Raw genomic sequence first — 236,701 nt, 5'->3', positions numbered from 1 at the left:
GGCAGCTTCTCCAATTTCAGTCGCAACAGAGGGAGGTATGATTAGTACCACTCCATCTGAAAGCAAGGAAATAGCATAAGAATCATAGAATCATGGAATCACCAAGGTTGGCAAAGACCGACAGTATCATCCAGTCCAACTGTCCACCAATCACCAATAGTTCTCACTAAATCATGTCCCTCAACACAATGTCCAAATGTTCCTTTAACACCTCCAGGGTCCACCACCTCCTTGGGCAGCCCATTGCAACGCCTGACCACTCTTTCAGAAAAGTAGTACTTCCAAACATCCAAACAGCACAAGACAGAAGGAACCTTGGAGAAGACACCATCATAGAATCACAGAATCACAGAATCACAGAATCACAGAATCGCAGGGGTTGGAAGGGACCTCCAGAGATCATCGAGTCCAACCCCCTGCCAAAGCAGGCTCCCTACACCAGGTCGCACAGGTAGGCGTCCAGGCGGGTCTTGAATATCTCCAGAGAAGGAGACTCCACCACCTCCCTGGGCAGCCTGTTCCACTGCTCCGTCACCTCACCGTAAAGAAGTTCTTGCGCACATTGGTGCGGAACTTCCTATGCTCCAGCTTCTGGCCATTTCCCCTTGTCCTGTCTCCGCACACTGCTGAAAACAGTCTGGCCTCGCCACTTTGCCCCCCACACCTCAGATATTTATAGACAAGATGGGAGTATAAATATAGCTCAAGAGAGAAGGAATTTTGGGGAGGATACAATTGCAGACAAGTTGGAAGGTCAACGCTGACTTCCAGGACCAGCTGATGGGCTCAGCTCTCTTCTCCCTGCATACAAATGCCTGTCATGTAAGATTTGCTCGGTTACACCTACTGCTTCCCTCAGGAAACTATAGAGTTATACCATAGTTCAACGCGCTCACAGTTGCCTGCTTTACTCACATCCTTGATAATTGTTTCTCCTCTGCAGACTGTGAAGCTATCACTGGCAATTCAAGAGAATCTGTCATCTGTTGCTTCAATAAAGAGCACTACTCCACCGGGTAGTTGTAATAGTTGTCATTGAGCACAGCCAAACTCCTTCAGGGTGCTCACAGAACCATAGATCACAGAATGGTTGGGCAGGAAGGCACCTCAAAGACCATCTGGTTCCATTCCCTGTGCTGTGGGCAGGGTCACTAGCCCCAGAATCAGGCACCAGCTCAGGTGCCCAGGGCCCCATCCAGCCTGGCCATGAGCACCTCCAGGATTGGGGCATCTCTCAATGGTAAATTTCCCCTTAGCATCGAATATAAATCTCTCCTCTTTTAGTTTAAAACCATTCCCCCTTGCCCTACCACAATCTGCCCATGTAAAAAGTCAGCCCCCCTCCAGCTTATAAGATCTCATCAGGTACCAGATGACTACAGTGAGGTCTCCCTGCAGCCTTCTCTTCCTCAGGCTGAACACCCCCAGCTCCCAGCTCCCTCCCCAGCTTCTGTCTTCACAGAAGAGGTGCTTCAGCCCTGTAGGCATCTTCGTGGCCTCCGTTGGACCCTCTCCAACACGTCTATTTCCTTGAGCTTGAGGACACAGAACTTCAGATGGGGCCTCATGAGGACTGCCCATTGTGGCAGTGGGGTCTCTGTCCCTGGAGAGGTTCAACAGCCAAAAAGACGCAGCCCTGGGCAGCAGGTGCTGGGGGACCACGGTGGGCAAGGATGGAAGTGTGCCTGCAGCCCCAGGACAGAGTGATTTGTGGACTGTGGGATGGTGGGCTTCGCATCTCTCACCAGATAAGGAAAACCATGCAAATCACTGCAATGACAGGAAGAACCGCCAGCATTCTGGAGATCTCTCCTGTATGATTGAGAGTTGAAAAATGGCCTTCCTTCCTTGCCCACTCTGTACCTCCCCATATAATCCTCCACGCACCTTTCTCTTAAATGGGGTTTGTAGGGATGGGATGCAGAGAGGTGGCATGCATGGCCACGAGGCGTTCAGAATGTCCTAGGGATGGCTGTTGTGTGAGAGGGGGAGCTGTCCTGGGAGCAAGAACCACAGCTCTGTGCCTCCCTTCGCTCTCAGTTTCAATTTTTGCACTTCACAGAGCTGAGTGCATTTATGGGAACTGCTTGTGGACCTTGTGCCTCACACAGTGTGGCACCCAGGAGGAGCACAGGGATGCTCCATGCCCACACCCTGGGCAGGCCGTGCCTTAACAATGCTGCTACCACTGCGATGCCATCCCAGTACAGACTGTGAGCCGTGGTCCAAAGGTCCCACAAAGAGGCATTTTCTATAAATGCTCTCAGCTCCAGGCAGTGCAATATCGAAAGTGCAGGCTGTGGCTCGGGGCGCTGGGGCTGCTCCCCACTGCTCAGGGCCATGGATGGCAGCAGTGTGATGGGCACTGGGCTTTTCCTGGGTGTCTGTCCATTCACCAGGAGCACTGCCCCATTCTCAGCCCTGGGCAGGGGTCTGCATGGCCAGGGGTCTGCATGGCCACTGAACTTGTCATACAGCTGCCCGTGGCCTTCTGTGTCCTTGCAATGATACGTCGCCACGGCTGGTCCACTGGCTGCAGGGCCAGCCATGAGTCCCCAGCCATGAGTCTTCCTTGGTGCCACAGTCGATCTGAGGAAGAAGGAGCTGAGGCAATGGACACAACTTGAAGCTCAAGCACTCTGCGGGAAACATCACCGATCCCTTTCCTGTCTGCGCAGGTGGGTGAGCACTGCACCAGCTGCCCAGCACTGCAGTGGGTCTCCGTCCCTGCAGAGGTTCCACAGCCAAAGGGACACAGCCCTGGGCAGCGGGCGATGGGGGACCGACGGGCGGGGATGGAGCGGGCGGTCTGCAGAGGTGCCTGCAGCCCCAGTGACCTCTGGTTTGGGGATGTGGGGTTTGGTCTCCCCTGCCTCCACAGGGACACCCAGAGCATGGGGGCTAGTCTCAAGTCTGGGGCAGTGGAGGTCCCTAAAGCAGACCCCACAACCTCTGTGTCATTGTGACAAGGCTGCAGAACTGCATAGCATATGAAGGCTTCCTTTAACTGAGAGTTTATCAATAGGACAAGGGTGAATGGCTCCAATGTAAAAGATGGCGGGTTTAGTTAAGGCATCATGAAGAAATCGTTTAAGACAAGAGTGGTGAGGCCATAAATCAGGTTTCCCGGAAGTGCTGCTGTTGCCCCATCCCTGGCAGTGCCCAAGTCCAGGCTGGATGTGGCTTTGGCACTATGGGCGGTGTCCCCACGGTGGGACAGCTCAGATGTGGCCAATTGTGGAGCAGCACTGATGTGCGATGGCAGCACTGCCCTCCCCCTGACGCTGCCTCTGAATGCGCTGCTGAGCTGCACAGCGGTTGCAGCCCCGGCGCTGCTGTGCAGGAGGAGAGCAGGAACAGCACAAGTGCAGCAGTCAGACCTGGGGACACAGCGCAGCGCTGCTTCGGTGAGTTGCCTGCAGCCCTGCTGCCCCTGCTGGAAGAGATTCCAAGGATGCAGAACCTGCTTTCATTGAGTGGGTTCTGACTTCCATGAATACAGTTCAACCAATATTTCTTTCCAAAGACAAAGTCAATGGAGATGGGTAATTTTAGCGAGATTTCACTTTCTCCATGCAAACCCGGCTGTGGGACTGACCTGAGTCCCCGGAGTCATCTGTATCATCTTCATTGGCACAGGAAGGGAAGCAGGGGAGGTTTGTGTCATTCTCACTTAAAATCTCTCTCATTCCAGGCTTCCCCTGTGAGTGAGTGCTCTCCCAATGGCAATACAGCAAAGCAAAGGTGAGCTGCTTACCAAGCACAGGCAGCTGCAGCCTGGCTGGGCTCCTGGCTGAGTGCTGGGGAAGCACGGTGGGTTCGCATCCTCGTGCAGCCTCGTGCACGCAGCACATGGGCCTTCTGGGAGGCCGTGCCCTCGGGGGTGTCCTGAGGCTGCCTCCCATCTCCCCGCTCTGAGAGCTCACAGAGCGAGGCTGAGGGCAGATGGGGCCGAGCGAGCCCTGTGTGCCTGCTGATGTGGTGCTCGGTATCCTTGTGCCGTTGCGGGGTCCGGGCTCTGTGGGCACTGTCTGTAATGGGACGGGGTCCACGGAAGCGCAGCGTGGGGTCGGCAGCTTCTGGTGGAGAAGTTGTCCGTCCCGTCCAACCCGTGTCCCGCTGTCCCCGCAGGTGAGCGGCCGGAGCTGCGCATTGTGCTGCTGGGGCGGAGCGGAGCGGGGCGAAGCGCCACCGGCAACACATTGCTGGGTGAGGAGCGCTTCGAGTCCCAGCTGGCGTCCCAACCCGTCACCACCACATGCAAAGATGGCAGGCGGGATTGGGGCGACTGGTGCGTGGTGGTCATGGACACCCCGGCGATTTTCGGGGGCTCACAGTGGGACGAGCAGCGGTTGGTCGAGGAGTGCAAGCGCTGCCTCAGATTCGCTGCCCGTGAGCCCTGCGTGCTGGTGCTGGTGACACAGCTGGGCCGTTACACACGGGAGGACCGGGAGGTGCAGAAGAGCGTGCAGAAGCTCTTTGGGAAGGGCGCTAAGAAGCGCATGATGGTGGTGTTCACACGGAAGGAAGACCTGGGGGGCGGCTCGCTGGATGAGTACGTGAAGATGACCGACAATGGAGCGCTGCGGAAGCTGGTGAAGGCGTGCGGGAAGCAGTACTGCGCTGTGAGCAACAGAGCGCCGAGGCAGGACCGGGATGTGCAGGCTGATGAGGTGCTGGAGAAGGCTGTGAGCATCGCATGCAGGAAGCGCGAGGGGCCCCGGCAGAAGTGGGGGTGGTTGTGTTTGCCATAATTAAGATCTAATCACAGGTCCATGCCCAAAAAGGGGGGTTGGGAGGGAAGGAAGATGGATCCAGACAAGGGAAGCGGTGGCAATGAGCTAAGGAAAAAAATACTTAGTTTTCTAATTGTATTGTGAAATTTAATTGGAATTGAAGCTAATAAATAAACGAGAGTATCTAAAACCCAAAGCTCTTGTGCTGATGCTGCAGCAGCTGTGACACACAGGGAGCAAAGGAGAGCGCTGCCGTGAGTTTTCAGTTCTGTTATCATTGACTCCCCCCTGGAAGATGGAAATAACAAAATAAAGTGTTCTGGGAGCGCTGTGCCTTTCTGGGAGTTGTAGATCATTCTTTGGAGCCGCCGCATGGACTCTTCAACTCCCATCGCTGCACGACGCAGCGAATGTGGAATAACGACGAAAAAACCACGAAACCGCGACGGCTGCGCTGCTGCGGGTGGGGCCGAACGCCGCCGGTTGAGTGCGGGCACCGAGGAGCCGCCCCGGCTCGGAGCCGCCCCGCGAGCAGCCCCGGTGCCGGCAGCGCCCCGCGCGCCGCTCCGTGCCCGCGGCCGTCCGCCGCCCCGCTCCCCGTCGGGCCGGCAGCCCCCAGCGGAGCGCGGCGCGGCGCGGCGGGTCGGGAAGCGCCCGGCCACCCCGGAGCCGCCGGGAGCTCGGCCCGGGTGCGGGGCGCGGGCGGGGCCGGCAGGGAGGGCGGCGACCCCCGGGGCCGCGCGGCTCTGAGGAGCTTGGCCGGGAGAGACGCGGCGCTGCGGGAGCGGGGGGTGGCGCGTCCGTTCGTGCTCGGGGCGGCGGCGGCACCGCGCGGTTCCGGTGCCCTGGACGGCGCGGAGGGAACCGGGCGCGTTGATGGGAAACGGGCCCGTTGACGGGAAAAGGCGTTTACGGTCTGCGCGACCTTCGGCCCGCCTACCGGCGGGGCGCCCCTCCCCGCGGAGCGACAGGCAACCCCCGGCTGCCCCCGCACGGCCCGTCGTGCCCCGCCCCCGCGGCCCCTCATAAAAGCCGGCCGGGCTCCGGCACCTTCTGCGCTCCCGGAGCCGCGGGGAGCGGGATAAGGCGCGGGGCAGCTCGGCTGAGGCGGAACGGCCGTGCGGGATCCTCCGGAGAGCCGCTTTTGTCAGAAGGGGTCGGAGCGATTGGCGCCGCTTCCCGCGGGCGAACGGTGCCCGATCCCATCGCTGCGTGCCCGCGGTCGCCCTCTCCGTCCCCGTGCAGCCCCGGCACAGCCCGGCCTCGGCCGTCCCGCGCGGAGCAGCGATGCGGAGCGACCCGCATCGGGACGACCGCGCGTGGCCCGGTGAGGAGCGCGGGGCGGAGGGGCGGGCGGTGTCCGGAACGGGACGGGGTCCGCGGGAGCGCGGCGCGGGGCGGGCGGCCCCGGGGGGCTGCGGGTGCCCCCCGGACGACGCCTCACGCCTCGTCGCTCCCCCGCAGAGCCCCTCCCGCCGCCGTTGCTGCCGAAGGGCCGCGGGGCGCGGGACAACGGAGGGCCGCCGGAGCTGCGGCTGCTGCTCGTCGGGAAGAGCGGCGGCGGCAGGAGCGCGACCGGGAACAGCATCCTGGGGCGGGCGGCCTTCGAGTCGCGGCTGTCCACGCGCGCGGTGACGCAGAGGAGCGAGCGGCAGAGCGGCTCGTGGAGGGGATACGGCGTGCACGTGGTGGACACGCCCGACGCCTTCGACTCGCCGGAGCGCAGCGCGCAGTGCCGCCGCGAGATCGCCCGCTGCGCGCTGCTGTCGGCGCCGGGGCCGCACGCTCTGCTGCTGGTAACGCAGTTGGGCCGCTTCACGCAGGAGGACGAGGCGGCCGTCCGGCAAGTGTGGCGGCTGTTCGGGCGCGGCGCCGCCGAGCGCACCGTCGTGGTCTTCACGCGCGGGGACGAGCTGAGGGGCGGCTCCCTGCGGCGGCACGTGGAGGACACCGGCACCGCCGCGCTGCGGGAGCTGCTGCGGGACTGCGGGGGACGGTGCTGCGCCTTCGACAATCGGGCGGCCGGGGCGGCGGTGGAGGAGCGGGTCGGGGAGCTGCTGGAGACCGTGGTGCGCGTGCTGGGGGGAGACCTGAGCGCCCACTACCGGAACGAGCTCTACGACCGCGCCGCGCGGCTCCTGGAGCGCTCGGACGTCGACTTCGAGAAGAAATGCGATCTCCTGGCCGAGGACGTGGAGCGGCGGCTGCAGGGGCGGTGGCACACGCGGCTTCTGGAGCGGCTGCGGTTCATCCCGGCCGTGCAGTGGCTGCGCGGCACGCGGTGTGCGTGGCGCGTGTGCTTCTGCTGCCGCTGCGTCCTTGCAGCACTGCTGGTCCTCGGGCGCGCCCTGCGCCGTGTGCTCTCGCGGGGCTGGCAGAGCGTTATCCGGCTGTACCACCGCTTTGTGCGTTAGCCAGCAGAGCTGTGCTGTGCTGCCTTTCCCTGGTAGGCACACTGCAATGTTGCCTCACAAAACAGACAGTTGCTTTTCCTTCTAATGGCACTGCAGACCCATGTGTGCTGCTCATCTCAGTTTGAATACAGCATCAAAGTGTGAGCCTGCCGTGTTGTACCGTGGCTTCGTCCCCATCTCACTGCCAGCGATGTGGTCTGGCTGTGGTGGGACAGTGTCAGGGACAGAGATGGGCAGCAGCTGCTGGGAAATGCCCTCGTGCTCCTGGGAGTGCAGGAGCGCCCTGGTAGATGGAGCAGCACCCATGGGGGGATGACCCATCCTAAAGCAGCTCTAGTGGTAGCAGGGTGGGGATGAGGTCAATCATGGGGCCCCCACTGCTGTGATCTGAGCACTCCTCAAGTCCCCAGAGGCGTGAATTTTGGGGAGATCCCTGAATGTGGCACATGAAGGAAGTGAAGGATATGGGAAGAGGGCCAGGTGCCAGCTGGGAGCAGGGACACCAAGGGACTCAGCCCTCCTTCCCATTGCCCTGCAGGATTTCAGGGATTTGTGCCACTTTGCTGCCAGGCCTGGGCCAGGCTGAGGGACCAATGGTACCTCCTGTATTCCATGAACACATGAATCTCGCTGCTGGTGTGTTGTGGGCTGCGAGGATTGCCTCCCTCGCCCTGCTGGCCGTGCTTCTTTTAATGCACCCCAGGATCTCATTGGCCTTCTTGGGCACAAGGGCACACTGCTGGCTCATGACCATCCTGGACCCTGTCCCGAAGTTATCTGAGTCTGTGACAAGGGGGGGGCACAGACCTGTGAAAAAAAAGGAGAGACAAAAGTGCTAAGAAAAAAAAGAAAGGGGTAATAATGGTTTGCTGCGTGATCTGGGAGACTCCAGCCCCACAGCAAGGCAGAGAGTTAGTAGATGGGTTTAACAAAAGGAACACACCGGCAACGATCTGAGGAGGAGCAGTAATTTACTAAATTTAACCAAATCAAACAAAATGAGAGAGAGATATCAGAGCGCCCAAAGTGCGAGTCACCACGACAGTACAAGGGAAGCACGTGGCCTTTGCTGTGAGCTGAGCGGGCCCAGACGGAGAGACGGCAGGGTCCTGTCCAGACTCCACCTCACTTCCTCTTCACACCAAGTCCTCCCGGAATGCTGCCCTTTCCCTTCCATCAGAATACTCAAAATGCCCATAAGAGGCAGTAAGCAGAACCAGAACATGAACTCTTTAACTCCCACTGGTTCACTTGATGTCCTGATGTGGAATACTGACAACAAAAAATCACAGAACCACAACATTTCCACCCCTTATTCCACATCACCACATCATACTTAACATATATCTATATACGAACAAACAATAATTAACATGCATTACATATGCACATATCTATATACATACATGTACATGGAATCACTCCCCCAGCATCAAATTTCCCTGTGGTACACCCTGGACATCCCCATTTTTCTCCATCACCCACCAAGTGTGCTCTGGTCCCTGAGCAAAAACAGTTCCATGGAGAGGTTTGCCCTTTCCAGAAGCTGGAAGGACCCAAACCACTTTTCCCAACATGCTTTCTACATGTACCACAGGGATCTTATCTCCCTCTACAGTATGTAGGGAGCTGGATTGGGTAGGACCATCTTGACTGACTGATCCTCTAGTGTTGACCAGCCAGGTGGCTCCTGCTAAATGCTTCTCCCAGTGCTTAAATGTTCTGTCACCCATTGCTCTCAGCATGGTGTTTAACAACCTGTTGTTGCCTATTGTAGGCGTGGCGACCTGGTTCGGGAACGGCACGGCAACCAATCCCAGGTCGCTCGGTCCATCGGCTCGCTGACACCAATGTGGTGGACGGCAAATGGCGTTTATTGGCGGGAGAAACAGCCTTATATAACCTGGGCACTGAACGCTATTGGCTATCGGGAGGGGGACCCTGTCTTCCTGTACAACGTGATATCTTCCGGGCGCCAGACCCTCACTACCACATATCCCCCCTCCCTATGCACAATTAAATTAGGTAAAATATAACAATATATAACAATCTTCAATAGAAAACTCAAATAGAACAATCTTCAATAGAAAACTCAAATAGAAAACATAAGGTGCTCTGAACAAGAACATTCTTGTAACAGTTGTTGGTGGTCTACCAACATGATGTTAATCGGAAGAGAAAGGGGATGGGCTGTGGCCTCAGGTGCACTCCCCATGGATGTGCCAGGTGAGCTGGATGTCCTCAAAGAGCCTCACCAGGTAGGCCTCGCTCGCCTACAGCTGGGCTCTGGAAGCGCAGGTCGGTCTTGAAGTCCTGCGTGATCTCGCACACCAGGCGCTGGAAGGGCAGCTTGCAGATCAGCAGCTCCATGGATTTCCGGTAGCAGCGGATCTTGTGCAGCACCACCGTGCCAGGCTGGTCACGCCGCCTGTGGCCGGTGCGCTCTTGTGGGCCACCTTGGTGGCAACCGGGCCTTTCGCTTCCGCAGGCAGGGTCGAGGAGTCGACTGCTGCCTGGAGGCAATTTACAAACTGTGTAAAGCTCTCACTTCCATTTTGTCTTATGGTGGACCATGGCAATGGCTTAACAATAACTTTAGAGGCTGTGCAAATAGCATCCCTGGCCGCACAAGTAGTTGTCATAACTTCATGGGCCTGGAGGCCCAGGACCTGTGCTTGGGGGGTAATCATTGTTGGGTCTGTACCCATCAGCCGCTGCAGGCTGGAACCATGTAGTGGGTGATCCGCCCCAGTTACTTGAGCTCGTTGTCTTGCACAGTTATCTTCCCATTCTTGTTTAAAAACAATCATCCCTGCTCCATCAAAAATTAGTCTACAGGTTTGTTTTATGTCAAATGGGAGCATATCGTCTCCCCCAAAAACACCATCTATAAGGGTGGAGACCATAGCTGAGTTAAGCCCTTTATCTGCAATTGCCTTAACAATTGCTTGTATATCCCTAGGGTTTATCGGCGAGTGGACCCTCTGTCCCCATCCATCACCCGGACTGGGAACACTAGTGTGGCCGATGGGGCCCAGTCAGCACATGCAATCTTTATTTTTATCCAGTCTGTAAGAGGGATTTCTCCCCCTCGCGGTTTCTCTTTAATTTGGATGGGAATATTTCGGCTCTTAACTCTGTTCGTCTTCATTCCCTCCTCCTCTGAGTTTAAGTCAATTGCGAACCACTCGTCGCAGCCAGTGTCTGATCCGGAGTCAGAGCCCGACTGATCGGCCACTTCCGGTTTCCGGTACCTTTTTGTTAGGCTCCGGCCCCGCCCGCTTCCCTTGCGGGCAGGCCGTTCCCTCCCTCTTGGTTCGTCCCGCCCTCTGCTCGGCGGGATGTTCGCCCCACAGCGGCATTTCTTCAGACGGCCGCTCTGATTGGCTTTCCACCCTTCACTCACGCTCCCCTCACCTTCCCGGTCGCTCCCACCGCCTTTATCTAACACCTCCTCGACGTTCCCGCCAAGGGCGCCTTCCCCCCGCCCTCCCTCTCCTGGCTCGGCGCCATCTTGGGGCGCAGAGTGGGGCGGTCGAGCCCAAATTTCCTCGGGCTCCGATTTCTCCGCGGCAGCCCTGGCCTCCTCGATTAACCCACCCCAGAAGGATTTAGCACGTTTCTGTCCCTCCGTGGGCGGGTCGGGGTTCGATTGAGAGGACATGTAATCGTCAGAGGGGTGCAAAGTCCGCGTGGCCGCCCCGACTCCCAGTCCCGGGGCGGCCGACAAACGGCTCTCTGCCGCCCTCCAGCTCTCCCGCTCCTGCATGGCCCTGCGCAGGGCCCGCGCGACTCCCCCACGACTCTAGGCTTCTCCCACAGCCCGAGGACATCGTCTCCTCAGTTAACGCTTTAGTGCGCTTATCCCACACTTCGGGGTGGAGAATATCCACCAGCTGGTCAATGACCCCAATTCGCAAAAGCCTCGCAATAGCGAGAGTAAAATCTTTGGGCTTACAATCGATACCCCACTGCTTATCTAACTGCGATACGACCTTCACAAGGACTTCCATCCTCCTTGTTGGTCCGGGAGCGTCCTCCCCGCCGGGCTGCTCCTGCCGCTCCGGCCGCCGTTCACCCGTCCAGGCGACAATCCCGGGTTTTGGCACCACTTGTTGCCTATCGTAGGCGTGGCGACCTGGTTCGGGAACGGCACGGCGACCAATCCCAGGTCGCTCGGTCCATCGGCTCGCGGACACCAATGTGGTGGACGGCAAATGGCGTTTATTGGCGGGAAAAACGGCCTTATATCACCTGGGCACTGAACGCTATTGGCTATCGGGAGGGGGACCCTGTCTTCCCGTACAACGCGATATCTTCCGGGCGCCAGACCCTCACTACCACACCTGTTGTAGCATTCGGTCTTACCAGAGGCTGGTGTTCTTATGTGGCATACTGACAACCAGATGTCACAAAACCACAACAGACCCCCAGGTCTCTCCAGCTCCCCCTGAGCTCCTCTCCAGCAGCTCATCCCCAGCCTGTACTGATGCTTGCGGTTATTCCTCCCCATGTGCAAGGCTCTACCCTTGCTCTTGTTAAACCCCATCATGTTCCTCCCTGCCCAGCTCTCAGCCTGTCCAGGTCTCGCTGAATGGCAGCACGGCCTTCAGATGTGTCAGCTGCTCCTCCCAGCTTGTGCCATCACCAAACCTGCTGAGGGTGGACTCCATCCCTTCATCCAGATCGTTGATTATGGTGCTGAACAACACCGTACCCAACACCACCCCCTGGGGAACACCACTACTCACAGACCTCCAACCACACTGCACTGCTGGTAACATCGGGCCGTTACGTGGTGAGGGTGGGCACCTCACAAACAGAGATAGAGCAGAGGCATTTCATGCCTTCTTCAGCCTCTGATTTCATCACCAGTGATGTGACGTGGGACCCCTGGAGCTCTGAGTTCTCTATTCCCTTCAGTGACTGGATATGGGTTCTCAGTACAGAGGGGGGGAGCAGAGGACAGATGGCAGCCCCACAAAAGGGCTCTGGAGGCTTTTGGTTATCCTGGTGGATATGAGCCCACAGTGCCCTGCAGCCAAAAGAGCTGGGGTGCAGCAGGCCCAGCAGTGCTGGTGAGGGAGAGGACTGTCCCCTCTGCTCTGTGCTGCAGCCTGACCTAAAGCATGGGGTGCTGCTATGTGAGAAGGGCAGGGAGCCGTTAGAGAGCATCCAAAGGAGGGCTGTGGAGATGGGGAAGGGTCTACAGGGCAAGGGGTGTGAGGAGAGCTGAGGGCACTGGGTTTGTTGTGCCCAGAGCAGAGGACGCTGAGTGGAGGGCTCAAGCTGTTTCCTTATCCTCAGTGGTCACATTCCCAGTCTCATCCGGTAAAGAATGAAGATTCTCCCTGGTCCTCCTCTTACTGTTGATATACTTGTAAAAGAGTTTCTTGTTCCCTTTTACCCCAGCGGCCAGGTTGAGTTCAAGCCGGGCTTTTGCCTTTCTGATTTTCTCCCAGCACATCTTAACAACTTCTTTGTATTCTTTCCGGGTTGCCCATCCCTTCTTCCACAGGCGGTAGATTCTCTTGTTCTCCCGGAGCCTCAAGAATCGCTCCCTGTTCATCCACGCCGGTCTTCTTCTGCGCCGGCCCATTGTGTGGCTCAGGGGGACAGCCAGCCCCTGCTTCCTTCCTGAAGAGCAACCACCCATCTTGTACCCCTTTATTCTCTAAGACTGAACGCCAGCAGACTCCCCCTAAAAGTCTCCTGAACAATTCAAACTCTGCCCTCCAGAAGTCCAAGGTAGCAGTTTTGCTGTTCCCCCACCTGATTCCACCAAGAATTGACAACACTACCATGTTGTGGTCACTCTGTCCAAGACAGCTGACAGCCCCCAACCTCCACATCTCCCACTAGACCTTCTCTGTTTGTGAACAGCAGGTCTAACGGGGCAGCTCCTCTCGTAGGTTCTCTTATCAGCTGCATCAAGAAGTTGTCCTCCATACATTCCAGAAACCTCCTAGACTGCTTCTTCTGCGCTAAGTTGCATTCCCAGCATATGTTGGGGAAGTTGAAGTCCCCCATGAGGACAAGGGCCGGCGATCACGCAGCTTCCGCCAGCTGTTCATAGAACACCTCATCTGTCTCTTCATCCTGGTTCGGCGGTCTGTAACAGATGCCCACTAGGATGTCTGCCTTGTCAGTTCTTCCCCTGATCTTAACCCATAGGGATTCAACCTTATCATCCCCAGTCATAAGTTCAGTAACCTCAAAGCACTCTTTAACATAGAGAGCCACGCCACTACCCCTTCTTCCCCGTCTATCCTTCCTGAAGAGCTTGTAGCCATCCGTTGCAGCACTCCAGGCATGGGAGTGGTCCCACCACGTTTCCGTAATGGCAACTAGGTCATAGTTTGCCTGCCGCACAATGGCTTCCATCTCTTCTTGTTTGCTGCCCATGCTGCGTGCATTGGTATAGACACATTTTAGCTGGGCCCCTCACCTCACCCCTAACCCCATTATCGCTCCCCCAGGCTCATCTCTAGCAGGCCTGGTTTTATCCCCTTCCCCTTTCATATCTAGTTTAAAGACCTCTCTACAAGTCCCGCCAGCTCCTGGACAAGGATCCATTTCCCCCTTTGAGACAGGTGATACCCATCTGCAGACCTCAGGCCAGGTGCCGAGTGGATCGCCCCAGGATCAAAGAACCTGAAATTCTTGCATTTGCACCAGCCTCTCAGCCATGTGTTTATGCGATGGGTTTTCCTGGTCATTGCATTGTCTTTCCCTGCCACTGTAGGAATACCTGCAATTCATACTTGTATGCCTGCAATTACTACTTGTATGCCTTTATTGGTGTGTAGAGCTAAATTCAGAATTCTTTTGGCCAAAGAAAAGCACCAAAACACCTCCACAGTGAGCAAGTTCTTGCTCTCCATCTCTACAGTCTGGAACAGCCAGTTTGCCAGCAACAAGGCTGTTTGCTGTGGTACCACGATGGGTTTGGATGCCTTTGCAGTAGCTATGGACCATCCCTCTATTGCTCTTCCCCCAGAAACATGCTTTTCTATTTGGACCTTTCTTCCAGATATTTTTTGAGATAGCAGGCCTGTGTCAAGGTTACAGTAAATAACAATGTGAAGATAACATTGGCCACAACACGTTAATACTTTGGTGAGCAGTCTTTGAAGATGCTGTAGCAGCACTGCCCTGTAAGGCAGCTGATGCTCAGTTTCCACTTCTGCCAGCTGAATCAGAACCTTGTTATCACACACTATCCAATTCTCTTTCCTCTGAGCATATTTATATTTCAAATGTATGTTTTTCTTGAGAAAATTGATTGATGGTCATCTAGTCTACCTAAACGTGGCTGTGTAAACCCAACACATGAAAATGTTGAATGGGACTGCAGCCAGTGGTGATCCCTGGGTTCATAGCCAGCTCCTGGCTTCCAACCAGACTGGGTTCCTCTGATCCCCACCCTCTGAGTCCAGTTGTTCAATGTCTGCCCATCCTACCCATACTTAAACAGCTTCTCTAGGAGAATTTTACAGGAGACAGAGGTCTTATTGAAGTCCAGGAATACAATGTCCATTGCTCGCACCTCATCCATCTGGCTGGTGATTTCATTCCAGAAGCTTATCAGGTTGGTCAGGCATGACTTCCCCTTGGTGAATCCATGTCTATCTGTCTAACTGACGATCCTCTCCATCATGTGCATGAAATGATGAGCTATGCCATTGCCTTCCCCTGATGGAGGCAAAGCTCCTGTATTTCCCTGGGTCCTGCTGGCCAGAATTTTTCCAGGTTCTGCTTCTTGCCCTGTATAAAGACAGCAATGTCATGTGTGTTCCTCTGGTCTTCAGGCACTACTTCCAGTTGCAACAACCGAGCAAAGATTATGGAGAGTGGCCTTAGCTCCCTCGGCACTTGGGCTACAGCTTGGAGCATGTTAGCCTTGAACATTAACCAGCTTTCTTGCATCCCCCTTCCCACCAGAGCTTTAACCCTGAGGACTCTTCCAAGCAGCTCCTCAAAGAGACAAAGTTCTGCTTTCCTGGAGTCCAAGACTTGCTTTTCACCCTCCTCCCTGCTCTCCACCAGCCCATGGTCACTGCAGCCAAGGCTGCCTTTGACTTTCCTGCTCCCCACAAGTCCCTGCTTGCTGGTGAGCATCCATCAGAGCACCAATCCTTGTTGGCTCTGTCACTTGGAGGAAGAAGTACTCATCAACTCCAGGAACCTCTTGGATTGCTTACGGCATGCTGTGGTGTCTCTACAAGAAATGCAGGGGTGGGTGAGCTCCCTCATGAGCACATTTGGGAATGTGATGCTGCTCTTGTCTGTTGGTAGAGGGCAGCATCTGCTTGCTCTTCCAACGGCGTCTACCTGTAGCAGGTCCCCATTATAATGTTCCTTTTCCCAGTTCTCTCATTATTCCCAACTGATTAACTTTTGGTTGGGTCCTCAGCAATCCCGAGGCAGAACTCCATGCACTGCAGCTGCTCATTCATGTAAACTCTCCTCCATGTTTTTCCCGAGGAAAAATCTGAGGGAAACATCACCACTCCATTTCCCACCTGTGCAGGTGGGTGAGCACTGCACCAGCTGCCCAGCACTGCGGTGGGTCTCCGTCCCTGCAGAGGTTCCACAGCCAAAGGGACACAGCCCTGGGCAGCGGGCGATGGGGGACCGACGGGCGGGGATGGAGCGGGCGGTCTGCACAGTGACCTGTGGTTTAGGGATGGTGGGATTTTGTCTCCCTGCCTCCACAGGGACATGCAGAGCAGGGCGTCAAGCCTCATGTTTGGGGTGCTGGAGAACCACAAGAAGGAGACCCCACAGCCTCTGGGTCCTTGTGCCAGGGTAGCGGCACTGCAAAGCACATGAAGGCTTTCTTTATAGGAGAGTGTACTGATAGGACAAAGGTGAATGGCTAGAAAGTAAAGGAGGGCAGGTTTAGATTAGGTATCATGAAGCAATTCTTCAAGACAAGGGTGGTGAGGCCATTAATCAAGTTTCCTAGAATACCAGTTGAGGTCCCATCCCTGGCAGTGCCCAAGTCCAGGCTGGATGTGGCTTTGGCACAGTGGGCGGTGTCCCCACAGTGGGACAGCTCAGATGTGGCCAATTGTGGAGCAGCACTGATGTGCGATGGCAGCACTGCCCTCCCCCTGACGCTGCCTCTAAAAGCGCTGCTGAGCTGCACAGCGGTTCCAGCCCCCGCACTGCTGTGCAGGAGGAGAGCAGGAACAGCACAAGTGCAGCAGTCAGACCTGGGGACACAGCGCAGCGCTGCTTCGGTGAGTTGCCTGCAGCTCTGCTGCCACTGCTGGAAGAGATTCCAAGGATGCAGAACCTGCTTTCAAGGAGTGGGTTATGACTTCCATGCATAAGTTTCAGCCAACATTTTTTGATGAAGAGAAAGTCAATGGAGATGAGTAATTTTGATGCCGTTTGGCTTTCTCCATGCTCACACGGCTGTGGGACTGACCTGAGTCCCCAGAGATCATCTGTATCACCTTCATTGGCACAGGGAGGGAATCAGGGGAGGTTTGTGTCATTCTCACCTAAAATCTCTCTCCTTTCAGGCTACCCGAGTGTGAGTGCTCTCCCAATGGCAGCACATCAAAGTAAAGGTGAGCTGCTCAGCGCCACATGCAGGCAGCTGCAGCCTGGCCTGGTTCCTAGCTGTGCTGGTGAAGCACGGTGGGTTTGCAACCTCGTGCAGCCTCGTGCACGCGGCACATGGGCTTTGTGGGAGGCCGTGGCCTCGGGGGTATCCTGAGCTGCCTCCCATCTCCCCACTCTGAGAGCTCACAGAGCGAGGCTGAGGGCGGATGGGGCCGAGCGAGCCCTGTGTGCCTGCTGGCAGCCGGCTCCAGCCCGTGCCCCGTCCCGTCCCCGCAGGGCACAGCGGTGGCTCAGGGACACCTTTCCTTGTGGCCCCGGGCACCTCTGCCTGGGAGCTGGCGTGTGGCGAGCAGAGGGTGCCCCGGCACCGTGGGGCTCACACACGTCTCTGCTTGTTCTCCAGGATCTAAGCTGAGCATCATCCTGGTGGGCAAGACAGGGAATGGGAAGAGTGCGACAGGAAACACCATCCTTGGAAGGGAAGCATTTATTTCTACACTGTCAGCAGAGTCGGTAACCCGAGAGTATGAAAAAGAAGAAGGCCACTTCAGTGGTAGATCAATTGAAGTTGTCGACACTCCTGGCCTTTTTGACACTAAGGAAGTCAATGAGAAAACAGCTGAAAAGATTAAGAATGCCTTTAAGAAACTCTATGCAGGGGTCCATGCCATAATCCTGGTGATGCAGCTGGCCCGAATCAGTAAGGAAGAGCAGGAAGTGGCTAAGTTGGTTACCGACATTTTCCATACTAAAGCAGAGAGATACACAATCCTCTTATTCACCCGAGTAGACGAGCTGAAGGATCCAAAAGGTCTGAAGGGCTTCATAGAACAGAGCCCATACCTCAAGGAGCTGGCAGCAAAGTGTGGAAATCGGTACATTGGTTTCAGCAATGGAGTCACCGGAGATGCGAGAGATCGGCAGGTTACAGAGCTCATCAACATGATTGACACCATGGTAGAGCAGAATCGCAGTGCTCCACGTTACACACAGGAAATGATGGATGAAGACACACGGACATTCCGTGAAAAGTTTTGTACCATCCTGTAGGCAGCAAGGGGTCAGTCCCAGAGCAGACACCTGCTCTGCCATGCCATTTCTGCTGTCTCAACACAGCAATGTGGGGCATGGTGTGTGGTGATGGGCCTGAGGGAGCTGTCAATAAACACTGAGCATTGCTGTCTGGAGGAGCATCTGTCTGTGCCCTGGGTTCTGTGCTGTGCTAAGCAGTGCTGGGAGGGGGTGGTCACACACACGGTGCAGTCGGGACGAGGCCCAGTGCTGGCTGTGCCTCTGGGGGATGGGATGTGGAGGGCTGGTGCATGTGGCTGTGGGCATGCAGGCTGTTCTGGAGGATGGTGGGGATGTGGGAAGGGGAGCTGCCCTTGGTGCGAGAGCTGAGGTTCTCCAGCAGCCTTTGCTCTTAGATGCGTTATCTGCACTGCTTGGAATGGAGCACACTTACGGGAAATGTTTGTGGAACCTTTGGCCTCACCTGGCATGTGTGCAGGTGATGTGGGCAATCTGCAGCTTGGAGGCAGCAGCAGAACGGGCAGCATATTCCTGGAAGAATTGTCAGGATGAAACATTCAGCACACAGCTACACACGTACGCAGTGCTGTGGGTGAAGACCTGGACTCCAGGATCTGGGACAGGTGTGCACTGTGCTGGTGGCAGTCATGGGGGTTCCACAGGGCTCCATGTCAGGGCTGATTCTCTTCAGTGTTCTCTTCATCACTGGAAATTGTCACTAAGGTGCAGTAAGGAAGGCTGTGGATGACACTTGACTGCGACAAGCTGCTGACTGTCAGGAGCAGAAAGGCCTTGCAGAGAGAACCTGAGCGATGGGAGGGCCAGGCAATTCCCAACCCCACGGAGGTGAATGGGAGCGAGAGCTGCATTCTGCACCTGGGACAGGGCTGCCCTGGATACATGCGCAGAATGGGGGATGAGAGGCCAGACGGCAGCCTCACAGAAGGGCTCTGGGAGAGATGGCACTGATAGCTGTGGGGCATTCAGGCTGTTCTGGGAATGGAGGTTGTTTGGGAGGGGGAGCTGCCCCACGTGCAAGAACTGAGGCTCTCTGCCTTCCTTCACTCTTAGTTTCAATATCTGCACTTCCCGGAGCTGAGTGCAGTTACAGGATGTGTCTGGCTGTGCACTTTGTGCCTCACGCAGTGTGTCTGCAGGTGGGGCCGGGCACTTCCTGGCTCGGGGCATCTGCAGGGCAGCACAGGGCAGGGCCGGGATGCAGCCCCAGCACTGCACAGCCCCAGGCTCTGCCTTCCTGCTCCCTGCAGGCAGCTCAGCACCACGCTGCTGCTCGATGCCTCTGCCCATGTGGGGTGGGAGCGGTGGGAACAGCAGCAGTGTGAGGCCTCGTGGGCTGGGACGAGGACAGTTTAGTTGGTAAAGCAAAAGCTGTGCCTTCAGTTGAGCAGGGATCTTCTTCTACAGGTTAGACAGAAAAAGAAAGTGCCTGGTTACTGGGATTGGGATCGGATGATATGGGAGAAACACAGAGCTGCTGTTCAACATTGCAGGGAAAAATTGGATGTGACCAAAGCTCAATTAGATGTGAAGCTGACCAGTGCTGCTGGGGACAGCAAAAAGTGAGTATTTAAATAGGTGAAGAATTAAGGGAGGACCAGAGATTACATCAGCCCATTACATTATGGTCACTTCTCCTTAGTAATGCACACAAAGCCTCTGTACCTCTGACTTCAACAGTAGTGATGCTGCAGAGATGGGGAAGGGTCTGCAGGGGAAGGGGTATGAGTAGAGCTGAGGGCCCTAGTGCAAGTAGGTTGTAGAAGAAGCTGTATAGGAAACCACATAAGACACTTAAGTCATGCATTGGAAGAAGTTCCGTGGCATCACTGGAAGAGTTGTTCTTTCACAGTGATAGCAACACAATGATGTTGCTAGGGAAAAAAGCATGAAATTGAAGAGAGTACTAGGTAAAAATGGTGAAGAAACAGAACAATGTAAAAACAACACCGTTAGTCAAGAAATAGCTGAAAAGAATAGCCTCAAGAGCAGGAAGCCTATGGGAGTCTTGAAGCTACACAGGATTAGAAGCAGAGACCAAAATGATAAATAGGAAGCAAGCAAAACACCCCACACCAATTAATTCCCATTTGGCTCAATAAGGAGTTAAAGAGGTGGTCTGAAAGAAAAGGCTGAAATTTAAAGAAATGGAAGGGGTGTCCACATACAGAAAACAGAAAACTCTCAAATGTGAAACAATGGAGCTGCTGGCACACCTGTGCTACCCGCCTCACATAGGGCTGCCCTGCCAGAGGCCTGCAGTGCTGCTAATGTAATTCCCACCTACAAGAGAGGCTCTACAAAGTATCTACCAATTATGGGCCTGCAAATGGCCTCCTTGGCAATGTGACAGAGCCTATAATAAACAATAAACACACTGTGAACATGGAAAAACACAGCCTGTATGGAAAAAATAAGGCACAGGTTTGTAAAGGGAAATTAAGCCTCAGTGGGCTGCTGGATTTATGCAAGAGTGTCATCAGCCAGCAGCTGGCTCAGGGGAATTCAGATGAAGCGACTTTTGGGTAAAGAGAATTAGGGGGCACTTCAAAAACCCTCCAAGGTTCACTGTGCAATATTGTTTCCTACTGAGTATTTTAACACTTTTCCAGTCTGTCAGTAATTTCCTATATTCCTGTTCACAGCAGCTCAAACACCAATTCTATGAAGTCAAGTGAGTGTCATAACCTTCAAGAGCTCTAGTGCTACTTTAAAAGAATCTGTCAATTACTTAATAGAATTCCTGTTTAATACAATGTTGCTATCTATGTTTCACATCCAAGGTTAATTTAATGCTTAAGATGTAATGTTTCAAGAATAACCGCATAAAATAATTTATCCTGGAAGAGCACAAGGAACAGCAGTTATTCATGTGAATAAGAAAACACGAATCACAGAAGAGAGAAAATTATATCTATAGAATGCAAATATGCAAAGATGAACCCATTATGCCAGGCAAAGCAGAGGAAGATTTAAGATCCAGGGTAAAATTACAGCTATAAACAGTACCTTTTTTTTTTTTTTTTTTTTTTTAAAGCAAAAGGGAATGTGGTTCACCACAAATTCTAGTTATGACAATTAAGGTGCTACTATGCCATGTGGAAAGCCTTTTAACATCCATCCCAGTACAACTGTACTTTGAGTACACACTCTTCCTTCCAAAGTTGTTGGACAAAAGAAACAATCACAAACACTTTATACCTGCACACGAGCTACCAGCACCATTAGGACAAAACTTGGTCCCATGGCAAACCCAGGAAGAGGATTCAGTGATAGGATCTGTTTGCTCAGTAGTGGAGCAGACACTGACTTATACTGTATCACAATGTCTAGCTGACGATAAATAGTAGACAGATAGACAAACAGATAGACATGTCTATCACAGGAGAGTCATCAGCATGAAAGAAGTTCAGTGCCCCAGATATTCCTCGGCCAAGTCCAGTCTGGTACAAACTGATCACTGTACAAAACTCTTATAAAATCTCCTTTCAAAAAATGAAGTATGAGCTTCACTATCCATTTCTTGTTCATAAAATGTTTGTGCATTTTACATTTAGAAAATCCTTTATATGTTCCACTTTTTTTCCTTCAGCAAATAAGGAAATGTTCTGCATTTTGTTCACTAAAAACATCCAGAAAGCTGTGGCTGCTGTACTCCAGACTTGCCAGTAAAGTTTGGAGAAACACAATAAGAAACAGCCCAGTTAACATTTTTAAGCAATACCCTAATGTAGCATTTGGGAACAGGACTCCCCAGTGTCTGGACCATCCCTCTAGAAATAGTGCTTTCTCAGATTAGTCTGAGCAAGACAATGCAGTATGGATTCATGGGGCTGAAGAAGAAAAGCAGCAGTAGATAAACAACTGCAGAGAGACAGTTTTTAAAGTGTTATTGAATTGGTTGTCCCTGTGGTGGCTTCAGTGCCATGTAGAACCCAGGCACTGTTGGTTCTAGGAACCAATGGTTTCATTGATAAAGAGAGCATCAGGGTCTGACTGCTGACAAGTCCACTGATAGAAACTTGCTGTGGATATTTTGGATCTAAGATGCATCCATGGGGTGTAAGGACACTGCCTCTACCACATCTATCCTGACCAGCTCCACCTGGGCCTTCCCCCCACACCCTCTGCATATGGCAGAGGCTCCTCGGTAGAGCACTTCTTCCTAGACTTTTAGAAATCTTTTGTCTCGTACTTGAATATTAAACTGCATTTCTGCTGTAAAGACTTGTGCACAACTGTGGTGCTTTTAAGGCTGGTCAGTACAGTGTTCACTGCAGGGCAGTTGGATTCGATGGCCTTTAAAGGTCCCTTCCAATTCAAACGATTTTATGATTACGGTACTGAAGTCTGCTCTCCATGCCAGTGCCAGCAGCTGAGCTCAAGAGCGCTTCTGCCACTGCTGCAATACTGAGTGATAAACGCGAGAGGGCATCCCTGGCACGAACTGAGAGCTGTTATCTCTCCCATCATTAAACAGAGTATCAAAAGCTGATGGCAGGTTAATAGTGCTGTTGCTATGTACACGCATAACAACAACAACTTTTTTAAAAGACTGTTGGACGTTTCGTCCTTTAAAAGTATAAGCTCTTAAGACATGTGCTCCAGCTATTCCTACTCAAAGAAATATTCAAACTCTTTCCCCCTCCTGCCTTTTTCAAGTTCCTGATGACTGTTCATTGCTCTGGAAATAGGTACCTTCTGCAAGCCTAGTTCTCTCCAACGAGTTCACACATCTGCAATATGCTCTACAGCTCTTCCTGCAATGCTTGTTTCACCAGTATCTATTTAAAAGCTACTTTTGAATATGTTTACCAGCATTGCACTACTCATTCCTGTCTTGCAGCTTTCTGACCCAGCACAAGGCTTTTTTCTAAATTCTGTGTTGCAAAATGCTCCTGCCTCAATTCTTGCCTCAAGCACTGCACTGGGTTTTCACATTCCCTTCTACCTCCCAGCATCCAACGTCCCACTACTCTGACACCCAGAGCCCCTCCCTCTGCTATCTCTTCCTCTCATCTACTCAATGCTGGTTTTGGTAGCAGCACTGGGAGGGAATTCAGGAATTCTCTGACGCCGGTGGAGGACCACATACCCATACTGCATCCCGCTGCTCAAGCAAGTGGGTTGGCCAAACTGACCTGCAGAGATCCCTCTGAACCTCAACCTATGAAGAGGAAGGAGCAGCAGAGAGAGGCTGCTATGAGGTGACATCACCTATTTGCCGTTCCCACTGCGCCACCTGGTGGGGAAGAGGCAGAAGAGCCACAAATGAAAGACTGAAGTTGAGCCCAGGAATAAGGAAGAACAGGGAGAAGATATTCTGGTTTTTGCTTCTCACCATCCTGCTCTATTTTTTTAATTGGCAACAAATGAAATTAATCAGAGAATTGTTGGAAGGGACCTTTAAAGGCCATCTGGTCCCACTCCCTGCAGTGCACAGGGACACCCACAGCTACATCAGTGCTCACAGCCCATCCCCTGACTGTGGGTGTCTGCAGGGATGGGGCACCACCACCTCTCTGGGCAACCTGTGCAGTGCCTCGCCACCCTTATTATAAACTTCTTCCTGATATCCAATCCAAATCTCCCCTCCTTTAGTTTGAAACTATTTCTCCTTGTACTATCACAACAGACCCTGTTACGGAATCAGTCCCCTGCTTTCTTACAACTCCCCTTTAATGTTTCTCTAGTCAAGCCTGACTTATCACTGATGGCATTTGGTAAGTCATCTCCCTGTCTTTATCTTTTTCAGCATATTTTCTCCCTCTGTCCTGCTGAGGACTTTCCAAGTTCTTGGTCCCAGTGCCACCTATTTTCTCACCTCTCAGTACTGGAGATACGAAGAAACATCACATCTTCCACTAATAAGCAACACAGGGAATTATTACCAGTGATTTCTGATCAGGGAGAATCCAGCTGTACCAGATCCAAGTTCTGCAGCTCCCAGGTCACACTTCTGTGCTTGCAGCATCCCAAAGAGGAACATAGCATTGTCTGCAGAAGCAGTATATAAACCAGCATTAACATACACGTGTACATGCAGCTTTTACTTCACTGCATTAGGCAAAAAGCTTCCAAAAAGCAATGCTGTCTTCTTGTTACAGCTATCAGCAGGGATACAGAATATCTTAATATTTTTCATTTTCTTTTTCTCCCTGAACAATTTTGGGGTTGGCAAATTCCTTTGCAATTTTGACCAGGTCAGAAGCCTATGATGTAGTTCTTTTACCTCTTAGAGAAAAACACTTCTTTGAGGAGCAAAGACATTTACCAATATGCTGCTGTATAAATCTACTTTGTTGACGCCAATCATGAAGCTAAGCACCTGAATGCCTTCTGGACATAGCAAACTGGTTTTGTGAAATCAGTGGAAGTCAGTGGAGGCTTGGCAGCATGACAGCCCCTCTGATGTGCCTCATCATGCACAGTCATGCAGCAGTCATCTCTGGAATACGTGCATTGAAATGACACCTTCCAAGTGGCCATGTTATTAAAACTATGCCCCACTTTCGTTTTGGAATATAATTCCTGGAACGTAGGGGGAGACAGGGATACTGTATAATACCAAGCATTCTTTTGCATGGTGCATCATGTTTTAGGGCAAATGAAATCGCAAGCTAATGAATGCATATCAGACTGCTTGCACAGACAACATTAGTGAAGTAGTCAGACCCTTTGCATGTCTTATTTATTACATGGATAGCAAAGTACCCCCCCGCTATCCTGAAAGCATATGCAAATTACGTTTCACTGAAAGTCAATCATCATTTATCCAAATATTCCCAAGATGGAAGCCAAACTGATCATGGAAGAAATACAGGGGGAAAAGAGAGAACTGTCAGACAAATTGTCAGCAGAAGAAACTTTAACTGGGTAACAAGGTTGGTTATTAGGAAAAAGTTCTCTGAACGAGCAGTCAGGCACTGGAATAGGCTGCCCAGAGGGAATGGTGGGGTCACTATCCCTGGAGGTGTTGAAGAAATGGGTATATGTGGTACTTAGGGACATAGTTCAGTGAGTAGGACTGCTGGTAGGCGGTCAGTTGGACTGGATGATCTCAGAGGTCTTTTCCAACTTTAATGATTCTGTGATTCTATGAAACCAGCTAACAGTGGTCAAATACTTAGAGTTTGTCCAGAATGCAAAATCTGCATCCCTAGACACTGCTACCCTCAGCAATCTAATCTAATTTAATCCTCAGACTGCATGTCCTCTGGAGGTCCTCTCCAACCTAAATCAGGTCCCCAGGCTCAAAGCATGACTCAACACAATCCCTCCTATTAATATATTGTAGTACTGTCTATAATATAGGTTCAACCTGAAAGGAAAGACTGCACTCATAGAATCTCAGAATGGTTGGGTTGGAAGGGACCTCAAAGGCCATCTGGTTCAACCCCTGTGCTGTGGGTAGGGCTGCCAGCCCTTAAAGCAGGCACCAGGTCAGTTGCCCAGGGAATGGATGAGTGTTCCCACTTCAGTTGTTGCCAGTAGGAGAGATGAAGTATAATACAACAAAAATGCAGCCGTATTTAACAAAAGTGCAATTTTACCAAAAGAAACAGACACGATTGAAAGCAGCATTCATACAGGAGTGATAGCTTGCACATAACTATGCTTCTCTCAGCAACTTAGGAGTTGGACTCAGTGACCTCTCTGGGTCCCCTCCAACTCATGCCATTCTATGATTTAAAAACAAACAAACAAACCAACCCCAAATCAGAAAATCCTTCAGCCTCTCAACTTTAAACATTCATTTCCCGGACGTTATTCCGAGCAGCTCTCGGGTTTTGCAAGCAGTTACCAGGGCGCCTGCTGCTGAGCCGCGAGCTCGGCTCTCGTCCCACGGGGAGGAGTTCTGCTGCTGCTGCTGTTGCTGGGATCCGGCGGCACGCAGGACGAGCTGCTCCAGGGCCGCATCCCCTGGCCGGGCTGCCATGGGGGATCGGTCAGACCGAGCCAAGGAAACCCCCCCCGAGAAGACTGCGGGCTAAAAATGGACAACTCCTTCGTGGAAGAAGTGGCTGCATCTCTGGTGAGAGAATTTCTCAGTAGAAAGGTAATTTAGTCTTGATTTTCTGGCTGGGATAAATGGGAACGGCGCAGGAGAAACGCCCATTGTTAAAAGGCGAAGGGAGGGACGCTGGATGGGGGCTGCTGGCAGCCGTAAGTCCTGGAGAGCAGCGGGCTGCGGGGCACGGATCTGCACTACATCTCCCACAATGCCCGCTCATTGCTGACCGTGGAAGGCGGCTGCCTGCCTGCCTGCGAAAATCTGATTCATTCCTACACGTGCCTGCGAAAAAAAAACAAAACAAAACCCAAAAACTTAAGCCAAGAAATGCGGTTTTAAGCTTTTTTTCACCCCTCCTTCATCACCTACGGTCCTTGTTTTTTACAAGTGATGCACACAAATACTAAAACAAAACAAAAGGAAGTAGTCATAGAGAAAACAGATGTCTTTTACTGCGGCTCTGCAGGCAGTGGATTTGCCCATGGAGGAAGGAATAGAAAGTGACCACTGTGTTTGTCACAGAACCTGATGTAAAGGAAATAACTGGGATGTGGGCTGTGAGCCGAGGAAAAGACACCTTCATGTTTCCAGGTGAAATTACCTCCTACTTTGTATTTAAGCAGAATCCAAAGGAAATATTGCACGTGTCCCACCAGCTCGGGAATGAGTTGCCTTGTACAGAACATAAGACACAGCTGTGCTAAGAAGCATCCTGCCAACCTCGCTTTCTTCCACCTATCCTGCATCCAGCTTTCAAATGCTTATTTTCAGTGTTGCCAACCTGATTTCTAATGCAGAAATAATCACTTGCCTTTTAAGTTCCAGCATTAGCAGAGCAATACCCCAAATTCTGAATCTGAATACAGAGATTTCTCAAATGAAACACCTTCACATTTCTGACTTAAATAAACATAATGCTGACTAAAAGCATAAAAGGACAGGGAGTGCTCTGCTGGTAAAACTGACCATGCAGCTTATCACTCATTGCATTTTAATTGCAGGACTGTCTCATTCTCTGTACTGGGTTGCAGGAAGAGCCCAAACTAATTGATGCAATGAGGATCCAGCTGACTTCCAACCTGGTCAGGTTATCCTGAAAACAGGGTGAAGAGCAAGATAAAGGTTCTGAAAAACCTGCCAAAAAATAGAACACACCTGAAATTTAGATTTTGTAATTACATAGCTCAGATGCAATTAATTGCACAGGCCAATCTTATTGAGCTGTTAAGTAGCTGCAGTCAGCTGCATGGAGTAGCTCTGTTTTGTTTGTTTTCCCAAGTTTGGTAAATTCTGCACAGACAGCATTTCCACCAGAACTCCTTTTACATCTTTGGGCTGTAGAAATGCAAAACTGTATAATTAAAGTGCAGGTTTTAAGGCTTAGCTTGTAATTACTTCCATTTTAATGTATCCAGAAGCTTCAGCTTGCATCCAACAAAGTCAGCAATAAAAGCTTTTGTTAGCTGTTCTGTGTCCTTCTCCTCCCAAATCCACGCAGGAATCATAGATCATAGAATGGCCTGGGTTGAAAAGGACCTTAAACATCATCTAGTTCCACCCCCCTGCTATGTGCAGGGTTGCCAGGACCAGGCTGCCCAGAGCCACATCCAGCCTGGCCTCGAATGCCTGCAGGGATGGGGCATCCACAACCTCCTCGGGCAATCTGTGCCAGTGGAAGCAGTAGGAATCTAGTATATCCAGCCTGCACAATCAAGTAACCATGGAGATGTGGCACTGAGAGTCATGATAGGGTTAGGCTGGTGTCTTAGAGGTGATTTACGCCCTTTAATGATTCTGTGACTCTAAAATCTCCTGCTTGTCTTCAGGGTCTGAAGAAAACCATCAGCACCATGGACCGGGAGCTCCCACGTTCTGCACTTAGCATCAATAATAGGAATGAGCTTCGAAATGTCCTGCATTTGCATTCCCTGTACAAACAGAACAAGGTAAAGGAAGAGGTGTTTCTCCTCACAGTCTGGTCTCAGGTCCCATAGAACTGGGTCAAACAGATCAAGGCAGCAGTGTATGTGCACAGTGCAGAGAACTGGAGCCTGGGTCTGGTGCTGCACTGCTGTGGATATGCTTAGAGGTCTCCGTCTCACCTCCATGGTGAGATTGCATTACAGCTCACAGGACTAAGCTGAGAACCTGGCAGTGAGCCCTCGTTACTAAATGCAGCTTCCAATAAACCAGGAGCATTTATTCACTTTAACATCTTTTACATCATTACATCTAGAATATTCCATTTTGGAAATAGCTCTGCATTTCCATTTCTATTTACAACTTTATGTATGACCTGACAGACAGAACTGCACTCAGCATTTATCATTCCTTGAAATGTAATACAGGCCACAATCTTTTATGTCAAAGCCATCAGTAGATGATTTCCAATTAGTGCTTAGATCCAATCCTAACTATTCACAGTTTAAGGCAGGAATGTCTAGCCAACAGCCTGCAGGATGATGCAATTAACTCCAGCAACTCGTGTTTGATGAATACAGCACTGCATGTGCAAACTCACAGCAAAGCTATGAATTTCATGAGGTCCAAGACATGGAATTATTGCCAACTCCAGGAGTTCCTAGACTTCCTTCACAATCACACCTTATTACTTCATTTAACACACACACACACCTTTAAGCTCTTGATATTTCCTAGCTGACATCTCCTTCCTTGGAGGTGGAATCACTGTCCCTGGAAGTGTTTAAGAAACGTCCAGATGTTGTACTGAAGGATATGGTTTAGTGGATATATTGGTGGTTGGATTGGATGATCTTGGAGGTCTCTCCCAACATTGGTGATTCTGTGGTTCTATGATTTCTTCCTGTGTTGTCTGTACAGCCATATCATTTATAACCACCAGACTCTAGGAAACTGTTAACATGTTCAGCTGCTGTACAGTATAATAACTCCTTCTTAGATTGCAGCAGGACTAACAGGTTCTCAGCAGCAACCAAAAACTTTATTTTTCTTCTCAAACAGGCCAAGGAGAACCCTCTGAAAACACTTCTTGAAATCATTACTAATTATTTCCTTGAGCACCGTGGGACCTCCAGGAGCACCAGTTCAAGTTCTGCACTGACAGTTTCTCAAAGTAAGAGCTCAACATCCCATCCACCTGATCTCTCAGATGAAGAACGTGCATGTGGAAATGCCAGCCTGCCTCGTGACAGCAAAACTCAAACCTCCAGGTACTGCCTTATTCCTCCTTGCTTTGGCCAGTCTTCTTCCCATTAAGTGAAACAGTGTTGAATGGTTTATATGATATATATGGTCTGATTTTTGGGGTGGTCCTGTGCAGAGGCGGGAGTTGGACTCAATGATCCTTAATCCTCTGGTTAGACATTAGGAGGAAGTCTTTCAGCCAGAGGGTGGTGAGGCACTGGAACAGGTTGCCCAAGGAGGCTGTGGATGCCCCATCCCTGCAGGCATCCAAGGCCAGGCTGGATGTGGCTCTGGGCAGCCTGGGCTGCTGGTTGGCGACCTGCACACAGCAGGGGGTTGGAACTGGATGAGCGTTGGGATCCTTTGCAACCCTGGCCATTCTATGATTCTATGACCCTTATGGGTCCCTTCCAGCTTAGGATATTCTGTGATTCTACAACATCCTCAGCAACACCATCTTTGGTTAGTTATCGCAGAATTTGCATTACTGCCATCTTCCTTCAAAAAATGCTCTTTTATGCTCCCTGGCAATTACAAAGACTTGCATGTTCTTCACTGACTGAAAGATGGAATTAAGATGAAAAAACCTGAGCTTTTATGCCTGGTAAACTGGAAAGTATTCAGTACAGTCTAATGAAAAATGAACCACCTGCACTCAAAACTACAGACACGTCAGTGCTTAGAGTCTAAACCAAGCCCTACCATCTTACATTCAGCATTGCTGCCAACAGTATAAGTTATTTCCATCAACAAAAGCATATGGAAACAGCATGAAGCCAAGTCTTCCAATGCCATTTATTAGCATCTGAGAGCAATAGCACCAGCTGTGCTTCAACAGAAAACTTTTAAAATGAACACAGAACAGAAATTCAACTTCCCAGCTTTGACTCTCAGGGAGTACACCTAATTTTATTCCTCATTGTAAAAGCAGCATTGTAAAAGCAAGCGTTAGCACTTGCAGAACTCCAGCAAGTCCTTGCTCAGTGGGGAAGGAAACAAGAACTGACACAACCAGCTAAGAACTGATCAGACACTGCAGGGGTTGGAAGGGACCTGTGGAGATCATCGAGTCCAAGCACCCCAAAGCAGGTTCCCTACAGCATGTAGTGCAGGAAGGTGCCCAGACAGATCCTGATTATAAGCAGACCCAGCTCTCTGGGCAGCCAGCTCCAGTGCTCCATCACTCTGATTGTTTTTCCCTGTATTTGGAACACCCTGTCTTCCAGTTTCTGCCCGTTCCCCTTCTTCTATTGCTTCCTAGGAAGCCCCTAACAAGTCTCTCTTATATCGAATAGCAGCAACGCAGCCCTTTCCCGCCCCCAACAAAACCTCCCCCCCCCCCCCCCCCCCGCCTCACAGCTACTGAGAGCCCGGAAGGCGCATGCGCGTTGCCAGCCCTGCCCGTAGGGCCAGAGCGAGAGGGAGTGACCACAGAGAGCGCGCTGCTGCCGGGCCAGAGGGGCCCCCATTGCTCCGGAAGTGATGCGTTGAGGTGCCGCTCTGTCTTGTGCTGGAGAGCACTCTATGGCTTTAGTCCTCCAGTGGTTTCCCTCTGGGGTGGGAGATGTTGGTGTTGTGCTCATCGAGTTAATCACGCACACCCCCACACTGACACCTTTTCCCCAAAAAGATACATGCTGTATATATATAGATGAACACATGAAAAGGCAATGGAAAACTGCACGTGCAAATGTAACACAAATGAGTGAGGGGTGAGGGGACAACACTTGTATGTGAGGAAGGGCTGCTGCCATCATGGCGTGTGGAGCTGGTGCTCATGAGGGGAGTTCCTGTTATTTACTACTTTATGCCTTTCTGGGCATGTCTTTTTTTCTACCTACAAAATGAATCAGGAAGAGAAATAGTGTGGCAGAAGCAGGGTTCTGTGATCCCCTAAGCTGTTTCCATCCCTCTGGCCATGGAGAAATCAGACCATGGTCAAGCAGCCAGAGCCTGAAAATAATTTTAATTTTAATTTTAATAGTTATGATAATTCTAATCGTAACTACCTGGTTAATTTTTAACAAGGCAGGTAGGAGTGGTGATTATAATCAGACAAATTCCTTATGTAAGAGTTCAGCTTCAAACTCTTTCCTTTTACCTGATCTCAAGATTATTTTTTTTAATGTCAACAACTGTTAAAATGATACCTAATTTGTGCCCTTTGGCAATGACAAATGGTTCAAAGTAAAGAGTAGCAGTCCTCAGATTTCCTAATGCTCTCAGAGACTGATCCTGCACCCTTCTGTTTAAATATGAAGGTTGTCTTTGCAGTATAAGGAGTAACTAACTACTAAAAAGATCCAATAGTTTTAACTGGTTAAGTGAAACGAATGTTTATGTGATACAAGATGCTTCAGCTCATGGAATTGCTTAGCTATGAAATACGATGGAGAAAAACATCCTAGAGTTAAAAACAAAAGTTAAAGGGCAGTTATTGTAAAAGAAGGCCATCATTTTCAGGTTACCCAGATTATCACAGAAACACAGAGTCACAGAATCACCAAAGTTGGAAGAGACCTCCTGATCCATTCCAACCATCCACCTACCATCAATATTTCCCCACAAAACTGTGTCCCTTAGTGACACATCTAAACATTTCTTGAAGACCCTTAGGGACAGTGACTCCCCCCACCTGCCTGGGCAGCCATTCCAGTGCCTGACCACTAGTTCAGAGAAGAAATTGTTCCTAATATACAACCTGAACCTCCTCTAGTGCAACTTGAAGCCATTCCCCCAAAGTGTGAAGGAAGTCAGTTCAAAGGATGCTGACAAAAATATTATCAAATTTTCTAACAGCTCTTCAAGCTGATGGTAAAGAAGTGGGAACTGTTTGTGGTAGCTCCGGACTTGACAAAAGTGGTATGCATATTGTCACGAATTGTCATGCATGATAATGATATTGAAATGATCACTTGAAGACCTACCTATAGATGTTAAAGTGAGAAGTAATTGTATTTGAGTGCCACTTCTATGTAACTTCACTTTAATTAGTGCTTTAATTGCCAAGGTGCTGTTTTCATTGATTTCATTACTCATCATTTCGTTGTTTATAGTGTTGTTTCTTTTACTTTATTGTAGACACGATGTTGAGAATCCACCTGATAAAATCCTTCAATTCAGAAAACATCAACACAAAAGTGAAAAATGCCACGCAGAGACAATATGCAACAGCCACTTAACCTCTGATGGGGATAAGAAGTTAATGGGTAGTCAAGAGGATTTAAAATCAGCAGTGCTTTCTGAAGAGCTGCAAGCCACAGTGAAGGACAAGCAGAGACCCAGGTCTGGTCTCATTGTCAGAGGCGTGATGGCTGGACCAGGAGCAAGTTCTCCAGAGGTGATTTTTAACCCTTCCAAATCATAAATCATAGAATCACCAAGGTTGGAAAAGACCTCCAAGATCATCCAGTCCAACCATCCACCTACCACCAGCATTTCACCACTAAACCACTGTTGTCCCTTAGTACAACATCTAGCTGCTTCTTGAACACGATAAAGTACTGGGCATGACCAGAGACTTTGAATATGACCTTCTGATATGAAGTAATTTGTGAAGAATTAACTTATTAACTTATAATAACTTAATATTACTTCTTCATGCTAATCCATTAAATCTGCATTATGAAAAGATGGGCTGATTTGCGGCAGTGGTTTTGTTAATTCAGAAATTCAAGCTGTTTCAGGAACAGCCGCTGCACACAGATCTGTGATCTTTCATTACAGCATTTCTTTATTAAGTCTTCTCCATTTTTGATATCACATCTCTCTTGAGAGCTGAGATTTTCCATTTTCCTCAGGAAATTGCTTCTTTACCTCAGAAGTGTCTACAGCTCCTCAAGTGGGCACCTGATTTCCTCAGGTTTTTCTGAAACCCCACGTTTAATCATTAGCTTTGGACTTAGAAAACAAGGTTTCTAAACTTGTCCAAATGAGATATATTTCATCAGTAGGTGTTTTTAAAACTCAATTCCAAAAATATTTTCTCTCTCTTTTTTTTCTTTCACGCTTCTTTCATATAGACAGGAGCTTCCCCTGTGTCCAATCAAGCTTATAAAAATGAGAAAATGAAGTATTTTAAACATTATATTTGGCTAATACTGAAGCAAATATTGAAAGTTAAATTAATTGCATTTTTCTAAAGAGTTTTGGTTCAGGAAAAAAAGGATTAGATACCTTTAACAGCCAGTCTTGGCAGTAAAATATCATATATGTCTTGACGTTCTCTGAATACAACCCCAAAATAATGTTTTTATGACTTTTTTTGTTGATGTCCCTGGGTAAAAGAAAGTTTTTACAGTATATAGCATCTGTAGTACTGTTCAGATTTTAAGTAAGAATATATATCTGCTCCTATATTATCCAGAAGAGTTACCTGATTTACTCTTTAACCTGATTCCTAATAATGAAGAAATTGTCTAGCTCCGTAGCTACTTGATAGAGTTGTTTTGTTTTTTAGCTTTCCACATTTATGTAAAAGTCGTCAAATCTTAATGTATGGTTTTAATGGCATTTCTTTGCAGGATCAGCAGAGAAGGAGGTCAAAACGCTCCACCAGCATCAGTAGCACAGCAGTGCTCAAGGGTGAAAAACACGAAGAAAACGACCTGAGTGCCCCAAAAGTCGATTCCCAAGAAAATAAAGGATGCTCAGCACAAGTAAACCCAGAGATTGCCTCAAGGACTTTGTCAAGTTTACATGTGAGTTCAGCTTCCGAAAAACTAAGGACCATCTCCAAGGAAACGTGTGACTCCTTTATCAAACTGCTGTCTGAAAGAGGGAGGACCAGGATGGAGGAAAGAAAATCAGTGCCAAGCTTTTGTACAGACAGCGGTGAGAAAAGCCTCAAAGTCAGTGCCCTGCACAGACATTCAGGGACTGGAAGGGAGAAGAGAGAAAGGGCCCTCAAGAAAAGTGAGAGCTGGTTATCAGGCCACAGGTAAGACTATGTGTAAGAAAGTGGTAGTAAGAAGTTAGAAGAAAGTATGATGAAGGTCTAAAAGAGATTGAGATTTTTTGAGGGGAATCAAAGGCAAGAGGTGAAAATACTGAAAGGGAGAAGATTTTTCAGAGTTAACTTGCTAATTTTGACATCCCAAACCAGTCAGGTTTCCTTTCCTTGTCACTGGAGAGACCCCATAGCTGCTGGTTTCTCTGCTGCACATGAGGGTAGCTGAGGGCTACTAGCTCAAACTCAGACCCTGCCACGTGTAACATAAGAAGTTTGCTCCCACCTCCAGAGTCATCTACGTCTTAAGAAACAGCGTTAATTACCACTGCAGTACTGTGCTCTATCGCTGTTGTAAGTAGCTTGCACTAGAATCCTTCAGAGGACTTGGTCTCAACAAGAGCAGAAGAGGGAGCTATTTCCTCAGCAGAGTCCATTTAAATCGTTCTCAAAGCAAAAGTGGGATGGCCCTGCCGGATGACTTATAGCCAGCAAAGGGTTTGAATTCATGCTGAGCTCTGGGCTCATGAAAACTCTCACTGGAATCAGCGGGACTGCTGACACTCCTGAAGTTAAGTGGAAGTAACAGAGAGTGGAAGTGAGACTCCAAATAAACACCAATACAAAGTAAGGACTGGCTCTTGCAAAGCTTCTGTCCCTTTGGCAAAGTCCTGTGCTGTTTCAGAGCTCTTGAGCATTTTGAGGCATAAATATATGCAATATAAGAGCACGTATTTATCTCAGTCCTCTTCCATTCTCAGTTACTGCTTCCTGACTCCAGTGACAGAAGTGCTAATCTAAATGCTGACAATCTATTTAGGTTTAAACGCAGTTTGTTCATTTGCAGGCATCTGAAATTTCATTCCTGTTCCTCATAGATAAAGCCAGACAAATCTCGTTTTTCCTTCCATTTTGCTCTCCTTTTTCATTTCTTTTGGTACTGTGCAAAATGTGCTGCTCTTGCATGCAGGCTGCAAGCATCCCTTGTCTCCTTAGGAAAAAAACAAACCAACCAGCAAAAAACCCAAAGCAAAATGCTGCCATCCTTCAAAAGTCCAGCTGAATGGGACTGAATGCATGCCTACAAATGGAGTGAGCAGAAATACCTAACTGCAGAAATACAGATCCCACAGTATTTTGACTCACATGTTTTAAGGAAAGAAATGATGGGCATCAAACTGTGCTTGTTGTTCCATCAACACTCTGATTCTTGGCTGCTGCCTGAAGTGTGTGTGGAAGGGGGTGGCAGTGTTGAGAGGCCAGATTTGGGACTTTGTATTTTGATCTTAAACTATTGACGTGAAATTAGACTTCTGAGTACCGGAGTCCGCAGCTTTGTTCTAAATAAGATTTGGAGGATCTTTGGTTTTGGTTCTAATAGATGAAATTTTGCTGTTTTGTCAGTAAGGTGGCATTAAGCATGGAGCTTTCAAAATGGCAGACCAGCACACCAACACAGATATGGAAATGAATAAACAAAAGAAAAAAGGAAAAAAACAAAAAGAAAAAACCCTCTTGCCTTTCTGGTGTTTCTTTTTAGAGTAAAATGAAAAAAATGTAGTGAAGTCAGTTAGAGACTGATGATACAGATGCAGTCTCTGCTTATGTTTTGAAATGCTTTAGCTGGGAGCATCTGCTTTCAAATTCAGATATCTCTAAGGATGGCTTAGAAGTTCAGTGTTTAACTGCAGACATTACCTAATTGCTCTCAGCTGGGATAAAATACTGACTTTTAATATGAAAGCACGTGTTACCTTTTCAGATATACTCTGAACTTAATGCTGATCTCTGTGCAGACGTGTTCCCATTACACAGTGAGCATACCACATGCCTTTCACTGCAAAGACAGATGTGAAGAGCAATTTGTTCATCTTCCTCTTCAGTTGTGTACCTCACAAGATATCTGAATCCCTCCTCATAAAAGGGAGAATAATGATTGCAAATAATTAAAAGCAAAGGATCTGTTTTCTTCCTTGTTTTATAGGGGAGCAGAAGCTTCTGTGCTGTTAGGATGGTGATACTCCTCTGTGTCATTACTGGATTCTGTTTCATGTCAGTAGGAGTTATTCCCTAAAGGCAGTGTGTTGTACAGTGATAGTACTTAGCAATACCTACTAATAGTTAACAGTACTTACTTTAATTAGCAGTATGCTGTACAGCCTGCATACGTACCAGGTGCAATTGTAGTAAATGCCTTTATTTTAGAACTCCTTATGTTTAATTAACCCAGAAGGGAGCAGTATATAGGTGGCAGCAAATTATCAGGCATCCTTCGCCGTAAGCAAACAGCAGCAAACGTGGTCTCTCAATTCATCCTGCTTTGATTATTGCACTCTTTGCAGAGCTGTTGGGAGGCACTGGGGATTATTACGAGAGCAGTATTTCAATATTAGTTTCAAACTGGTTTTCCTCAGGAGTCAGATGTCTCACTTTTCATGTTCTGAGGCTTTTGCTTTTAATAGCTTAGGTGTAATGCTTCAGTGGCCATGGTGTGTTTCTGCTTTTCTGTCTGTACAAAAATACATGAATTAAATCTGCAGAGGTAATGGTTTGCTTTAACGGAGAAGTAATTAATAGTGAATCAGATTGTGATGCTTGGTCATGCAGGAGCTGAGTTTTATAAACTCATATACAGTGTGCAGAACTATTATTGAATGTAGAACCTTCTATTGTAAGGACTTAACAGATTGAAAATTATGTTTTGTTTCAGATCCACTTCAGTGAGGAATCTGAAACCCCATCCATCCTTTCAGGTGGTTTTGATGCATTCTCAAAGCAGTATTTCTTACTGTTCAACAATTCCTTGACCCCTCGTTCTCTGTTTGGTGATACATATTTTCCTGCTGGAGGTGATTCAGCATTAAGCAGAGGATATTTGAGGTGGCAGAGACTGTTCTCTGGGAAGTGTGAGCTGTGCACAAGTAGAATTTGGATGACCCATCACTTTTTTTTTTTTGACTCTGAGGTTTTCATGGGACTAAAAAAAAAAATATTTAAAAAAAATACGTAATGTTAACGAACAATCCAAGAATCCAGCTGAAAAATTACTGTACCCATAGTTATTATTCTGATCTTACCAGTTCCATGGGAATAGATGAGGTTGAAGGAACACATTCAGATAAAAGGCAGCAAATGGAGTTTTTTCGGCTGGGCAGAACATTGAATGGCTGCGAGGAATGATTCTCTGCCACCTCAAATATCCTCTGCTTAATGCTGAATCACCTCCAGCAGGGAAATATGTATCACCAAACAGAGTGCACAGAATAAAGAATGAGGATCTGTGGTGGAATGGAATTTGTGATCTTTGGGAACTGTGAAAAAAAAGAATAGCTGTTGTATTTAACACTTGGCCTTGGATTAAAATCATCCTCTTGCTTTTCCAGGAAAAGCCTGATGAATAATGAGTACTTTGTGAAGGTTAAATGGTGTTAGAAGGTTTTCCCGTGTTTCACAGCTTGAGCAAGCAAAACTGGTCAAAAAGAACTTCATAGCAGCTGAGGAACAATTCTGTTATCTCAGCTACAGACCTGCTACTCCTGTTGCTCATATGACCTCGGAATCTAAAGTACACTTCTAGTTTTCCATTCTCTTTAGCTATCCAAATGTAAGGCTTGGTGGTGATGTGGAAACCCTCCCATTCTCAGCTGAATAGTTTCTGAACAGGTCGATGTGGGCTGGCCAGCTGTGTTCTCACTGGGTACTACTGGCACCATCTTATGCTGAGTGGATGGGCAGATACTATCAAAGACCTCTGTTTCACTTCTGGAAGTTAAGAACTACATATTGAGGTGTCTGAACTTCTAGTTGTCGTGTATAAAGCAAACCGTTCTTTTCTCAGTGTCTAGCAAATGGCATAGAAATTAAAATCAGAGAAATGAAAGAAGAAAAAAAAAAAGTGTAAACTTTGAATCAAAGACTCAGGACGAAAAAAAGCAATTAGCAGCCTGGATCTGAAGTTAAGGACATGTGGTTAATTTCATAAAATCATGGTAGAATGGCTGAGGTTAGAGGAGACCTTAAAGTCATCAAGCTCCAAGCCCCTGCTGTGAGCTGGGTTGCAAACCACTACATCTGGCTGCCCTCACTTCATAGAAACAAAGAGGGAATGGCTGTCAGAAAGGCAAATAAATGAAAATACCTTATCCGTAGATCCCATTGTCCAAAACAAGAGATTTATAAAGCACTTTCAAGAGTGAGGAAGACAACTGATTCTCCACTCAGCATTTGTTTGCGAGGTCCCCCTTGCTATCCAGTTCTTCTAATTGCTTCTGCTCTACTCTCCATCGCCTTGCCCCCAGGCTTGGCTGCAAACCGAATGTGAGCCAGTGGTTTCCTTTCCAAAGTCTGCCAGTGCAGATGGATATTTCTGACAGTAGGGACGTTTTATTACTGTGTGGCTTGGCCTCAAGATGCCTTTTCCAACCAAAACCTAAGGAACTCAGCTGCACTTCATTTCTACCACCAGCAGATCAAGTACCTGTGAGTCCAGAGCCAGAATTTCTCTTCCTGAAGCGGTCTCTCAACCAACTTTTTGCTTTAGGTGGCAGTCTTCAGTGGTTCCCAAAATATCCCTCATTGTTTAGAAAAAAAGCCCTTTTCTAGCAGTGCTCTGCATGCAAACAAAATAGAGTAGGGTTAGTGAATTGCCATAGATACCAAGTTCTTTAGTGCAACATTACTCATATTTCACAGAACCATAGAAACTACAGATGGAAAAGACCTTTCAAGGTCATTTGCTTCTATGACAGATTATTCATTACTATATATAAAATTTGATGTAATACTTTCTTCCAAGACTTCGTCTAGTCCACTCTTAAGTGGTTCAAGTGACACCTCTCCCCTGAGAATGCATTTCAGTGTCTAGTAGCCTTAATCTAGGGAATTTTTCCTTTACATTCCTCCAGGATTTGTTTTCCGCCCTGTTATCCAACTTGAAGTTGCTTTTCTGACTGATGTTTCTGCTACAGATATTCACCACTGTTAAAGTACTTCTAAATACTCTTTGTTCTCTTTCAGACTTTTTTTTTGGTCTAAACCTGCTATTGTCTGCTTGCATTTTTATCTCTTCTGCTCTGATTTTTTTGCTGTTGTTTTTCTGTGAGGATTTAGGATTTAGTGGTGTAACCTGCTTTTAGCAGAGGGGTTGGACTAAGTGAGCTCTGCAGGTACCTTCTCAGCTATGACTCATGACTGAAACAAGAGAGCCAGAGCAGCCACCTTCTTTTAAATAGATAAAGAATACTAATCAATATTTCAGTTTTATTTGTATTTTTAAAATTAAATTGAATTTCCAACTCAAGAAATCTAGTTCCAGCAAAGTTGTTAACTGCACATTCTTTACCCAATAGTTGTGACTGGCTCCAGTCTTTTCTGCTGGCTTTTTTCTGCTCCCCACCGTAGTTTTCCAGGTCAGGAGGCAGAGTACCCCGAGGATAACTGGTCTGACTATTAAAGACGGATGTGAAGATGGCATTGAGAATCTCAGCCTTTTCCTTATCCTCAGTGGTCGTGGTTCTCTGCCTCGTCCTATAAAGAATGGAGATTTTCCTTGGACATCCTCTTACTTTTAATGTATGGACTGCCTCCCAAGGGACCCTTTCTATCAGCGTCCTGAACAGGTCAAAGTTTTGGTGTAAAAATAGCTTTTCTGGGCATAATTAATAGTTTTAATTCTGTTTTGTTTGCCCAGTGGGCTGTAATGCTTCACTGCTACTCATAGAATTGGAGTACTGGATGAGATTACTTTGTCTAAAATGGCATCTGGCTTTTTGTTAAGTAATTGAGTTTTGGTCCTATGAGATTCCTAAAAGTGCTCATCACCTTGAGAGCCAGTTCTATGGAGTGAGGACTGAGTTCAAGTCACCATGTTTTTATAAGCTAGAGGAGTCGTAAAATACCAATTGCTTTGGTGTGGTATTTCATGTACTACCAGCATGCTTGGGGACATGTGACGTGTATGAGCAATGTCTGAGGAATTAATTTCTCCCACTAGAAGAGGAAGAGGATGTAATGGGCAATGGTGACACTTCTAGGAAATGCGGGCTTAGTCAGAATTCAGTATTTCAGATAAAAGAACGGGAAGAAATGCAAAGCTGGAGCAATCTAATAGCAAATCACCTTTGCACGTTTCCTTCCATTTTGTCTGAGATCTGTGCATAGCACTGGGCATTGCCTTAAGCCACACGAAGAAGCACGTGGCGTCATCCCAAGCCTTTGCCAGTACTTTGGTGTTGCTGGGTAGCCAAGAAGCACAGTGAGAACAGTGTGGTTGGCACCTTCAATGAGAGATGAAGCACAGCCCTCACTGGGATGTGCTCTACCACCAGTGGGGGATGTCTGATCCTTGCAACTAGCAATCAGGAGAACCACTGTGAAAAAAAGAATGGGGTCATATTTAGGGACGGTGGGTTTAATTAGCCTATATACAAAGATGGAGACAGAGAAACTGCACTTGTCAAACCACTCAGTAGTGAAAACCTTCAAGAATCTGGAGTTGCATAACACATCTTATAACATAATGCTTGGACAGGAAAAAAGAGCCTAAAATAAAAGTAATGAACTATTGTGATTCTTGTTTTGTGCCAATGGATTTATGGCATCAGAGCCTCCGACATAACATCTGTGTGTACTGCCATTTGCCCTTTTAGTATTTTTCCAGCACTCCATGGGAAGAGGTGCTGTGCAATTACTGGAAATGGCAAATGGCTTCTGTATCATTTTTTTTTTTGTTTGTTTTATTTAGTTTTTGGAAAGGATGTCAAATTGGAAGTGTCCAGCCTGTGCCTAAAATGCATTCAGTCATTGAGAAGTTGCCCGGCTCATGTGTACATACCAGGGCTTTAGATCTTCTCGGATTTAAACCAAGAGCAAACAGCATGCATCCCCTTTTAATGGGCAGAACATCACACTACTGGAAGAAGCACAAGAAATTTCCTCCTCCTTAAAAAAAAACAACAAAAAACACTGATTGCAAGAAGCAGAAGGAATTTGTTTTCACCTCTGCACTACTTCCCTAAGGCTGCTGTAATAGGACAGTGCACGCGTTTGCCAGTAGGCTGTTCTCTGTGTTTGAGTTTTCATAGTAAAATGAGTTCTAAGATGAAGCCCACCCTTCAGTGTAAGCTGTTGTCTTCTTCCAGTTGACATCTGACATCAGCTTTCAGGAAGAGAATTTATTTTGCTAAAGTCTGTCAGTTTACTCTTAAAAATGGAAGGTTTCTAATGGGAAATGGAAGGCCAAGAACTTTCCACATCTTTAAAAATAAATGGCCTGAAAGTTGAAGGCCAAAACCAAAAGGAATGTATACTTCATATGGCAAACAAAATGGGAGGTGGTACTCACCTCCAGTGGTGTGAATTAATTGAGTGTTGAGCACTGGGAGCCCATCATGTGCTTTATGCTGTATCTCTTTGCTGATGTCTTGGATCATCTGTATTTAAAGGAATTTTAGCCCTCTTGTTTTATTGATAAGTGTTTATTTTGATGGTTTATTTGAACCGGGGGTTGTAATGATCAGTTAAAATGTGTTGTTGTGTGTCTTTATAATGCTGTGTGGGGGTGCCATGCCAAAAAATCTTTGATGGGTGTGTGAATGGTCAAGCTACGCTTTCATTATCCTACTTTCTCTATACTTCTGTTGAAGCATAGTGCACAAGATGGTATAACTGTGACCTCCAGGCATCCTTCTGGCACTGTAAGTTGCCATGCAGAAAAGGCACACGTCCAGTAGAAAAAGCTGTTTTCATCGAGCAGTGACAATAAGTTTTCCCAACACAGTAGCCTTAAAGCTGCTGGTGATCAATGTTTTTATTTTAAGCCAGTTTGTTTCTTTACCTATATATACAGTAATGTAAATAGGAAACAGTGGAATGCACATGGGTTATTGTGAAGATAACTGCTTTTTCTGCTTGTTCAGCTCTTCTGTGTAAACTGTTTTCTACAATACCTGAGAATCAGATAGGAATGTTCAAATATTTAGAGAAAGTACTGTATAGGATGTTTATAATGAAACATATTTTCTTCCTGTCCCATTTTTCTGCCATGACAGATGACTTCCCCCTTCCTCAGCATTCTAACCGTACGGTTTTACATGTACAATAAATTTTCCTGGAGCTGTAACCATCTGCTGAAATGGAAATTGCAATAAATGTCCCGACAGTGTTTTGAGAAACCTTAGGGAGAGAACTTTTGAATAACCTCCATCGGCAAAAATACCCCACTTAACCAGAAAACACCCGACATCAATCTTTGATGTCAGCGCTTTCCTCAGCCTGATAGGAATTTCCTTCTGCCTTGAGAAATCAAAGCACTTTGCATTCAGGGCATGGTTTTTCCAGGAACGGGTGTATAACCAACGTCTTTTATACTCACCAGAAAGCAGTAGTGTTACCAAAAATGGTCCTTGTGCCGTAGTCAGCTTTATTTTCATTTACACATTTTTCGGATGAAACGCTACTGGGAAGTACTTGGGACAAAAATTAATCAAGAATACTAACTTAATGTCAGCTTAAACATAGGCATATATTGCCATGTGAGACTCTAAGGTACTGAAGACATCTAATGATGCTAGCAAAAAATCCAAATCCTGCTGAAGCAGTGGTTGAGGCCAGGTAGGATGAGGTACCTAAGGGACCTTATGTAAATCCAGATGCCTGAGTTCCTACTTGTTGGCACATATACTTAGTTGTCTGAAAGGCTTTTGAAGCTCTTGGCTTGAGCCTCCTGAGTGCTGACTCAGTCATGAATCAATTATCATGGGAATGTTGACACCCAAATATGTAGGCAACTAAATTTAGGTTTCTTAATCTGCAAATTGAATCCCGTACCCTTTGTCATGCCGTGACAATCACTCAGATCTAAACACTGTTTCAAGCAGCTGATGGGTATTGACATGATGTCTTCCTATTAACTGCTTAATGCACCAGGGTTTAAGTTTGGAGAAGGATGTGTAAGTTGCTTATGACTCTTTTGAACTGTGACAGGATAATTATAGCAACACCTAGGCTGGTTTGCTTCAGCTAGTGCTGTGAAAATCATCCTCTCAAGTTAATCAGCCTCAATTTTTTCCATGTATGAAGTGGGAAATCTGTGCGTTACGGAGCTCGGTACGCTGATGGAGACCATCAAAGTGACAGAGAGCTGAGGGACGTGTATGTAAGGATATATAGGAGAAGCAAGAGCACTAAAAGGTAGATCCTGTCCTTGTATTTGTGATTGCTAGACATCAGCACTTGTTTTCAACACCCATGTCCACACTGACTAAATTCATATTTAAATCCTGAGCTTTCTATATAGCAAAGTGCAGTAAAATATAAATGGAGACTAATAACTTTTCTGATAACTCATTGACTTCCTTGATTGTAATGTTGATGTAGTGGGAATGGCATTCCTAATGGAAAAGTGTAATTAACCACACGTTGCTTGGCCTCCTTCTGTACTGAAATTCTGTACTTAAGTCTGTGCTGCTAAGTGAAACAGAACCAGGTACAGTGACTCTTCTTGCTGTATCCTGGTTGTGTTTGCATGATGTAGCATTTGACTTTAGATCTCTTCCAGGTCTCCTATTGTGGCTATAAAATATAATTTTGTTTCCTGTTTGTGAGCTGGTTTGTTGAGCTGGAGAGAATTGGCTCTGAAATTATGTCAGTTTGTTGATGCACCCTCAGGAGGAGTGCTTTTGTAAAATGAAAATAAAGGGCAGTATGGCATGGTGGGATGTTTGAGGACATGAATCCTCCTGGGGTGGTGTTGGTAGAGCAAAGAAGGAGCCAGTCCTGCTGCAAAATGGCAGCATGCCATTCTGTGAGCTCTCTTTGGGCATTGCTTGGGAGAATCTTGGATGGTGTGGGTCAGACCCATGTTAGGAAACATGGAAACGAGAAACAGTATGGATTAGTGGAGGTGTGTGCTAAATCCTGTCTCCTTCCAGACCTGGTCAATAGCTGTAAATGATAGTGCTGTATTCTTTAGCATTAATAGCTCTGTTTTGAAAACCAGATCCAAATGGGTTGACCTCGGAGGGAAACGCATTATTCTCTAGGAAACAAGAGACAATAGTTTGCAAACTCAGACAAAACAAGAATGTGGATTCTGTTTGAGCCTAAGTGCAGTTCAGTGGCATCAGTACTTGGCTGAAAAACAGGTTATTTGCAAATTGAGTGTCGTTGAGACTCCTCTGACCAGGAGAGATGAAAATAACAGCAAGTGGCAGAAAGAAGTCTGAGTTGGAATCCAGTATTAGCAGAAAGTACTGTTTGTTCAGTGGGAATTCAGTACAAATAGCACTGTATGTATTTGCTCTAGGTTCTCTTATCTATGCTTACCTGTTGGACATCTGATTTATTTTTACCCTTAATCCTTAGTAATGTGGTGGTTTTTATTTGTGTTCTATATTTTCTTAATTGTGGCTGTGCACATTTCATCCTTTTTAACATGGATGTACACAGAAAGAGAGGTGTTTCTATTATTTTAATACCAAAGACTGTCAATGTACCAAAAAGATTTTAAACTGGAAGAATATTGAGTGTAATGTGTGTGTGTGTTCTGTTTTCATTCATCTTCCACATACTGAAAAAGGAAATTAAGTTAATGGAAAGTATGTGATATGACAGCAGTTGTTGCTATAATAATATCATGCACACAAAGGATGTTGCTGAGGAAATTATCCCATACTATTTCTGAAAGGTCTGTCAGTGCAAGACCATTTTTTCCAAAGCAAAGGCCAGTGGTACAGCGCTGCTCTTGTAAAAAAAAAAAAAAAAAGAAAAAGATCATCTTTTTACAACGGTTATTTGAAACTTTTCCTGAGTTCTGAATTCATTTTGGTATGAATTCTACAGGAAGAGGAAACCCATCTCACCTCTCAAAATATATCTTTCTATTTAACTTCTGTTTTAACAGCCAAGCTTAACTGCTTCGTCCCTTCAGTATTTCTGCTTGTGCAGTTTTAACTTGTCATTTATGTAATAGACAAATTACAAGAGCATGTAGTAGAATGACAGATTGTAGAATCACCAAGTTTGGGAAAGACCTCCAAGATCATCTGCCCAACTGCCCACCTACCACCAAGATTCCCACTAAACCACGTCCCTTTTGAGCAACTGTTCCTATGAGTGGATGAAAAATTACCCTGGTAGAGGCATATAATCTAACACTGATTCTCACTTACATGTTTTGGATATTTAAAGTAGTTTAATAGCCAGTTTCGACCTCATCCCAGTCCCCATCATATTAACTTATGTCATAACCTTTTGAACTCAGGTAGTCCCATGTACTTGAATGCCCTCACAAAATTCGGGGCTGTACGTATCTGCCTCTGTTGATGAGCAGGCAAGGTCTGACCTCTACTGAAATCACACAGATGAAATTAAGTCAGCGTTGAAGTAAGACTGAAATCCTGAATCATTTGCATTGTGCTGCTCTTTGCCGACTGCCTTTCAGCTCTCTTCCAGTAAAAATGTCTTTGTTCTAGCACTGTTTATTTGGACACAAATGGTGATAAATCTGAGCTCTTCTATGCAAAATGCATTAAAACCTAAGATAAAAGACATTGAATAATTTTATATATTTTTATTTTTGCCTGATTTTATCACATTTTTTTTTCCTCATTTATGCAAGAAACATTTCTCATTAAAGGAAGCATTCACTTATTTGTTTTTTGATTTTAATGTAGGAAGTCTCCAACATCCACTTGGAATAAAGAAGACCAGATGAAAGACACCCTAGAATTAGGTAAGTTTGTTCAGACTCAGTTTGGCTTTCACCAACATATTCTTTAGAGAAACTGTGATCAAAGACGTTTGAATCTTTTCTTTGGCAACGCTTCGTTGATTTAGAGTAATTGCATTTGCTACTATTCTCTGGTGAGACTGTGTGAAGAAGTTATTAAGAAATAATCAAAGAAAGGATGGCTTATCATAGAATTATAAAGTGATTTGGGCTGGAATAGAGAACATCTTGTTTCAACCTCACTGCTTGGGCAAGGACACCTCCCACCAGACAAGGTTGGTCAAAGCCCCATTCAGCCTTTATTTATTTTCTGACTAAGTCTATAATTTCCCCTACTGGTGGGAGCAGACGTAACTTTTTTTTCCCTTCAACTCATTATATGTTCTTCCTTTACTTTCAGTTGACGTTGAGGATGAAGCAACAACTGGAGAAGTCAGTAGGAACCTGAATCTTTCGGCACTGCATATGCTTCAAGAAGCGTCAAAGGCGATTGATATTTCTCTTGCAAAAGTAAGGCTATGATGGTATATAGAAATGGAAGTGTGAAATTGTCATTTCTGTCCAGTTAGAGCAGCAATGGATTATTCTGTGTTGTGTGTTTGTTTGTGGTTTAACTCTTGCTGTACATCCTCTTGAATATCATCCTTATTTGGTATTCATGTGTAAAGGTAACATAGGGACACCCAAACAGAATTCAGAAAAATACCAGAAGAGCATGTGGGAATTTATCAGCCACCTGAACCACGGATTAGGGCTTTAAGTGAAGAAGCACATATTATTTTATTAATAGCTCTTGTCAGTTTTGCATGTGCTTGTCTACCTGTCGTCTTATTGACTGATTCACCACTGCATCTCCTTTGCTCACCTTCCTTGCTTTGAGCAGAGATGTAAATATTAAGTGCTTTTAATTTTTACTTCCACTTCAGACAAAAAAAAAAGAATAAATAAAAATTAAAATAAAAAAAAAATCATTAATACAGCCACAGGGAAAAGATAATGAGGATTTCTTGTGACTTAATTTGCTATCAAAGACATATCAAAGTGATGGTGCAAACCCTAAGCAGTCAGTCCTTATTTGCTCAGCCTTACTTTAGACTGAAAGCAATTCTTCAGCTTAGCTATTCCTTAGTAGCAGAGTCTGCAGTCATTCAGGGCCAAGATCTGAATTTGAATTTTGCCAATTTGAATTATGCCAGACATAGGTAAATCTCTGAACAGCATTTGTCTTATACCAGCAACTTGGACAAGCAAAACAGGCTTCTGTCTTTTCTGTGTGCTGTGTCCAGCAGGGTCCTTTTATCACTTTTGTCAGCCATGACTAGCCATCGCCCTTTTGCTGCAGCTTTGAGGCACTATTTTGTAATGCTTCCATGGGAAACTGCCCCAGCCAGTCTGCCTAGACAGTTTCCTAGTGCTGAGCAATACACAGCGTTATGAGTTGAAGTAATATTGCAGGAAAAGGAAAAAATTGTTCCGTTTCATTTGGGTGTTGCTATTTACAGTAAGTATAAAAGAGAAAAGGGTGGCTATGGTGAGTTAGTCATTACCCTGCCACACTCTGCCTTTCTTTCTATAAATGACTGCTAGAAAACATTAGTGTGTGTGTGTATGTATATATTTTGTATTTATTTTTAAAATCATACATTTTCTTCTTCTTTTTTTTTTTTTTAATAGGAATTAAAAAATCTTCTGTTTGGCTCCAGTCTTTGTTGCTTCAGTGAAGAATGGAAAATACAGAGTTTTACATTTAATAACATACCTCAGTTAAAATATGGCATTGTACAAAAAAAGGTACTGTAAGTGAGCTTCTTAAAAAAAAAAAAAAGTGATCTTTGCTTTTTACATGAAGTTTACAGAGGCTGTGTGTTTTAGCAGTGAAAAAAATAAGTCTTCTAAAGAGTCTTTGCTTTCTTTACTCTTACTGCTTTTCACTGGATGATGTTACCTTGTCAAGTCTGCTAGGAGATTTGAGATGGAAGGAATCTACTGAAGATTATAGAATCACAGAATGGCTTAGGTTGGAGGGGACCTTCATCATCATCTTGTTCCAACCCTTCTGACGTGGTCTGGTTGCCAGCCACCAGCTCGGGTGCCCAGGGCCCCATCCATCCTGGCCTTGAGCACCTCCAGGGATGGGACATCCACTGCCACACCACACTCTGAGTAAAAAATTACCCCCTCACATCTCAGCTAAATCTCCCCTCTTTTAGTTTAAGTCAGTTTCCCCTTGTCCTATCACTATCAGACCACATCAAAGTCGATCCCATTCTGGTCCCTTCCAACCACAACCATTCTCTCCCTCAAGGAAATCAGAGGTGGTGCAAAAGTGTCAATGTGCCATCTAGTTAATGCATAGAAATGAGTCTTGGTCATTCAGTGGAATCAGGTGGGCTGGGTGGTTGGGAATAAGCAAGGAGAAGGAAATTCAATGCTACGCCAACCCACAGTCTTTCACAGCAGCCATTAATCTGCTTTCCACTACATTTAATGTTAATATGATATGTGTTGGTATTGTGATATTTCCAACATTAAGGATTTGAAGATTCAAGTTTCCTTTATTTTCTCCCTTCTGCAGTGGAATAACTTCCCAGTGCAGAGAGGTATACATAAAACTGAAATCTTTCATTAATGATAGAAGTGGGAATTTGAGGAAAGGCATGGTGCTCAGAGGAGTTCAAAGGGCAAGGCTAAGTTTTGTCCTTCAGAAAAGTCAAGTTTGTTTTTTCTCTAGAAATGAAGGTAGTTTTTCTCTCATAGGGATGGGAGCATCTTTTGTTTGTTTGCATGAGCACAGAGCAGGCTTAAAAAAGCAGCTTTCCTTTCACAGAATCATAGAATCACCAAGGCTGGAAAAGATCTACAAGATCATCCAGTCCAACCATCCACCTGTCACCAATAGTTCTCACTAAAATATTCTCTTTGACATTATACTCACTTTGATATTATAGAATCATATAGAATCACAGAATTGTTAAGGTTGGAAAAGACCTCTAAGCCCATGTACTCCAACCATCCACCCACCACCCATACTACCCACAGACCCATGCCAGTGTGGCAAGTTCTAGGGATTTTCAGGAAAAATGGATGTGAAGCACACTATCAGTCAGTAATTCTGATTTTCAGTGGCTTGCAAAAAACAGAGAGCAACAGAGAGCATCGCAAAGTCATGGGTGGAAAGAGAGACATGAAAGGATGGATGAAGCCTGAATGGAATCACCTGGCTTGCAGACTAGTTTTCTCCAGCGTCAAACAGCGCAAGGGGTTTTGTTAATGGAGTGTCCAATTGTTCCCCTCAGGGTGGCCCATGTGGAGTACTGGCAGCAGTTCAAGCTTGTGTTCTACAGCAGCTTATCTTTGGAGACAGTAACAGGAATAAGGATGCTCGGTAAGTCAGCAACTGGCACAAGTAATTTCCATACAGAAGTGTAAGAGGATTTTCTGTGTTGCAGCCCCTCAGGAGCCTTTTGGAGTTTGGACTTAACAGAGCTTTTCTTTATCTCTGACAGAGAAAGAGAGTATGAATTTTGTATTTAGTTTTCTTCTAAGTGTAGTCATTGAACCTCGAGATTCCACGGAGATATGATTTCAAAGCAAATGCAATCAGGATTTGGAAGACCATGAAATTCATGCAATTTTTGACACTAAGAATCTCAAGAAGGGTGGAATTTAAAAGTTACAGCTTTGTCTTTTTTTCTTGTTTGATCTTTCACATTGTCACGGAGTTAACCATGGCACACATCAGTATGAATTAGTTGTTTGGGCTGTGTTCATTGATAATGGAAAGAAATGGGTGCATTTGTCATCATCTCTCTACAGCACATGGGATGGGAGGTGACAATTAATCAAAGCTTTATTGGGGTCTGCACAGGTGTCCAGACCCAGGATTGGGCAGGCAGACCTGCAATGAGATGCTTAGCACTGGAGACATTAAAAACCAGACTTACAGACTTAGAATAAAACATTTACTATCATAGAATCATAGAATGACTAAGTTGGAAGGGACTATGATTGTTAGTATTGTTGTTGCTGGGTAATAATGGCTCTGATTGCTTTCAGACCCCCAAACAAATGTCCAAATAAATGAGATACTGTGAATTAATCACCTGAAGATCACCTGCTCCTTGAGCTCACCTCAAGTTAATTACACTGGTAAACCCATTGAATCAGTGGTGTAATACATGAGCAGAGTGTTATGTCAGCTCATGGGTTAGGGTTAGGTTAGCTGACTCTATGTTGGTTTAATTCTATGGTGTTACATAGTTTAATTCTTTCTTCTTCCATTCATTTCTTTCAGAACATCACATTTTTCTGTAATTCATCTAAACAGAGCACGCTTTTTAAATTAACCAACAGTGCTTCCCAAATGCATTAAAAGCCATGCCAGTACTTGGGGCATTTTCTCTAGACTTCAGTCAATGAAATTTTGACAAAATTTATACACCCTTTATTTATTTATTTTTTTTTTAAGAGGATACAGAGATCATCCCTGAGAGGTATTGAGGAAAACTTTGCTGCTAGTACAGGGAGAAGCTTTTCAAACTTTTCAGCTGGTGATATATCAACTCAGAGAACACCTGCTGGCTGGTGCACAAATTAGTAGAACAGCAAATTTTATTCCAATCCAGTAGAGTTTTCAATGCAGAATCATGGTCATGCCCATGAGAAAACTCATGAAAGAAAATCAATCTATATTTCTGATAGTTAAAATTAAGAGGTCTTTTCAGTTTGGAGGGCAGCCATTGGTCATCTGCTCCTTGATCTGCCTGAGCCTCAGATTACCCTCAGTAACACCCTAAGAGCTGTTCTCTGTTTGCTCTTTCATCACAACAAAGTGATGTTAAATGCTGGAGAATCGTGTAGCACCCAGATAAGTGGACTGAAGCTAGATTGCTTTATTTGACCACGAGTGTCCCAATGCATGCCAGCTACAACCTGCCTTGTGTACTTGGCAATATTTGCCTCTCTTTTTTCTTTCCTCTTATTACGCACGTGGTTTTAAAGTACTTTGTTTTTCCATATTTTGTATATGAAAAATGCTGCTGAGGTATGATGAAAGTCCCCAACGGGCTTTGAGTTGGCAGCTGAGATCTTTGTGTGCAGAAATGCTAAAAGTCTCCAGGTCTTAAAAACGAATAGCAAGACAGGCTGTTTTATTCATGAGATAAACAGATCTCTCTTATGATGAGTTTGCCATGGGCAGAAACTCTTAGGCAGGCAGAAAGAAAGGGCAGACTCAGAGCTTGAAATCAGAGGATCTGTATTCCTTTCTAATTCTAACCTACATTTTCCACCCTTGATGATTCTATGATTCTATGATTTTCAAAGTATTGGCTGCTTCAAGGTAAGTGTTTGACTTGAGAGTTCTTCATGGTTCAAGAGGTAATTACCACATATCCTTATTATTCTGCTACCTCTTCTGCTACAAATCAATTATAAATGGATTGAGTTGAAACAACTTCCTATGCTAACCATATATTTGGATGTCTGTGCCAGAACACAGACAGAAATAAGGGAAAATTGTGATTTATTTTTTGCTTGAAAACCGTCACCATCATTATTTTCCAAATCTCACATCCTTCAGATATGGAAATCTTTTCTAAATGAACATCATATTCAGGCTTGAAAAGATGCTTTTTGTTTGTTTGTTTGTTTGTTTGGTGTTTCTTGTACGTTCCTTTAATTACTGGATCTTTTTGCTCAAGTGCTGAGAATGGGTTCTGACATCATCTCTCATGCTCGTAAAACCCTGGGACTGATAATATCTGAATTTCAAGAATGGCCATTCTGGAAGTCAGCAGAGAAAAATCCCTTTCTGCAAAGCACGGTGTTTATTGTGAATGGCATTTTAGTTAAATTTTAGTAGCAGGTAGGAACATCACAGTGTAGACTTGAAGACAATAGTTAAGAAGTCAAAGCTCAAGAATGAAATTAAATATGAAGGCCTTTATAAACTAGAATTCAGATATTAATGTATAAAGCAATCCTAATAGAGTTGCATCTCCCTGCTTAGAGCCCTTGAGGTGCTGAATGGCAGCACCAAGCCCTGCTATTGCTGGCTCAGTCCCTTGCTAGGCAGTCCTGCTGCTGATGCACAGGGAGTGCTCTCGTGGCATCTCATACAGATGATTGAGCCCTAAGGGTGGCATGCAACTGCTCCTGGTGTGTCTTCTCAGTAACCACAGTGGCTTGCTGTTCAACTCAAAGAATTTTTGGAATTTAGAACCTGGAGCTGTCTAACTCTCTTGGCGATAGAAGCAATTGAAATACTTAGATGACAATTTTCCAAGGCAGCTTGCTGGATCCTCCTTATTAGCATTAGCATTACAACACCTGGATAGTCTCTAAAAAAGTGCTTTTGTTCATATATCAATTGCTAAAAGCCTGTTATGAACCTGTGCATGCTGTGACTGGGGCACTTTGCCCTCACGTGAGTAAGCTCTGTGATACACACTTTGGTGCTTTTCTGTTTCTTGCTTTTTCTGGACTACAGCTGTCTCCAGCCCTCAGAAGCTCACAGGACCAAATGCCTCACCATGGCTATTGCAGACATCTTGTGGCGTGCAGGAAGCAATGAAAAAGCAGTTGTGGCACTGTAAGTAGGAGAAGCAGCTTCAGTTACATGATGCTCTTATAGCTGTGTCTGTTAAGTATGTACGAAGTTCACAAAACGGAAGTTCATGAAGATCATAGAGTCACAGAATGGTTTGAGTTGGAAGGGATCTCTAAAGGCCATCTGGTCCAAATCCCTGCAGTGCACAGGGACACCCACAGCTCCACCAGTGCTCACAGCCCATCCCCTGACTGCGGGTGTCTGCAGGGTTGGGGCACCACCACCTCTCACTGCAACCTGTGCAGCACTCACCACCCTCACTGTACAAAACTTCTTTCTTCCGTAAGTCTAAATCTCCCCTCTTTTAGATTGAAGCCATTTCCCCTTGCCCTGTCACACAGACCCTCCTACAGAGTCTGTCCCCTTCCTTCTTACAGCCCTTTCAGATACTGAAGGCTGCTCTCAGCTCTCCCCACAGCCTTCCCTCCTCCACTTGCACAGCCCCAGCCCTCAGCCTGTCCTCATTCCATTGTTCCACCCCTGGATAATTTTTGTGGTCCTCAAGATGTATTTATGCAGCGTGAAATGGATGAGGAAGAAATACAAAAGGCCTTTCTTGCTGTTCCAATAGCTGGGAGTTACTGAATCCTGCAATATATTTTCACGTAAACCAGATTTTGTGAGAAGAGATCATTTATTTTATTAGAACAACTAAGACTGATGAAAAAGTGAGAGCAGACAACCTTCTGGAGGCTTCTGGGCACTGAAGCTCTTCAAACCTGAAATAGAAGCCAGCAAATTCAGAGACATTTCCAGTGATATTTTGAGTGTTTTCTGCCTATAAAATATTTCCTCTGATGCTACTGTACATCTGTTCTGCTGCTTCTCTTTTAATGTCACTGCTCTCATATTCCTTCCCAATAAAAACTGGCGTTAATATCTTAAACCTATATTTATCCTCCTTCTTGACAGAGAAACTTGTAATTTATATTAAATAGAGTGAGCACAGCTAAAGATGTTTCATCAATAAAAGTTCATGGGATGCCCAACATGCAGTCATCGTGCATGAGGTTGTCTTTAAAAAAAAAACAAAAATTAGTCATTGAAGTAATAATACCAAATCTTTGGTTTGTAATTCAGTTCATGTAAGGTTTTGGTTTCTCTGTAATGTGATTTTGGTTCCTTTTAACATGAACTTTGGTTTTGTTTGCATATTCTCTTTAGGCCGTCAGGAAGACAGCAGTTCACTCCCATAGGAAAATATAAGGCAGATGGAATCTTAGAAACTGTAAGGCTCTATGTAACTCATGCTCACATTTTCCCTATATCCCTTTTGTAGCTTTTCTTGCTTTAGTACAAAGAGTCCAATTTCTGTGTATCCCTTAAGTGTTTTAAAACCTTTAATATTACAGTAGTCAGTTGTGATTTGGAAATCACAGAACCTGGCAGTTTGGCTCTGAACCATCCCACTGCCTGTGGACAGCTGGGCTCTCTGAAGTCCTTTTTGTTGCATCTACCTTCCAAGCTTATAAACTCTGCCTGATTTTGCTGCTATGCAGTAAAAATTGAAAGTGGATCCTTTCAGGTCAGCTAGCACAGCCATGAACATCAAGAGACAGTATTTTCTTCTTGTGTTTTATACAGAATTCTTTGCCTTTTTTTTTCCCCCCAGTTGCTCCAAATGGCAAAATACTTTCCAGTTGTGTCTTTGTTTCCATCTGAAGCCCTGAAATGGCTTTGTAAACATTGATGACACAAGCCAGGCTTCAGTGGTTTAAGGAAATATTACTGGTGTCCTAAATGGAGGAGCAAAGGTACCAACCACGTTTCAGAACCAGTTTTGAAACAACTGGAAGTGAAAGCCTGAGTAAATGCAACTGAGGCAGCACAAAACCTTAGCTATAACGTGCTGTTACAAAAGAAAAGCACTATTCTTTAATACATTAAAATGATTTAGAGCTGCAGGTCATTTCAGAGTGCAAACAACAGCATGGTGCTGTGTCAAAGTACTGCTTATCAAAGCTCATGTGGGCACAGCCACAGTGAAACAGTGATGGAAAGGAAACTCCAGATAGAGCCAGGGATATGGTCAGCCATGTATCATGGAATCATAGAGTGGCTTAGGTTGGAAGTGACCTTATGGACCCTCAGCTGTGGGCAGGGCTGCCAACATTATTTCATCTTTACTGCACAAATCCATCATTGCTGACAAAATGGGAAGATGCAAAAACAAAGAGCTTGGAAGGAAGGGCTGGGAGCTGTAAGCTCTCCTGAAGTTCATGTGATGTTTGAGTATTAATGGGGGTATTCTCTGAGCAATAAGAAGGGCTCTGATAGAGGTCTGCTATAGACAGCTCATCCCATGGGTGCAGCCTCCTGGGCTGCTTGCTGCTTCTGAGGCTTCATGGTTGTTTTGAGAATTGTTTTGCATTGCATGAAATTGAAGCAAGCTGATGGCTTGATGAACTTAAAAACAGCAAGAGGCAGCATTTAACCAAGTAACAGCAGTAAGAGGTTTTTATACCACTTTATGTTAGTTGAAAACCTTCTGGTCAGATTTAAAGTTTTGTCTGCTTTCCCTCAGCTGTTGTGTTTCAGAATGAATTGCTCTTATTTCAGGTGATTTTTGTTCTTCTATTTCCTCCCAGCTAATCCTGCATAGTGCCACAAGATATGAAGATCTGATTGTACTTCTTCAGCAGAATATTCACCAGGTATCATGTGTTCAGCTGCCAGTCTTCATGTATTTAACAATCTCATGATGGCTTCTGAATGTAATGTCTAACACTGTTTCTGTCACCAACTGAAGGTAGAATCATAGAATCATAGAACCACCAATGTTGGAGAAGATCTCCAAGGTCATCCAGTCCAACCATCCACCCATAACCAATAGTTGCTACTAAACCATGTCCCTCACTACAACATCTGAACATTTCTTGAACACTTCCAGGGTCAGTGACTCCACCACCTCCCTGGGCAGCCCATTCCAGTGCCTGACCACTCCTTCTGAGAAGAAATTGTTCCTAATATCCAACTTCAGCATCCCCTGGTGCAAGTTGAGGCCTTTCATTCTCATCGTGTCACTAGTTACACAGGAGAAGAGACCAATCCCCACCTCCCCACAACCTCCTTTCAGGCAGTTGTAGAGAACAACGATGTCTCCCCAGCACAGACCTTGCATTTGAACAAGTAGAGCAAAAAAGAAAAGCGGTTTTAGCATAACTGAGAACCGTTCTTTCCACTTTCAGTTTGGTTTACGTTTCTTTAGGATTGGAATTAATAACGTATGCAACAAAGTAAATACAATTCTTTCTTTTTCAGTTTGAAATTGGTCCCTGTGGGTGCATCCTTCTGACCGTGTCCGTCATCTTATCGAGATCCATCAATCTGTGAGTGCCTTTGAATCTAATTTCATTAACTACAAAGAAACCGAGATGTGCAAAGTGAAAAAAGCAGCCATGGTGTACTTAAATCTCTGTCTTTTTTCAGTGTCTTGATGTTTATTCTGATAAATACACAGATGTTACAGCAGGACAAGGGGAAATGGTTTGAAGTTGAGGGAGGGCAGATTGAGGCTGTATGTCAGGGGGAAGTTGTTTGCTGTGAGAGTGGTGAGGTGCTGGAACAGCTGCCCAGAGAGGCTGTGGATGCCCCGTCCCTAGAGGTGCTCAAGGGCAGACTGGATGGGCCCTGGGTCTAGTATTAAATGTGGAGGCTGGCGGCCCTGCACGTGGCAGGAGGGTTGGAGCTTCATCATCCTTGAGGTCCCTTCCAACCCTGGCCATTCTGTGATTCTGTGTGATCTGCACAGTTAATCTTGGCTTTTGCTGTTGTGAGTTTGAGATCAGACTTCAAATAGATCTTTATTGTGACTCCAATGTGGAGGGAATTCGGGACACAGGGCATAAACACGAGGTAAGGACAAAATGTATCTATCAGCTCATCTACTCTTGTCTTCTGCTATCAGGGGAGTGATATTTTACAGGAACAAAGCTTATCTCATGCCACTTTAACAATGGAAGATTTTAATTTTTTTGCCACTGCTCCTCTAAAATCTCTTTAAGAATCTCATTATTAATGAGTAGAAATTGTTTCAATGTTCAGTTTTTTCATGACTAAATTTATGACCTCCTTGCTGTTCAGGCAGTATCTCTGCAAATTATTTCTCCACATCCTGCTGTTCCTGTCAACACAGGAACAGCCACACTTGGTCAGACCGAAGGTCCTTCTGCCCAGCAGCTCATGGTAGTTGCATATAAAAAGATTATGAGTAACAGGAGGAGCATAGAGGGATTTCTACTGTGACATGTCTGCCTATATGCTTACCTTTGGTAATTTGCTTTCTTTTTCAAGTTTGAATGAACGCAGCTCTGGAATTGCTTGACAGACTACAAACGGGTTGCATGTGATGATTCATACTCTGCCATCTTTAGCAGAGCATCTTTTTGTCTGATGTACTGCAGTAGTGTTTAACTTCTTGCTGCCCTGAAATCTACAAAGAATTGTTCTAGTTTCTTCTCTGCAATGTCCAGATAGTATTTTTTGCTTCTGCCAAACCAAATGTTAATCAGTGAAGCTGAAACAATGTTTTTTTCCTGTCCATTATACTTCTTACATATTGTCTTGAATGAGTTCTGTCAAGAAAATATTGTGCACAGAATGAATCCATTGAGATTACAGAATGGAATGGTGCTTCCAGATGTTACCTGTTCTAACATTTCTCCACGCCACAGTCAAAACCAGCAGACTTCAGACATCTTTAATATTTTCCTCTTAATCCGTTAAGGAAACAACATGATTGATGGGGCCTTGGACAGTCTGATCTGGTGGTTGGCAGCTCTGCCCACAGCAAGGGGGGGTTGGAAATCCATGATCCTGGGGGACACTTCCAACAAAATCATTGTATGATTCTATGATTCCGTGGTCCTATGATTCTGTTCCTGTTTTTTTAGCAGAGACTGTCCCATATCCTGTGGGATTTCTGATACACTAGGTAGCCTTGGTTAATTTTTATTTTGAAATGTTGCTGTTGTTGTACTACTTTATATTTTCTCTCTCCATCTCTCTGTTCCCTCTACGTGTGTACACACACAGCCATACGTATAAACGTGGTATTGACTGTTAAAGTGGCAGTGATCACTCCATTCCTGGTGTGACTCCACCTTGGGCATCAGCTCTAAGGTAGCTGCCAATGCTCTGTCTTAGCAGCTGAAAGCAGGCGGCTTCAGGTATCTCTCTTTTTGGCAGGGCTGAACCACTCACTTGTGATGCCCCAGTCTCTCCACTGATGATAATGGTAAAGGCTATATTCCTTTATTCCTCAGGAAGATATTTCTAGTTAATTATAAGTAAATCTGGTCTGAATTTACTGATGTAGATATGCTGAGCTCTAAGGGGAGTCGTTAAAGAAGCCTCTTTTAAATATTCCCTGAGGTTTGTTCTAGGACAGTTGTGCTTCCTTGCTAGTTTGGTTGGTTGGTTTTTTACATATTGAATGGATTTCTTTGGTGCAGTGAATCTCAGGGTGGAGCAGAATCTGAAAGTTTCCCTCATTTTGTCAAATTCTACTTCTGTAACAATCTTGTAGAATTATCTGCAAGTGAAAAGAGCTGTTCCTTGACAACTTGTGATGATAACTGACATGAAAAGAGCAGCTGCACTTGAAAGCAGCACAGGTTTGATGCGTGTAAATTGAATGATGCTTTTATTTCTTGCATCACTGCATTGTCTTGAAAATAAATAACCATTTAGTCCAAGTTTGATTTGATTTTGCTTATACAGTTGCTCACCCACGGAGCCTCCTAAAAGCATTCACAGATATATTATTATTTTTTGTTGTTTTGCTGACATTTCTTCCTTTCCTTTGCTTACAATAACACTGCATGTCACTGGCTTAGCTCCTTTCTGGCACTCTGGTGTGAATGATGTGGAAATTTTATAAAACATGTAATTACTCTCATTTTTCTAAGCTAGTTAGAGCAGAGGGGTATACATTACTAAAGGGATTTGAGCAAGGAACAGTGTTTGTCACCTAGAAGAGTTCTCAAAAGCAGCAGTGTTCCTAATTGCTACTGATTGCATTGCTTTACTCGTTACAAAATGGGATTTGTTTTTTTATAATAATAAGCAAAGAGGTTATTTTTCCCATCACCTCTCAATTGTTAAAAGGTTCATTATGACAAGGCCAGTCAATCATCTGTGATTACATTCCACGTCTAAACTAAACATGGAAATTTGCATTTTTTGGTATCTAAATATTTTTGAAGTGGCAGAGTTGTTCAGAAAGTGTTTTCTTCTGAGTACGAATCATAACTTTCTTACAGAAATTTCTCTTAAAGGCCCATTCCTCTTCTTGCTTGGAACACCACATCGGTGCCTATCTTTTGTTTACATGAAACAAGGATTTTTCTCTGTTCCTAGATACAGTGGAATGTGTCTGCAGCCTTTGTGTAAGACTTATTTAGAAGTGCAAACCAAGCTTCACTTACGTAATCTGCAGTAATAGATCTGAATAGCTGTGTCATAGTACTTCTCTTTGGACATTGCAAGTATCGAGACAGATAACTCTGCTCATATCATCCAAAACTATGTACCATTTAGTGGGTGTTACAGGCACTGTGAGTAACTATTTACATACCTGGCATAGCTCTGGATGAATATTTGAAGACAAGTGGAGTTGGTTAAGTAATGGAATTTTCACCCAGCAGTTGGATCTTTCTGGGATGTTTTTCATTTCAGCCTTTCAAGAGAAAAAAACATTTCTTAAAAAATCAGAAATGCCAAATTTTGATTTTTACTGATTTTTGCATGCACATTCAAATGAAAATGCTAGATCCTTCATTTAATTTTTGTTAAGTAATTGGCATATTTCAGACTCTCGAATCAAGACAAAATGCTTCAGTTTGTTCCTTCAATGTTGGTAATCATGGTCCTTGGTAAATCGTTCATCTATAATTAATTGGCATTCTTATAAGAAAATGGAAGGCTAATGACAAAATTGTATTAAACCGTGGTTATCATAAAACAGTGTTATTTAAGAGGCAGAGATGTTTCCAACCACAACTAAACAAAGATGTGCACTTGGTTCAACAAAAACAAGACAGCCATTTTAATTAATGGGTATTGAAATGTTTCTTTCTGACAGTAATACTCTTCCTGATATTTTCCACTCCATGAATATTTACTTGAACTTTCAGTCTAAAACATAATTAGAAGGGAAAAGTAATACATTATTTTTCATGGTGAGGAAGCATTTATGGCGGCTTAAAAGACAGAACGCTGAATGATGAGTTGTATTAAATGAAAGAGGAGAACCAAGTGCTGTTCAACCCATCAAGAACTGATCTGAAAAGGGGTTGCAGGATCATGAAACCTCAAAGCATTTAGGTGATGGAGACTTCCTTAGAGCAGTCAGATCCGAGGGCAGGTGCTTCCCACAGCTGTGCAGATGGCAGGCATTGTGCACCTGTGATCCTGCCAAATGGAAAGATGGGGTGAATTGCTGATAGGCAGTTCCTGTCTTTTTGCTTTGACTTGGAAGAGAGACTGACTGGCTTAGACGCCTATTTTTTAGATTCTTGATATTCTCAGTGTAACAATCTATCTTGCTTATCTTCACTTACATTCTATGGGCATATTTGCTTCTAGGCTCCCTTCATGCTCAAAAAAAAGAAAAAGAGAGAAAAAGATTGTAATTCATTTGACTTGCGTCATATGTCTACCTTAGAATGAGATAAATAATCTCTTAAAACACTTTTCTCTCCTTTACTAACAAGACAGTTTAAATGACCTACTCAACTAGAGGCTCTACACTGTGAAAGTCGTGTAGTCAAACAAATTCAATAAATGGGAGGTGAAATCAGTGCTAATAAAGCAAAGCATTATTCATGATGAAAAAAGTGTTTCATCTATACTAACCAACTGATGGAGTTTAGATAAGCTGTTATGTAAAATGGGAGAAATTCTGGCACCATTACTAGTAATTCTCTGAAAATATCACTCCAGTTTTCTATGATAGCTAAAAAAAAAAAAAAGAAAAAGAAAAAAAAAAGAACAAATGTATTGGGAGTTGAGGTGATAAAAGAAGATGATAAAATCTCTGTAGTGTATTTGCAGAAATGTAGTCTTGTCTCCCCAGGTTGGTGAAGACACAGTAGAACTCAAACACATTGGAAGATATGAACTAGAAAATTTCCCTTTCTTCTGCAGTCACCATCCTGGAAGTGTTCAGGAAATGTTTGGATGTGATGCTAAGGGGCACGATACAGTGTGGAAATATTGGTGGTGGATGGATGGTTGGTCTTGGAGATCTCTTCCAACCTTGGTGGTTCTGTGAGTAGCTTTTGTGTGAGCTCAGATTAGTTCTTTTCTCTATAGTATTGGAAAGGGACAGCTTGGATGTGATAAAAGTGTAGGGATCCTTGATGAGGTTGGACAAGGAATAACAAGATTTTTTTGCAGAGTCCAGATGTTTGGCTGTCATGAAAATGATCACATCTCATATTTAAAACAAACTTTGCTACTTCTTCATCCACAGCATAAGTAACTTCCAGTGCTGGGAGATGAGGAAGCTGGCAGTATGAAGAAATTCCCATAAATTTAGACAAGTGATGGGAAGGTGCACGCTTCCCTTAAGCCCTCCCTGTGCCCCAGTTCTCTGTTCTGCCTTGATGCTTGCAGCTGCTGGCTGGGTGCTGGGTTAGCCTGGCTTTGGCCTGGCTCTATGCTTTTTACATTGCTGCTGATTTATTTCTTGTAAATGGAAATTCCAGATTTCAGCCAGCTCTGTTGGGCAGTTGCTCTAAATCACTGAAACTCAAAGTATTTTTATGGAAGGGGCACAGACAGCCAGGAAAGGCAGAGTTTTGCTCTGCTTTGTAGATTTTGTTAATGAGTTTGTCATACTCCGCACGCTAATGATCAGCATTGGTAGAACTGATAACGAATGGCCAAAGAGGAGTGAGAATTCCTGAGGAAGTTGCTCAGAATGTGCTGTTGTTTCTGGTACAGGAAGGAATGCTGGTCACTAACAATCGTAATTGTAATTTTTTTTTTTTAAACAACCAATGATGAAATAAAAAACATTGGGGTTGTTATACTAGCTCTGGGAGCTGATCTTTCTGAATGTGAAAAATACATCTTCATTCTTAAGAGCCACAAGATATTTTCCATGTACCTGGGAAAGACTGAGCTAGAGCAGGCAGTAAGCTTACGTGGATACCATCCCATCACATCTAGCACTCTGCACCTTCTGAATGTGCTTATCAGTGAAAAAAAGCTTTGGTATATTGGGATGTGGCTGTTTTTTATCTGTTCATCAGAAAGCCCTTAAATGTCTGCCTCTTACCAACCAGAAGCATTGCCCATTGTCATCGCCATAATTTGCTTGATCAATGTAATAACTGCACTGCATAAAATTCTCTTTATTAGCACCTATTAGAGCTAAGGAAATGCTTAAATTCCTCTGTGGAATAACAGTGTATTGGCATTTTCAAGCTACCTTTATGAACTAAGTAGAGCCTCTGCTGAAGCACAGACCTGTGCTAAGCACAGATCTGCTGACCACTACAATCAGAGCAGTGTTTGCAGTCTGTTTCGTTGCCTGCTGCATGGATACTTTATCATTTGCTGATAGCAGATGGCAAATGTAGTGCTGCAGTCAGCACTGGTCATTTGGTTATCTTTTCACTTTTTTCTCTCAAGTGTTTGCGTGAGAATAAAGAAAACAAGGGCACTATCTGTAAAGAAAAGAAAACGCAATTTTGCAAGTTGAGAGGCATCTGAGTGCTTTATTAATATTGGCCACTAATAAACCTAGGAAAATATGCATCCATGCATTTTTCTTTTTTTATGATTCCATAACTCTATTAACTATCCTGCTGTAGCCTTTTGTCCTCTAGAAATATGTACAGACCCATTTCAAAATGGTATGTGCTGTTCTCCATGTGTGAACCTAGCAAGTTTTGGTGTTCTCTCTTCTTTTTTTTCCCTTTTTTTTTTTTTTTTTCCATGTTGTTCATTTTTTGGGTTGTTTTCTCTTTGTTTGCTTTGGGTTTTCTTTTCAAAGGCTGATGCCTTTTTATTTAACGGGATAATGATCTGATTGTTAGGCCTGGTAACATCTAGTAATTCTGCTCTTAATTATTAGTAATTAATTTTATCTGTGCATTAACAAATCTATACAATCTACACACATACATACTAATCTTTTACATGCATTCAACTTTACATACGATTCAAGCTATGTTCTCTGTTCTTGAGTGCTGAGTTGTGGTGCCATGGGCTGCAGTCCCTCTCTGGCTATGCAGAGCCTCTCTCCAGCATTTGCAGAACTAGTATGCCTTCCTAAATGTACATTGCTCATCTTAAGAATCTGATTTTTAAGTGCTCAGAGGATCTTGGAAGAGTTTTGCACAGTTGTCATTCTTACGCCATGCAATGTGCTCAATCACACGCTGTGCCAACTTGGCTTTGCTTCTGTAACTATTTGGTTGCGAGTCGCGTGCCAATAATCTTCCTGCTTTGGTACATTGGCAAACTGTATATGTATATAAATATTTAAATACAGCAATTTTGTCTTCGCTTTTCCTGTCTCTGTAGTACAGCGTTTCCCTGTGAGTTGTGCTGTTATATGTGCATAATTACACAATTTATTTATAGTATGGCAATACCTATGAATTTTAATAAAGATCAAAAGCCCTCTGTCAAACAGGGAGAAAGGCTGAGGCCCAAAAAGTAAGAGTCTTTGCTCAGTTAGACAATTTTTTATTGAGAGAGGATCATTGTAATGATATGTATTGAGACATTTTCTTCTGTATCCTTGCCCAGCTCTATCACTGAGAAATAACACAGATTCTGATATGTTACTTTACACTTAGCTTCTTCCAATCACATAGGACATAAAAAACAAAGCCATTTTGTGTTGGCACTGTGGGTGGAACAATAATCCTCCACCCTTGATCCGTTTTCTTTAACAGACACCTTTTCCTGTCACAGAGCCAATCTCTAATTTAGAGTTCCCTTAAATTGCACCTATTCCCATTTTAAAACCTTCTCATGTAGTTTTGCTGGTGACGAAAGGCTGCCTGTGAAATCACCATGTGGCTTGGCCAATGGCAAAAGCAATTACAAGTTCACATAAAAGATCTAGTCTCATAGGTGTACTCTGTTCTTGCTGGAAATAGGTATTTTTTATGAACCAGTTTTCTATGGAAAAAGAAAGAGTTTCCCCCCACTTGAGAATACCTGGAAGGCCATCAACAAGGGGAAATTACGTGTGTGACCAGTTTTCATTCATTGCTGACTGTCGTGTAATGTAAGTGCATGTCATCATGTATTTTACCACTTAGACTTATGGTGTCAGAAAAAGATAAGCAGTTATGTTTAAAGGAAAACAGCTATTAATTATGTTGCAGTGCAAAATACTAAGCAGCTCGACCTCACTGAAAAATACACATTGGAGATGTGACTGTTTGTGACTTTACAAGATGGAGGAAGCATGAGAGTAGATTTACCAAAGGACAGCAAGCAGGCGAGTTTGTTTGGGATCAGTCCTTGCTAGGGAAGACACCAGTCCTTGTTTCTATGGGTAAGTGAACTTCTGTACCTGCTGCTAGATAGATTGCATGCAGCTGATAATCACTAAGATCTTTCATGCCTTGTGGTGTTCTGTTGTGTGAATTGGACAGAGGTTTTTCAAGCTGAGCATTCACTGGACAAATGTTGGCTTTATTTACGTGGAATCTTAATGAAGCACAGATTTCAGCTCCATCTGCTAAGAAGCAATAAGCTAGGGAATGTGCTTGAAAGAAGTTGATATTTCTCCTTCAAAGAAAGACAAGAAGGGCAGTGTAGTAAGACAGCTTTAATAGTATTGGAAGGAGGGTGAGGGACTGAGGTCTGAAGCTGTGACTCAAAGGTGAATATGCAGTGGAATATATTGATAAATGAACTGTCACCGTGCAACACTTGGGAAAGGGAGGATCCAGGGACTAAGAGATAAGCCAGACATGATGGTAGAATGGGATTTTGAAGACAAGATAAAAGAGAATAGGGTGTGACAAAACACAAACATGCACATGTGTCGAATAAGATCTGGAGATAAGGAAGATTTATGTCTGCAAGATATGGAATGTATCCCAAGTGGCAACGTGACCACTGAGGCAAGAAGGATTTGAATTAGGCTGAAAGAAGTTTGCTGCACTGAAGAACAGTAACAAAAATTACTGATAGGAAAACAACAACAACAACAAAAAACTTGAATTCACCAAAAATGGAAGAATCGAGAAAACAGTGTTTCTGGGTCTGTGCACTCATTCTGTCTGACATCTCACTGTGTAAGAGACTGATGTACTGGGAAAAAAAATTAAAAAAAAAAAGGAAAAGAACTGGAATTTGCACAAATAATGAAGAAACATATAACTCTTCAGTCCCTCTTAAGAAAATGTGGGAAGCCTGTAAACAGCATGGGTCCACAAAACAGAAAAGTGGGCATGCTGCAGGCATGTAGGATGTTTGGTATGGATGTGCAACAGAAAGATTTCTTATGGTAGCAGGGGAAAAGTCAAAGAAAATTATTAGCTGAATTGAAAAAAACCACACCCTAGTACCATCAGAATAAAATCAGCTAATGGTGAGATGATGAGCTTTTTGCATTTGATATCACGCCATATGAGAAATCATTTACTAATGTGATGACAAGAGATATTTTAGGAATGGTATGGGTGATAACAAAAGGTACTCAGAAGAGACTTATCAACGTGGAGAAAGTTACCGATAGAATTCATCAGTGATGAGTCTGGAATTAAATTTCCTTAATATTCCTTCAGTGATGTTGGGAAAAGGGAGTGGTGTGCTATTGAAATGTACTGATCATTCAGAGCTGAGAGATGCTGGCAGTACAGAGAAGGAATCAGGTTCTGAAGAGAAGTTGGCTCAGCTTTATGAATAACAGAAGAGTTTATTTTAACTGCAGAAATTACACGGTCATGCAAACAGAGGACTCACTGCTGCTCCGTGGGGATTCATCAGTTGTAAGTGGGAGGATAAGGAGTTGAGAAGAGTCGTGGAGTGACTGGAGATGACATTGATCCAGTAATAAGAAATAGCCTTGGATTTGCTCTTAGGCAGTTTCAGTGTAAATAGTTTGAGGAGGAGGAGGAGTAAAAGATTGTGCAAGGTATTTATATGTCCTCGCTGAAATACCATCCGTCCATTATTGCTGGAAGAAGTGTAGGTGAAGAGAAGAGCAGGGGAATGAGAAATCTGTCTTATAAAAGGAGAAAGAAAATGTTTATCTGAATATGTTGTAGCCTGAAAAACAAGTTTTGAGACGGGACATGGCTATCTTCTACAATATGGGAGACAACTGTGGCTAAGGAAACAAGAAGGACCGAGAAGCATTATTTAATTCAAAGAACAGCATTATGACAGTGTGAAAAAGCATCAGTGACTCAATAAACCTGGTTAGGTTCCTAAGCCACCCTTGTGAAAAGTATCGGAAGCTAAGAAAGCAACCAAGGAATGTTATCTGTGAAAGAGAATGAGATGGCCAGAGTTTATCAGACAGATACAGAGAACATCATTTTCCTTTTTTCCCAGTGTCTGCAACTCTGCTTTATCCCAGCTGTAGTCCATACCACAGCTAACATAAATTGGTCTGGCAAGTTTCTGAGATGTGCATTTAATAAGATTGTCTATTTAGGATTAAAGGTCCATCTAGCTTGTTACTCCATCTTTGAGAGTGGAAAGCTGTGGCTGCTGAGGGAGACTATGTAAGAGATGGGGTGAATAGAGGGCAGTAATTGTGCTGGTGTTTTCTCCATGTTTCTGATGGTAGGTAATTCAGAGACTTCCGAAGCTGGCGGTTGTATCCAGACTGTTTGTTTATGAGCTCTTGATGAACCTATGCCTTATGAATACAGCTAAACTTTTTGGAGCCCTTTTATTCTTTTGGCCTCCGTGGCATTCCGTGGCAATGAGTTCCCCAGTGTAGTTATGTGCCCTGTCAAAGTGTTCTTCTTTTTTTGTTCTTGAACTGCTTGCCTGGTAGTTGTACAGATCCTTGCCTGGTTCACGTTATGAACAGCACTGAGTAAATGGTCCTTCTTCATTTCCTTATCACTGAGAAATTTTTGGTTCTCTGTTGTACATCAGTTGTCTCCTTTCTTAGTTGAATGGTCTGTGCAGTCAGTTCTCGTAAGAAAGCTGATCCATTTCTTGGCAGAGATTTCTTCTGGACCTCTGAACTTTTCTGGTTCTGTTCTGTCTTTGTGCAGCCTGAGCCACCGTGAGATCAACTCACTTATGCTGTCCTTGAAGTCCTCTTTTGCATTCTTCCAAAGTAACATTTTCTCCTATTAAAAAAAAAAAAAGTACTGCCACGAAAAGCAAGAGAGGGAAAATATGAACTAGGGAAACCAAATGCTTACTTTCTGTTGAGTTAAAACTTAAAGCAAGCTGATTTTATGACTGAATGTGTAAGCATTCGTGCATTGCTTTTAGTTGGCTTGTCTGAGCAAGGACAGTCTCTTGTTAAAGCTGGCTACGGAATCTTGTTATTTCTATAGCAACTGCATTTCTCAGCTTGTAAACTAAAAATATATGCTCAGTCTGCCCACACTACTGGTGTATTTGTGAGCATGACTTATCTTTCCAAACCTCGGTATGCAACGACAGGATGGCCATACACAGGCCATAGGAGGCTCCTTTACGCTCACCAGACAAGGAAAACACATTTCCCAGTATTTTCCTGTGCTCTGCAAATGATCTGAGCTCCTGTAAGTTAACTTCAGGACATACTGGTTTCCCTCCCTGTACTGAAATGTAAAGAAGAGTGGTTGGATGAAGACTGTGCATCCATCTTTAGATATAAAAAATTGGCCAGTCCCTATCTAAGAGGCACATTGGCTTTGTCATCTTCCCAGTCTTGTCTGTTCAGGAAATCAGAGCAGTTCAGAAATGAATGGTTTTGATTTTAGAGGCATAATGTCTGCCCCTAAATGCAGACTTGAGGGAACGGCCTCAAGTTGTGCCAGGGGAGGTTCAGGTTGGATATTAGGAACAGTTTCTTCTCTGAAAAAGTGGCCAGGCACTGAAATGGGCTGCCCAGGGAGGTGGTGGGGTCACCCGCATGGGAAGTGTTTTGGAAATGTTTAGATGTTGCACTAAAGGACATGGTTTAGTGGGCACATGCTGGTGGTAGGTGGATGGTTGGACTGGATGATCTTGGAAGTCTTTTCCAACCTTGGTGATTTTGTGATTCTATCTTTAAAAAAATCTCCAAAGAGATAAAAGAATGAGTAACTGTGATTCTACTACAAAATAGGGCAGTAATAAAAACACGGTCATATTTTTGCCAAATTGAAGCCAGTGCCCTCTCGTACTGTGTACTATTCAGCTCCATTTGCTAAACATAAGGTCATTGTGGTTAAAAAGATCCTGGTTTACTATCTTTGCTTGGTGTGTTCATCTCAGAGGGACATATTACATTCAAGATAAAGATAATTTGCTTCGGAAAATGGAGCAGAGTGTTGAATGCTCTGATAGCTTAATTGGTTTTCACATCAGATCTGCCCCCTGAAATACAAGTACTTCCTATACTGTGTTAACGCCCTGTATCACCAGCTCTGATGACTTTTATGTGCATTTCTACCTGAGTACATTTGCATTTTAAGAGCTTTGTGAAATTACCAGGTAAGTGAAGAAAGTGACAAATACAGAACGGGTGCCACTTCCTTGATTTTATTTTTTTTCTTAACAGAGGGGCTCTTCCCTTCTTTTTTAAACACTCGTTTATAGCCTTTGCAGTGTGCCAGTATTAAAAAAAAAGAAAGAGGAACATTTACACAATAAACCCGTCGCCCATCCTGTCATTTTCCACATCCCCATTGTAATTATTTGAAATCCTTGTGCTTGAAGAGGAGTTTTTCTCCCTCCCAACCCAAATTCTATTTTGGGAGTAGACTTGTAATTGTGTGTTTGTTAATATAGCTGTCTGTTGCCATGAACAAAGTGAGGTCACCAGTTTTCAATTACTGCTTTGCCACAGACTTAAGGGCTTTCAAACACTTTCTTAAATGTACTACTTTTCACTTTACATCATTTCATTTTGTTCTGCTCTTACGGTGCTTTCAATCAAAATGATATCAAGGAAAAATATCTATCATAAAATAGCATATTTTGATGGGCTGGGAGTTGTACGACTGTCAGACCTGTCTGTGACTTTTGTGTTTAATACACAGCGTTCACATGTTCTCCTTTAGAGACTTGGCAAGGGTTTTCCTGGAAGTATGTTGAGAATTAATGCATAATTACCATTTAAAAATGTTTTATTTGCCTAACTCAGTGTTATTTTTTTTAAAAAGCTCATCGGTTGCATGTTATGTTGTAGCTCATCGGTTGCATGTTATGTTGTACTGTAGCATCCAGAGCTCAAAATGTTTATATTTTGAATCTGTATTTATGCACTTTTAAAACTTGAGTAGAGTCCAGCAGACCACTATCATTTAGTTTATCAGTGCTAAGGCTTATACTGCCTTTACAGTATCCTCTGATTGTTACTGTGCTGGCTTTCTCCCATCTACCCCAATACTCCTTGAAGGTTTTTTTAATAATTGGTATGTTCTGAATTAGATGAATGGGTTGAAAATGTGAGGCAAATTTCTGATGAATACAAATTGCCACTGTTACCTCGAGATCAGCAGGTTGTGCCACAATTCAAGCCAGACACAAGGCTGACTGAGAACATCCAACCTGATCTGTGATTGAGCGACCCACGGGGAGGAGGGAAAGGCTGTTGATGTAGTCTGCCTAGACTTTAGCAAAGCCCTTGGCATTGATTCCCATCGTATTCTCCTGGAGAAGCTGCAGCCCATGGCCTACACAGGTACTCTGTTTGCTGGGTGATAGGAGGATGTTTGGATGATCTTGGAGGTCTTTTTCAACCTTGGTGATTCTATGGTTCTATGGTCTTAAGCTGAGACGGGAGGTTTAGGATAGATATGAGGAGGAAGTTTTTCAGCCAGAGGCTGGTGAGGCACTGGAACAGGTTGCCCAAGGAGGCTGTGGATGCCCCATCCCTGCAGGCATTCAAGGCCAGGCTGGATGTGGCTCTGGGCAGCCTGGGCTGCTGGTTGGCGACCTGCACACAGCAGGGGGTTGGAAATGGATGAGCATTGTTCTCCTTTGCAACCCAGGCCATTCTATCATTCTCTGATCTGTACATCTCCACTACTTGAAACTCTCAGGAGTTGCATTACCTTCTAATAACTCCAAGCCATCAGTTTCTACAAGGCTGAAGACAAGCACAGAAACATAAACAGGGCCATGGAAGAGATAAAATTTATGATACAAAATCACTTTTTTTTTTTTTTTTTTTTTTTGGAAAAGCTATTTCAGATATTCCTACCCTAAAACCAACAGCATTAAAAACAAGCATACATTTAGCACCATGTGTTTTTGGTTGATTTCTGTCACAACAGTATTCCCTCTCTTGTTGTAAAGCAGGCATTGGTTCCAAAGACAGATTTGATTGCAATGTGAATGAAAAAAAGGATTTAGCCCTATTATGGAAGGACCTCGTTCCAATTTAAAAAAAGGAAAGAAAATTTACAAAGAAATTTTTTTTAAAAAAGCAGTATGAAATTAATGGATTACATGGAGATGAGTTTTGCCATATCAATTAGGTTCTTCGAGCATATAAAAATATATCCACTTATTAGTCAAGACATTAGAAAAGTTGGAAAATGGAGTTCTGGCACTGCTGAATGGAGAATTCAGCCACTGAAGGCATCTCTGCAAGAACTGAAACACAGCAAAGGTTGAAACCAAGTCTTCATGGCCATTCAGAAGTTTGTTAATCTGTGATGTTAAACTGATGTGAGTTCTAATGGAGTGATCTGAAATTTAGCAGATATCATCCTCCACTTTTTGGTTATGAAAGATCTGGCTCAAGAACCGATGATTCCTATTGAAGATACTGCTTTAGTGTATTTGAACACATTTAATTTTAAGTATTTCTCCAGGAGATGTTCAGAATCAGTATTTTTATCTATCTAACTGAGTGGTTTCAGACTACAGTCCTATGAGTTGAGGCAAAGGCCACCACTGGGAGCCAGCAGTCAGCATTTTTCCACCTCACTGCAGGTAGATCTACGTACTAACGCTGACTTAAAAGTCTCGTGGCTTAAATTTAAGTTTTCTCTTTTAATGTAACTTAAAAATTGGAGATGGAAAATTCCACGCAGGGACAACACAGAATGGGTGGCACCTGATAGCCAAGATACCAGAACGAACAGACGCTTCCTATTTACTTGTCATCAGTGGATCTCTTCACAGTCTAGCAGAAAACAAAACACGTTGTTAGAGTTATCTGATGTCTTTACAATGCACGAAGACCACTTTTGGTAAGCTGATGCCTTTTGTCATAACAACGAATACACCTGCACTGATGTTGGTAAGTCTTTGGGGGTATGAATCATAATCTTCAAACGATTCAGAATGGATGTAAATCATCTAGCTATATGCCTGATGTTTGTTTCCTCATCAGCAGAGATGATTTGAAAGGCAGATGTGCTTCTCCTTAAAAATCTGAGATACACCTCTAATCTCCCATATTGTTTGTACCTACAGATGAAATTAGAACTTCCTCCTATTGTCTTTCTCTTATGTCCCATCGTCCCTAACTGACGCATATTGTATAGTCTACTCATTTCAAATGAGGCAACGGCATTTTCAAGATGAAACTGTTTCTCAAACTGAGAAATGGCTGAAATCCAAAGATTATTATCGCTCCATCCATTCCTCACAGCGTTGCATGGGAGAATTTTCCATATCATGGACACGCTTTCTGAGGTCTTTTCTTTGATTTCCCACTAGCAGGAGAAATTATCATGACAATTTTTTTTTGTAATGAGACTAACCTGTAAATTATCATTAAAATTAAAAATAAAATGAGAATTGATGGCTAAGACAAATTTGTCTTTAATCTTCTTTTCAAATTTCTTCACAGAGCATGTATAGCAATATTGAAGGGAAAATTCAAGCTAGCTCTAGTGTAACTAGCTGAAATTAACTGTTGCTTTATAGCAAGCAATGCATTTTCTTTTTTTTTTAACTAATCATGCTAATTAGAAAGAACCATAGATATTGATGTGCACAGGAGACTTTGCAAGACAAATGAGAGGTGGAAGGCTGTATGTATGGAGAAGAACCCAGTTTTAATTGATAACCATTCAGGCATTCTCTCTATTTTTATGATGATACCCAAATAGGGATATGTGAAAGCAATTGAGATCAACAAAAGAAATAGCTTTTTTATGAAGCACAGAATTAATGTGTTTTTTTTTTTTTTTTTTGCCATAGCTGAGAATTTAGTAGACTGTTTGTTCTCCAGACCAGATTAGAAATTTATTTATGTATAGCATAATTTTTGCAATGACATTATATCTGTATGATAAAAATGGTCACAGTTACAATCTTCATGTTTTAGGGCATTGGTCAAATGAATTTAATAATTCCAGCAGTTATGGGAGAGAGAAACTGGTTTGGGTAGATACTACTCCTTAAGGATCACTACTGCAATTTCACTGAGTTCTCTCTGGTTTCAGAAAACAGAAGATGGGACCAGGTGACAGGATTATAAATTTGTACACCCGCAGACTTTTTCTATCTTCTTTTCATGGGGAATATAGTGCATAGATAATATCATTCAGAGTGTGTGGGTATATCCCAAGGGTTAATGACAGGAATGACAAATAAACTCATTTTTTCAGAGCATTGTGTCTTGCTCGTAGTATAAGGCAAATTGCCCAGTAGTTTTAACTGCTTAAGTTCTAGTTTGTGGTGATAATGGCTTTTCTTCTCCTATACAGCTCTTTTCTTTGTTCTAGATCTCACTATTGCTTGCTATGGCTTTAATTGAGATCTATCCTTCTACTCTATGGAAAAATGTCATCTTGAAAAATGTTCCAAAATGTAAAGTTATATTCGTATTGGAGAAGAAGTATTTTTCTTCCCCAGGCTTTAGAGATATTAAAACTTATGAAAAGAGGCAACTGTGCTTGAGCATCCCCTGTTCCTTTGCAGGGTGCGCAATGATTTCGACGTCCTCACGAACCGGCTGATCGGCAGCCACGGCTACTGCACTCAGGTAAGGGAAACACGGAGCCCTGGAGGTGTTGTGTGCCTCTGCTCAGAGAGCTGTGTGCTCACCTCTGGGAGGAGATGGCATTTCTTACACGCGCACTCACACACCTTTGCGCGTGCATTGGAAAAACTCAGCTGATTTTAAATACGTCGCCAACAGGAATTAGTGAACTTGCTGTTGACTGGCAAAGCTGTGTCCAATGTTTTCAACGATGTGATAGAGCTGAATTCTGGAAATGGAAACATCACCATTCTGAAAGGCATCACAAGCCGCAGTGACATTGGTTTGCTGTCTCTCTTTGAGCACTACGACGTCTGCCAGGTATGTTTTCCATTCTTCTGATTTTAATCAAAAAGGAAACAATTAACAACTTCAAAATTGGCTTGGAATGAGTATAGAAATTAAGAAATTGTGAGCTTGACTCTGCTGCCCACTCAGATGGTTCCAGTGCAATTTTCAGATGCCCCAAGGCAAAGTGTGGTCAACTTCTGGATGCAGGTCCTGTGTTACACAACCCTCTGTAAATGGCTTGGGCAATCTCTGAGCATCTCAGACGTTCTGTGCCTACGTGTTTTTCTAACTGATCTCCTGCAGTGGCAGTCAGCTTGCCGGCTAACACATTTCTCTTTCAGTGTTTGCTGTTCCCCTCATTGTATTCACCAAATCTCTGCTGATTATAGAGGAGTTGAGGTGCCCAGCTCACACGTGGGTGCTTATATTCTGGTCATGTAAACATAACTGTATGTGGAGCTGATGCTTACCTTAAGTGTTGGTTTTCCATTAGTTTGTGTGACTGGGAGCCAGACTGATTGCATCATCTAATTCATACTGGAATGCTGGAGGTTGTCATACTGTGTTAGAAATAATAACAGACAATGGATGTAGCTGGCAACAGAACTGGAACGTTCCCTTTAATATGTTTTTGAAATTAATATTTTAATTTCTGTTTATCGTGAATTGAGAAAGATTACAATTTCAAAGAAGCAGCAGCCATTAATTTATCTCTGGAAAAACTTGCGTGAGGATTTCTCTGATTTCTCCATCAGCAGATCTTATCATCACGATGGACATCTTTCCTAATGACATATTCTATCTAAAACAGACAGTCTTGTGTCTGATGCTGGGATTTTCTTTGAAGCCTGTGTTAGATGCTAGCTGAGATAACTGTAATGGTCCCATCTGGATTTGCCATCAGTGCCTCTATACAAATTGGAAGGTGATTAGCAGAGTCTGTTTGTACTTGTCTAATATAAATATGTGTCTGAAAACAGAGTTACATTTTCACTGTTTCGCATATGGCTGAAAGCAGTTCCATTTTCGTACTACTGAAAATTCTAATTCCTCTTATTTCTAATTAATGCAATGCTTTACATCATTTACAAGGTTATAATCAGGCTTAAATTCAGTAAATAAAGCGTATCTCAACATTTCCAATTTGGACTAATTTGGAGCAAACTGGAGTAAAAATAAATTAGCTTCAATGTCTATTTCAAGCTTGCGGTCCTTTCCTATAAAGAATGTAACACTTAAAACCTCAAATAAAAAGGTTTGCAGTAGCATTTTTTCCACTCTCCAGTGAGAAAAACGACTTCTAAATAGCAAGATGGTCATTGAGGTCAGTGCAGCAAAGAGCTATTTCTTTCTCATCCAAGAGCAAAATAAAAAGTTGCTCAGAGAATCAGACACTGTCTTCCACTCACTCTGCAAATTACACAGTGGAGGGGGTCCGTCCATCCTTCTGTCTGGACTTGGGAGCAGGGATCTGTTTTCCATGCCAGAGGCTCTTAATCAGCTACAGAAGCCCCAGTACATGTTGTCTTCTCTTTTGTTTTTTGTTTTGTTGAGCCTACACCAGTTAGGCATCCGATGCCAATTGTCACGCTTTTTATTAAGAACATCTGTGAGCATTGCAGTACGTCTCGGTGCACATTGCATGGCCTGACTGAGGGCTGGGCACACGTCAGTTCCTGCTGGAGTTTAGCTTCAAGTCTGGGCAGTCCCTACCACAGCTTTGGTGCAAGGGGCCAGATTCTTCTTTCTGTTTCAAACCTATTTGTTTAGGAAATCAAATGGCACTGACAGTTTGCTGTGTTAGAGCTGGGAAAAGAATTTGCCTGCAAGTCTTCCTAGTGGACCGTTTTCTTCCTCTTTGTATTTCAGTAAGTAGATCCAGCCTCCAATTACATTGTGGCTGTGAGGATGGCTGAAACCAGAAATGGAAAAGAACTGTAATTTATCTTTTTTTTTTCCCCAAGGAGTAAGAAAATCCTGAGCGTGATATATGGTGAATCATAGGCATTAGAGTTGGAAAACTCCCTCTAGGTCAAACCCAGCCAATTTCTCAGGGGATGATGCAGGATATTTTTGTGTCCTGTTGCAAAGCAGGCTCTCTTTAAAAAACCCCTATTCATTCTAGTGGTTGGCAACCCTGCACATAGCAGGGGGTTGAAACTAGATGATCATTGTTGTCCTTTTCAACCCAGGCCATTCTATGATTCTATGAACTCTTGCCATCAGATAGCTGTTTATTTGTTGATTGTAGTGCATCTAATTATGATTTTGCCTTTTTTCTCGTGCGCTTACTTTAGAATATGAGGAAGTGCAAAAAGAGACTGGCAGGTACCTCTGAATGTGGAGATTTCGATGTTACCTACCATACAGCTTGTACTTGGGACATACTGCCTCATGTTAAACCTGATGTTCCATTTATTTTTAAATATTCTTATATATTTCATCTTCCTCGTCTAAAATATGGGGTATTCATATATAAGGCACAGTTTTCTTGGCATATCTTTGGAGCTGAGAGCACTGCAAGGGCATGAGAATGGAGTTAATCCTTCTGTCAAATGTCAACAGTAGCAAATAAGAACAAAATGTCCCTTTTCCACCCATGATTCCTGAAGAATCCCTCTGTTGCTGATCCAGCAGTCTCTTTCAGTGAATCATGCTGAATGTGTTATCTTTGCTGATTGGAAAAACGTGTTCTTCATGTAATTTGTCTGGAACTGTTAATGTCCAATCATCACTCTTAGTCCTAGCATTACCATGTTCAATTTAGTCTTTGTAGTGTAATTACTTGTTGTGCATTTTTTTTTTTTTTTGACAATGACAGATGGATTTATTCAGTGTAATTCATATGCAAACATTTAGTTTCACAGTGAAATTCCACATTTTTATGCAAAAAAGCTAAAAATCTGTACTGTTCCTTCTCTGTAGGCAAGTCACAGATGTTTGGATTTCTTCCTTTGTGTATTCAAACTACATATATTAGTTCCACCTGATCCTACACGAACTGAGAAGACTTCATTAAAATTGTGGGCTTTCTGGTATTTTTTTAATGCTCTATAAATTGCTGAAACATTTTTAAAAGCTGGTCAACCCACCTAAAGCTGGGCAGGCTTCCCTCTGTCTGCTGGCTGGCAGCGTGCAGCGGGTCCATAGTAGTCTGAGGAGCTGCATGGTTTCTGCAGTGGGACAAGACCTCGGGTAAAAATGCCAGGTGCAGAAGTGTGCAGGACCAATGCAGAGGTCATATGGGAGAAAGTCCCTGCTTTTTGGTCACAGAATCACAGAATCACAGAATCACTAAGGTTGGAAAAGACCTATAAGATCATCCAGTCCAACCATCCACCTGTCACCAATGGTTCTCATTAAACCATATCCCTCAACACAACATCCAAACGTTCTTTGAACACCTCCAGGGTCGGTGACTCCACCACCTCCCTGGGCAGCCCATTCCAGTGCCTGACCACCCTTTCAGAGAAGTAGTATTTCCTAATATCCAGCCTGAATCTTCCCTGGCGAAGCTTGAAACCATTCCCTCTAGTCCTATCACCAGTTACACGAGAGAAGAGGCCGACCCCCAGCTCGTTACAACCTCCCTTCAGGTAGTTATAGAGAGCAATAAGGTCTCCCCTGAGCCTCCTCTTCTCCAGACTGAACAATCCCAGCTCCCTCAGCCGCTCCTCATAAGGCCTGTGCTCCAGACCCCTCACCAGCTTTGTTGCCCTTCTTTGAACACGCTCCGGGGCCTCAATGTCTTTCTTGCAGTGAGGGGCCCAGAACTGGACACAATACTCAAGGTGCGGCCTCACCAGAGCTGAGTACAGGGGAACAATTACTTCCCTACTCCTGCTGGTCACACTGCTTCTGATACAAGCCAGAATGCCATTGGCCTTCTTGGCCACCCGGGCACACCGCTGGCTCATGTTTAGCCGAGCGTCAACCAACACCCCCAGGTCCATTTCCTCTACACAGTCTTCAAGCCATTCCACCCCAAGCCTGTAGCGTTGCTTGGGGTTGCTGTGGCCAAAGTGTAGAACCCGGCATTTGGTCTTATTAAACCTCATCCCATTGGCTTCAGCCCAGCTCTCCAGCCTGTCCAGATCTCTCTGTAGGGCCTCGCTACCCCCAGGCAGATCGACACTTCCAGCCAACTTGGTGTCATCTGCAAACTTACTGAGGGTGCACTCAATGCCCTCATCCAGGTCATCAATAAAAATATTGAAAAGGACAGGCCCCAGCACCGACCCCTGGGGAACACCACTCGTGACCGGTCGCCAGCTGGATTTAGCTCCATTGACCACCACTCTCTGGGCTCGACCCTCCAGCCAGTTCCTTACCCAGCCAAGAGTGTACCTGTCCAAGCCACGGGCTGCCAGCTTCTGCAGGAGAATACTGTGGGAGACAGTGTCAAAGGCCTTGCTGAAGTCTAGGTAGACTACATCAACAGCCTTTCCCTCATCCACCAGGCGGGTCACTAGATCATAGAAGGAGATCAGGTTGGTCAAGCAGGACCTACCCTTCGTGAACCCATGCTGGCTAGACCTGATGCTCCAGTTGTCCCGCACTTGCCGCGTGATCTCCCTCAAGACAATCTGCTCCATAACCTTCCCTGGCACCGAGGTCAGGCTAACAGGCCTGTAGTTCCCCGGGTCCTCCTTACAGCCCTTCTTGTAGATGGGAGTCACATTGGCAAGCCTCCAGTCTTCTGGTACCTCACCAGTCAACAAGGAGCGCTGATAGATGATGGAAAGCGGCTCGGCTATCACCTCCGCCAGTTCCCTCAGCACTCTCGGGTGAATCTCATCCGGCCCCATGGACTTGTGACAGTCCAGTTGGAGTAGAAGGTCTCTGACCGTTTCCTTCTGAATCATGGGTGGTTTAGTCTGGTCTCCAGCCGAGACCACCTGGTCGAAAAGTGGAATATCCTGAGGATAACTGGTCTGACCTTTAAAGACAGACGTAAAGAAGGCATTCAGGACCTCTGCCTTTTCTTTATCCTCAGTAGTCACATTCCCGGCTTCATCCAGTAAAGAATGGAGATTCTCCTTAGTCCTCCTCTTACTGTTGATATATTTGTAAAAGGATTTCTTGTTTCTTTTTATTCCAGTGGCCAGGTCGAGCTCGAGCTGGGCTTTCGCCTTTCTGATTTTCTCCCTGCATATCTTAACAACTTCTCTGTATTCTTTCTGAGTTGCCCGTCCCTTCTTCCACAGGAGGTAGATTCTCTTTTTCTCCCGGAGCTTCAAGAATAGTTGCTTATTCATCCACGCCGGTCTCCTTCCCCGCCGGCTCATTTTGCAGCTCAGGGGGACAGCCCGCTCCTGCGCCTGTAAGACTACCTTCTTGAAGAGCAACCAGTTGTCTTGGACCCCTTTACCCTCTAAGACTGAATCCCAGGGGACTCCCCCTACTAGTCTTCTAAACAGTTCAAAGTCCGCCCTCCGGAAGTCCAAGGTAACAGTTTTGCTGTTCTTCCTCCTGGCTCCACCAAGAATTGAGAACTCTACCATCTCATGGTCACTCTGTCCAAGACAGCCCCCAACCTCCACATCTTCCACCAGACCTTCTCTGTTTGTGAACAGCAGGTCTAGCGGGGCAGCTCCTCTCGTAGGCTCTCTCACCAGCTGCATCAGAAAGTTATCCTCTATACACTCCAGAAACCTCCTAGACTGCTTCTTCTGCGCTGCGTTGAATTCCCAGCATATGTCAGGGAAGTTGAAGTCCCCCATGAGGACAAGGGCTGGCGACCTCGCAGCTTCTGCCAGCTGCTCATAGAACACCTCATCTGTCTCCTCATCCTGGTTCGGCGGTCTATAGCAGACACCCACCAATACATCTGCCTTGTCAGCCCTTCCCCTGATCTTTACCCATAGGGATTCAACCTTATCATCCCCAGCCACAAGCTCAGTAACATCAAAACACTCCCTAACATACAGAGCCACACCACCACCCCTTCTTTCTTGCCTATCCTTCCTGAAGAGCTTGTAGCCATCCATTGCAGCACTCCAGTCATGGGAGCAGTCCCACCATGTTTCCGTAATGGCGACTAGGTCATAGTTTGCCTGCCGCACCATGGCTTCCAACTCTTCTTGTTTGTTGCCCATGCTGCGTGCATTGGTGTAGATGCACTTCAGCCGAGCCCCTCGCCTCATCCCTAATCCCATTGCCGCTCCCCCAGGCTCATCTCTAGCAGGCCTGGTTTTATCCCCTACCCCCTTCATATCTAGTTTAAAGCCCTCTCTACAAGTCCTGCCAGCTCTTGGGCAAGGATCCGTTTCCCCCTTCGAGACAGGTGAGACCCATCAGCAGACCCCAGGCCAGGAGCCGAGTAGACCGCCCCATGATCAAAGAACCCAAAATTCTTACTTTTGCACCATCCTTTCAGCCATGTGTTTATAAGGTGTGTTCTTCTGGTCGTCTCAGCGTCCTTCCCTGCCACTGTAGGAATACAGGCAAATACTACCTGTACGCCTGTTCCTTCAACTAACCTCCCCAGTCTCCTGAAGTCATTTTTCATAGTTCTCAGGCTTCCGTCAGTGACCTCATCACTGCCAGCCTGGACTATCAATAAGGGATAATAATCGGAGTTGCGAATCAAACTAGGAAGTTTCCTGGAAATATCCCTGACTCGGGCCCCAGGGAGGCAGCACACTTCCCTGCGGGTGGGGGCAGGCCGACATATTGGGCCTTCTGTTCCTTCTAGAAGGGAGTCTCCTATGACTATTACCCTCCTTTCTTTTCTGGAGGAGGCAGTTATTAAGCGTGGAGCTGGATGCCTCCTCTTGGGAACACTTGGAGGCAGTTCTCCCACTTCACCCTCAACCACCGCACCCTCCAGTTTCAGGGCTTCAAACCTATTACATAGAGGCACCTGGGGAACCGAGGTAGGTCGGGATGGGGGTCGCCCGCATCGCCGAGCTGGGACCTGATGCCATTCCTCCTCTGCCCTCAAATTAGCTCTCTCATTTCGATCGTGGCAAGGGAGAGGGTCCACTGCTGTTTGGGGGGTGCAATCTCTCTGTCTTTCATGCAGAGAGTCACACCACCAGTCTATCTCCCGCTCGCACTCTCTGATGGCTCTTAATCTCCCTACCTCCTCCCTAAGCTCCACCACCAGGCTGAGAAGCTCGTCCACCTGCTCGCACCTTGCACAAGTGGCATCCTTCCCATTCTCCCCTGGCAGCAGCAGGCTCAGGCACTCCCTACAGCCAGAGACCTGAACTGCTACATTTCTTGGCAGGCCCTCTGTCTGGGTCGCCACAGTCCTCTTGGGGGAAGCCCGCCGCCTGGTAGAGACCATGTTTGAACCTGCGGTCTCGAGGTCTGTCAGTAGGAGAGCTGATCACCTGAACAAAGACAAGGACAACAAAGACAAGGACAAGGCACTGATGTGTCCTGCCACAAGTCACAACTCCCACACCAGCTACTGCAGTAATGTATGAGCAGTGTGGGCTGCGTTCACACTCTGACCACCCTCTCCGGTGTCAAAGGCGGGTAACACCTCGTTCTCACCTGGAGCGATATGTGGGCAGGAGCCGGCTCCTGCCCTCCCAAGAGCTGCTTTTAAATTCCCAATGAGCAGTCAAGGTCAGGTACAAGAGATAAGGGCCAGCTGTTTAAATTATACCGCGATTTGGGCCAGCTCCACCCCTGCTGCCTCAGCAGCCCGCCCACAAGCTGCCAGCTCCCGGCGCCGACCACGTGCTTTTTGCTGCCTTCAAAACCAGCCCTAAAAAGAGCTTTTTCGTCGGCTTCTTTGCTATAGATCCCTTCCCCAGCGCAGTCCTACCTGCTCTGAAGCTGGTCAGTCCTTGGCATTGCAGTAACATTTTACATGGGAGGTGATAGATGAACAAAAGGCAAAGTGCTTATCTCTGGTTCATTCAATGAGCTAGAGGTTCAACTTGAGGAAGGTACAGCTCTTCTGAATGTCTGGTTTCGTGGTTTGTACAATGCTGGCCGATTTGGCCTTCTGAAATGCTTTCTGAAAACACTACCAGTATGTACTGTTACACCTCCTAATGTAAGTATTTGAGGCTGCTCAGCTCTTTCAGATGAGGACTCTGATTCTTGTAGGAGTTGGACTAAATGGTCCTTATGGGTCCCTTGTAATTCAGGATATTCTGTGATTCTGTGATTTTTGGTCTTTCCTGCTCCTGCTCTTAGGCAGCCCTGCTATCACAGAGAAGCCAGCTATCTATAGGTGACCTCCCAGGCTCACCATATTCTGATTCCTGACAGCATGCAAATCCATGCATCAGCTGTCAGCATTTCAAAAGAGACTGCTTTTTAGTGTTCATGTTTCTGAAAATGAAGAGAAAACAGTGTTGACAAAGAGATTACAGTCATTTTTTCGTGTCTCTTTTCAGAAGGAGAAGGAAGCATAAAAGAACAGAATTTATCCATTAAAATTCCACATATGGGAAATATTATCTTTGGTCCTTTTGATGAAACCAGCACAATCTGTGCTATAACAAGACCTACTTGAATTATTAAATTCAGCACACATGCTCTGTCTTTTGGCACCTCACCTGTTTATTTGCCCTGTGGAACGTTCTTCCTACAACCTCCTGTGCTGGGAAGTATGTCTGCTAAGCAGGAGCCTTTCTCAGTCAGATGGACTGGATTCAAGTCAGGTCATTGGTGAGGTTGTGGAGGGGGAGGGATAGAAAGAGTTTTTTAACCATCTTGTTTAAGAAAACATCAAAAAAATAGGCATTTGCAAAATGGAAACCAATGGTTGGTTTTATTTTCTGCTTATTTTTCAGTAATGGGTGGGCTGTAGACGTTGTACATCGTGGATGCATTCTGCAGGTGACTTTTACTTATGCAAGACATTCGTGAGTGCCACTGTGGGCAAAAATATGTGATACATATCAGTTTGACTGAAACAAAGCTGACAAAGCATTGACCGTATCAAAAGTGTATTCTTCATTCCTTTCTTTTAAATTCCCCTTTCTCTCTTGGAACTTAAGTTTTCTTTAATGAAGTCCTATTGTCCTCCTCATGGACTTCCAGGTAATTACAGGCCAGTCAGCCTCACCTCTGTCCCTGGAAAGGTGATGGAACAGATTGTGCTGGATGCCATCTCCAGACAACTGGAAGAAAAGGAGGTTATCAGGAGTAGTCAGCACGGGTTCACCAGCGGGAGGTCATTCTTGACCAACCTGGTAGCCTTCTATGATGTTGTCACTGGCTGGGTGGATGGGGGGAGAGCAGTGGATGTAGTCTACCTTGATTTCAGCAAGGCATTTGACACTGTCTCCCACGACATCCTTATAACGAAGCTGAGGAAGTGCGGGATAGATGAGTGGACAGTGAGGTGGGTTGAGAACTGGCTGACTGGCAGAGCACAGAGGGTTGTCGTTGGCGGTGCAGAGTCTGGTTGGAGACCTGTAACCAGCGGTGTTCCCCAGGGGTCGGTGCTGGGACCGGTCCTGTTCAACATCTTCATCAATGACCTTGATGAGGGGATAGTGGCCACCCTCAGCAAGTTTGCTGATGATACGAAGTTAGCAGGATTAGCTGACACGCCTGAAGGCTGTGCTGCCATTCAGCGAGACCTGGACAGGCTGGAGAGCTGGGCAGTAAGAAACCAGATGAGGTTTAACAAAAGTAAGTGTAGAGTCTTGCACCTAGGGAGGAATAATTGCATGCACCAGTACAGGTTGGGGGATGAGTTGCTGGAGAGGAGCTCTGCGGAGAGGGACCTGGGTGTCCTGGTGGACGACAGGTTGGCCATGAGCCAGCAGTGTGCCCTTGTGGCCAAAAAGGCCAGTGGCATTCTGAGGTGCATTAAAAAGAGTGTGGCCAGAAGGTCGAGGGAGGTGATCCTCCCCCTCTACTCTGCCCTGGTAAGGCCTCATCTGGAGTGATGTGTCCAGTTCTGGGCTCCTCAGTACAAAAAAGACAGGGATCTCTTGGAAAGAGTCTAGCGGAGAGCCACAAAGATGGTGAAGGGCCTGGAGCATCTCCCCTATAAAGAAAGGCTGAGTGAACAGGGTCTGTTTAGCCTTGAGAAGACTGAGAGCGGACCTGATCCAGGTCTATCAATATCTAAGGTGTGGGGGGCAAAGTGGCGAGGCCAGACTGTTTTCAGCGGTGTGCGGAGACAGGACAAGGGGAAATGGCCAGAAGCTGGAGCATAGGAAGTTCCGCACCAATGTGCGCAAGAACTTCTTTACGGTGAGGTGACGGAGCAGTGGAACAGGCTGCCCAGGGAGGTGGTGGAGTCTCCTTCTCTGGAGATATTCAAGACCCGCCTGGACGCCTACCTGTGCGACCTGGTGTAGGGAGCCTGCTTTGGCAGGGGGTTGGACTCGATGATCTCTGGAGGTCCCTTCCAACCCCTGCGATTCTGTGATTCTGTGATATCACCAATGTACTGCCGGTGCTCAGGTGCACTGCCCTGTTCCAATACAGTGTGGATCAACGTGGAATCCCTGGGCCAGTCACAATAGGATGTTTTTGACAGTCTTTACCAGTGAGGCTTATCTCTGCCTCCAACAAAGTCAATTCTTGAGAGCCCCCAGTCACTCCAGAAATATGGATTGATTCCATCCTTTCGTGACTCGAGGGCATCAGAGCACACTGTGCACCAGTATCCACCAGTGCCTTATGTTTCTGTGGTTCTGATGTGCCAGGCCATTGAATCCACACAGCCCACTAAACTCTATTATTATCCCTTTCCCCCCACTGACTGAGGGCAGGGCCCCTCTATTCATTACCTGTGGTAACTCGTGCAACTGCACTGGTGGTTGATCTGCTTTGTAATTCTCTCACCCGTGCTCATAGAACAGGAGTAGCTTGGTCATGCCACTTCCTCATGTCTTCCCCGTGGTCACACTGGTAACGCCACAAGGCAATACGTGATGTAGTATTTCTTACTGGAGCTGGGGCCCCCAAAAACGGGAAGGAAAAGGGAAAAGGAGTACGGAGATGGGAGCTGGGTGAAAGGAAGGAAAAAGAAAACAGAACAGCGGCTATGATCTATAGAGGAAAACTTATTTTACTAACTCTGATATCAGAATGCAAGGTAACACTATAGAATTCAATCTAATTGAAATTGAGACTAAAAAATCAAATGAAATAGCAGAGAGAAAGAGAGAGTTTTCCAGAACAGAAAAGCCTACTTTGAACTGAAGACACACGGCTCGGAAGCACACCCACACCCTCTGCCAGGCAGCAGTGAGAGAGAGCAAGATCCCGTGACTTCCTTCCTCCCGTGACTTATCACGTTCACCTCACACACAAAAGGTCCCCTGGGATAGGTTGTTCTTCTCTTCTGAGACCCAGGTATCCCTGAGATCCAGGTATCAGTCCGCAGAACTGGAGTATTAACTCTTTAATTACCTGTGCACTACAAGATGTTATGATGTGGAATACCGAATCCCCAAAATCACAAAACCATGACAGCAGAGTTCACGTCTGATACCAAGATAGTCAGCTGTTGTCACATACGTAACGTTTGGAGCACCTGTCCCCTCCAGTTACAGAGGTTCCTATCTCAGGGACACCGGAGTTGGTGGTGCAGATAAGCAACTAAACAAAACAGGAAATGTCTTGGCTGCACGGTGACTTCTGTTGAACTCTGCTAGACTGGTAGTGCATGCAGGCTGCAGTGGCAGGCTGCTGGAGCCCTTCCACTGATGCTTCTGAAGCATTTGGGCTGTGACATACACCTTGTGTAACCACTGTGAAGGCCTAGACATTTGCTATCAGATGCATTATATTCCTGTTTCTCCCACCCACTAATTCCTACTGCAACATTCTGTCTTTGAGACACCTGACATACGTTCTCCTCAGAGATTTTATGCAATCTGAAGGTCTTTATTTATTGATACATCCGTGTGAATGACATAAGATGGCATGTAACAGACGTATTCCAATCATTTGTTCATCACATTGTTCGTTTTAAAGCTGCTTGAAGTTTTCCAGGTTGTGCCTTATGGAAGCAGCTGGTGCACTGTGTGAAGTGGCAAACGGGCTGGAACTGGATGAGGTGCAGCTCAGCTTCCTTGCAAAGTACTCCTGCCTTAAATGCTGGTACTTCTTCTCGAGGATCATCAGGTGCTTCTCCATAACCAATAGCTGGGCCTGCATCTGCCAGATCTGGTTCTGATAATTTCTGGTGTCCCTTTGCGGGCAGTCTCTTTGCATGGAAGCTGAGTCCATTCGTCCTGTTGCCTGGAAGGGAACACAGCATGAGCAGAGAGAAAGGGAAGCAGGCTCGTTTTGCAGAGAATTATCCCGCAGGGCTCGGCTTCCTCTGGAGGCAGGCCAGCCTCACAGGACCGCTCAGTGCAGCACGTGGGGCTCACAGCACCTCCAAGCCCCGCGTTGCACAGGGGGCTCCCAGCGGGTGTCAGACCTGCGAATGAGCGAGTCCCTTTGGGGCAGGTGATGGACTTTCTGGGGTCTGCTTTCCTTGGAAGCCTTCACGGACAAGGTGTCTGTGGTTCCCTGCTCCCCACCAGCAGCCCCCTTCCTGTGCGATGCGCCTCACTCACTCACCTGTTGCCAAGTTCTTCTTACTTTTCCCCAGAGGCTGCGGGCAATCGTCAGCAGGCAGACAAGGCAGACATCTGTCAGGCCATAAGTGAGGAGCCAGGTTTTCCCCGATTGGTCCAGGTAGTCCCAAAGGAGGTCCAGAGGGTAGGGCAAACTGGGGGCCTTCAGCTCGGTGCGCAAGGGCTGCTGCTTCGGGCCCTGAGTTACGCCAGCCCTGCTGACCCCATATTGCAGCCATCTGGGGCAGGAAGAAAGGCCTAGCCAACAGGGCCCATTCGAAGGCTGTTCCGCAGCAAGAACAGGCTGGTTCTTCTCGGGAAGGACCATCTTCCTGACCCTTTCCCAGATCTGAATGGGGTAGGCTGAAAGTCCCGACCAGAAGGGCCCCTTGGAGGCCTTCTGCTCTGTGCCCCGGGGCTGCTGCTTCGGGCCCTGCGTTACACCAGCCCTGCTGACCCCATATTGGAGCCATCTGGGGCAGGAAGACAGGCCTAGCCAACAGACCCCATTCGAAGGCTGTTCCGCAGCAAGAACAGGCTGCTTCTTCTCGGGAAGGACCATCCTGCTGACCCTTTCCCAGATCTGAATGGGGTAGGCTGAAAGTCCCGACCAGAAGGGCGCCTTGGAGGCCTTCTGCTCTGTGCCCCGGGGCTGCTGCTTCGGGTCTTCTGTAGTGCTGTCTCTACTGACCCCGGAGCAGCCCCGTTCGTGGCAGGGCCAAAGGCCAAGCCAACAGAGCCAGCTGGAGGCCTGGCCCTGGATGTCAACGGGCAGCTGCTCCTCATGGACCAGCTTTATGTCCGTGTTCCAGGTCCAGCCAAGAAAGCTGGAAGGGCCAAGGACATCTCTGAGAAATGGAATTGTGGACAGAGCCGCAATCAGGGAGAAAGTCAGGGTGATTTTCATCCTGTTCTCTCCCAAGAAACAATCCCAACACACGAAGTGGCTGCTACCTTGAGCGGAGCTCCAGAGGTAACCACCAGTACAGAGCGAGTGCCCTGCGTATCTGTGCTGCGGGAGGCGGCCAACGTGACTGTACAACGACTGATGTCATGCCCGGCTCTGTGATGTCACAAAGGAGACTGTGACAGAGCTGGGGAGGACGCAGTCTCTTGGAAGTCAACTTGGAAGCCTGCTGCCACTACTGCAGTCCCCAGCAGGGTTCAGTTCTCAATTGCTTTTACCATTTTGGAGCTTTTACTTGCACAGAACAAACAGAAATAAAGCAGAACCACTCACATAATATTATTATATTTAAATTATTTTCTTTTTTGGTGTTAAGTCATACTTTATAAGCATATCTTTCTGATTTATTTATTTTTTTAATTGACAAATGCTAACCAAATATTCGTAAAGAGAATTGCAACCCTGACAGAAGTTATGCTTAGAAGAGTCTTGTGCATGCAGGCCTCACTGAAGTGCTCTGTGATGCTATCAAACATCTACGTACCCGAACACTGCTGCATCTAAGTCAGCCTCAATTGTTACTCCTCTGCAACTAGATCTATGCCGTGACAGGGAGGCGGTGGGCCCCTGGGCCCCCCCTGCAGCTGCACAAAATGGGAAGGAAAAGGGAAAAGGGATAGGGAGATGGGAGCTGGGCTCAAGGAAGGAAAAATAAAAACAGCGGCAACAATCTATGGTGGAAAACTTATTTTACTAACTATGATGTCGGAATGCAAGATAATACAATAGAATACAATCTCACTGAAATTGAGACTAATAAATCAAATAAAATAGGAGAGAGAGTGAGAGAGTTCCTGAGACCGAATCAAGCCTGAAAAGCTTGAAAGGGCTAGGAAAGCACCCTCCAGCACCCACTGCAAGGCAGTAAGAGACCGCCCCACCCAGAAGGGCAGATCCCATGACTTCCATGATGTATAGGGATGGCTACCTGAAATTGGAGCATTAACACTTTAACTCCCAGTGCACTACATGATGTTGTGATGTGGAATACCGAAAACCAAAAAACACAAAACCATGACATTCCACCCTTTATTCTACATCACTACATCATGCTTAATATATATATGTATACACAAACAAACGATTACGATGCATTACACACACGTCTATGTACATACATACACCTAGAATTTCTGACTGCACTCCCCCAGCATCAAATTTCCTTGTGCTACACATTGAACATCCCCATTTTTATGCATCACCCACCAAGTGGAGCCTGGTCCCTGGGCAAAACCAGTACCACAGAGAGGTTTGCCCTCTCCAGAAGCTGGAAGAACCCAAACTGCTTTTCCCAACATGCTTTTTACATGTACTACAGGGACTTTATCTCCCTCTACGGTATGTAGGGAGCTGGATTGAGTAGGACCATCACGATTGATAGATCCTCTGGTATTGACTAACCAGGTGGCTTCTGCCAAATGCTTCTCCCAGTGCTTAAATGTTCCGCCACCCATTGCTTTCAGCATTGTTTTTAACAACCCATTGTATCGTTCAGTTTTACCAGAGGCTGGTGCATAGTAGGGAATATGGTAAATCCACTCAATGCCACAATCTTTGGCCCAAGTATTTACAAGAGTTTTTGAAACGAGTCCCATTCTCTGACTCAATTCTTTCTGGGGTGCCATGTTGCCACAGGACTTGTTTCTCAGGACCCAGTATGGTGTTTTGAGCTGTAGCATGGGGTACTGCATATGTTTCAAGCCACCCAGTGGTTGCCTCCACCATGGTAAGCGCATAACACTTACCACTGCGAGATCGTGGCAAGATGATATAATCAACCTGCCATGCCTCCCCATGTTTACACTTTTGCCATCGCCCTTCCCCCGAGAGTGGTTTCATCCTCTTGACTTGATTAATTATGGCACATGTTTCAGTCGTGAATAACCTGTGCAGTAGCATCCATAGTTAAGTCCACCTCTCGGTCTCTAGCCCACTTATATGTGGCATCTCTCCCTGATGGCCCGAGGTCTCATGGGCCGACCGAGCTAGAAATAATTCACCCTTGTTCTGCCAGTCCAGGTCTATTTGAGCCACCTCAATTTTGGCATCTCCATCTACCTGATGGTTATTTTGTTGTTCTTCCGTAGCCCGACTCTTGGGCACATGAGCATCTACATGGCGCACCCTTACAACCATATCCTTTATTTGGGCAGCAATGTCATTCCACAGTTCAGCAGCCCAAACAGGCTTACCCCTCCACTGCCAGTGATTTTGCTCCCAGTGCTGTAACCACCCCCATAAGGCATTTGCCACCACCCATGAGTCAGTGTAAAGATAAAGCATTGGCCACTTCTCCCGTTCAGCAACATCTAAGGCCAACTGGACAGCCTTTACCTCTGCAAATTGGCTTGATTCTCCTCTCCCTTCAGTGGCCTCTGCAACTTGTCATGTGGGGCTCCACACAGCAGCTTTCACCTGCGATGCTTCCCCCTTCAATACAACACGATCCATCCGTGAACAGGGCATATTTCTTCTCATTTTCTGGTAGTTCATTGTATGGTGGGGACTCTTTAGCACGTGATACCTCTTCTCCTGGTGATGTACCAAACTTTTTACCTTCAGGCCTGTCCATGATCATCTCTTCTACTTCAGAAGCAGCCCGAACCCCCTCATTCGTGGCTAAGATCTCCTTCTCAGTAGGAGTGCAGCACTCTTCGGACCCCCTGTACGCTCGACTTCAGAATCCCAGGGGTTGGCCCCAGGCCTCTCCTGAGGCTCTTTGCCACCAACTCCAAGTGGGACTTTCTCTCCAGCAGCAGTGTAGAGGATGTTCTTTACATCCTGTCCCGTCCGTGCTGGCCCTAGGACCACAGCACAGGCTATCTCCCGTTTAATCTGTTCAAAAGCCTGCTGCTGCTCAGGGCCCCATGTAAACTCATTCTTCTTCCGTGCCGCCTGATAAAGCGGGCTTACGACGAGGATATAGTTTGGAACGTGAATTCTCCAAAAGCCCACTATGCCCAGGAAAGACTGTGTCTCTCTCTTGCTACTGAGTGGAGGCAAAGGAGTGATTCTGTCAATCACATATGCTGGAATGTGACAACAGCCATCTTGCCACTTTATACCTAGGAACTGAATCTCCTGGGCAGGTCCTTTCACTTTGCTTTGCTTACTAGCAAAAGCAGCACACAGAAGAATTGGGATTATTCGCTCTCCTTTCGTGAAGACTTCTGCTGTATCACCCCACAGGACCTGATCCAGGTCTATCAATATCTAAGGTGTGGGGGGCAAAGTGGCGAGGCCAGACTGTTTTCAGCGGTGTGCGGAGACAGGACAAGGGGAAATGGCCAGAAGCTGGAGCATAGGAAGTTCCGCACCAATGTGCGCAAGAACTTCTTTACGGTGAGGTGACGGAGCAGTGGAACAGGCTGCCCAGGGAGGTGGTGGAGTCTCCTTCTCTGGAGATATTCAAGACCCGCCTGGACGCCTACCTGTGCGACCTGGTGTAGGGAGCCTGCTTTGGCAGGGGGTTGGACTCGATGATCTCTGGAGGTCCCTTCCAACCCCTGCGATTCTGTGATTCTGTGATATCACCAATGTACTGCCGGTGCTCAGGTGCACTGCCCTGTTCCAATACAGTGTGGATCAACGTGGAATCCCTGGGCCAGTCACAATAGGATGTTTTTGACAGTCTTTACCAGTGAGGCTTATCTCTGCCTCCAACAAAGTCAATTCTTGAGAGCCCCCAGTCACTCCAGAAATATGGATTGATTCCATCCTTTCGTGACTCGAGGGCATCAGAGCACACTGTGCACCAGTATCCACCAGTGCCTTATGTTTCTGTGGTTCTGATGTGCCAGGCCATTGAATCCACACAGCCCACTAAACTCTATTATTATCCCTTTCCCCCCACTGACTGAGGGCAGGGCCCCTCTATTCATTACCTGTGGTAACTCGTGCAACTGCACTGGTGGTTGATCTGCTTTGTAATTCTCTCACCCGTGCTCATAGAACAGGAGTAGCTTGGTCATGCCACTTCCTCATGTCTTCCCCGTGGTCACACTGGTAACGCCACAAGGCAATACGTGATGTAGTATTTCTTACTGGAGCTGGGGCCCCCAAAAACGGGAAGGAAAAGGGAAAAGGAGTACGGAGATGGGAGCTGGGTGAAAGGAAGGAAAAAGAAAACAGAACAGCGGCTATGATCTATAGAGGAAAACTTATTTTACTAACTCTGATATCAGAATGCAAGGTAACACTATAGAATTCAATCTAATTGAAATTGAGACTAAAAAATCAAATGAAATAGCAGAGAGAAAGAGAGAGTTTTCCAGAACAGAAAAGCCTACTTTGAACTGAAGACACACGGCTCGGAAGCACACCCACACCCTCTGCCAGGCAGCAGTGAGAGAGAGCAAGATCCCGTGACTTCCTTCCTCCCGTGACTTATCACGTTCACCTCACACACAAAAGGTCCCCTGGGATAGGTTGTTCTTCTCTTCTGAGACCCAGGTATCCCTGAGATCCAGGTATCAGTCCGCAGAACTGGAGTATTAACTCTTTAATTACCTGTGCACTACAAGATGTTATGATGTGGAATACCGAATCCCCAAAATCACAAAACCATGACAGCAGAGTTCACGTCTGATACCAAGATAGTCAGCTGTTGTCACATACGTAACGTTTGGAGCACCTGTCCCCTCCAGTTACAGAGGTTCCTATCTCAGGGACACCGGAGTTGGTGGTGCAGATAAGCAACTAAACAAAACAGGAAATGTCTTGGCTGCACGGTGACTTCTGTTGAACTCTGCTAGACTGGTAGTGCATGCAGGCTGCAGTGGCAGGCTGCTGGAGCCCTTCCACTGATGCTTCTGAAGCATTTGGGCTGTGACATACACCTTGTGTAACCACTGTGAAGGCCTAGACATTTGCTATCAGATGCATTATATTCCTGTTTCTCCCACCCACTAATTCCTACTGCAACATTCTGTCTTTGAGACACCTGACATACGTTCTCCTCAGAGATTTTATGCAATCTGAAGGTCTTTATTTATTGATACATCCGTGTGAATGACATAAGATGGCATGTAACAGACGTATTCCAATCATTTGTTCATCACATTGTTCGTTTTAAAGCTGCTTGAAGTTTTCCAGGTTGTGCCTTATGGAAGCAGCTGGTGCACTGTGTGAAGTGGCAAACGGGCTGGAACTGGATGAGGTGCAGCTCAGCTTCCTTGCAAAGTACTCCTGCCTTAAATGCTGGTACTTCTTCTCGAGGATCATCAGGTGCTTCTCCATTACCAATAGCTGGGCCTGCATCTGCCAGATCTGGTTCTGATAATTTCTGGTGTCCCTTTGCGGGCAGTCTCTTTGCATGGAAGCTGAGTCCATTCGTCCCGTTGCCTGGAAGGGAACACAGCATGAGCAGAGAGAAAGGGAAGCAGGCTCGTTTTGCAGAGAATTATCCCGCAGGGCTCGGCTTCCTCTGGAGGCAGGCCAGCCTCACAGGACCGCTCAGTGCAGCACGTGGGGCTCACAGCACCTCCAAGCCCCGCGTTGCACAGGGGGCTCCCAGCGGGTGTCAGACCTGCGAATGAGCGAGTCCCTTTGGGGCAGGTGATGGACTTTCTGGGGTCTGCTTTCCTTGGAAGCCTTCACGGACAAGGTGTCTGTGGTTCCCTGCTCCCCACCAGCAGCCCCCTTCCTGTGCGATGCGCCTCACTCACTCACCTGTTGCCAAGTTCTTCTTACTTTTCCCCAGAGGCTGCGGGCAATCGTCAGCAGGCAGACAAGGCAGACATCTGTCAGGCCATAAGTGAGGAGCCAGGTTTTCCCCGATTGGTCCAGGTAGTCCCAAAGGAGGTCCAGAGGGTAGGGCAAACTGGGGGCCTTCAGCTCGGTGCGCAAGGGCTGCTGCTTCGGGCCCTGAGTTACGCCAGCCCTGCTGACCCCATATTGCAGCCATCTGGGGCAGGAAGAAAGGCCTAGCCAACAGGGCCCATTCGAAGGCTGTTCCGCAGCAAGAACAGGCTGGTTCTTCTCGGGAAGGACCATCTTCCTGACCCTTTCCCAGATCTGAATGGGGTAGGCTGAAAGTCCCGACCAGAAGGGCCCCTTGGAGGCCTTCTGCTCTGTGCCCCGGGGCTGCTGCTTCGGGCCCTGCGTTACACCAGCCCTGCTGACCCCATATTGGAGCCATCTGGGGCAGGAAGACAGGCCTAGCCAACAGACCCCATTCGAAGGCTGTTCCGCAGCGGTAACAGGCTGCTTCTTCTCGGGAAGGACCATCCTGCTGACCCTTTCCCAGATCTGAATGGGGTAGGCTGAAAGTCCCGACCAGAAGGGCGCCTTGGAGGCCTTCTGCTCTGTGCCCCGGGGCTGCTGCTTCGGGTCTTCTGTAGTGCTGTCTCTACTGACCCCGGAGCAGCCCCGTTCGTGGCAGGGCCAAAGGCCAAGCCAACAGAGCCAGCTGGAGGCCTGGCCCTGGATGTCAACGGGCAGCTGCTCCTCATGGACCAGCTTTATGTCCGTGTTCCAGGTCCAGCCAAGAAAGCTGGAAGGGCCAAGGACATCTCTGAGAAATGGAATTGTGGACAGAGCCGCAATCAGGGAGAAAGTCAGGGTGATTTTCATCCTGTTCTCTCCCAAGAAACAATCCCAACACACGAAGTGGCTGCTACCTTGAGCGGAGCTCCAGAGGTAACCACCAGTACAGAGCGAGTGCCCTGCGTATCTGTGCTGCGGGAGGCGGCCAACGTGACTGTACAACGACTGATGTCATGCCCGGCTCTGTGATGTCACAAAGGAGACTGTGACAGAGCTGGGGAGGACGCAGTCTCTTGGAAGTCAACTTGGAAGCCTGCTGCCACTACTGCAGTCCCCAGCAGGGTTCAGTTCTCAATTGCTTTTACCATTTTGGAGCTTTTACTTGCACAGAACAAACAGAAATAAAGCAGAACCACTCACATAATATTATTATATTTAAATTATTTTCTTTTTTGGTGTTAAGTCATACTTTATAAGCATATCTTTCTGATTTATTTATTTTTTTAATTGACAAATGCTAACCAAATATTCGTAAAGAGAATTGCAACCCTGACAGAAGTTATGCTTAGAAGAGTCTTGTGCATGCAGGCCTCACTGAAGTGCTCTGTGATGCTATCAAACATCTACGTACCCGAACACTGCTGCATCTAAGTCAGCCTCAATTGTTACTCCTCTGCAACTAGATCTATGCCGTGACAGGGAGGCGGTGGGCCCCTGGGCCCCCCCTGCAGCTGCACAAAATGGGAAGGAAAAGGGAAAAGGGATAGGGAGATGGGAGCTGGGCTCAAGGAAGGAAAAATAAAAACAGCGGCAACAATCTATGGTGGAAAACTTATTTTACTAACTATGATGTCGGAATGCAAGATAATACAATAGAATACAATCTCACTGAAATTGAGACTAATAAATCAAATAAAATAGGAGAGAGAGTGAGAGAGTTCCTGAGACCGAATCAAGCCTGAAAAGCTTGAAAGGGCTAGGAAAGCACCCTCCAGCACCCACTGCAAGGCAGTAAGAGACCGCCCCACCCAGAAGGGCAGATCCCATGACTTCCATGATGTATAGGGATGGCTACCTGAAATTGGAGCATTAACACTTTAACTCCCAGTGCACTACATGATGTTGTGATGTGGAATACCGAAAACCAAAAAACACAAAACCATGACATTCCACCCTTTATTCTACATCACTACATCATGCTTAATATATATATGTATACACAAACAAACGATTACGATGCATTACACACACGTCTATGTACATACATACACCTAGAATTTCTGACTGCACTCCCCCAGCATCAAATTTCCTTGTGCTACACATTGAACATCCCCATTTTTATGCATCACCCACCAAGTGGAGCCTGGTCCCTGGGCAAAACCAGTACCACAGAGAGGTTTGCCCTCTCCAGAAGCTGGAAGAACCCAAACTGCTTTTCCCAACATGCTTTTTACATGTACTACAGGGACTTTATCTCCCTCTACGGTATGTAGGGAGCTGGATTGAGTAGGACCATCACGATTGATAGATCCTCTGGTATTGACTAACCAGGTGGCTTCTGCCAAATGCTTCTCCCAGTGCTTAAATGTTCCGCCACCCATTGCTTTCAGCATTGTTTTTAACAACCCATTGTATCGTTCAGTTTTACCAGAGGCTGGTGCATAGTAGGGAATATGGTAAATCCACTCAATGCCACAATCTTTGGCCCAAGTATTTACAAGAGTTTTTGAAACGAGTCCCATTCTCTGACTCAATTCTTTCTGGGGTGCCATGTTGCCACAGGACTTGTTTCTCAGGACCCAGTATGGTGTTTTGAGCTGTAGCATGGGGTACTGCATATGTTTCAAGCCACCCAGTGGTTGCCTCCACCATGGTAAGCGCATAACACTTACCACTGCGAGATCGTGGCAAGATGATATAATCAACCTGCCATGCCTCCCCATGTTTACACTTTTGCCATCGCCCTTCCCCCGAGAGTGGTTTCATCCTCTTGACTTGATTAATTATGGCACATGTTTCAGTCGTGAATAACCTGTGCAGTAGCATCCATAGTTAAGTCCACCTCTCGGTCTCTAGCCCACTTATATGTGGCATCTCTCCCTGATGGCCCGAGGTCTCATGGGCCGACCGAGCTAGAAATAATTCACCCTTGTTCTGCCAGTCCAGGTCTATTTGAGCCACCTCAATTTTGGCATCTCCATCTACCTGATGGTTATTTTGTTGTTCTTCCGTAGCCCGACTCTTGGGCACATGAGCATCTACATGGCGCACCCTTACAACCATATCCTTTATTTGGGCAGCAATGTCATTCCACAGTTCAGCAGCCCAAACAGGCTTACCCCTCCACTGCCAGTGATTTTGCTCCCAGTGCTGTAACCACCCCCATAAGGCATTTGCCACCACCCATGAGTCAGTGTAAAGATAAAGCATTGGCCACTTCTCCCGTTCAGCAACATCTAAGGCCAACTGGACAGCCTTTACCTCTGCAAATTGGCTTGATTCTCCTCTCCCTTCAGTGGCCTCTGCAACTTGTCATGTGGGGCTCCACACAGCAGCTTTCACCTGCGATGCTTCCCCCTTCAATACAACACGATCCATCCGTGAACAGGGCATATTTCTTCTCATTTTCTGGTAGTTCATTGTATGGTGGGGACTCTTTAGCACGTGATACCTCTTCTCCTGGTGATGTACCAAACTTTTTACCTTCAGGCCTGTCCATGATCATCTCTTCTACTTCAGAAGCAGCCCGAACCCCCTCATTCGTGGCTAAGATCTCCTTCTCAGTAGGAGTGCAGCACTCTTCGGACCCCCTGTACGCTCGACTTCAGAATCCCAGGGGTTGGCCCCAGGCCTCTCCTGAGGCTCTTTGCCACCAACTCCAAGTGGGACTTTCTCTCCAGCAGCAGTGTAGAGGATGTTCTTTACATCCTGTCCCGTCCGTGCTGGCCCTAGGACCACAGCACAGGCTATCTCCCGTTTAATCTGTTCAAAAGCCTGCTGCTGCTCAGGGCCCCATGTAAACTCATTCTTCTTCCGTGCCGCCTGATAAAGCGGGCTTACGACGAGGATATAGTTTGGAACGTGAATTCTCCAAAAGCCCACTATGCCCAGGAAAGACTGTGTCTCTCTCTTGCTACTGAGTGGAGGCAAAGGAGTGATTCTGTCAATCACATATGCTGGAATGTGACAACAGCCATCTTGCCACTTTATACCTAGGAACTGAATCTCCTGGGCAGGTCCTTTCACTTTGCTTTGCTTACTAGCAAAAGCAGCACACAGAAGAATTGGGATTATTCGCTCTCCTTTCGTGAAGACTTCTGCTGTATCACCCCACAGGACCTGATCCAGGTCTATCAATATCTAAGGTGTGGGGGGCAAAGTGGCGAGGCCAGACTGTTTTCAGCGGTGTGCGGAGACAGGACAAGGGGAAATGGCCAGAAGCTGGAGCATAGGAAGTTCCGCACCAATGTGCGCAAGAACTTCTTTACGGTGAGGTGACGGAGCAGTGGAACAGGCTGCCCAGGGAGGTGGTGGAGTCTCCTTCTCTGGAGATATTCAAGACCCGCCTGGACGCCTACCTGTGCGACCTGGTGTAGGGAGCCTGCTTTGGCAGGGGGTTGGACTCGATGATCTCTGGAGGTCCCTTCCAACCCCTGCGATTCTGTGATTCTGTGATATCACCAATGTACTGCCGGTGCTCAGGTGCACTGCCCTGTTCCAATACAGTGTGGATCAACGTGGAATCCCTGGGCCAGTCACAATAGGATGTTTTTGACAGTCTTTACCAGTGAGGCTTATCTCTGCCTCCAACAAAGTCAATTCTTGAGAGCCCCCAGTCACTCCAGAAATATGGATTGATTCCATCCTTTCGTGACTCGAGGGCATCAGAGCACACTGTGCACCAGTATCCACCAGTGCCTTATGTTTCTGTGGTTCTGATGTGCCAGGCCATTGAATCCACACAGCCCACTAAACTCTATTATTATCCCTTTCCCCCCACTGACTGAGGGCAGGGCCCCTCTATTCATTACCTGTGGTAACTCGTGCAACTGCACTGGTGGTTGATCTGCTTTGTAATTGTCTCACCCGTGCTCATAGAACAGGAGTAGCTTGGTCATGCCACTTCCTCATGTCTTCCCCGTGGTCACACTGGTAACGCCACAAGGCAATACGTGATGTAGTATTTCTTACTGGAGCTGGGGCCCCCAAAAACGGGAAGGAAAAGGGAAAAGGAGTACGGAGATGGGAGCTGGGTGAAAGGAAGGAAAAAGAAAACAGAACAGCGGCTATGATCTATAGAGGAAAACTTATTTTACTAACTCTGATATCAGAATGCAAGGTAACACTATAGAATTCAATCTAATTGAAATTGAGACTAAAAAATCAAATGAAATAGCAGAGAGAAAGAGAGAGTTTTCCAGAACAGAAAAGCCTACTTTGAACTGAAGACACACAGCTCGGAAGCACACCCACACCCTCTGCCAGGCAGCAGTGAGAGAGAGCAAGATCCCGTGACTTCCTTCCTCCCGTGACTTATCACGTTCACCTCACACACAAAAGGTCCCCTGGGATAGGTTGTTCTTCTCTTCTGAGACCCAGGTATCCCTGAGATCCAGGTATCAGTCCGCAGAACTGGAGTATTAACTCTTTAATTACCTGTGCACTACAAGATGTTATGATGTGGAATACCGAATCCCCAAAATCACAAAACCATGACAGCAGAGTTCACGTCTGATACCAAGATAGTCAGCTGTTGTCACATACGTAACGTTTGGAGCACCTGTCCCCTCCAGTTACAGAGGTTCCTATCTCAGGGACACCGGAGTTGGTGGTGCAGATAAGCAACTAAACAAAACAGGAAATGTCTTGGCTGCACGGTGACTTCTGTTGAACTCTGCTAGACTGGTAGTGCATGCAGGCTGCAGTGGCAGGCTGCTGGAGCCCTTCCACTGATGCTTCTGAAGCATTTGGGCTGTGACATACACCTTGTGTAACCACTGTGAAGGCCTAGACATTTGCTATCAGATGCATTATATTCCTGTTTCTCCCACCCACTAATTCCTACTGCAACATTCTGTCTTTGAGACACCTGACATACGTTCTCCTCAGAGATTTTATGCAATCTGAAGGTCTTTATTTATTGATACATCCGTGTGAATGACATAAGATGGCATGTAACAGACATATTCCAATCATTTGTTCATCACATTGTTCGTTTTAAAGCTGCTTGAAGTTTTCCAGGTTGTGCCTTATGGAAGCAGCTGGTGCACTGTGTGAAGTGGCAAACGGGCTGGAACTGGATGAGGTGCAGCTCAGCTTCCTTGCAAAGTACTCCTGCCTTAAATGCTGGTACTTCTTCTCGAGGATCATCAGGTGCTTCTCCATTACCAATAGCTGGGCCTGCATCTGCCAGATCTGGTTCTGATAATTTCTGGTGTCCCTTTGCGGGCAGTCTCTTTGCATGGAAGCTGAGTCCATTCGTCCCGTTGCCTGGAAGGGAACACAGCATGAGCAGAGAGAAAGGGAAGCAGGCTCGTTTTGCAGAGAATTATCCCGCAGGGCTCGGCTTCCTCTGGAGGCAGGCCAGCCTCACAGGACCGCTCAGTGCAGCACGTGGGGCTCACAGCACCTCCAAGCCCCGCGTTGCACAGGGGGCTCCCAGCGGGTGTCAGACCTGCGAATGAGCGAGTCCCTTTGGGGCAGGTGATGGACTTTCTGGGGTCTGCTTTCCTTGGAAGCCTTCACGGACAAGGTGTCTGTGGTTCCCTGCTCCCCACCAGCAGCCCCCTTCCTGTGCGATGCGCCTCACTCACTCACCTGTTGCCAAGTTCTTCTTACTTTTCCCCAGAGGCTGCGGGCAATCGTCAGCAGGCAGACAAGGCAGACATCTGTCAGGCCATAAGTGAGGAGCCAGGTTTTCCCCGATTGGTCCAGGTAGTCCCAAAGGAGGTCCAGAGGGTAGGGCAAACTGGGGGCCTTCAGCTCGGTGCGCAAGGGCTGCTGCTTCGGGCCCTGAGTTACGCCAGCCCTGCTGACCCCATATTGCAGCCATCTGGGGCAGGAAGAAAGGCCTAGCCAACAGGGCCCATTCGAAGGCTGTTCCGCAGCAAGAACAGGCTGGTTCTTCTCGGGAAGGACCATCTTCCTGACCCTTTCCCAGATCTGAATGGGGTAGGCTGAAAGTCCCGACCAGAAGGGCCCCTTGGAGGCCTTCTGCTCTGTGCCCCGGGGCTGCTGCTTCGGGCCCTGCGTTACACCAGCCCTGCTGACCCCATATTGGAGCCATCTGGGGCAGGAAGACAGGCCTAGCCAACAGACCCCATTCGAAGGCTGTTCCGCAGCGGTAACAGGCTGCTTCTTCTCGGGAAGGACCATCCTGCTGACCCTTTCCCAGATCTGAATGGGGTAGGCTGAAAGTCCCGACCAGAAGGGCGCCTTGGAGGCCTTCTGCTCTGTGCCCCGGGGCTGCTGCTTCGGGTCTTCTGTAGTGCTGTCTCTACTGACCCCGGAGCAGCCCCGTTCGTGGCAGGGCCAAAGGCCAAGCCAACAGAGCCAGCTGGAGGCCTGGCCCTGGATGTCAACGGGCAGCTGCTCCTCATGGACCAGCTTTATGTCCGTGTTCCAGGTCCAGCCAAGAAAGCTGGAAGGGCCAAGGACATCTCTGAGAAATGGAATTGTGGACAGAGCCGCAATCAGGGAGAAAGTCAGGGTGATTTTCATCCTGTTCTCTCCCAAGAAACAATCCCAACACACGAAGTGGCTGCTACCTTGAGCGGAGCTCCAGAGGTAACCACCAGTACAGAGCGAGTGCCCTGCGTATCTGTGCTGCGGGAGGCGGCCAACGTGACTGTACAACGACTGATGTCATGCCCGGCTCTGTGATGTCACAAAGGAGACTGTGACAGAGCTGGGGAGGACGCAGTCTCTTGGAAGTCAACTTGGAAGCCTGCTGCCACTACTGCAGTCCCCAGCAGGGTTCAGTTCTCAATTGCTTTTACCATTTTGGAGCTTTTACTTGCACAGAACAAACAGAAATAAAGCAGAACCACTCACATAATATTATTATATTTAAATTATTTTCTTTTTTGGTGTTAAGTCATACTTTATAAGCATATCTTTCTGATTTATTTATTTTTTTAATTGACAAATGCTAACCAAATATTCGTAAAGAGAATTGCAACCCTGACAGAAGTTATGCTTAGAAGAGTCTTGTGCATGCAGGCCTCACTGAAGTGCTCTGTGATGCTATCAAACATCTACGTACCCGAACACTGCTGCATCTAAGTCAGCCTCAATTGTTACTCCTCTGCAACTAGATCTATGCCGTGACAGGGAGGCGGTGGGCCCCTGGGCCCCCCCTGCAGCTGCACAAAATGGGAAGGAAAAGGGAAAAGGGATAGGGAGATGGGAGCTGGGCTCAAGGAAGGAAAAATAAAAACAGCGGCAACAATCTATGGTGGAAAACTTATTTTACTAACTATGATGTCGGAATGCAAGATAATACAATAGAATACAATCTCACTGAAATTGAGACTAATAAATCAAATAAAATAGGAGAGAGAGTGAGAGAGTTCCTGAGACCGAATCAAGCCTGAAAAGCTTGAAAGGGCTAGGAAAGCACCCTCCAGCACCCACTGCAAGGCAGTAAGAGACCGCCCCACCCAGAAGGGCAGATCCCATGACTTCCATGATGTATAGGGATGGCTACCTGAAATTGGAGCATTAACACTTTAACTCCCAGTGCACTACATGATGTTGTGATGTGGAATACCGAAAACCAAAAAACACAAAACCATGACATTCCACCCTTTATTCTACATCACTACATCATGCTTAATATATATATGTATACACAAACAAACGATTACGATGCATTACACACACGTCTATGTACATACATACACCTAGAATTTCTGACTGCACTCCCCCAGCATCAAATTTCCTTGTGCTACACATTGAACATCCCCATTTTTATGCATCACCCACCAAGTGGAGCCTGGTCCCTGGGCAAAACCAGTACCACAGAGAGGTTTGCCCTCTCCAGAAGCTGGAAGAACCCAAACTGCTTTTCCCAACATGCTTTTTACATGTACTACAGGGACTTTATCTCCCTCTACGGTATGTAGGGAGCTGGATTGAGTAGGACCATCACGATTGATAGATCCTCTGGTATTGACTAACCAGGTGGCTTCTGCCAAATGCTTCTCCCAGTGCTTAAATGTTCCGCCACCCATTGCTTTCAGCATTGTTTTTAACAACCCATTGTATCGTTCAGTTTTACCAGAGGCTGGTGCATAGTAGGGAATATGGTAAATCCACTCAATGCCACAATCTTTGGCCCAAGTATTTACAAGAGTTTTTGAAACGAGTCCCATTCTCTGACTCAATTCTTTCTGGGGTGCCATGTTGCCACAGGACTTGTTTCTCAGGACCCAGTATGGTGTTTTGAGCTGTAGCATGGGGTACTGCATATGTTTCAAGCCACCCAGTGGTTGCCTCCACCATGGTAAGCGCATAACACTTACCACTGCGAGATCGTGGCAAGATGATATAATCAACCTGCCATGCCTCCCCATGTTTACACTTTTGCCATCGCCCTTCCCCCGAGAGTGGTTTCATCCTCTTGACTTGATTAATTATGGCACATGTTTCAGTCGTGAATAACCTGTGCAGTAGCATCCATAGTTAAGTCCACCTCTCGGTCTCTAGCCCACTTATATGTGGCATCTCTCCCTGATGGCCCGAGGTCTCATGGGCCGACCGAGCTAGAAATAATTCACCCTTGTTCTGCCAGTCCAGGTCTATTTGAGCCACCTCAATTTTGGCATCTCCATCTACCTGATGGTTATTTTGTTGTTCTTCCGTAGCCCGACTCTTGGGCACATGAGCATCTACATGGCGCACCCTTACAACCATATCCTTTATTTGGGCAGCAATGTCATTCCACAGTTCAGCAGCCCAAACAGGCTTACCCCTCCACTGCCAGTGATTTTGCTCCCAGTGCTGTAACCACCCCCATAAGGCATTTGCCACCACCCATGAGTCAGTGTAAAGATAAAGCATTGGCCACTTCTCCCGTTCAGCAACATCTAAGGCCAACTGGACAGCCTTTACCTCTGCAAATTGGCTTGATTCTCCTCTCCCTTCAGTGGCCTCTGCAACTTGTCATGTGGGGCTCCACACAGCAGCTTTCACCTGCGATGCTTCCCCCTTCAATACAACACGGTCCATCCGTGAACAGGGCATATTTCTTCTCATTTTCTGGTAGTTCATTGTATGGTGGGGACTCTTTAGCACGTGATACCTCTTCTCCTGGTGATGTACCAAACTTTTTACCTTCAGGCCTGTCCATGATCATCTCTTCTACTTCAGAAGCAGCCCGAACCCCCTCATTCGTGGCTAAGATCTCCTTCTCAGTAGGAGTGCAGCACTCTTCGGACCCCCTGTACGCTCGACTTCAGAATCCCAGGGGTTGGCCCCAGGCCTCTCCTGAGGCTCTTTGCCACCAACTCCAAGTGGGACTTTCTCTCCAGCAGCAGTGTAGAGGATGTTCTTTACATCCTGTCCCGTCCGTGCTGGCCCTAGGACCACAGCACAGGCTATCTCCCGTTTAATCTGTTCAAAAGCCTGCTGCTGCTCAGGGCCCCATGTAAACTCATTCTTCTTCCGTGCCGCCTGATAAAGCGGGCTTACGACGAGGATATAGTTTGGAACGTGAATTCTCCAAAAGCCCACTATGCCCAGGAAAGACTGTGTCTCTCTCTTGCTACTGAGTGGAGGCAAAGGAGTGATTCTGTCAATCACATATGCTGGAATGTGACAACAGCCATCTTGCCACTTTATACCTAGGAACTGAATCTCCTGGGCAGGTCCTTTCACTTTGCTTTGCTTACTAGCAAAAGCAGCACACAGAAGAATTGGGATTATTCGCTCTCCTTTCGTGAAGACTTCTGCTGTATCACCCCACAGGACCTGATCCAGGTCTATCAATATCTAAGGTGTGGGGGGCAAAGTGGCGAGGCCAGACTGTTTTCAGCGGTGTGCGGAGACAGGACAAGGGGAAATGGCCAGAAGCTGGAGCATAGGAAGTTCCGCACCAGTGTGCGCAAGAACTTCTTTACGGTGAGGTGACGGAGCAGTGGAACAGGCTGCCCAGGGAGGTGGTGGAGTCTCCTTCTCTGGAGATATTCAAGACCCGCCTGGACGCCTACCTGTGCGACCTGGTGTAGGGAGCCTGCTTTGGCAGGGGGTTGGACTCGATGATCTCTGGAGGTCCCTTCCAACCCCTGCGATTCTGTGATTCTGTGATATCACCAATGTACTGCCGGTGCTCAGGTGCACTGCCCTGTTCCAATACAGTGTGGATCAACGTGGAATCCCTGGGCCAGTCACAATAGGATGTTTTTGACAGTCTTTACCAGTGAGGCTTATCTCTGCCTCCAACAAAGTCAATTCTTGAGAGCCCCCAGTCACTCCAGAAATATGGATTGATTCCATCCTTTCGTGACTCGAGGGCATCAGAGCACACTGTGCACCAGTATCCACCAGTGCCTTATGTTTCTGTGGTTCTGATGTGCCAGGCCATTGAATCCACACAGCCCACTAAACTCTATTATTATCCCTTTCCCCCCACTGACTGAGGGCAGGGCCCCTCTATTCATTACCTGTGGTAACTCGTGCAACTGCACTGGTGGTTGATCTGCTTTGTAATTCTCTCACCCGTGCTCATAGAACAGGAGTAGCTTGGTCATGCCACTTCCTCATGTCTTCCCCGTGGTCACACTGGTAACGCCACAAGGCAATACGTGATGTAGTATTTCTTACTGGAGCTGGGGCCCCCAAAAACGGGAAGGAAAAGGGAAAAGGAGTACGGAGATGGGAGCTGGGTGAAAGGAAGGAAAAAGAAAACAGAACAGCGGCTATGATCTATAGAGGAAAACTTATTTTACTAACTCTGATATCAGAATGCAAGGTAACACTATAGAATTCAATCTAATTGAAATTGAGACTAAAAAATCAAATGAAATAGCAGAGAGAAAGAGAGAGTTTTCCAGAACAGAAAAGCCTACTTTGAACTGAAGACACACGGCTCGGAAGCACACCCACACCCTCTGCCAGGCAGCAGTGAGAGAGAGCAAGATCCCGTGACTTCCTTCCTCCCGTGACTTATCACGTTCACCTCACACACAAAAGGTCCCCTGGGATAGGTTGTTCTTCTCTTCTGAGACCCAGGTATCCCTGAGATCCAGGTATCAGTCCGCAGAACTGGAGTATTAACTCTTTAATTACCTGTGCACTACAAGATGTTATGATGTGGAATACCGAATCCCCAAAATCACAAAACCATGACAGCAGAGTTCACGTCTGATACCAAGATAGTCAGCTGTTGTCACATACGTAACGTTTGGAGCACCTGTCCCCTCCAGTTACAGAGGTTCCTATCTCAGGGACACCGGAGTTGGTGGTGCAGATAAGCAACTAAACAAAACAGGAAATGTCTTGGCTGCACGGTGACTTCTGTTGAACTCTGCTAGACTGGTAGTGCATGCAGGCTGCAGTGGCAGGCTGCTGGAGCCCTTCCACTGATGCTTCTGAAGCATTTGGGTGTGACATACACCTTGTGTAACCACTGTGAAGGCCTAGACATTTGCTATCAGATGCATTATATTCCTGTTTCTCCCACCCACTAATTCCTACTGCAACATTCTGTCTTTGAGACACCTGACATACGTTCTCCTCAGAGATTTTATGCAATGTGAAGGTCTTTATTTATTGATACATCCGTGTGAATGACATAAGATGGCATGTAACAGACGTATTCCAATCATTTGTTCATCACATTGTTCGTTTTAAAGCTGCTTGAAGTTTTCCAGGTTGTGCCTTATGGAAGCAGCTGGTGCACTGTGTGAAGTGGCAAACGGGCTGGAACTGGATGAGGTGCAGCTCAGCTTCCTTGCAAAGTACTCCTGCCTTAAATGCTGGTACTTCTTCTCGAGGATCATCAGGTGCTTCTCCATTACCAATAGCTGGGCCTGCATCTGCCAGATCTGGTTCTGATAATTTCTGGTGTCCCTTTGCGGGCAGTCTCTTTGCATGGAAGCTGAGTCCATTCGTCCCGTTGCCTGGAAGGGAACACAGCATGAGCAGAGAGAAAGGGAAGCAGGCTCGTTTTGCAGAGAATTATCCCGCAGGGCTCGGCTTCCTCTGGAGGCAGGCCAGCCTCACAGGACCGCTCAGTGCAGCACGTGGGGCTCACAGCACCTCCAAGCCCCGCGTTGCACAGGGGGCTCCCAGCGGGTGTCAGACCTGCGAATGAGCGAGTCCCTTTGGGGCAGGTGATGGACTTTCTGGGGTCTGCTTTCCTTGGAAGCCTTCACGGACAAGGTGTCTGTGGTTCCCTGCTCCCCACCAGCAGCCCCCTTCCTGTGCGATGCGCCTCACTCACTCACCTGTTGCCAAGTTCTTCTTACTTTTCCCCAGAGGCTGCGGGCAATCGTCAGCAGGCAGACAAGGCAGACATCTGTCAGGCCATAAGTGAGGAGCCAGGTTTTCCCCGATTGGTCCAGGTAGTCCCAAAGGAGGTCCAGAGGGTAGGGCAAACTGGGGGCCTTCAGCTCGGTGCGCAAGGGCTGCTGCTTCGGGCCCTGAGTTACGCCAGCCCTGCTGACCCCATATTGCAGCCATCTGGGGCAGGAAGAAAGGCCTAGCCAACAGGGCCCATTCGAAGGCTGTTCCGCAGCAAGAACAGGCTGGTTCTTCTCGGGAAGGACCATCTTCCTGACCCTTTCCCAGATCTGAATGGGGTAGGCTGAAAGTCCCGACCAGAAGGGCCCCTTGGAGGCCTTCTGCTCTGTGCCCCGGGGCTGCTGCTTCGGGCCCTGCGTTACACCAGCCCTGCTGACCCCATATTGGAGCCATCTGGGGCAGGAAGACAGGCCTAGCCAACAGACCCCATTCGAAGGCTGTTCCGCAGCGGTAACAGGCTGCTTCTTCTCGGGAAGGACCATCCTGCTGACCCTTTCCCAGATCTGAATGGGGTAGGCTGAAAGTCCCGACCAGAAGGGCGCCTTGGAGGCCTTCTGCTCTGTGCCCCGGGGCTGCTGCTTCGGGTCTTCTGTAGTGCTGTCTCTACTGACCCCGGAGCAGCCCCGTTCGTGGCAGGGCCAAAGGCCAAGCCAACAGAGCCAGCTGGAGGCCTGGCCCTGGATGTCAACGGGCAGCTGCTCCTCATGGACCAGCTTTATGTCCGTGTTCCAGGTCCAGCCAAGAAAGCTGGAAGGGCCAAGGACATCTCTGAGAAATGGAATTGTGGACAGAGCCGCAATCAGGGAGAAAGTCAGGGTGATTTTCATCCTGTTCTCTCCCAAGAAACAATCCCAACACACGAAGTGGCTGCTACCTTGAGCGGAGCTCCAGAGGTAACCACCAGTACAGAGCGAGTGCCCTGCGTATCTGTGCTGCGGGAGGCGGCCAACGTGACTGTACAACGACTGATGTCATGCCCGGCTCTGTGATGTCACAAAGGAGACTGTGACAGAGCTGGGGAGGACGCAGTCTCTTGGAAGTCAACTTGGAAGCCTGCTGCCACTACTGCAGTCCCCAGCAGGGTTCAGTTCTCAATTGCTTTTACCATTTTGGAGCTTTTACTTGCACAGAACAAACAGAAATAAAGCAGAACCACTCACATAATATTATTATATTTAAATTATTTTCTTTTTTGGTGTTAAGTCATACTTTATAAGCATATCTTTCTGATTTATTTATTTTTTTAATTGACAAATGCTAACCAAATATTCGTAAAGAGAATTGCAACCCTGACAGAAGTTATGCTTAGAAGAGTCTTGTGCATGCAGGCCTCACTGAAGTGCTCTGTGATGCTATCAAACATCTACGTACCCGAACACTGCTGCATCTAAGTCAGCCTCAATTGTTACTCCTCTGCAACTAGATCTATGCCGTGACAGGGAGGCGGTGGGCCCCTGGGCCCCCCCTGCAGCTGCACAAAATGGGAAGGAAAAGGGAAAAGGGATAGGGAGATGGGAGCTGGGCTCAAGGAAGGAAAAATAAAAACAGCGGCAACAATCTATGGTGGAAAACTTATTTTACTAACTATGATGTCGGAATGCAAGATAATACAATAGAATACAATCTCACTGAAATTGAGACTAATAAATCAAATAAAATAGGAGAGAGAGTGAGAGAGTTCCTGAGACCGAATCAAGCCTGAAAAGCTTGAAAGGGCTAGGAAAGCACCCTCCAGCACCCACTGCAAGGCAGTAAGAGACCGCCCCACCCAGAAGGGCAGATCCCATGACTTCCATGATGTATAGGGATGGCTACCTGAAATTGGAGCATTAACACTTTAACTCCCAGTGCACTACATGATGTTGTGATGTGGAATACCGAAAACCAAAAAACACAAAACCATGACATTCCACCCTTTATTCTACATCACTACATCATGCTTAATATATATATGTATACACAAACAAACGATTACGATGCATTACACACACGTCTATGTACATACATACACCTAGAATTTCTGACTGCACTCCCCCAGCATCAAATTTCCTTGTGCTACACATTGAACATCCCCATTTTTATGCATCACCCACCAAGTGGAGCCTGGTCCCTGGGCAAAACCAGTACCACAGAGAGGTTTGCCCTCTCCAGAAGCTGGAAGAACCCAAACTGCTTTTCCCAACATGCTTTTTACATGTACTACAGGGACTTTATCTCCCTCTACGGTATGTAGGGAGCTGGATTGAGTAGGACCATCACGATTGATAGATCCTCTGGTATTGACTAACCAGGTGGCTTCTGCCAAATGCTTCTCCCAGTGCTTAAATGTTCCGCCACCCATTGCTTTCAGCATTGTTTTTAACAACCCATTGTATCGTTCAGTTTTACCAGAGGCTGGTGCATAGTAGGGAATATGGTAAATCCACTCAATGCCACAATCTTTGGCCCAAGTATTTACAAGAGTTTTTGAAACGAGTCCCATTCTCTGACTCAATTCTTTCTGGGGTGCCATGTTGCCACAGGACTTGTTTCTCAGGACCCAGTATGGTGTTTTGAGCTGTAGCATGGGGTACTGCATATGTTTCAAGCCACCCAGTGGTTGCCTCCACCATGGTAAGCGCATAACACTTACCACTGCGAGATCGTGGCAAGATGATATAATCAACCTGCCATGCCTCCCCATGTTTACACTTTTGCCATCGCCCTTCCCCCGAGAGTGGTTTCATCCTCTTGACTTGATTAATTATGGCACATGTTTCAGTCGTGAATAACCTGTGCAGTAGCATCCATAGTTAAGTCCACCTCTCGGTCTCTAGCCCACTTATATGTGGCATCTCTCCCTGATGGCCCGAGGTCTCATGGGCCGACCGAGCTAGAAATAATTCACCCTTGTTCTGCCAGTCCAGGTCTATTTGAGCCACCTCAATTTTGGCATCTCCATCTACCTGATGGTTATTTTGTTGTTCTTCCGTAGCCCGACTCTTGGGCACATGAGCATCTACATGGCGCACCCTTACAACCATATCCTTTATTTGGGCAGCAATGTCATTCCACAGTTCAGCAGCCCAAACAGGCTTACCCCTCCACTGCCAGTGATTTTGCTCCCAGTGCTGTAACCACCCCCATAAGGCATTTGCCACCACCCATGAGTCAGTGTAAAGATAAAGCATTGGCCACTTCTCCCGTTCAGCAACATCTAAGGCCAACTGGACAGCCTTTACCTCTGCAAATTGGCTTGATTCTCCTCTCCCTTCAGTGGCCTCTGCAACTTGTCATGTGGGGCTCCACACAGCAGCTTTCACCTGCGATGCTTCCCCCTTCAATACAACACGGTCCATCCGTGAACAGGGCATATTTCTTCTCATTTTCTGGTAGTTCATTGTATGGTGGGGACTCTTTAGCACGTGATACCTCTTCTCCTGGTGATGTACCAAACTTTTTACCTTCAGGCCTGTCCATGATCATCTCTTCTACTTCAGAAGCAGCCCGAACCCCCTCATTCGTGGCTAAGATCTCCTTCTCAGTAGGAGTGCAGCACTCTTCGGACCCCCTGTACGCTCGACTTCAGAATCCCAGGGGTTGGCCCCAGGCCTCTCCTGAGGCTCTTTGCCACCAACTCCAAGTGGGACTTTCTCTCCAGCAGCAGTGTAGAGGATGTTCTTTACATCCTGTCCCGTCCGTGCTGGCCCTAGGACCACAGCACAGGCTATCTCCCGTTTAATCTGTTCAAAAGCCTGCTGCTGCTCAGGGCCCCATGTAAACTCATTCTTCTTCCGTGCCGCCTGATAAAGCGGGCTTACGACGAGGATATAGTTTGGAACGTGAATTCTCCAAAAGCCCACTATGCCCAGGAAAGACTGTGTCTCTCTCTTGCTACTGAGTGGAGGCAAAGGAGTGATTCTGTCAATCACATATGCTGGAATGTGACAACAGCCATCTTGCCACTTTATACCTAGGAACTGAATCTCCTGGGCAGGTCCTTTCACTTTGCTTTGCTTACTAGCAAAAGCAGCACACAGAAGAATTGGGATTATTCGCTCTCCTTTCGTGAAGACTTCTGCTGTATCACCCCACAGGACCTGATCCAGGTCTATCAATATCTAAGGTGTGGGGGGCAAAGTGGCGAGGCCAGACTGTTTTCAGCGGTGTGCGGAGACAGGACAAGGGGAAATGGCCAGAAGCTGGAGCATAGGAAGTTCCGCACCAGTGTGCGCAAGAACTTCTTTACGGTGAGGTGACGGAGCAGTGGAACAGGCTGCCCAGGGAGGTGGTGGAGTCTCCTTCTCTGGAGATATTCAAGACCCGCCTGGACGCCTACCTGTGCGACCTGGTGTAGGGAGCCTGCTTTGGCAGGGGGTTGGACTCGATGATCTCTGGAGGTCCCTTCCAACCCCTGCGATTCTGTGATTCTGTGATATCACCAATGTACTGCCGGTGCTCAGGTGCACTGCCCTGTTCCAATACAGTGTGGATCAACGTGGAATCCCTGGGCCAGTCACAATAGGATGTTTTTGACAGTCTTTACCAGTGAGGCTTATCTCTGCCTCCAACAAAGTCAATTCTTGAGAGCCCCCAGTCACTCCAGAAATATGGATTGATTCCATCCTTTCGTGACTCGAGGGCATCAGAGCACACTGTGCACCAGTATCCACCAGTGCCTTATGTTTCTGTGGTTCTGATGTGCCAGGCCATTGAATCCACACAGCCCACTAAACTCTATTATTATCCCTTTCCCCCCACTGACTGAGGGCAGGGCCCCTCTATTCATTACCTGTGGTAACTCGTGCAACTGCACTGGTGGTTGATCTGCTTTGTAATTCTCTCACCCGTGCTCATAGAACAGGAGTAGCTTGGTCATGCCACTTCCTCATGTCTTCCCCGTGGTCACACAGGTAACGCCACAAGGCAATACGTGATGTAGTATTTCTTACTGGAGCTGGGGCCCCCAAAAACGGGAAGGAAAAGGGAAAAAGAGTACGGAGATGGGAGCTGGGTGAAAGGAAGGAAAAAGAAAACAGAACAGCGGCTATGATCTATAGAGGAAAACTTATTTTACTAACTCTGATATCAGAATGCAAGGTAACACTATAGAATTCAATCTAATTGAAATTGAGACTAAAAAATCAAATGAAATAGCAGAGAGAAAGAGAGAGTTTTCCAGAACAGAAAAGCCTACTTTGAACTGAAGACACACGGCTCGGAAGCACACCCACACCCTCTGCCAGGCAGCAGTGAGAGAGAGCAAGATCCCGTGACTTCCTTCCTCCCGTGACTTATCACGTTCACCTCACACACAAAAGGTCCCCTGGGATAGGTTGTTCTTCTCTTCTGAGACCCAGGTATCCCTGAGATCCAGGTATCAGTCCGCAGAACTGGAGTATTAACTCTTTAATTACCTGTGCACTACAAGATGTTATGATGTGGAATACCGAATCCCCAAAATCACAAAACCATGACAGCAGAGTTCACGTCTGATACCAAGATAGTCAGCTGTTGTCACATACGTAACGTTTGGAGCACCTGTCCCCTCCAGTTACAGAGGTTCCTATCTCAGGGACACCGGAGTTGGTGGTGCAGATAAGCAACTAAACAAAACAGGAAATGTCTTGGCTGCACGGTGACTTCTGTTGAACTCTGCTAGACTGGTAGTGCATGCAGGCTGCAGTGGCAGGCTGCTGGAGCCCTTCCACTGATGCTTCTGAAGCATTTGGGTGTGACATACACCTTGTGTAACCACTGTGAAGGCCTAGACATTTGCTATCAGATGCATTATATTCCTGTTTCTCCCACCCACTAATTCCTACTGCAACATTCTGTCTTTGAGACACCTGACATACGTTCTCCTCAGAGATTTTATGCAATGTGAAGGTCTTTATTTATTGATACATCCGTGTGAATGACATAAGATGGCATGTAACAGACGTATTCCAATCATTTGTTCATCACATTGTTCGTTTTAAAGCTGCTTGAAGTTTTCCAGGTTGTGCCTTATGGAAGCAGCTGGTGCACTGTGTGAAGTGGCAAACGGGCTGGAACTGGATGAGGTGCAGCTCAGCTTCCTTGCAAAGTACTCCTGCCTTAAATGCTGGTACTTCTTCTCGAGGATCATCAGGTGCTTCTCCATTACCAATAGCTGGGCCTGCATCTGCCAGATCTGGTTCTGATAATTTCTGGTGTCCCTTTGCGGGCAGTCTCTTTGCATGGAAGCTGAGTCCATTCGTCCCGTTGCCTGGAAGGGAACACAGCATGAGCAGAGAGAAAGGGAAGCAGGCTCGTTTTGCAGAGAATTATCCCGCAGGGCTCGGCTTCCTCTGGAGGCAGGCCAGCCTCACAGGACCGCTCAGTGCAGCACGTGGGGCTCACAGCACCTCCAAGCCCCGCGTTGCACAGGGGGCTCCCAGCGGGTGTCAGACCTGCGAATGAGCGAGTCCCTTTGGGGCAGGTGATGGACTTTCTGGGGTCTGCTTTCCTTGGAAGCCTTCACGGACAAGGTGTCTGTGGTTCCCTGCTCCCCACCAGCAGCCCCCTTCCTGTGCGATGCGCCTCACTCACTCACCTGTTGCCAAGTTCTTCTTACTTTTCCCCAGAGGCTGCGGGCAATCGTCAGCAGGCAGACAAGGCAGACATCTGTCAGGCCATAAGTGAGGAGCCAGGTTTTCCCCGATTGGTCCAGGTAGTCCCAAAGGAGGTCCAGAGGGTAGGGCAAACTGGGGGCCTTCAGCTCGGTGCGCAAGGGCTGCTGCTTCGGGCCCTGAGTTACGCCAGCCCTGCTGACCCCATATTGCAGCCATCTGGGGCAGGAAGAAAGGCCTAGCCAACAGGGCCCATTCGAAGGCTGTTCCGCAGCAAGAACAGGCTGGTTCTTCTCGGGAAGGACCATCTTCCTGACCCTTTCCCAGATCTGAATGGGGTAGGCTGAAAGTCCCGACCAGAAGGGCCCCTTGGAGGCCTTCTGCTCTGTGCCCCGGGGCTGCTGCTTCGGGCCCTGCGTTACACCAGCCCTGCTGACCCCATATTGGAGCCATCTGGGGCAGGAAGACAGGCCTAGCCAACAGACCCCATTCGAAGGCTGTTCCGCAGCAAGAACAGGCTGCTTCTTCTCGGGAAGGACCATCCTGCTGACCCTTTCCCAGATCTGAATGGGGTAGGCTGAAAGTCCCGACCAGAAGGGCGCCTTGGAGGCCTTCTGCTCTGTGCCCCGGGGCTGCTGCTTCGGGTCTTCTGTAGTGCTGTCTCTACTGACCCCGGAGCAGCCCCGTTCGTGGCAGGGCCAAAGGCCAAGCCAACAGAGCCAGCTGGAGGCCTGGCCCTGGATGTCAACGGGCAGCTGCTCCTCATGGACCAGCTTTATGTCCGTGTTCCAGGTCCAGCCAAGAAAGCTGGAAGGGCCAAGGACATCTCTGAGAAATGGAATTGTGGACAGAGCCGCAATCAGGGAGAAAGTCAGGGTGATTTTCATCCTGTTCTCTCCCAAGAAACAATCCCAACACACGAAGTGGCTGCTACCTTGAGCGGAGCTCCAGAGGTAACCACCAGTACAGAGCGAGTGCCCTGCGTATCTGTGCTGCGGGAGGCGGCCAACGTGACTGTACAACGACTGATGTCATGCCCGGCTCTGTGATGTCACAAAGGAGACTGTGACAGAGCTGGGGAGGACGCAGTCTCTTGGAAGTCAACTTGGAAGCCTGCTGCCACTACTGCAGTCCCCAGCAGGGTTCAGTTCTCAATTGCTTTTACCATTTTGGAGCTTTTACTTGCACAGAACAAACAGAAATAAAGCAGAACCACTCACATAATATTATTATATTTAAATTATTTTCTTTTTTGGTGTTAAGTCATACTTTATAAGCATATCTTTCTGATTTATTTATTTTTTTAATTGACAAATGCTAACCAAATATTCGTAAAGAGAATTGCAACCCTGACAGAAGTTATGCTTAGAAGAGTCTTGTGCATGCAGGCCTCACTGAAGTGCTCTGTGATGCTATCAAACATCTACGTACCCGAACACTGCTGCATCTAAGTCAGCCTCAATTGTTACTCCTCTGCAACTAGATCTATGCCGTGACAGGGAGGCGGTGGGCCCCTGGGCCCCCCCTGCAGCTGCACAAAATGGGAAGGAAAAGGGAAAAGGGATAGGGAGATGGGAGCTGGGCTCAAGGAAGGAAAAATAAAAACAGCGGCAACAATCTATGGTGGAAAACTTATTTTACTAACTATGATGTCGGAATGCAAGATAATACAATAGAATACAATCTCACTGAAATTGAGACTAATAAATCAAATAAAATAGGAGAGAGAGTGAGAGAGTTCCTGAGACCGAATCAAGCCTGAAAAGCTTGAAAGGGCTAGGAAAGCACCCTCCAGCACCCACTGCAAGGCAGTAAGAGACCGCCCCACCCAGAAGGGCAGATCCCATGACTTCCATGATGTATAGGGATGGCTACCTGAAATTGGAGCATTAACACTTTAACTCCCAGTGCACTACATGATGTTGTGATGTGGAATACCGAAAACCAAAAAACACAAAACCATGACATTCCACCCTTTATTCTACATCACTACATCATGCTTAATATATATATGTATACACAAACAAACGATTACGATGCATTACACACACGTCTATGTACATACATACACCTAGAATTTCTGACTGCACTCCCCCAGCATCAAATTTCCTTGTGCTACACATTGAACATCCCCATTTTTATGCATCACCCACCAAGTGGAGCCTGGTCCCTGGGCAAAACCAGTACCACAGAGAGGTTTGCCCTCTCCAGAAGCTGGAAGAACCCAAACTGCTTTTCCCAACATGCTTTTTACATGTACTACAGGGACTTTATCTCCCTCTACGGTATGTAGGGAGCTGGATTGAGTAGGACCATCACGATTGATAGATCCTCTGGTATTGACTAACCAGGTGGCTTCTGCCAAATGCTTCTCCCAGTGCTTAAATGTTCCGCCACCCATTGCTTTCAGCATTGTTTTTAACAACCCATTGTATCGTTCAGTTTTACCAGAGGCTGGTGCATAGTAGGGAATATGGTAAATCCACTCAATGCCACAATCTTTGGCCCAAGTATTTACAAGAGTTTTTGAAACGAGTCCCATTCTCTGACTCAATTCTTTCTGGGGTGCCATGTTGCCACAGGACTTGTTTCTCAGGACCCAGTATGGTGTTTTGAGCTGTAGCATGGGGTACTGCATATGTTTCAAGCCACCCAGTGGTTGCCTCCACCATGGTAAGCGCATAACACTTACCACTGCGAGATCGTGGCAAGATGATATAATCAACCTGCCATGCCTCCCCATGTTTACACTTTTGCCATCGCCCTTCCCCCGAGAGTGGTTTCATCCTCTTGACTTGATTAATTATGGCACATGTTTCAGTCGTGAATAACCTGTGCAGTAGCATCCATAGTTAAGTCCACCTCTCGGTCTCTAGCCCACTTATATGTGGCATCTCTCCCTGATGGCCCGAGGTCTCATGGGCCGACCGAGCTAGAAATAATTCACCCTTGTTCTGCCAGTCCAGGTCTATTTGAGCCACCTCAATTTTGGCATCTCCATCTACCTGATGGTTATTTTGTTGTTCTTCCGTAGCCCGACTCTTGGGCACATGAGCATCTACATGGCGCACCCTTACAACCATATCCTTTATTTGGGCAGCAATGTCATTCCACAGTTCAGCAGCCCAAACAGGCTTACCCCTCCACTGCCAGTGATTTTGCTCCCAGTGCTGTAACCACCCCCATAAGGCATTTGCCACCACCCATGAGTCAGTGTAAAGATAAAGCATTGGCCACTTCTCCCGTTCAGCAACATCTAAGGCCAACTGGACAGCCTTTACCTCTGCAAATTGGCTTGATTCTCCTCTCCCTTCAGTGGCCTCTGCAACTTGTCATGTGGGGCTCCACACAGCAGCTTTCACCTGCGATGCTTCCCCCTTCAATACAACACGATCCATCCGTGAACAGGGCATATTTCTTCTCATTTTCTGGTAGTTCATTGTATGGTGGGGACTCTTTAGCACGTGATACCTCTTCTCCTGGTGATGTACCAAACTTTTTACCTTCAGGCCTGTCCATGATCATCTCTTCTACTTCAGAAGCAGCCCGAACCCCCTCATTCGTGGCTAAGATCTCCTTCTCAGTAGGAGTGCAGCACTCTTTGGACCCCCTGTACGCTTGGACTCCAGAATCCCAGGGGTTGGCCCCAGGCCTCTCCTGAGGCTCTTTGCCACCAACTCCAAGTGGGACTTTCTCTCCAGCAGCAGTGTAGAGGATGTTCTTTACATCCTGTCCCGTCCGTGCTGGCCCTAGGACCACAGCACAGGCTATCTCCCGTTTAATCTGTTCAAAAGCCTGCTGCTGCTCAGGGCCCCATGTAAACTCATTCTTCTTCTGTGCCGCCTGATAAAGCGGGCTTACGATGAGGATATAGTTTGGAACGTGAATTCTCCAAAAGCCCACTATGCCCAGGAAAGACTGTGTCTCTCTCTTGCTACTGAGTGGAGGCAAAGGAGTGATTCTGTCAATCACATATGCTGGAATGTGACAACAGCCATCTTGCCACTTTATACCTAGGAACTGAATCTCCTGGGCAGGTCCTTTCACTTTGCTTTGCTTACTAGCAAAAGCAGCACACAGAAGAATTGGGATTATTCGCTCTCCTTTCGTGAAGACTTCTGCTGTATCACCCCACAGGACCTGATCCAGGTCTATCAATATCTAAGGTGTGGGGGGCAAAGTGGCGAGGCCAGACTGTTTTCAGCGGTGTGCGGAGACAGGACAAGGGGAAATGGCCAGAAGCTGGAGCATAGGAAGTTCCGCACCAATGTGCGCAAGAACTTCTTTACGGTGAGGTGACGGAGCAGTGGAACAGGCTGCCCAGGGAGGTGGTGGAGTCTCCTTCTCTGGAGATATTCAAGACCCGCCTGGACGCCTACCTGTGCGACCTGGTGTAGGGAGCCTGCTTTGGCAGGGGGTTGGACTCGATGATCTCTGGAGGTCCCTTCCAACCCCTGCGATTCTGTGATTCTGTGATATCACCAATGTACTGCCGGTGCTCAGGTGCACTGCCCTGTTCCAATACAGTGTGGATCAACGTGGAATCCCTGGGCCAGTCACAATAGGATGTTTTTGACAGTCTTTACCAGTGAGGCTTATCTCTGCCTCCAACAAAGTCAATTCTTGAGAGCCCCCAGTCACTCCAGAAATATGGATTGATTCCATCCTTTCGTGACTCGAGGGCATCAGAGCACACTGTGTACCAGTATCCACCAGTGCCTTATGTTTCTGTGGTTCTGATGTGCCAGGCCATTGAATCCACACAGCCCACTAAACTCTATTATTATCCCTTTCCCCCCACTGACTGAGGGCAGGGCCCCTCTATTCATTACCTGTGGTAACTCGTGCAACTGCACTGGTGGTTGATCTGCTTTGTAATTCTCTCACCCGTGCTCATAGAACAGGAGTAGCTTGGTCATGCCACTTCCTCATGTCTTCCCCGTGGTCACACTGGTAACGCCACAAGGCAATACGTGATGTAGTATTTCTTACTGGAGCTGGGGCCCCCAAAAACGGGAAGGAAAAGGGAAAAGGAGTACGGAGATGGGAGCTGGGTGAAAGGAAGGAAAAAGAAAACAGAACAGCGGCTATGATCTATAGAGGAAAACTTATTTTACTAACTCTGATATCAGAATGCAAGGTAACACTATAGAATTCAATCTAATTGAAATTGAGACTAAAAAATCAAATGAAATAGCAGAGAGAAAGAGAGAGTTTTCCAGAACAGAAAAGCCTACTTTGAACTGAAGACACACGGCTCGGAAGCACACCCACACCCTCTGCCAGGCAGCAGTGAGAGAGAGCAAGATCCCGTGACTTCCTTCCTCCCGTGACTTATCACGTTCACCTCACACACAAAAGGTCCCCTGGGATAGGTTGTTCTTCTCTTCTGAGACCCAGGTATCCCTGAGATCCAGGTATCAGTCCGCAGAACTGGAGTATTAACTCTTTAATTAACTGTGCACTACATGATGTTATGATGTGGAATACTGAATCCCCAAAATCACAAAACCATGACAGCAGAGTTCACGTCTGATACCAAGATAGTCAGCTGTTGTCACATACGTAACGTTTGGAGCACCTGTCCCCTCCAGTTACAGAGGTTCCTATCTCAGGGATACCGGAGTTGGTGGTGCAGATAAGCAACTAAACAAAACAGGAAATGTCTTGGCTGCACGGTGACTTCTGTTGAACTCTGCTAGACTGGTAGTGCATGCAGGCTGCAGTGGCAGGCTGCTGGAGCCCTTCCACTGATGCTTCTGAAGCATTTGGGTGTGACATACACCTTGTGTAACCACTGTGAAGGCCTAGACATTTGCTATCAGATGCATTATATTCCTGTTTCTCCCACCCACTAATTCCTACTGCAACATTCTGTCTTTGAGACACCTGACATACGTTCTCCTCAGAGATTTTATGCAATGTGAAGGTCTTTATTTATTGATACATCCGTGTGAATGACATAAGATGGCATGTAACAGACGTATTCCAATCATTTGTTCATCACATTGTTCGTTTTAAAGCTGCTTGAAGTTTTCCAGGTTGTGCCTTATGGAAGCAGCTGGTGCACTGTGTGAAGTGGCAAACGGGCTGGAACTGGATGAGGTGCAGCTCAGCTTCCTTGCAAAGTACTCCTGCCTTAAATGCTGGTACTTCTTCTCGAGGATCATCAGGTGCTTCTCCATTACCAATAGCTGGGCCTGCATCTGCCAGATCTGGTTCTGATAATTTCTGGTGTCCCTTTGCGGGCAGTCTCTTTGCGTGGAAGCTGAGTCCATTCGTCCCGTTGCCTGGAAGGGAACACAGCATGAGCAGAGAGAAAGGGAAGCAGGCTCGTTTTGCAGAGAATTATCCCGCAGGGCTCGGCTTCCTCTGGAGGCAGGCCAGCCTCACAGGACCGCTCAGTGCAGCACGTGGGGCTCACAGCACCTCCAAGCCCCGCGTTGCACAGGGGGCTCCCAGCGGGTGTCAGACCTGCGAATGAGCGAGTCCCTTTGGGGCAGGTGATGGACTTTCTGGGGTCTGCTTTCCTTGGAAGCCTTCACGGACAAGGTGTCTGTGGTTCCCTGCTCCCCACCAGCAGCCCCCTTCCTGTGCGATGCGCCTCACTCACTCACCTGTTGCCAAGTTCTTCTTACTTTTCCCCAGAGGCTGCGGGCAATCGTCAGCAGGCAGACAAGGCAGACATCTGTCAGGCCATAAGTGAGGAGCCAGGTTTTCCCCGATTGGTCCAGGTAGTCCCAAAGGAGGTCCAGAGGGTAGGGCAAACTGGGGGCCTTCAGCTCGGTGCGCAAGGGCTGCTGCTTCGGGCCCTGAGTTACGCCAGCCCTGCTGACCCCATATTGCAGCCATCTGGGGCAGGAAGAAAGGCCTAGCCAACAGGGCCCATTCGAAGGCTGTTCCGCAGCAAGAACAGGCTGGTTCTTCTCGGGAAGGACCATCTTCCTGACCCTTTCCCAGATCTGAATGGGGTAGGCTGAAAGTCCCGACCAGAAGGGCCCCTTGGAGGCCTTCTGCTCTGTGCCCCGGGGCTGCTGCTTCGGGCCCTGCGTTACACCAGCCCTGCTGACCCCATATTGGAGCCATCTGGGGCAGGAAGACAGGCCTAGCCAACAGACCCCATTCGAAGGCTGTTCCGCAGCGGTAACAGGCTGCTTCTTCTCGGGAAGGACCATCCTGCTGACCCTTTCCCAGATCTGAATGGGGTAGGCTGAAAGTCCCGACCAGAAGGGCGCCTTGGAGGCCTTCTGCTCTGTGCCCCGGGGCTGCTGCTTCGGGTCTTCTGTAGTGCTGTCTCTACTGACCCCGGAGCAGCCCCGTTCGTGGCAGGGCCAAAGGCCAAGCCAACAGAGCCAGCTGGAGGCCTGGCCCTGGATGTCAACGGGCAGCTGCTCCTCATGGACCAGCTTTATGTCCGTGTTCCAGGTCCAGCCAAGAAAGCTGGAAGGGCCAAGGACATCTCTGAGAAATGGAATTGTGGACAGAGCCGCAATCAGGGAGAAAGTCAGGGTGATTTTCATCCTGTTCTCTCCCAAGAAACAATCCCAACACACGAAGTGGCTGCTACCTTGAGCGGAGCTCCAGAGGTAACCACCAGTACAGAGCGAGTGCCCTGCGTATCTGTGCTGCGGGAGGCGGCCAACGTGACTGTACAACGACTGATGTCATGCCCGGCTCTGTGATGTCACAAAGGAGACTGTGACAGAGCTGGGGAGGACGCAGTCTCTTGGAAGTCAACTTGGAAGCCTGCTGCCACTACTGCAGTCCCCAGCAGGGTTCAGTTCTCAATTGCTTTTACCATTTTGGAGCTTTTACTTGCACAGAACAAACAGAAATAAAGCAGAACCACTCACATAATATTATTATATTTAAATTATTTTCTTTTTTGGTGTTAAGTCATACTTTATAAGCATATCTTTCTGATTTATTTATTTTTTTAATTGACAAATGCTAACCAAATATTCGTAAAGAGAATTGCAACCCTGACAGAAGTTATGCTTAGAAGAGTCTTGTGCATGCAGGCCTCACTGAAGTGCTCTGTGATGCTATCAAACATCTACGTACCCGAACACTGCTGCATCTAAGTCAGCCTCAATTGTTACTCCTCTGCAACTAGATCTATGCCGTGACAGGGAGGCGGTGGGCCCCTGGGCCCCCCCTGCAGCTGCACAAAATGGGAAGGAAAAGGGAAAAGGGATAGGGAGATGGGAGCTGGGCTCAAGGAAGGAAAAATAAAAACAGCGGCAACAATCTATGGTGGAAAACTTATTTTACTAACTATGATGTCGGAATGCAAGATAATACAATAGAATACAATCTCACTGAAATTGAGACTAATAAATCAAATAAAATAGGAGAGAGAGTGAGAGAGTTCCTGAGACCGAATCAAGCCTGAAAAGCTTGAAAGGGCTAGGAAAGCACCCTCCAGCACCCACTGCAAGGCAGTAAGAGACCGCCCCACCCAGAAGGGCAGATCCCATGACTTCCATGATGTATAGGGATGGCTACCTGAAATTGGAGCATTAACACTTTAACTCCCAGTGCACTACATGATGTTGTGATGTGGAATACCGAAAACCAAAAAACACAAAACCATGACATTCCACCCTTTATTCTACATCACTACATCATGCTTAATATATATATGTATACACAAACAAACGATTACGATGCATTACACACACGTCTATGTACATACATACACCTAGAATTTCTGACTGCACTCCCCCAGCATCAAATTTCCTTGTGCTACACATTGAACATCCCCATTTTTATGCATCACCCACCAAGTGGAGCCTGGTCCCTGGGCAAAACCAGTACCACAGAGAGGTTTGCCCTCTCCAGAAGCTGGAAGAACCCAAACTGCTTTTCCCAACATGCTTTTTACATGTACTACAGGGACTTTATCTCCCTCTACGGTATGTAGGGAGCTGGATTGAGTAGGACCATCACGATTGATAGATCCTCTGGTATTGACTAACCAGGTGGCTTCTGCCAAATGCTTCTCCCAGTGCTTAAATGTTCCGCCACCCATTGCTTTCAGCATTGTTTTTAACAACCCATTGTATCGTTCAGTTTTACCAGAGGCTGGTGCATAGTAGGGAATATGGTAAATCCACTCAATGCCACAATCTTTGGCCCAAGTATTTACAAGAGTTTTTGAAACGAGTCCCATTCTCTGACTCAATTCTTTCTGGGGTGCCATGTTGCCACAGGACTTGTTTCTCAGGACCCAGTATGGTGTTTTGAGCTGTAGCATGGGGTACTGCATATGTTTCAAGCCACCCAGTGGTTGCCTCCACCATGGTAAGCGCATAACACTTACCACTGCGAGATCGTGGCAAGATGATATAATCAACCTGCCATGCCTCCCCATGTTTACACTTTTGCCATCGCCCTTCCCCCGAGAGTGGTTTCATCCTCTTGACTTGATTAATTATGGCACATGTTTCAGTCGTGAATAACCTGTGCAGTAGCATCCATAGTTAAGTCCACCTCTCGGTCTCTAGCCCACTTATATGTGGCATCTCTCCCTGATGGCCCGAGGTCTCATGGGCCGACCGAGCTAGAAATAATTCACCCTTGTTCTGCCAGTCCAGGTCTATTTGAGCCACCTCAATTTTGGCATCTCCATCTACCTGATGGTTATTTTGTTGTTCTTCCGTAGCCCGACTCTTGGGCACATGAGCATCTACATGGCGCACCCTTACAACCATATCCTTTATTTGGGCAGCAATGTCATTCCACAGTTCAGCAGCCCAAACAGGCTTACCCCTCCACTGCCAGTGATTTTGCTCCCAGTGCTGTAACCACCCCCATAAGGCATTTGCCACCACCCATGAGTCAGTGTAAAGATAAAGCATTGGCCACTTCTCCCGTTCAGCAACATCTAAGGCCAACTGGACAGCCTTTACCTCTGCAAATTGGCTTGATTCTCCTCTCCCTTCAGTGGCCTCTGCAACTTGTCATGTGGGGCTCCACACAGCAGCTTTCACCTGCGATGCTTCCCCACAATACAACACGATCCATCCGTGAACAGGGCATATTTCTTCTCATTTTCTGGTAGTTCATTGTATGGTGGGGACTCTTTAGCACGTGATACCTCTTCTCCTGGTGATGTACCAAACTTTTTACCTTCAGGCCTGTCCATGATCATCTCTTCTACTTCAGAAGCAGCCCGAACCCCCTCATTCGTGGCTAAGATCTCCTTCTCAGTAGGAGTGCAGCACTCTTCGGACCCCCTGTACGCTCGACTTCAGAATCCCAGGGGTTGGCCCCAGGCCTCTCCTGAGGCTCTTTGCCACCAACTCCAAGTGGGACTTTCTCTCCAGCAGCAGTGTAGAGGATGTTCTTTACATCCTGTCCCGTCCGTGCTGGCCCTAGGACCACAGCACAGGCTATCTCCCGTTTAATCTGTTCAAAAGCCTGCTGCTGCTCAGGGTCCCATGTAAACTCATTCTTCTTCCGTGCCGCCTGATAAAGCGGGCTTACGACGAGGATATAGTTTGGAACGTGAATTCTCCAAAAGCCCACTATGCCCAGGAAAGACTGTGTCTCTCTCTTGCTACTGAGTGGAGGCAAAGGAGTGATTCTGTCAATCACATATGCTGGAATGTGACAACAGCCATCTTGCCACTTTATACCTAGGAACTGAATCTCCTGGGCAGGTCCTTTCACTTTGCTTTGCTTACTAGCAAAAGCAGCACACAGAAGAATTGGGATTATTCGCTCTCCTTTCGTGAAGACTTCTGCTGTATCACCCCACAGGACCTGATCCAGGTCTATCAATATCTAAGGTGTGGGGGGCAAAGTGGCGAGGCCAGACTGTTTTCAGCGGTGTGCGGAGACAGGACAAGGGGAAATGGCCAGAAGCTGGAGCATAGGAAGTTCCGCACCAATGTGCGCAAGAACTTCTTTACGGTGAGGTGACGGAGCAGTGGAACAGGCTGCCCAGGGAGGTGGTGGAGTCTCCTTCTCTGGAGATATTCAAGACCCGCCTGGACGCCTACCTGTGCGACCTGGTGTAGGGAGCCTGCTTTGGCAGGGGGTTGGACTCGATGATCTCTGGAGGTCCCTTCCAACCCCTGCGATTCTGTGATTCTGTGATATCACCAATGTACTGCCGGTGCTCAGGTGCACTGCCCTGTTCCAATACAGTGTGGATCAACGTGGAATCCCTGGGCCAGTCACAATAGGATGTTTTTGACAGTCTTTACCAGTGAGGCTTATCTCTGCCTCCAACAAAGTCAATTCTTGAGAGCCCCCAGTCACTCCAGAAATATGGATTGATTCCATCCTTTCGTGACTCGAGGGCATCAGAGCACACTGTGCACCAGTATCCACCAGTGCCTTATGTTTCTGTGGTTCTGATGTGCCAGGCCATTGAATCCACACAGCCCACTAAACTCTATTATTATCCCTTTCCCCCCACTGACTGAGGGCAGGGCCCCTCTATTCATTACCTGTGGTAACTCGTGCAACTGCACTGGTGGTTGATCTGCTTTGTAATTCTCTCACCCGTGCTCATAGAACAGGAGTAGCTTGGTCATGCCACTTCCTCATGTCTTCCCCGTGGTCACACTGGTAACGCCACAAGGCAATACGTGATGTAGTATTTCTTACTGGAGCTGGGGCCCCCAAAAACGGGAAGGAAAAGGGAAAAGGAGTACGGAGATGGGAGCTGGGTGAAAGGAAGGAAAAAGAAAACAGAACAGCGGCTATGATCTATAGAGGAAAACTTATTTTACTAACTCTGATATCAGAATGCAAGGTAACACTATAGAATTCAATCTAATTGAAATTGAGACTAAAAAATCAAATGAAATAGCAGAGAGAAAGAGAGAGTTTTCCAGAACAGAAAAGCCTACTTTGAACTGAAGACACACGGCTCGGAAGCACACCCACACCCTCTGCCAGGCAGCAGTGAGAGAGAGCAAGATCCCGTGACTTCCTTCCTCCCGTGACTTATCACGTTCACCTCACACACAAAAGGTCCCCTGGGATAGGTTGTTCTTCTCTTCTGAGACCCAGGTATCCCTGAGATCCAGGTATCAGTCCGCAGAACTGGAGTATTAACTCTTTAATTACCTGTGCACTACAAGATGTTATGATGTGGAATACCGAATCCCCAAAATCACAAAACCATGACAGCAGAGTTCACGTCTGATACCAAGATAGTCAGCTGTTGTCACATACGTAACGTTTGGAGCACCTGTCCCCTCCAGTTACAGAGGTTCCTATCTCAGGGACACCGGAGTTGGTGGTGCAGATAAGCAACTAAACAAAACAGGAAATGTCTTGGCTGCACGGTGACTTCTGTTGAACTCTGCTAGACTGGTAGTGCATGCAGGCTGCAGTGGCAGGCTGCTGGAGCCCTTCCACTGATGCTTCTGAAGCATTTGGGCTGTGACATACACCTTGTGTAACCACTGTGAAGGCCTAGACATTTGCTATCAGATGCATTATATTCCTGTTTCTCCCACCCACTAATTCCTACTGCAACATTCTGTCTTTGAGACACCTGACATACGTTCTCCTCAGAGATTTTATGCAATCTGAAGGTCTTTATTTATTGATACATCCGTGTGAATGACATAAGATGGCATGTAACAGACGTATTCCAATCATTTGTTCATCACATTGTTCGTTTTAAAGCTGCTTGAAGTTTTCCAGGTTGTGCCTTATGGAAGCAGCTGGTGCACTGTGTGAAGTGGCAAACGGGCTGGAACTGGATGAGGTGCAGCTCAGCTTCCTTGCAAAGTACTCCTGCCTTAAATGCTGGTACTTCTTCTCGAGGATCATCAGGTGCTTCTCCATTACCAATAGCTGGGCCTGCATCTGCCAGATCTGGTTCTGATAATTTCTGGTGTCCCTTTGCGGGCAGTCTCTTTGCGTGGAAGCTGAGTCCATTCGTCCCGTTGCCTGGAAGGGAACACAGCATGAGCAGAGAGAAGGGGAAGCAGGCTCGTTTTGCAGAGAATTATCCCGCAGGGCTCGGCTTCCTCTGGAGGCAGGCCAGCCTCACAGGACCGCTCAGTGCAGCACGTGGGGCTCACAGCACCTCCAAGCCCCGCGTTGCACAGGGGGCTCCCAGCGGGTGTCAGACCTGCGAATGAGCGAGTCCCTTTGGGGCAGGTGATGGACTTTCTGGGGTCTGCTTTCCTTGGAAGCCTTCACGGACAAGGTGTCTGTGGTTCCCTGCTCCCCACCAGCAGCCCCCTTCCTGTGCGATGCGCCTCACTCACTCACCTGTTGCCAAGTTCTTCTTACTTTTCCCCAGAGGCTGCGGGCAATCGTCAGCAGGCAGACAAGGCAGACATCTGTCAGGCCATAAGTGAGGAGCCAGGTTTTCCCCGATTGGTCCAGGTAGTCCCAAAGGAGGTCCAGAGGGTAGGGCAAACTGGGGGCCTTCAGCTCGGTGCGCAAGGGCTGCTGCTTCGGGCCCTGAGTTACGCCAGCCCTGCTGACCCCATATTGCAGCCATCTGGGGCAGGAAGAAAGGCCTAGCCAACAGGGCCCATTCGAAGGCTGTTCCGCAGCAAGAACAGGCTGGTTCTTCTCGGGAAGGACCATCTTCCTGACCCTTTCCCAGATCTGAATGGGGTAGGCTGAAAGTCCCGACCAGAAGGGCCCCTTGGAGGCCTTCTGCTCTGTGCCCCGGGGCTGCTGCTTCGGGCCCTGCGTTACACCAGCCCTGCTGACCCCATATTGGAGCCATCTGGGGCAGGAAGACAGGCCTAGCCAACAGACCCCATTCGAAGGCTGTTCCGCAGCGGTAACAGGCTGCTTCTTCTCGGGAAGGACCATCCTGCTGACCCTTTCCCAGATCTGAATGGGGTAGGCTGAAAGTCCCGACCAGAAGGGCGCCTTGGAGGCCTTCTGCTCTGTGCCCCGGGGCTGCTGCTTCGGGTCTTCTGTAGTGCTGTCTCTACTGACCCCGGAGCAGCCCCGTTCGTGGCAGGGCCAAAGGCCAAGCCAACAGAGCCAGCTGGAGGCCTGGCCCTGGATGTCAACGGGCAGCTGCTCCTCATGGACCAGCTTTATGTCCGTGTTCCAGGTCCAGCCAAGAAAGCTGGAAGGGCCAAGGACATCTCTGAGAAATGGAATTGTGGACAGAGCCGCAATCAGGGAGAAAGTCAGGGTGATTTTCATCCTGTTCTCTCCCAAGAAACAATCCCAACACACGAAGTGGCTGCTACCTTGAGCGGAGCTCCAGAGGTAACCACCAGTACAGAGCGAGTGCCCTGCGTATCTGTGCTGCGGGAGGCGGCCAACGTGACTGTACAACGACTGATGTCATGCCCGGCTCTGTGATGTCACAAAGGAGACTGTGACAGAGCTGGGGAGGACGCAGTCTCTTGGAAGTCAACTTGGAAGCCTGCTGCCACTACTGCAGTCCCCAGCAGGGTTCAGTTCTCAATTGCTTTTACCATTTTGGAGCTTTTACTTGCACAGAACAAACAGAAATAAAGCAGAACCACTCACATAATATTATTATATTTAAATTATTTTCTTTTTTGGTGTTAAGTCATACTTTATAAGCATATCTTTCTGATTTATTTATTTTTTTAATTGACAAATGCTAACCAAATATTCGTAAAGAGAATTGCAACCCTGACAGAAGTTATGCTTAGAAGAGTCTTGTGCATGCAGGCCTCACTGAAGTGCTCTGTGATGCTATCAAACATCTACGTACCCGAACACTGCTGCATCTAAGTCAGCCTCAATTGTTACTCCTCTGCAACTAGATCTATGCCGTGACAGGGAGGCGGTGGGCCCCTGGGCCCCCCCTGCAGCTGCACAAAATGGGAAGGAAAAGGGAAAAGGGATAGGGAGATGGGAGCTGGGCTCAAGGAAGGAAAAATAAAAACAGCGGCAACAATCTATGGTGGAAAACTTATTTTACTAACTATGATGTCGGAATGCAAGATAATACAATAGAATACAATCTCACTGAAATTGAGACTAATAAATCAAATAAAATAGGAGAGAGAGTGAGAGAGTTCCTGAGACCGAATCAAGCCTGAAAAGCTTGAAAGGGCTAGGAAAGCACCCTCCAGCACCCACTGCAAGGCAGTAAGAGACCGCCCCACCCAGAAGGGCAGATCCCATGACTTCCATGATGTATAGGGATGGCTACCTGAAATTGGAGCATTAACACTTTAACTCCCAGTGCACTACATGATGTTGTGATGTGGAATACCGAAAACCAAAAAACACAAAACCATGACATTCCACCCTTTATTCTACATCACTACATCATGCTTAATATATATATGTATACACAAACAAACGATTACGATGCATTACACACACGTCTATGTACATACATACACCTAGAATTTCTGACTGCACTCCCCCAGCATCAAATTTCCTTGTGCTACACATTGAACATCCCCATTTTTATGCATCACCCACCAAGTGGAGCCTGGTCCCTGGGCAAAACCAGTACCACAGAGAGGTTTGCCCTCTCCAGAAGCTGGAAGAACCCAAACTGCTTTTCCCAACATGCTTTTTACATGTACTACAGGGACTTTATCTCCCTCTACGGTATGTAGGGAGCTGGATTGAGTAGGACCATCACGATTGATAGATCCTCTGGTATTGACTAACCAGGTGGCTTCTGCCAAATGCTTCTCCCAGTGCTTAAATGTTCCGCCACCCATTGCTTTCAGCATTGTTTTTAACAACCCATTGTATCGTTCAGTTTTACCAGAGGCTGGTGCATAGTAGGGAATATGGTAAATCCACTCAATGCCACAATCTTTGGCCCAAGTATTTACAAGAGTTTTTGAAACGAGTCCCATTCTCTGACTCAATTCTTTCTGGGGTGCCATGTTGCCACAGGACTTGTTTCTCAGGACCCAGTATGGTGTTTTGAGCTGTAGCATGGGGTACTGCATATGTTTCAAGCCACCCAGTGGTTGCCTCCACCATGGTAAGCGCATAACACTTACCACTGCGAGATCGTGGCAAGATGATATAATCAACCTGCCATGCCTCCCCATGTTTACACTTTTGCCATCGCCCTTCCCCCGAGAGTGGTTTCATCCTCTTGACTTGATTAATTATGGCACATGTTTCAGTCGTGAATAACCTGTGCAGTAGCATCCATAGTTAAGTCCACCTCTCGGTCTCTAGCCCACTTATATGTGGCATCTCTCCCTGATGGCCCGAGGTCTCATGGGCCGACCGAGCTAGAAATAATTCACCCTTGTTCTGCCAGTCCAGGTCTATTTGAGCCACCTCAATTTTGGCATCTCCATCTACCTGATGGTTATTTTGTTGTTCTTCCGTAGCCCGACTCTTGGGCACATGAGCATCTACATGGCGCACCCTTACAACCATATCCTTTATTTGGGCAGCAATGTCATTCCACAGTTCAGCAGCCCAAACAGGCTTACCCCTCCACTGCCAGTGATTTTGCTCCCAGTGCTGTAACCACCCCCATAAGGCATTTGCCACCACCCATGAGTCAGTGTAAAGATAAAGCATTGGCCACTTCTCCCGTTCAGCAACATCTAAGGCCAACTGGACAGCCTTTACCTCTGCAAATTGGCTTGATTCTCCTCTCCCTTCAGTGGCCTCTGCAACTTGTCATGTGGGGCTCCACACAGCAGCTTTCACCTGCGATGCTTCCCCACAATACAACACGATCCATCCGTGAACAGGGCATATTTCTTCTCATTTTCTGGTAGTTCATTGTATGGTGGGGACTCTTTAGCACGTGATACCTCTTCTCCTGGTGATGTACCAAACTTTTTACCTTCAGGCCTGTCCATGATCATCTCTTCTACTTCAGAAGCAGCCCGAACCCCCTCATTCGTGGCTAAGATCTCCTTCTCAGTAGGAGTGCAGCACTCTTCGGACCCCCTGTACGCTCGACTTCAGAATCCCAGGGGTTGGCCCCAGGCCTCTCCTGAGGCTCTTTGCCACCAACTCCAAGTGGGACTTTCTCTCCAGCAGCAGTGTAGAGGATGTTCTTTACATCCTGTCCCGTCCGTGCTGGCCCTAGGACCACAGCACAGGCTATCTCCCGTTTAATCTGTTCAAAAGCCTGCTGCTGCTCAGGGCCCCATGTAAACTCATTCTTCTTCCGTGCCGCCTGATAAAGCGGGCTTACGACGAGGATATAGTTTGGAACGTGAATTCTCCAAAAGCCCACTATGCCCAGGAAAGACTGTGTCTCTCTCTTGCTACTGAGTGGAGGCAAAGGAGTGATTCTGTCAATCACATATGCTGGAATGTGACAACAGCCATCTTGCCACTTTATACCTAGGAACTGAATCTCCTGGGCAGGTCCTTTCACTTTGCTTTGCTTACTAGCAAAAGCAGCACACAGAAGAATTGGGATTATTCGCTCTCCTTTCGTGAAGACTTCTGCTGTATCACCCCACAGGACCTGATCCAGGTCTATCAATATCTAAGGTGTGGGGGGCAAAGTGGCGAGGCCAGACTGTTTTCAGCGGTGTGCGGAGACAGGACAAGGGGAAATGGCCAGAAGCTGGAGCATAGGAAGTTCCGCACCAATGTGCGCAAGAACTTCTTTACGGTGAGGTGACGGAGCAGTGGAACAGGCTGCCCAGGGAGGTGGTGGAGTCTCCTTCTCTGGAGATATTCAAGACCCGCCTGGACGCCTACCTGTGCGACCTGGTGTAGGGAGCCTGCTTTGGCAGGGGGTTGGACTCGATGATCTCTGGAGGTCCCTTCCAACCCCTGCGATTCTGTGATTCTGTGATATCACCAATGTACTGCCGGTGCTCAGGTGCACTGCCCTGTTCCAATACAGTGTGGATCAACGTGGAATCCCTGGGCCAGTCACAATAGGATGTTTTTGACAGTCTTTACCAGTGAGGCTTATCTCTGCCTCCAACAAAGTCAATTCTTGAGAGCCCCCAGTCACTCCAGAAATATGGATTGATTCCATCCTTTCGTGACTCGAGGGCATCAGAGCACACTGTGCACCAGTATCCACCAGTGCCTTATGTTTCTGTGGTTCTGATGTGCCAGGCCATTGAATCCACACAGCCCACTAAACTCTATTATTATCCCTTTCCCCCCACTGACTGAGGGCAGGGCCCCTCTATTCATTACCTGTGGTAACTCGTGCAACTGCACTGGTGGTTGATCTGCTTTGTAATTCTCTCACCCGTGCTCATAGAACAGGAGTAGCTTGGTCATGCCACTTCCTCATGTCTTCCCCGTGGTCACACTGGTAACGCCACAAGGCAATACGTGATGTAGTATTTCTTACTGGAGCTGGGGCCCCCAAAAACGGGAAGGAAAAGGGAAAAGGAGTACGGAGATGGGAGCTGGGTGAAAGGAAGGAAAAAGAAAACAGAACAGCGGCTATGATCTATAGAGGAAAACTTATTTTACTAACTCTGATATCAGAATGCAAGGTAACACTATAGAATTCAATCTAATTGAAATTGAGACTAAAAAATCAAATGAAATAGCAGAGAGAAAGAGAGAGTTTTCCAGAACAGAAAAGCCTACTTTGAACTGAAGACACACGGCTCGGAAGCACACCCACACCCTCTGCCAGGCAGCAGTGAGAGAGAGCAAGATCCCGTGACTTCCTTCCTCCCGTGACTTATCACGTTCACCTCACACACAAAAGGTCCCCTGGGATAGGTTGTTCTTCTCTTCTGAGACCCAGGTATCCCTGAGATCCAGGTATCAGTCCGCAGAACTGGAGTATTAACTCTTTAATTACCTGTGCACTACAAGATGTTATGATGTGGAATACCGAATCCCCAAAATCACAAAACCATGACAGCAGAGTTCACGTCTGATACCAAGATAGTCAGCTGTTGTCACATACGTAACGTTTGGAGCACCTGTCCCCTCCAGTTACAGAGGTTCCTATCTCAGGGACACCGGAGTTGGTGGTGCAGATAAGCAACTAAACAAAACAGGAAATGTCTTGGCTGCACGGTGACTTCTGTTGAACTCTGCTAGACTGGTAGTGCATGCAGGCTGCAGTGGCAGGCTGCTGGAGCCCTTCCACTGATGCTTCTGAAGCATTTGGGCTGTGACATACACCTTGTGTAACCACTGTGAAGGCCTAGACATTTGCTATCAGATGCATTATATTCCTGTTTCTCCCACCCACTAATTCCTACTGCAACATTCTGTCTTTGAGACACCTGACATACGTTCTCCTCAGAGATTTTATGCAATCTGAAGGTCTTTATTTATTGATACATCCGTGTGAATGACATAAGATGGCATGTAACAGACGTATTCCAATCATTTGTTCATCACATTGTTCGTTTTAAAGCTGCTTGAAGTTTTCCAGGTTGTGCCTTATGGAAGCAGCTGGTGCACTGTGTGAAGTGGCAAACGGGCTGGAACTGGATGAGGTGCAGCTCAGCTTCCTTGCAAAGTACTCCTGCCTTAAATGCTGGTACTTCTTCTCGAGGATCATCAGGTGCTTCTCCATTACCAATAGCTGGGCCTGCATCTGCCAGATCTGGTTCTGATAATTTCTGGTGTCCCTTTGCGGGCAGTCTCTTTGCGTGGAAGCTGAGTCCATTCGTCCCGTTGCCTGGAAGGGAACACAGCATGAGCAGAGAGAAAGGGAAGCAGGCTCGTTTTGCAGAGAATTATCCCGCAGGGCTCGGCTTCCTCTGGAGGCAGGCCAGCCTCACAGGACCGCTCAGTGCAGCACGTGGGGCTCACAGCACCTCCAAGCCCCGCGTTGCACAGGGGGCTCCCAGCGGGTGTCAGACCTGCGAATGAGCGAGTCCCTTTGGGGCAGGTGATGGACTTTCTGGGGTCTGCTTTCCTTGGAAGCCTTCACGGACAAGGTGTCTGTGGTTCCCTGCTCCCCACCAGCAGCCCCCTTCCTGTGCGATGCGCCTCACTCACTCACCTGTTGCCAAGTTCTTCTTACTTTTCCCCAGAGGCTGCGGGCAATCGTCAGCAGGCAGACAAGGCAGACATCTGTCAGGCCATAAGTGAGGAGCCAGGTTTTCCCCGATTGGTCCAGGTAGTCCCAAAGGAGGTCCAGAGGGTAGGGCAAACTGGGGGCCTTCAGCTCGGTGCGCAAGGGCTGCTGCTTCGGGCCCTGAGTTACGCCAGCCCTGCTGACCCCATATTGCAGCCATCTGGGGCAGGAAGAAAGGCCTAGCCAACAGGGCCCATTCGAAGGCTGTTCCGCAGCAAGAACAGGCTGGTTCTTCTCGGGAAGGACCATCTTCCTGACCCTTTCCCAGATCTGAATGGGGTAGGCTGAAAGTCCCGACCAGAAGGGCCCCTTGGAGGCCTTCTGCTCTGTGCCCCGGGGCTGCTGCTTCGGGCCCTGCGTTACACCAGCCCTGCTGACCCCATATTGGAGCCATCTGGGGCAGGAAGACAGGCCTAGCCAACAGACCCCATTCGAAGGCTGTTCCGCAGCGGTAACAGGCTGCTTCTTCTCGGGAAGGACCATCCTGCTGACCCTTTCCCAGATCTGAATGGGGTAGGCTGAAAGTCCCGACCAGAAGGGCGCCTTGGAGGCCTTCTGCTCTGTGCCCCGGGGCTGCTGCTTCGGGTCTTCTGTAGTGCTGTCTCTACTGACCCCGGAGCAGCCCCGTTCGTGGCAGGGCCAAAGGCCAAGCCAACAGAGCCAGCTGGAGGCCTGGCCCTGGATGTCAACGGGCAGCTGCTCCTCATGGACCAGCTTTATGTCCGTGTTCCAGGTCCAGCCAAGAAAGCTGGAAGGGCCAAGGACATCTCTGAGAAATGGAATTGTGGACAGAGCCGCAATCAGGGAGAAAGTCAGGGTGATTTTCATCCTGTTCTCTCCCAAGAAACAATCCCAACACACGAAGTGGCTGCTACCTTGAGCGGAGCTCCAGAGGTAACCACCAGTACAGAGCGAGTGCCCTGCGTATCTGTGCTGCGGGAGGCGGCCAACGTGACTGTACAACGACTGATGTCATGCCCGGCTCTGTGATGTCACAAAGGAGACTGTGACAGAGCTGGGGAGGACGCAGTCTCTTGGAAGTCAACTTGGAAGCCTGCTGCCACTACTGCAGTCCCCAGCAGGGTTCAGTTCTCAATTGCTTTTACCATTTTGGAGCTTTTACTTGCACAGAACAAACAGAAATAAAGCAGAACCACTCACATAATATTATTATATTTAAATTATTTTCTTTTTTGGTGTTAAGTCATACTTTATAAGCATATCTTTCTGATTTATTTATTTTTTTAATTGACAAATGCTAACCAAATATTCGTAAAGAGAATTGCAACCCTGACAGAAGTTATGCTTAGAAGAGTCTTGTGCATGCAGGCCTCACTGAAGTGCTCTGTGATGCTATCAAACATCTACGTACCCGAACACTGCTGCATCTAAGTCAGCCTCAATTGTTACTCCTCTGCAACTAGATCTATGCCGTGACAGGGAGGCGGTGGGCCCCTGGGCCCCCCCTGCAGCTGCACAAAATGGGAAGGAAAAGGGAAAAGGGATAGGGAGATGGGAGCTGGGCTCAAGGAAGGAAAAATAAAAACAGCGGCAACAATCTATGGTGGAAAACTTATTTTACTAACTATGATGTCGGAATGCAAGATAATACAATAGAATACAATCTCACTGAAATTGAGACTAATAAATCAAATAAAATAGGAGAGAGAGTGAGAGAGTTCCTGAGACCGAATCAAGCCTGAAAAGCTTGAAAGGGCTAGGAAAGCACCCTCCAGCACCCACTGCAAGGCAGTAAGAGACCGCCCCACCCAGAAGGGCAGATCCCATGACTTCCATGATGTATAGGGATGGCTACCTGAAATTGGAGCATTAACACTTTAACTCCCAGTGCACTACATGATGTTGTGATGTGGAATACCGAAAACCAAAAAACACAAAACCATGACATTCCACCCTTTATTCTACATCACTACATCATGCTTAATATATATATGTATACACAAACAAACGATTACGATGCATTACACACACGTCTATGTACATACATACACCTAGAATTTCTGACTGCACTCCCCCAGCATCAAATTTCCTTGTGCTACACATTGAACATCCCCATTTTTATGCATCACCCACCAAGTGGAGCCTGGTCCCTGGGCAAAACCAGTACCACAGAGAGGTTTGCCCTCTCCAGAAGCTGGAAGAACCCAAACTGCTTTTCCCAACATGCTTTTTACATGTACTACAGGGACTTTATCTCCCTCTACGGTATGTAGGGAGCTGGATTGAGTAGGACCATCACGATTGATAGATCCTCTGGTATTGACTAACCAGGTGGCTTCTGCCAAATGCTTCTCCCAGTGCTTAAATGTTCCGCCACCCATTGCTTTCAGCATTGTTTTTAACAACCCATTGTATCGTTCAGTTTTACCAGAGGCTGGTGCATAGTAGGGAATATGGTAAATCCACTCAATGCCACAATCTTTGGCCCAAGTATTTACAAGAGTTTTTGAAACGAGTCCCATTCTCTGACTCAATTCTTTCTGGGGTGCCATGTTGCCACAGGACTTGTTTCTCAGGACCCAGTATGGTGTTTTGAGCTGTAGCATGGGGTACTGCATATGTTTCAAGCCACCCAGTGGTTGCCTCCACCATGGTAAGCGCATAACACTTACCACTGCGAGATCGTGGCAAGATGATATAATCAACCTGCCATGCCTCCCCATGTTTACACTTTTGCCATCGCCCTTCCCCCGAGAGTGGTTTCATCCTCTTGACTTGATTAATTATGGCACATGTTTCAGTCGTGAATAACCTGTGCAGTAGCATCCATAGTTAAGTCCACCTCTCGGTCTCTAGCCCACTTATATGTGGCATCTCTCCCTGATGGCCCGAGGTCTCATGGGCCGACCGAGCTAGAAATAATTCACCCTTGTTCTGCCAGTCCAGGTCTATTTGAGCCACCTCAATTTTGGCATCTCCATCTACCTGATGGTTATTTTGTTGTTCTTCCGTAGCCCGACTCTTGGGCACATGAGCATCTACATGGCGCACCCTTACAACCATATCCTTTATTTGGGCAGCAATGTCATTCCACAGTTCAGCAGCCCAAACAGGCTTACCCCTCCACTGCCAGTGATTTTGCTCCCAGTGCTGTAACCACCCCCATAAGGCATTTGCCACCACCCATGAGTCAGTGTAAAGATAAAGCATTGGCCACTTCTCCCGTTCAGCAACATCTAAGGCCAACTGGACAGCCTTTACCTCTGCAAATTGGCTTGATTCTCCTCTCCCTTCAGTGGCCTCTGCAACTTGTCATGTGGGGCTCCACACAGCAGCTTTCACCTGCGATGCTTCCCCCTTCAATACAACACGATCCATCCGTGAACAGGGCATATTTCTTCTCATTTTCTGGTAGTTCATTGTATGGTGGGGACTCTTTAGCACGTGATACCTCTTCTCCTGGTGATGTACCAAACTTTTTACCTTCAGGCCTGTCCATGATCATCTCTTCTACTTCAGAAGCAGCCCGAACCCCCTCATTCGTGGCTAAGATCTCCTTCTCAGTAGGAGTGCAGCACTCTTCGGACCCCCTGTACGCTCGACTTCAGAATCCCAGGGGTTGGCCCCAGGCCTCTCCTGAGGCTCTTTGCCACCAACTCCAAGTGGGACTTTCTCTCCAGCAGCAGTGTAGAGGATGTTCTTTACATCCTGTCCCGTCCGTGCTGGCCCTAGGACCACAGCACAGGCTATCTCCCGTTTAATCTGTTCAAAAGCCTGCTGCTGCTCAGGGCCCCATGTAAACTCATTCTTCTTCCGTGCCGCCTGATAAAGCGGGCTTACGACGAGGATATAGTTTGGAACGTGAATTCTCCAAAAGCCCACTATGCCCAGGAAAGACTGTGTCTCTCTCTTGCTACTGAGTGGAGGCAAAGGAGTGATTCTGTCAATCACATATGCTGGAATGTGACAACAGCCATCTTGCCACTTTATACCTAGGAACTGAATCTCCTGGGCAGGTCCTTTCACTTTGCTTTGCTTACTAGCAAAAGCAGCACACAGAAGAATTGGGATTATTCGCTCTCCTTTCGTGAAGACTTCTGCTGTATCACCCCACAGGACCTGATCCAGGTCTATCAATATCTAAGGTGTGGGGGGCAAAGTGGCGAGGCCAGACTGTTTTCAGCGGTGTGCGGAGACAGGACAAGGGGAAATGGCCAGAAGCTGGAGCATAGGAAGTTCCGCACCAATGTGCGCAAGAACTTCTTTACGGTGAGGTGACGGAGCAGTGGAACAGGCTGCCCAGGGAGGTGGTGGAGTCTCCTTCTCTGGAGATATTCAAGACCCGCCTGGACGCCTACCTGTGCGACCTGGTGTAGGGAGCCTGCTTTGGCAGGGGGTTGGACTCGATGATCTCTGGAGGTCCCTTCCAACCCCTGCGATTCTGTGATTCTGTGATATCACCAATGTACTGCCGGTGCTCAGGTGCACTGCCCTGTTCCAATACAGTGTGGATCAACGTGGAATCCCTGGGCCAGTCACAATAGGATGTTTTTGACAGTCTTTACCAGTGAGGCTTATCTCTGCCTCCAACAAAGTCAATTCTTGAGAGCCCCCAGTCACTCCAGAAATATGGATTGATTCCATCCTTTCGTGACTCGAGGGCATCAGAGCACACTGTGCACCAGTATCCACCAGTGCCTTATGTTTCTGTGGTTCTGATGTGCCAGGCCATTGAATCCACACAGCCCACTAAACTCTATTATTATCCCTTTCCCCCCACTGACTGAGGGCAGGGCCCCTCTATTCATTACCTGTGGTAACTCGTGCAACTGCACTGGTGGTTGATCTGCTTTGTAATTCTCTCACCCGTGCTCATAGAACAGGAGTAGCTTGGTCATGCCACTTCCTCATGTCTTCCCCGTGGTCACACTGGTAACGCCACAAGGCAATACGTGATGTAGTATTTCTTACTGGAGCTGGGGCCCCCAAAAACGGGAAGGAAAAGGGAAAAGGAGTACGGAGATGGGAGCTGGGTGAAAGGAAGGAAAAAGAAAACAGAACAGCGGCTATGATCTATAGAGGAAAACTTATTTTACTAACTCTGATATCAGAATGCAAGGTAACACTATAGAATTCAATCTAATTGAAATTGAGACTAAAAAATCAAATGAAATAGCAGAGAGAAAGAGAGAGTTTTCCAGAACAGAAAAGCCTACTTTGAACTGAAGACACACGGCTCGGAAGCACACCCACACCCTCTGCCAGGCAGCAGTGAGAGAGAGCAAGATCCCGTGACTTCCTTCCTCCCGTGACTTATCACGTTCACCTCACACACAAAAGGTCCCCTGGGATAGGTTGTTCTTCTCTTCTGAGACCCAGGTATCCCTGAGATCCAGGTATCAGTCCGCAGAACTGGAGTATTAACTCTTTAATTACCTGTGCACTACAAGATGTTATGATGTGGAATACCGAATCCCCAAAATCACAAAACCATGACAGCAGAGTTCACGTCTGATACCAAGATAGTCAGCTGTTGTCACATACGTAACGTTTGGAGCACCTGTCCCCTCCAGTTACAGAGGTTCCTATCTCAGGGACACCGGAGTTGGTGGTGCAGATAAGCAACTAAACAAAACAGGAAATGTCTTGGCTGCACGGTGACTTCTGTTGAACGCTGCTAGACTGGTAGTGCATGCAGGCTGCAGTGGCAGGCTGCTGGAGCCCTTCCACTGATGCTTCTGAAGCATTTGGGCTGTGACATACACCTTGTGTAACCACTGTGAAGGCCTAGACATTTGCTATCAGATGCATTATATTCCTGTTTCTCCCACCCACTAATTCCTACTGCAACATTCTGTCTTTGAGACACCTGACATACGTTCTCCTCAGAGATTTTATGCAATCTGAAGGTCTTTATTTATTGATACATCCGTGTGAATGACATAAGATGGCATGTAACAGACGTATTCCAATCATTTGTTCATCACATTGTTCGTTTTAAAGCTGCTTGAAGTTTTCCAGGTTGTGCCTTATGGAAGCAGCTGGTGCACTGTGTGAAGTGGCAAACGGGCTGGAACTGGATGAGGTGCAGCTCAGCTTCCTTGCAAAGTACTCCTGCCTTAAATGCTGGTACTTCTTCTCGAGGATCATCAGGTGCTTCTCCATAACCAATAGCTGGGCCTGCATCTGCCAGATCTGGTTCTGATAATTTCTGGTGTCCCTTTGCGGGCAGTCTCTTTGCATGGAAGCTGAGTCCATTCGTCCCGTTGCCTGGAAGGGAACACAGCATGAGCAGAGAGAAAGGGAAGCAGGCTCGTTTTGCAGAGAATTATCCCGCAGGGCTCGGCTTCCTCTGGAGGCAGGCCAGCCTCACAGGACCGCTCAGTGCAGCACGTGGGGCTCACAGCACCTCCAAGCCCCGCGTTGCACAGGGGGCTCCCAGCGGGTGTCAGACCTGCGAATGAGCGAGTCCCTTTGGGGCAGGTGATGGACTTTCTGGGGTCTGCTTTCCTTGGAAGCCTTCACGGACAAGGTGTCTGTGGTTCCCTGCTCCCCACCAGCAGCCCCCTTCCTGTGCGATGCGCCTCACTCACTCACCTGTTGCCAAGTTCTTCTTACTTTTCCCCAGAGGCTGCGGGCAATCGTCAGCAGGCAGACAAGGCAGACATCTGTCAGGCCATAAGTGAGGAGCCAGGTTTTCCCCGATTGGTCCAGGTAGTCCCAAAGGAGGTCCAGAGGGTAGGGCAAACTGGGGGCCTTCAGCTCGGTGCGCAAGGGCTGCTGCTTCGGGCCCTGAGTTACGCCAGCCCTGCTGACCCCATATTGCAGCCATCTGGGGCAGGAAGAAAGGCCTAGCCAACAGGGCCCATTCGAAGGCTGTTCCGCAGCAAGAACAGGCTGGTTCTTCTCGGGAAGGACCATCTTCCTGACCCTTTCCCAGATCTGAATGGGGTAGGCTGAAAGTCCCGACCAGAAGGGCCCCTTGGAGGCCTTCTGCTCTGTGCCCCGGGGCTGCTGCTTCGGGCCCTGCGTTACACCAGCCCTGCTGACCCCATATTGGAGCCATCTGGGGCAGGAAGACAGGCCTAGCCAACAGACCCCATTCGAAGGCTGTTCCGCAGCGGTAACAGGCTGCTTCTTCTCGGGAAGGACCATCCTGCTGACCCTTTCCCAGATCTGAATGGGGTAGGCTGAAAGTCCCGACCAGAAGGGCGCCTTGGAGGCCTTCTGCTCTGTGCCCCGGGGCTGCTGCTTCGGGTCTTCTGTAGTGCTGTCTCTACTGACCCCGGAGCAGCCCCGTTCGTGGCAGGGCCAAAGGCCAAGCCAACAGAGCCAGCTGGAGGCCTGGCCCTGGATGTCAACGGGCAGCTGCTCCTCATGGACCAGCTTTATGTCCGTGTTCCAGGTCCAGCCAAGAAAGCTGGAAGGGCCAAGGACATCTCTGAGAAATGGAATTGTGGACAGAGCCGCAATCAGGGAGAAAGTCAGGGTGATTTTCATCCTGTTCTCTCCCAAGAAACAATCCCAACACACGAAGTGGCTGCTACCTTGAGCGGAGCTCCAGAGGTAACCACCAGTACAGAGCGAGTGCCCTGCGTATCTGTGCTGCGGGAGGCGGCCAACGTGACTGTACAACGACTGATGTCATGCCCGGCTCTGTGATGTCACAAAGGAGACTGTGACAGAGCTGGGGAGGACGCAGTCTCTTGGAAGTCAACTTGGAAGCCTGCTGCCACTACTGCAGTCCCCAGCAGGGTTCAGTTCTCAATTGCTTTTACCATTTTGGAGCTTTTACTTGCACAGAACAAACAGAAATAAAGCAGAACCACTCACATAATATTATTATATTTAAATTATTTTCTTTTTTGGTGTTAAGTCATACTTTATAAGCATATCTTTCTGATTTATTTATTTTTTTAATTGACAAATGCTAACCAAATATTCGTAAAGAGAATTGCAACCCTGACAGAAGTTATGCTTAGAAGAGTCTTGTGCATGCAGGCCTCACTGAAGTGCTCTGTGATGCTATCAAACATCTACGTACCCGAACACTGCTGCATCTAAGTCAGCCTCAATTGTTACTCCTCTGCAACTAGATCTATGCCGTGACAGGGAGGCGGTGGGCCCCTGGGCCCCCCCTGCAGCTGCACAAAATGGGAAGGAAAAGGGAAAAGGGATAGGGAGATGGGAGCTGGGCTCAAGGAAGGAAAAATAAAAACAGCGGCAACAATCTATGGTGGAAAACTTATTTTACTAACTATGATGTCGGAATGCAAGATAATACAATAGAATACAATCTCACTGAAATTGAGACTAATAAATCAAATAAAATAGGAGAGAGAGTGAGAGAGTTCCTGAGACCGAATCAAGCCTGAAAAGCTTGAAAGGGCTAGGAAAGCACCCTCCAGCACCCACTGCAAGGCAGTAAGAGACCGCCCCACCCAGAAGGGCAGATCCCATGACTTCCATGATGTATAGGGATGGCTACCTGAAATTGGAGCATTAACACTTTAACTCCCAGTGCACTACATGATGTTGTGATGTGGAATACCGAAAACCAAAAAACACAAAACCATGACATTCCACCCTTTATTCTACATCACTACATCATGCTTAATATATATATGTATACACAAACAAACGATTACGATGCATTACACACACGTCTATGTACATACATACACCTAGAATTTCTGACTGCACTCCCCCAGCATCAAATTTCCTTGTGCTACACATTGAACATCCCCATTTTTATGCATCACCCACCAAGTGGAGCCTGGTCCCTGGGCAAAACCAGTACCACAGAGAGGTTTGCCCTCTCCAGAAGCTGGAAGAACCCAAACTGCTTTTCCCAACATGCTTTTTACATGTACTACAGGGACTTTATCTCCCTCTACGGTATGTAGGGAGCTGGATTGAGTAGGACCATCACGATTGATAGATCCTCTGGTATTGACTAACCAGGTGGCTTCTGCCAAATGCTTCTCCCAGTGCTTAAATGTTCCGCCACCCATTGCTTTCAGCATTGTTTTTAACAACCCATTGTATCGTTCAGTTTTACCAGAGGCTGGTGCATAGTAGGGAATATGGTAAATCCACTCAATGCCACAGTCTTTGGCCCAAGTATTTACAAGAGTTTTTGAAACGAGTCCCATTCTCTGACTCAATTCTTTCTGGGGTGCCATGTTGCCACAGGACTTGTTTCTCAGGACCCAGTATGGTGTTTTGAGCTGTAGCATGGGGTACTGCATATGTTTCAAGCCACCCAGTGGTTGCCTCCACCATGGTAAGCGCATAACACTTACCACTGCGAGATCGTGGCAAGATGATATAATCAACCTGCCATGCCTCCCCATGTTTACACTTTTGCCATCGCCCTTCCCCCGAGAGTGGTTTCATCCTCTTGACTTGATTAATTATGGCACATGTTTCAGTCGTGAATAACCTGTGCAGTAGCATCCATAGTTAAGTCCACCTCTCGGTCTCTAGCCCACTTATATGTGGCATCTCTCCCTGATGGCCCGAGGTCTCATGGGCCGACCGAGCTAGAAATAATTCACCCTTGTTCTGCCAGTCCAGGTCTATTTGAGCCACCTCAATTTTGGCATCTCCATCTACCTGATGGTTATTTTGTTGTTCTTCCGTAGCCCGACTCTTGGGCACATGAGCATCTACATGGCGCACCCTTACAACCATATCCTTTATTTGGGCAGCAATGTCATTCCACAGTTCAGCAGCCCAAACAGGCTTACCCCTCCACTGCCAGTGATTTTGCTCCCAGTGCTGTAACCACCCCCATAAGGCATTTGCCACCACCCATGAGTCAGTGTAAAGATAAAGCATTGGCCACTTCTCCCGTTCAGCAACATCTAAGGCCAACTGGACAGCCTTTACCTCTGCAAATTGGCTTGATTCTCCTCTCCCTTCAGTGGCCTCTGCAACTTGTCATGTGGGGCTCCACACAGCAGCTTTCACCTGCGATGCTTCCCCCTTCAATACAACACGATCCATCCGTGAACAGGGCATATTTCTTCTCATTTTCTGGTAGTTCATTGTATGGTGGGGACTCTTTAGCACGTGATACCTCTTCTCCTGGTGATGTACCAAACTTTTTACCTTCAGGCCTGTCCATGATCATCTCTTCTACTTCAGAAGCAGCCCGAACCCCCTCATTCGTGGCTAAGATCTCCTTCTCAGTAGGAGTGCAGCACTCTTCGGACCCCCTGTACGCTCGACTTCAGAATCCCAGGGGTTGGCCCCAGGCCTCTCCTGAGGCTCTTTGCCACCAACTCCAAGTGGGACTTTCTCTCCAGCAGCAGTGTAGAGGATGTTCTTTACATCCTGTCCCGTCCGTGCTGGCCCTAGGACCACAGCACAGGCTATCTCCCGTTTAATCTGTTCAAAAGCCTGCTGCTGCTCAGGGCCCCATGTAAACTCATTCTTCTTCCGTGCCGCCTGATAAAGCGGGCTTACGACGAGGATATAGTTTGGAACGTGAATTCTCCAAAAGCCCACTATGCCCAGGAAAGACTGTGTCTCTCTCTTGCTACTGAGTGGAGGCAAAGGAGTGATTCTGTCAATCACATATGCTGGAATGTGACAACAGCCATCTTGCCACTTTATACCTAGGAACTGAATCTCCTGGGCAGGTCCTTTCACTTTGCTTTGCTTACTAGCAAAAGCAGCACACAGAAGAATTGGGATTATTCGCTCTCCTTTCGTGAAGACTTCTGCTGTATCACCCCACAGGACCTGATCCAGGTCTATCAATATCTAAGGTGTGGGGGGCAAAGTGGCGAGGCCAGACTGTTTTCAGCGGTGTGCGGAGACAGGACAAGGGGAAATGGCCAGAAGCTGGAGCATAGGAAGTTCCGCACCAATGTGCGCAAGAACTTCTTTACGGTGAGGTGACGGAGCAGTGGAACAGGCTGCCCAGGGAGGTGGTGGAGTCTCCTTCTCTGGAGATATTCAAGACCCGCCTGGACGCCTACCTGTGCGACCTGGTGTAGGGAGCCTGCTTTGGCAGGGGGTTGGACTCGATGATCTCTGGAGGTCCCTTCCAACCCCTGCGATTCTGTGATTCTGTGATATCACCAATGTACTGCCGGTGCTCAGGTGCACTGCCCTGTTCCAATACAGTGTGGATCAACGTGGAATCCCTGGGCCAGTCACAATAGGATGTTTTTGACAGTCTTTACCAGTGAGGCTTATCTCTGCCTCCAACAAAGTCAATTCTTGAGAGCCCCCAGTCACTCCAGAAATATGGATTGATTCCATCCTTTCGTGACTCGAGGGCATCAGAGCACACTGTGCACCAGTATCCACCAGTGCCTTATGTTTCTGTGGTTCTGATGTGCCAGGCCATTGAATCCACACAGCCCACTAAACTCTATTATTATCCCTTTCCCCCCACTGACTGAGGGCAGGGCCCCTCTATTCATTACCTGTGGTAACTCGTGCAACTGCACTGGTGGTTGATCTGCTTTGTAATTCTCTCACCCGTGCTCATAGAACAGGAGTAGCTTGGTCATGCCACTTCCTCATGTCTTCCCCGTGGTCACACTGGTAACGCCACAAGGCAATACGTGATGTAGTATTTCTTACTGGAGCTGGGGCCCCCAAAAACGGGAAGGAAAAGGGAAAAGGAGTACGGAGATGGGAGCTGGGTGAAAGGAAGGAAAAAGAAAACAGAACAGCGGCTATGATCTATAGAGGAAAACTTATTTTACTAACTCTGATATCAGAATGCAAGGTAACACTATAGAATTCAATCTAATTGAAATTGAGACTAAAAAATCAAATGAAATAGCAGAGAGAAAGAGAGAGTTTTCCAGAACAGAAAAGCCTACTTTGAACTGAAGACACACGGCTCGGAAGCACACCCACACCCTCTGCCAGGCAGCAGTGAGAGAGAGCAAGATCCCGTGACTTCCTTCCTCCCGTGACTTATCACGTTCACCTCACACACAAAAGGTCCCCTGGGATAGGTTGTTCTTCTCTTCTGAGACCCAGGTATCCCTGAGATCCAGGTATCAGTCCGCAGAACTGGAGTATTAACTCTTTAATTACCTGTGCACTACAAGATGTTATGATGTGGAATACCGAATCCCCAAAATCACAAAACCATGACAGCAGAGTTCACGTCTGATACCAAGATAGTCAGCTGTTGTCACATACGTAACGTTTGGAGCACCTGTCCCCTCCAGTTACAGAGGTTCCTATCTCAGGGACACCGGAGTTGGTGGTGCAGATAAGCAACTAAACAAAACAGGAAATGTCTTGGCTGCACGGTGACTTCTGTTGAACTCTGCTAGACTGGTAGTGCATGCAGGCTGCAGTGGCAGGCTGCTGGAGCCCTTCCACTGATGCTTCTGAAGCATTTGGGTGTGACATACACCTTGTGTAACCACTGTGAAGGCCTAGACATTTGCTATCAGATGCATTATATTCCTGTTTCTCCCACCCACTAATTCCTACTGCAACATTCTGTCTTTGAGACACCTGACATACGTTCTCCTCAGAGATTTTATGCAATCTGAAGGTCTTTATTTATTGATACATCCGTGTGAATGACATAAGATGGCATGTAACAGACGTATTCCAATCATTTGTTCATCACATTGTTCGTTTTAAAGCTGCTTGAAGTTTTCCAGGTTGTGCCTTATGGAAGCAGCTGGTGCACTGTGTGAAGTGGCAAACGGGCTGGAACTGGATGAGGTGCAGCTCAGCTTCCTTGCAAAGTACTCCTGCCTTAAATGCTGGTACTTCTTCTCGAGGATCATCAGGTGCTTCTCCATAACCAATAGCTGGGCCTGCATCTGCCAGATCTGGTTCTGATAATTTCTGGTGTCCCTTTGCGGGCAGTCTCTTTGCATGGAAGCTGAGTCCATTCGTCCCGTTGCCTGGAAGGGAACACAGCATGAGCAGAGAGAAAGGGAAGCAGGCTCGTTTTGCAGAGAATTATCCCGCAGGGCTCGGCTTCCTCTGGAGGCAGGCCAGCCTCACAGGACCGCTCAGTGCAGCACGTGGGGCTCACAGCACCTCCAAGCCCCGCGTTGCACAGGGGGCTCCCAGCGGGTGTCAGACCTGCGAATGAGCGAGTCCCTTTGGGGCAGGTGATGGACTTTCTGGGGTCTGCTTTCCTTGGAAGCCTTCACGGACAAGGTGTCTGTGGTTCCCTGCTCCCCACCAGCAGCCCCCTTCCTGTGCGATGCGCCTCACTCACTCACCTGTTGCCAAGTTCTTCTTACTTTTCCCCAGAGGCTGCGGGCAATCGTCAGCAGGCAGACAAGGCAGACATCTGTCAGGCCATAAGTGAGGAGCCAGGTTTTCCCCGATTGGTCCAGGTAGTCCCAAAGGAGGTCCAGAGGGTAGGGCAAACTGGGGGCCTTCAGCTCGGTGCGCAAGGGCTGCTGCTTCGGGCCCTGAGTTACGCCAGCCCTGCTGACCCCATATTGCAGCCATCTGGGGCAGGAAGAAAGGCCTAGCCAACAGGGCCCATTCGAAGGCTGTTCCGCAGCAAGAACAGGCTGGTTCTTCTCGGGAAGGACCATCTTCCTGACCCTTTCCCAGATCTGAATGGGGTAGGCTGAAAGTCCCGACCAGAAGGGCCCCTTGGAGGCCTTCTGCTCTGTGCCCCGGGGCTGCTGCTTCGGGCCCTGCGTTACACCAGCCCTGCTGACCCCATATTGGAGCCATCTGGGGCAGGAAGACAGGCCTAGCCAACAGACCCCATTCGAAGGCTGTTCCGCAGCGGTAACAGGCTGCTTCTTCTCGGGAAGGACCATCCTGCTGACCCTTTCCCAGATCTGAATGGGGTAGGCTGAAAGTCCCGACCAGAAGGGCGCCTTGGAGGCCTTCTGCTCTGTGCCCCGGGGCTGCTGCTTCGGGTCTTCTGTAGTGCTGTCTCTACTGACCCCGGAGCAGCCCCGTTCGTGGCAGGGCCAAAGGCCAAGCCAACAGAGCCAGCTGGAGGCCTGGCCCTGGATGTCAACGGGCAGCTGCTCCTCATGGACCAGCTTTATGTCCGTGTTCCAGGTCCAGCCAAGAAAGCTGGAAGGGCCAAGGACATCTCTGAGAAATGGAATTGTGGACAGAGCCGCAATCAGGGAGAAAGTCAGGGTGATTTTCATCCTGTTCTCTCCCAAGAAACAATCCCAACACACGAAGTGGCTGCTACCTTGAGCGGAGCTCCAGAGGTAACCACCAGTACAGAGCGAGTGCCCTGCGTATCTGTGCTGCGGGAGGCGGCCAACGTGACTGTACAACGACTGATGTCATGCCCGGCTCTGTGATGTCACAAAGGAGACTGTGACAGAGCTGGGGAGGACGCAGTCTCTTGGAAGTCAACTTGGAAGCCTGCTGCCACTACTGCAGTCCCCAGCAGGGTTCAGTTCTCAATTGCTTTTACCATTTTGGAGCTTTTACTTGCACAGAACAAACAGAAATAAAGCAGAACCACTCACATAATATTATTATATTTAAATTATTTTCTTTTTTGGTGTTAAGTCATACTTTATAAGCATATCTTTCTGATTTATTTATTTTTTTAATTGACAAATGCTAACCAAATATTCGTAAAGAGAATTGCAACCCTGACAGAAGTTATGCTTAGAAGAGTCTTGTGCATGCAGGCCTCACTGAAGTGCTCTGTGATGCTATCAAACATCTACGTACCCGAACACTGCTGCATCTAAGTCAGCCTCAATTGTTACTCCTCTGCAACTAGATCTATGCCGTGACAGGGAGGCGGTGGGCCCCTGGGCCCCCCCTGCAGCTGCACAAAATGGGAAGGAAAAGGGAAAAGGGATAGGGAGATGGGAGCTGGGCTCAAGGAAGGAAAAATAAAAACAGCGGCAACAATCTATGGTGGAAAACTTATTTTACTAACTATGATGTCGGAATGCAAGATAATACAATAGAATACAATCTCACTGAAATTGAGACTAATAAATCAAATAAAATAGGAGAGAGAGTGAGAGAGTTCCTGAGACCGAATCAAGCCTGAAAAGCTTGAAAGGGCTAGGAAAGCACCCTCCAGCACCCACTGCAAGGCAGTAAGAGACCGCCCCACCCAGAAGGGCAGATCCCATGACTTCCATGATGTATAGGGATGGCTACCTGAAATTGGAGCATTAACACTTTAACTCCCAGTGCACTACATGATGTTGTGATGTGGAATACCGAAAACCAAAAAACACAAAACCATGACATTCCACCCTTTATTCTACATCACTACATCATGCTTAATATATATATGTATACACAAACAAACGATTACGATGCATTACACACACGTCTATGTACATACATACACCTAGAATTTCTGACTGCACTCCCCCAGCATCAAATTTCCTTGTGCTACACATTGAACATCCCCATTTTTATGCATCACCCACCAAGTGGAGCCTGGTCCCTGGGCAAAACCAGTACCACAGAGAGGTTTGCCCTCTCCAGAAGCTGGAAGAACCCAAACTGCTTTTCCCAACATGCTTTTTACATGTACTACAGGGACTTTATCTCCCTCTACGGTATGTAGGGAGCTGGATTGAGTAGGACCATCACGATTGATAGATCCTCTGGTATTGACTAACCAGGTGGCTTCTGCCAAATGCTTCTCCCAGTGCTTAAATGTTCCGCCACCCATTGCTTTCAGCATTGTTTTTAACAACCCATTGTATCGTTCAGTTTTACCAGAGGCTGGTGCATAGTAGGGAATATGGTAAATCCACTCAATGCCACAATCTTTGGCCCAAGTATTTACAAGAGTTTTTGAAACGAGTCCCATTCTCTGACTCAATTCTTTCTGGGGTGCCATGTTGCCACAGGACTTGTTTCTCAGGACCCAGTATGGTGTTTTGAGCTGTAGCATGGGGTACTGCATATGTTTCAAGCCACCCAGTGGTTGCCTCCACCATGGTAAGCGCATAACACTTACCACTGCGAGATCGTGGCAAGATGATATAATCAACCTGCCATGCCTCCCCATGTTTACACTTTTGCCATCGCCCTTCCCCCGAGAGTGGTTTCATCCTCTTGACTTGATTAATTATGGCACATGTTTCAGTCGTGAATAACCTGTGCAGTAGCATCCATAGTTAAGTCCACCTCTCGGTCTCTAGCCCACTTATATGTGGCATCTCTCCCTGATGGCCCGAGGTCTCATGGGCCGACCGAGCTAGAAATAATTCACCCTTGTTCTGCCAGTCCAGGTCTATTTGAGCCACCTCAATTTTGGCATCTCCATCTACCTGATGGTTATTTTGTTGTTCTTCCGTAGCCCGACTCTTGGGCACATGAGCATCTACATGGCGCACCCTTACAACCATATCCTTTATTTGGGCAGCAATGTCATTCCACAGTTCAGCAGCCCAAACAGGCTTACCCCTCCACTGCCAGTGATTTTGCTCCCAGTGCTGTAACCACCCCCATAAGGCATTTGCCACCACCCATGAGTCAGTGTAAAGATAAAGCATTGGCCACTTCTCCCGTTCAGCAACATCTAAGGCCAACTGGACAGCCTTTACCTCTGCAAATTGGCTTGATTCTCCTCTCCCTTCAGTGGCCTCTGCAACTTGTCATGTGGGGCTCCACACAGCAGCTTTCACCTGCGATGCTTCCCCCTTCAATACAACACGATCCATCCGTGAACAGGGCATATTTCTTCTCATTTTCTGGTAGTTCATTGTATGGTGGGGACTCTTTAGCACGTGATACCTCTTCTCCTGGTGATGTACCAAACTTTTTACCTTCAGGCCTGTCCATGATCATCTCTTCTACTTCAGAAGCAGCCCGAACCCCCTCATTCGTGGCTAAGATCTCCTTCTCAGTAGGAGTGCAGCACTCTTTGGACCCCCTGTACGCTTGGACTCCAGAATCCCAGGGGTTGGCCCCAGGCCTCTCCTGAGGCTCTTTGCCACCAACTCCAAGTGGGACTTTCTCTCCAGCAGCAGTGTAGAGGATGTTCTTTACATCCTGTCCCGTCCGTGCTGGCCCTAGGACCACAGCACAGGCTATCTCCCGTTTAATCTGTTCAAAAGCCTGCTGCTGCTCAGGGCCCCATGTAAACTCATTCTTCTTCTGTGCCGCCTGATAAAGCGGGCTTACGATGAGGATATAGTTTGGAACGTGAATTCTCCAAAAGCCCACTATGCCCAGGAAAGACTGTGTCTCTCTCTTGCTACTGAGTGGAGGCAAAGGAGTGATTCTGTCAATCACATATGCTGGAATGTGACAACAGCCATCTTGCCACTTTATACCTAGGAACTGAATCTCCTGGGCAGGTCCTTTCACTTTGCTTTGCTTACTAGCAAAAGCAGCACACAGAAGAATTGGGATTATTCGCTCTCCTTTCGTGAAGACTTCTGCTGTATCACCCCACAGGACCTGATCCAGGTCTATCAATATCTAAGGTGTGGGGGGCAAAGTGGCGAGGCCAGACTGTTTTCAGCGGTGTGCGGAGACAGGACAAGGGGAAATGGCCAGAAGCTGGAGCATAGGAAGTTCCGCACCAATGTGCGCAAGAACTTCTTTACGGTGAGGTGACGGAGCAGTGGAACAGGCTGCCCAGGGAGGTGGTGGAGTCTCCTTCTCTGGAGATATTCAAGACCCGCCTGGACGCCTACCTGTGCGACCTGGTGTAGGGAGCCTGCTTTGGCAGGGGGTTGGACTCGATGATCTCTGGAGGTCCCTTCCAACCCCTGCGATTCTGTGATTCTGTGATATCACCAATGTACTGCCGGTGCTCAGGTGCACTGCCCTGTTCCAATACAGTGTGGATCAACGTGGAATCCCTGGGCCAGTCACAATAGGATGTTTTTGACAGTCTTTACCAGTGAGGCTTATCTCTGCCTCCAACAAAGTCAATTCTTGAGAGCCCCCAGTCACTCCAGAAATATGGATTGATTCCATCCTTTCGTGACTCGAGGGCATCAGAGCACACTGTGCACCAGTATCCACCAGTGCCTTATGTTTCTGTGGTTCTGATGTGCCAGGCCATTGAATCCACACAGCCCACTAAACTCTATTATTATCCCTTTCCCCCCACTGACTGAGGGCAGGGCCCCTCTATTCATTACCTGTGGTAACTCGTGCAACTGCACTGGTGGTTGATCTGCTTTGTAATTCTCTCACCCGTGCTCATAGAACAGGAGTAGCTTGGTCATGCCACTTCCTCATGTCTTCCCCGTGGTCACACTGGTAACGCCACAAGGCAATACGTGATGTAGTATTTCTTACTGGAGCTGGGGCCCCCAAAAACGGGAAGGAAAAGGGAAAAGGAGTACGGAGATGGGAGCTGGGTGAAAGGAAGGAAAAAGAAAACAGAACAGCGGCTATGATCTATAGAGGAAAACTTATTTTACTAACTCTGATATCAGAATGCAAGGTAACACTATAGAATTCAATCTAATTGAAATTGAGACTAAAAAATCAAATGAAATAGCAGAGAGAAAGAGAGAGTTTTCCAGAACAGAAAAGCCTACTTTGAACTGAAGACACACGGCTCGGAAGCACACCCACACCCTCTGCCAGGCAGCAGTGAGAGAGAGCAAGATCCCGTGACTTCCTTCCTCCCGTGACTTATCACGTTCACCTCACACACAAAAGGTCCCCTGGGATAGGTTGTTCTTCTCTTCTGAGACCCAGGTATCCCTGAGATCCAGGTATCAGTCCGCAGAACTGGAGTATTAACTCTTTAATTAACTGTGCACTACATGATGTTATGATGTGGAATACTGAATCCCCAAAATCACAAAACCATGACAGCAGAGTTCACGTCTGATACCAAGATAGTCAGCTGTTGTCACATACGTAACGTTTGGAGCACCTGTCCCCTCCAGTTACAGAGGTTCCTATCTCAGGGACACCGGAGTTGGTGGTGCAGATAAGCAACTAAACAAAACAGGAAATGTCTTGGCTGCACGGTGACTTCTGTTGAACTCTGCTAGACTGGTAGTGCATGCAGGCTGCAGTGGCAGGCTGCTGGAGCCCTTCCACTGATGCTTCTGAAGCATTTGGGTGTGACATACACCTTGTGTAACCACTGTGAAGGCCTAGACATTTGCTATCAGATGCATTATATTCCTGTTTCTCCCACCCACTAATTCCTACTGCAACATTCTGTCTTTGAGACACCTGACATACGTTCTCCTCAGAGATTTTATGCAATGTGAAGGTCTTTATTTATTGATACATCCGTGTGAATGACATAAGATGGCATGTAACAGACGTATTCCAATCATTTGTTCATCACATTGTTCGTTTTAAAGCTGCTTGAAGTTTTCCAGGTTGTGCCTTATGGAAGCAGCTGGTGCACTGTGTGAAGTGGCAAACGGGCTGGAACTGGATGAGGTGCAGCTCAGCTTCCTTGCAAAGTACTCCTGCCTTAAATGCTGGTACTTCTTCTCGAGGATCATCAGGTGCTTCTCCATTACCAATAGCTGGGCCTGCATCTGCCAGATCTGGTTCTGATAATTTCTGGTGTCCCTTTGCGGGCAGTCTCTTTGCGTGGAAGCTGAGTCCATTCGTCCCGTTGCCTGGAAGGGAACACAGCATGAGCAGAGAGAAAGGGAAGCAGGCTCATTTTGCAGAGAATTATCCCGCAGGGCTCGGCTTCCTCTGGAGGCAGGCCAGCCTCACAGGACCGCTCAGTGCAGCACATGGGGCTCACAGCACCTCCAAGCCCCGCGTTGCACAGGGGGCTCCCAGCGGGTGTCAGACCTGCGAATGAGCGAGTCCCTTTGGGGCAGGTGATGGACTTTCTGGGGTCTGCTTTCCTTGGAAGCCTTCACGGACAAGGTGTCTGTGGTTCCCTGCTCCCCACCAGCAGCCCCCTTCCTGTGCGATGCGCCTCACTCACTCACCTGTTGCCAAGTTCTTCTTACTTTTCCCCAGAGGCTGCGGGCAATCTTCAGCAGGCAGACAAGGCAGACATCTGTCAGGCCATAAGTGAGGAGCCAGGTTTTCCCCGATTGGTCCAGGTAGTCCCAAAGGAGGTCCAGAGGGTAGGGCAAACTGGGGGCCTTCAGCTCGGTGCGCAAGGGCTGCTGCTTCGGGCCCTGAGTTACGCCAGCCCTGCTGACCCCATATTGCAGCCATCTGGGGCAGGAAGAAAGGCCTAGCCAACAGGGCCCATTCGAAGGCTGTTCCGCAGCAAGAACAGGCTGGTTCTTCTCGGGAAGGACCATCTTCCTGACCCTTTCCCAGATCTGAATGGGGTAGGCTGAAAGTCCCGACCAGAAGGGCCCCTTGGAGGCCTTCTGCTCTGTGCCCCGGGGCTGCTGCTTCGGGCCCTGCGTTACACCAGCCCTGCTGACCCCATATTGGAGCCATCTGGGGCAGGAAGACAGGCCTAGCCAACAGACCCCATTCGAAGGCTGTTCCGCAGCGGTAACAGGCTGCTTCTTCTCGGGAAGGACCATCCTGCTGACCCTTTCCCAGATCTGAATGGGGTAGGCTGAAAGTCCCGACCAGAAGGGCGCCTTGGAGGCCTTCTGCTCTGTGCCCCGGGGCTGCTGCTTCGGGTCTTCTGTAGTGCTGTCTCTACTGACCCCGGAGCAGCCCCGTTCGTGGCAGGGCCAAAGGCCAAGCCAACAGAGCCAGCTGGAGGCCTGGCCCTGGATGTCAACGGGCAGCTGCTCCTCAAGGACCAGCTTTATGTCCGTGTTCCAGGTCCAGCCAAGAAAGCTGGAAGGGCCAAGGACATCTCTGAGAAATGGAATTGTGGACAGAGCCGCAATCAGGGAGAAAGTCAGGGTGATTTTCATCCTGTTCTCTCCCAAGAAACAATCCCAACACACAAAGTGGCTGCTACCTTGAGCGGAGCTCCAGAGGTAACCACCAGTACAGAGCGAGTGCCCTGCGTATCTGTGCTGCGGGAGGCGGCCAACGTGACTGTACAACGACTGATGTCATGCCCGGCTCTGTGATGTCACAAAGGAGACTGTGACAGAGCTGGGGAGGACGCAGTCTCTTGGAAGTCAACTTGGAAGCCTGCTGCCACTACTGCAGTCCCCAGCAGGGTTCAGTTCTCAATTGCTTTTACCATTTTGGAGCTTTTACTTGCACAGAACAAACAGAAATAAAGCAGAACCACTCACATAATATTATTATATTTAAATTATTTTCTTTTTTGGTGTTAAGTCATACTTTATAAGCATATCTTTCTGATTTATTTATTTTTTTAATTGACAAATGCTAACCAAATATTCGTAAAGAGAATTGCAACCCTGACAGAAGTTATGCTTAGAAGAGTCTTGTGCATGCAGGCCTCACTGAAGTGCTCTGTGATGCTATCAAACATCTACGTACCCGAACACTGCTGCATCTAAGTCAGCCTCAATTGTTACTCCTCTGCAACTAGATCTATGCCGTGACAGGGAGGCGGTGGGCCCCTGGGCCCCCCCTGCAGCTGCACAAAATGGGAAGGAAAAGGGAAAAGGGATAGGGAGATGGGAGCTGGGCTCAAGGAAGGAAAAATAAAAACAGCGGCAACAATCTATGGTGGAAAACTTATTTTACTAACTATGATGTCGGAATGCAAGATAATACAATAGAATACAATCTCACTGAAATTGAGACTAATAAATCAAATAAAATAGGAGAGAGAGTGAGAGAGTTCCTGAGACCGAATCAAGCCTGAAAAGCTTGAAAGGGCTAGGAAAGCACCCTCCAGCACCCACTGCAAGGCAGTAAGAGACCGCCCCACCCAGAAGGGCAGATCCCATGACTTCCATGATGTATAGGGATGGCTACCTGAAATTGGAGCATTAACACTTTAACTCCCAGTGCACTACATGATGTTGTGATGTGGAATACCGAAAACCAAAAAACACAAAACCATGACATTCCACCCTTTATTCTACATCACTACATCATGCTTAATATATATATGTATACACAAACAAACGATTACGATGCATTACACACACGTCTATGTACATACATACACCTAGAATTTCTGACTGCACTCCCCCAGCATCAAATTTCCTTGTGCTACACATTGAACATCCCCATTTTTATGCATCACCCACCAAGTGGAGCCTGGTCCCTGGGCAAAACCAGTACCACAGAGAGGTTTGCCCTCTCCAGAAGCTGGAAGAACCCAAACTGCTTTTCCCAACATGCTTTTTACATGTACTACAGGGACTTTATCTCCCTCTACGGTATGTAGGGAGCTGGATTGAGTAGGACCATCACGATTGATAGATCCTCTGGTATTGACTAACCAGGTGGCTTCTGCCAAATGCTTCTCCCAGTGCTTAAATGTTCCGCCACCCATTGCTTTCAGCATTGTTTTTAACAACCCATTGTATCGTTCAGTTTTACCAGAGGCTGGTGCATAGTAGGGAATATGGTAAATCCACTCAATGCCACAATCTTTGGCCCAAGTATTTACAAGAGTTTTTGAAACGAGTCCCATTCTCTGACTCAATTCTTTCTGGGGTGCCATGTTGCCACAGGACTTGTTTCTCAGGACCCAGTATGGTGTTTTGAGCTGTAGCATGGGGTACTGCATATGTTTCAAGCCACCCAGTGGTTGCCTCCACCATGGTAAGCGCATAACACTTACCACTGCGAGATCGTGGCAAGGTGATATAATCAACCTGCCATGCCTCCCCATGTTTACACTTTTGCCATCGCCCTTCCCCCGAGAGTGGTTTCATCCTCTTGACTTGATTAATTATGGCACATGTTTCAGTCGTGAATAACCTGTGCAGTAGCATCCATAGTTAAGTCCACCTCTCGGTCTCTAGCCCACTTATATGTGGCATCTCTCCCTGATGGCCCGAGGTCTCATGGGCCGACCGAGCTAGAAATAATTCACCCTTGTTCTGCCAGTCCAGGTCTATTTGAGCCACCTCAATTTTGGCATCTCCATCTACCTGATGGTTATTTTGTTGTTCTTCCGTAGCCCGACTCTTGGGCACATGAGCATCTACATGGCGCACCCTTACAACCATATCCTTTATTTGGGCAGCAATGTCATTCCACAGTTCAGCAGCCCAAACAGGCTTACCCCTCCACTGCCAGTGATTTTGCTCCCAGTGCTGTAACCACCCCCATAAGGCATTTGCCACCACCCATGAGTCAGTGTAAAGATAAAGCATTGGCCACTTCTCCCGTTCAGCAACATCTAAGGCCAACTGGACAGCCTTTACCTCTGCAAATTGGCTTGATTCTCCTCTCCCTTCAGTGGCCTCTGCAACTTGTCATGTGGGGCTCCACACAGCAGCTTTCACCTGCGATGCTTCCCCACAATACAACACGATCCATCCGTGAACAGGGCATATTTCTTCTCATTTTCTGGTAGTTCATTGTATGGTGGGGACTCTTTAGCACGTGATACCTCTTCTCCTGGTGATGTACCAAACTTTTTACCTTCAGGCCTGTCCATGATCATCTCTTCTACTTCAGAAGCAGCCCGAACCCCCTCATTCGTGGCTAAGATCTCCTTCTCAGTAGGAGTGCAGCACTCTTCGGACCCCCTGTACGCTCGACTTCAGAATCCCAGGGGTTGGCCCCAGGCCTCTCCTGAGGCTCTTTGCCACCAACTCCAAGTGGGACTTTCTCTCCAGCAGCAGTGTAGAGGATGTTCTTTACATCCTGTCCCGTCCGTGCTGGCCCTAGGACCACAGCACAGGCTATCTCCCGTTTAATCTGTTCAAAAGCCTGCTGCTGCTCAGGGCCCCATGTAAACTCATTCTTCTTCTGTGCCGCCTGATAAAGCGGGCTTACGATGAGGATATAGTTTGGAACGTGAATTCTCCAAAAGCCCACTATGCCCAGGAAAGACTGTGTCTCTCTCTTGCTACTGAGTGGAGGCAAAGGAGTGATTCTGTCAATCACATATGCTGGAATGTGACAACAGCCATCTTGCCACTTTATACCTAGGAACTGAATCTCCTGGGCAGGTCCTTTCACTTTGCTTTGCTTACTAGCAAAAGCAGCACACAGAAGAATTGGGATTATTCGCTCTCCTTTCGTGAAGACTTCTGCTGTATCACCCCACAGGACCTGATCCAGGTCTATCAATATCTAAGGTGTGGGGGGCAAAGTGGCGAGGCCAGACTGTTTTCAGCGGTGTGCGGAGACAGGACAAGGGGAAATGGCCAGAAGCTGGAGCATAGGAAGTTCCGCACCAATGTGCGCAAGAACTTCTTTACGGTGAGGTGACGGAGCAGTGGAACAGGCTGCCCAGGGAGGTGGTGGAGTCTCCTTCTCTGGAGATATTCAAGACCCGCCTGGACGCCTACCTGTGCGACCTGGTGTAGGGAGCCTGCTTTGGCAGGGGGTTGGACTCGATGATCTCTGGAGGTCCCTTCCAACCCCTGCGATTCTGTGATTCTGTGATATCACCAATGTACTGCCGGTGCTCAGGTGCACTGCCCTGTTCCAATACAGTGTGGATCAACGTGGAATCCCTGGGCCAGTCACAATAGGATGTTTTTGACAGTCTTTACCAGTGAGGCTTATCTCTGCCTCCAACAAAGTCAATTCTTGAGAGCCCCCAGTCACTCCAGAAATATGGATTGATTCCATCCTTTCGTGACTCGAGGGCATCAGAGCACACTGTGTACCAGTATCCACCAGTGCCTTATGTTTCTGTGGTTCTGATGTGCCAGGCCATTGAATCCACACAGCCCACTAAACTCTATTATTATCCCTTTCCCCCCACTGACTGAGGGCAGGGCCCCTCTATTCATTACCTGTGGTAACTCGTGCAACTGCACTGGTGGTTGATCTGCTTTGTAATTCTCTCACCCGTGCTCATAGAACAGGAGTAGCTTGGTCATGCCACTTCCTCATGTCTTCCCCGTGGTCACACTGGTAACGCCACAAGGCAATACGTGATGTAGTATTTCTTACTGGAGCTGGGGCCCCCAAAAACGGGAAGGAAAAGGGAAAAGGAGTACGGAGATGGGAGCTGGGGGAAAGAAAGGAAAAAGAAAACAGAACAGCGGCTATGATCTATAGAGGAAAACTTATTTTACTAACTCTGATATCAGAATGCAAGGTAACACTATAGAATTCAATCTAATTGAAATTGAGACTAAAAAATCAAATGAAATAGCAGAGAGAAAGAGAGAGTTTTCCAGAACAGAAAAGCCTACTTTGAACTGAAGACACACGGCTCGGAAGCACACCCACACCCTCTGCCAGGCAGCAGTGAGAGAGAGCAAGATCCCGTGACTTCCTTCCTCCCGTGACTTATCACGTTCACCTCACACACAAAAGGTCCCCTGGGATAGGTTGTTCTTCTCTTCTGAGACCCAGGTATCCCTGAGATCCAGGTATCAGTCCGCAGAACTGGAGTATTAACTCTTTAATTACCTGTGCACTACATGATGTTATGATGTGGAATACTGAATCCCCAAAATCACAAAACCATGACAGCAGAGTTCACGACTGATACCAAGATAGTCAGCTGTTGTCACATACGTAACGTTTGGAGCACCTGTCCCCTCCAGTTACAGAGGTTCCTATCTCAGGGACACCGGAGTTGGTGGTGCAGATAAGCAACTAAACAAAACAGGAAATGTCTTGGCTGCACGGTGACTTCTGTTGAACTCTGCTAGACTGGTAGTGCATGCAGGCTGCAGTGGCAGGCTGCTGGAGCCCTTCCACTGATGCTTCTGAAGCATTTGGGCTGTGACATACACCTTGTGTAACCACTGTGAAGGCCTAGACATTTGCTATCAGATGCATTATATTCCTGTTTCTCCCACCCACTAATTCCTACTGCAACATTCTGTCTTTGAGACACCTGACATACGTTCTCCTCAGAGATTTTATGCAATCTGAAGGTCTTTATTTATTGATACATCCGTGTGAATGACATAAGATGGCATGTAACAGACGTATTCCAATCATTTGTTCATCACATTGTTCGTTTTAAAGCTGCTTGAAGTTTTCCAGGTTGTGCCTTATGGAAGCAGCTGGTGCACTGTGTGAAGTGGCAAACGGGCTGGAACTGGATGAGGTGCAGCTCAGCTTCCTTGCAAAGTACTCCTGCCTTAAATGCTGGTACTTCTTCTCGAGGATCATCAGGTGCTTCTCCATTACCAATAGCTGGGCCTGCATCTGCCAGATCTGGTTCTGATAATTTCTGGTGTCCCTTTGCGGGCAGTCTCTTTGCGTGGAAGCTGAGTCCATTCGTCCCGTTGCCTGGAAGGGAACACAGCATGAGCAGAGAGAAAGGGAAGCAGGCTCGTTTTGCAGAGAATTATCCCGCAGGGCTCGGCTTCCTCTGGAGGCAGGCCAGCCTCACAGGACCGCTCAGTGCAGCACGTGGGGCTCACAGCACCTCCAAGCCCCGCGTTGCACAGGGGGCTCCCAGCGGGTGTCAGACCTGCGAATGAGCGAGTCCCTTTGGGGCAGGTGATGGACTTTCTGGGGTCTGCTTTCCTTGGAAGCCTTCACGGACAAGGTGTCTGTGGTTCCCTGCTCCCCACCAGCAGCCCCCTTCCTGTGCGATGCGCCTCACTCACTCACCTGTTGCCAAGTTCTTCTTACTTTTCCCCAGAGGCTGCGGGCAATCGTCAGCAGGCAGACAAGGCAGACATCTGTCAGGCCATAAGTGAGGAGCCAGGTTTTCCCCGATTGGTCCAGGTAGTCCCAAAGGAGGTCCAGAGGGTAGGGCAAACTGGGGGCCTTCAGCTCGGTGCGCAAGGGCTGCTGCTTCGGGCCCTGAGTTACGCCAGCCCTGCTGACCCCATATTGCAGCCATCTGGGGCAGGAAGACAGGCCTAGCCAACAGACCCCATTCGAAGGCTGTTCCGCAGCGGTAACAGGCTGCTTCTTCTCGGGAAGGACCATCCTGCTGACCCTTTCCCAGATCTGAATGGGGTAGGCTGAAAGTCCCGACCAGAAGGGCGCCTTGGAGGCCTTCTGCTCTGTGCCCCGGGGCTGCTGCTTCGGGTCTTCTGTAGTGCTGTCTCTACTGACCCCGGAGCAGCCCCGTTCGTGGCAGGGCCAAAGGCCAAGCCAACAGAGCCAGCTGGAGGCCTGGCCCTGGATGTCAACGGGCAGCTGCTCCTCATGGACCAGCTTTATGTCCGTGTTCCAGGTCCAGCCAAGAAAGCTGGAAGGGCCAAGGACATCTCTGAGAAATGGAATTGTGGACAGAGCCGCAATCAGGGAGAAAGTCAGGGTGATTTTCATCCTGTTCTCTCCCAAGAAACAATCCCAACACACGAAGTGGCTGCTACCTTGAGCGGAGCTCCAGAGGTAACCACCAGTACAGAGCGAGTGCCCTGCGTATCTGTGCTGCGGGAGGCGGCCAACGTGACTGTACAACGACTGATGTCATGCCCGGCTCTGTGATGTCACAAAGGAGACTGTGACAGAGCTGGGGAGGACGCAGTCTCTTGGAAGTCAACTTGGAAGCCTGCTGCCACTACTGCAGTCCCCAGCAGGGTTCAGTTCTCAATTGCTTTTACCATTTTGGAGCTTTTACTTGCACAGAACAAACAGAAATAAAGCAGAACCACTCACATAATATTATTATATTTAAATTATTTTCTTTTTTGGTGTTAAGTCATACTTTATAAGCATATCTTTCTGATTTATTTATTTTTTTAATTGACAAATGCTAACCAAATATTCGTAAAGAGAATTGCAACCCTGACAGAAGTTATGCTTAGAAGAGTCTTGTGCATGCAGGCCTCACTGAAGTGCTCTGTGATGCTATCAAACATCTACGTACCCGAACACTGCTGCATCTAAGTCAGCCTCAATTGTTACTCCTCTGCAACTAGATCTATGCCGTGACAGGGAGGCGGTGGGCCCCTGGGCCCCCCCTGCAGCTGCACAAAATGGGAAGGAAAAGGGAAAAGGGATAGGGAGATGGGAGCTGGGCTCAAGGAAGGAAAAATAAAAACAGCGGCAACAATCTATGGTGGAAAACTTATTTTACTAACTATGATGTCGGAATGCAAGATAATACAATAGAATACAATCTCACTGAAATTGAGACTAATAAATCAAATAAAATAAGAGAGAGAGTGAGAGAGTTCCTGAGACCGAATCAAGCCTGAAAAGCTTGAAAGGGCTAGGAAAGCACCCTCCAGCACCCACTGCAAGGCAGTAAGAGACCGCCCCACCCAGAAGGGCAGATCCCATGACTTCCATGATGTATAGGGATGGCTACCTGAAATTGGAGCATTAACACTTTAACTCCCAGTGCACTACATGATGTTGTGATGTGGAATACCGAAAACCAAAAAACACAAAACCATGACATTCCACCCTTTATTCTACATCACTACATCATGCTTAATATATATATGTATACACAAACAAACGATTACGATGCATTACACACACGTCTATGTACATACATACACCTAGAATTTCTGACTGCACTCCCCCAGCATCAAATTTCCTTGTGCTACACATTGAACATCCCCATTTTTATGCATCACCCACCAAGTGGAGCCTGGTCCCTGGGCAAAACCAGTACCACAGAGAGGTTTGCCCTCTCCAGAAGCTGGAAGAACCCAAACTGCTTTTCCCAACATGCTTTTTACATGTACTACAGGGACTTTATCTCCCTCTACGGTATGTAGGGAGCTGGATTGAGTAGGACCATCACGATTGATAGATCCTCTGGTATTGACTAACCAGGTGGCTTCTGCCAAATGCTTCTCCCAGTGCTTAAATGTTCCGCCACCCATTGCTTTCAGCATTGTTTTTAACAACCCATTGTATCGTTCAGTTTTACCAGAGGCTGGTGCATGGTAGGGAATATGGTAATGGGTGGGGGGAACCTTTTCTTTAAACATCCAGTTCAGCAATGGCAGTCGAAGTGCTAAAAAGAGCTGTGTTTCAGTACCGACTGAGCAGCCCGAACCCCCTCATTCGCGGCTAAGATCTCCTTCTCAGTAGGAGTGCAGCACTCTTCGGACCCCCTGTACGCTCGACTCCAGAATCCCAGGGGTCGGCCCCGGGTCTCTCCTGAGGCTCTTTGCCACCGACTCCAAGTGGGACTTTCTCTCCAGCAGCAGTGTAGAGGATGTTCTTTACATCCTGTCCCGTCCGTGCTGGCCCTAGGACCACAGCACAGGCTATCTCCCGTTTAATCTGTTCAAAAGCCTGCTGCTGCTCAGGGCCCCATGTAAACTCATTCTTCTTCCGTGCCGCCTGATAAAGCAGGCTTACGATGAGGATATAGTTTGGAACGTGAATTCTCCAAAAGCCCACTATGCCCAGGAAAGACTGTGTCTCTCTCTTGCTACTGAGTGGAGGCAAAGGAGTGATTCTGTCAATCACATATGCTGGAATGTGGCAACAGCCATCTTGCCACTTTATACCTAGGAACTGAATCTCCTGGGCAGGTCCTTTCACTTTGCTTTGCTTACTAGCAAAAGCAGCACACAGAAGAATTGGGATTATTCGCTCTCCTTTCGTGAAGACTTCTGCTGTATCACCCCACAGGACCTGATCCAGGTCTATCAATATCTAAGGTGTGGGGGGCAAAGTGGCGAGGCCAGACTGTTTTCAGCAGTGTGCGGAGACAGGACAAGGGGAAATGGCCAGAAGCTGGAGCATAGGAAGTTCCGCACCAATGTGCGCAAGAACTTCTTTACGGTGAGGTGACGGAGCAGTGGAACAGGCTGCCCAGGGAGGTGGTGGAGTCTCCTTCCCAGGAGATATTCAAGACCCGCCTGGACGCCTACCTGTGCGACCTGGTGTAGGGAGCCTGCTTTGGCAGGGGGTTGGACTCGATGATCTCTGGAGGTCCCTTCCAACCCCTGCGATTCTGTGATTCTGTGTGATTCTGTGACTTTTTTTTTTTTCCCTCTAGCCACTCACTGTTGCTGAAATATTGGCATTGATTTCTTGTCTAAATTCTGCCAAATAACAAACCATCACAGCGTTTTAATGTAAGACTATAAGACAAACTTCACATTTAAAAGAACTTTGCATTGTTTGTTAAATGCATAACAGAAAATGTTAAGTCAAATATTGTCCTCGTATCTGCTCATATTGTAGATATCTGGTATTTTGGTCTGGACTGAACCCATCAAACTTTCTCTCTTCTTTCTTGATTTTTACAGAGAGCCAAAGCCTAGAGGCCAACCCAAATTAGAGGGCCAACAAATAGATGTTAGAGTTAAGTGGACTGAATCTTGACCTATCTTTGTCATTGCAGTAAAGCAAGAGATTGAAATTAGTATAAATTCCTCCACCTGGCCTAAGGAATGGGAAAGTCCTGAAGTCTGAATGAGGGGGTGATTTTCCCTTGATATTACTTCACGTGGTGGGACATACAAGAAAAGCAGCAGAATGGGACAAGGATAAAGGAACGATCTCGAGGCTACCTGGCACCTGGAGATCTTTTTGCCTTACTACAATTGCTGTGTTCTCTTATAGACCTAAGTAAAAAATCAGTGCTGCCCAAGTCTTTTCTTTCCTTTGGTCATCCTGGGACTGAGCACACATCTTTTTCAGTTCTTCTCCATTAATTATGTACTTTTTTCCCCCAAATTCACCATCAGAAAGGACTCAAAGCTATGGAAAATATGACTCCCATGTATCTATAATTTTTTCTTACTACTGCTAATAAATATCTGGCTAAAAAAATGCCTCAATCTCTGCCTGACCTGGCATAGCCATTAAATTGCACATAGTCTGAATATCAGAAGTTGTGAACATTAATTTTATGTCTTAATCAGAAATTAAAATTAAGTACGTATTTAATGAAAATAAACTTGACAATGTTCCTTAATAACATGCAAACATAATAGCATGTAGCAACAATACAAGTGTAAATGGAGATATATTAGTAATAGGTTGACCTGCTGTTCCATTAATGGTGGTGGAAAGGGTCATCTGAGTCTATTGTGTCCTCAATCACCCAAGCTATTATAAGGGTGTCTGTTTTTACATCATTAAGTCCTCTGTCCGAACACTGTTGGAACATTGTTTAATGTTAATTCAAACCAGCAAAGGCCATGGCAACTGGGGGAAAAAGAACAAACGATAGGCTGTTTGTTTGTTTCATTTGGAATACATATGGCAAAAGCCTTGCTCAATGAGGAAATAATGTCTGAATGGTGCAGTACCATACACTCATGTTGGCAGTTACATATGAATAATTCTCCTGTAGTAAATATGTCTGATTTAATTTCACCATTGTGCAAATACACACTGAAGTCATATGTGGAAAAAGACCACCCGTAGTGTTGAAAATGAGCCTTTTGAAAGTGCTTGCTTTACCAAGGTTGACATTTTCCAAAGATGAGGATTGTGTCTCTGAAATTTATGAGCATTCTTACAGGATTTGTAAGGGATACGATTACTGTTCGGTGAAGTCTCCTTAGGAATTGGAAAAAGACATCTAACACGTTCCCCCTCTTATTTTTTTTTGCCTTGGCAAAGGTTAATGAGCAAGCTTGAAAATAAATATTGAATAGTAATACATTATTATTTTGTAATGCATTATGATACCACAAGAAGCTTCTTCTATTCTTCAAACTATAAGACAGCCAATGAGCCCTTAACAAAAATAATGATATTTGATTAAACAGATGTACTCCTGATTTGCTTTTGGAAGTCAGTGCTGTCAGTACATCTGTAGGGCAGCTCACAGCAGGTGGAAAGAAGGGCCCCGTTTCCTGGAAGCACTTGCTGGAAGGTGCATACTCAAAGTCAGCTTAAGTGGTTTTGAGTCAGATCACGAGATGCTCATTCTTGTCCTTCAGTGTCCTGTTCCAAGGTGCTGTTACAGTCCAGGTTTGTTATCACCCAACAATCTGGCCAGGCAACTGAAGAAGCACTCACCACTGAGCAGGTGGACCAGTTAAATGGCGACATTCTTTTTGCCCACTCAGCAAGTGATGCTTGAAAAAGTGAGCAAGAGAATCCTCACAGTGAAGGTGAGGGGCTATTTTGTCCACTGTGATGCTCATAAGCATGAGTGGAATGTTGCTGCACAGCGTGATCACTACGTGCATATATCAAAGACTACAGGACATGTATAATTTACTTATCACCTCATTAAATGGAGATATGTTTAAGGGAGACTGCTCCCACCTGTCTGGAGTTCATGGGCTGTTTCTCAGATTATTGTGTATTTTTCTGAGTTTTGTTTGAAGTATTTCGCTGACGTAACAGAGAGCTTGTGTGATGGGGAACTGCTGGAAGATGTCTGTAGTTGTCAAAAGGCCAAGGAGAGCCAGCAGAAAACATGGCACATACTTGTATGGAGAAGGATGAAGAGGCATGGGAGTGTTTAGATAGAGCAAAGGGAACATGTGACACTGTTAGTGGTTGGGATTGTGTGTTTGTTCCTGCATGGCAGATGCACGTCAGGAGATGAAAGGCAATAAGAGAATGGAGTAAATGTGTTTGAAAGATGTAATTCCTTGGATTTGGGCTGCTGTTAGACTTCACTATGGACTCTTTGCTCAGTAAGTCTTACAGTTCTACAGAGTACACTGTTGTATGGGAAGAAACTTGGCTGAAAAAATCATCACAGAACTGAATTTTCTGGACAGTTAAATTGGAAGTGAGATTAGAAACAGATTGAAGTAGCCAGCTGCTGGGTGGACCACTGCAGTGATGTCTGGGATTGCTGCAGGCCACATCTGGATGCAAAACTAACCAGGACCAAGGCGTGGATCTGAGAACAAATGGTTGTGAATCCATGGTTGTGTGTATTTTCTGAAAGTTTGGAAGCATGGTTCTCAATTTCATTTTATTACTTCTTGTAGAAAGAAATGCACACGTAGCTTGAGGAATGCTGTATGATAGGGATGCTGCTTATAGCCATATGGACACAAACCATTCTGTGCCACTTGGACTTAAGGCTGTGAACAAAACCTGAACTTGTTTTGTCTGCTAGAGTAGGAATAGCCTGACTTAGCTGGAGAGCCAGAGGCCCCTAGAAGCTGACGACAGTAAAACAGAGTGTGGGGCAGAAGCACATCAGGAGGCACTGACCACTCCTGGTACACAGTGTGATGTTAAAAGTGGCATCTGATTCTGAACTAGTAAAAGTGGTGTAACTGTATTGGAGACTTCCCATTTCTTATGGGAAATGAGATTTGACACGCAACATTTTGATGTTCTCATTGTTGCCCTCAAGTTGAGGGCCTTGCCTTCTTCTGATAGCATTGTGATTGAAAACTATGCATATTTGGAAAGTGTTCCTGCAAGACCTTACTCATCTGAACAACTTGTCCTGACTTCAGTAGAATTGTTCATGTGAGTAAGAGTTGGGGTGGATGTCTGCTTGGAAACAGTTCTGTATCTCTCTAATCTTTTTTTGTCAAATGTTGTTTGATGAAGCTTACAAGTTACTTTAGCAGACATATATGGGAAGAAAACATTTTTTTTTATAAGAGTGACTGTTCCCTTTTGGCTTTGATTTATCAGGATACTAAAATGTGGATGTTTGTGCAACTGAATCTTTTCATCCATTGCCCTCTAATTTGCCATCTTTTGTTGCATCTGTGTATTTCCCTTCTTGATAACTCCTGTTATGAGTGTTTTTGTAAGCTTGTAAAAAAATGCAGTACATGTAAGCCAAGAATTAAAAAACAAAACTGTTGTATAAAAGCCGGTTTTAAATAGATACTGACAAAGCAATGAATCAGGCAGGAGTTACTTAAGTAGTGAGTAAGCTGTTATCCGGCATCAGAAGAGATTATCATTTGGGAAGATAATTTTGTAACACTTCAGATTTGAGTTCTAAATCTTAATAATAAGAAGGATATGTTCCTTATGCCTTAGAATACTATTTAGGCTTTTTATCACAATATTTATTGACTTCTGCTTTTTAGTGATGTATGACCTGTATTACAGAGGCAGAAACTGATGCTGTATTTTCCTGCATATACACTTGGATGCTTGGCTGCCATCCCTTGAGTTGCAGATCTACATCATCCCAACAGTGCCATGTCTGTTTAGGAGATAAAACACAAAACTTCAAGTAGAATAAAGATGGTTATACCCAATAACCAGCATGGCAGTGATTCTGTCATGGATTAAGACAGTGGCATGCAACAGGAGAGTGGTAGCTATCTCAGAACACAGTAGAAGAAAATACTACATTTTACTGTCTGACTTCAGGGGATGCAGAAATCTCCATGGCTCTTTTTATATCAGCACCCACCATGTTTCAGAGCAATAGATGCATCCCCGCAGGTATTTAAGCATATATAGGTATGTCTGCCTTAAAACATAAGTCCCATGAGAAGTGATAGAAATGAATTTTACAGCTCTTTCAGAGGACAGAGTTTCTTCTTGTTCTGATCATTTGGGTTGTGATCTTGTTTGCTGTAAGGGTACCACGGCTGGATTTTATCACTTATAATCAAGGCCAGATACTTGCTTTGAACCTCTAAATGACTTACCAGATCTTTCCTGGTCTGTAATCTTCTGAATCTTTCTTTTAGGTTGGTTGTTACCTGAAGACTCCTAAATACCCAATTTGGTTGGTATGCAGCGAAAGCCACTTCAGTGTGCTTTTTTGTCTGGAAAAGGATTTACAAGGCGACTGGAAAACTGAGCGGAAGTTTGACCTCTATTATTATGATGGCTTGGCCAACCAAGAAGAAGAAATACGACTAACAGTTGGTACGTACAATGCAGCGACTCTGCATCTCACCCCTTGTGATGGTGACATCAAAAAGAAGCATCCAAAATTGAAAGAAAAGTTAACAAATTGATGATGGTATCAGGTGTTATGAGAGCATTTTTGAGCCTGTTTTCTAATTCCCAGAATTAGTCTTGATGTTTCATTTGAAGGTAGATTTCTCAAGGCAGTCATGAGGACAAGCCCTTGGAAGGGCATTTTCCTCCAGATGTTCCCATGTGTTTTCTGCAGGCAGAAAGTGCAAACCTCCTGTTCCTCAGCACTGCATACGTGGTAGTGTGAGCATAGCAGGTGAAGAAGGATTAAATCCTTGCTTCCAAATCCAACTGCTTCAGATGATGGCTGTAAGACAAGCCTGCTTGTGAGCATGCTTGGAAATATGAGAATGTGAAAGATCTGACTTGTTAAACACATTCTTTCAGGAAACCATGTCAAATTACAGGGCTGCTTTTACAGAAGTTGTGCTTCTTGGACTGGAAGATAGTTGGACAAGCAGTATTCTGATGCTGAGAAAGCTCCTATTCATTTCCATATTAAGATATTCTTGAGCACTAAATTCATATTTGCTTACAATAGCCTCCTTATCCTTTGCTTTCCATCCATCACTGCATTTATACAATCTAATCAAACTCTATCTTTATCTGAAGGAGACGCTCTGCTGAAGTCCTCTCTTAAAAATAGCCTGTTGGTGCTCCTTGTTTGCATTAATATTCTGATTCTTGGACAGGATGAGTTCTAAATAAGGCCCTGTGGCAAAGCAGTTGGTATGATGGTGGCTCTGGAGGCCTTTAACATCTCGTAAGGTTTGGTAGTGAATGCTGTAGTCTTTCTTTCCTCTTATTTTGATTGAAGGCCATGACTTTCAATTGTAGCCATTGCATTATATGTTATTTCTGCAATTTCTCAACCTCCACAGCACGTTGCTGCAAAATGGTTCCCACAAATCTGTCCCAGATACAGGAAGATTTATTAGTACAGACTGTACAAAAAAAATCCCTATATCTTCACTTGGAGACAACATATTGTAAATGTTAACACGTTATCAAAACAATAATGATGACCAAAAATCTCACTATTTTCATAGGCTAACACTTTTTTTATTCAGCCTTTTTAGGCCGAATGTTTTCCAGGATTTATTTGGCGGTTATATGTTGTCCATATAAAAGAAGTAATCTCTTCAGTGGTTTTGGTCTGTGGATGTGTCCCTAGGCTTGCTGTTTTCAAATGGTTCAAGAGAATTGCTCCATGCTCGTGACTGTAAGCAGAGGAGGATTTCTCCTTCAGGTAGAGGGATTCTTTCTGAGTGATATAGAGGATTCTGAAGAGGAATGGGGAGATTGAGAAACGTTCATTGTATTCTGTTGCATTGTGCATCATATGGTCCTAAACAGGCATCCTTCTTTTTCTCTTTGATAAATCAGAGATATCTCCAAAATCCAAATCCCAATGCTCTGAGACCCCTGAAAGTGCTTGGAGGCAGAACTGTTTATTTCTCCTCAAAGATGAGTCTTGCACTGAGAGGAAGATGTCTTTTTCTTGTAGCCATAGCCCCTTGCAGGGATCCAGCCTCTTCTTTTGTTATCTGTGACATTCTACAGAAGGCTGTAAACTGCAAATAGTTTCATCATTCCAGGGGAAGGCTTTTGTAGCTCTGGCAGTGCAGTAATCCTGCACTTGGTCTGGAGAAAAAGTGGAATTGTTTTACTTCTTAAAGGTGACACTGAACATAAATCTAAGCTATGCATGCAGTACCAGGTAGAAATACCACGATGGCAAGTATGACTGGTATTTCCATCATGGAAATATCAACAGGCTGTGGTGATAAGGCAGCATTATGCAGAGATATAGCATGAAGTCCTGGATGCTGCACAGCCACATCTCACAGATCTCAGTTTGGGAGGTTGTTTGCTTCTTGCTAGCAATAAAGGGAATTCCTTGAAATGTAGATCTTACATATAGTTATGAAGATTACAATCAAGATCACATTTAGGAAATCCTGAAGAAATCATACTGGGCAAGAATTGTATAAAAGCCAGAAAGTAGAAGCAGAATTACATTTTTGGAGTAACTGCAATTACTGTTTTGCATTTAATCACCATCAATATGGGATTAAGACTTTGCACTTCTCTTACTGATAACCACGTGCCAAAATACAGACAAGAAATATGAAGTTCCTTCCTAAAAGCAGGCTGCAGCTAGTAGTGAGTTCAACACTAAGTCCTAAATAAAGGTTCATCAGTTCTTTCCATTTAGTAGAATTTTCTGATAGTCATAGAGAGAAAACAAGCCAGTGGATCTAAATTAATTGTTCGTGTGCTTTTGTCAGTTGTTTAAAGACTCAGTGAGATTGTTGTTACAGGTCACGCAGAGCACTTGTAGGAAAGAGCTTCTTGTTCTGCTCGGAGAAATACTACTGTTTTCTAATATATATCATTAATACCTATCTATGTCAACATTCACAATATATTGTCTCCAAAGGTAAGATGAGATTGTTCCAACGTGCAAAAGTCTTCTGGGAAAGCAATTAATAAAACATCACTTCCTAAGGTGGCCATTTAAATAATGAGCATTATGTCTTGTCTGTTCCAGTTCCACTCCCCTGAACCTGTCCTCACGTATCTCTTGAATAACAAGTTTGTATCTCATCTAACGCTCAGTTTCTCATCCTTAGCTTAGATATAAGTGTAAATAGAAGAGATCATACTCGGGTCCTTACTGCTCTTGGTGACTCCGAGATGGAACAGTGTAACACTGAGGCTCTTTGCTCCAAATGAGTTATGTGAAACACTTTAATGCAGTCATTAGTTAAATAACTTAGCTAAATGCTCTCTGTCTGATTTGGTAAGGTATACTTTTAGTGATACTTTCATATTCCTTTCTATGAAAAACATCAGTTCAAAGTCTAGTTGGAAGAACTCAAGTCTAAAACTGACAAAACTTTGCAAGTTGGCAATGACTATGAAAGGCAGCTGTGCTGGATGCTTATTCTCTGCTGATATTGTGATTAGGACAGCAAATGCTGCTTCTTTGTAAGGGATCCTAAGATCCTAAATGTCATATCAAGAATTCCTGGAGTGTACAAACACTATTCATAGGATCATAGAATCACCAAGGTTGGTAAAAACCTCTGAGATCACCCAGTCCAACCACCCGCCTACCACCAATATTTCCCCACTAAACCAGCCCTTAGTAAAACATCTAAATGTTTTAAATACCTGAGAGAAAGATGTGTTCTTTTCTATGAGTGGTGAGGTGCTGGAACAGCTGCCCAGAGAGGCTGTGGATGCCCCGTCCATCCCTGAGGTGTTGAAGGCCAGGTTGGATGGGGCCCTGGGCAGCCTGGGCTGCTGTGAAATGTGGAGGTTGGTGGCCCTGCATTGGTGGGAGGTTGGAGCTTCGTGATCCTTGAGGTCCCTTCCAACCCAAGGCATTCTGTGATGCTGTGATTCTGTGGTGTGCTATTGGAGACCTGTAACAAACTCTTACAAACTCTTCAATATTAGGATGAGAGAGGCCCATTGAATCTTGGAAGATTCCAGTGCATCCATTCGGTTTCTGAGGCTCCAGGATAAAACTGCCACTACTTTATGTAATTTTAAATTTTGACTGTTTTCTGTTACTCTGCCCCTGCAGTCACTCAGAGCATTCTGCAGGTATTTGTACTGACAGGAGGAAGTCAGATATAGCTGAGACGGTCAGTAGTGAATATAGGAGCATTGCCTCCCATCCTGTCTCCATCAGTCTCACTGCGTCAGCTCCATATCCTGCACCCTGGCTTGGTACCATCAGTTGCTCACAACATTCCCGTGGGCTGAAAGAAAACTGCCAAAAACCAGCTCCAGTGTACAGCAGTTTAAGATGTTTTACTCCAAAACAGGAAACAGCTGAGCAGACTGACATCCAAGCTGGCTGCAGGATGTTTTCTCCCTGGGAAATTCAGCAACTACTTTCACTGTTGACAGATCGAGGCTCTGAGACACTGACCTCTCTGTTTTCCCCGGAACAATGCAATTGCCTCTCCATCCCAAAGGAATGCTCAGAGACCGTGGTAGCTCTCTTCCATCTCACACGACACTGTCTTCCCCCATCCGTGCACTCTTTCCACCCTAAAGGGACAGTTTTCCTTTCAGGGGTGAAGGAATCTTAATTTACTTTGTGATGGATTTGGGGTTTGTTATTCATGTGTAGGACTGTTACTGTCCTCAGTGTGTGATTAAACTGCTTTCTTAATAACCAATTAATTGACTGCAAAATAGAATCCTCACAATAGCCCTCCAGCATATCCTTTCACTTGGCCTTCTAGTTTTCCTTGGAACCATCTCTATATTGATCAGGTAGCCTGGTTTGGTCATGGTACAAACACTGTCCCACAGTTATCCTTACTGCTAAGTAGTCAGTACAATTCTGGGCAAGATTCTGGCCTAGATCAGCTAACATTGGGCCCAAACTTAGGGATCGTTTCCAACAGCAAGCTTACATGTAGTCACCTCCTTTCAGCCTTTGAGCAGCCACCATACGAATAGCCAACAGACCAAGAGTTGAAATGCTTTGAGGTTTACAGTGTGAGCAGTAGGGATTCTTGTCTATGCTGTCACGTCCATGGGTAGGGTTTCTAGAAACCACTGCAGTGTAGTAATTAATAGATATATACCTCAGCCTCTAATTATGTCTGCTATGTGTTTTTAGACACGACTCAGATGTGCACTGAAGATAATGATCTTACTCCTCCACTTGAGCACTGCATCAGGACAAAGTAAGTGAAAATGGCATTTAACATGCAAATATTTTTACAGAGTTATGTAAATAATGCATGTAAAGCTTGAGTGTGGCTATAAAGTTAATATTGTGGCAGTTACTCTTGCAAAATTACTGGTTAAGAGTTAGAAAATATCACTCTTCATTGTACATCAAATTGTCCAAGGCATTCGTTTCACTCGTAGAGGAACTGTCATTATGTCACCAGAAGCTGACTGAGCCATAATTCGAGAGCTCAACTTGATTTCAAAAGATCAAAATGTGGATTCTCAAAACTCATTGGTTCCTATTGTAGAGGTATAATGAGAAAAGATGAAGTTCTCTTCCATCTTCATCAGTCTTTTCTGAAAAATATCAAAGCACAGAAACACTTGGGTGCCACCTTTGATACCCAAAGACCTGAGACCTCAGTGGTCTTAGTTCTCTCAAACTGTCCATGGAAGCATTGACTTCTCCAGGCAAATATGATATTAAAGGATGGACTTTTAAATAATTTATCCAAATTGTGCTGAATTTAACGAGAACATTTTCAGTTTACCGAGTTATGGAAGAAGCAAAATCAGGAACTTACCCTGGCTGAAAGTATCAGCTTTATATCACTCCTTCAACAGGACTTTGAAAGCTGCTATCTGAGTATCTCTGGAGCAAGAATTAAAAGCCTCATTGTCAAAGCCCATTACAGCCTAGCAGCTTCAGATTTCCCTTGTCATTTCCCTCCTTTCTCTGCCACAAATAAGGACAGTGGCTGCCAACCAGCGTGTTCCTGCAGGGCTGGCTTTATGGATTTACAGAAAACAAATGAGGCATCCTTTAGCATGGCAGCAACATCGGTTCAGACTCCCTGCACATATAGGTTGTATGGATTCCACCGTTCAAGGGAAACATAAGCATGACTGCAAACAAAGATAGATAATCCTTAGCCTCAGAAACCCACAATGTGGGGTGAATACTGCATGCAACTATTTAAAGTTGCTCTTAAAATGTCTTCAATTCCTGGCCTTGCATCAAAGTTACACAAAGCTTTGGTAACTATGATGTTTGTTTATTCTAAATTCCTTACTTTAATCTACTGTGGAAGTAAATTACCACCAAATTCCAGTGTCAATTAATTTTGTTTGTACCATTTCTAGGACGGTCTGATTTACCCTGATCAGTCTCTCTCCTTGTTTTCTGTGTTCTCCAATTGCTTTGAACATATTTATTCAAGCATGGCCTTGCTGCTAAAGGTCCTTCATGCCATGTTATTCCTTTTTGCTTGAAGAAATTTTCTCCAGCTCTGAAACGGTATATGGAGAAAAGTCAAAACAAAACAAACGAACGAGTGTTTAACAAATTGAGAGATACAAAAATAAATGTTTACTATCATACAACTGTGGAAAACACCAATGAAATAATTGTTATTAAAGCAAGCCAAACAAACAAGCAAGCAAACAAATAAACAGGGCCACTACTCCTTTTGACCTAGCATTTACAGCAATAAAGCTCATTATCAGACCTTTATCATCAAAAAAGGTAGAGTAGTTTCTCAGTGTGGACAATTAATAGTGTAACTGAATAGAACTGATATCAACCATTGTTTCCAAGTTTTGATTAGGGGTTTTTCTTTTCTTTTGCACGACTTACTGCTGTTTCAGTCAATGGAAAGTCTTACCAGTGGGTTGCCCCATACCTGAACATCAGCATCCTGCAGGGTGTGGAGTCCTATGCTGGCCATCTGTCTGCTGTTTGTTCTCTTGCCATCTCCCAGTAGAAAGATCTGTAACAGATAGTCTCCATTTTTAGTTTTTTCATTATTATTATTATTATTATTATTATCAGAGGAGTTGTTTTGCTTCTGCAGGAGGAGGCTTATGCTTTTATTCCCTATTTTGCAAAATGTCAGAGAAGGAGGGCTTGAGTTTAAAGCAGGTAACCCTTTGCATGACTAGGACAGATAGTCCTCAGCTGGGATCAATTTAACCTGCAGACTCCCAGCTGAAGAGTCACTGTTGTGCAATTTCTATTGGGGTTTTCAGCCTAAGACATCCATGGAAGTAGTCAGGTTTGGATCGACAGGCATTTGGAATGGGCAACCCTGGGTGGGGTTTTGGGGAGATGCCATGCAGATGTCTGATTCCATTCTCCCCTGAAGAATATTCTTATTTTACTGTCGTCATTCTTAGCATCTCTCTGGGCTGCTGGTAATAGAATCATAGAATAACAGAATGGCTTGGGTTGGAAGGGACCTCAAGGATGATGAAGCTCCAACCCCCCACCAATGCAGGGCCACCAACCTCCACATTTCACAGCAGCCCAAGCTGCCCAGGGCCCCATCCAACCTGGCCTTGAACACCTCCAGGTAACATCTGTTAGCTCTGCCCAAGGAGAAGAAAACTTTGATCTGATATTATAATCTGAATCTAGTTTTAGATTTTGTTAGCCCACCACACAGATTTTGTTAGCCCACCACACTCAGCTTTCTTTGTGGTTCTGGCACATCCCTGATCTGTGTTCCTTCAAAGTGAGACATTTGGTAGAAATATGATAGGTAAGAAGAGAAGAAAGGGCAGGCACTTGATCCTAAGTTATTGGTGCCAGATGATCAATGCAAGAGATATTTTCTGAAAGTTATTCCAGAGGGAGCATTGCTCAGGGCTTGAACCAGTTCTTCCAAGGTTCAGTGGAACTGTTCCATTTGACTTCCATGACCCTCAAATGAGGCCGTAGTCAAACCAGATGAGACCAGTGTTGTTTTCATATTGCTAATCTGATAAATTATAATTCAATATGAGTTCTATTTAGGTTACACTGTGGTGAGTCAATTGGAGAAACGAGAGCTCTGAATTTTTTGGATCATGTTTTTTTCATTAAGAAATGACCAGTTCAGCACCTGTGAAAGAGGTTCCTCACTATCTGGTGCCTTTTCTTGTGCAGATCCAATATGTAAGAAAGTTTCAAAGCTGTCTCTGCATGAGCAAATTGGCAAATTGCTTTTCATTCTACAGACAGCTCAAGAAAAATAGGTGGAAAATAAATAGAGGAGATAAGACTTGTGGGGAAATCTACAAGAGTCCTGCTTCAGAATACGCTGGTTAAGCTCTTTATTGAAAGCCTGTTTCACAAAAGGCGAGTTCTGCACCACATAGTGATTAGCCATATTTTAAGCCAGAAACTTTAAAGTGGTGTCAGAGCATTAATATTTTCACGGAGTAACCTCAGAGCAGATTAAATTTGCGTCGTGGCCTCTGTAGATCCCTCTTGACGCTGTAATGACCTCAGAGAGGTCGAATTTATATGTAGAGATAAAGGAAGAGCTGATGGTGATCCCAGAACAATCCAATAGGATCTGAGGGTGGCAGCTGTACCTCCCACTTGTGTTTGGTTTTTTTTTCTGGGGAAAAGTGAACCTCTGGAAGAAGCATCCCTCTGCCCTGACAAATGCTAGACTAGGTCAGCTATTCCCAGCAAGGGCACATTCTGCCATTAGCTTAATGCATGTGGCATCACTCCTGTGTATTCCTATTAAACCCTGGGAGGAGGACACCCCTCCTGCAATATTTTACTTTTGATTTTCTTGGCAAAATCAAAAAAGGAAGGAAACAAATTCACAGCCCCAATTTTCCACACTTGTTTATTTGTGCTTTTATTGGGGATGGTTGAAAAAAGTCCCGCAGGTGGTCACTTCCCTTGAGACCCTGCACTGCATACTGCAGGGATTTAGATTTTGGATTTGTTGTACACGTAACTGTCTTGCTCAGCTAAAAGACTGAGCTGTTATATTTGTGCTGACATATCCTTTCCTCCATGACAGACAGAATGTGGCTTGCAGTCTGGCAAGTCAACATTGTCCCCACCACATCTATGTATTTGACAGTAGTTTCCATTTTTAGAAGATCTGGACCATGAATTTGCAAATATGAAAAATGCCATGGACAAGGATGCCATGCACCTAATGAATGACTCTGGTGGTAGGGAGAGTTGACCCATTTCAGCCTGGTGAGGTCACTGGGGAGCCAACTGGCAACAAGTTCAGGTTTGGTGTTCCTGCAGTGGGCAGCTGAGCAGTAGTGGCCAATACACAGCCAGAGATTCAGAAGATGGAAAATTTTGTGCATATACATATTTTGCTTTTCCAGTATATATCTTTAATGTTATTCTGAAGAATGGGTAAGAGAGAGAAAAAACAAAGCCTCCCCATAGAAAAAGCAAAAGATTACCTTTAAGGTGAGCCAGTGAATATTTCAAAGGAGCCAGGGACAAGAGCAAGGATAGCTGCTAAATGAAGTTATTTGGTCTCATTTGGGTTACATACAGGTAATTCTCTTATCCATCTTGGAGACTGCCCATAGTCTTTGCAGAGCCAATGCTTTTGTTCTGAATCAGCTGCTGCTGAGAACTCTATTGCCTGGAGGAGACTGTGTGAAGCATAAGGAAAATTATCTCCAAATGTGGGACCCTAAAATTAGGAGCGCAAATACTTCATTTTGCTTCCTTTTCATTGGAGAAGATGTGATAAGTTACCCCAAGTGAGTCCATCCTACACTCTCTAGGAGTGGTTGGGTGGTTGAGAATAGTGAGCTGACCTTTCCAACAACCCGATAAACTCACGGATGCAAAATGGTTGCTTTTATTTCTAGGTGGCAAGGAGCTGTTATTGACTGGAATGGCACAGAACCAATCTTGTGACTGACCCGACCTGCACTTTATTTGCAAAGAAAAAAAAGGAAATGACAGAATTAGCACATTCCTATTCCCACCAATACAGGAAATAGGACAGGAGTCCTGTGCTGCTTATGGTGAGAAAGAATGACATGGCTGTGTGCAAGCTGATGGAGCGTCACCTTGTTCGCCTCATGCTTTGGATATTTTGCTTATAATGCAAACAACACTTAGATAAATTCTTTGTTGATGCCTTTAATGTACAGTTTCAATGTGTAGGCTGAGAGTCTCCAATGTCAAGTGATGGTTATGGATAAAGCAATGGAGTTGTCTGTGTCCCCTCGAGGTCCCTTTCTGGATCAACTCTGTATCCTGCAATTGTTCCCAAAAATCTGATGAAAGGAGCTGAGCTGCTATTTCTGTCCCTGTTTTGCCTTCCTGTACTGCCTCGTTCTTCACCTGCGACACTCCAGTGCCAGGATGAAACATCATCCAAGAAATAAATATTCACTTCATTACCATATATCACTAAGTTCAAATCTAAGACTGAACCTACTGGTAGCCATATGGGCTAGAGTTTACTTACCAGGCTTTATTTACACCAAAGTGGCCGATAAGTGCTGTTAGATTGGAAATGTAAAGGGCACCTGTCTGTGATATATACTGTTATTCATGAGTAAATAAAGTGCGTGTGAGAAAATGGTGTACAGTGGAGATGTACCATGAGGTACCAAAACAGCAGTTTGTGTTCTGAAATGAATTTTTTAAGTGACATATTTTGGCGAAAATTTACCAAAATTGGAATGAGTTACTGTTCTGAAGATTGGAAAAAATGCTTTGGAAAATATTAATTGCTAATGGACAATTTGCAGAGAAACGGTGTTTCTAGAATTATTTTTATCTTTTGAGAGTGCAGTTATCATGGGAGCTTCATAACAGACTTTTAATTTCTGATTTTATCATAGCATTCTCTTACTGCTCACTATGCAAACCTCTCCGAGCCCAAATGAACCACTTGCTATTTTCAAAATCAATTTCCACCAGAAATTCAATGTTCTACTCCATGTAGCTGGAAGATACCAAGCTGCCTCTGCAGATACAAATTTCAGGGCACTGGCACGTGAGCTAGATTTGGAAACCAACCTGTGCATGCTAGCAGAAAACATGAGATAGTCTGTGAATGAGCATCAGGCCCTGCTTTGCTTCCTGCACACATCAAAGTGTCTACACGTGGTAAAACATCTCAGAGCTGCGGTCGTTTTCATTTTATGTGATGCAATATAATGTAATTTGTTTTAGGTCAGATAGGCAAACTTCTTTCTGTGAACTTGGTGAGATGTATATCTCCCTTTCAGCATCACGGAGAGCATCAGATCTGAGTCCAGTGCCGATTCCCCATGTGACCTTTGCCAACTCCCTACATTTCACTGTACGTAGGGGGATGTTTGCACAGCCAGCTGCAGGTGGACTCAAGGCTGCCTTTATGATGCACACCTCATCTGACCTTTAAGAGCTCCATTTTCTGGATCCCGAACATTCAAAGATCCCAGTGTGGCACGGCTTGGAGCATGGAGTCAGCCAGGCCACCAGCTTGTATTAAACACCTTTTTTCTTGAATTTTCCTATCAACTACAGTCCCCATGTGCTCAATGGAGCAAACAGTCCAAGAGGGCAGCAAGATCATAAAATAAGATTTCTCAAAATGCATTTGGACAGAAAATAGTGAAGAGATGAAAAACAATGAAAGATTTTTGGAACTAGGTGTACCAAAAAACCTCCTTTCTAGAAGTGTTCCTCTGGGAGGAAGGGAGCTGCTGTGTTACCGCCCTGATTTCATCTGGCTGGAATATGGATGTCTCCAATGCAGATGTGTGATGAGGAGCTCTTGCTCTGGGCTCCCTTCAGAGTAGGGTGTGATTTATCTTTTCTTATGGACAAGAAGAAATGTGCTCCTGACTGGAGGATTATAAACTGAGTATAGATGGAGCCCAAGGGGATTGCCTCAGATGAACTCCATCCCTCAAGATGTAATAATTTTTCAGGTTTTAAGAAAGAGTTGAAGATTAATGAATAAGGCTTGGAGACTGATAATGTTTTATGGTTTATCTTGAAAGATTAATGAAGGTGGGAGGGAGCTCTGTACTCTGATCCTCTTTTTAAAACAGGCTGCAAAGCCTTTAAGGCTCCGTTCTTACTGATTATGAAGAATAGTTTTATTGAACCTTAAATTCTATTATAACAGAATCCCATTGGGCCAGATCTTTCTTACTCATTATCTGTAATTATTTCTACACATGTTTTTATGTAAAGTCCATTGTCTGCCATTTGTTTAAAATTGAACTAACTCAAGATTCACCTGTGCCAAGAAGTGTTGTACAACACTTGGGCCATATTCCTAAAGCATTGCCTCTGCAGGGCAATCCCACCAAGCTGGAGCACTGCATTGCTAAACTGCTGCCACCAGTCTTGCTCTTGAGGTTTCCTGAGGCATCCTTCAATAAAGAGGGAACAGACAATGAAAATACTCACTTAGATCTACCTCTTCAGCAGAGAACCAACCAACCGAACCTCTGTCTATTTCTGCATCAAGAAAACACACATTTCAATTTGATGATAAAACACATGAAGCAATTTGCCTTCAGGCATCACATATCTTTTGGAATCGAATAATCAGACAAACCAATACAAAATGTTATGTAGCGATGCAAAAACCTTTGCACAGACCTGTGCAGAAGCATATCCTGTTGTAGGAGCCTACGTCTAGTTTGTTGATTATGTTTTCCTTCTCATTGTTTCCCGATTTCATTTTCATTGCCCGATGAACGTGACTTCCTGAGGTGAACAAAGCAACTGTTTGCGAATAGTGCAGTACAAGACACTGGCACTGGGCCTCTATGTATATCTTAAAATCATTCTCTTCCCTTCTGTGCTATGAAAAATACACCCTCTCACCCTCCATGACGCCTTAGCTTACAACAGACATCAGCTATTGTAAATCTGAGCAGAAGTGCTATTTTGGTAAAGTGTCATTGAATATTGCCCCTTGTGCAAAATGTACAGTTACCTTTGTTTTGTACAGAATGTCTCCTACAAATAAAACCTTTTAAAAAAAAAGAAAATAGCATCATCTCATATTGTCTCTTCGCTTTTTTTTTAATAATCAACTTGCCAAGGGAAATTAATCTGAGAGAATAGATTATAACAGCTTCATGGGCCTCCACCTCTCAGTGGAATAATAACAAGAAATTGAGCTTCCCTCTCCTCTGAGCAGAACCACAGTGCAGCTGGAGATGCAGGGCAGAGGGTCTCATCTTGAGCCTGGGGGTCTCACATCTGAGCAGCTGTGGGTGTTGAAACCAACCAGTCTGGGGCTGGTTGGAAATGTGAGTTACAACTGTCTGCCTGCATCAATCAAAGCAGGTCCACCATGTTCTACTTAAACCTACCCAGTGCTGTGAGTGAAATGTGCAAGGGTCTCATTACCCCTCTTAGCTTAGTGTGAAATCATAGGATCATAGAATCACTGGAAAAGACCACTAAGGTCACCCAACCCCAGCCCTCCCCCACCATGCCCACTGACCATGTCCTCCACATCTCCATACACACCTCCAGGGATGGTGACCCCACCACCTCCCTGGGCAGCCTGTTCCACTGCCTCCCACTCTTGGGGAGAAGAAATTGTTCCTAATACCCAACCTGAGCCTCTCCTGAAGGAACTTGAGGCCATCATCTCTCATCCTATAAATGAATTGCATCATCCTGATCAAAACCTGGGGAATCATTGACAGTTAAGTGTTTTTAAGGAATTTTGTGCAAGGTGGACATGTGCACATGAAGTTTCTTGTCCATCTGCAGGCCACTGTGCATAGACCTCACACTGGAGTTGATGAAGCTGCTGGAGTTGGTTTTGTGCATATCTGTCCCTATTTACTGTCAAATCTAGGAGCAGTCTGAGATGTGATGACAGACCTGTGAGCAAATCTGTACAGCCGCTGCGTGGTTTGTTCCCAGGGAGTTCAAAGATGAAAGCTTGTGCCTGTTGTTTTCAGTTCTTGACTTTTTTGGAGGCAGATTGCTTTTTGTTTTTGTTGTTTATGCGTAGAACAGGGTAATTTGGAACGACAGGAAAAGGTCACTTTAAAAATCAGAGGAAAGTCGAAGAGCTTGGGAAAATGACACGTGTGTAAGCCAAGATTTAACAGAAGTGATAAGTGGTTTGGGGCTCCAAAGGTTCCACTGCTGAGCCTGAGATACTTCAAAGAAGCTCAGTTTTCTGTTGGTAACTGGGAGCTCCGTTGAAGTACAAAGGTCCCACATTGCAGTTTTTAAAACTTTTCCTTAGAATGCCGCTGCCAGTTTTGTAAAGGAGGGTAATGTTCCTTCAGAGTGCCTCCGTGATTCGAGATACAGCCACACAAAATGCAGACACACGTTTTGCTGGTATATCTGTCAGTCCTGCCTCAGGGTGCGTTCGCTATCGAGGAAACTGCCTTGAATTGTGTCACATTCACCAAATTCAGGATTGCAGGAGGTGCTGAAAACTAAACTAGAACCAAAGCCCGTGCTTTAATCATTCATCCGTTCAGAACGTACCTGTAGAAACCTAAATCTTTAAAATCAAGCACCAAAGCCTATAGGACAGATCGATGTTGTATCAGGTTGGATGTCAGGAACAATTTCTCCTCCAAAAGAGCAGTCAGGTGCTGGAATGGGCTGCACGGGGAGGTGGTGCTCACCATCCCAGGAGGTGTTCCAGAAACATTTAGATGTTGTACTGAGGGATGTGGGTTAGTGGGGAAATATTAGTGGTAGGTGGGTGGTTGGACTGGATGAGGTCTTTTCCAACTTTGGTGATTCCATGGTCCGATGTTTTTCTCTTAACAAGTAAGATGATAAAGGAAATAGAGTTTTACTTGCAGAAAGAAGATAATTGCTCCTGATTGCTGCTTCTTGTCTGCATGACCAGTCAGCTGCATAACATAAGGAAACTGCATCCCATTAAGAACACTCTGGATATACTAATACTCTTCTTTTATTTGTTTTCATTGGCTAAAAGATAATAAACTCGACAGCAGTTCTGAAATAAGGAAGCAGTTTCTCCTTAGCTGCTTTGTTCGTAAAACCAGAGAAGGAAAAAGGGCATTTTCAATCAGATACTTTATTTGTTGTTTCAACCAGGGTGGGAAGGGGTTGTTGTTAGATTGGAAAACTGCATAGTTCTGTGATGTCTCTCATTAATAGTTTTCGTCTAAATTGACAGAGAAACTAGCTTAGATTTTAAAAAGAAAAACCCTTTCAAGAATGCAAAGGGATTTTCCAATAAGATTTATCAGCAATTCCAAAAGTTTCACCTTTCTCATTGTTGTTGTTTTCCTCTTGGAGGAATTATGTTAAACTGCAGCGGTTGACTTCATGGCAGTTATGCTTAAAGGCACAACTCGGTTCACACAGACTAAGATGTCTTATAGCATCCAGCAGTGCAAAAGTGAAGGACACCAGCAGATACATGGACAAAGGGGACACTTAAGTAAATTACCATAAGAAGCAGTAATCCTTAAGGCTTTGTCTTCTCAACAGACACGTTGGTACTCCAAATGGACAGAAGATTTTGGAATATGCATGAGCTTGAACGCTTTTCTCTTACCCATGAGTCACCTACCAAATTGTTTTTGAAAAAAACAGAAGTGTTGAATGTTAGGAACAATTCTTTCTCTAAAGACTGTTAAAGCACTGGCAGAGGCTGCCCAGGGAGTGTTGGGATCACTGTCCCTGAAGGTATTCTGAAACAGTGGAGATGTGGTAGTTGGGGACATGATCAGTGGGCATGGTGGGTTGGGATGGGGATGGATTGGATGGCCTTAAAGGTCTTTTCCAACCTCAGTGATTCTGTGATTCTATGAATGATTCTTGGCAATATTCTCCTGAGGCATTTTCCTGCTGTAAGTGTAGCCCGACCTGTGAATATTAGGCAGGATGCATCTGGTGTGCTCAGGTGATCATAGGGTGGATATAAAGGAGGGCCTTAGGATGACCATTACAGACACTGGTGAGACACAGGCATTAGATGAGCGTGAGTCATCTGACCTGTTTGAGGAGTCTATGTGGGATGAAGTTAATTGCATTTTTCACTTTCCTGCCTGCTTCTGGTTGGCTCTCAGTGGATTAAACTGACTGTATGGAGGGTGTATATATGAATAGTACAGGTGGATCCCAGTGTGTGAATGACAAAGACAGAAAAGAAGTAGAACGTGTTTACAGACCCCATATAATTGGTAAAATGAGGGAATAAAATGCATTGTTTAGAGAAGCCTCCTGGCTGCTAGGGTGTACTAGGGAAGCATCCATTCAGGGCTTAGCAGCCAGAATTTGCCAGTGCTTGGAGAAGGAACTGCTGATAAAGGTTACTCACATGAAAACATGGGAGGTGTATCAAAGTTGAGACCTGGAAGGTGTCCTGGACGTGAGATTTTGTGAGCAGAGATTTTCTTGTATAACAGAACTGGGATGGTGTCACAATCCTGATAAAACATCCAAAGTATCTGTACCTCGGGTGGGTGTTCTGCTTGTTTTCTTATCACTTTCTTATCATTTGGCAAGGACTTCCAAATGACTCTAAGAGGTATTCTGGGCATTTGTAAGAATACTCCACACTCTGGAATTCAGCAAATATTTATTCATGGAGAAAACATGGGCAAAGAATGTGTATCAAAAAAGAAAAAACAAAACACCAAATGCCTATTTATCTCCTCTCTAGAAACACACAGAGAATAGGAGTTTGAAAGCTGCGTTCTGCAAAGATACCTTTCACTGCGATGTACTTGGTTTGGTAAGTGCTGTGGATGCGAGCCAAGGTCTCCAGACCTTGAACTGAGGATCCTCATTTGTCATTTTGAGATAGTGTGACAAATGAGCAATGCTTTGTGCTGGTGTTGCATAGCGTGTGAAGAAAGGAGGTCTTTTACGAGCACTTCAATACAGAACAGTGTTATTACAACTGACATCCTTCTCAGGGCTCAATTCCTATCACGCACAATATCCTTCCTGAGCCACTCTTGGTCGGGTCACTTCTGTAAGAAACAATCCACTCGCATTAAATTAATGGTTCAGCTTTGCAAATGGGACAAATGCAAATTCAAGCGTGTGCTACGATCTGATCTGCTTTTAGTGATGTCCTTTTTCATGACCTCTCAGTGTCAGTAACAGGTGAGAATATAAACAGTGAGAACCTGAAAATCAAACTGCTTTTATTATGGTAAGAGGTAAAGCTATGGGTACCCATATGTGTACTCATCTGAGAGCTGTCCTATGGCTGCATACCATGCACTTTGAGAAATACATGTGTGCATGAATAGTAGAAGGCACAGAAAAAGAAATTAGAATGATTATTTTTCATGTTGGACGCCACTTATTGGGTTACATAGGGCAGTTTTAAGGCACAAACTTTACTTTTATCAAAACCAAGTGAAAACTACAAGAGTGAGACTAAATAGCTATCACACCATGGTAGGAGCTGTTAGTCTCCTCTAATTGAACCAACCTTGATGAAAATTCTCCTGACGACCTGTGCTCCATAGATACCCATTGCCCATCACCTTCCTCCTTTGAATTTCCTCATCTGCTAAGAGCCATGGGAGGTGCTCTGCAACTTATGGTATAAACACAGCAAATATTTTTGCTCCCTTTACTTGTTTTGTCCAATTTACATGCCGTATGTCTGATGTGTAGCAGTGAATTAGAAAACCTCTTTCTTTTGTGGACTCAGACAGAAAAATGCCAGTATGGCTTGAGAAGACAAGGGTGATTGATGAGGTTACCAGGACAAACAGGACAGGTGACTTTTCATAGAGTCACGGAATCATAGAATGGGTTGCAAAGGCCCACAGTGCTCATCCAGTTCCAACCCCCCTGCTGTGTGCAGGTCACCAACCAGCAGCCCAGGCTGCCCAGAGCCACATCCAGCCTGGCCTTGAATGCCTGCAGGGATGGGGCATTCACAGCCTCCTTGGGCAACCTGTTCCAGTGCTTCGCCAAAGGAAAAATTATGTTCTTTGCTTAAAAAAATAATCAAGTAAAGGTAAATCCATTTGGAGAATATACGTTATCTACAATCGTTCCAGAAAGAGTTTCCTACAGAACAACCATTACAAGTCATTGTAAGTCTCTCGGGAACACCAGTCAAAAACATCAGCAGATAATTACTCGAACTTCCTAAATCAACCTCCTTTGGCATGACATGAAGTGAACAAGAGCAATAAAAGCAAGGAAGTGCATTGTGCTTTGTCCTGTCCAACTCCTGTTCAGACAGGCGTAGGTCACAAGCACAAATGTAACCAGGCATGAATTGTTTTTTATTTTAATTCATGGCCTTGGGTTAAATTAAATGAACACGCTGGAAAGGCCAAGGTGAAACACAGGGCCAGGACCTCAGACTGCGTAAATCCTCTGAGTTGCGTTTTGTCATTTCCACACCTTCAGAGCATAGCCTCGCCTCTAAAAAGCATCAAAGAGTTTAGATTGTATTGCTAAGTATCTAATCACACCCTACAGTCTTCATCTCCAGGCATGGAAATGGAAAAAAATGCCATGGATATGCTGGTAAATTCAAGAGAGCGAACAAAATGTCTTTACCAGGGTCTTCAGAGCATTGTCTTTGGGGAATGCGTGTTGGACTTCTGATAAATTTTATTGTGCATTATGGAAGATGGAGCTGTTATCTGCCTATGGCTCTGACTGTCATCAGTGCTAGGGCAGCAGAATGGTTGTGTGGGCTGGAACAGAAGGAAAAGATTACATACCCTCTTGTTTTTTACCAGACTTGGGAAAGGAAAAATATTTTGGGTAGACTCTGCTTGAAGATAATATTATTTTTTACTATGAAACCAATCTGCAATATCTAGAATGCCGAATTGATAAAGTGGTGCTTCTCTTTCCTTGATCTGTCTCTTTTTGCCCTTGTATCTCACAGCTGGGTTGGTGTGTTTTCCAGGAGAAGGAGTGGCAAGAAAGGATGTGAACGGGACAGTTGTAGGTTGTCTATCGCACATCTTTGACTGAGAGTGAATGGGAGGGAAATCCAGAGGAAAGGCTAGTGTCTTAATGGGAGGGAAGGAGCCAAAGGGAAAAGCTCACAATAGCAAATAGAAATTGTATATCAGGAAGAGTTTTATAGGATCGCAAAACCTTCAGAGCTGTGAGTGAGTAGGAACTGGTGATTGATGTCCTCTGGCTGAAAGGAGGAGTGTACAGGGAGATGTTGGCCTGACAGGATTCCCTGGCCTTGGGACTTTAGTGAAGTCTGGACAGTGGGAAGCAGAAGGCAATGGTGTTTCCGGATCAGCAGGTGGGAAAATTAGGCTAGTGCTATGCAGGTTGCTGTCTTAATCTGTTAGTGTATGCAATTAAGGGCTAATCACAAAGGCTCCTCTAGAAGTCAAGGAACCAAAACAAGTGGAGGAAGCTCAATAACATAATTAATGCCAACCTGACCCAGTTGCTCCTTGGCCTGCCCATGGAGAGAGGTCAGGCTGCATGGCTCAGCTCAGCCAGAGACCCTCTTCCCAGAAGGTCTTACAAGAAGTTATGGTGTGGGGTGGTGATGTGCTGTGGAGAAGCCTTTGCAGTTTGTATAAAATGTGTTGTGAGGTGTTTTTAAGGCGACTGTAAGAATGTGGAAGACATGGAATAGCAACTATTCTTGAAGCTCCGGGAGAAAAAGAGAATCTACCTCCTGTGGAAGAAGGGACGGGCAACTCAGAAAGAATATAGAGAAGTTGTTAAGATATGCAGGGAGAAAATCAGAAAGGCGAAAGCCCAGCTCGAGCTCGACCTGGCCACTGGAATAAAAAGAAACAAGAAATCCTTTTACAAATATATCAACAGTAAGAGGAGGACTAAGGAGAATCTCCATTCTTTACTGGATGAAGCCGGGAATGTGACTACTGAGGATAAAGAAAAGGCAGAGGTCCTGAATGCCTTCTTTACGTCTGTCTTTAAAGGTCAGACCAGTTATCCTCAGGATATTCCACTTTTCGACCAGGTGGTCTCGGCTGGAGACCAGACTAAACCACCCATGATTCAGAAGGAAACGGTCAGAGACCTTCTACTCCAACTGGACTGTCACAAGTCCATGGGGCCGGATGAGATTCACCCGAGAGTGCTGAGGGAACTGGCGGAGGTGATAGCCGAGCCGCTTTCCATCATCTATCAGCGCTCCTTGTTGACTGGTGAGGTACCAGAAGACTGGAGGCTTGCCAATGTGACTCCCATCTACAAGAAGGGCTGTAAGGAGGACCCGGGGAACTACAGGCCTGTTAGCCTGACCTCGGTGCCAGGGAAGGTTATGGAGCAGATTGTCTTGAGGGAGATCACGCGGCAAGTGCGGGACAACTGGAGCATCAGGTCTAGCCAGCATGGGTTCACGAAGGGTAGGTCCTGCTTGACCAACCTGATCTCCTTCTATGATCTAGTGACCCGCCTGGTGGATGAGGGAAAGGCTGTTGATGTAGTCTACCTAGACTTCAGCAAGGCCTTTGACACTGTCTCCCACAGTATTCTCCTGCAGAAGCTGGCAGCCCGTGGCTTGGACAGGTACACTCTTGGCTGGGTAAGGAACTGGCTGGAGGGTCGAGCCCAGAGAGTGGTGGTCAATGGAGCTAAATCCAGCTGGCGACCGGTCACGAGTGGTGTTCCCCAGGGGTCGGTGCTGGGGCCTGTCCTTTTCAATATTTTTATTGATGACCTGGATGAGGGCATTGAGTGCACCCTCAGTAAGTTTGCAGATGACACCAAGTTGGCTGGAAGTGTCGATCTGCCTGGGGGTAGCGAGGCCCTACAGAGAGATCTGGACAGGCTGGAGAGCTGGGCTGAAGCCAATGGGATGAGGTTTAATAAGACCAAATGCCGGGTTCTACACTTTGGCCACAGCAACCCCAAGCAACGCTACAGGCTTGGGGTGGAATGGCTTGAAGACTGTGTAGAGGAAATGGACCTGGGGGTGTTGGTTGACGCTCGGCTAAACATGAGCCAGCAGTGTGCCCGGGTGGCCAAGAAGGCCAATGGCATTCTGGCTTGTATCAGAAGCAGTGTGACCAGCAGGAGTAGGGAAGTAATTGTTCCCCTGTACTCAGCTCTGGTGAGGCCGCACCTTGAGTATTGTGTCCAGTTCTGGGCCCCTCACTGCAAGAAAGACATTGAGGCCCTGGAGCGTGTTCAAAGAAGGGCAACAAAGCTGGTGAGGGGTCTGGAGCACAGGCCTTATGAGGAGCGGCTGAGGGAGCTGGGATTGTTCAGTCTGGAGAAGAGGAGGCTCAGGGGAGACCTTATTGCTCTCTATAACTACCTGAAGGGAGGTTGTAACGAGCTGGGGGTCGGCCTCTTCTCTCGTGTAACTGGTGATAGGACTAGAGGGAATGGTTTCAAGCTTCGCCAGGGAAGATTCAGGCTGGATATTAGGAAATACTACTTCTCTGAAAGGGTGGTCAGGCACTGGAATGGGCTGCCCAGGGAGGTGGTGGAGTCACCGACCCTGGAGGTGTTCAAAGAACGTTTGGATGTTGTGTTGAGGGATATGGTTTAATGAGAACCATTGGTGACAGGTGGATGGTTGGACTGGATGATCTTATAGGTCTTTTCCAACCTTAGTGATTCTGTGATTCTCTGTGATTCTGTGAATGTTTAAGTGAAGGACTGATAAACGTGTCTTGGAGAGGAACAAGTTAAGAACAGTAGAAACATATGAGGATGAAAGGGGACAACTGGGAGTAGGGTATTGGGTCTGGGAACTGGGGAAGGGACAGACCAAATATTGGAGGGACCAAAGGGTCTGCAAGTTGGCTACTGGAGGGCCTGTAGGCTGTATTTTAAGGTATTGGAGGGAGGAAAAAAGAGAGATTTGAAGTTAGTACTTTTAGGGGATTTTAGCAGTGCTACTGGATTAATGTGATCCCCTCAGGCCTTCTTTACTCTGAATCTTTGGGTTTCTGATTTATTCATTCCTAGTAAAGGTGAGCAGTTAAGAAATGGCATACTGATAGGTTGAATCTCGTTCAGTATTAATCACAAATGCAAAATTTAAATGTCAGATGTCTGAACTAGAATGTTACTGATTCTTACCTTCATGCCAACCCAGCGAACCACTACTGCCAACCTCTGACCAATACTGGGTTCTATTTTGCTGAGCTTTCTAGTGGCAATACTAAAACACATCCTGCTTACCTAAAAGCATTCCATGTCTAAATGGATTCTAGCCACAAGAATTCATGTAATGTATAATCTCAGTCTGTGATCAAAACCCAATGTGAAGACACTACCCACAATCTTACTGTAAATGAATGTCTCCTCTCTTCAGAAATAGCTTCTGCTTTGATATTCTCATCTGATTTTGATTGTCTTAAGACCTTGATTTGCACCTGTACTTCATGCTTTCCAGTCATAGCCATCTCTCTGCACTGAGTTTGCTCTGTAGTTCAGGCTCTCCCTGATATCACTTTGAGCTGCCCAAAGAACAGAGCGTGGAAGCATCTGGTGAGAGAGAGGAAACGAACGGATTGGAATCGGATCACATCTGGATGAGGAGCTACGAGATCTGGTTTAGTGCTTGTGGTAGCAATAGGGATGGGAGGATGGTTGGACTAGATGATCTTGTAGGTCCTTTCAAACCCTGTGATGCTATGATTCTATGAATAAAACAGTTCCACACTGCTGCTTCAGGAATCCATTTGAAATAAACAGATAGAGTGGGTTCTGATTGTTTTTGATCTGAAACTCACAGCAAATACAGCAGAACAAGCAGAGCTGAATCCATGTGGAGTGTTTAGCTTACTGCTATATGTAGAAATAAATGAGCAATACGGGAAGTGAATAACAAAAAATTCCAGCTTGCACTTCAATAATTTGAAAAGAAAATCAAAATGTAATGTATACATACATACATACACATATATATATATATATAAAACTATGTACATAAATAAAACAGCAATGCATGTGATTAGAATGGGATAGAAGAAAATTCAAAGAGGAAAGAATGCAGCTTCAAATCAAGGACAGATATCAGTACCACCATCCAGTTGTTACGTACGTATATTGCTACCTGGATATACTGAAGGATATTTAGGACAGTCTTTGTTGAATAAGTTATATTTTTCCCTTCCTAATTCTTAACAACGCAGAGTTTGAAAATAAAGCTGACATCTTCATACATTGTCATTATTTGCAAAATAAATTCCTATGTGAATTTGAGTGGATATTGCAAAATTAGAAACCAAATGTTTGTATGTAATCAGAGAAATCACCTCTAACTATTTCTAGATCAGTATCATTATGTCTTAAACACCTGTTAATACTGGCATAAGCCTTGTAGAGTCATTAATAACAGGCTCTTATAGTACCACACATTTCTAATGATCCACTTAATGAGGTTGATTTTATCACTACCCATATGCTTCCTTGAGAAGAAACACAATTGTGAGACGAAATGAAGCAAAATAGCTCAGTTTTGAAGTTCAATGCCTCATCAAAAAGATTTAAAGGTGATATTATGTTCCTGTTGACATCAACACGATTTGATTTCAAAGTGAACAATGCAGCACTCCAAAAAAAAAAAAAAAAAAAAAAAGAGTAATGAACACTGAATAAATGAATATTGAGTGAACTAATTGAAGTCAAAGGGCTCTATGTGGTTGGTTAATGCACAGGGCTGCTTTCACTTCTATGGTCATGCTGTTCTCTCAGTGCTAAGATGAGGATCATCATCAATGCCATGCAATTGCCCAGCCAAATGGTTCTATGGGCAGATGGATTAACAGGGTGACTGCTCACAGATTCCTAGACAAAGCAGAGCTGTGACTGAAAGAGAAAAAAATATATATTTTTTTCTTTTGCTGTCCGAAGCTATATCCATTTGACTAACAAATAAGGCATGGGAAGGCCATCTTTATGTCATTTAGTTAGGACAGAAATGTTGTGAGTAGGAATAAATTGGTACTTTTGTGTAGTTTATAGACAAGGAGGAAAGATGCTGAGTCATCAACCAGGTGTAATTTGTGAGAGTGATCAGCCAGGACCTGGGCCCTGGGCAGAAATAAAAGACTCTTTACTAAATGCTCATAGAAATAAGGAAAAAAGAAAAACAAAACAACAGCAACAACAACAAAACAACATTAAGCAAACTTGGAACTGAAACAACCAAATCACTGATTCGACAGAAAAAGGGGATGTGAAAAAAGGCAAGGCTTCTCTTAAGACAAATGTGCTGAAAAATGAGTCCAGGACAGAGGAAATGGGACCTTTTCTTGCCCAAGGAGGCAGAAGAGAATCATTACTGTGTGAATGCTCACTTAAAAGAGCAGCAATTGACAGGATGCACTGCATGCTGCCTGTCTCTCCTTTTAGGGAAGCTGTGTGGAGTGGAGAATTTTGGAGCCTTTTTGTGCCAAGCAGCAAAGAGCACCATTAGTTTGTATGTGCTGTATTTAGGCAACCTCTCTCTTGGCTTAGGCTGTAAGAATAACAACTTGGAAGAGAAATCACACTGTTCTTTTCAACACCAGAACCACCATCTCCTTTCTAACTACGTTTCTGGAAAATTAACAACCTATAATGGTTTTCAGAACAGGGCAGTGAGGGCAATAGGGATTGGTGTTAAAATGGCAGCCTGTATTTGTGGTTGGAAATGGTGGACCAGATTGATACCACTTCCATCTAAACATGACTGAGATGTATAAGTTATGATGTTCTCTCATTATGTTTTTGATGCTATCCAGAGAGAAGGCTGCCTTTAAATATATATGTGTCCAAATTTCATATTATGCCCTGATGGTTGGGTCACATAATTGACAAGAGTTTGTAGACATTTGAATGTAAACTGTAAGGGGAAACATGAATATTCTGCATGATAAATTCCAAAGAAGATTCCCCATTGATGTAAAATCAGCAGGAGTGTGGAGAATACCCATGACCACATTTGGGCTCCTGGAGTTTGATGCTTTATTCCAAAATCAAACGTCTAACGAAAAGCAATCTAATTTTCAGAAGTATTTTTCTTCCTGAAGGCTTACCTACCTTTATAGATAAGCATCTCCCTTGAGATATGTGAGTGTGGAAGTATGGAAATCTGCTTTCAAATTTTGAGTTATCAGGTAGGTATTGGTTAAATTCATGGCTGTTACAAATATAAATAAATCTGGAAACTCAGGGTATTGCAAGCCCAGAAGACACCTTATAATCATTCCTTCGCTGTGTCTTTCCACTGATATAAAATATTCAGCAACCAAAATCTAAATTTTACATTGCCATGTCTGGTAGAAATCATTGTTGTCCCTTACTAGTTCCACAATATTTGGGAAATCAAATAAATATAATTTTCTTCTTTCACTTCTCATAAACCAATGGTAAATTCTTATTAGGTTTTATCTTATGAGACTCTAGGGCACACTCAGTCCCGGGCAGCAGTTTAGTTTGATTTAAATTATTTGCATCTGTTCAGACTCACATTAAGCTTACTTGATTTTTTTTTTTTTAATTTTGTTTTTCTGTTCCTTCCAAAAGTCTTAGCACTGCACGGAGGTGATGGAATGTTGAGTTATGACCCTTAAGACTCCTGTCAGCAAACTGAAGATGTAATTTACTTTGGGAATAGTTGAGCTCTGAAAAGGCTGAGTTATATTTATCCTGATATGTTTCAATGAATTTACAATGTAATAAAAGCAAAGAGTCATATTCTTTTTTTTTTTTTTTTTTTTCAGTGTAGGCATTTGAGGTATTCTTACATCCACTACAGCAGTACTTTCAAAACGTAGGAGGGCTTTGTTGATTATTTTCATTTGCTAAATAATATTGGACTCAGTTGTTGAAGCTTGTAGGTCTACATCAGATTCTACTGAAAACATCAATCTTGTAGTGATAGAAAAAGGTCTTACAGCAAGTCCTTCAGAGAGCTCTGCACCCAATCTGCTCAATGGGCAAGTCCTGTTACGAAGTCAAGAGTTCTTATTTGGGTTTAAAACTCATGTGTTCTGGAAATCGGCCTGCAAAGAGCACTGGTTTAAGAACAAAATAAAACAAAACTTTCTGGAAGTTACTTCTGAGGTGATGGATGTGTTCTGTGAATTCAAAATAGAACAAAGCTTGCTTAGTTGTGTTGACTGGGTCTGAAATATCACGAGCCCTACGCCTTCCGCATAATTCTGGCAGATGGACAGGCTGTCCCAGCCAAATCTGCGTTGTGCCAAAGAAAGAAAACATGTCAGAAGGCATTCTTTCAACTTTGTCAATATTTCAATTTTCAGAAAACCTACAGATGAAAATTTAAATGCGTTTTCATTTGCGCACGAGTAATTTGTTGTCAAAGGGAACAGAGAGAAAGGTATGTCCTTGGGAATAAACCTTTGATGAAGTTTCAGTTTTGAGGTCCGTGCTCTGAAATACTTGGTATCCAGGAATAGGAAGAGAATGAGAGCACGAAGTATATCAGCAGACAAACCAAAGATTGCACGTAGAAGATCAGAAGATTTTTTCTTGTGAGTCCCGTCAAAGCAGTTTATGGAGTTGCTGCTGTAAGGACCATGTTACTTGAGTGTAATTACAGAAATTTGTGGCTGAATTAATGCATGAAGAATTTTGATGATTTCACCTGGGTTTGGGGAAGAATACTCTTTTAGACAGCTTAGAAACAATAATTAAAGACAATAAAGCATAAAAAATGGAACAGATTGTATGTCTGTACTTGTGCTGCTTTCCTGGAGCTGCAAAACCAGCAGCGAATGGCTGGGAGTGCAAAACAATCTCTGCTGGAAGAGTGGTGGTGGAAAAGAGATATCTGCAATGTGGCCCAACAGAGCTCCAGCAAGGAGTGCTACGGACAAGTCTTCAGCCAGATTGCCTCTGTCAAAACTCTTTCTCAACCGTTCAGCAATTATGTACTTTTCTGCCAAGGCATATGAAGTACTTCATTATAAATAAATGCCTTTATCTATTGGCAAAGCAATTGGAAATGTAGGTGGGGTTATGGCACTGTGTCCAACAAGTCAGAAGGGTCCAAACCCCCACAAGAGGTGAGGCTGAAGTTACATGGATTCCCCTTCTTATTCCTTCCATTTAGGAACCAACATCCTCAGCCTCTCTTGGCCATCTCCCTTTGGGAGTCACCTCCAGCTTCGTCTCTCCTATAATATAATCTTCTTTTCTTATCGCCTCATGCTACATAACAGCATTTTATCAAAACGTGTTTCTAATTAATCCGTTCTGGATATGATCCCACCGTAGAGAAAAAGTGCAACTGACTGAAGTGGGAGGAGGATCAATGTTTGTCATGTTCTTTTCAGTTAAGAATGTACCAAGATCTTGTGAAGCAGAATCAAAGAAAGTGATTTGTCTCTGACAATCTGTCTCTCCTGAGCCTCCAAGAGGCCGTTCAGCTCATTAAGAACACCTTACAAAATATTGTTCTTGGAGACAAAAAAAGGCACAAACACGATTAGCCACGGATGAGCAATTTCTTCTCCAAAGGCAGGAAATTACAATCAAGATTTGGAAATATTTTTTTTTTTGCTGTGTTGCACCAGCAGATCCTTCTCACTGCCCTTGGCAAGAATTACATGTGTGGTGTTGCTTTCACAGTTGTGTGTTTCAAAGATGCTGAACACACCATAACCAATCCAAGCAACACATACTATGGCTCTGTCAAGGAAGTCATGCTCTTTAACAACATTTTCCTCTCAAGCAGTGGTGCAACATGATGGAAAACCAGCAGAGAACGGCTGGGTGTGCACAGGACTGACTGCTGGAGGAATGGTTGTGTAGAGACTGTGTGCTGCCTTTGGGTCAGTATTTTCCCTTGGGGAGATGTCTGTCACTAGGGATTTGAATCAAGAGAAGTAAAATCAGAAAGAAAATTGAAAAATATGTTTGTTTTTTTTTTTTTGTTAAGTTTGTTTTATCCTAAAACCTACGGTCCATATGAAATCTTGTTGACTTTGTCTCAGTCTCCTGCACGTTTAGCCTGGCTCTATCTATTAAATTAATGAAGGCCAGGTCTGTGCCTGCATTTGTCCATAGTGCTGCACTGTTCGGGAGCAGTTTTGCCCCACGTCATTTTTCTCCTTCCAAGGTAACTCTTAGAAATGGTTCAAGTAACACCACAAATAAGAGACTGTTCCCAGGATAGGGTATGGATGAGGTCCCACTTTTTTTCATGGAAGAAAGACTGTACCCTTCCAAGCATGAGATGAATCACACCACTTGCCTTCAGGGCCATGGAGCAGGTCCTGGCCTGTTTATTACAATTGTGTTGTTGTGTCTTTGAGCAACAAGAGAAGGGGCTTAATACTTATCAACAGGAAAAAAGAAGTCAAAAGGGAAAAGTAAAAGAAATACTGTTATTTTCCAGATGGTAGAGGGAGATTAAAGACATGTTTACTTAGTGCAATGGAACGTTATGCAGACATCCAAGCTAGTGCTGGTCTGTTTTGGTACATGTTTACCACAACAATGGATAGAATATCTTTGTTGGCCTGTCAAACTTCAGAAATTGGCTCAAACCCCATAAAATCTAAAGGCTACTGAGAAAAAAAGTCAACAAGGGCAGCAAAAAGATGTTGGACAAGAGATGTAAATGGGGAGGGATTCACTCCAGTCACTGTATTAAGTCTGGAGTGTGGCAATACTAAGTTTGGCTCCAAAGTTTGTTTTGAGATGTTGGAGGACATCACCTTTCAGGCCTTCCTAAGATTACAGATTTATGCTCATTATGTGCCAGTCCTCTTGCAGGAGGACATCACCATCCCAGGTATGTTGGGGCATCCTGATTCAGCTTCCCTGTCCAGTGGCTGGACGTGTTGCATTTCAGCCTTCAGGAGGCATAGGGAAAGTTTGTCTTTGTCTTCCTATGCTCTGGAAGCAAATCTCTTTGTCTACAGGACCAGATAGCAGGGTTCACATGTTTTAGATCATATTGATTAGTTAGCAAGTTGGAAGATGAACTGGAACATAACAGGAACACCTGAGCTCGTCAAAGAAATCCTCTGTTCTTTTTGTTCAGGATAATACAGGCCTCTTAAGAGTAGCATGGAACTTCTCATTCTATAATGGTAACTTAGTAAAATTCATAGCCATTCATACATGGATCCTAGTCATCTTCATGTTGACATTATTATCTTACAAGTGGAGAACTGTGGCACAGAAAAGCTGTGGTGACTTGGCTAAGTCACAGAGGAAGCCTAGACTGGAACAGGAGACCTGAGCAAAGGGAAAAGCTGAACTCCAGCACTGTAATTTCTGCATCACCTTTTCTCCGAAGGCGTTATGACCTGGTCCTGTGGTTGCACTGAATATGAACAGATTTTCTTTGGTTTTGCCCCTTTGCCACATGACCGAAGGTAGTTTTTCCTAAAAGAATGTATGACTTGTTCCATGTTGCAGTTGCCCACCCAGTGGAATAACTGTAACTAAATTTATCAGCCTTTTAAGTTGCTTTTAAATTGCTTTTAGCTTGTGATGTTTCCTTATCTTGGACAAGAGAAAGGAAAAAGGAAGGAGGCTATTTCTACCATCTCTTTCCTCCTTCAAGAAAACCCCCTCCTCCTTCCCCTCTCCTTGCCCTCCAAAGCTTTTGTTAATTTAAAATTAGCCCTTTTGAGATGGTCTTGGGAAAATCAGGCAAGCAAGTCCCAGTGGAGAGAGCTGCTGCAGTAAACACGGGGCAGGAGCTCGGTGAGTCACCTGGCCAGCATTCCTCCTCTGCGTGAGGGACAGCAGCGTAGGAAGCCCATAAAGAAACATGCCACCACCACTGGGGAATCCACGCGGGATCCTTCGACGAAATCATTTCCCATCTTATCTGGGCCTCCAACCAGCTATTCACTGCAAGCGTCAGTCCAAATAAGTAATCTGAGGGCACTGGATGCCTGGTCTGATCTCACTGCCATTGTCTGGCCAAAGGAAAGACTCAAAACAAGGCTCAGGGCCAAAAAATAAGTCCTGAAATGCCTTTTTTGGTTTGTTTGTTTGTTTTTCTTTTTTTTCTTTCTTTTTTTTTTTTTTTTAATATTCAGGTCATCTTGTCCCCTCCTCCCCCTTTCTTTTCTTTTTAAATAAATTTCCCTTACAGCTAATTTTTAGTGACACCCACTGGCAAAAGCTCAATTGTAACAAACTGGTGGTAGCTCTGGTTTTCTTGTAGAGCAGGTACTCACTTGGAACACATAGAATGGCTTGGGTTGGAAAAGACCTTAAAGACCATCGATTTCCCACCCCCGCTGTGTGTTGGCTGCTCCCATCAGCTCAGATTGCCCAGGGCCCAGCAGACAGGCGGTTGTCAGCCTTTTGATGTAGCACAGAAAGCATGTAGGATGTTTTATCCAAACCACCTGCAGTGTTTTTGTTTTTTTTCACGGTAGCTGTGTGAAGCAGGAAGAAAAAAAATATACAGACAAAAACCTTCTTGGCATCTTTGCTATCTGTTTTGTTGGTGTGCAGTGGAACACCTGGATGGAGGGTTTGTTTTGCAGGAGGAGGAGGATGAGAACAGCCTGCTGCAGGGGTTCTGTGAGGTGGGAGGTTTGTATAAGCTTCTGACTTGTTCTCCTTGAGGGGGAGGAGAATGCCCCTATGAAAAGGGAGGTCAGGTGTGTCTGTCAGGTGGTGATATGTGGCAGCTTGGAAGGTAAATATTTCTCCTATTCTCTTTCTCCATAGAATGGTTTGAGTTGGAAGGGACCCTGAAAGGCTGTGTGGTCCCACTCTCTGCAGTGCACAGAGACACCCACAGCTCCACCAGTGCTCACAGCCCATCTCCTGACCATGGGTGTCTGCAGGGATGCTGTACCACCACCTCTCTTGTCAGCCTGTGCAGTGCCTCATCACCCTCATTGCTAACATTTTTTTCCTTCTATCCAGTCAAAATCTCCCCCTTTCCCTCTCTCTGTGGATCAAGCATCAGATTCTAGAAATCCCCAACCTCACCTTTCTAATGCTACGATCATGTATATCTTTAGTTCTTACCACGAAATTCTGATTGTCAGAACCCCAGAATCATAGAATCACTGAACGGTTGGGTTGGAAGCGACCTCAAAGATCATCCAGTTCCAACCCCTGCCACAGGTGTATGGGAACAAACAGCTTCCTTACGTTCATAAAGTCCTCTTTGCAACAAATAAGTTAAAACTGATCTCAAAAGCAGCATTGTGATCTGAGTGTGGCAGTGTGGGGTCATGGCAGTCATTTGCAGAAAGCACACCTGGAGCTTGTTTCAGGTTGCGGAGGAAATAGATGCATGTTTTTTCCTCCTCACAAAGAGAAAGCTCTTCTTGAGCTAAGGTTGGATATTTGCTCTGTGTTCAGTGTTTTCATGGTCTGGACACAGATATCACAAAGGAAAAATTATACAAAACCAATGATATTGCATCTAAATGAGAACAGTGGCACAGGACATGTACATCATTTATCATTGTTTTTTTCATCTTACTGTTTCTTCATCTTCTTCATCTTATAGGCTTCTATTATATTTTCATTTTTAAAGCATCCATCAATGAATCCTAGAATCATTAATTTTGGAAAAGGCCTCTAAAATCATCTAGTTCACTTGCAGAAATAAAAACAATTAAAAAAACACTCCCAGAGCAAGCAAAAAAAGAAAAAAAAAAAGCAAATGGCACCTGACAAAATTGTACTGATACATATTTTTTCAAATTAAAGTATTTTACCAAGATGAGTAAGTAATGGTCTTTAGAATTGGAGCAGATACGTACACAGCCTGGATGGCATTTTCTGCTATTTTAAAATATTACTTGATTTCTTACAGAAATTATTAAAAAAAAAAAAAGTAGCATGAACACCTTAGAAAAGCAATCAAGTCTGAGGAAGTGGTATGAATTAATAAAAGCGTGCCTGAAATTAGAGAACACTGAAGAAGGAAAAGGAAGTGAATCATGGCCATGAAGTGACGAAATAGGTGAATGAACACAGAAACCCAAAGGATTCTGAAGCCTGGACCTCACAGCCATGAGGATGTCTTAATGTTTCACTCCTGCTTGGCTTGAGTGACCTTTATATCCTCCTGTACTTACCTGAATAACAAAGGATTCAGGTGTGGGCAGAGTAAAGGAGTGCAGGATTCAGCAGAGTGTGTCTCCATGACACCGTGTTTGTGTTGTGATGGATAATAGAGCATGGACTTTAATGGGAAAAAACAAATTGACAATATTCAATTGTCAATTAAATGAAATTTAAATAGAAGAGCAGGTTACAGCCATTATGCTGGTGGTCTTGATATTTTGTGCTGTAAAATTTAAAGCTGTTTAGGAGTTTCAAAGGGAAAATTTTCTCATCTTTCTACAGGGACAATTTGCTCAGCATGGAAAGCTAGTGTCACTAAAACAGCACAGTTCTTTATTCCCTTCACTATCTTCCCTTAGCTGTACATTTAGGGGAGGTCAAACCCAGAACACAGCCTCCCTGAGCTGGTTTCACATTTTGCTTAGGGTGCAGTTTCCATAATTTCTTCATTTCAGAATGCCAAGACAGACCTGCAGATAATGTTTTTTTCCTTGAAGGCTGTAGGAAGCTGTGTTTTGGTCTCTGTATTTGGTAATTTTATGTGATGATTGTTGTGGTTTTGAGGTTTTGAGCAAAGAACAGGCAGACTGCTGTTGTCACCTAGATAGGAAAGACTGAATTATGACCCATTATTGGATTCCCCGTGGCATCACTAAATTTTAGTAACAGTCCTTGGGTATTTTTACAGATGCTTTGAACCACTGGTCTCTGGCCCTAGCACAACTGCTGTTAAGTGTTCTCAATGCAAACACTTTCCTCAGGCCATCCTCTTGCTTTTGGGAAAGAGAATGGTCATGCTTGGGTCTTGACAGCCGTGTTGATAGGCACACTGAGCTCATCTTTCTTGCTCCTGCCCCACTGGTTTGTATTCCTTGGAAGAACTTTCAGGCTGCAGGAGCATTGGATGTGAGACAGTTCAATGAACTATGAGCCACCCACTTAGATTGCCTTGAGTATGCAGCGAAATGTATTCAGAACACATCTCTAGCAGTTTCATTGCAGTGTTTTTCTAAGGAGAGCAGAGTTTAACCAGCCTTTAGAGGATAATACCTAATCCAGCAACGTCCAGCAACAACTTGGTTCTGAAGTTAAATAAACACAGGTGCGTGCTGGAAGCTGGTTGCAATGGTACATGATCTTGGGATCCGACCAAAAAACACGGAGGGAAAAGGAACTCAACATTTCAGAGGGACCCAAGGTATACCATCTTCATGTATGTCTCCGATGTTACCAATAATATGCTGTGAACATGGTGTATTTGCTAAAACAAATCAACAGATGCCACTTCCATTCTTTATCTTTTGGGATTCCTCAGGACACTTTGCCATATATGTGAAAGAGGAAAAAAAAAAGACCAGCACATTCCTAGAAACATCACGGGAACTGTTGGGAAAAAATCAGATGGGACATGAAATCCAACCCTTGAGATAAAAACAATAGTGATTTCTTTATTTTTCGAAAATTATTACAGATGTTCAACCAAACAGAACAAACCTCAGCAGCGGCTTTTGGAATGAAATAACGAATTCTGTTAATGAAGAATGTTTGACCTTTTTCTTTTTTTTTTTTTTTCTTTTTTTGTCCTCAGGGAGCATTTTTAAATACTTTAAATTGCTTCTTTGACTGAAGACAAGATTAATTAAGTTTTCCTTGGCTACAACTGGGCATGCCCAGAACCAGTGGGATGGATATGATCTAAAAGTGTCTATGGGAGGTATGTAGACTTGCAGTGCATGCAACTGATAAGGCATGCGGTGGATGCCTCCATACTGTACTACTGACATGAAAAATACTAAGCAGAAGGGGAATAATCTTCTGTTGATGCTTTTAAACTTTTCTCTGCAAAGTCTTTTCTGAAAAAATGGTATAAAATGATATTGCCATATGAATTCCAGAATGGAAGAGTAGCAAGTTGCTGGAACTTGATGATCCTTGGGGTGCATTCCAACTCAGGCCATTCTATGATTCTAAGTTGCAAGGATATGTGGATTTCAAAGTTAAAAAAACCAACCCTGTTTTAATCATGTGGCTTCAACACAACATAAGCCAGAATATTTAATCTGGTAAGTCCTCCAGTGAGTTTAATAACATCTGTTTGGGATAAGCCAGAAGTTTCTTAACTGAGTTTCAAAAGCAGCATTTTCATCTCAGCCTTCCTGTCTTACCACGTATGTTACAGTATTAAATGTTCCTGTTTCATCTGAGGAATAAGGGAAGGAATGCTCAGGGATGTCTCAGGCATGGAAGCCCCTCAATTTCATCAAACACTTAAGACATTGATCTCAAACTGGAGCCTCATGAAAAGCTTTGCTATATTTTTATCAAAGGATTTCTCCCCATGACCTCGCAGATGAGAAGGTGGATAAGGAAGATCTCTGAAGCTTTTCAAACTTGCCCAGGGTGCTCATTTCTCATTCTTATTTCTCATTGCAAAACCCAGCGCGTGGTGAGAGCATCAGCCTGGCTTGCAGAGCAGGAACAATTTGTTCCGAGCTGTTCAACACGCTGCTCCCTGTTTGCTTCATGTTATCAGCACACCAGCTTTGGTTTTCATACACTCAAAATCAATCATCTTGTAGACCAGCAGGCTGGCTTCAGTGGTTTGCTGGGTTGTTTTTTTTTTTTTGTTTTTTTTTTTTCCAGAGGGTGGATTTATTTTGGAGGCCAAGGGAAGAGTTGCCAAGCAGCTGCCAGAGCTGATGGATAGAAGGCAATTGCAGGAACATCCAGAAATGTTCCATTGTTCTTTAGCTGTTTAAACAAATGCATACAGGATGAACTCCAGGTTGCATTGGGTGTGTTTGTTGGCCAAAAGGGGGGAGTTTGTGAATGTTTATGCCTTTTTTTTTTTTTTTTTTTTTTTTAAGTAATTGGGTTTTATTTCCTGTGTTTCTGCATTACTGATGGTTGGAGAATACTAGAAGTATGATTCCTCTACTTTTCTATTGTTGGTGAAATAAATGGTCCCAATTCAGAAGTTATTTTGAGAAAGGGTTTGCATCAGTTTCATGCAATTATGCATGAATTACTTCCTTCTGTTATAGTGATGGCAGAAAGTACTGGTGATACCATCAGCAAAGCAAAGGCTGCTGCCACCAAGCAGGAACTACACCTGTAGTGATGTCTTCCACATTTGGAGATAAAGCAAACTGATAAGCAAGGATGTAACTTAAGCACTTCTTATAGATATCAGCCTTTTCCAGTCTCAGTCTATGGGATAAAAGGGTTTCATGGAACAAATGCCCTTTCCAGTTAGAATGCTGAATTCGAGGCAAAGTGGAAGGAAATGGAGTAAACGTGGATTTTCCCCCCATATCTCATAGAGATTTTTTTTCCTCTGTTGTGCCTTGGGAATTAGTTATTTCATTAATACTCATTCACAGAAAGAAGAAAAGTAGTGATAACAAAGGGTCACCAGTGTACCAGGCATCTAAACCTTTACATGGCCTTTACACAGACTGGTACCAGCAGATTAAAGGATGTCTTGCTAATAGAGAATTGCTTATAGGTACCACGTAGTACAATTTTAGCTAGGTTGAGAGTTCTCTCAATAAGATGGTGTGGTCCTATGTAAGGTAACTGTGTGGGAACTGCTGAATCACAGCCTGAGCCTCTGATTGACCACCTGAGGCGAGCAATGAGTCAGCCACAGGAGCACAGGTGAAGGCAATTCACCTGTGCTGCCAGAAGGGGTGGAGCCTGGCTGCACCTCTCCTAGATCCCATTTAAGAGCTGACTACCAGTAAGGAAGGGTTTCTTCTAGAGATCTGCTCTGCTGGAGTTTAATGAGGGAGCCTAGGATATGGGTAAGCATCCTATCTTTTCTGCTTTGGCGTAATAGCTATGTAGCCAAGCTCTGTGCTGTATCTCATAACTATAACATCTGTACATTCATTGATTGTATAATAACTAATTTCCTTATCTTAAATGGAATTTTAAGCTTTCTGATGTGGTTCTGGTGTTGCTGAAAAAGGAATGCAATGACTCTACATTCTGCAGTATCAAATATTATTTGTCATTGTGACCTTTTGAGAGGCACTTCCTTCATTCCCCTTTTCCCTCTGGGTTAATCTGTAGAAAGAGATTAAAAAAAAACCATGAAAAATAACAGTGATTATGAAAAATAATGTTCCTTGAAGTACTTACTATCTTAGAGACAGGAATCCCTTCTCAGCTTCACATTTTATGATTCTGACCCTGCTTGTTGCCATGCATTGTCTTGTTCTGAAGATATTTGTGTTATGTCAAGTGGGTGAAAAAGTACAATTTGAATAAAGTAGAATCAAGCCTGGCATGGGGAATATGCTTCTTTGATTTTCTTTTCTGCCCTCACTTTCATGGAACATGTACGTATTTTTGTAGCCTGTGCAATTCAGGGGAAGAGAACTACTGCTTCTAGAGTTCCGGGATGGAAATTTTTGTCTTCTATCAGTATTGTAATGTGCTGCCAAAGTTTCAAATGGTCCTTAGAGTTATGTCACATGGATTATCATTTTATTGATGGAAGCACTTTTTTCCAGCTGTTTGGCTTAGAAGCTCAGCTCCCTGGGATCTCAGGAAAGGTGCTTGTAGCAGAGACACGGCGGGAAGAGAGAAATTCATATCACCTGACTTTGGGCACTTAAGTTTGACCTATATAATCTGGGTGACCAAGTTACCAATCTAGGCTCCACATCAGCAGAGAGGGCTGAGAGTTTGGAGCCAGCCCTCGGTGAAGCTTCTGTCTAGGAGGAAAATCACCCAGCCAAAGGACCCTCTTTCTATTACAATCGTTCCTTGGGACCTATGGTGCAGAGATTTCCACCCTGACACAGCCAAATCCTGAGGACCAGATATGTGCAGATGAGTAAAGAACTGTCATGCCTTTGTGAATCTGGAGTAAATCCATGTGGTTAATATATGGGGGCTAATTATACACACTGTGGTACTGTGACAATTTTTTTCTATTCTGAAACCAGGTTATTTGGTTGTACAGAGTGAAGAAAGTTTTAGCAAGCAAAAAGTTTATATTCTCTGGCTTTATGTAGTTCATTTGGGCCAATGCTGATGTTCAAAGAGCCCTGATACTTCCCTTTTCCTACAACCTCTGGCAAAAATATGATGTCTCTCAAATAACTAGTCTGTCTTTAGCTATCCAGTAGGAGTGGCTTCCTTTGAGATTTATCCCCCTTCACATCTGCATCAATGACCATTGCAGTCCCCTCTGGCCTGGTGGAGCCAGCAGGATCCGTTCTGTTTGTGGTCTTCAGTGGTCAGATTTGATTAGCCTCTGAAGGATAAAAGACAAACATGACTAAAAACACTGAGCTCCCACACCATTAGCAACACACTGTGAGCATCAGGAAAGCATTTATTTCACATTAAGGATAAAACTGTCAGAGAGGCCGGAGTCATTAAATCTGACAGGATGATAACAGCTAGAAACGATTTGGAGAAGCTTGTCAGGGAAATCCCAAGACTGAAATATAAATTATGTGAAAACTGTGCCTAGTCAGTGATAAATTAATGCTCAGAAACACACCATATGTGCTTTTCCTCAGACCTGTCCTGACCAAGTCCTGAAGCAATTCCATACAAAAATACAAGTCTTTCACCAAGACATGTTTTTTGTCCAATGTCCATCCCACTCTTGGAATGTTTTGAAAATGCACAGGAAAGTCCTGGAACAACATCAGAAGTGATTCATTAGCAAAACCCATATGCAGTCTGTAGAGAAGCTTGTTTGTTGAGCAAACCTGCTGCACTTGGCTAGCTGGATGCAAATCAGAGCCTGGAGATTGGTGGGTTGACAGAGATGCAATGGAAAGAAGGCTTGGAAAAATGTTATTCCTCTACCTCATCAGCTGTGATTGTTTTCATTCTTATTTTTTTCTTGAAATTTCCTCATTAATGAATGATGTATTTGTTAATGACAGGCATAGCTCTTCATGGCAGATCAGTATGGAAAGCACAGCTAGATGTTACGCAGTATTAATCACTTCCAGTCTTGGATCTGCCATGTTTGATGGTGACAGGTTGTTTAGTCTGACCAGCTCTGGGAAACTGCATGGACTGATGGAGCAACTCCCCAGATATTTTCTCACTGTTGATTGATTACTAAGTAAAGTATTGTTGAAATCCCTATGGCTTGTTTAGACCCCAGAGATCTACATAGAATCGGAAGCTGTGGAGATAGAAAAGTGCTATTAAATGGTCCAGTTCCTTGCCAGTAGGGGATTTCTCTCTAGTGTGTACTTCAGCCATAAGTTTTTGAGAAAGCTCATGTTCAGTATTTCAGAAAATAATGCAGTCATTACTTCCTCCGGGAAGTATTATACAATAGGCTCTCTTGTTGGTAAAATTTTGCCTCCACCTCAATGATTTATCATAGATTTTCTCCTCCCAAGTTTATATATAACTCTATACACACAATACATACATTTTCCTAGTTCTGTTGCTGTTTTTTTTCTTCTTTTTTTTCTTTAGAGTTGGTATTTTTTTTTCCACTGCAAATCTACACTTCAGTGGCAGTGTTAATGGAAAATGCTCAGATGAAGAAAAGAAATATTGTATTCCACTTCCTAAAGTTAATAGAAAACTGTCAGCGAGCTACAAATAACTTCCAGAAAATTATGGCAATAGCAGCAAAGGAGGTCTAAAACAACCTGAATGCTAATGACACAATTTATACCTCATCTGTCTAACTCAGATAGCAATTGGCTTCACACTCCTCACAGATTTAACTTCAGTATAAATGTTTAAAAATGTGGGATGGCTGGGAAGCTTTAATCAATATGGTTTCCTGTGTGGTGACTTGCATGAAATGCCAAAGGGCTTAAGATATAATGAAACTTGAATTTAAGTAAAAAAATACCTTGGTTCTTTGAGCGGTGGAATAAATGAAGACTGATTTGTGCTGTGTGTGTGTGTGTGTATTTTCCTTCTCTCATGTTTTCTCTTAAAAGGCAGATATTTTGATATCTTGTAAAGCTGATTGATACTCACTAGCAGGATTTTTCTACTCAACTGCCTGTTTTAATAAGTGTTCTAAGAACTTGCCATCTCTGTGTTCTCCTCCTTTTAAATGTAGTTGACACTAGCTCTGGACTGTTTTGATGAACAAAAACACACGCAAAGAATTACACGCAGTCTAACACATCAGGAAGGGGGAATGGCTGTTTGTGAGGGTAGATGGTGATAGGACAAGAGGGAATGGTTTTAAACTGAGACAGGGGAGGTTTGGGTTGGATATGAGGAGGAAGTTTTTCAGCCAGGGGGTGGTGAGGCACTGGAACAGGTTGCCCAAGGAGGCTGTGGATGCCCCATCCCTACGGGCATTCAAGGCCAGGCTGGATGTGGCTCTGGGCAGCCTGGTCTGCTGGTTGGCGACCTGCACACAGCAGGGGGTTGGAACTGGATGAGCACTGTGCTCCTTTGCAACCCAGGTGTTCTGTGATTCTATGATCCCTAATTGTTTCTTAGCCAGAGATGAGCAGCACTTTCCTGGGAAGGGCCTGGATTACTGTGTGTGGGTAACAAAGACCAGGGATGCATTGCCAATGGGGGGAGCAGATACAGCTACCTGGGGAGCAGGAAGACAATTAAAAGTTCGTTGGGTGGCTTAAGAATTTGGCTATATCTTGTCCTGAGAATGGTCTCTAAACTCTTTTGTTCTCTAGTGTGCATGTGGCCAATAAAGACTTGCAGGGTACTGTAATCTAGGTAAATTCATGGCCTAAGCCCACGCTTGCAGCTAACAGAGGGGTACCTTGAGAAAGATTTGTAAAAATGTGAATGATTCAGATAAGTTCCCAATTTTTTATTTTTTTTAAAACACACCATTAAGTGATATGAAACCTCTAGGATCAGCTTTGCCCAGAGACTGGATGAACAAATGACTCCAAATTCATTATCATCCTGGTTCATTAATTTCCCCAGCTTGCTGTAGCCATTTCTCCAAAAGCTACAGCAACAACCAGCAGTGAAAAGACCAACGTTCACTTCCTTTCTCTGCCATATTCTTTCCATCAGATCCTGACCTTTCATCATTAGTTCTCTTGTCTCCATGCTGGTCCAAATATTTTAGATGCTTTTCCTAACTCTTAGGTTTACTAAGATTGAATCTCAGAGTTTTCTTTTCCCATCTATTTTCTTGTCCCTGTTCAGGGCAGGTACTTCCAGAATTTTCTTTTTTTGTCATCAGCATTGTAGCCTTGCTCAGATTAGTCTCCCCCATACCCACAGCTGCATTCTTGCGTTTGTTTTTGCTTCTCTGACTCTTCGGACTGATGTTTTTGCTCAGAAGATCTGGAGTCTCTGGCCAATCTGTGCTCCTCTAGAGGGAAGCAAAAATTTCTCATCTTTATTTGTAGCATGTTTTTGGACACAGGAAATACCCCACTCCCTTCTTCTTGATCTGATTCATCAGTGGTTTAAAAAAAAAAAAAAAAAAAACAGCAGATGATTTGAAAGGAATGATGGCAATTTCTGCTTTGTGTGCTTGAGAAATTTTGCAGTACCTTTCTCTTATTTTTAATGAAAAGTCTGGAGGTTTCTGTGTAGGGAGAGATTGGCAGGTTGTTTTTGTTGTTAAGATGAGATAGCAATGTGTGGGTGGAAGAAGGTTTCATTTGATTCAGTGTTGGAGAATGGGGGGGGATGAATCCAGACTCCAATATCCTCCCGCACAGCTCAGTGGAAAACAGTGATTCCAACTGAACTGCTCTGAAAACTCTCTGAGAGCACAGAGATTCATAACAGTCTTGGTTAGTAATCAAGGACAGTGCCTAAAGCATGTCTAAAAACAATGCCTTTAGTGCCAGGGAGAGAAAAGGTTTGAAAGCTGTAGCTGCAAAATTTCAAGATCGTATCATTCCCATCGTTCAGTTATCTAAATCACACCTAGATGAGGATATTTTAACCAGGAACATGAATGAGTTATCACCTTCCTCTCTACCTTGCTCAATGTGACCACACTGCATAAGTACCAAAGCCAAGACCTGGCTGGAACCAACCATGCTTCTGCATCCCTCTCTTGTTGCAATCAGACATATGAAAGTTAATTGAATTTTCATCTTAGCAAACACTAAGAGGTGAGACCTGATTCAAACAGCCTGATTTTTCATACTTAAGGGACAAAAAAGGCAATGGTGGTAATTTGGTCCAATTAGCTAAAGCAAAGAAACAAAAAGGAGGAAACAACATCAGTAAAAGCAATATACCTTTACCAAACAGCAAAGAAGAACTGGTCAGGACCCAATGGCTTCCTCTTATAACTGTGAGCACAGAAAGGAAAAAAAAGTAAGAAGGTGTTTCCCATTCAGTGTATTAACTAAGGGCAGATTTTTTTTTTCTATGAAGAGTAATCCAAACAACATAACATGACACCAAAAGGGTGCTCTGTATGGCAGCAATCAAGACCTGAGGAACTGGTTGGGCTAGTGGAGTTCAATGCTAAAATACGTGGTAACCATAGGACTTAGGAAAATTGCAGAGATGGCTAGAATGGGTATCTCAGTAGACAGAAGGAAATTTAGCAGAAATAGAACTTGAGTCAGTAACTTTTACAATTGTACACATGTGGAAGCTTCCTCTGTGGATGGGTTCTGCTTCTAAATCAGCTTGGCTTCAGAGCAGAGGTCTTAAGAACTTGGCTGACAGTAATGACTGTGAAGGGCTTTAGATGTTCTTGGAAATTACTTTGAGGGAAGATGAGGGACATAAAGAATCATTTAAAATAAAACGTGGCACAGGAACGGTGGGGATTAGCTGATAAGGAGTGTATGTTCTTTGATACTAGAAGTTCCCATGCATAGTTTCACTGAAGTTTGGGAGCATTATCCTAATGGGAGAAACAGAGGAAGGAGAGAAAGAGCTAACTACTTGTAATACAGAGTTTTATGTGCTTACTGAAGCAAGAATATTATATGGATAGTTGTGAAATAGATGTGCTAATGGAAGAGGTCATGCAGCTCGCTTCATTTCCAAGAAACAGATGCCAACAAAACCAAATGTCTTCTTTGCAGAAGGGCTGTCTAAAATATTGCAAACGCTGTTCACATCTAAGCACATAGAAGCACATGAAATGAGAAATATCTCCCCATTTTAAAAAAATATTTGTGCTCCAGGGTTGATATGACTTAGGAGATTAGGGGCAGGATATGGAAGATTTCAGAAGTCAGCTTTATGAGATCAGGCCCTAGCTCTCAGCATATGAAGAGGCTGTTTTATGTTCAATGAAATTATGTAGATACCTCAGTCAGTTTTTGGGGTGAATACATAATAAAAGTCCTCTATGGTCCAATTTATTGCATTCAGCAGGATCAGAATCCTTTTTCTTCAGTCAGCTCATGAATTTGAAATAAAGGAATCAGAACTGGAAGCAAGTTGTAATTCATCCCATTGGAAAACCATGCTTGTGATCCCTATGCTGATCCTTTCTTTTATAGATTGCCAGCCAGTGTCAAGGATAGTAGCTTTTAAGTTCAGTTTAATACAGCTGTAGCTCTGGAAGTCTTTGTTCAATGTGCCTGGGGGATTTCAACTTGCATGAGACTATGCTGGCATTTGAGGTGAGAAAAGACTCTTAAGATTTATTCCTATTTCCTGTATTGTACAAACCCTCTGCTGCCATCCTGGGAATTTTTCTACTCCTTGCTTATAACTTTTCTACTTCTGCTGTTTACTAGTAGGTGACATACTATATTAATCCAGTGTTTGAGAAAAGCCAGAAGTATAGGAATTTTTTCTGCCCTTTACAGTGTGGAGAGAGACTTGTATGGTTGTTTTTTTTTTTTTTCAGAATATTAAATACAAAAGATGAAGAACTTTAGAAATATCCTCACATGCCAATCCCATTCTGTTTTCACCCTGCTTCTTCTAGTGCTGCTCAATGTCTGCCTTAGCTGAACAAATCTCAATGGTGAATCAACCACCTGGTACTAAAACCTGATATTTTTGTTGCATGAAAGTAAATGAAAAAATGCAGAAGCCCTTGGTCAGGTCAACTAAAGGGAATGGAAAAACACAGCAGTCTTTCTGGAAAGATGAGAAATTATTGTTGTATCTTGTAGCATATCTTCTTCACTACAGCAATAAAGAGCAAGCCTTTGGGGCAAGAACCATACCTACCTTCAACTTCTGAAGTAGAAAGAATTCTCCAGATCAAAAATCTGCACAAAAGATGCTCATCCACCATTTCTTCTGCTGCTGATGTTGTCTTGACCTTCTCCCTGTGGCAGAAATACTGGAATGGAGAATAATTCACACAATCCTATTTCCTGACCAGGTGCACCATGACTTAGTAGAAATCCACAGAGTAGTTCCAGCCACAGATCACATCTTGTAAAAAGAACACCTGATGGATCCAAGTCATTAACTGCCTGTGTTTGTACTAGCAAACTGAACAGGGCCAGGGATCTGTTACCAGCAGGAAACCTTTTCAGTCATTAAGTTGCTAGCAGACTTTCTGGCATGATGTAGTTGGCTCATCATACTTTCTGCTTGAAGAAGTAGTCTCCCATCTTAGGCAATCCTAACAACTCTACAGAGACGCAGAGAGGGACTGCAACCCTCCAAGCTCCTTGGCTGAAACATGGAAGCTAGGAACCTTGTTTTGATGGGTCCTATTCATAGTCAGTTGTGTGAGAGTGGGGTATTATTTTCGTTGGGTAATTACTTGTGTTGATGGAAAGACATCTAGCTAAATATCTAGTGATACCTGGGTCCAGGTTTTCCTCACTGTGTGTATAGAAAAGCTGAGTCTACGTGGTTGTGGACCATGTGTTGCTGTTGGATACAGTACATGCTGCTCGAGGCACTTGTATGGGCACAACAGCATTTGATTTTAGTGTGGCCCCATAGACCCACAGTCCCAAAGTCCCTGTTGAGTATGGAGGAGAATGCAATGGCTTATGAAAGAGAAAAGTAAAAGTATACTTTCTACTACCACTGAGGGCCATGCTCAGTTGAACACTTGTTATTACTGATGCACAGTACAATCTGAATAACATGTTTTCCAGATGCACTGAATGAAAATAACAACCTATTATATATCATGCTTTTCTTCCCTTGTTGACATTTAGTGTATTAAAAGCCAATCTGAATGATTATTAACATGTGTTATTGCATGCCATCTGTCCCTTGGCACTGATAACACAACAAAGGCTTATTATCCCTTTTTTTTTCTTTTTAAAATTTATTTAAGGGATTCTCTTTTTAAGAACAATTTTCAGGCTTTAATTCTCTGACATCTCATCTTCAGGGAATATGCCTTTTCTTGGCCTCCACAGAGTCCCAGTGGTTTGTGAAACCAATTGTATTTACTTCTAAATCACAAGAACTAATCAGTCCATGACTACTGGAAGTCTTCCAAATACCAGTTAAAGCCCAGCCTGAAATATATTATTTTTTTCCACTTCGAAGCCTTCAAAACAACGCTAGAAGTCTGCTTTCACTCTGTACCTTCAACAAGGCCATGTATCACTGATGAATTTCTGCTTCTTATTTTCTAAGACTCCTTTTTGGTCTCTTTTCTCATATTCTGTTTCCGTGCATTGTCATCACAGAAATTGCTATTGAGAATATTTTTCTATAGCAGCTTTTTATGGGCACATCTTAGGAAGTGAAGCAAAAGCCAAGAGTCTGGTTTTCAACCTCTGTTATTTGTCACAGAGATAATAAAAATAGGAAAAAATATCATCTTTGAAAATGGAAGGTTTGGTTCCCAGACCCCTTTTTTATGATCATGCACAAGAGAGTCAAGAGACTGTTCTGCTCTGATAGATGACCTAAAGCAGAGGGTAGGCTTGCTGCGTAGTGAGGAAGGACTGAGTATATATTATATAGTCTATGTTATTTTCATCGTGTGATATTGTTGTGAAGAAAGCTTATCTGTTATTTAATATCTTTTGAGTGTAGGTTTTGTTGTAGACCATGGCCTGTAGACCATGGCTCAGATATGCAATTTATTGTGTATCGGAGGATTGCACTGTCAAGGAGCATCTTTGAAGAGTAATTTTGGCTTCAATCAAGGGCCCAGGGCCAGGTTCACACCACAAGCAAGGTGAAGCTCGCAGGGGTTTGGAAAATAACTGAGCCTTGTAGTAAAGTAACTGCATAGAAACCCATTCATTATGTCTGTTTCTCAAATAATTGTTTACAGGACCACAAACACATTACAAGGAGGGTAGCCTTAAAACTCTGGCTGCTTTCATCAAAACCCAACAATGCTTTTTTTTTGTTTGTTTGTTATTCTTTCGTAGTACACCACCATAGATAGCTTAATTGTTTTCTTCACCTGGATCACTTCCATTTATTGTGCTGGGAAAATCTATGCTGGCAATTAGTAACACCTATGATCTCAATCTGCTATTCTTATGTTCTGCATTTTTCCCATTTCAACAGAGTTATTGCTGATTTACAACTGGGGAAACAGGGTTAAAATCAGACCCACAGCTTTTAGCTTCACTTTTTCAGATGCTAAAGGAAAACGCAGCTGGAAACTCTAAGTTCACCGAGTTTATATCTAGCTGATTATTTTATTCTAATTTTAACCTGTGGTAAGAAAAGGAAAAGTAGAGAGGATATTTTAAGTTCCCTCTGTTTTTGTTCTTATGAATAACTGGCATATTACTTTGCCAAATGGCACTGTAAATCCACGATGGAAAACGTTATGCAGAACCTCTCATTTCTCTTCAGAGCAGATACAGCTCCTTACAGATGAGAACACTTGAAAACTGATGCAACTCAAAACTCAGGCACTTAGACTTATTACGCTTGACAAATAGCAAATGATGCTGAATGTGCAGGAAATAGCAATATCATAATCCTAAAATACAGGCAGACAATCCAGAGATTTTTTTCCTTAATACTCACATATGACATATTGTGCCTGGAACAGCTGTTAGGAACTACATTACTCTGCATGTAAAATATCTTGTTGGGTATAGACTGGAATGAATTTGGGGAAGCAGCAAAGACTACGAAAGGGCTAAGATCTACAGTAAAAACTGTTCTATAAAGAACTTTAAACAGAGGTTGAAGGGCCTACGAGCAATATTAAAGTAGTAAGTGAGGTTATGTGCAGCAGAGGAGAAGTGATTCTGCACTATTAATGCAGTGGAAGGTAATTAGAAAGATGGAACAGAATGGAAGAAGTTGTTAATTTAAATGTAGTACACTTAAGAGCTTTATAGCAGTGATATCTGTCAGCTTCTCAAACAGTTTTCCATGAGCACTAAAAATAACTTCAGGTGTAGAAGTCTAAGTCCAGGCTGGTCAGAGAAAATACCAGTGTAAGCAAGCACACAATAAACTAAGTATTTAGAATAAACTCACAATTGTCTGAAGTGAATGCATTTACTTTCTCCAAGTTTGGGTACAGGTATTCTTTCTGAGAAGAAATAAACAGACCCTTTCAATATGACTCTCTCAGTTTTGTGTATAATTGGAACAGTGCATGATATTTGGCTGTTGAACAAAACCTAAGATACACTGGCAACACTTGCCTTGGAAGATCTCCAAGCCTTCTGCTTCCAACAATAAATAAATAAATGGTCCTGTGAAAGAACACATGACAAACATATAACATTTTTCTTGCACATCTGTTTTTATTTTTTTATAACTTTTATTTGCAGTTATGCCTTACCAGCCAAACAGAATATGACTCAAGCAGCATAATATGAAGCAGGTTGTCTAGGAATATGAGCTAGGTTTCACCTCCTGTATTCAGACACCTCCATTTGGATGCTTACATTTAGATGTCTACATGGAACTGTCCCATCTCTAGACTGGCCAGCCTAATCAGAGAATAATGTCTGTATTTTCTACAGTGTAGGCTTGAAAACACCTTAGGTTCCATTGGTTTTACTCAGCAATTCTGTTGAATGCATATTAGGCCTTGTGCCATTTGAAAGGGATCTATTCAGAAGGAATGGCCATGCAGGCAACCTGCAGATTTATGCACAGGCAACTGGTGATCACGTGAGAGAAGGAATATCAAATGTCCATGAAATAAAAATGTGCCATCTTGATGCCAATATTAAGATAGCTGAGTGTGTTAACTGAATATAAGGGGCTTTTAGGCGGCTGGTTTATATGTAGGTCTCAGCATTGAGATTTTTGGATTTTCTCAGATGAATGTCATCAGAAATGGCTGTTAATTAAAATTAAAACTCACGAAGTTCCTAGCAAGTGCAAATATTTTGATGTACACAAGACATTTTTGATGATTCTTTTGGGTCGCTTCCAACTGGAGATCTTCTATGATTCAATGTACTGATTTTTTTCTTTTGAAAAAGTTTTTGAGATGTTCGTTTTATGAAAAGCTCTTGTCGTGATCACTGGAGAAGTCTTTCAAAGAGAAATTTTAAGGCTACCAGTATCAGAACTATCAATTAATACAGAGAGAGAATAACTTAAGGCATATTTCAGTCTCAATTCCTCACTGCTAGGTCTTGCCTAGAACACCAGCTCACGTAATATCTGGGAGGTACATCAGATGAAACGAGAGTCTCTGAGAACATATTCCCTGGGCTTCTGGAAGTTACCAATACTTTGAAATGTGTGCCATATACAAACTACTGTGGGGTACATTGTTAATGTTACTGTCACAGAGGTTTGAACCGTCTGTCATGGAGAAAAGTCTAACCATGAAAATGACTTATTGGCTGCTGTCTTACAGAGCTACGCAGGATGCCTGCCTCACAACTCGGCACAACCTATTTTTATTTATTTTTTGTCATTTTGAGCTTTATGGGCTTCACAATGAAAGTTGTTTTCCAAGAGAGAAGTGTGGAGTCTCTGCCCTTAATGAGGTTCAAAAGCCATGTGGGCATGGTACTGGGCAGTGGAGGGAGTTGAATCAGGCGACCTAAAGAGTTGCTATCCAACCTCAGTCATTCTATGGTTCTGTGGAGAGGTGGGTGGAGAACAACAAAAATGTTGTCTAAAAGGAGCGAGATGAGGAATTTGGGGAGAAAGATGACTTCCAGTAGTCCTCAGTTAAAGAAAGTTGAAGGAAAATTTAAGTGTGCACCAGCAAGATAAGGTTGCATGGGTCAAGACTGGAAGGAGAAGATAGATGACGAAAGCCCAAATGAGACCTTCCCTTTTGTGTTTGGACAGAAGTTATCATTTCCACTAATATATTTACTGAGGTTAGGGTGGATGGCTAATGAGATGGAAATTTATGTACTCCCTATGAAAATTTGCAGCTTATCTTTAGCTCCTCAAAGGGAGGTAAAGGAAGGAAGCCAAATTGAGCAGGCTGAGATTTCGGTGTACAGCTCTGTATGCCACCTGCACAAATGTGGCAGCTGGAAAATAGGAATATGCAGAGGTAAGATGTAGAAAGGGAGTTGTTAGGTAAATGCGAGTCACTCTGACACACCACTAATTAAATTCCCAACACTGGCACAAGACTCTGCCAGTCATGTATGTTTGTTAAGGTGGAAGGTGCTAACACAAGCCTCCTTGTGTTTGTCAGAGAGCCTTCCCAAGAGAAAGAGGTGATTCCTTACGGCCAAGCTATGTTTCATTGCCTTCTACTAAGACAAATGGTATTAGACAAATGTTTACTGGTTGTGATGTAAAACTTAGGACTCAACTTGCCTTTAGCTATCTGAAAACAAAGGAGAAGCTTCCTCTGTAGGAAGAGGCTGGTACCTCCAGGGAACAGCTTGTGTCCCCTCTTTTGGACGCTGCTCTGGCATAGACTGCGCTGACCCTGACCACCTTGGTACTTGTTGTCAGTAAAGGGGACTGTCTCACACCAGCATTCTAACTTCCCATGCACCGTTATCTAGCCACTTAAGCTAGGAAAATTTACTGTATCAGTGGGTAGCTGAGATATCCACATAAAGTTGGAAGATATAATGAGGACAGTGCAAGAGGTTCAGGAGACCTATGCGTGATGTTTTACTTAGGGACACGGTTTAGTTGGGAAACACTGGTGGTAGGTGTATGGCTGGATTGGATGATCTTGGAGGTCTTTTCCAACCTTGGTGATTCTATGATTTCTGGCAGAGCTGCCTAAGGCTGGGAAAGAGACACGACAGTGCATGAAATGGTGCCACATACCTTGGAATGGCACCAAGTACTGCTCCAATACCAGTTCCCCAGTGTCCACTCACTGTGCTGACTAAATTCATTGGGCAGTAAGAATAAAATATATTTTTTTGCTACTGTAAACCTGCTGATCCACATGCATTTTATACTCCTGTGTCCACTGAAGAATCCAAGACAGTGCCAGATATCTGTTGGTTTTCTCCCTTCCACCTCTATATGTTGGGCATACAAATGTTCTTGGGTGCCCCGTCTGCTGTTGATGGAAAACATGTACAGAAAATACACTTTTTTTACACACTTTCCTAGGAGGAACTGTTCAAGAACATGTTATTCAATGGGAATCATTATTTATGTGATACTGCCAAAGATAGCAAGATTTTAAGTAATTGGTTAAGTAATTGGTGTGTAATTGTGCAGGCAAAAATTCCCGTATGTTTTTCATTTAGGACTTGGTATTGTATGTTTTTCTCCTCTTCTTTCATGGGTTTTATGACACTATTTTGGAAAAGTCAATGCAAACGAATCTTTAGAGAATCAGAAAGAAGCGATAAACTGGTTGGCATATACTCAGTAGGTATCAGGCAGATTTATAAATGCCTCCAAAGCTTGGTAAGAAAGACAGATTATCTTTAATAAAAATGTACAATAAAACCCAAATCAAGACAGTTATCTTTTTCCCTGATAGGAAAATGAAAGACCCTACATCAAGGTTACATGGTCAGTGGAAGAGACGCTTTAGAAAGCGATTTTTCATCTTAACCAATGACTTAGCATCATCTATTTTCCCAGACAGCCTTGAGGTCCCCAGAGCTTCCGGAGGGCACCTAAGAGATAATGTGACAGACGATATGCAGATGACAGCAATGTGTCTGGAAGAAAAGAGTTCAGGTTTTACATGCAGAAGGAGGGAAATTTGTCTGACAAATGGCAAACGGAGCATCAGTAGTTGTCTCAACATAAACTGTTCCAAAAGAAAAGACCTATGTAACTTTTATTTGTGCAGTAGATTCTGGGAGGAGACCTGGATTCCATAAACGACATCAGTTGAAACATTTGTAAAATAATATATCTAGCACTGGAGACCACCTTTCAGGGAAACCATCCAAACGCTGGAGTTAGATCAAAGGAGAGCTGCAAATACAACCCACAGTAGGAAAATAAATCTCTCAGTATGAAGCCTAAGAAGCTGAACTTTTTCAGATTGTTGTATGGAAGGCTAAGGCATAATGCCATTTAATGAAAAAAGCTTCTGGTTCACCACCTGTAGCAGTCCCAATGGATCCACCTGGAAATATCTTGCCCATCTCCAGGAGAATGGAGAAATCTTGTAGCAGGTTTCATACGTGGCTCTCTGGTAGATGAAAGGGATTGAACTAGATAATATTGGAGTTCTTTTCCAATGTTGGTAATTCTGAGATTCAACACTCTTAAGTATTTACATTTTGAGATAAGGTGGGGCACCAGAATTTTCTATCCAAAACTTACATATTTTTGCATGTTCAGGCTGTCCAGATGGCAGTACATTATTCCTTTGCATCCTTCTTTCTGTGCCCACAAAGCACCCCTAACAAGTCTTCCTAATTACTCTTTAAGAGTGAAAGAGATAAAATGTGAGCAAAATAATGCAAACTGTCAATCCATTGGAAAAACTTAGCATCTGCAACATTATGCACTCTACTGATGTAAAGTTGTGCAGTTTGCATCATTACTGTATGCTTCCAGGCCCATTGCAGTCTTTTTATGCAGTGCAGAGGAGAGAGGAAGGAAGGAAGACAGAATGTGATATTGTCTGTAAATATTATTTTAATTACTTTGACTCGTGGTCTGTGTTGGTACCAGTCCCTGTCATGGTGTGTCAGACAGAAAAGGAAATGGCTGTTTTACACCATTGCAATTTATTGTCAAGAACATCCCGAGTTATGAAGATGATTTAATGGTCTTTACAAAGACAAAGAGCATTGGAGATCCAATCTATGGTTGATCTTTATAGCTAGATGGCATTAAGAGGGCTGCACTCTGCAAAGCAAGATCAGTCTTCTCAGAGAGCCAGAAATCAAGCTTTGAGCTCGTGTTTGAAGCAGCACAGGAACTTTTCCATCTGGGTGGAAAAGGTCTCAGTGAACTTTTCATTTTAAGAGCAGTTATTCAGCAAGAATTGCTGAACTTCAGCTGGCATTCACATCTCAAATAATTTGAGCAACAATGCCACTGGCCAGAACTCCACCTGTATGTGCAAGCAACAGTGTCCAGGTGTTTCTTTTTTGTTTATTTCTGTTGTGGTTCATTCTATCAGAAGACCAAAATTTTTAATGCCTCCTAGAACTCAGCTTTACTTCTCTGAAGGGACCTGGGATATAATTTAAACTTTTTTTTTTTCTTCCCAATTGTGCGTCTCAAACTACTTTTGAGGTAACTTAACTTGTTTTCTTTTTGGGGCAAACTTTCAAAGTCATAAAACCATAGAGTCATAGAACAATTGGGTTGGAAAGAACATAAAGATCTTCTAGTTCCAAACCCCTGCTGTGGGCAGACTGCACAAGGATATTTTTCTGCTATATGGTGGTCCATATAAATATTCAGGCTATATGCATTTTACAGTTACCACTGCATGAAATAATTCATCTCTTTCTTCCCATCTATTTTAATTGTTTTAATTTTCTACATTTTTTTTTTTTTTGTGGGATCCCAAGTTGTAGTGATGGTAAGATGTTTGCCATGATCGTTATCATGTAGTGAGAGAGTTGAAGGTTACTCACAATATTTATTTCACTTTTAATTAATTGGCTCCAATGTTGATGGCTTTGCTGGTGTCATCGTGTTCTTATTTAGAGATAACACAAGACATATCAAAGGATTACACTCCTGGCATATGAAGTTGGCTTCAGATGAACAAGATTTTCAAACCTGGAAAGAAAGAGCGAATCTGTTTGTTAAAAATGAGGAAGAAAAAAAAAGAAAAGGCAAAAGGTGAAAGAGAAAGAGGGATGTGCTCAAGAAGGGAAATGGCTGTGTGCAGATTTCACCTACCTGCCTATTCAGAAATGGGAGCTTCAGAAACTGGCACCTTCAGTTAAAAGAAAAGACAGTGGATAGGAGAACTTCAATACCAAAGGTGCCTTAGGAGATGATGTCAGTGAGCACAACGAGCATAGAATCATAGAGTCATGGGATGGTTTGTGCTGAAAGCATGAGCAGTGCTATGACAGCTGTGCCAGAGGCAACTCCTTCTCCAGCCACTTAAGAATAAAGAAATACTTAATGTTATGCAGTTTCTCAGTCTGAAATATTCACTGGTGAGATTGATTTTTGTCTAATTTAAGCCTCTTCCAAGTTAAGCACTGAGTATGAATTGATCATCTGAGGTCCATCTACAGCCAATGAAGGAAGACCAACACCTTCTGGAAGTGGTTTGTGTCATCCTGCTATATGGCAGAGGAAAGGTGGAACCTCCTGAAGGTGGAGGTCATTACATTTCCTCTTAATCCACCCTATTGACCCTTCAGACCTTTCATGTACAGATCACAAGGGGATTTTCAGGATGACCGTTACATAACAAATGGTCATTACCTCTCTTGCCATGACTGTTCAAATGCAAACATAACTGAATGCAAGCAGTTTGACACTCAGTGTGGAAAACCCTCCAATCTCACCCCAAAGACTACCAATTGCTTTGCCTACACGTGCCCCTGTACTTGGAACTTATAAATCTATAAAAGAGCTGCTCAACAAGGCTCCTGAGATTCCATAGACTTACTGTTTGTGCTGGTTAATCAGATGACTGTTTCCTGCTGAAAAACAAGCAACAGAAAACTGAATCAGTCTCTAACACTTCATGTCCACAGGACTGTAATCCATTTCCAGTTCTAACACATGCCATTAGAACAGACCATGTTGGCAGATCTTACTGCTTCCCCAGGGCCACACAGCTCCTTGCTTGTTCCGGGAGCAATACAGTACATCTTGATAATAATTTCTGACACAAACAAACTTGAAGTAAAAAATCTGGTCAACATGGTTGGTGGAGTCACTGGTGTCATGCTTCCCAAGTGGTTGTGTAAAGATGTTCATTGAGTCAAGTGCCAAAAAATGTGTTTCTTTCCACTGGGTGTAAAGGAAACACGTACAACTGACGTAAGGCTAGCTCTCTGAAGTCAGATGAATCTCACAGTTGTTAAGGATTTTCTATTGTTTTAAGGCTTATGCATAGGTAAGCTGTGATAGATGTGTCATCTCTTGATGTCAATCAAACTTCGAGTTTTCTGCTCCCATAAACAAGTGAGGGAAACATCATATAAACTAGGAAACTTCAATAAGTGTGTAACTTCTGGAAAACTACGTTTGAGATGCAGATATCAGCGACTGTTTGCCAAAACTGAGCATGTTTACTGCAATTACGTTTCTTCTAGGCTCTTGTTCTGGTGTGATGTTGTTCAGTTGTTTTATGTCTTCAGCGGATGAGCAGTGAGCAGGTGTTGAATTTGCAAGCATTATTCAGTTATAAGATGTGGCAGTAATCTGGAGGTGCACAATTAGAGTTTGAGGTGAATCTTCTGGATTGTCAAACTGGTCTGATGTATGGCAGATGCCTTCCTACAGAGAAAATGCAAGCATTATAACCATATGCATAAACAATAGGGGAGAACTATGTTAGATAAAAATATATAACCAAATACATGGGGTTGTAAGCAGATTAGTTGTCCAAACAAACTGCTTCAGGAGGAGCATTATAAGTGTTATTGGAAATGGAGGAAAAACTGAACAATCTCCTAAATCTCTGTATTAATTAAGGTGTTCTGACACAGCCCTCTGCGAGGCATAGCAGTGCTCTGCCTATGGACACAGTGTTTTGTTGCTTTATTTCTGCAGCCTGTGCTAAGGTGGTGAAAAACCATGCTGCTGCAGTGGGATCCCATAGATTTGACACCTCCTGATGAACTTCACCCACTGCTGCTGTGTGATAACCCTGACAAAGTTCACCTCAAGGGCTTTTCCTGCTTGGGAATTAGGTCAGAAATTTCACCTCAAGGTCTTCATTTTATTTTCACATCATCTTAACAGCCAGTGCCCTATAACTCTTGGCAGCTACGAAAGAGATGTGTGATCACAAAGCAGCCTCTGATGCTGAATCAGCATCTTAGGCACTGCCAAAGACAAGCTGTGAGCTGAGCACTGAGCTGTGGTGAAACAGACCATAGAGGAGCAAGTAACAGTGGAATCTGGGTAACAAAATCATGAAAATGTGCCTTTCTGCCTCAAAACTACTAACACAACAACAAACAAATCAGCATTGCTCCATTGCTGATCTCAGTGGCAGCTGCTGGCAGTGGAAGACTGGATGAGATTTTCACTACAAACAAATGAACGGTGTTCCATACTGAAAAGTTTCCTACTGCATTAACAATGGTTTATTCACCTCCTGTGTTTCTAACGAGCTACGGAGGCTTTCATTAGTGCACTCACTGGTGTGTCATGCCCGGTATTCCTGGCAGATTTGTCATTTTATGTAACACAATGTGCAGGGCAAAAAAAGAAATCGGTCAACCTCCCAGTGATGCAGTGGGTGCAGGAAACTCAACACTCAACAGCACAATTGTTGCTAAATATGTTTGCTTAGAAAAAGAATAATGCTTGGAGTTTAACCCTCAGTGCAATGGCATTTTCTAGGATTGCCAGAGAAACAGGTCATTCTACAAGACAGCAGTGAGAAGGACAAGATTTTATTCTGCACTGGGACAAAGGACTCATGGTCCCCTTTCTTGCAAAAATGTCTTGTTCCTAAAGTGCATTTATGTTTGCATTATGTTTGCAAGTTGCTTGCTGCTGAGAGCAGAGCGTGTGGGTCTGTCCCTAGCATAAGCTGGGGGAGAGGAAATACTTGTTTTGGAAGTCACCATCAGATAAATGATGAGCTTGATGAAAGTCAGCTTAGCCATTCCATCTCTCTTCTTCAACACTGTGCAGGTGGTGTGAAAGGATCATGACCCCCAGTGCCTCCCCTTCTGGAGGGGCTGGGAGATGTGAGAGAATCGGGGTGAAAGGAAATCTGGTTCCTGGTGCAGGCTTGTTTAATGGCTCTCTGGGAAATTCCCTTTTATGTCCCAGTTGGAAGATGCTCCTCTTTGCTATTTCATGTCACAGAAGTGTCAAAACACTGACACAATTGCCAGCTCTACAGCCCTCATAACCATACAGATGGGGTTTCCAGAGAAAGATAAATGTTTATTTTGGAGCTAGACAGCCTGGGAACCCCAAATACTTCTGTGAATGGAGCTAATGGAGTATAGACATTTAAAGCTGAGCAATGTGATTGCATCCTGACTGTGCCCACACCCTGCACACACAGAGAGACAGCCAAAGGGCGCCAGCTTGGGTGGAGATGTTATCATGGCAGACATCCACAGTGAGGGGAGGTAAATGCCATCCCTGGGATTTCCATGTACTCGTGGTGAAAAAGTTTGCTGTGCCAACACATTAACTGATGCATTTTTTATTTTGTCAGGAAGCAAATAGCTTCTTCTCCTCTCAGATGCAAGAACAACTTCAAATGAAAGTTGACACTCTCAAGTAATGTTCTCTTTAGGTGCCTTAGAAACAGCTTTCAAGAGGAAACCACTGTCTCATTGCCATCATTTCTGTCTATAAATCTGGACAAAATTGGGCATTGATGTAAATATGTTTACCTCTTCTCATATTGCATTTCCTCCATTATTCATTTTCCCTTTGTGTAGTCACACAATGAATGTATTGATGTATTCACACAATGTGATATGATTTCTCTTTACTCTTACATCTCAGAGCGAGGAAAGAAAAGAAAAATGAAAAGAAGGAGCAGAAAGAGGGAAGTTTCATAGTAAGGATGCTCATATGCAGTAAAAACATAAAAACAACAACAACAAAAGTCTGTCAAAAGAAAGTGATAATACCTAAGTTAACACAATGGAATGTACAGATTTATTTATTTTTTCCTAAGAAAGGGAAAAGCATGGCCAGTCTATAGAAGCTGCTTTGATTTCTCTGAATTATAAAATACCCAAATTAAAATCAATTGTATGGACTTCATGCCTTGGAATCTTGCTTGCTGTGGGGTGACACACCATCTCGGTTCCTGGCACACCAGGTGATTCATGTGTTTCATAAATAACCACTGATCCTACCAAAGGACTTCCTGAGAGCTCAGATCCAGCTCCACAAAGGGGCTGAGCTAGCCAGCTCAGTAAGAGGATATTGCAGACTCAAAGTTTACTGCAAAGGGAACCATCATCCCAGAAGTGGGGAGGGAGATTCCCAGCAGTCAGCATATGGAGCAAGTGGGTGCTCAGAGCAGCTGACAGCACATGCTGAGGAGGGGGATGTGTCTGAGATATTTCTTCTTTCCTAGATTTAGGAAATCAGGACAGATTTTCCTCCTAATCAGAGAGTGGAGTCCAAGAAGCAGCTCCTGAATACTGGTGTAAAACTATTGATGTCAGTGTCATTCTCATAGGAAACTTTGTCTTCTGAGTTCCAGCTTTCTCTACAGAAAGCACTGAACAGAATACATGGGAAAACATTTTCGTTCCAGCCATCAGTGTATGAAATGTGGGGGACTGACTTTTAAAAGGGCAGATAGTGACAGAACAAGGGGGAGTAGTTTCAAACAAGAGATACAGATTAGATGTTAGGAGGAATTTTTTTATTCAAGTTTTGAGTCAGTGGAACAGGTTGCCCAGAGGTGCATGGATGCCCCATCCCTGGAAGGTGCCCAAGGTCATGGATGGGGCCCTGGGCAGCCTGAGCTGGTGGGGGGCAGCCAGCCCATGGCTGGGATTTGGAACTGGCTGAGCTTTGAGGTTCCTTCCAACCCATTCTGTGATTCTGTGTTGGAACACAAATGCACAGACCTTCCAGCCTGGCTTTGATTTTCTCCAGAGTAGGCAGAAAGTCAGGCAGTGAAAATCTATGGGCAGAACAGAGGAATTGCTCTTGCCTCCAAGACTGTGAACAATACAGTTCCTAGCACTTGCTGGTTGCCTCCTAATATGCCGGCAGAGGTACAGGATATGAATTTTTTCCCAAGGGCAGAGTAACAGTAGTTCGCTAAAGTTCCTCTGGTCTCTCTGGTTGTTTTGCCTCTGGACCAACATGCATTCCCTCTGCCCTTCAACTTTGACTGTTCCTTCACCTAAGTGGAAAATTCCCAGAGAAGTCCTTCAAGCCAAGACCAAATTTGCAGTCACTGACATTTGTTTCTTGTTCAAATAGTAGAGAGATCCTGCACAACCTGACTTGTGGGAGCACAGAACAAAGCCTACCACTTAACCAACAAGTACATTTGTTTTCTGGCTGAAATGTTAAGTGAGGATTGTGCTGCAGCCCTTTAGAGCCTGATTTGTTTCAGACAACAGATGAGTTGGCCCTGGGATCTTGGCGATTAAATTTCCATTTCTGTGAGCTTGATTTTTTGCTGAACTCTCTCTAGTGTAACTAAATAATGTTGAGAGTACACTGATTTAAATCATCTGTGAAGAATCTCTCATCATCTCAGAAGCTACATTCTCCCTCTTGTTCCCATCAGATATGTTCTTCACTGCCTGTCTTAAACACTTACATAAGGTTGGCAATCATCTGTATTTCTAGATACATAATTCCAGAAAACCCAAACTCTACCTCCATGTATAATTTGGCAGATAAGCTTTAAGTCATGCCTATAAAAACTTCCTGCACTCACCCCAGATCATCTGATACTACAGACAGTGGATTTTGCCCCTTTTTGCTTTGTGGTGATTTATGGACACCGTGTAGATGGCCCTTGGCCAAGTGTTGGGCAATTTTCTGTTAGCCTGAATAAGATGGAGTGGAGATCATTTTGTGGCAAAGGGGATTTTGTGAGTTGAGGACTGATTAGATTTGTGTGGTGGACACTTCTGAACAGGCACTGTCCTGGGATTAGCCATGGTGCCCTTGGACTGCAGGCATGACTTGGGTTAAATCTTCCACTGATGAGTTGCTGCTCTACTCTTGCCTTCTCTCTTCTCTTTCTTTTATGCTTACATCGTTGATTTAACTTATCGTCTCTGCCAATTCCCTCCATTTTATGTACAGAATATTTGTTCTTTTGCCACCATCTCCCCTTGGTGGCTCATCTATACACACAAGACAATGTCTGCTGCATGTCTTCGCACAGTACTGCTATCACCACCAGGTCAGCAATCAGTTAACAAGACAGCAGCGATGATCATGACATTGTTCACATCAGGTAAGACTGGCTGACAGCTCCCCAGTTGTTTATATTCCATGTTTATATATAACAGTTTCTGTCTTTATTTTGTTTCGGCTCATTAAATTATATATATATTGTTTCTAAGTCTGTATGACAGCGTTAATCATTGATTGTCTTCTGTTGGCATTCCAAGATATGAAATGAGGAGTGGGCAGCAGCTACAAAGAGATCTACCAAGAGTCCCAGGAGGAAAATAAACTAACTAACTCTAAAGGAGGGTGACCAATTTATTGCCCTTGAGGAACGCTGAATTTGTGCATTGCCCACATATGCCAAAGCTATCTCACAAAAAACTAAAGGTCTTGCTTGCTCTGTACCCTATCTCTGTTACTGGACTCCCAGGGATACCTAGGGGAGACTGAATAAATCAAACAGGCATTTGCAACACTTCCCCAGCCCATTTTCCTGGCTTCTAGTAATTTTCCTTTGAGGGATTCCTTCTCACCTTATCAGTACGGGGACAGAGGTTGTTTGGTCATCCAGACCCTAATTGTAGGAAGAAGTGAGTAAAGAGGGAGTTTCCTGTGGACACAGTGAATGGGATGGGCAGCTCCATCCCACAGGTGCCAATTTGGGACACATGGAAAGTACTTGCTCTTGTAAACTATTCATAGAGCTCTTCTTTCCCGGAGGTGTGTGATGTATGCCTTGGGCATCTGGTGGTAGGGCCAGGGAAACTGGTCACGTATGATCTTCAGGTCCTGGGAACAGTTTGCAAAACAATAAACAAAAAGTTCTGCTGAACGGAATACAACCAGCATCAACGTTTTAACCTTAAAATTCCACTGTGAAATATGTCTAAATTTGAATTTTGATTTGTCTGTCACTTTATGCCTCATTGCAGTTCCACTGTAATTAGGAGGATGAAGCCAATAATTAATTTGTCCCTATTTCATCGCTTCCTCCCCCCCTTTTTCTTTTCTCTTTTCTTTTTTTATTTGTGCAGTGCTGTTGTGTAAGCACATTATAAAACAGAACAAAATAAAACTACTTATTCAGAAAATCAAAAACACCTGAAGACTAGAAAGAATAAAGACATGGGGACAAGGGCTGAGGATATCCAGATTTTTATTCAAACAGAGCTCTGCCTTGAATCTGAATCATCTTCAGAAAGACGAATATGCTTTAAAAAAGTCACCTGTCAATTATCTAATGCTATCCAGGTGTGTATTTGGTTTTATTCCTATAGTGACACATTAATTAATTTAAGTGCAATTTAGAAGTCGGCAGCGGCACATCGAGGGAAGAAGAAGAAAAAGGAGGAGGCGGAGCGGTGGGACGATTTCAAGTGCTCTTCTTTCAAGACTTGTGCCTGGGGATTTTGTTTCTGCCTCTGGACCGACTGCTGCACAGCTTTAAGTCCAAGGAAGCCCCCTGGCTTACAGAATAAGCAATCAGCAGCTGCTCAACCCACAGCGTTCTGAGAGCACAAGGGTTAATCCGAGGCATGCACACACGTCCTGCCGCGATAACGCCCCGAGCGATGAGACCTTTTGCTCCAGAGGACATTCTGGCTCTGTCGGGTGATTCATTTTGTCTGCAAAATCAAGCATGTAATGCCCCTTCTCCCTTGCAATCCCTTTCCGTCCCTGTTTCAGTCTCCCCGGTGACAGCTGATGTTCTGCTGTGCTTTCACTGCAGGACGTGAGCTGGGAAGCCCCTGAGCGGCTGCTTTGCGCTGATTGGGAAACCCTGAGATTAGGTAAATTAAATAATAAAAATAAATATATCCCTCAGCACCCAAATCACGGCTATGGGAAGCTTCCCCTTGCTGCGGTGTCTGCTCCGATTTACACAGTGGTCACGGAGGTGGGGAGTGATCCCTGCCTCAGCCAACTCAGATCAGTGCATGTTGCTCTGTGTCTGTCTGTCCGCGGTCAGGATGGCATCCAAAATACAGCCGGTCCCCAAGGAGCCAGCAGCAGAGACTTGTCTGTCCGTTTTCAAATGAAACAGGGATCTTTCCGTCTCTAGAGCGCCGATTTAGTTGTCAGCTCTGTTTACTACTGCTGGATGTCCCCCAGCTGCCGCGGAGCTGAGCGCCGTAACTCAGCGGAGCGCTTCTCCTTTCAGCCCCGTGTCAGGCAGAGACCCCGCGACAGCCCTCACTGTGACCCGAAGGATGAGGGATGTTAAACAGAGTGAGGGTAATAATCGCAGGGCACTCCCAAGGGCTTTTCCAAGGGTTTGAAAAAGCCTCTTAAAAACTGCAGCAGAGATCGAAGGCAGTTAAGGGAGAGGGAGAAAAAAAAAAAGGAAGAAAAAACTTTGGCAAGCGTGCAGTGTCTTACATCAATCTAGCAGTCAGCATCGATGTAGATGTTCTTTCCTCCTTTTGTGCAACACCCCTTCCCTCCTACAGACCACCCAAAGCCCTATAAATAATCCAAGGACCGTATTTTTTCTCCAGCTTTCTCTTCAGACCTCGAAGGGAAAATATCAGGCAGGAGAAAGAAACAGAAGAGAGAGAGGAGGGCAGAGAGAGAGGAGAGATGGCCAGCGAATTCAAAAAGAAAATGTTCTGGAGGGCGGTGGTGGCCGAGTTCCTCGCCATGATCCTCTTTATTTTTATCAGCATTGGCTCGGCTCTGGGTTTTAATTTCCCAGTGTCAGTCAACGGGACATCAGCAACTCAGGACAACGTGAAGGTTTCGCTGGCTTTTGGGTTATCCATCGCAACCATGGCGCAGAGCGTGGGCCACATCAGCGGTGCCCACCTGAACCCGGCGGTGACCCTGGGCCTCCTGCTGAGCTGCCAGATCAGCATCTTCAAGGCGCTGATGTACATCCTCGCCCAGTGCCTGGGGGCTGTGGTGGCCACTGCCATCCTGTCCGGAGTCACCTCCTCTCTGCCCCACAACTCCCTGGGGCTCAATGCGGTAAGCTGAAACTTTGCTGTGTGTCCCCCTCCCCTTCCCCCCGACTTTTTTCCCAAGTAGAATTGAGAGGGCAACACCTCTAAGGATGTATGTGGTGGAGGTGGTGACCTCAGGCAGGGAGCTTGTCCTGACTGATGTCAGGGTGTATGCATTCGCTGCTGTCAGCTGAAGCAGTATTTTAATCCTTTTCTGTGATAAGAGATACCATAGGGATGGTTCCTTCTGCCTGTTCTTTTTCAGAGCTTTATGGTCATTATCAGTTCAATTTTGCATATCCATGCTGCAGAAAAGTGCCTTTTGGTACTGATGTAACATTGAAATCTCTGTCATTTGCATAACTGAGTCTCTTTCTTGGTTCTGAAGGTCTCAGGTAACATGTCTTTGGCTTGTGATGCTGGTTAATGTGTATACACTGGTGTTTTCACTTCTGTGAATGTGATTCTTTTTCAATACCTCATTAATAGTTTGTGTAACCTGATGAGTGCAGTGTAAGAACCTATGGGACCAGCGAGAGAAATGGATAACAGGAGAAATCCTATCACAAAAGGTGTGAGCATCACCTGTTCCATTTGACACAGTGCTTTCATCCTGCCTGATGCAGAATCTTAGCTGCACTTTTCTTCTTTTTCCTACTTTTGCTGAGCAAAAATGAGGAGAAAAAAAAAAAAGGATTTCTCAGGTGTAGTTCAGAGGATGAAGTGAGGAATCTGCATTTATGAGAGGTGCAGGTTTCAGACCTCTCGCATCCAGGTGCTCACAGCTGTTGACCATTACGGCATACAGACAGCTGCATGGTGGCAACTCCTCCTCCTCCATGTGTTGTTCTTCTCTGCTGTTGTCTTTGTACCATAACAGGAGCAATAGGGATAGTTACCCTTTTCAACATGAAATCATCATCCCACTGTCAGTGGGTGTCAGCAAGGCAGTCCTACAGCCACAGCAATACCCAGAGGAGTACTGTAAATGGAAATTTCCTTCTGGTCATTTATCTCACCTGATTCTATTGAGAATTTCGTAGCTTTTCTATGGCCCCCTTCTTGCAGTATGATCAATGCAATTTGAAACTTGAACGTATTTGAAATCTTATGCCCACTGGTGCACAAAGCTCCAAATACAAATACAATATCACTTCAGAAAACGTTTTAGGGGAAAAAAAAAAAAAAAAGTAAAAGAGAAGTTTTAAGCATTCTGTGGCCTAAGAGTTATTTCTAAGCATGAGGAAGAGGAGCTTTTGAAAACACAGAAGCTGACATTAAGGAGGTCACTGCTGAGCAGCCCATCCACCCGTGCTGCTCTGCGTGTTGGCTGCTCACCTCCCTGCAGGGATCCCACCCTGCCACCCATCTGGAAACTCCTCTGGGATCATCCAAAACATTTTTGGGGGAAGAAGAGGGAAACTTTTTATTAGCTCCAGTGGGCTCTGGCTGTGTGTGTGAGACGTGATCCTTTCCTCTGAAACCATTGGCACAGGGAAGTGCTCAACCGCATGGGACAGGGTACCCGCCCCGGTGGTTTCCTCGAGAGGTTTGGCTGCCAGCAGCCATGGAACATGGGAGGTCTGCTTTCAGCAACATTCCCATTTGGTCTTTGCCTTTTGCCTGCCACAAAGCACTTGTGGCTGGCTCCTTCCTTTGCCTTGAAGCCCTGAAATTGGCTGTTTGCAAAGTGGGTGTAAGGGACCACCCCAAAAGCTTGCTCCTCTGTTGGTAATACTTCAAGTTACAAAGATTTAAGTCAGAGCTCTGCACAAAGGCATCTAAGTAGAGAGAAGTCAGAAATGGAAAAATCTCTCTGTGAATCACAAAACCTGCATTTGAGAGTGGAAGCCTTGCCCCTCCACCTGGAATACATTCAGTGCACCTTTTCTAATGCCATAAAATCAATGGCAGGAGGGTGTGTACTCAGAGTTTTGATCTTTTATTTTCTATTTCCCATCTGGCAATAAATGTTCTGGATAGAAGAGACTGGTGGGGGGGGATAGCGGAGGGGGGAGACATTTCAAGAGATGGGGAGAGCAACAGCTGTCCCCTATAAGAAGGAACTGGTGAGGAAAGCAAGTCCATTCTTTTCCCACTCAGCTGGGACCAGCTGGGGAGGGAAGATGGGGGTTTGAGGGGGCAGTGGGTCTGAGACCAGCATGGGAACAACAGAACAGCTGTCCTCATGCAGAGCTGATCACCACGGGGCACATCCTGAAGTCACACTGCACTGCCTCCTTCAGCAAACAGAGCATAAGGAGATGCCACAGAGACTTGCTTTTGTGTCATGCTTGCTTTTCAACCTGATAATAAGGAGGGGATGGGCAGAGCTGGCATTCCTGATGCCTATTTTGTCTTCTTGTCCTTCTAGTAGAAAATGAGGTATAGATTCACTACTGAAAAAAAGAATAGAAAGAAAGGGAGTGCCCCATTTTGGCAAGGCTTGGGAAGGTGGCTTGGGTATGCATAACTGCTTCCTCTGTTCAGGCCTTGCCATGGACTTGAAAGGGTGTTTTTTTTTTTGTTGTTTTTTTGGGTTTTTTTTGCAGGAAAATTGTGGTGGGAACAAGTTATAGGAATCAGTGGCTATTCATTGCCCTCAGTGATGCTGGGTGGGATTGTATGGGTGGGATAGATTCTGTTTTATCCTGCCCAGCTGTAGGTCCTGCACCAAGGGGCCTTAGAGCTGATACCAATTCCCTAGGTTCTATGCCAGCTCATAGAGAGGAGACAAAGAAAGGTATTTCAGCTCTTAGACCCTCTCTTTTGCCCTATAGAGAGACCTAGATCTTTTCCTTTACTGTAGAGGAAACTTGGTATGATGAGGCTCCAGCCTTGGGAACCTTGATTGTGTGATGAATCTGTGCCTTTCTTATTGCCCAAAGGGAAAAGAAAAATGCAAGCAAACAGAGCACAGAAAACAGGCATGGAAGGTACAGGGCTGAAGAGAGAAAGAGAGCTGGAGAACGCAGGATACTCCTTTACCATATTCAATATGAAGGTTCTTAGAGACAAGCAAAACTGTCCGATATGAAGAGTTTGATCTAAACTTCACTGAACTCAATGCAAATTTTTTTAAATTTGGCTGGTTCTAAGTAAGAAATTCTGGACAATATTCAGAGAAGTATTTGGATGACTGAATCCTTTTAAGACATAACTTCCCATATACTTCAGTAGTAGCATGATTGCCAAAGCAAAAACTTTGAGCAGTGAAAAAACTGAAAGTGTAGTACTCAGTGCTTGTTGTTCTAAAAATTGAATATTTATACTTGTATCATCTAGTATCTTTTTTTTTTTTTTTTTTTTTTTTGGCAACTGGATTACTTCATTTTACAAATCTCCATTAGGTAAAAATGTAAGAATAGAGAAAACATAATCCAAAGGCACTCATCTGCCAACACAGTTGGCTATTGTCTAGTGAGGACAGATCTGTAGTTTGGATAGTGGAAGAAACTACTCATCATGGGCAATTAATGGCCAACAAAGAGCTCAAGCAGGAAAGACAGGTGAGAGGAGATGTCTGACCTGTAAGGTAACACAATATTTGCTGTTCAGCAATGTGGAGAACTTTCATCAGGCTATTAAAAACATGCTGAGTGAAATTATTTATCTCTTTGTATTTGTTTGTTCCCTTTTGTTTTTCATTTTGTGTGAAAGTGATCATCATCTGAAAAAATGCAGACACTCCTTTACCAATTAATAATTTTCAGTAGTTTCTGCATTTCTGTATACTGACTTAAAGGCCAGGAAGTGGGGGGCCATCATCTGGAAATACTTTGAAAAATCTGCCTCAAAGATTATAAAAACTATATATATATATATATATAAATGTTCCAAAAGGATCAAAAGTTGTAGGGAAGAAAAACAGACCCGCAAATAGTTTTGCTCAGGGTCGATACAATGAAAAGGAAAACAACCAAGAATAACAAATAGAAGAACTCTGTTTTGAAAACTGCTTCGTGGCCTGACAAATGTTGTTTGTGGAACTGAGGAACTTTCTAGAAAAGTCAGAGGAGGTGTGGTCAGTGGGTTTTCCAGAGAGGTTGTGGATGCCCCATCCCTGCAGGCATTCAAGGCCAGGCTGGATGTGGCTCTGGGCAGCCTGGGCTGCTGGTTGGTGTCCCTACACATAGGAGGGGGTTGGAATTGGATGAGCATTGTGCTCCTTTGCAACCCAGGCCATTCTATGATTCTATGATTTAGAGGTCTGGAGTATCTGTTTAAGACTGATGGATAGCCATATAGATACCACTCCTACAATGTGGGAAGTCACTTGCTCCTGGAACACCCTTTGGGTTTTCAGTGTGATCGAGTCTCTGCCTCCTTTAGCAGCCTTGGAGGGCATCACAGGCTGTAGGAAGCTCCAGAATTCCCACATATGGTCCTACCAGCCATGGCTCCCCTACCATGGGAGTAGGACTTAAATGCTCGGTGTTGGTGACTCAGTGCTTCCCTTTGTGATTTCCCTCTCCTTCTGCCCACACCCTCTGAGTCTGCTCTCCTCCAGCCTCAAATTAAGCAGTGTCTGGTTGCGTTGGTAGAGTTTCCAAAATAAACGGAGAGCTTGACAGCATGAGTGGACAATTGAGTCAGTGATTGATTAAGAATTAAATGATGCCACTGCTTCTCTGACTCAGTACGGAGAACGTGGTTGCCAGGGCGCCACTGGATGGATGAGATATGCAGTTGCATTCCTGAACTCTTCTGCTTATTAAAAATGTCCTGATACCTTTTTTCAATGCAGATTATGTACTACACCCTTCTCCTGCTTCCATGCCATCAGCTTCATTCTCTGTATCACCGCCCTCTGCCCTCCCTGTTTGTGATCAGATTCAGGATCCTCCAGCCAGTGTTGCCTGGATATTTGTGTACTTAAACTCTGAAGCTGCAACACGGGACCAGAAGCAGCTGCACTTTCAGAGTGAGCAAAATGGTTCCTGTACATGAGATTAGTCCATAATTTTTTGTTTCTTAACAAAGAGTAGCACAATAGCTCTTTATTCGATTTCAATCTTGCAGCAGCCGTCTTTTATGGCTTGCCAGCATTGTATTGAATCACAGCATGCCAGGAAGGTGGAACATAGGAAAGGCACCTGCTCAGGAATGGCCACAGCCACAGCTGCTTTCTAAGGAGTTCACACGAGACAGCAGAAATATCTGGGCTGAGATTTAAAACTGATGTTATCGCCCATCCTCCAGTACCTTTGAGAATAATGATGGTTATGGCTCTAATTCTATTTTTAAGACTCAGAGGTTATTTTTATTTTCGTTTCTACAAAAATTGGCTTAGTGCTTCAGCTCCATAATGAGATAGCCATTCCCTAAGCTTTTCATAAAATCATAGAATCACTAAAGTTGGAAAAGACCACTAAGATCCCCAGGTCTAACCCCAGCTCACTCCCACCGTGCCCACTGACCATTCCCTCAGTGCCACATATCCTCAGTTCTGGAACACCTCCATGGGTGTTTGGCAGAGAGCACACAGAGGTGCAGTAGTGTGGATGTTTGTGATGAGGCTCTCGTTGATCACCTATCCTCAGTGCTAAAACAGAGTGGTCCAAAGTGGGTTTCAAGCCATGAACAGGGTCAGCACACAGAGGATCCAAGGATGACTGGTGCACTGTTTGAAAAATACTCTGCAAGCCTCAGAATAAAGGTCCTATTTGAATAGAAAAGATATAAATTGATGAAAGGTGGGCATGTAGGCTTTTAAAATGAGTTGCAACAGAGCTGAAGATACTATTAATTTGTAAGATTGGTTAATGTTGTAATTCAAATTGGTTCATGGCTGTGGGTCTTTTTTGGAACACACATATATATATTTCTGTTTTTGACCAGCCGTCCAAATAAGGAGGAATAAGTATGAAGGAAGTAAAGAAGGAAAATAACTTTCCCACTGCCCTTCCTGACTGGTGAATGAACAGTTAAAGTTGTTCTCCTTTCCTTGGCACTCTATGTATTATGTCATATATATTGAGGTTGTGTTTAGGCATATGCACACCTCCACACACACACTCACACACAATAGATAGATGGAAGGATAGATAGAGACACAGAAAGATAGAGGGATAGATAGTTGGATAGTTGGATAGATTTGTGGTTAGATATGTGGATAGATAGATAGATAGATAGATAGATAGATAGATAGATAGATAGATAGATAGACAGACATATAGAATGATTTTTCAGATGAGATTAACCCAAATTCCATACTCTAATTTAATTTCCCTTTACATTAAAAATATATGTTAGTAAGAATTAACTTTAAGTCAAGATCTGGTATAGCCCAAAAGGGACCTAGGAGAAAGCTGGAGAGGGACTCTTTATCCAGGACTATAGTGATAGGACAAAGGGGAATGGCTTTAAGAGGGGAGATTTAGATTAGATGTTAGGAAGAAATCTTTCATGGTGATGGTGATGAGACAGTAGCACAGGCTGCCCAGAGAAGATATGATGATCCATCTTTGGCAGTGCTCAAGGCCAGATTCAATAAGGCTTTGGGCAACCTGATCAAGGTCTGGTGGGAGATGCCCTTGCCCGTGGCAAGGCTTAGAACTAGATGGACTTTAAGATCCTTTCCAACTCAAACCATTTCAGGATTCTGTGATTCCATGGCAAGAATCACAGTCTAAGGACAAATGGAAATTTCCACAAGAAACATGAGAATTAACATTATGGATCTCTTCTTGATACGCTGTTAAAAACAGCAGGTCATTGCAGCAGGGCTCATGTACCTTAGGAGATAATTTGGACCTTTGAGCGTGTTGAGAATAGTATCTCTTTAGTCAGAGAATCCAAAGAAGTGTAACTATCTGGCTTGTATATTGTTACCTTTAAGAGAAGCATTTCTTAAAACGAGGATACTGAAACACATTACAAGTACTACAGGAAGAAAAAATAGCCCTTGAAAAATTTCCTGTTTGTCTCAAGAGGAAATTGCCTGTTTTCTTTAGAGCAGTAGTACATTCTTGCTTATTTGTCTTGCTCTGAGTTAATTGAGAGCATTCAATAAAAGAGAGATCTTTACCTGATATTGTAATTAAAAAATGTCAAAAAAATCTTTATTCTTAGAAAAAAAATCTCTGTTCCTGAGTTAAAGAAACCACACCAAACTATTCCACTGTTCCACAGCTCCACAGTTCTTGTCTGTGTTTCTCAGTTTCTGTGTTCCCCTGCCTTTCTGTATTCCCTGTGCTCCTCAGAACCCTCAGTACAAAGTTAATGCCAATGTCATGGAGCAAGTGAATGTCTGCTGGAGGTTTTCCTGCCCTGTCTGGGAGCAGAATGTGGTGTATGTGTGTTTATTTACAACCTGATGGGAAAGCACTACACTTTCTGGCATTCGGAGCCAAAGCTAGTGCTGGTATTTACCTCTTGCAACTCCACTGAAGTAAATGATATCTGAAGCTATGGCACAACAGTAATTTGTTAAATCAAACATACAGGCCTGTCAGACATCCTGAAGGAAACTCTATAAACAGCAGGAGGCCAAAAAAGTATGCTGAGAGCTCTGCGAGGGGTTTCTCTTTTGACATCTGAGGATGGGAAAGCAGCCAAGAAATCCTCCATGTACTTTCCAAGCAGAGTCCTGTGCATCCCTTCTGCAGTGACCATTGAGAGGTACCTCCAAAAAACAAATTTTCCACGCTCTTGACACTTTCTGTGCCAGGAGAAGTTAATGAAGGCATTGAAAGCAGAAGTGTGGTTCAAGTTTCCTTACATATATTTAAGTAATTTCCCTTGAAGTTATGATGAGTGCATTTGAAACAAGGAATGAAAATAAGTAAACTCAGGCATGGCCTCTACTTCTTACTTTCATAGGACCTCTTGGGTGATGATCAAGGTGGAAAGGGATCTGGAAGTGTTCCCCTAATTTCTGCACTGCAGTGCTCACACTCAGGGCTGTACTTTCAACTCATGCAGAGCTCTTGAATGCTCTGCACAAGACTAACAGTAAGAACTACCTCAGAAGTGGGAAGTTTGAAAACTTCACAGGTTGGCTGGAGGGATTTCCTAGAAGTGAAAGTGAACATCACTTTGGTGCAATTGCCAAAAACTATATTGTGACTTTCGTTTGAATCTAGATAGTTATTCCAGGAGCAACTCTGAAAGGTAGATTGCACAAAACTCAAAATTCAGATATGTCTTCAATTCCCCCTTGAATCATATAATCATAGAAATATAGAGTCACCAAGATTGGAAAAGACTTCAAAGATCATACAATCCAACTGTCCACGTATCACCAATATTTCCCCACTAAACCACGTTCCTTAATACAGCATCTAAATGTTTCTTGAACGCAAGAACCACCATCTCCTTTTGGGCTGACAATACAAGAGTCCATAAACAGTGCACTGATATAAATGAGTGCTTCACATATTCTACTGAAAATGAACAATTTACTTGTTTTTGGCTGGGGAAAGGAAAATATCACTCTTCTGCATCTTCTGAATAGTAGTTGTTTATTTCATAGGGGGAAAAAAAAAAAAAGAAAAGAAAAAATATGTTTCCCAGAGGCACATCAGAAGGTTAAAGTGGAAATGAGACTGTTGAACAAATGGCCTTTCTCCAACTAACTGTGTTAAATGGGAGTCCCATACAGTTACTGGCTTTTACTACGTGTCATTGGCCATCACTCTTCTCTTTATTGCATCCCAGGCTGCTGCGAGACAAAGCCCAGGCCAGGTTCCCATCAGCTGGAGGATGGGGTGGGAGGGAGGTTAGCCTTGTTCCTGCAGGCTGTCCGCTGACCAAAGAATGGAAAATGTAATTTGCGCTTGGGGAACTGAACGTGCCCCCTTTAGAACTCTTAAGGCTGTATTTGTAGGAAGGATAATCTAACAAAGGACAATATGTTTTGTCCCTAGGTTCTGCTGAATGCTTCTATTGTTGACCTAGGATTCAATCCAAAGCTAATCCTTTGCCTTATAAGCAGCTCCATCTGAGTGCTCTTGCCATATAATTTTAAATGAAACTCTTTAGATCTCTGCCTCACTCTACTTTCTGAAGGAATGTGACTTTTCTACTTTCAGAATCCCTAATGAGTAAATAATGAGTATAGAATCATCAGTTTCAGAGTAACGTTATTAAATTGCAAGGAGAGAAGAGAATAACTGTGGTTAAATAGCAAAGGATACATTTGGACTGTGAGTTAAAGGGAGGTTTACAGCTATTCCAGCCGGAGAAGGGGGTGTTACTACGACAGGAGTTATCAAGTTATGAGCATGGTAAACATGGGGCTGAAAGAATTAGAAGAACAGACAAAACGACAGGCAGCTTTGAGGGAAGTAGGAAGATTAATTTCTGAGACTGCATTCAAAGAACAGCATTTCAAATAACTCTGCCCAGCAAAACACTTAAATGTTAGTTAGGTATGAAGAAGCATATTTGATATTTCTGGTGTAAGGATGAAAATGAGAGCATAAACCATTTAAACCAGTAGGAAAAGATTTCCTCGTCGAGGAGAACAAGGAAAGCCTAAGATGGGAAATCTTAAGCTGTAAGAAGAAAACATAAAAAGATTCATTTTTCAAATAGTCTGCCAGTAATATGGCCAGGGAGAGAGATCCAGTTGAGTTGAGAAGAAATGTCAGAAATTTTCCCTTAAGAAAAGCCTACCATGGAAGAGAAAAGCTAATTTGGAATACTGAAAGCATCAGGCCTGGTGCAAATGGCAGCTTATTTGAATTCAGTCCACAGAGAAGGAAGAGTCTCTGACATAAAGATATTATTTGTTGCAGCAGTTCTTGTTCCAGAATGAATATTAAAAATACTTCAATAAAAGTTAATGTGGATGTGTTGAGAAGATGCCGTGGTTTCGCTTTTCTGTCTTGAAAAAACATCAGCCAGCGTTGCTTGCTGTGAAGTGTTTCATAACTGTGGAGAAAATTGACATTCCCATACT

The 236,701-nt window shown here is 45.5% G+C and overlaps 6 protein-coding genes, 1 long non-coding RNA gene and 1 pseudogene across 11 annotated transcripts in view; 6 read left to right on the top strand and 2 right to left on the bottom strand.

Annotated features, from left to right (window-relative positions):
* Positions 1-3,945: 3,945 nt before the first annotated feature.
* LOC149917632 (GTPase IMAP family member 1 pseudogene) lies at positions 3,946-5,159 on the top strand (annotated as a pseudogene).
* Positions 5,160-5,543: 384 nt separating this feature from the next.
* LOC149917631 (GTPase IMAP family member 1-like) lies at positions 5,544-7,294 on the top strand. The gene is made up of 2 exons (XM_090143291.1): positions 5,544-6,063; positions 6,201-7,294. Exons 1-2 carry the CDS (start codon positions 6,024-6,026, stop codon positions 7,148-7,150), a joined length of 990 nt encoding a protein of 329 aa, XP_089999417.1. The 5' UTR covers positions 5,544-6,023; the 3' UTR covers positions 7,151-7,294.
* Positions 7,295-8,056: 762 nt separating this feature from the next.
* LOC149917628 (uncharacterized) lies at positions 8,057-25,720 on the bottom strand. Of its 3 annotated transcripts, none has more exons than XM_090143293.1 (3): positions 25,584-25,720; positions 23,604-23,776; positions 8,057-14,917 (listed from the first exon to the last, which is right to left on the bottom strand). In XM_090143293.1, the coding sequence occupies exon 3, from the start codon at positions 10,917-10,919 to the stop codon at positions 10,116-10,118; it is 804 nt and encodes a 267-aa protein (XP_089999419.1). In that variant the 5' UTR covers positions 10,920-14,917; positions 23,604-23,776; positions 25,584-25,720; the 3' UTR covers positions 8,057-10,115. The 3 variants fall into 3 exon arrangements, with proteins under 3 accessions (XP_089999419.1, XP_089999418.1, XP_089999420.1); XM_090143292.1 differs by having other exon boundaries at positions 25,493-25,613; XM_090143294.1 differs by lacking the exon at positions 25,584-25,720 and having other exon boundaries at positions 23,604-23,901.
* LOC149917630 (GTPase IMAP family member 9-like) lies at positions 15,424-17,916 on the top strand. Its single transcript, XM_090143295.1, has 3 exons — positions 15,424-16,398; positions 16,687-16,734; positions 17,133-17,916. The coding sequence occupies exons 2-3, from the start codon at positions 16,713-16,715 to the stop codon at positions 17,777-17,779; spliced, it is 669 nt and encodes a 222-aa protein (XP_089999421.1). The 5' UTR covers positions 15,424-16,398; positions 16,687-16,712; the 3' UTR covers positions 17,780-17,916.
* On the top strand, positions 18,293-19,549 carry LOC149917629 (uncharacterized). Its single transcript, XR_016467952.1, has 2 exons — positions 18,293-18,384; positions 19,187-19,549. It is a non-coding gene; the product is annotated as an uncharacterized LOC149917629 (long non-coding RNA).
* On the top strand, positions 24,040-178,694 carry MINDY4 (MINDY lysine 48 deubiquitinase 4). 3 transcript variants are annotated; one of them, XM_090143288.1, is made up of 18 exons: positions 24,040-25,838; positions 27,620-27,739; positions 28,776-28,984; positions 32,040-32,298; positions 33,482-33,897; positions 45,579-45,637; positions 46,035-46,144; positions 47,309-47,425; positions 48,931-49,019; positions 52,125-52,226; positions 53,409-53,472; positions 54,833-54,898; positions 55,506-55,573; positions 72,270-72,333; positions 72,490-72,651; positions 165,993-166,173; positions 170,879-170,945; positions 175,564-178,694. In XM_090143288.1, exons 1-18 carry the CDS (start codon positions 25,776-25,778, stop codon positions 175,610-175,612), a joined length of 2,265 nt encoding a protein of 754 aa, XP_089999414.1. In that variant the 5' UTR covers positions 24,040-25,775; the 3' UTR covers positions 175,613-178,694. The 3 variants fall into 3 exon arrangements, with proteins under 3 accessions (XP_089999414.1, XP_031464128.2, XP_089999415.1); XM_090143289.1 differs by lacking the exon at positions 24,040-25,838 and adding an exon at positions 26,072-26,384; XM_031608268.2 differs by lacking the exons at positions 165,993-166,173; positions 170,879-170,945; positions 175,564-178,694 and adding an exon at positions 81,384-83,827 and having other exon boundaries at positions 24,041-25,838.
* On the bottom strand, positions 78,821-79,961 carry LOC149917627 (uncharacterized). Its single transcript, XM_090143282.1, has one exon. It carries the CDS (start codon positions 79,913-79,915, stop codon positions 78,839-78,841), a length of 1,077 nt encoding a protein of 358 aa, XP_089999408.1. The 5' UTR covers positions 79,916-79,961; the 3' UTR covers positions 78,821-78,838.
* Positions 178,695-226,314: 47,620 nt separating the features above from the next.
* Positions 226,315-236,701, top strand: part of AQP1 (aquaporin 1 (Colton blood group)) — an 18,958-nt gene continuing 8,571 nt past the window's right edge. Inside the window, exon 1 of the mRNA XM_031607808.2 lies at positions 226,315-226,819. Within this exon, the coding sequence (XP_031463668.1) occupies positions 226,433-226,819 (387 nt within the window). The 5' untranslated portion in view covers positions 226,315-226,432. The remainder of the gene's footprint in view (positions 226,820-236,701) is intronic.

The sequence above is a fragment of the Phasianus colchicus genome, chromosome 6 (assembly GCF_987193195.1).
Source record: "Phasianus colchicus chromosome 6, bPhaCol1.hap1.1, whole genome shotgun sequence".
Lineage (NCBI taxonomy): Eukaryota > Metazoa > Chordata > Aves > Galliformes > Phasianidae > Phasianus > Phasianus colchicus.
The sequence above is the reverse complement of the archived record's forward strand: the minus strand, read 5'-3'. Positions and strand labels throughout refer to the sequence as shown.

Excerpts from the sequence above, each read along its gene's own strand:
- LOC149917631 (XM_090143291.1), top strand. The coding sequence starts at position 6,024 with ATGCGGAGCGACCCGCATCGGGACGACCGCGCGTGGCCCG. Across the intron at positions 6,064-6,200 it reads GGACGACCGCGCGTGGCCCG|AGCCCCTCCCGCCGCCGTTG; the intron begins GTGAGGAGCGCG and ends GCTCCCCCGCAG.
- LOC149917628 (XM_090143293.1), bottom strand. The coding sequence starts at position 10,919 with ATGCAGGAGCGGGAGAGCTGGAGGGCGGCAGAGAGCCGTTTGTCGGCC.
- LOC149917630 (XM_090143295.1), top strand. The coding sequence starts at position 16,713 with ATGGCAGCACATCAAAGTAAAG. Across the intron at positions 16,735-17,132 it reads GGCAGCACATCAAAGTAAAG|GATCTAAGCTGAGCATCATC; the intron begins GTGAGCTGCTCA and ends CTTGTTCTCCAG.
- MINDY4 (XM_090143288.1), top strand. The coding sequence starts at position 25,776 with ATGGACAACTCCTTCGTGGAAGAAGTGGCTGCATCTCTGGTGAGAGAA. Across the intron at positions 25,839-27,619 it reads GAGAATTTCTCAGTAGAAAG|GGTCTGAAGAAAACCATCAG; the intron begins GTAATTTAGTCT and ends GCTTGTCTTCAG. Across the intron at positions 46,145-47,308 it reads TTGATATTTCTCTTGCAAAA|GAATTAAAAAATCTTCTGTT; the intron begins GTAAGGCTATGA and ends TTTTTTTAATAG.
- LOC149917627 (XM_090143282.1), bottom strand. The coding sequence starts at position 79,915 with ATGGTCTCTACCAGGCGGCGGGCTTCCCCCAAGAGGACTGTGGCGACC.